Source organism: Pleurodeles waltl, chromosome 3_1, assembly GCF_031143425.1.
Source record: "Pleurodeles waltl isolate 20211129_DDA chromosome 3_1, aPleWal1.hap1.20221129, whole genome shotgun sequence".
Classification (NCBI taxonomy): Eukaryota; Metazoa; Chordata; class Amphibia; order Caudata; family Salamandridae; genus Pleurodeles; species Pleurodeles waltl.
This window is the reverse complement of record NC_090440.1, coordinates 1214261893-1214550250: the sequence shown is the minus strand read 5'-3', so window position 1 is coordinate 1214550250 and position 288358 is coordinate 1214261893. Positions and strand designations below refer to the sequence as shown.

Genomic DNA, 288358 nt, shown 5'->3' with positions numbered 1-288358 from the left:
TATTGAAACGTCTTGCACTTGGACAAGTGAAATCACTTGTGTTCTCTCTAAAGTTCCAACTTCAAAAGTTATCTGAAATCCTTGCTGGAGGTGTTTGCATTGCTGATCTTTTGACCACAATATCTTATGTAGTGGCTGTGACATTTGTTTTTTTCTTGCCATGTGCTGTTGAGAACAGAGCACTTTGGTCTCCCTTTTAATTACTACAAGTATGTAAAACAAGGTAGAAGCCCAAAGTGTGCCAGGGGGTTGGCAGCAGGCCAGGGCAGGTCCTGCGGCCAGCCTCAGCAGCACATAGGGTTTGGTGTTTATGGGGAGTTTGCTGCAGGGCCTGGCCACAGGCCAGGTCCTGCCGCCAGCCCCCGCCATACATGGGCAAAGGCTATGCATGGCACAGGGTTGGGTGGTTATGGGGGTTGGCTTCTGGGCCTGGCCACAGGCTAAGCTCTGTGCCCAACCGCCGCCGGTCCTAGTTCTGTGTCTGGTCTCTCCAGGTTTTTCCGGTGGCAACCCTACAATCCTATAGTTAGCACTTTTAGAATCTGAGAAATCCCAGCCATTGGTTTGACCAGCCCTGCCAAATAACAAGGTTCAGGGGTTACAATAATGCATTTTAGCGCTGTAGTCCGCATCACCACACAAAATGCTGTCACGCTAATTATAGCTCCTGTATGCGGTTCTAGGGCTATAGCTCTGTGGCTTTATATAGACTCAGCAGCCAGCGCATTCACTGTGCTGTCCCAAGAAGTTATTGTGAGGCAGGTCCATGTCCAAGAGGGGTGTCTCATTGCTATAGAAATCAGCTTGGACCCAGCTAAGTTGTTTACTTAACTTTCAGTTTCTTTGGTCATAAAATCAATTGACTATACATGTTTATCGAAACTGTAGCTTCTAGGCAGAGCATCAGAGCAATTGTCAAACTTGCCAAATGTAATTTCAAAATACTGCTAATTCTAAACTCAAGAAAAGGAAATGTTGGAGCGAGAGTGAGAGAACCCATTGAAGAGGGCTAGTCAAGGAAGTACATCCAGAAGAGAAAGTGAGATGACAGTGATGAAGAGGAAGAAAATGTAGCGTCTCACGAATTTGACTGTGGTTCAAAAAGCAGCCATGAGAGGGCAGCAAGTGCATTCGTTTTTGACACTGGGATAAAACAATAGCTCCCAGAGAATAAGTGTAAAATTGCAATAGTTTTTTTAAGTGTTAATACCTCTAAAAAAAGGTTCTCACTTGTATCAGTAAACGCGCTTGTTTCCGAAATTCTGCACTCAACAATAGCAGCCTACATGCCAGTGAGAACCTAGACGTGTATTATATACAAAACAATAATTATTCTGGAACGCATTATTTACTATTTGACAGAAAAAAATAACTGCTTACTCTCAGGGCCATATTTATCATTTTTCCATGCAAGACAGCAAGACACCTTGCAGCGCGAAAAGTAGAGGTCAGGAATACGCCATATCTATCATGATATGGCACATTCCTACTCTCTCCTTGCGCTAACACACTTTGGACTGTCTAGTGCCAAAGCAGGTGCATGGGTGCCTGTTTTGCAGGCATGGTTGATTTTGTGCTAGAAATGCACAACTTCCTGCAGAAAAATAATCCTTTGAGGCTTTTTCATCTTTCTACTTATGCTGTAGAGTGTGGCATGCATAGAAAGAGGAAAAAACGGGGAGAAATGAAGAAATGTCTCCTTGTTACGTCTCCCCTGGGAAGGTGTAGCATTTTGATGCATTCCCAGGTCTACCACTCATGGTAAATATGGCAATGCGTAAAAATCCATGGGTAGATGTGTGGGAACACCCACATGCCACCCATGGAACACCTCCCTGAGGCAGAGTAATGCAAGGCAATGACTCACGCTGCCTTGTATTACTCCAGACTTACCATGTCATGCAGGGCCACTCACTGTGGCCTTGCGTGGCTTAGTAAATCTCATTCTAGGTTTGCTGTCTCTCTGCATCCCGATTGGGAGTAGGGATTAGGGGGTAGAGGAAGTCATTTTATTTAAACTATGGCAACAATTTCCTTTAAATTATAATTTTTATGTGTTGTGGCAACTTGAGGGCAGAGTTCAAAAACTGTTTTAATTCCACAGGGAAAGGAGCAAACTAAAAGACTATTACCTGATATTTGCATAAATTATAAACAAGGACAAGACACAAGTCCAGAGTGTCCCAATGAACCAGGGTCGGAATGACCCCCTAAATCATGCATGCCTTTACAACTTAGGCCCACATTTATACTTTTTGATGCAAAACTGCGTTTGCACAGTTTTGCTTCAAAAAGAATAGAGCAGTCCTCTGGTGTCCCTCTGGTGTGGGTGGGGGTGTTCTGTGGCTTGGGGAGGGCACCTGTGTGATCTAAAGACTGTTCCCAACGGGTAAGTGTAGACTTTGTGTTTGCTCCCACTTGGCGGGAGATTTGAAATTGCTCCTGCCATGCGAGCGCAAGCATACGTTTCCCTGCCTGCGCTAGTGCAGCGAGACGAGCTGCTATGCCCCAGGTGTAGGCACCACAGGATATAGCATGGAATGGGGTCCCCAGGGCCATTAATTTGTCAGGGAGGATGGCCACACACCCCGCCTCCACATTGCATATTCGGCTGGGCCCCAGGAGATGGCCCGGGGGGGGCCATGTGCCCACTCCCACTTTTGAATTACGGCCAGGCCACAGAGGTTAGGTTCCCTGGGGTTGAAATCATTCAGGGGAGGGGGGCCACATTCCTCCCTCCACATTCACTATGTGTCCAGGCCCTGGAGGATGGCGTCACTGGGCCGAAAATTGCCCTTGGAGGGGGCCACATGCCACCCTCCTCTTTACTATGCGTTGGCCCATTTGGGGGGGAGGGGCGCTTGTTTTTTTTTTATTATTATTTTTATTTTGCAGTGGATTTGTGGATCCTCCTTGAATTTGCCTCAGCGTCCCTGTGTATACAAAGCTTTTTTAAAAGAATTTTTCAAGAAATACTGAAACTGATTAGTAGGGCATTACTTATGTAACAGGGCATGAGTGTCTGGTGGAAGCTGGTTTTCTCTGAACAGTTTTATACAGATTGGACACAGTGTGCATTAGGGGGTTACCCATCTAGCTGTGGTTGATTGACACCATGGGCCTAGTTACACTTGAAGCGTATGTCATACGTTTATTATTGCACATAACACAAGCTTGCTTCCCCCAAGGGGGTTGTATGTGTGATGGAATTAATGATGCTTCATATTATTCTGAGCTATTTTGTACTTTCATTTCCGACCTCTAATGCCATACTAGTTTATAGAGTAAAATGTCCAAAAGAAGCTTGAATGATGTCATAGGATTGTCATCAGTGATGTCATCAGTGATGTCAACAGTGATGTCATAAATTATATCACAGAACAAGTCATGAGTGATATAATATCTGCGGGGACCCCATCCCCCAGGGTCAAAATATAGATTATATGGGGAGGGGGATGCATGGTCATTCTCTCCAAGCCTTAAGAGGCCCAGGATAAACCAACCCCTGGGGCCAAAAACCATACTGTTTGGGAAGAGGGCAAGTGGCCACACTCCCCAAGGACAAATGGGGCAGAGGACTCTATCCCTTGAAGCCTTTTTTTTATTATAGAGGGGGAAGGCATGTGCCACCCGAGCCTTAAGAGGCTAGAGAAACCCCATCCCCTAGGGAGGGGGGCTTCTTACCCCTTCCCCAAGCCCAAATTGGTCCTAAGGGCCCCCATTCCCAAAGGCCATATATAAATTATAGGGAAGGGTAACATGTGCCCCCTTCCTACAGCCTTGAGAAGCTCCAGAGACCCCACCACCTTGGGCTAAAACCCATAGCATTTCAGAAGGTGATAGGTGGCCCCCTCCCCAAGCCCAAATGGGCCCTCTGGACCCCATTCCCCAGTTGTGTTTTCTCCCATCTGGAGGGAGATATAAAAATGCTCCCGCCAGGTAGTAGTGAACACGTTTCTGAAACTACTCTGTCACGGGGGTGGGCTCCCCATACAGAGTAGTTGAGCCAGCCCTGGGGGATGGGGTCACCTCACTTAAAAGTTATTTTTTATGGTCCCAGGACCAGAGAAGAGGGGCCTTTTGACAAGAAATCAGACCAGGGGGATGGTGTCCCTGGGGCCTACAAAGCCTCCGGGATGGGTGGCTGCTCTGCCCCTCCCCTTTTTTCTATATTTCTGACCGGAGTACCCCATCCACTTACCTAATATACCCAAAATAGGATTAGGGAGGGGGGTCCTACTGATGCCTCTCTCCTTTAAAAAATGCGGCCTGCCATTTTGTTTTTGCTTTTTATCGGGGTCCCACAGGTGTTCCACAGCTGTGTGGCAAAAAACAATCTTTTTTGTCATTTTAGCCACAGGGGATCCCTCTGGTTACCCGCCAAGTGCAGAGGGGGACAGGATATCCCTGTTCTGCCTTCTTATATTATTTTAATTTGAAATTTCAGGACAGGGAACCAGTTCCCAGAGTTCTGTAATGCTTGCCAACTACATTTTGCTTATGTTGCTGGCAGCCAATCAGGGACTTGGTCCCACAGGAGCAAATTGGCCCAAGAGAAAAAGGCTTCCTGGGCCAACCAGAAGGCTCTATTTTTTTAAATTAGGTTCAAGAGACTCTCATGAAAGTTCCTGGAACCCAAACATCTAGGTATACAAATATTTCTTAACCTTAATTTTCAAAAAACTACTGCATTGATCTACACCAAATCACATATAGCACAATCTATGGACTCAGATCTACTTTCCTGACAAATCTGTTTAATTCCATTAAGCAGTTTTTGTGGTAGTGCTTCTTAAATAAGTATTTGAAAAATGCAAGTGGATTTTGCGTTTTTGGACCCACCTCTTTTCCTGGCCCCGCTTAACAGTTCACCTCAAAACCTTAAATGCACAATCTGGACAAAAAAGAGAAACAGTTTGATAAGTTTCATGGGGATTCATCAAACATTGCCAAAGATATTAGCAAAACATAAAAGACATTTTCTATGGAAATAATGATCTAACTATAAACACCCTGTGATGACTGCCAGTGGATGTGTATATATATATATATATATATATACATATATATATATATATATATATATATATATATATATATATATATATATATATATATATATAATCACTAAAGAAGAGAAAACACTGCACTCCCAAATATTTTACTGGCAAGTTGATTTATTAATCAGGCAGCAGTAATCAGGCAACATTAACCAGACACCACAACGCGTTTCAACATCGCATCTTTTTCAAGTGGTTTCAGTCTGTCTCCAAGCTGTCGATGGCAAGAATTCTGTGGGAGTTTCTTCCGAAAATGACAGCACGCACATTTTGCACAACCACACTGATGGGACGTGTGCTGCTGAGACTTAATGAGAGACCTCATCCCCTCAAATATGGCAGTGACGTGACGCTGACGTGCCTCTCACCCAGTAGGTGGCATTTTTCCGTGCGCAGTGAATGATTAGCCACAGGAACTGGCTTGCAGCCAGGCCCTGTGGCCAACCCCCACCCCGCAGGCAGCCCACTTTATGATGAGAACAGCCTGCAGAGAGGCCCTGTGGCCAACCCCATCTCCTTGCAGGCTGCCAACCCCATGTAACACATAGCCCTTGGTGTACACGGCGTAGGTTTGGCTTTCGGGCCCTCGTCACCCCAGGGCCTCTCTAAATTACAGGTGGATGCCTACCTGGGGCACCCACCAAACAATATTTAAGATAAGGGGGATGCCTCCCCAAGCCTTAATAGGCCCCAGGGACACCATTCCACAGAACTAAGTTAAACTAAAATAGGGGAGGAGGGCCTAAAGGTCCCCCTCCAGAGCCTGTTTAGGCCCCAGGGACCCCATCTTCCGGGACCAAATTCAATTAGGAAAAGGGAAGGTGGACCCACCCCACCTTCCCTGAGCCTTATTATTTCCTGGAGACCCCAATCTCTGAGGATGAATTCTAAGGGGAGGTGGACGCATGCAACCCACTTCCCCAAACCTTATCAGACCCTGGGGACCCCATCCCCTGGGGCCGTATGGTATTTAAAGGGAAAGTGGTGTGCGTTCCCCCTCCATTCGAGCCTCCTTGGGCCCCAGGCAACCCATTCCCCTGTGTTTCTCCTTAATATAGGTGCGTGCCCCAGTGCCCACCCGGGCACCCACCAACCAACAGGTGTAGGTGGAGCCCCAGCGCCCATGCGGCACTAGCCAGCTACCCTCATGGTGCAGGAGCCAACATTGATCCCACTCAAGGGAAGCAGCTATCTATGACTCCTTCCTCTGGACAGGGGCAATATGTGTTCTGTTTCCCTGCCCACAGGAGTGCGGGCAGGGAAAGTGAAGTCTGCTCCCAGCTGGAGGGAGTATGTTTAAATCACCCACCAGGTGAAAGAGGATGTGCATGTTTGCTCCCCATCTGGAGGAAGATTTAAAAATGCTCCTTCCAGGCAGGAGCAAATATATGTCTTCCTGACCTTGCTGATGCAGGTAGGGAAACTACTGTATCACAAGGGTGGCTCCCTGGATAACAGTCAATAAGTGAGCCCCAAGAGTTTTGGTTGCCAGGGCCTTTAACAGCTCAGGGCAAATAGCCGCACTAACCCCTACCCTTTTAATTTACATTTGAGCTGTGGGGATGGGGACCGCAGGACCTAATTAGGCTCCTGGAGGGAGGCCACGCGACAACCTCCCTTTATTTAATTACTGAGCCCTGGAGGTTTGGGTCCCCAAGGCCTTTATAAGCTCAGGGAGGAGGGCTGTGTGGCCCCCTCCCCTTTTAATGCATTTCAGCCCAAGGTATGGGGTCTACTGGAGCAAATTAGTCTCCGGAAGAGGGTCCTCCCCTTTTTAATGCATTTCAGACTCAGGTACGGGGTCTAAAGGAGCTAATTAGGCTCTGGGAGGGGGGCCATGCGTCCTCCTTCCTCCTTTCTTACTTCAGCCCCAGGAGATTGGGTCCTTAGGAATGCTCAGAGGCTCGGGAGGGGGGCACATGCTTCCCTCTAATAAATATATACGAGCGTCACCCCCTGGGCCCTGGCCTACCCCAGTGGGATTTTAATGAAACAAGCATGGAGTCCGCTTTTGTTTTGTTTTTTATTTTTGCAATGCAGATTCGTAGATCCTCCGCAAATTTGTGGTAAAATTTTAAAGAAAAAAAGCATTTCGGCCCCAGGCCTAGGGAGTCCTTATTCTGTCTCACATGTCTCTTTTTTGCACTTTTTAGGACTTGGGCCCTAAGATGACTGCCATCACCTCCTGGTCGATGTGGTGGTATCCAGTCAGATCCCTGGAGGAGATCTGTCGGCTTTGCAGATCCTCCGCAGCGTGGAATTTACAAAGTTTTTGAGCATTAATTGCTCAAAAACTACTAAACGGATTTACACCAAATCATACATTGCACTTTTTTGGACCAAGATCCGACTTTCTGCCAAATTAAGTGTAAATCCTTAAAGCAGTTTGAGCTGTAGCTGCATCTACATTTCCTATGGAAAAATGAATGAGGCAAACATGTTTTGAGACCCCACCCCTTTATTCTCCGCCACCCCTCACCCCCTTGACGGAATACCTTGACTTTTCCATGTGCAAACTAGTTAAAAAGTAGCACCTTTTTGGAAAGATTAGCAGAGATTCGTCAAAAGTCACCAAAGTGCTTAGCAACACAAAAAAGCATTTCCAGTGGAAACACAATCCTAACTATAACTACGATATTACCAGTAGGTAATATATATATTTATATTTACATATATATATATATTCACTGAAAAAAGCAAAGGATACAGGGGCGTTACAGTTCGGAAGTAGAATAAAAAAACATAGAAATTCACTTACAGAACCAAAGGTTACAGGGACATTATAGTTAGGCTCACATTTTAAACATACAAAACCATAGAAATTCACCTGTTTAGTTAAGGTTATTTCAAGTAACTATAACTCGTACGCTAAGGGAACTATAACTCGCGTCCCCACCATGTTTGACAGCTCTACCTTGTTGCGAGCTGAGTGTTTGTTGTGACTTGGAAGCAGCTATTACAAAAGTGCCCCAGGGAAGTGGCATTCCCAGGGACTGGGGGAGGGCCACGTGGCCCCTTGCATTATATTTAAAAAGTGCCCCAGGGGGATTGTGAATGCACCTGGGAGCTGGTCCACCTGGGGGTTTGTAAAAACAAAGGTGCATATTTATACTCTGTTTGCACCGAATTAGTGTCATTTCTTTTTACTCTAATTCGGTGCAAAACTAACTCCATATTTATACTTTGGTGCTAGACCCCTCTAGCACCAAATTTATGGAGTTAAAGTCATTTTTTGAAAGTGGAGACCTACCTTGCCTTAATGAGATGCAAGGTAGGCGTTCCCGTGCAAAAAATGACTCTATGGCCTTACCGCCATATTTAGGGGCATATTTATACTCTGCGGCATATTTATACTCTGTTTGTACCGAATTAGCGTCATTTTTTTAACTCTAATTCGGTGAAAATCTAACTCCATATTTATACTTTGGTGCTAGACCCATCTAGCACCAAGGCCCTGATTTATACTTTTTTTGCACCGCATTAACGTCATTTTTTGATGCAAAAGTGGTGCAAACTTACAAAATATTGGCCCTTATTTATACTTTTTGCTGCAAAACTGCGCTAACTCAGTTTTGCAGCAAAAGGTTTAGCACCGGCTTGCACCATTTCTGTGCACCAGCCAGGCACCATATGTATGGAATGGTGCAAGCCGGTGCAAAGGGTAGGCTACAGTCTAAAAAAATGACTTTAGTCAGGTGGGGCTGGCAGTATAGAAGAAGAAGGTTTAGCACCAAAAAATGGCTTTAGGCAGGTTAGAGTAAGAAATAAATGACTCTAACCAGAGTAGCATCATTTTATGGTGCTAAACCTACCAAGCCACATGACTCCTGCCTTAGAAAAGGCAGGAGTCATGCCCACCACCCCAATGGCCAGCACAGAGGACAGGGGTCCCTGGACATGGCCATTGCACCCTGTGCCATGTATGGGGGCCCATTTCAGGGCCCCCTATGGCACTTTCAAAAATAAAATGCACTTACCTGTACTTACCTGGGATGGGGTCCCCCATCCTCGCAGTCCCTCTAGTGTGGGTGGGGGTGCCCCTGGGGCCTAGGGAGGGCACCTCTGGGCTTATTCCATGGTGTTCCACCATGGAAATAGGCCCACAGGTCCCCTAAAGCCTGCCCTGACCCAGGTCTTAAAAAATGGGGCAAAGCAAGCTTTGCCCCATTTTTTGACCCCTCCTCCCTCCCTTGCACCATTTTTGCATGGAAGTATAAATATGGTGTTAAGGCAATAGAGTCATTTTTGGCACGGGAATGCCTACCTTGCATCTCATTAAGGCAAGGTAGGTTTCCGCTTCCAAAAAATGACTTTAACTCCATAAATTTGGCGCTAGATTGGTCTAGCACCAGAGTATAAATATGGAGTTAGTTTTGCACTGAATTAGAGTAAAAAAAAATGACGCTAATTCAGTGCAAACAGAGTATAACTATGCCCCTTAGCGTCACAAAATGATGCTAATCTGGTCGGAATCATTTATTTTGACTCAAAACTGCCTAACGTCATTTTTTTTAAGCTAGCCTACCCTTTGCACCGGCTTGCACCATTCCATAAATATGGTGCCCAGCTGGTGCTAAAAAATGGTGCAAGCCGGTGCAAAACTTTTTGGTGCAAAACTGCGATAGTGCAGTTTCGCACCAAAAAGTATAAATAAGGCCCTAAACGTCTTTTATAAAGAAATTCCACGAAATTGCAACGTCATCGCAAAATCACAGCAACATTTTTTTTTTTAAAGTGCTTTGTAGCCCTAGGTGTGTCCCTCTGGGACCCCAGCATCAGAGATAAGGGGTCATGGTGTCTCTACCCTGGCTCCTTGTCTTTTTGATTTTTTCCTTTTTTTATGGTACTCGGCTGAAGCCGAGTCCCAAGACGGCTGCCAGCATGTCCTGGTTTGAATTGTTGGCAGCCAAACTGAGCTTGGCATTTCTTTGCAAGAGCTTGTCATCAATCGTGGATACATCACAAAGGATCCACGTCCCTAGATATACAAATGTATTTTCCCTTTAATATCTCAAAAACTACTGAACGGATTTACATCACATAAGTGAAAGCATAACATGCGTACCGAATCCAAGCTTTCTGCCACATTTGGTGTAATTCCGTCCAGTGGTTTGGGCGGTTGTCGTGTCTAAAGGTCCTATGGGAATTAACATGGGAAATGCAACTTTTGTGACCCCTCCTGTTACTCAGCCCCCACTTGACGGATCACCCCGAAACTTTCTGTGCGCAACAAGAATCACTGGGGCAATTTTTGGGGGAAAATATTGTGAAGATTTGTCAAATGGTGCCAAAGATATGGGCAAGTCAAAAAACACTTTTTATATGAAAGCATGGTCCTAACTATAACTAGCTAATGGCGACCGCCGCTAGGTAATGTATGTGTGTGTGTGTGTGTGTGTATATATATATATACATATATATATATATATATATATATATATCACCTACTGACAGTTGCCAGTAGGTATTTATAGTTAGGACCTAGTTTCCATAGACGCAGTGTTTTTTGTTTTGCTAATAACTTTGACGCCGTTTGACAAATCTACACAAAATGTTAAGAACTAATATGCCAGTTAGTTCAGCTGCTTTCTGGAAAGTTTCAGGGTGATTCATCAAGTGGGACTGAGAGAAAGAGGGGGTCCCAAAACGCATTATCCCCAAGCAAATTCCCATAGGAATTTCAAACACAACTACAGCCCGAACTGCTAAACGGAATTACACCAAATTTGGCACAAAGCCAGCTCTTGGTCCAGAAAGAGCCCTTTTTGTAATTTGGTGTAAATCTGTTCAGTAGTTGTTGAGTTATTAAAGATAAAAATATTTATAGATATCCAGGGATGTGGAAGGTCCATTGATGAAGCAGATCACATGGTGAGATCTGACTGGCTGGCAACACTTCAACCTGGAAGTGTTGGCAGCCATCCTCGTACTCGGACTCAGTCGAGTCCCACGAAAAAAGATTAAAAAACAGAAAGTGGCAGGGTAGGAATACCCTGACCCCCTATGGCCTGGTGGTGGGGTACCACAGGGACCCCACCCATGGCCTAAATAGTTTTTTTATTATTTTCCTGCAAATATGCAGAGGATCCGTAAATCCACAGGAATTATTTTTTAAAAAGAGCGGTTACCCGTGCTTGCTTTCATTTTGTCCCCCCTTCCTATGGCTGAGCCAGGGAATTAAGGGGAGGGGGCGCATGTGGGGTCCCCTCCTCAGGCGACAGTCACCCAGAGGCCTGACTGAAAATGTCAGCCCTACGGGCCCCATTGAATTACAGAATAGGGAGGGACGGCCACCCAGGGCCATTTGCATCCCCAGGGACCCAAACCCCCAGGGTCCAGCCATGCACTGAAAAGAGAGATAGAGCCAAGCACACCCCCTCTTGGAGCCATTAATGGTCCTTGGGACCCATCCCCCCCGGCCAGCTCAGCTATGCCCCAGGGTGCCCACCTCTGGGACATAGCAGTCTCCCTGCCTGCCCTAGCATCTTTCCTTTACTAAGCCATTTCAGTTAATGCATGATATCTTTAGAACACAACCTTAAAACAACTAGTCCTTCAAGGAAAATGAAGTTCATACCACTACTTATATACCTCTAACTTTGGGTTCCAGACTAGCGTGCTGCATGCCTCAAAGTGCTTTAATGCCTCATCAGGGGTAGTAAGCACTATATAGATAGAATTTATGTGAGAAATGGGGTCTCTAGTTGTCATAGGTATATACCCTTGTCCAAGTAGGGACCACAATCCTAGTCAGGGCAAGTCACACACAATCAACATTATCCTGTGCCTACCCTCTGGTAGTTTGCCACTGAGCAGTCAGTCTTAATTTAGAAGGCAATGTGTAAAGTATTTGGGCAATAAACAACACAGTACCACAGTGAAAACACCACAAAAATACACCACACAGGTTTAAAAAAATAGATAATATTTATCTGAATAAAATAAGATCAAACGATAAGGTTCAATAAGCACACGTTGAAATATCACTTTTAAAATGTTTAAAAGAGTCTCAATCCTTAGAAATAGGCAGTTGTCTGTTTGTTACACATAGTAGCTGGTATGCGTCAAAAATAGCAATACATGGAGTCTGCAGAGGAGATGTGTCAAAAAATAGGGTGTTGAGTCGAATTCTCCAATGCGGCATAGACAATGCGTTGTTTCTTTCCACGCTGCAAGGGGATTTTGGCGCGCAGTCTTGGTTCCTCACTGTGGTGTGGGGATATTTTGACGCTCAGGGACGATGCGGGGAAAATCCTTGATGCGCTGGAAGAAGGCACGGGCGCTTCATTGATCTGGTAGGCGATGCATCAAATTTTCTGTTGCAAGGCAGGTGCTGCATCAAATTTTCAGTCTGGAAGTCAGGGCTGCATCATTCCAGTTGGCTGTGCGCTGATTTCTTGGCAGGCTTCGCGTTGATTTCAGCAGGCGGTGCATCAATTTTCAATGCACAAGGGGTTTCTTGAAGAGATGAAGTCTTTTTGGCCCTGAGACTTCAGAAAACAGGAGGCAAGCTCAATCCAAGTCCTTAGAGAGCACTTTTGGGGAAGGCAGAGTCCTGCTCAGCAAAGTCAGAGGACAGCAGGGCAACAGCAGAGCAGCAGTCCTTCTAAGCAAAGCCGTCCAGATGAGTCCTTGGGGCAGCCAGGCAGCTCCTTTGAAAGGGTGCAGGTGTAGGTCCAGAAGTGTCTGGTCTGAGTGGATCAGAGACCCAATTTATATACCCAAAAATGCCTTTGAAGTGTGGAAGACTTCAAAGAGTGGTTTTAAGTGCACAAGTTCCCCTTTCAGTTCAGTCCTGTCAGCCAGGGTCCCCGAAGGGGGTTTAGCAGTCCATTGTGTGAGGGAAAGCCACTGGCCTTTGAAATGTGTCAGGCCCTCCACCCTTCCAGCCCAGGAAGACCCATTCAATATGCAGATGAATGCAGGTGTGACTGAGTGTCCTGTGTTTGTGGTTGTCTGGGTGAAATGCACAAGGGAGCTGTCAACCAGCACAGACCAGACATTGATTGGAGACAGGCTTTAAGACACAGATGGTTTTAAGTGCAGAGAAATGCTCACTTTCTAAAAGTGGCATTTCTAAAATAGTAATATTAAATCCAACCTCACCAGTAAGCAGGATTGTCTATTAGCATTCTGGCCATACTAAATATGACCTGGTTACCTCTTTCAGATCAGAATCTACCACTCAAAAAGTATATGAGGGCAGTCCTTATGTTAGTCTATGAAAGGAGGAGGCCTCACAGTAGTGAAAAATGGATTTAGGAGTTTTCCACTACCAGGACATATAAAACACATTTCCAGCCTTTTACATACATAGCACCCTGCCCTATGGGTTACCTAGGACCTACCTTAGGGGTGACATATGTAGGTAAAGGGGAGTTTAAGGCTTGGCAAGTACTTTTAAATGCCAAGTCGAAGTGGCAGTGAAACTGCACACACAGGCCTTGCAATGGCAGGCCTGAGAAATAGTTAAGGGGCTACTTATGTGGGTGGCCTACAGTGCTGCAGGCCCACTAGTAACATTTATTTTACAGGCCCTGGGCACATGTAGTGCACTTTACTGGGGACTTACAAGTAGATTAAATATGCCAATTGGATATGAGCCAATTTTACCATGTTTTTAGGAAGAAAGCACATGCACTTTAGCACTAGTTAGCAGTGGTAAAGGTTCGAGAGTGCTTAAGCCAGCAAAAATGAGGTCAGAAAAAGAAGAGGAGGAAGGCAAAAGGTTTTGGGTGACCCTTCAGAGCAGCCCTTTCCAACAATTTACAATTACAGTTACAGTAGGTCTGGCTTCTTTTCGGTGCATGTTCATTGTTGTGTGATATATATACATGCAGGAACAGAAAAGTCACATAAAGACATCCAAATACTGGTCGTTGATTTGATTTACTCAGGAGAAAAATGATTTGCCTCATTTGCCTTATAATTCATCATCTGCTGCATTATCAGCAGATTTTACCCAAAACTAATTTTTCTAGCTCAAACGGATCAATTTACTAAAATCGCAGTGACCTTTGTTGCCGTGCAATGGAAGGCCAAAGGCAAGGGTTCACTGGCCATCTTTCAGTTGCTTATTACTCTTTATGGATGTTAAACTGGTACTAATGAGGTGAAGGATTTGCCTAGACAGTGATAACGTGGGAAAAATGACAAAATTAAGATGTAATACTATAACAAGTTGTGCCACATTAGGTTGCATTATTTGCCTTCTCTTGCTGCATAATTTACTGAACCCTGCCACATAATTCAGTGCCCCTCCTCATATGCCAACTAAAACCATAGAACTGTCACACATGAGCAATCTGAAAACCTGGCAGCTAGGTTCAATAATAGTGTCAAATATGCTAAGGCCAGCACTAGTTTTGATGTCCTGTTTCAAATCAATAAACATGCTCAAAAATAGTGCTTTCTAGTTCGTATTTTTAGGTCTAAGCCTTCCAGACACTGCATCTGTCGGACTGTTAAAGATTGCTCTGCGACATTCTGATAACTGACCTAAGAATGCATTTCGTCCATGGTGTACCATTGACTTTGTGCTTTGAAACTCACAGTTGCTTATTTTCTTTTTGCTGGCTTTTTTTTGTTTTAGTCTTTTTTTTTAATAACGCATTTTATTTATTTTGCAAAGTTGACAAAGATCAACACATAACACAACTTTGACCATAAGCTCCACCCGTTTGAGTGTTAGGTAGTGAGCATAATAACAACCTAAAAACAGTAAGCTAGATGTATTCTCTCTTCCACCATCCCTCACAGAATCGTAGACAGGCCCAGACAGAATATCACATTATGCATCCATGTCAGTCCAAGGGGCCTCTGTACTGAGTCCACAGCGCTAATAGGCTTTCATATTCCTACAGGACCCCCTGTGCTTTATACACCAATATCTCCATTGCCCCACAGTGGTTCAAGCCCCTTACCCATTCTTGCAATGGCGGTGCCCTTTCATCTCTCCATTTCCTTGCCAGACCACTCTCAGCCACCATATATGCCATGGCAATTAGTGCTAGTGTTGTGCAAGGCCCCCTCAGGAGGTCCATAATCTTTAACAGCACAACCTTTGGGTCCATGGCCTGCCTAATCTGGTTTGTTACTTCTCACCAGTAACCCTGGGTTTCTGGGCAAACCCATAGAACATGATAAAGAGAGCCCAGGGAGTGGTCGTACCTAATACATTCGAGGCATGGACAGTAGATCATCTGCCAAAACCACTCCAGGGAGTAATAGAACCAGTGAAAGTTCTTGAATTGGATCAGGCGAAAACACATGGAACTCTCCAACATTCTAGGAGCTATTTGCACCACCACCCATCTTTCCACCTCATCTTGAGGATAGTCGCCCCCTGAAGAGGTTTGGCCCATTAACAGCCAATGACTTATAGAGGGGTGAGATGTGTCCACTGCCCAGGAATTCCGACACCAACTTACATTTTAAAGGATTAAACTCTGGGAGAGTTCCCAGCCAGTCCCTGTAACCCTCTGAAGCGTGGCACAGCTGAAGGTGCCTGAAGAACTGTGAGGAGTGCAACTGTAAGTCAGCTGTTAACTCTTAGAGCAATTGCATGCGTCCCTCCCTCCAATCAGCCCCGGGCATGGATATTCTAATTAGTTTCTAGGCCTGAAATCCCTCAAGGCCAGACATTTCCAAAAACCACCTTCCATGGCAGAGGAGAGTTGTCCCCTGTAAGAGTACCATACCATTTCTTGTGCCAAACGGCTGCATACTAGCACCGAAAGGGTGACAGGTGGCAGTGCTCAATGGGGAGATCTACTGTACAACAGGGAAAGTAAACCACAGGGATGCAGCATCTCTAACTCCAACCTGTGAGCCAGGTTGTCCCTGTCTGCCCTCCCCCAGTCATTCTTGTGCTCTAGTGGCAGAGCCCAGTAATACGTTTTAACGTCTGCCCATGCTAGCCTCCCGTTGAATGTAGAGAACCAGCACTTTGCAAAAAACACCTCAGATGTTTTGCCCATCCATAGAAAAGTGGTGATGTGGGCCCACAAATAGGCAAAGACAGTGTGTGGCGGCTGGTTGGAGTAATGCTACAATTTGTACAAAAAACGAGGAAGGGATACAATTTTAAAGAGCGTCCCCCCACCATCGACAAAGGCAATTTAGACCATACTCCCATGCCCCAACGCACCCTGGCCAGTAGTGGAAATGTATTCAGTTCCCAGTATCTCTGCTGGGTAAAAACCAAAGTCATACCTCGATAGAAGAAGCTATCACCCGCCACCCGCAATCTAGAGTCAACTTCCCGCATGTCCAACTCCCTTGAATAGGGGCATCAGCATCGACTCCCCCAATTAACTCTGAGTCCTGAGGCATTCCCCATAAATCGCCAGGATTTCCATAAGGGAGAACATCCTGTGGCCTCTGGAGAAAGAGGAGCATTTTGTCAGTGTACAGCGAAACATGGCCAGAGAACCGTATCAAAGGCCCTTTCTATGCATTGCCCAGAAGTTCTCAGGTGCCAGCGATGCGCCAGTGGAGTAATAAAAGCCCCCACAGTGTAGGGAGGGCCCGAACTCCAAGGGGCACCCTCAGCAAAACTGGTAGGAGGTGGGCTGGGGAGGAGGGGGTCCCCTCCTTGTACTTTGCAGGCCCCCCCTCAAGTTTCATTATGCCACTGTGATGTACCATATGCTGTTGGTGAAGGCAAGGCCTAGTGCTCCTACCTGGCATACAACCATTCTGGTCAGAGTGGATCATCAAACTTATCTTCGTGGCTACCACTTTAGCCAAAAAAATTATCTCAAGATTAATAAGCAAGATAGGACGATACAACCCACAGTCCATTGGGGGGGTAATTGGGTTTCAGTATTACTATGCATGCAGCACCCCTAAGGTCTGGAGGGAGCCTCCCCCTGACAAACACATTATTGTACAGCCCCAGCAAATGTGAGACCAACAAAGAGGACTATTGCTTGTACAACTCCAGGGGGAACCCAATTAGGGCCCGGGGCCTTTCCATAGGGCAGTCCAGAGATGGCCTGCTGCACCTCCTCGACAGTGGGGTGGAGACCCAAATCATCACTCTCCAAGGCAGAAAGCATTCCCACTAGCAAATCATGGATATTGGTGTGGACCCGCTCCAGAGCAGGGGGGGGGAGTCACAGTCAGTGTACAGAGCCCAAAAGTGTGAAGCCAGTTCCCCACCAAGAGATCTCACCTCGCAACATTCGCACCTTCTGGAGTGTGCAGCTTGGAAACCAGACTGCATGGGTGATCCCCCATCGCCAGCCTGTAGATAAGCTTGCTCGCCTTGTCCCCCATGTTGTACAACCGCCCCTGGAAGTGGAGCCAACTGAGTTTTACTGAATTCAGCAACTTTTGTTGAAGCTCCAGGTGAGCCTGGTCAACAATGTATTGCACTGACCGTGAGGGGGAGATCGCAGCCTACCACTTGAGGCCAGTAATCTTATCTTCCAACCACAGCAACTCCCCTTCCATGCACCTATTGCACCCACCTATGGACAAGAAACCCTTGCCCTTAAGGCCACTTTCGAACACCTCCCAATGGTCCATGAGGAGGAGGCCGTACCCTTGTTTAATTCAGAGTAACGGTGATAGCTCCCCTAATCTCTTCCACGCAGTCACCATACTGGAACCACCAATCATTCAAGGGGCACTGCACCTCGAACAAACGGAAATACACAATACTGAAATAAACCCACACAACAACCTGTTTGGGGCTCCACAACCGCCAGAAGCCATCCATCCCCATTCTCCCCACCCTACACTTTCACCCACAAATCAACTGTTGCCTAATTATAAAAAAAAAAAACCTCCCTCCCACAAAACCGGGTGCGGAAAAGCAGGGGGATTCATTTCCCAGGCCCCTGACAGTTACTGTAAATCAATATGTTGTGTTCACCAGTAGAGCCACCAAGAATACCTGGCAGTCCTTAGGGGGCTACAACTCCCTTTTTGCTTCCCCCCCATGCCAGGGGGAGCCCTCTGTAGACCTTTACCTCAAGTGCTTCAGGCAGGCAGAGTGGCATCACCTCCTCCGATCTGTTCCCCCTAGTGTGGCGAGGTAACTGCTGCCATTCGGCAGCGGTGGAATCAGTGCATGGAGTAGTAGGCAGGCCCAAACCCCCAGGCTGGAGGACCAGGTGCTCCTCCACCCAGGCTCACGCACCCTCAGGAGTGTCAAAGAAGAGGGTTTGGTCATTGTAGATGACTTTCAGGTGAGCAGGGAATTACAGAATATAGGGGGTCATTCCGACTCCCGCCGGCGGCGGTAACCGCACGCCCAGCGGGAGCCGCCGAATGACCGCACCGCGGTCAAATGACCGCGGCGGCCATTCTGGCTTTCCCGCTGGGCTGGCGGGTGACCGCCAGAAGGCCGCCCGCCAGCCCAGCGGGAAAGCGCCTTCAACGAAGAAGCCGGCTCCGAATGGAGCCGGCGGAGTTGAAGGCGTGCGACGGGTGCAGTGGCACCCGTCGCGATTTTCAGTGTCTGCTTGGCAGACACTGAAAATCAATGTGGGGCCCTGTTAGGGGGCCCCTGCGGTGCCCATGCCATTGGCCATTGGCATGGGCACTGCAGGGGCCCCCAGGGGCCCACGACACCCGTTACCGCCATCCTGTTCCTGGCGGTGAAAACCGCCAGGAACAGGATGGCGGTAAGGGGGTCGGAATCCCCATGGCGGCGCTGCAAGCAGCGCCGCCGTGGAGGATTCCCTGGGACAGCGGGAAACCGGCGGGACACCGCCGGTTTCCCGTTTCTGACCGCGGCTGTACCGCCGCGGTCAGAATGCCCATGGAAGCACCGCCAGCCTGTTGGCGGAGCTTCCGCGGTCGGTGACCGCCAGGGTCAGAATGACCCCCATATTGTATTTGCATGGCCTGAAGTTTTCCTTGATGGTTTGAAAGGTGCAACGTTTATACTGGACCTTCAAAGTATAGTGTGGGATGAGCATGACCTGTGCCCTGTCACACTGTAGCTTTCCAAGAGTCTCGGCCTCTTTAAGAATCACATCTCAAATCAACAAAATTGAGGAGCCTGGTTATTATCGAAAACGCTGCCCCAGAGATTCCACTGTGCCCCTCCTTCGCCCCAAAGTATTTGTCTCACCACACCAGTTGGTGGCAGCCTTCCATGCTCCAGCCCCACCACTCACCTCAAGGCCTCCTCTCGGGGGCAAAGACCGCCACTCCAGCCATGGGGGCCCAACCTGTCCCCGGCCACTCTGCAACCAGTCACTTCAGCACCCAGTGGACTACAAGGCCAAAGTCTCTGGCTAAGGCTTCAGGTCAGTCCCAGGCCCCTGCCAACCTATCCAAGCACTTACTCCCCAGTGTCCACACTTAAAAGGCTCTCCACTCATGTTTGTGGGGCCCTGAAGGTCAGACCCTCCAGGGCGTACCGCTGAGAAGTCTGCAGGCACACCCCTCCTCCGCAATCCTCCCTGGGCCTCCAGATGCTTTGCCACTGCTGGCACTTCCCGGAGCCCACTGCTGCTCTGTCACCAGCAGCACGCCCCAGCCTCTCAGCTTCTCACCTCACCCAAGTTGGGGTGGGACCAAGCACCACTCCAGTTCGGTCACTCTAAGCCTTCTCCCACCTTACCGCTGCGGATGGGCTGCATCTCACCAGCCCTTATTAGAATGGGTAACCCCACAGCCTCCTGCTGATCCAACCCACAGGGTGTGGCCTCTTGCCACCAGTCCCCGCGCCATGACCACCACTGGCCCTCAGCGCCACACTCGGGCTCCTGCTGCTCTGCACCTGCTTGTGTGCCACCCAGTTCACGTTGCCTTCAGCCAGCGCCTCAATTGCTGCACTGCCGCTAGAAAAGCTATGCATTCATCTTCCGGGGAACAGGGGCTCTGCACCACTGCCTCAACACTTAATTAAAGGCACAATGTGCCGGATGCTGATGGATTGTGTTGGGCTGCCAGCGGAGTTCGTAACTTTGTAGCCGCTGTCTTGTCCACCAGCCATGCCTCCTCCCATTTTAGTCTGTACAGCATGTCTTCGACCCTCCCATGGAGCATAGCCTGTTTACTGTGTTCTTCTACAAGTGCTTGCTTTCTGTAAATAGGCCTTTACATTTTGTTCATATCATAGATTTGCTATGCATTAAAAGATAGAGGTTAAATGTCAGGCACTGTCTTCCGAGGGAGCTTGATGTTCACTTTTCTGTCTCTGACTTTAAAGTGAGGATTTATCTGACATTCTGGGGAGGGTGAAAGCAAAGGATTTTTTCTAGCACTCATCAAAATGTAAATGCCTGTAAACAAACTGTGCAAATATGGCAGAGTATATCAGAATTAGCAAAGCACAAATAAAGCAAATTTTATGTAATTCTGGAGTGTGGTGGAAATAAATATTTTAATGCAATCAAAACAAATCAATATACTAGGTGATGCCATTTCCATACGTTATCATTTATGTCCTGTATAGTTTTATGAGTAAAACGGTATGTCCGTGGATATATAATGGTCATTTCAGTTGAAAATGTGTTGTCTGTAATGGCAGTGCACTACAACATCACGCATACTCCACTCTATGACACTCTACTCCACTCTATACCACTTCTATGCCCATCCACTGTACACCATCTACCCTACTTCATGCCACTCTACTCTACGCCACTCCACTTCACTCCACTCTACCCCACTACAAGCTATATCACTCTATGCCACACTACTCTACTCCACTCCACTCTATGACACTCTTCAACACTCTGCTCTACTCTGTGCCACTCCATGACACTCTACTCCATTCCATTCTGCTTCCCAATACTCTATGACACTCAATACTTCAAACTACAACCCTACTCCACATCACTGTACGATATGCTACACCACTGTACTCTACGCCAATCCACTTGAGACTCTACACCGCTTCATTCTAGGCAACTCTACTCCTATGACACACCACTCTGCGACACTCTACTCTATGCCACAACACTTTATACCACCTACACCACTCCACTCTACAATACTCTATGATAACTCTATGACACTCCACTCTATGCCACACCACTCTACTCGTTGCTACAACACTCCAATCACTGACATTCTAAGGCACTCCCCTCTACTATACTCCATGTCACTTTACTCCACACTACACCACACTACGCCACTCCACTCTATGCCACTCTACGACACTCTGCTACACTCTATGCCACTCCACTCTATAACACTCCACAACACTCTATGCCACTCTGTCAATCCACTCTACTATACTGCGCGCCACTTTATTCTACCCTGCTCCACACTGACACTTCACTCCACTCCGACACTCTACAACACTCCACTCAATGCCACTCTACAAACACTCCACTCCATGATGATCTATACCATTCTACAACACTATGCCACTCTGTGCCTTCCACTGTACTACATTCCTCACCACTTTACTCCACTCTACCAAACTCCACTCTGACACTCCACTCTACGACACTCTATAAACCTAACAACACCCTATATTACTCCACTCTACTACGCTGCACACCACTTTACTCCATGCTACTCCTCTCCTCTCCACTCTGAAACTTTACTCCACTCTATTCCACTCCGACACTCTTATAACACTTTACTCCTCTGTAAGACACTTTACTCCACTCTATGCTGTGTCACTTTATGACACTTAAATCTACACCCCTCCACTATACCACACTCTATGACACTCAACTTGAGACCCTCTGTTCAACACCACTCCACTCTACGACTCTACAACACTCCAGTCTACAACACTTTACTCCACTCTGTGGTATGCAACTCTTCAACACTTTACTCTATGACATTTTACTTCATTCTACGCACCGCCACTCTGCTCTGCACTACTCCACTCCACACCACTTCACTCTACGTTCGTCTACTATATGACACTCTATTCCACTGTACACCCCTCCACTCTGACAATTTACTTCACTCCACTATACGCCCCTCCATTCTACAACACTGTACTTCTCTCTGTACCATTCCATGACACTATATGACACTATATGCCATTCCATGACACTCTGCGACGAGATTCCACACCACTCTGTGACATTCTACTTCAGCCCAATCTTCACCACTCTATTCTACAACACTTTACTCTGCTCCATGACACACTACGAGCCTCCCCTCTATGCCACTCCACTTATAACACTCTATTCCACTCTATGCCACTGAATTGTACTGCACTATGACACACATTGACCCTCCACTTTACGGCACTCCACTTAATGACACTCTACATCACTCTACTCCAATCTATGCCACTCCACGTACAACACTCTATTCCACTCTATGCTACTGAATTGTACTACACTGTATGCCATTCCACTCAACGGCAATCCATGCCACTCCACACCACTTTGCACCACTCCACTCCACTTCACTCTACTCTATGATACACTACTCTACGCCACTCCACTTTACAGCATTCTCTACCACTCCCTGACACTCTACTCCACTCTACATCACTCTAGTCTACACCAGTCAACTCTACTCCACTCTTTTCCACCTCACTCTATGACACAGTACTCCACTTCCCTTTATGTCATCATATTTTATAACACTCTACTCCACTTCACTCAATGCCACTCCACTCTGTGGTCCTCCAACTCTACACCACTCTACACCATTCCACCCTACACCACTCAACTCAACTCTACTGTACAACACTCCAGTCCATGACACTTAACTCTACGGCACTCCACAACACTCCTCTCTCTAGAGTGCCACCCAGCCTTGACTATATATTATTGTTAGCACACACCCCAAGGGCCGGCCGAGTCAGAGGGGATAAATAAAGGCTAAGTGGTCACTTGTGGTCACTCTGCAAGCAGTACACTCAACACGTGTGATTGAGTTTTCTGTAACCTCAGTGCCCGGAGGCATACGCAGCAGAGCATCGCACATGGGCGACGAGGACGGTGACGGCCTTCTCACACAGCGGAACATCCTGGCACACGGTTTCACCAGCCACCCACGTACCTGTAGTTGCGGGAGTTGTGACACACTCAACAGCCGCATCGGGAGTCAGCACCTCCCCAACTGCCTGCTACATCATCCCGAGAAGCCAGGAGATGTCCCGCCCGCACCTGCTGAGGCCACACTCCTGGTGAGTGGCCCGCATTTCCCCACTGTGGAGGAGCTTCTCCGTCTCCCTGGAAGGTCGTGCACTGTGGCAGCTGCCCACCACACCTGTTTTCTGCCAGTGAGGTGCTGGGCCTCACTATGCTGCGTGGCATAGCAGCAGCGCCGCCTGGCGGTGGCCTAACATCACCATAGGCAGCCTTGTGGCAGCCCGACAGAGAGAGACTGGGCATGCCTAGTGAAAGCAATCACGGAGCAGACGGTAAGGAAAGAATACACAGCCCGAACTAAGCACAATACTGGAAGGTGAAGCAAGTAGACCAGCATTCAGACAATGGTGCCTCGCTTGGGCCTTGCAGATTCTAAGCATGCTGTACTTAAATGAGGCTTTGCAATAATTGACTGTGTTTGGATCACACACGTCACATTAATGGTGTGAGGGAGGTACTCTCCAGTCACCCCTCACCCCGGACACTTCCATGTAAAGTGGGGCAGGAGGCCAATAGGCACAGGTGAACACTAGAAGCCTGCAAGGGTGTGACAGGAGAGCTACCCAAGCAAGCAGAAGACACTCATAACTCCCCAGCCTGCCCTAAGTGTTGAGCCTCATTGCTGCTCGCACCTGGACACATCACCTTTGGGGCAGAGGGCACCACAAGCTGATCATAATGTCTCAGCACAACAGGACCATGCCCAGGCCACCTCTGCCCAGTGTACTCACAGTTGCGGCACTACCACAGTTCAGTGAACTGGGATACCCTGCAACTGCTTCTCCACGCTGGTGCACATGGATCAGACGCCTGCAACATTACTTTCACGCCATCTGGGAGGCTGACGGAGTCATGAAGAGGTCACTAATGCTCCACTTTGGGGGTGCTGAGCTGTACGACCTGTTTGAATATCTCCCTAACACCAGCAGAGATGAGGACTTTAACGCCTCACTGAACTGCTACTTTGGCCTCAAACTCAATTTGTACTATGAAAGGTTCAAACTGAAACAGGCTCGGAAAGAAGAGGATGAGTTCATAGACATCTTTTATGCATGCCTTCGTAAACTGGCAAGCACCTGCACAGACATTAACCAGGCTAGCAAGATCAGGGCACAACTAATCCAAGGCTGTCAATCAACGGTCCTGCGGAAACTCATACTGCATCAGCCAGGCAATTCCCTGGACAACTACCTGATATGGGCAAGGTCCCACGAGCTAGCTGAGAGCTATACAGACAACATGGAGGTGGCGTGGTACGAGGTGCAACTCCAAAAAATACGGCCCGAGGCTGAAAATAAAGGAAGAACAAGTAAATGTCACTCAAAAGAAGCCTGGTAATCCCCAGCCATGCTTTTGCCCAAACAGCATGAGAAAGGGTGCCGTAACTGCAGCTTAATGCAGCATTGTGTGCCTAATGTGTGTGCAGCTCAGGGAAAAGTGTGCTCAAGATGTGGGCGAATGAACCACTTCGTCAAGTTGTGCAGGAGCAGTGGACCCAGCACGAGCGCCAGATACAGCAGTAAGAGAAAGGTAGCTCTCACTCGAGGAGGACCAGGCCAGATGTGCAGAAATGGCAGCTGGCCTGACAGAACGTCTGGATTACGGTGATAACGAGTAGATGTTTATCATCTCTTTTGCTGACAAGGAAGGTAACAAGAAGGGGCTTCTACTAATATATTTTGTCAACATTGAGGGAACCAAAATCAAGGCTCTAAAAGGGACGCCACAGTAAATGTCATAGACTCAACCCGCTTCAACAGAATCACTCCATGACCCAAGTTAATGCCAATGAAAGCCAGGATCTACATGTATGGGGATACTGTACTGCTGCCACTAAGGGACATAGTATAAGTCATGGTAACGAGTGAAGGAAAGTCAATGAGAGCATGTGTTCACTTGACAGAAGGGGACACTGGCATTCTCCTGGAGTGCCACACAGCAGAAGATCTTGGACTTGTGTCCTCCACGCAACAAGCATATGAGTCACATGCTGCTGCCATTATGCATGAGTTCCACCGGTTGTTCCAGGGACAGGGTGGCTGAAACACTTTCAAGTAGAACTGCACTTCAACAATACTGTGAGACCCACAGCTGTTTGCCACCGGAGGGTCCCATTCCTCTTGCGGGCGCTGGTGGAGAGAGGGCTATAGAACTTTCAACAACAAGGAGTCATTGAGAAGGTGACCAGGCCTACTCGGTGAGTCTTTCCTCTAGAAATAGCCCCCAAACCAAAACAATCAGGGGCAATCAGACTGTTTATCGACATAAGCCATTCAGAGGGAGAGACACATTACACCCTCAGTTGACGACATTGTGGCAGACTTCAATGGGGCTCAGTGGTTTTAGAAACTAGATCTTAATGCAGAATACCATCAGTTGGAACTCACACCATCAAGTCACTACATAATTACCTTTTTCACTCATGTTGGACTCCGTAGATACATACAAGTAAACTTCAGCATATTATCAGCCACGGTGGTCTTTCAGAACCCCATACATGAGACCCTCTCCGTGCTGAACATCAGTGATGACATCTTAATATTCTATAACACGCTTGAAGATCACCACATGGGGCTCCAGGCAACCCTGGAATGGTTGGCAGAGTGTGGACTGACATTACACAAAAAAAGGTGTTCATTCTACAAGAACTCTGTAAAGTTCTTTGGGCACATTTTCTCAAGAAACAGTCTGCAAGTCGTCCTGAAGAAAAATGAGGCCATCAAGAATGCAACCACCCCACAAAATGCATCCGAAGCCAGAAGCTTCCACAAGATGGCTAATTACTGTGATCGGTTAATTCCGAACCTGGCCACACTATCAGAGCTGCTGCAACACCTGACAAAAAGTAATGTTTTATGGGAATTGGGAGCTAGTGGTGAATGCTGGCCCCGTGTGTCTGGCAGTGGTCCTCATCCAAGAAAAACGTGAAGGTTTGTGTGTCCCAATCGCCTATGCAAGCAGAGCCCAGTCAGACACTGAGACAAGGTATGAGCAGTTCGAGCGCGCTTCGCTAGCCATCTGTTGAGCGTCCCACCACTTCCACTTGTATCTCTGTGACAGCAGTTATGCATAGTGACAGACAACAAGCCTCTGATCCCCATTTGTATGGACCTCCCAAAATGCACCACTTCACATCGAAAGGTTGGCCGTGCATCTTCAACTATATATGTTCAATGCGTGTAGAAAGCTGGCTCTGTATATACTATATCACAGTGAGATATAGTGTGCACACAGTCCATGGGTTCCCCAGAGGCTTAACAGAGGCTAAAGTAAAACACTAATGCTCTATTTTGTGGTAGTGTGGTCGAGTAGGTAGGCTTATCAGAGGGTAGTGCAAAGCATTTGTGCATTTTTCAATAAATCCCACACTGGCATCAGTGGGGATTTATTGTGCTGGGAAGTTTGATATCAACCTTCCCAGTATTCAGTGAAGCCATTATGGAGCTGTGGAGTTCGTAATGACAACTCCCAGACCATATACTCATTATGGCTACACTGCACTTACAATGTCTAAGAATGGACTTAGACACCTTAGGGGCATATTGCCCATGCAGCTATGCCCTCACCTGTGGTATAGTGGCACTTTCCTACACAACACCCCAAACGAAAGAGGATGAGAGTAACCTTTCCCAAGAGAGACTTCGGGGGTCATTCTGACCCTGGCGGTCGGTGATAAAGCGGCGGCCAACCCGCCAACAGCCCGGCGGTCAAAAAAATGCAATTCTGACCCTGGCGGGAACCGCCAACACAGCCCGCCGCATTAACACTCCGACCGCCACGGCGGAACAAACAAACAGCGCGGCGGTCACCGCCAACAGCCAGGCGGCAGACAATGTACCGCCCACCCTATCACGACCCACCAATCCGCCACCTTTTCCGGGGCGGGAGCCCCGCCGATAAAAACACGGCGGAAACAGACATTTCCAATGGAAAACGCTCACCTCCAGACACTCCACGCGGAATCCGGACAGCATGGAACCCGAATTGAACATCATACCTGCTCTCGTCTACCTGCTCATCTACCACGAGTACGAACTCCGGCGCAGACGTCAACGGTGAGTACTGCACCTACGACACACGGGAGGGGGGAGGAAGAAAGGTTATGGGCATACACATATGCGACCCCACCACCCCCCCAATATGTACACACCAATGCAGAGCAGGAAGTCACAGTGACACCACACAAAGACCCTTTAAAAATACAATGACACAACCAAATTTGGAATAAATTTTCATGTACAAAAAAAGCACCTGGAAATAATTGAGCAACCGTGAAAAATATTTACAAAAACCAAAAAGATATACACATCAGTGTATCACTGAAGTAACAAGTCCTGCACATCCTACGAATCTAACATGTCCGTGGGCCAAGGTTCTGCGAAACAAGGGCAAAGCCCACACACGAGACTTGAGTCCTTTGGAGAGAACACTGCAGGGGCATCCGATGTCAAAACTACAGGCACCTCAGGGGGAAGGGAAGGGGGGGCCACCACAGCCACATGAGTCCACGACGCCAGATCCACGAGGAGCCACCATGCCCACTGTACCATCCTGGGGAGTGCAAAGCCACAGTCTCTCAAGTCTCTGCAGTGGGTGGGTTGCCCACTGGACCATCCTGGGGAGTGCAAAGCCACAGTCTCTCAATGTCTCTACAGTGGGTGGGTTGCCCACTGTACCATCCTGGGGAGTGCAAAGCCACAGTCTCTCAAGTCTCTGCAGTGGGTGGGTTGCCCACTGGACCATCCTGGGGAGTGCAAAGCCACAGTCTCTCAAGTCTCTACAGTGGGTGGATTGCCCACTGTGCCATCCTGGGGAGTGCAAAGCCACAGTCTCTCAGGTGGATTACAGAGTCCACTGGTCAAGGAGGAGGCATGGTGGGCACAGTGAACCATAAACAGTGCTTGAGACGGCGGGACCCAGCGCAGCGGTGCATGACATGGCGATGTCCAGCGGAGCGGTGCTTGACAGGAAGGGTCCAGCGGAGCGGTGCTTGACAGGAAGGGCCCAGCGGAGCGGTGCTTGACAGGAAGGGCCCAGCGGAGCGGTGCTTGACAGGAAGGGCCCAGCGGAGCGGTGCTTGAGACGGCGGGGCCCTGGTCAGCGGTACCTGTCTTCATGGCGGGGCCCTGTTCAGCGGTGCTCTTCTGCACAGCGGGGCCCTGTTCAGCGGTACCTGTCTTCACGGCGGGGCATTGTTCAGCGGTACCTGTCTTCACGGCGGGGCCCTGTTCAGCGGTGCTCTTCTGCACGGCGGGGCCCTGTTCAGCGGTACCTGTCTTCACGGCGGGGCCCTGTTCAGCGGTACCTGTCTTCACGGCGGGGCCCTGTTCAGCGGTGCTCTTCTGCACGGCGGGGCCCTGTTCAGCGGTACCTGTCTTCACGGCGGGGCCCTGTTCAGCGGTGCTCTTCTGCACGGCGGGGCCCTGTTCAGCGGTGCTCTTCTGCACGGCGGGGCCCTGTTCAGCGGTACCTGTCTTCACGGCGGGGCCCTGTTCTGCGGTGCTCTTCTGCACGGCGGGGCCCTGTTCAGCGGTACCTGTCTTCACGGCGGGGCCCTGTTTAGCGGTACCTGTCTTCACGGCGGGGCCCTGTTCAGCGGTGCTCTTCTGCACGGCGGGGTCCTGTTCAGCGGTACCTGTCTTCACGGCGGGCCCTGTTCAGCGGTGCTCTTCTGCACGGCGGGGCCCTGTTCAGCGGTGCTCTTCTGCACGGCGGGGCCCTGTTCAGCGGTACCTGTCTTCACGGCGGGGCCCTGTTCAGCGGTACCGGTCTTCACGGCGGGGCCCTGTTCAGCGGTGCTCTTCTGCACGGCGGGGCCCTGTTCAGCGGTACCTGTCTTCACGGCGGGGCCCTGTTCAGCGGTACCTGTCTTCACGGCGGGGCCCTGTTCAGCGGTGCTCTTCTGCACGGCGGGGCCCTGTTCAGCGGTACCTGTCTTCACGGCGGGGCCCTGTTCAGCGGTGCTCTTCTGCACGGCGGGGCCCTGTTCAGCGGTACCTGTCTTCACGGCGGGGCCCTGTTCAGCGGTACCGGTCTTCACGGCGGGGCCCTGTTCAGCGGTGCTCTTCTGCACGGCGGGGCCCTTTTCAGCGGTACCTGTCTTCACGGCGGGGCCCTGTTCAGCGGTACCTGTCTTCACGGCGGGGCCCTGTTCAGCGGTACCTGTCTTCACGGCGGGGCCCTGTTCAGCGGTGCTCTTCTGCACAGCGGGGCCCTGTTCAGCGGTACCTGTCTTCACGGCGGGGCCCTGTTCAGCGGTACCTGTCTTCACGGCGGGGCCCTGTTCAGCGGTGCTCTTCTGCACGGCAGGGCCCTGTTCAGCGGTACCTGTCTTCACGGCGGGGCCCTGTTCAGCGGTACCTGTCTTCACGGCGGGGCCCTGTTCAGCGGTGCTCTTCTGCACGGCGGGGGCCCTGTTCAGCGGTACCTGTCTTCACGGCGGGGCCCTGTTCAGCGGTACCTGTCTTCACGGCGGGGCCCTGTTCAGCGGTACCTGTCTTCATGGCGGGGCCCTGTTCAGCGGTGCTCTTCTGCACGGCGGGGCCCTGTTCAGCGGTGCTCTTCTGCACGGTGGGGCCCTGTTCAGCGGTACCTGTCTTCACGGCGGGGCCCTGTTCAGCGGTACCTGTCTTCACGGCGGGGCCCTATTCAGCGGTGCTCTTCTGCACGGCGGGGCCCTGTTCAGCGGTACCTGTCTTCACGGCGGGGCCCTGTTCAGCGGTACCTGTCTTCACGGCGGGGCCCTGTTCAGCGGTACCTGTCTTCACAGCGGGGCCCTGTTCAGCGGTGCTCTTGCAGTATGTCAAGGGAGTCATACCTGGCCTGGACACCCTGCTCAGTCGCCCTCCGACCGTGCTGTGTCAGGCCCCTTCGGGGAGTGAGTCCTGGGCCCTTTGGTGTCGTCCCTTGCAGCCGGGATGGGGCTTGTGGGGCCCTCCTGCTCCGCGCTCCTGGTGGTTGTCCTCTCCGCCCTGCTGTCCTTCCGCTCCTTAGATGGGGCTCTCGGGCCCTTGCCTCCCCTGGCTGCTGTGGCCGGTGAAGTGGCCGGAGTCACCTCCTTGGGGGCAGCCGTCTCTGTCCGCTCACGGCGGCCCTTCAATTTCCGGGTCCTCTTGCCTGGGGGGGGCTGGCTGTCCCCTTGCTGCTCACCGAAGTGTTACTGCCGCCAAAGGGTGGACTCCACATGCCATGCACCACTTGCACTGTAGTAGTGGGGCTGGTGGTGGCTGAGGTGCCCTTGGGACTTTTCCCAGTTGGAGGGGGTGGGTCGGGGGAGGGAAAGAGGTCAAAACTGGAGAGGTAATTTTTCTTGGGACCAAGGTAAGGGGTAGGAGTAGTGGTGAGAGAAGTGGAGGAAGAGGATGTGGTTGTATGAGAGCCAGGTGTGCTGTCCTTGGGTGCAGGTGACTGGGACATAGGCTGTGGTGAGGTGGTTGGCTGTTGTTTGGGTGTCTGCCTGCGTTTATGTGTCTTGGAAGAGGGGGTGACAGACACAGTGGGAGAGGACACAGGGGACGTGTAAATGCCAGTGGGGGTGGTGACTGCAGGTGTGCGGACTGTAGTGGAGGGTTTGCTGGTGGTGGAAGAACTGGCTGATGTTGGGGTGCATGCAGGTGTGAGTGTAGACGTCACAGGGAGGGAGGAGGGAGACGAGGAGGACGGGGACACAGAGGTGGTAGTGACTGTTGATATGTCTGCATCTGTGTGTTGCTTGGGTGAATGCTTGTGTTTTCTGTGGTGCTTATGTTTGGATGAGCTGGCCTTGGGTGTTGAGGTGTGTGCAGGCTGGTCTGATGGTGTGGATGGGATAGGTTGAGGTACAGGAGACAGAGAAAGGGTGGAGGCAGATAGAAGAGGGAGACTGGAGACAGGGACAATGGCTGCCGTCAGTGCTGAGGCCAGAGCAGTGAACGCTCGTTGATGGGCAGCCTGACCCGAATGAATGCCCTCCAGGTAGGCATTGCTCCGATGCACCTCCCTTTCCACCCCCTGGATGGCATTCAGAAGGGTAGTCTGCCCAACAATGACCGTCCTCACCAGGTCAATGAGCTCCGCACTGAGGGCAGCAGGGGTAACAGAGGCAGGGGCTGAGGTGCCTGGGGCGAAGGAGACGCGCGCCTTCCTGGCCGAGCGGCCACGGAGCGAAGACTGAGGGGCTGCTGGGAGGGCGGTGCTGGTGCGCTGGGTGGCGGCTGTACCTGTTGTTGCGGGGGGCACAGATGGTGCCGCCACCTCTAGGGAGCTCCCAAACGAGGACGTGTCCGTGTCGCTGGTGTCTCCACCGGCCCCCGTTGTGGTGCTCCCCTCGCCCTCCGGATCACTGGTGCCCTCGGTGTCTGTGTCAGTGCCCACCGGGGCCTGGTGACCTGCAGCTCCCTCCTGCTCCGACGCCAAATCTCCTCCGCCTGATGATGCTAAAACACAAGAAGACAAAGATTTAGGGTGGGGGGAGAAATTAAACAAAGTTGAGTGCATGCCTTAGCAATACCCTTTGCGGAGAGGACAGACACAGGTGCCTCGTGCACTAAGTCGCGAACTTGGGGTACACTACTCAGTACTTCTGACTAGGCAAACAGGTCTAGGGACAACACACGCGCACATGTGTGTTGCTGGAGCATGGGTAGCTGCACTTGGCACCCTACAGAGGTGGGGGGCGGGGGCACAGGGCCATGCCTAAGGGAGCGGACTACACTACAGAGAGCGCCCGGGCCTAATGTCACCCACAGCCCTCCTCCCCCACCCAGACGCCTCCAATGCGCATACAGATAGGAGAATGTGCGGATACTCACCCCCTTGTGTCTGCTGTGCTGTCCTCAAGCGCCCATCCAAATTAGGGTAGGCCACCGCCAGGATCCGGGACATCAGGGGGGTCATGGTGCGACTGGCACCCCTCCTAGGTCGGGAGGCCATCCCCAGCAGTGTTTCTGCGGTCTTCCTCGTTCCGCGGCGGATGTCCTCCCACCTCTTGCGGCAGTGGGTGCCCCGTCTGTTGTGGACCCCCAAGTTCCGGACTTCCTCGGCGATGGCACGCCAAATATCGATTTTCTGGTGGGCGCTCACCTGTTTGACATGTACAGGGTGGGAAAGAGAAACCGTCACAGATCTGCATGTTTGGAGTACATGCCCCCCCCTCCCCAACCTTGTCATGGTTCCCATTCTCTCATCTGTCGTGCGTTGCACTCCCCATTCCCTCCACACCCCACCAACTTACATCCCCCCCCCTCCACACAGGCATAACCCATTCAATGTGCACTGAGTGTACTCACCTGTTGGTCTAGAGGACCGTAGAGTTGCGCATACTGGGGGAGGACCCCGTCCACGAGCTTCTCCAACTCTTCTGAACTGAAGGCGGGGGCCCTTTCACCAGTAGCAGCAGCCATTGTCACTTCCAGACCGAGTTCACAGCAGCACTTGCAGTATAGGTCCTCTCCTGTGGATGATCAGGTCTCGAATGATTGAGCAGATAGAAAATGGCGGTCACGCCCGCGGCAGTGCGTACCGCGGCGGTGCGTCCCGCGACCGCCGGCGCACATTGTCATTGGCTCCTGAAACCCATAGGCTTCAATGTTAACCAATGCGTTTTCGCACAGCGGTCTTCGACCGCCTACCGCCACGGTGTGCCCCGCCAGCGCAGTGACCTCACATCCCATTGTCCCACTTCACAGGTCAGGCATCGGCCATTTCAAGGGCCCACATGGCTTAATTTCTAATGCGTCACACAGGCCTAGGCCTTGCAATGGCACACATACAAACATATCAAACCATACATTTACCTGTACTGTGCAAGCTGTGTTGTACGTACCTGTGAGTGGATTGACTCTGTACTCCATATTCTCCTTCCTAGGCACCGTCCGCTGGGACTAGCGATGAGAAGGAGGAATCCTCGCGTGTACCGGCCGCTGGTGGACCTGTCCACAATGGAAGAACGCCATATAATACTACGATACCGACTTGACCGAGCCACTATACATGAACTGTGTGCCCAGCTGGAGCCAGCCCTGATGTCCCCCATCCGCCAACCCACAGGAATTCCCCCTCTAGTGCAGGTTCTGTCTGTCCTCCATTTCTTTGCAACTGGCTCATTCCAGACAACAGTGGCCATGTCATCTGGGATGTCTCAGCCTATGTTTTCCAAGATCTTATCCAGATTGTTGTCTGCCCTGATGAAACTCATGCGGAGCTACATCATTTTCCCAGAGGAGGGTGATTTGCCTACAGTGAAAGCTGATTTCTATGCCCTTGGACACATCCCCAACATCATTGGTGCAATTGATGGGACCCATGTGGCTTTAGTCCCCCCAAATGACGATGAACAGGTGTACAGGAACAGGAAGAATTACCATTCAATGAATATCCAGGTGGTCTGTTTGGCTGACCAGTACATCTCCCATGTAAATGCCAAGTTCCCAGGGTGAGTGCATGACGCGTATGTTATGCGAAATAGCAGCATTCCCTATGTGATGGAACAGCTACAGAGACAGCGTGTGTGGCTAATAGGTGACTCTGGTTACCCCAACCTGCCATGGCTATTGACCCCAGTGAGGAATCCCAGGACCAGGGCAGAGGAACGGTACAATGAGGCCCATGGGCGTACTAGGAGGGTGATTGAGCGAACCTTTGGGCTCCTGAAGGCCAGGTTTAGGTGCCTGCATATGACAGGTGGATCCCTAATGTACTCACCAAAGAAGGTGTGCCATATCATTGTGGCGTGCTGTATGCTCCACAACCTGGCTTTGCGACGCCAGGTGCCTTTCCTGCAGGAGGATGGTCCAGATGGTGGTGTTGTAGAAGCAGTGGAGCCTGTGGAGAGTGAAGAGGAGGAAGACTCTGAGGACGACACAGACAATAGGGACAGAGTGATACAACAGTATTTCCAGTAACACACAGGTAAGAATCACCCACGCCATTTCACAATTGCTTATAGCCTCCTGCATCTGTACTTTCTGTAGTTCCCCACAGATGTTTTTCATTAATTTTTGCCTTTCCCTTCCCTTCTCAGTGCTGTCTGACTCAGTACCTGACTTCTGCTTGGTTCGCCCATGAAATACAGCGTATTGACATTGGTATGTTGTCATGACTAATTGACAGAACAGAAATTGAACAGTAATATGTAATACATTTGTTAATAATACAGCATGACTCAAAACAGATTTGTGTGCAAAATGTGATTTATTTACAGTGCTAGATATCGGTACATGTGATTCTAAGGGTGATGGGTGGGGGTGGAGGAATATCCATGGCAGAGTCCAGTTCTCAGTCTCACAGGTGCATTGTCCTTTTGCCTGTGGAAGGATGGAGCATAGGCAGTTCATGGTTGGACAGGGTGGCAATGTGGGACAGTGGGAAGACTTGAGGGGGTATGTCCTGCTGGCGGGGGTCTTGACATCCTACTCTGTCTTTTTTTTTGGTCTCAGGCTCCCCTTACGGGGTGGTTGTTCTTCAGCAGGAGGTGGGGTTCTGGGGGGCTGTCGAGGTGTTGGGACCTCCTGTCCACTAGCGCCGGCGGAGGTGGTAGGCTGTTCCTGGTCCGGGCTAGTGACAGGGGCCCTGTGTGGTGCACCATGGTCCCGCAACGCGTCCTCTATCCTGTGGAGGGCCAGGACGATGGTCCCCATTGCGGTCCCGATGATTCTCAGCTCCTCCCTGAACCCCATGTAGCGTTCCTCCTGCTGTGCCTGGATCTCAGTGAACCTGGCCAGTACCGTCGCCATCGTTTCTTGGGAGTGGTGGTATGCCCCCATGAGGGTGGTGAGGGCCTCTTGGAGAGTGGGTTCCCTGGGCCTCTCCTCCCCCCCCTGTCACACAGCAGCCCTCCGAGCTGCCCGGTTTCCCCCGGCCTCTGTCCCCTGGACGGTGTGCCCGCTACCACTGCCCCCAGGTCCCTGTTGGTGTTGGGGTGTTGGGTTAGCCTGGGTGCCCTGTAGTGGCAGACACACCGCTGATGGAGCTGTCCTAGAGACAGAGGCATGGGCCCGCTGGGTGGGAGCTGTGCTGGTGTTGGCAGAGGGGGTCGGGTCTGGTGTGGCCTGTGGCTGCCTGAGGGGAACCGACTGCCCAGAGGTCCCCGATGGTCCGGGCTGGTCATCAGGTTCACTGTCGACAGAGCTGCTATCCTCAGTGTGGGCCTGTTCCGGTGGTGGGATGGACACTTCTGGACACTCCTGGCTGGTGTGTTGTCGTTCGGGTCCTGCATGGGGTAAGAGAGTTTGGTTATTGTTTCTGTGTGTGCAATAGCGTGCGTGTTATGGGTGCCCTTGTCCCCCAGTGCAGGCATTCCCTTGAGGGAGGTGTTGTGAGGGTAGTTAGTGGGGGGGGGGGGGTGGGGTTAGTGCAGTGGTCATGCTTAGGTGATGGGTGCCCATGATTTGTGTTGGCATGCAGGAGTTGGTGTTGGGATGGGTGGGTTGTGCTGGTGAGACATTGTCAGGGAGGATGTGTGCTGGGGGGTTGGGGGTGAGGGTGGGGGTGTGGGTTGGCATGCTGGTGGGGTGGGGGGGATATAGTAGTTGAGATTGGACTTACCAGAGTCCATTCCTCCGGCTACTCCTGCGAGGCCCTGAGGATGCAGGATGTTCAAGACCTCTTGCTCCCACGATGTGAATTCGGGAGGGGTGGGTGGGGGTCCGCCGCCAGTCTTCTGGACCGCGATGTTGTGCCTAGAGACCATCGATCGGACCTTCCCCCGTAGGTCGTTCCATCTTTTGCGTATGTCCTCCCTATTCCTGGGATGCTGTCCCACCGCGTTGACCCTGTCCACGATCCGCTGCCATAGCTCCGCCTTCCTAGCTATACTGGTGTGCTGCACCTGCGAGCCGAAGAGCTGGGGTTCCACTCTTAGGATTTCCTCCACCATGACCCGGAGTTCTTGGTCCGAAAAGCGTGGGTGCCTTTGGGGTGCCATGGGGTGGTGTGGGTGAGGTGTGGGGTGGTGTATGTGATGATAAGTATGTTGGTGAGTGGTGCTTTGTGCTACTATGTGGTGTGTGTGATGGTGTAGTGTGCCTCAGTGTGTCTTGCTTTGGATTGTCTGCTGTGTCTCTCTCTCCTTCTCTCAGTAATTATGGTCGCAGGGGTTTGTGGGTGATGTGGTTGTGTGTTTTATAGTTGGTTGATTGTGTGGGAGTGGTGTGTGTATGTGTATCAGGTGTGTGTATTTCAAATTGTCCAATGTGGCTGTGTTTTGGTGCTGTGTGTGTATTCTGACCGCGGCGGTGTGTAGCGCCAATGGAATACCGCGTTTGAATGACCGCCGTGTGGATTCGTGGGTCGTAATGGCATGGGCGTATTTCTGTTGGCGTGACGGTGGAGGTTTGGTCATCTCCAGTTTCTCGCTGCCCGCTGATGTGGCGGGCTGCAGTGGAGGACGGAATTTTGGAGGTTTGGCCGTTGTGGGTCAGAATGACCGTGGCGGTTAACCGCGGCTGTGGCGGTGTTATGGCGGTCTTCTGACCGGCGGTAAGGGCCTTTTACCGCCGAGGTCAGAATGACCCCCTTCATTATCTAAGTGGAAGAACCTGGAAAGGCCGTCTGCATTGGCATGGGCAGTCCCAGGTCTGTGTTCCACTAAAAAGCCCATTCCCTGTAGGGATATGAACCACCTAAAAAGTTTAGGGTTTTCACTTTTCATTTGCATTAGCCATATGAGATGTCTGTGGTCAGTTTAAACAATAAAGTGAGTCCCAAACAAGTATGGTCTCAGCTTTTTCAGGGACCAAACCACAGCAAAGGTCTCCCTCTTAATGGCACTCCAATGCTGCTCCCTGGGGAGTAACTTCCTGCTAATGAAAGCAACAGGCTGGTCAAGGCCATCATCATTGTTTGGGACAGGACTGCTCCTAGCTCATGTTCAGAGGCATCTGTCTGCACAATGAACTGCTTAGAATAATCTGGAGCTTTAAGAACTGATGTTGAGCACATGGCTTTTTTCAGGGTGTCAAAGGCCTTTTGACAGTCAAGAGTCCAGTTTATCTTCTTTGGCATCTTCTTTGAGGTCAGTTCTGTGAGGGGAGTCACAGTGGATCCATACCCCTTCACAAACCTCCTGTAGTACCCAGTCAAGCCAAGGAATGCCCTGAATTGAGTCTGGGTTTTTGGAGCTTCCCAGTCCAGAATTGTCTGGATCTTGGGCTGTAAAGGTTGCACTGGCCTCCACCTACAAGGTGGCCCAAATATACAACTGTGCCCTGCCCTATTTGGCACTTGGATGCCTTAATAAAGAGGCCTGCTGATTGCAAGGCCTGCAAACCCTCCCCCTGGTGGACCAGTTGATCCTGCCTCCCGGAGCTAAAGACCGCAATATCACCTAGATATGCTGCACTGGAGGACTGCAAGCCAGCAAGGACTTGATTCACCAACCTTTAAAAGGTGGCAGGGGCATTCTTTAAGCCAAATGGCATAACAGTAAACTAATAATGCCCATCAGGTGTAGATAATGCTGTCTTTTCTTTTGCTCCAGATGCCAACCTAATTTGCCAGTACCCTGCAGTTAAGTAAAATGTACTTAGAAATCTGGCTGCACATAATTTGTCAATTAATTAATCTGCTCTGTGTACAGGGTGTGCATCTCTCTTGGTAACAGAGTTGAGCCCCATATTGTCCATACAGCACCTCATTTCTCTCTTGCCATTTTTGGTATGAGGTTTGGGGACTAAGACCACTGGGATAGCCCAGGGACTGTCAGAGTGCTCTATTACCCCTAACTCCAGCATCTTGTGGACTTCCACGTTGATGCTCTCTATGACTTAGTCTGACTGTCTATACATTTTGTTTTTGACAGGTAAACTGTCCCCTGTGTCCACATCATGAATACACAGGTGTGTCTGACCAGGGGTCAAAGAGAAGTGCTCAGCATACTGCTGTAGGACTTGCCTGCAGTCAGCTTGCTGTTGGGCAGAGAGGGTGTCTGAATAGATAACTCCATCTACTGATCCATCCTTAGGGTCAGTTCAGAGGAGGTCAGGGAGAGGTTCACTCTCTGCTTCCTGATCCTCATCAGTAACCATCAGCATGGTTATGTCTGCCCTATCACTATAGAGTTTCAGGTGGTTAACATGGATCACTCTCTCAGGTGTCCTGTTAGTGCGTAGGTCCACCAAGTAGCTGACCCGACTCTTCTTTTCTAGGATTGGCTAAGGGCCATTCGATCTGTCCTGAAGAGCCCTGGGAGCCACAGGCTCCAGAACAAATACTTTCTGCCCTGGTTGGAATTCCACCAATGCAGCCTTTTGGTCATACCCCAAAGTCTGGAGTTGTTGGCTGGCCTCAAGGTTTTTGGATGCCTTTTTCAAGTACACAGCCATCCTAGAGCAGAAACCAAGCACATAGTCCACCACATCTTGTTTAGGCTCATGGAGAGGTCTCTCCCAGCTTTCTCTAACAAGCGTCAGTGGTCCCCTTACAGGATGGCCAAATAGAAGCTCAAAGGGGGAAAACCCTACTCCCTTCTGTGTCACTTCTCTGTAGGCGAAAGGCAGGCATGGTAGGAGGACATCCCATCCCCTTTAGAGTTTTTCAGGGAGCCCCATAATCATGCCCTTCAATGTCTTATTGAACCTTTCAACAAGTCCATTGGTTTGTGGGTGGTATGGTATGGTGAATTTGTAAGTCACCCCACACTCATTCCACATGTGTTTTAGGTACGCTGACATGAAGATTGTACCTGTGTCAGAAAACACCTCCTTAAGAAAACCCACTCTGGTAAAAAAATACCAATCAGGGCCTTGACTACTATAGTAGCTGTAGTGGACCTCTGGAACTGCTTCAGGGTATCTGGTAGCATGATCCACTACTAACAGTATGCACTGATTCCCTGAGGCTGCGGCTGGTTCAAGTGGACCCACAATATCCACACCAACCCTTTCAAAGAGAACCCCCACCACAGGAAGTAGAATGAGGGGGGCCTTTGGGTGTCCACCTTTCTTGCCACTGGTTTGACAGGTGACATAGGAGCTACAAAACTCCTTCACGTTTTGGGACATATTGGGCCAATAAAAGAGGCTGACAAGTCTGCTCCACTTTTTGGTCTGTCCCAAATGCCCAGCTAGGGGGATGTCATGGGCCAAAGTTAAGATAAACTCTCTAAACTCCTGAGGCACCACCACTCTCCTAGTGGCACCAGGTTTGGGGTCTCTGGCCTCAGTGTAAAGGAGTCCATCTTCCCAATAGTCCCTGTTCGGAGCCACTGACATCTCCCTTCTCCTGTGCAGCAGATTGCAGCATCAGGCCTTCAAGACAGGGACAAGCCTGTTGTCCCTGGCACAGCTGTTTCCTTGAGGCCCTCCCTGGGCCCAAAATCTCTACCTGATAAGGTCCCAGCTCCATGGACCCAGTTCCCTCAGGGGATAAGACATCTTCCTGAGAAGAGAGGTCTTGTTTCTTGTGCTGTTCAGAGGCTGGTTCCCAGTCCTCTTACCTTTTCACTGAAAGGTTGGGCCATTATTCCAGGCTCCTACACTTCTTTTTCACCCTGTGCTCTGCGTTATGCTCTAGTTTTCACACACACCAGCTCAGGGATTCCCAGCATGGCTGCATGGGTTTTGAGCTCTACCTCAGCCCAAGCTGAGGACTCCCGATCATTCCCTAGCAAGCATTCCATTGGGATTGCAGAACAGACCACTACCTGTTTCAGGCCAGTAACCCCTACCAATTCTAAAGTCACAATAGCCATGGGATGGACTCTTAGTCACATTGTCAGCATTGGTAAGTGGATATGTTTGTCCAGCCAAGTTCTATCCTGGAGAAACCTGTTTCTGTGTCACCATTGTGACACTGGCACCTGTACCCTGCAGGTCTTCTACTTTTGTCCAATTGATTAAGAGCTGCTACCTGCATTTTTGAATGTTAGGCTGCCAGGCAGCTAGTGTGGCTATATCCACCCCACCCTCAGAGCTTCAGTGTGAACTCTGATTTGCTCTGGGCACACTGTTGATCCCACCTGGAGACTGGCTATTCCAATACTAACTGGAGTAGTGGTAGTGGGATTTTTCTTTGGACAGACCATGTCTCCAGTTTGGTGTTGATTCTGTTTACAGGTGTGACACCAGACCTTCTTGGGATCAAGGTTTTTACCCTTATACCCATTTGTGGACTGTGAAGGGGCTCGGGGCCCACCCTCTTGAGCAGGTTTTTGGGGCCCTTGTGAAGACTCTTTGTTTTTGTCCTTAGGTGTCTCGCCACTTTTCCCCTGGGAAGGCTTTGTGACCCCTTTCTTTTGGTCACCCCATGTGGAAGTCTTGGTCACCCTACTCTTGACCCAATGGTCTGCCTTCTTTCCCAATTATTGGGGAGAAATTGGACTTAGGTCTACCAGATGTTGATGCAACTTGTCATTGAAGCAGTTACTTAACAGGTGTCCCTTCATAAACAAATTATAAAGCCCATCATAGTCATACACTCCACTGCCAGTTATCCAACCATCTAGTGTTTTCACTGAGTAGACTACAAAATCAACCCAGCACTGGCTCCAGGTTTTGTGAGCCCCCGCACCTAATTCTATACTCCTCAGTGGTGAATCCAAAGCCCTCAATCAGGGAAGCCTTCATGTGGTCATAGGATTCTGCATCTTTACCAGAGAGGGTCTATATACACTTACCAGTGAACAGTTCACAAAGGAGAGCTCCCCAGTGAGATCTGTTTAACTTTCTGGTTGCACAGACCCTCTCAAAGGCTGTGAATCATTTGGTGATATCATCATCCTTTTCATATTCTAAAACAATCCCCTTGGGGACTTTTAGGATTTCAGTATTCTCTTTGACCCTATTTATATTGCTGCCAGTGCGTGCATGCTTGGATGGGGGTGGGGGTCCCTATGGGGGTTGGGGGTCCCTACGGGCTTGGGGGGGACTGTGGTTGTGTGGGGAGGTGAGGGGGGAGTCGCATACTGGTGTCAGGAATGTAAATTTCTGTCGGCAGTATCCTTTCTGCCAGGGATTTCCTGGCAGAGTTGCCGTCAGAAAATCCCTGGCAGAAAGGAGACTCCAAATACTGTTGGCGGTCTATGGTGAACCGCTGGGGCGAAGGTGGTCCACCTTCATCCCAGTGGTCCGACAACTGCCTGCTATGCAGCCTGTTCACCGCCGTGGTCATAATCTGGCGGGCCAGCTCCGCCACGCCGTTGGCAGTGTTACTGCCACCGCCACTGTGGCGCAGCTGGACCGCCAGATTCATAATGACCCCATAGTGTGCACAGAATCCAGGGGTTCCCCAGAGATTTAACAGAGGCCAAAGTAGATAATACTAATGCCCTCTTTTGTGGTAGTGTGGTCGAGCAGTAAGGCTTATCAGAGGGTAGTGCAAAGCATTTGTTGCACACACACTGACAATAAAATAAGCACACACTCAGGGCCTCATTCTGACCCTGGCCGGCGGCGGTAGCCGCCGGCCTGGCAGGGCCCGCCAGAATACCGCTGCGCGGTCAAAAGACCGCCGCGGGTATTCTGGGTTTCCCGCTGGGCTGGCGGGCGACCGCCAGAAGGCCGCCCGCCAGCCCAGCGGGAAACACCCTTCCATGAGGATGCCGGCTCCGAATGGAGCCGGCGGAGTGGAAGGGGTGCGACGGGTGCAGTTGCACCCGTCGCGATTTTCAGTGTCTACATGGCAGACACTGAAAATCTTTGTGGGGCCCTGTTACGGGGGCCCCTGCAGTGCCCATGCCATTGGCATGGGCACTGCAGGGGCCCCCAAGGGCCCCACGACACCCCATACTGCCATTCTCTTCCCGGCGGCCAAAACCGCCAGGAACAGGATGGCGGTATGGGGGTCGGAATCCCCATGGCGGCGCAGCAAGCTGTGCCGCCATGGAGGATTCCCCAGGGCAGCGGGAAACCGGCGGTACACCGCCGGTTTTCCGTTTCTGACCGCGGCTGTACCACCGCGGTCAGAATGCCCATGGGAGCACCGCCAGCCTGTTGGCGGTGCTCCCGCGGTCGTTGGCCGCCAGGGTCAGAATGACCCCCTCAATGACTTAACTCCGGACCAATGTTTTTTATATAGCAAAATTATATTGTCTTAATTTATTTTTAGAACCACAAGATTCAAGTTGTAGGTAAATACTTCAATAGATCTGGATTTCACACATGTATCAACAGTACTTTGTTTGAAATCTGTAAGTTATACAGTTTTTGAAATAATGTCTATAATCTGTTTTAAAACTTGACACACTTCAATTTTCAGAAACAGTTCCTGGGGCGAAGAAAGGTTAGATCATTGAGAGGTAAGTACAACACTTACAGTTCCAGTCTCCGAGGGTTAGGAAGTCCACAGGTTAGGGTTCGAGTTAACCCCAAACACCCACCACCAGCAACACGGGGCCTGTCGGGTGTAGAGGTCAAAGTATAGGCAAAATTAACGTGGGCTCCTATGGAGACTGGGGGCACTCGGTTTCAGATCTGCAGGCAGGTCAGTACCTGAGACTTCGGAGGGCAGACCTGGGGGGTATAAAGGAGCACTGCGGGGCCACAAGTAGGCCCCAAACATACACCCTCAGCGGCACTGGTGCAGCGGTGTACGGGGTGTAAACAAGATGTCGGGTCTCCAATGATTCTCTATGGAGGGCCCCCGGGGGTCACTCAAGAGGCTGCAGGCGAGGTCCAGGGTGTTGTCTCGGTCAACCCACAGGCTGGACATGGAGGAGGGCCGCCTGCTGAATGTTGCTGCACCGGAGGTCAGGTTCTCCTAGGCCTGGGGCTGCTGCTGCAGTGTGTCTTTAGGCCTTGGATATATTTGTCCTGAGCTTCGCGGTTGGAGGGGGTGGATCCTCAGGATACCCTCAGCAGGCATCGTCGTGGATGGGTAGAGAGGTCAAACCCAGGGTGGGTACTTGCTCGAAATCGCCTGGGAATGCTCTCTAGCTGGTTGGGCACTTGGAGACAGGCCGTGGGTGTCAGGTGCAGAGTGGTTAGGACTCACGCATTCAGAGTGAGTTTGCAGTCCTTAGTTGTTCTTTCTTCTTGGACAGGGCTGCTGTCCACAGGAGTTCTTGGCCCCTTTCGAGTGCAGGGCACTCCTCTGGAGCTTGGTAGAGGTTGCTGGTCCCATTGGATGCATCACTGTTCTTTTGCAGGTTCTTTGAAGCAGGAGAGAGGCCGGTAGGGCTGGGGCCAAATCAGTTGTCGTCTTCCTTCTTCTCTCCTCTGGGTTTCCATTATGCAGTCTTTCTTCTTCTTGTCAGGTCACCAGGAATCTGGTGAGCTGGATTTAGGGATGCCCTTGAATCCTAGCTTTAGGGGCATTTAAGGGGTCAGAGGGCAGTAGCCAATGGCTACTGTCCATGAGGGTGGCTACACCCTCCTTGTGCCCATTCCCTCTGGGGATGGGGGTACAAACCTAATCCTATTGGTCCCTGTCCTCCAAACCAAGATGGAGGATTCTGCAGGAAGGGGGTCACCTCAGCTCTGGACACCTTAGGGGTGGTTCTGGCTGGGGTGGTCACTCCTCTATTTTTTCCCTAAATTTGCCACCAGGCTTGTAGCCCAAAAAAGGGGGGCTTTGTCCGGGGGGCAGGCATCTCCACTAGCTGGAGTGCCCTGGGGCTCTATAATTCAAGGCTTGAGCATTTGAGGCTCACCACCAGGTGTTACAGTTCCTGCAGGGGGGAGTTGTGAAGAACCTCCACCCAGGACAGGCTTTGTTTCTGACCATGGAGAGCACAGAGGCTCTCACACCATCTGGTTAGAAAATTGTCTGAAAGTGGCAGGCTGGCACAGACCGGTTAGTCCTACACTAGCAGTTTGGCTAACATACAGGGAGCATCTCTTAGATGCCCTCTGTGAGCATTTTTCAATAAATTCCACACTGGCATCAGTGGGGTTTAGTATGCTGAGAAGTTTGATATCAAACTTCCAACTATTCAGTGAAGCCATTATGGAGCTGTGGAGTATGTAATGACAACTCCCAGACCATATACTCATTATGGCTACACTGCACTTACAATTTCTAAGAATGGACTTCGACACTGTAGGGGCATATTGCTCATGCAGCTATGCCCTCACCTGTGGTATAGTGCACCCTGCCTTAGGGCTGTGAGGCCTGCTTGAGGGGTGTCTTACCTATGCCACAGGCAGTGCTTTGTGGGCATGGCACCCTGAGAGGGTTACCATGTTGACTTTGCCTTTTTCTCCCCACCAGAGCACACAAGCTGCTAAGGCAGTGTACATGTACTTGGTGAGGGGTCCCATAGGGTGGCATATACATGCTGCAGCCCTTGGGGACCTTCACTGGCCAAAGGCCCCTTGGTACCATGGGTACCTTTTGCAAGGGATTTAACTGTGTGCCAAGGGTGTACCAATTGTGGAAACAAAGGTACAGATTTTGGGAAAGAACACTGGCGCTGGGGCCTGGTTAGCAGGATCCCAGCACATTTTCAATCAAAGTTGGCGTCAACACTAGGCAAAAAGTGTTTGTGGGGGGGGGGGGGGGTAACCATGCTAACAGTGGCACTTTCCTACAATAAGGTATACTGCCTCAAAGTGGGCAACCCAGCTGACTACCTGTTCAGATACCCCCAGTCACAACCGGGGGCAGAAGAGGCAGATAGAGGGGTCGAAGAATACTAGTGCTGTCCCTAGAGGATATGGGTAGCCACCATAACAGACATCAGCATATCGAAAGCCAAGGACATACTCCTCAAGAAGCAATGGCGCACCGTCCTAGATGGCATAAAAATGCTGGCATCTGTCGAGCAGGCATCATGAACAAATTAAGTAGAGTCAGAGATGAACTAAGCACAAACGCTGAAGGACTCTTCTGCAAGGGCAGCAAATAGCCATAGCCAAGCATAGAGTAGTTGATCTGGCACAGCAAGCCCATCAAGAGGTTAAGACTCAGAGACTCAGAGACAGAGAGTGGTTTCCCAGCATGAACAAGTTGGTGGATGATAAGGTCATCCTGTCACTTGTGCACAATAATGAGTGGAGAACCTCCAACCGCTCTTGTGATCACAGAAGAACCAAGTTTAATACCATGGTCATGTATAAGCATGGACTTTGGCAGTGTTCCCGACAGCCGACTAACAGTCGTGTTGATCAAGTCATTGCCTGTTGTGGAACTAGTGGCGTCCACCGCCATTCTCCATTTGAGAAGGAGATGCGGAAGGCAGTGAAAATAAACAGCACTATGACTACAGTCCAGCGTGGGCATACCACGGTCACCAGAAATGTATCCTGGTTTAAGCGTGTTGGAACCCTGGAGAAGGCGCAAGAGAATGACCAAGATGGCTTAAGTGCCTGGCGAGGATGAAGTATTACCCGACCTGTGGCCTGAAGAGGAACAAAATGGTCGGGGAAGGACAGAAGCAGCATCGAAGACTGAAGGCTTCAGGTGTCCCAGTGGCCATTCTGAGAGTAGCACACACCCAAGAAGGCAGCATGATCACCAGCCCATCCGTGGATGAGGAGCGGGGCCACCAGAGCCAGAAGTATGACCTCCGGCCTAATTCTACCCCCAGAGACTGAGAGACTATGAGTCCTGCGCAAGCAGCAAAATGTCTTTTTTTTTTTTTTCCCATATTCATTTAGTACTATTGTGCTAATAAAAGTTGGAATAGATGTACAGTGCAACCCGGCCTTCACTATACATTGTTAACACACACCCTAAAGCCGGGTGTAGTCCGAGGGGATAAATAAAAGGGGAGTGGCCACAGCAAAAAGTATACTCATCACGGGTGATTGCGTATTCTGTAACCCCGGGGCCGGCGGAGTACGAAGGGGAGCATCTCACACTCTTTACCCAACTCCACAAGCCTCTACTCTTATGCTACGCCAAGACAGTGCACACCACGCCACTCTAAATTTCAGTCATGATGTAAAGTTGACACGCCACGTTGGTGTACAACGTGGCTAAAATACATTGGCAAAACCAATAGCTCTTATATTGTCTCGACCTTTTGGCTTTGGCAATGCTTGTTTTTCCGTAGGCAGTTAATCATCGAACACGCGTGGATCAGCACTACCCAGCGAACAAAGACGAAGCACTTGAGGTGTCACTGAGCCTGCGCAGGTAGGCAGTGTCTCAATAAGCCTTGATAGAAGTTCCTGTCTCCCAAAGCGCATGTGTGAATTGGCAGTTTCCGTATGTTGCCACTTAGTTTGTGCGCATGCTCTCGAATTTCCGAGCGTAATACAGAGGCAGCTTACTGTCAATGTTTCAGTGCTGGTGAATAACCACGAATATTAAGGAAAAGCTATTTGAGTCTGTCCGAGCTCTTAGGACAAGAGCTTTGTGTTGTAAAGGCGTCCAGAATAGAAATGTACGGGCCGGATTCAGACGAGGTAAGTAGTGCTCTGTGGTGGATCTTGATGCTTGCAAGAGTACTTGCTGCGCATATTTAGAAAATGATCATGCCGAAATAGACTGGTCCAGGTTAATAAACTGCAATCTTGCCTCTGCTATTTGTACAGGGAAAAAAAACAAATTCATACTGTGCCCGCCTGTTATATCCTGCAGCTCATTTTACATGTGCCTCGTAGCACCTTTTTAGGTATGCGAGCTAAGTTTTCGAGGTGATCAACTCGACAAGTTGTTTCTTTTGATCTTGCTGAAGATTTCCAACTAATCTGTATATAGCTCTAATCTAGAGGGGCGCTGCTGACTACAGTTTTTCTCCTCGTGCTCCCTTGGGATGGTAGGATTTTCTATTTGAAGCTTCAGTTATATTTAAGAATGTATCAATGCTGTTAACTATGGTTGGAAGCATGTCTATTTTTTTTTTATTTTGTAGTCATTGCAGTGAGTTCATAGTTGGCCTTTGTTAGTAGACGAAACAAATATGTAATTGCATCGCCTGACCTTCCATATGTTACCTACTCACAAACCCTTTTCCTTGTCTTTACGTCACTCGGAAGATGTAGATGATTAGGGGCGTAGCTTGGTCAGTATGTTGGGGGTGGAGGTGTTAGCTTAGATTTCCCGACAATCACGGCAGCACATGATGTTAAAATACATTATAGGACAAGCAAGGCGCACTAGAGGGGCTTAAGAGGCAGTGGAAAAGGGAGAAGAATGCGGATTGGTAGGTGAACTAAGTGAGAGAAAGCACATTATCTTGTGAAATAACCAACATTTTTTAAGCCTCTTCAAACAGAAAGAGGGAGAGAGCGTGTGTGCATTTTTTCTCTCTTATGTGTAAAAGTTCCTAGTGAAATCCTCACTATACCCAACTGAAAGCACCTGCACCCAACTATTTATCACAAAATACATTTATTAGGGGGTGTAACACCTCCCCCCACCAAGCTACGCCCCTGCAGGTGAAAATTGTAAATTGTACAGACAAATTAAAATGTAGCTATAGCCATCATGCCCTTTTTGCTAAAACACTATTTCATATTGCTTTATAAATGTAGTGGCCTGATTATAACAAGAATTTGGATTAACATCTTGGATTGCTAATGTCTATATTGCTGGCCTTTTTTTATGTTTTTTTTTTACAGAGGAAACCATTAGTAGGATGAGCATTAAGACATGTGACAAGTTTCATGGTTGTGTAAACATAAAGGTATTATATCTTGTTGGCGGTCTCAACAGCAAGGCCTAAGGACAGTTCGAAACTAGGGTCTAAACTCCATTTCATCCTCCCCAAAGCTGCCACATTGTTAAGTGTTGTTAAGTATTGCTGTGGCAGTACCTGCGCTTCACAGCACCTCTGTTCCATCTTCATTGCAATGGTTACAATTATTTCCAAAGTCCATAGGGCAGTTTCTGAATGCCTGCAGTGCCTCTCTAATTCGAATGAGCCTTTATTGGCACTTTTTAAGAGGGATACTGTTTATATAATTGGACAGAGTCAAATATCTCAGCGAGGATGGTACATTCTTAAACAGTACGATAACTTCACAGCGCATTGGATATTCTTTAGTTCTGAAGTATAGGAACTTCTGAGCAGGGTTGCTATTCTTTTAATAGTGAAATAGTGATTGATTTAAGTTATCATTTTAATCAACGTGGTCGTGGACTCCTCTTCTACACTTTAAAGCAGGTTTGGAAGAGAATCGTATAGTGTACACAAGACATGCTCAAAGCAAGCTTTTCTAACAAAGAGTACAGTTCCAGCACAGGCATCAGCAGTCTGAGCTTCTTTTGCATTGTATTTTATTGAAGTTTGTGTAAAGCTTTCATCAATGATGAAAGTGCTTCTGGCTACCTCCACCCGGAATAGAACAGAGAGCATCATAAAAGCGTAACTTCATGACATGAGTGAGAAATTACTCCAAGTGCTGTACATGTCTTTGCACATTCAGTTTTAGTTAAGCCTTTACATTGGCTTGACTGTAAGTAGCAAATTGCACCAGAATACACCGGCAAGGCAAAAGTTATAAACTCAGTGGTACTAGTACCAAAATTCAAGCAAGGAGTACAATAAAGAGTAATTTTCGGATCACTACTTAACATTCAAACTTTGGCAAAGATTGAATATGTTCAGTATTTGTTTGGCATATTTATGGCTACGCTCAATTGACATCTTTGTGAAATTAAACAAAAATGGTTAACTCAGTTGTTAGGTTTAGTTTCTCTGAATGAAGGTACCAGTTGACAAGCCTACTTAAGCTATGAGGCGATTTTGGTTTTGATAAGGAGGTGGCTCACGTCAGTGACAATGACACATACATTAATTTAAGTGAAGGGAAACAGCTGCTCCCACATTCACTACACCAAGAAAGCAACGCAATACAAATTGTAACTGCCTGACAAGCAAGGCCAACGTTTTTTTATGCGCTCCTACCTTGTAACAACATAGGTTCTAAGAACTTAATGAATGCGAGGAAGGGTGTGTGGCAAGAGAAAGTAAGTGCAAGAATGAAGTAGGTCTCTGGCTCGATGCATGCGAAATGAAAGAAGCATGGCAAAGTCAATCGGTCTGGCCTTATGACTTGTAGGTTTTGCCTGCTGTCAAGGAAAAATGCATCATGATGCTACTGGTGCCTCATTATTCAGTAAGCATGCGTATGCACATCCTTAGTGATTGGTGAGGGCATTTTTTCCAAAATTTTTACCACTCTCATTTGCTTAATTCCTATTGGTCAGCCAGCCTTTCTCTCCTTCTTCTTTGTGTGTTTGACCGTCTACTAGAGCATGGACACATTGCTGGTGTCCTTCCACTGCTCATTTTTGTAGGTGCTACTTTTTCTTTGTGTTTATGCATTCTACCACAGTGTGTCTCTACTTCTCCCCACTCTGCTGTCTGTCTTCTTGTCCCCATACGCCTACCCTCCCTTCCTCTGTTGTATCCGTATAGCTTGCCCCCATATGCCCTCCTTCCATTGTTGTCCATGTTGGTTGCCCCCAACCGCCCTCCCTCCTTCCATGTTTCTTGTCCCACTCATCTTCCCTACTTCTGTTGTCCATGTTGCTTGCCCCCACACACCCACCTTCATTCTGCTGTCCGTGTTGCTTGCACCTCCCCCCTCCCCCCGTTTTTGCCCAATCATCACTTGCTCAATCTCTCCTCCTTCCATTGTTTCCCCTTGTTGCTTGCCCCCAACCAGCCTTCTCTTCTCATTGTTGCATGTGTTGCTTGCTGGCTTCATCATATCACTTTCTTTTTTAACTTTCAGCCATGCTGCACACCTAAAACATTGATAAAGCTAATACCTTTCATAGGCTGGAGTTATTGGCATTGCCAATGCTTGTTTAAAAGTGGAATGGTCCAACAGCAAATAGCAGCTGCTGAGCCCTTTAAAGCATATAGACATTTTTTAATGGCCATGAGTGGCAGCTGAGCAAAACGGTGGTAAGAAAGAAACGGAGAGTGGGCAGAGGAGCCACGAACAGGGGTAAGAATTATTTAAACCAATAATTTAAAAAGCAAGGTTAAGAGAGAAATTGATCAGGAGGAGGGAGCAACAAAGGACACATGGGGCAGGGGACTTGTGGAATTAAAAGTAGCACATAGGGGAGAGAGCCAGTGGGCAATAGCAATACTGAAGGCTTGGGAAGGGGAGTGCAAGAATTTGATGGGGTGGAAGCAGCACATCAATGAGAGATCTGGAAAATGCATGCATTCTTGTGGTGTTTAAAGAAAAATACAAAAATAGTTCCCTAATGTGAGCAGTGGAATCATGCAGGTCACCCTATCAACAATATGGTAAGGAAGCTAAGCTCCAAGAGATGGGCAAAGAAAAGAAGAGGAAGGCAAATAAACCATTAAATAAGAAGTGAAAAATAAGGGTGACAATAAAGCCAACCAATGGGAGGCAGTGGGCATGTTCTAAGTCTCAGAGGTTTTCAGCTTAATGGCAGCTAAAAGTAATCTGATAGATGGGACCTCAGAAGGTAGAGAGTTTTCTGTTGAAGCTGTGTTTTGTCAGCAGCCCCGGCACCCCCATGTTACAGCACCCAAGCTAATGACCCGATTACCCATGCTTAGGGGTTGCACTCTGTAAATATGTTTAAGCATGTCTTTTGCCATGATGCCTTTTATAATGCAGGGGGGGAGTTTTAGTTGAAGTGTTGGATATTTTGTACTAATGTCTTAACACATAACACACTGAGCTGTATGAGGGTAAATGTGTATCATTTTTGGTTTCAGAAACCAATTACTTTTTGCGACATTGTTGCATGTTTCTCTGAAGAGGAGTGGAAGCTTCTAGAGCATTGGCAGAAGGATCTTTACAAGAATGTGATGAAGGAAATCCACCATGCCTTGATATCTCTTGGTAAAGTTCCATTTTACTTAACAGCTATTTATTCCTGTTCAGAATTAACAAAGATGGTTGTTGTTCTATTGTGGGTTCAAACATGTCTCAATTAAATGTTTTGATATTGATCCATATTTGTTTGTCAGTAGGTAATTAATGATGCAATTAGTTGTTTCCACATTTATTTGACTAATAAATGTGCACTTGCACTTTGATTTGTTTAGTGCTCTAACTACATACACACAACAAAATAGTAAAGTTCCCCTTTAGTCTTGTTCCACTAGCACATGTTCAGATCCACACCAGATTGAGCTTCATTAAGAAATTTCATCCCGTTTTTAGTCCTGCATTAACCAATGCCTTTTGAATTTACTAATATTATATGTAAAATATACTTATTAGTAGGGGCTTTTAGCAAGCCATTTTCATCCATCGGTTTGGTATTGTCATTCACATTTTAGTTCCACCCACTACAGCATGAGGCAAAGTGTCGGCCCACTTCAGGCATTGTTAACTTCACTCCACGTGAAGGCATTCTGCCCTTTCACATGAAGCACTTCTACATCCAAAATACTATCCCTCAGTGCCAGGAACCAGCAATGGCAATGTGTGCTGTTTGAGACCAAAATATATTTTTTCTTTTAGACAATGTTTTTTTTTTTTTTTTCGATTGACAAGGACCTGGCAGCTTTCTAAACAATAATGTTTTGCAGAAAAATCACAAAACAAAACTAATATTGACAAAGCCAAAAGGCTAGTGGACAACTCCAGATCTGCTGGCATTTTTAACAGTCTGTATCTGCCTGCAATGTACCTGGAAGGGACTTCAAACCCCAGGAGAACTTGTGCCTCCAGATGCTATTCTTGCTGAGCAGAGGAGGAGGTGGCCACACCCCCAGGTGCTGCTACAAAGCGTGGCAGGCTTCCCTCTGTGCTGGGAAACTCTGCATCTTCCTGCAATCTAACTTGAAGGGACTTTGAGACCTAGGGAACTCGCGCCTGGTGGCACTATCTTTACTTAGTAGGGGAGGAGAGGGCCACACTCCCAGGTACAGCTACAAAGCGTGGCATGCTTCTCGCTGCGCAGGATGTTCCTGGGTGAAGACGGGGCCACGAGCAGGCCTATCTTCATCTGGGAAAGGTTGAGTCCCACCTCTTTAGTTCCCCATTCCTTTTTTAATTACGTTTTGGTGGCAGAATTATATGCTGGTTATTATTTGGATAATTATAGAGGACTTTAACTCACAGCTAAGCGTAGCTGGTTGTTTGGCTAACAATTGAATTATTGTCTTGATATGCTATAACAGTGAAGACGTTTTTAGCCTTGAGCCTATTTTGAGTGTCTTTCTATTTTGGTTCTGCTCCATGACTAAACATAAAGGCTCAGTTCCTGCCAAAATTGGCCCAAATTCTGCATCTGTGGATGGATATATCAAACGTGCTGTGGAGGCCTTAAATAAGGAGACCGAACAGGCTGAGCGCTGTCTGTCGCCCACTATGACTGCAGCTCCAGATGTACTACTAAGCTTAGAGGCATCAGCACAACCTGCTACTGGCACTGTTCCAGTAGCGGTTTATGCCCACTTGACATCTCCGAAGGCATTTTCAGTAAGGCCTTCCTCCTTGGGGGATGGAGGACGGACCACTAGCACGTTTGTACCTTCACCAAGTAATAGTGCTCCCTCAGCTAAACTTAAAAGACGACAAGTGTTGAAAAAGACCCACCCTGCCTTCCAAACTAGTGTATCTGCCCCCGTTAAAAAATTCCCCACTATACTTTCGCCTGCAGAGGTGGAGTTGTTTTAAGGGAATTTGATGTCCAGTTAGAAAGGAATAATGGAACGCTTCCTTTACCCCATTTATGCGCAGCTGGGATGATTGATGGACTTTTAGATCATAATAAATCAATGAATAGTGTGGCTAATGGTGCAATAACCCAGATAACTCATTCAATACAAAGATCATCACTGCATGGCCAGGATGGCCTTTTAACTAATTGCAGTGTATGTAGCCTCTCACATGAAAATCAGTTACATTTTGCCTGTACGGTTGGGAATGTGGAAGGGCCCATCAGACAAGTGAAGAATGTCTCCCGGGTCCTGGCTTTGGGATGGGCAAGGGACTCATCCCTTGCGCAGTCAGACCAGTCTAGAATAAATGACCTGACCATCTTTCCTGGAAATACATGTCCAACTGGCCCTTCTTCAGGAGGCATCCGTCAAAAACTACGGAACACTAGCATCTCAGGGAGGGAGAGGGTTGCAAAAAATAATGTTACTGTCATCTTAGTCCCTGCTTGCTGCCCTAATGTGGCAGTAATGACTAGTGTCCCCCTCTTGCATCTAGGTACTCTTGAATCATCTGACCAATTTAGGGATCAAGATCCTCCATTGGTTACAGTCTAAGTTTGTTTTTCCCTATTGCGAGAGCTGACTAAATAATCATGACAAGAAGGTCTGGGTGGATTGTACCTACCAGGAAAACTATCAAGGGGGATTGTGTCAACATAAGCGTTAAACATCCTATGCAGCAGGAGAGATTTTGTCCAGGGCTTCATTGTTTAACTCAAATCCCAGTGATATCACACTTCTCCCCTGGGGTATTTTTATTGTCGCTGCCAGGTGCCCCCGCTTCTGCCCAATCCTCCACGGCTGATTGCCAATTTCCTATCCTCATATCCAACAGGTTTGAAGGCATAAGTGATCTGCAGGAGATAGATTGACATAATATCCTAGGGGACCCACTCCACTAAGAGAAAGTGGGTGATCAGACTAATTCTTTATGTCCCAGTCATGGCCCTGCAGTAGGGCACACTGTCCTTGCTCCTAGCCATCCTTCTGAGCTAACTGGGCCAGTTATATCAAGAGCCTTTAGTCAAACTGTTGTATCCCCAACACCATCATCAGCGGGATATACATGAGAATGCTTATTTGCTTCATTGAATATATTCAATTTCAAATAAAAGTAAATGCCCCATACTGGGTTTATATCACTGCTACATCTCACGATATATGCTCTCAGGAAACCTGGGACGTTGATCCCTCCCATGTGTAAGGGTTTTCTCCTATACTTACACCTGACATACCGTCGCTCTTATGTCGCCCAAAGGGTGGTCTCAAAATTTTAATCTCAGATATGCTGCCTGAAGTTATTAGGAGGTCTTTCACTGCCACGCCCTATTATCAGCTTGTGCGGCTGTCTCATAACTGTTTCGTTGTATCTCTGTTCTAACGCTTTGAGTGGCTTGGGGTAAGCACAAGTATTGTCAACATAGACACCACTAGGTCCAATAGTGTGCAGGGTAAGTGGATGGTGGTTAAGCCTTCAGTGGTGCTGCAAAGGTTGTTAATTACTAATGCAGCAGAGTTTAAATTCTGCCTGGGTGATAAGGTAGATAACACTGGGATGGTTGATGCGTTTAACGCAATCACTAGGTCGCTTAATGCCCTTCTGACCCACATACCCAGCCAGTGGAGCTCAGAGAAACGCAGTTAGTTTGATCATTCATGTTTTTAGGCTGCTAAACTCACCCTCGGACCACATTGCCATTAGGCTTAGAAAGGATTAGTCTGCCACTAGCAAACAGGAAGAAGGTCCTTAAGGAAGAGGCTTTGTCTAATTTGGCCCAGGCAGCTAAGACCAATGACGCCACTTGGTTTTGGAACACTGTCAATGCCCCCTTTTTAAAAGATGATTCACCACCTGAACTTACCTTGCACATGAGTCCTCATGTATGGTTTGAGCATTATTCGGATATTTTGGGCTCCTTGGCAGATGACACAGGATTGATTGGCATTCCCTCTTGCAGCAGACCCCTGTAAGTGACCTTGGCGGATGTCCTTCTTGCTCAGTTGCTCTGAGTATTCCTTTGAAATAATCACAAGACACTTCATATAACAGTGAAGGTGTGTGTTTTTATTGCATATGGTCCATAAACTGAAATATTTTGCAACCGGAAATATAGCCCTCACACTACAATATGTAGTTGTTTTCTTTAAAAGTGCTTCATACAGCGCTCCTGGTGTTTCTAAAGCTGTAGGTAACAGGTTCTGGTATTAGCAACGTTTATGGAACTCTGGTAGGTGTTTTCTCAAAATTTGAGTCTAAACTCACTTTTTCTTTGCAACATGATAACTTTTCTATTGTTTAGTCTCACGCAGCAAACGTTTTTAGTACAACCATGTTAGAAAACCTAATTCAGCCACGAAGCTAGCATGAACACTTTGGGATGTTGTGACTGTTGTATGACTGTACATGAAATCAATAGTGTGCAAAAAAAGCAGTCGTTTGTGAAATTCAGGGATCTGACCGATTTGCACTACTACTGATAAAGTACCACTCAAGGTGGCTTCAGAGATCCCGAAATGTTACACCTAAATACTCCGAGAAGATGGAAGCCTCACAGATGAGCACAATGAAAAGAGATGTTAAGATGGTGTCTGTTGAAAATCCACCTTTTCTGTGTGGTCAGCCCAGATTTTTTGTCTTCTGCTGGGCCCTATATTACTGCTTTCCTTATAACTCTGTGCACTTTTAACCTGCTGACCAGTGGTAATGTGCCTTTGCCTCCGTCTTAACATGGTTGATTTGGCATGCTCCGAACTGGTATATTTACCTTGTACATAAGTCTGTACTATATGGTAAAAAATTTACCCATGGCCCGGAAATTACATGCCACTAGTGGACTGAAGCAGCTATTGTGCCTTCCAGCTGTGCAAACATGGCTTCAAGGCTACTGCTGTAGCCTGTATGTAGCAGTAGAAAAGCTGTGATTTGTCCTGTCAAAATTAACCCTTTTGACAGGCCAAAACCTCCCATTAAACATTAATAAGTCTCCCGATGTAGGTCTTGTAGCCCACAAGGCAGGAGGCATGGTAATTAAAAGTAGGACATACAGAAATTAAATGTTATCATGTCCTTACAGACTAGCACCCAGCAGCTATTGTTCACTGGCAGGCCCGGCTGTTCTATGTAGAAAACCAAAATATATAGTAAATGAAATGGGACTAGATAGAAAAATATTTAAACAACTATTTTTAATAGTTGTTAAAAATTGGAGTTCAATTAAATGGTGAAGTTAGATTCTTAATAAATATTAAGGAAAAGTAACTTCTAGAAAGTTAAACTTTATCTGCCTGAACTATCAGAACGCTACTTAGCATTACCCGATGTCATCTTCCAGCCAGTGATTAACCTTTGAGTAGGTGTGAAATACCTCCCAGAAGCAAACAATAGCCTGACCTGAATGGGCAGAACAATGCTTCTGAGCTCTTCAGACTCTGCATGGTGGGTCTGTGGGCCTTCTTTTAACAGAACAGTGCGTTTCCACTTCCTTGATTTATTTAATCATTGTGTTTCAGTTGCTCCTCATATTGCTTTTGCTCTGACGAAACCTGGCCAACCTTCTGGGTCGGAACGCAGTCAATGCAATTAACAAACAAACCTCTATAACTTTTGTCCCAAAGAAGACCAAAGGACTACTTTTTCACTATAGTTGTTGGTTAAGCAGAAATGCACTTTCACTTGTTCAATGTTTTGTTGTTGTGGTTCTTTAATTCACTGGGGACACTGCACACTAGCTCTTATTTAATGACAAGAGTGTGTTTTTCATATGTTTTTTAAACACATTGGATAAACAACTGATTTAATCTTAAGGTGGTCAGAGATTGCATTACTTGCTGTAGGTTATTTAACCTGTTATATTTTCATTTATGTCTTCAAATTATACTTTTTCAGTTCTGGTGTATGCTCTGTCAGGGGAGCTCAGGCAATGCTAGTACAGGCAGTGGATTGAATATGCAGTGATCAAGTTGCTCAAAGTTGGCTGCTTCCTGCTCATTGGGTTCTTCTTCATGCCCAGACAGCAGCCCACTTCCAAACAAAGATAGGAGCCCTCTCTTGTTTCATTGGTGAGTCAGGCGATGCCTGATGTCCTTGCCTGTGGACAAAGCAGCTACCTTCCTTCACGGTACAGGTCAGTTTGTGCCACCGCCAAATGTAGTTATACAGTGCTCTAACTTCAACTTCTAGGCACTAGTTTCTAAGTGGATTTGCCCACTGAGTACTCTTATTCTTCTGGAAGGCCCCTCGAACTAAGGTAGCACGTTCCATAGATGCACTCCGCTCACCTGGAACTCACTTGTCATTTTGAGCAGTGCAGGTCTTCCTAGGGTTACGTCACTCTGAGCAGTGCAGGTCCTCCTAGGGTTACGTCATCGTGAGCAGTGCAAGTCCTCCTCGGGTTACAGCTACTGTCAGTTCTCCGCTCCCCTCAGTTCCTTTGCTGTCCTCAGGGCTAGCCTTGGGCATGCGTGAGTTAGGCAGCAGCCAAGGGTGCCTTCACACAAAATGGTGCCAGGAACAGCAGACGGTGCAGCTTCCGACCAAGTACGATCCCAAACTTGATAGCACAGATAAGGCAGAAGCGTGTAGCAAAGGCTAGACCCTCCAAACACTTTGAGTCATGCCGAAGCAGGTGCTAGAGTTCCATTTTGGAGACCCTTTAAGCCTGCAAAAATGTCTGCTCTGCCTCTTTTTCCCTTTTAATGTTGACTACATTTTGCCTTTTCTACAGTAGGGGGGTCAGTAGGAGCCCTCCTTTATCTTGGTCTTTGCTGCTGGGACATTCTATGTGAAGGGCACCCCATGTGGTGGCTTGCTATTCTGTAGCTGGCCTGTGAGAGGAGGGGGCAGGCTTGTTTCCCTGATTGGGTGGGACATGCGAGACACTGCTGTCATGGATATTTCACATTGTCTTTCATCCTCTACTATTGCCTTTCTCTTTCTCACTCTCTCTCTCCCTCTTCCCCCACCCCCTTCCGGAATGCTGCTGGGCAGGTAGCTCAGCAGACTACTGCAACTGTTGCTGCAGCTTTTTCCTAATCAGCAGGCCTACACATGCAGTTGTAGTTAAAACTGGCTGTATTTTGTTTAGTGTGTAAACTCTTAAAACATATCTTCTTTCTACAACAGAGTAAATACTTTTCTTTATGTTACTTTATGGTATGTTTACCTAACACAAGTGAATCTGATATAAGAACACATGGAGGGGCTGGGTTGTGGAGGAGGTTAACGGACTAGCTCAATAGAAGGATTCATCATGAATTTGGACACTTTTTTTAATGGATGATTGAGGTTCTTTTAAAACGTGTTTGAGTAAATTCAGTACTTGTATGCATTCTCTAAAATGTGTAATTTGGCATCGTAGCATTCTGTGTTTATATTTGCCATTTATACGAATCACCTTCTCAAACTATAATAGAGTAATTTCATACAGGGCAAACTGTTGGCTGCTAGTAATTTGTTTTTGGACAGTGCCTCAAACTTAACACTTATGCAGTTTCCAAGCACTGTAAGTTATGGATGTTACTAATGCTCAGTTTGATGGCTTTTCAGTTTGCGGGTCTCTAAAGAAGATGCATTCTAGTATCTGCAGCTTTGACATTAAATGGGTTAACTAAAACTGAAACGTCTCTACAATATTAACAAGACAGGACTAACTAGCCTCACGTATAATGTGAATAAGATGACCTTGCTTTTTGACTGTACTGTGTCTACTATATCTAAATAAAGTATTGTTACTCCTGTTATTTTACCAAAGAGTGTGCCAAAGAGGCTTGCTTAGCTGTCTGAGGTTACCTGTTCTGTGTTTGCACATGAAGCTTGCAAAGTTGCTGTGAGTACTATTACTATTCTGTGTATGGAGTAAGAGGTTGTGCTGGTGCTGATTGGGGTACACCGAACCATCAGGGTATGAGCTATGCGCTTGAGTTCATAGTGGCCATCGAACTGTGTTCTACCCAGACTGCTGTTGGCCCAAAGGTCGGCCTGGGCTGTCCTCCTGCAAGGGCACCTCCAGTGATGCTGCTCAGCAACTGGTTGGATTCTTACTTGAAAGGAGACTTCCAAGATAGCTTCTCCTGGCAGCATATCAGACGTATCCAGATTCTAGTTCTTAACCTGGCGAATGACCAGATGATCTGGAGCCGGAACAACTTTGTACAACGCTGATTCAGACTTCGATGGCGCCAACACAGCCCATATTAGTGCCTGAGGCTTATTTTGAACAGCCAGGCACAGTTGAGGAATGGATGAGGTCTGCGGACCCTTTAGAATATGGATTTGAGCAGGACTAGTATGCGGATCTAGGGGAAGCCAGTGGCCTGGATACTTCTCCAGATACTGGCATGCTCTCACCTCCTTCTGTGGCTACGGAGGAGGGAGCTTCATACGCCATGGTGGTGCGTAGACCAGCCGAGATATTGGACCTAGTGTTGCCTACGGTGCCTGTCAGGACTAACATCCTGGCCGAGGTGCCTCAGCCAGGGGTTTCCACATCTGAACCAATGCTACCCTTCAATGAAGCCCTCAGTGATGTCCTGCTGGGGACAAGCTCCAAACCCAGCACAGGGGCTCCTATAAATAGGACAATCTTCTGCTGCTATCGACCAGCTCCAACTGACCCTAGTTTCCGCACCCAACACCCCACCCCGGAGAGCTTGGTGAACCAGGCCTCCACTTCCCATGGTGCCTTCCCTTCCGCTCCCCCAGATAGGGAATTCAAAGGGCTGGATCAGCTGGTAAGAAGACGTTTTCTTCCTCAAGCCTGGCGTTGAGGTCCGTAAACACCTCATTCCTGTTGGGCCGTTTTTCACCATACTTTATGGGATACAGTGGCACAGGTGCAGCCCCAGGTCCCAGAGGGCATGCAGGACACTCTCACTCAAGCCATCAAAGATGGGAGAGACGCAGCCAAGTTTACGGTTAGGTGTGGTTTGGAAATGACCGACTCGCTGGGTGATTTAATCGACCGTGTCCCTTCGATGCCATGCCTGGCTACATACTTTTGGCTTTTCAGGGGATGTCCAGACAAACCTCATGGACATGCACTTCGATGGCTCACACCTTTTTGGAGAAAAGGCAGACTCTGCGCTTGAGCAGTTCAAGGACTCTCGGGATACGGCCAGATCCTTGGGACTCTTGGCGCCAGCTCGTCAGCAGTCTGCCTTTCGCCCCTTTCGAGGCTTCGGAAGGAGTGGGGTACCATGCGGCCCTCAAATCAGCCACCGTTCGCCATCATCTCCGCATCCAGTGCGAGGACGAGGTTGTAGTACCTTTAGACCCAGAGGGTGTGGCCCGATGTCTGCAACCACCCAGCCCTTCCTCACAGCACCCAAGTCCTCCTAGTGTGATTCTCCAGGACTACACACGTCCAGTTGGAAGGAGGATTCAATTTTATCTGCCTCGCTGGCGGTCCATAACATTGGACAAATGGGTCCTACAGATCATACAGAAGAGCTGTTTCCTCCCGTTCCAGTCTTTCCCTCCCTCTATGCCTCCATTAAAAGAATAGCTGATGGAGGATTACTTAATTTTGCTCCTCGAGTAAGTTATGTCTCTCTTGGCCATGGGACCTATAGAAAGGGTCCCGATGTGAGAAGTAGGCAGTGGTTGTTATTCCCGCTACTTTCTGATTCCCCAAAAGAACTGAGCCTTCGCCCCGTTCTGGATTTGCGGGACGTCAATCTCTTCCTCAAAATGGAGAAATTCAAGATGCCAAATCTTCCTCCGGTCATGTCTGCCCTAAACCAAGGAGACTGGATGGTAGCGTTGGACTTGCAGGATGAGTATTTTCATATCCGCATTCTGCCTGCCCACAAGCTTTACTTGCGGTTCAAGGTGGGCCACTTTCAGTTTACTGTGCTCCCCTTCAGTCTCAACAGTGCCCCTCTGGTGTTGACCAAGTTGATGGCGATGGTAGCAGATCATCTGCGCAGGTTGGGGGTTTCAGTCTTTCCCTACCTCGATGACTGGCTGTTGAAGGTTTCTACGCCCTAGGCTCTCGACAACCACCTTCAGACTACGGCGGACCTCCTGCATTCGCTGGGGTTCACTATAAACGTGCCAAAATCACACCTGACTTCCTCTCAGAAGCTCCCTTTCATCTAAGCTGTTCTGGACACAGTGCAGTTTTGGGCTTATCCTCCCGGGCAGTGAGTCCAGTATAGTCAGGTTATGATATCGATGTTTCGGCCTCTGTTGTGGATTTCGGTGAGACAGACTTTGAAGCGATTGGGACTCATGCCCTCCTGCATCCCATTAGTGAAGCAGGCCAGATGGCATATGAGGGCTCTGTAGTGGGACCTAAAGTTCCAGTGGGCGCAGTATCAGGGGAAACTTATTGACGCGGTTCAGATCTCGGAGGGAACTGCAAAAGACCTGTAGTGGTGCTTAGTGAGCTGCGATTGGGTCAGAGACAGACTCCTCTCCCTTCCCCAGCCAGATCTCACAGTAGTGACATATGCGTCACTTCTAGGATGAGGCAGCCACCTGGGAGAGGCATAGATCAGAGGCCTCAGGTCTCTGGCGGAATCCACATTCCATATGAACTTACTGAAGCTCCGGGCGATCTGACTGGCACTGAAAACATTTCTTCCTGCTGTAACGCCAGGGCGGGCTAACTCAGCCATAGATGCCTAGCGGATCATGAATGGTATCTCCTTCCAGATGTGGGGCCAGGACTCTTTCAGTAGTGGGGAGAGCCTTGGTTAGATCTGTTTGCCTCTGCAGAGAACATGCAATGTCAGCAGTATTGCGTGTTGGAGTTTCGTCACAAGTGGAGTTCAGGCCTCCTGTACGGTTTTCCGCACATACCACTTCTGCCTAGAGTTCTCAAGAAGATCAAGAATGACCGGGCTGAAGTAATCTTAGTGGCTATGAATTGGGCCCGGAGAGTCTGGTATCCTGAGCTTCTGAAAATGAGCATCAATTCTTCGATCAGGCTGCCCTGTGGGAGGATCTTCTGTTGCATCAGCAGGGGAGGGCTCTCCATCCGAACCTGCCAACTCTGTGCCTTTTATGCATGGAGATTGAGCGGTGGCAATTGATGGCTTTTGACCTTCCTCCTGAAGTCTGTAAAGTTATTTTGGCAGCCAGGCATCCCTCCACTAAAACTGTATACGCCTGCCTTTGGAAATGCTTTGTATATTATTGTACAGAAAGGACTATTGATCCTCTTTCTGCTTCTCTTTCTGATATCCTTCTCTTCATACTAGCTCTTGCCCAGCAGGGTTCTGCCTTGGGTACACTGGAGGGCTATCTTTCTGCCTTATCGGCATTCCTTTGGCTGCCTGATCAGCCTTCACTTTTCAGATCTCCCATTGTACATAGATTACTTACAGGGCTTGTACATTTGTTTCCCTTTTACGTCTTTTGTTATGTCCCAATGGGACTTAAATCTGGTCCTCACATTTCTGATGTTTGCTCCCTTCGAGCCCTTACACAACTGTGCCCTCCGGCTGCTCACCATCAAGAGAGCCTTCTGAGTGGCAATGACATCTGCCAGGAGGGTGAGTGAGATGCAGACTCTTTCATCCAAGCCACCGTATATCACCATATTTTCAGACAAGGTGATTCTCAGAACTCGTGCCTCTTTCCTCCCCAAGGTGGTGACCTCATTTCATCTGTGTCAGAACATTACCCTGCCCACCTTCTTTGCTCCGCTGCATCCCTCTAAATAAGAGGAGCGACTCCACCGGCTGGACCCAAAAAGAGCATTGTCGTTCTACCTTGACCGCACAATAGTTCCAGGTGGATGACCAGCTCTTTGTGAAGGGTTGGTGTTTTGCTTCACTAATGACTGAGCTGAAACACTCATGCACTGACAAAAATCTCTGGAATGTGCTTCTTAGTCCAAAGAAGACATTTATTGTTTCACAAAGCAAGGTTCCCAAAAGGAGATTAGCATGCTGAAAGCACAATTTCAAAAAAGGTCACAGCAATGAAATGAAATAATGTACAAATGATTCTCCACTACAATATACACAGCAAATAGATGTATGTATATTATAATGCAAAGCAAATAATGAATTAAAAAATCTGCATCACCATGAGAAAAGGGGCATCACTGCTTCATCTCCCTCCTACTCGGCATCAGATCGCTAGATCCCAGAATCGATCGAGGAGAGGGAGAGATCAATTATCCTCACGGGAAGGATGGCACACTCCTGCGTCCTGGATGTGCCCGAGATCTGCAAACACTCTCTGTCCCCGGTCCATCTGGTCTTGGCCTCTTATACTTTGAACAAACAAGAGAGGAAAATTCTAGAACTCCCCCCTCACTGCAGAAGTTTATTAAAAAAATGCTGATTGCTTTACGCATAACTCGTCGGGACTTGGCCACAGTGTCAAGGTGCCAACTCAAAATAAGTCAGTTCCCTGCTGTCTGAGTACATTCTTATCAGCCTTAGTTAAGCCCTTGGTGGGAAAAAACACAAAGAATAAAAACGTGAGTACAGTACAACGTGGAAAACTGCTTGCAGCTTTGAACGTGGCAGTGGCTAATGCTAGAATAAATTCAATAGGCAAAATGAATCTGGTGGTCACTAGTGTGACGGTGTAGTGCTAGACTAAGTGCAATGTGGAGTCAGTGGTCAAAACTCATATATCATTGCAGTCAGGCAGTGCAGAAATGAACCATTTCGCGCTGGGTCGTTCTCTGCATTAAGATCTGCTAGGCATTGGCCAGGAAGAAGCCTCCTGAGGGTTCATTATACCAGGGGCAAAGCTGCTACCACTGCTAGCTCAGGTGTACCAGTCCTGGAAATCTGACAGGCAGCAATGTGGGCATCCTTGCACACGTTTGCAAAACATTACTGCCTGGACAATCAGGTCTAGAGGAATGGACACTTTGCTCGTTCGATCCTACAGGACTTTTTAGTGTAAAGGAGATTTATCTGCAGCCCACCGCCAGGAGGTTATGGTTTGGGTATCTATTCAAAGGTAAGGAATCTGCAGCTAGAAGTCTCTATCAGATGAATAAGTTACTTACCTTCGATAATGCATTATCTGGTAGAGACTCTACCTAGCTGCAGATTCCTTACACCCTCCCATGCCTCCCCGCTCCGCGGAAATGTCTACTAGGGCTAGGGTTTATCCCATTCAGGGCCAGTGTTTTGCACAGACAAATTGTTGGTTCTGTCCATGACTCTGCGCTTCTGGCGTGGAAGTTCCTGGGTAAAAGAACTGACGTATGCGCACCGGGGTAGTGCCTTTATAGTCGACCGTGATGTCACAGACGGCTCCAACGACGCTGTCGACGCCACCCGGAGCTGAATGACGCATGCGTATCCGAACGACGCCACCTGACGGCGCGCGCAGGCTATTGCTCAGCAAAAAATTCCGGATTCGAAGCTGGTGCCAGGGAATTCAAAGGTAAGGAATCTGCAGCTAGATAGTCTCTACCAGACAATGCGTTATCGAAGGTAAGTAACTTGTTCTTCTATGTCATGGACACAGACTGGAGTCGAATCTGGGGTGAGTGAGAATAGGTGGGCAGACCATCTCACCTTTCTCTGCACTCTGTCTGTTGTTTAAGAGTTCTACCCCATCCATTGAGCCATCTTTGTCATCTGTTTACAACAGGTCTGGGAGGGGCTTACTCTCCTCTTCAACATCTACAGTTGCCATGTTGCGAACAGCGTAGTCTCTCCATAGGTAGAGCTTCTGTTGGTTCACATGGAACACCCTCTTGGGATCCCAAGTGGCTCCTGTGTCAGCCAGGTTGTTGACATTTCAAATCTTTCTGACCACATTGCAAGGAACACCCTATTTGTCATCCAAAGCCCAAGGGAAAATTGGCTAGAGTACAACTCTCTGCTCACTTTCTTGGTTCCCAGTCACTACTGCCTCCTGGTCATGCCATGCCTTCATTACTCTAGGCTAGCTTAAAGGTGCTGTATTGGCTAAGCCATTGGCTTCTCAAGGCCGAGGCCCCTGCATGGTGTCAGATATGCACCTCTACCATAAGTGCCCAAGCTTCATGGGTATCTGAATCCATGGTACTAATTTTTGGTCATGGGCAAATGTGGGTCATGCATGTGCGCCATGGCCTAGGCCTGTCTCATGGTAATGTGGTCTGCTTAGACTGGGAGAAGCGCAATAAGCACTACTCTTTTAAAGGTAAACGGCTACTGCCCTAAACTGGAGTTAAGTGAAATGTGCACATTTGTGGCAGAATACTCATTTTGTCTTCAGTAGATTCAGTAATATGAACACACCTCTTTATTTGTATCATTGTATTGGGGCCTACAGGCTGACTCGTGTAAAGTTCTGTGGCTGTGTACTTAATTCACCCTTGGTCTGCATGGAGTGTGTCTCACTGCACAAAATGTGATACTTGCCTGAGCGTGGTGGATGGAATATCCGTGCCTGCGGACGGTACATAATATGGGGTGCTGTGGGTCTATTTTGGAAGCCATGGGCCTGGAAGGCTGGGGGCGGTACACTGAGGGAGGGGGAACAGAGTATCATCTGTGCACATCAGAGGGATCTTTCATTCCAGGAAGTGTTACTGGTCCATGGGGCCTAGGCTCATTCTCAGGAAAGTGACGGGACTGATGAGGGTTGCACTACCAGGGAATCTGATAGGGGAAGGCTTAGTCCTTTGACCATTTTATAGGGCATATTTCAGTAGAGGACGACAGCCAGGTGTGATCACTGCTTACTCCCTTGACCTGTGTTGTGGGTCACTCAGAATTTGAACCATTCTTGCTGTGGCTTACTGCCCCTTCGATAAAAGGCAATGCAGAGGAGAGACCACTTCAAAAGGGCTGATTCCCCAACATGGGTTTCAAAGGCCAGACACTAAATCACGTCTATGTCTGGATTTGGACTATAAAAGTGTGACCAGGAGACGTCTTTGTTGAACAGCACCATCTCAGGAGAAGGAAGATGGTCGAGACTTCTTGCTGGCAGATTCAGGACTGGGGGCCAAGTTCTGCCAGTCTCCATGCTGGGTGAGGGGACATCACACAGGAATACAGGACCACTTGCTGGCAACCCGGACTACCAGCCTTCTGCCTGGTTGCCAAAACCAGAGTACCCTGTAAGGAGGAGCGCACCTAGAGTATGTCTGCCTGCCAAGAACAGAGGACCCTGTGTGAAAGGAGTGATGCCCTGCATGGATTCTGTCAAATAAATCCTGGTGAGCAAAGTGTGAGACACTCGGTTCTGTTGGGACCGTAGTAGGAGTGAGGGCAGTCTGCCTAATCCTGTGGGCTATGGCTGTCAGCCTGGTGTGTGACCGCAGTAATCTGTGACCCAGTATGCTTGAAGGGAGCCACCATGATGTGGAGATCATCGACCTTATGAGAGCTGTCGTTGATGACCCTGTGTGCCAGGAGGGGTCCACTGTGAAGCGCAGATCGTCGCCAGTGGGAGCGCTGTAGTTGGTGACCCATGTCATGGAAGGGCAACTGTGAAGACAGAGCCATGGTCCTGGTTTGTCGTACCAAGGAGGATGTAGAGACTACTTAGTGATAGTTGCTAGATCTGGGAGAGGATGTCTGATACCAAAGCGAGCCACGTTGGGACTTTGGAGGCCTGACATATCGTTTGGGAAAGAGCGCAAGAGGATACAGACCCTCAGTGAAGGAAAACCAGAGCTTATGAAGGACCACCCTGGTCCTTAGGGGATTGCTGGCAGCAAACGAGCTGGGTAAGATTTTCCTGGGCCTTTGGAGCCACTGAGGACTTGCACAAACTTAGTATTGAGACATAGACTTTGGGGTGCATGGGACTATCATGGGCCATGTCTGGAATAGCCTCCATTATTCTACCAGGGATTAGCCACTCCTAATAGAAAGTACAGTGGGACTCTGATCCTGCCCTGGATACCGTTAGCGTGCGGACCTTAAGACGGCTCTGTGAATTATTTAGTGTGTCGTACATGCTTGGTGAGTTTGAAATACATCCTCCTATTTTCATCATAAAAACAAGTATGTGACTGGACATCCATGCTATTGTTGCTACTACTTGTGTGTTGAGTTATTATGAGGTGAACATGAGGAATGGCAGAAGGACCTTCCATTTCCTTATGATGTTCTAGGGTAGAGGTCCCATCATAACTTTTAGGCTTTGTTGAAGCAATCCAACAACCCTTTGGTTTGGAGGTATTGCATGGAGGGGAAGTGCGTTACACCAGCTTGCTTCCACATCACCCTAATGTATTAGTAAATTAAATTTGCTTCTCTGTCAGACATCACAGTCTTAGGCAGTATGACCATCGAAAGGATCATAAGGAGGACCCTTGCCACTACCTTGGCAGTTATACTCTTTCGGGGTACTGCCTTTAGGATCTGGCGGTATGGTCAACCACAAACAAAATATATTTATTGCCTGAAACCGACAGGGGATCAAACCGTCCAAATATTTAGATGCTAATTTTCTCCAAAGCCACATGGACATTGTGTAGAGGTACGAGCTGTGTTTGGTTTGACTCTCCAGACTTGCAACTCACTTGACAAGCTGGGCAAGCCCTGCAAAACGTCTCTACTTCTCAGCCAATACCTGTCCAACTGATAACCTGTCCTTTGCTTTCTTGATACTGAGGTGCTCTGCTACAGGAAATGTCTTTGTTCTTGTTGAACCACCAGCCTCTTGCTGGCTCCTGGTTTTGAATTCATGAGTTCACAATATAAAGCAGCCTGTGTGCCCAGATGTTTTGCTTCACTACGGACCGAGATGAAATACACACACGCTGAAAAGAATCTCTGGTATTACAACTCTTAGTCTAGGAAATACATTTATTAAATCACTCTTCAAGGCTCGTAAAGGAAGGTCAGTACAACTGATAGTGCACATTTTAAAATGTGCGAAACAATGAAATGAAAACATATACAAAGAATTCTGTACTTCAATCTATAAACAGCAAATATTTATATATATGTGTGTGTATGTATATATACATGCACTATGCAAACAGATAATTAGAATTCAAAATTTATCACCACAGTTAAATCCCCCTAATCTTTCTCCTTTCAGCAACAGGTCGTTGACCACAAGATCGACTGTGAAGAGAGAGAGATCTACCCTCACGGGAAAGATGACAGGCATCAGCGTCCCCATCCTGCCAGAGGTCTGAACCACTTTGTGGTCAATCTGGTCTGGATCTCTTATATATCTTAAATAAATAAGCCAGAGAGGAGAATTATGGAAAACCCCTCCCGCTCCGCAGGTTGTTGTTAAAAAATGCTGGCTACTTCAGGTCAGTTTTGAAAGGAACACGTTTGAACTGGCCAGGATCCCAAGGTTCTCTTCCAAAACCAAATTGTTTCCTGCCGTACCATAGACATCACCCTCGCACATCCTTATCCCTCGAACTCCTCCATGTTATGCCTTAGCCCTTGGTGAGAAAGAACAGGCAGAGTGAAAACATGAGCAAAACCATGTGCGTGGAAAAATACTTGCAGCTTCTGCACTTCTACCATCTGCACCTCTAACGTGTCGGTGGCTAATGCAAAGTTAAACATAAAGTAAAGTAAATAGGCAAAATGAAGCTGGTGGTCACCAATGTGACGGTGTGCTGCTAGGCTAAGTGTAATGTGGAGTCAGTGGTCAAAACACAAATATCATTACACCAGACCATACTGTTTTACAAACCACTGTGGTGGGAGTTTATTCCTTGGCCACTCTGCATAGACCCACAAGAATAGGATGACCTATGTGTGCCTGACAGAATTCTTCCCAGAACACTCCACCAGTAGTCGCAGCTATAGCAGCGACCCAGACTCAAACACATGGTCTGTCTCCAGGGCCTCACCTTCCTCACCGTCTGAAGCAGGGGTGATGGACGCCAAGGCCAGTGACCCCACAAAGCCTACTCTTGACACGCAACACAACTCCCTCCTGATCTTTTCACTCTGGGAGTGACCATAGGGCCCTCTTGAGGCTGATGTGTACCCTATGTAGCAAAGTACCCACTTTTTAGCAGGGTTACCCCCACTTTTTGCCTGCTGTCAGTGTGTTTTGACTGTGTTCTCTGGGATCCTGCTAACCAGGACCCCAGTGACTGTGCTCTCTCCCTCTAAATTTGGTTGCTTAGGACTTAGCACACATCCACAATTGGCACACTGATGCCTCCATAAAAGTCCCTAGTATATGGTACTTAGGTACCCAGGGCTTTGGATCACCAGGTATTCTCCATGGGCTGCAGCATGTATTGTGCCACCCCTGGGAGCCCATGCAAAATGTGTCTGCAGGCCTGCCATTACAGTCTGTGTGAAAAGTTGCATGCATCCTTTCACTACAGGTCACTACAAGTCACCCCGATAGTAGGCCCTACTAGCCCAGAGGGCAGGGTGCTGGTACTTGTGAGTGAGGGCACCCCTGCCTGAGAAGAGGTGCCCCATACGAACTCCAGCTCCGATTCACTGACTTCGTAAGTGCGGGGAAGCCATTTTACCCGCGCACTGGACACAGGTCAACTACCTAATGGTAACTCCGAACCTGGGCATGTTTGGTATCAAACATGTCGGAATCATACCCCTATACTGTTGCCAGTATTGGTTGTCTGATTCCATGCACTCTTGTGGCGTCTCAGAGGACCCCCAGCATTGCTCCTTGTAGTCTTCTGGGGTTTTCCTGGCAGGCCGCCATGGTACCACCGGTTTCTGCCCTCCAGCTGCACACCAGCTCCATTAGAGGAAGGCACAACAAAGGATTTCCTGTGGGAGAGGGAGGTAACACCCTCTCCCTTGGAAAGAGGTGTTACATGGCTTGGGAGGAGTAGCCTCACCAAACCACCGGTATGCTTTGAAGGTCACATTTGGAGCCTTCCTTGCATAAACCGGTTTACACTAGTCCAGGGACCACTAGTCCCTGCTCTGGCACGAAACTGGACAATGGAAAGGGGAGTAACCACTCCCCTGTCCATCACCACCCCAAGGATGGTGCCCAGAGCTCCTCCAAGTGGCCAGTTGACTGCCATCTTGAATCCAAGGTGGGCAGAGGCCCCTGGGAGCATCTGAGTGGCCAGGTCACATCACTGCAGGCATCACTTGCAACGACGATTGGATATGTGGATCCTTGCTCCTCCGGAACCGTGTGGATCCTGCATCACAGGTGGTGGTCTGGAGTGGTCCCCTTGGTTCCCTCTACCAGCTGTCCAACTTCGAGACAGTAAGCCCTTGCCTCTCCCTTGCCTCTACTTGCAGGACAGTATGCCTGTGCACCTCGACTCTTGCAGCTACCAAGGCTTGTTTGTTCATCCTCCAAAGATCTTAATTCTTCTTCTCCCAGACCCATTTTCCCAGGCAGGCAGTCCACAATATCTCAACGTGCTATTGTATGTCTGTTGTTGATACCAGGTAAGCCGTAAATGGGCCCCAGATATCTCTTGGATGCAAGGACAGTGGCAGTTCCTATGCAAATAAGTCTAGTTGCCCCTTGCAATATACCATTTCAGTAATCTACTGTTTGAGCTTAGGTATGGATCTGTTGCCCCAGTTCATGGCAACTCTGCTGATTGCAAAGGTTTGACCAGACCTAGTAAACACATTTGGGGAGTGCAGTTCAGCGGCTCCATTGCCATGTTCGTCCGGGCGTGTACCACATTTGCCCAGAATTGCTGGACAGGAGAGCACATCGAGGTGAGGTGCATGAAATCTGCCTCCAATGCTCCATACTATATACTGGTTGCGTCACCTCTCATCCCACATCAGAACAATCTTGCAGGAGTATAATCCATTTGGTTCAAGTACTTATAATGAGTGATTTGAAGATTACAGTTTGGTGTGAGCATACTGGTTAGTGTGCAAAAGAAATCCCAGTGCTCAGGTTGTAGGGGTGTGTCTAGTATGGCATTGAACAAATGGAATTCCCTAGTTGTGTTTGATGGTCTGTCACCCTGGACTGCATTGCATAACCTGGTGATGAGACTCCGGCCACATGTCCAGTACGTAAAGCTTGAAGTGCACCAAATGTAGGTGGTTCTTTGGTAAAGGAGGGACATAGCTCCCACACAGCCACCCAAAGACGATAATATATGAAGGCCAAGAGTGGTGTCTGGCTCGGCCCGAGTGACAGATCTGCCAAAGTAACAAAGCTCCCTGCTGGATATACTTTGCCCATAGTTTTTATTCCTGCTCTGTTAAGTGTTGCAAGTGCTCCTGCCTTGTGTGTGACCGATATGGCTGGGGAAAACTTTAATGGGAGTGCTGGAGCATACAATGGAGTTTTTTTGTCTCAGGCCCAAGTGCCTCCCAAACCCTTGTGGTGCAATGAATAGTGTTAAACTCCAATCTAGAGATGTCCATGCGTTTGTGCTGTAGAAAAACATTAAGTGGTATGGGTGGGCATTGTCTGCGTCTACCACCAGAATTGGTGTATACTTCTGAAGGTGATACCAGTAATGCGCACACTGCGCCTGGACCCATACCTAATACAGAAGTAAATCTGGTGTGTTGAATCCCTCTTGTGCCTATGGCAGTGTCAGTATTTCCCAGCTAATCCTAGGTTGCTTCCCCACCCGTGCTAGTGTTTTCATGTGTGATTGAAACATTGTGAAGAAGTGATTTGGCAGTACTATGGGAATGTTAATAAAAAAAAATACAGACATCTGTGTAGTATAATCATTTTCATGATCGCCACTCTGCCAGAGACAGGTGCAGTCTGGACCATCGAACTGGTTGTTTCTCCTACTTCGACACCCCCCCTCCCATAATTATCTTGAATACTAGCTCCGGGTCCCTGTGCACCCATATCTCCAAGTACTTAATGGTGTTCAAGCACCATTTCCAGGGTTGTTCTAGTTGGTGTGGGTGTGTGTTCTGTGTCAGGAGGATTGTAACTGACTTTGACTAATTGATTCTTAAGCCGGAGTACCAAATGAAATGTATTCCCAGATTATCATTGCTAAATGTAGTGGGGGGCTACGAACATATACCACCAGGTCATATGCATAGAGGGATACACTAATAGGACACAATCAGAAATGCAGTGCTGAAGATGCATGTCGCTGCAGGATCACATGTGCTAGTGGTTCGGGCACAGGGGGCACCCCTGACGCGTACCTCTGTGTATGTGCAGCACCTTAAGTGTGTTTCCATTAATTCACACCCATGCTACTGGGTCCGTATATAATCGGTGTATCCATCTTAAAAAGGACTTTGGCATTCTCATGCAGTGTAATATTGTGAACATGAATGGTCACTCAGTGGAATCAAAGGCTTTGCTGCTGCTTCTATAGCTGGGTTAAACTGGTTTAATAGTGAGAAAAGGATTTGCAGGTTGTGTGTTGTGGAGTATGAAACCCGATTGATCTGGCAGGACCGCAACGGCTGAAATCTAATGGCCAGTATTTTTCAATGAAAGCTGGCTGTATGACTCAGTGTTCAGGCTGTTTGCAAGGTTTCAGCCAGGCAATAATTAAAGCTTCCCAGAGGGATGAAGGGAACATCAGTTTAGCATAAGCCTCTTTATACACAGAATGTAGATGTAGCCTAGGAAGTCTGCAAATTCTTTGTAGAATTCACCTGTGAAGCTATCAAGATCGGGTGCTTTCCCATTAGGGGCAAATTTATAGCAGCCATTATTTCTTCTACTATAATAAGCCATGCTAAGTATTCCTGCTGTCCCAAGGACATCCTGCCCGGGCCACATCATTCAAGTATTCAGCAATCTCTGCCTCCGTAGTCCAGCCTCAGGTGGCATGTAAGTGTGTGTGTGTGTGTGTGTGTGTGTGTAAATGTCCGAGAAGGCAGATAGGATGGCTGTTGTGTCATAGCATTCCTCTCCCCTGGAACCTGTGATTTTGACAGTGTGTGTTTGTGCCGACCGCCCACCCTATATGCCCTCGTCACATACCGTTGTAAGAGGTGTCATAGCCCCTGTTCTGCCATCTCGTTGTATTTTGTGATTTGGTTCCTAATGGCAGCAAGAATGCATGGGCAGGGCATTGCCTTATAATCGCATTCCAGTATCCTCAGCTTCTTCTCTATGATGGTGGTGCCCAGAGCTCCTTCAAAGTGTCCCTGGGTTCTGCCATCTTTTTTTGAGGATGGTCTGGGAACTCTGGGAGCATCTGAGTGGCCAGTGCCAGCAGGTGATGTCAGAGACCCCTCCTGATAGGTCCATACCTGGTTAGGTAGCCACTCCCCCTCTGAGTGCTATTTAGGGTGTCCTCTGGGTGCTTCTTCAGATTCGGATTACAAGACTCCAGCAGTGCTCCTCTGCAACCTTTGCTTCACCTTCTACCGTCTGATTAACCGCAGAACTGTTCCGGGAACTCTACAACTTGCAACAAAGTATCCAAGAAGGCTACAGCAACCCTGTAACTTCAGCTCCTGCCAGCAACTGCAAAAGTTTCCAGGTCGTGCATGCTCCGAGGGCTGCCTGTCTTCATCCTGCACCAGAAGGACCGAAGGAATCTCCCGTGGAGTGAAAGTCATTTCCCTGCCTCAGCAGGCACCTCTCTGCAGTGATAACCAGTACTCTGGGTCGCCTCTCCTGATGATGAGCTTGGATCCTGGAACACAGGTGGTGGACCGAAGTGACCCCCGACTGTCCAAAGGTCCAAATATCCAAATTTGGTGGAGGTAAGAGCTTGCCTCCCCGTGTCAGACAGTACCCCTGTGCACCGCATGTTTTGCAACTCCTCGGGCTTCTGTGCGCTTCTCTAAGAAATCCTTCATGCACAGCTTAGCCCAGGTCCCCAGCACTGGATCCTGTGACACTCCGCTCCCTGAGTTGTTCTCTGGTGGCGTGGGATCCCTTTGTGTAGTGCTGCGATGACCGTGATTTATAATTCTTTTGTCCCCGTGTCCTGGGACTCCTGTGGGTCCTGCCTGGTTTTATGAGGGCTGTATTAAGTGCTGAGAGCCCCCTCTGTCTCCTCAGTCCGAGTTGAGACCTCCTGGTCCCTCCTGGGCCCGGGCAGCGCCTTTCCCCGCCAAATACTTCTCTTGCATGAGCCAAGGCTTGTTGGTGGAATCCATCGACAAAAAACAGCCTGCATTCATCTACTCGATGTGGGGCATCTCTTGCACAGAGCAGGAACCCGCAGCTGTCTTCTTTGGTGTATCTCTGACGTTTTCTTCTAACTGGAGGTTCCACTTTTGCACCTTCATCCGGGTTAGCAGGGGCTCCTGTTCTTCCTGGACTCTTTAGCCTGTCTTGGACTTGGTCTCCTCTCTCCACATGTCTTCAGGTTCAGGAATCCATTGTTGGTGTCTTGCAGTCTTGTTTGTTTTTTGCATTATCCTTATCACAACTTCTAGTGTGTTCTGAGGAAACTTGCTGTACTTACTCCTGCTTTTCTGGGCTCTGGTGTGGGGTACTTTACTTACCTTTGGTGTTTTCTTACACTCCCACCGCCCCTCTACACACTATTCTTGCCTAGGTGGGAAACCAACATTCGCATTCCGCTATTTTAGTATATGGTTTGTGTTCCCCCTAGGCCCATTGTAACCTATGGTGATTTTCACTATTTGCACCATTTTGTGACTTACCTGATTTCTGGTAACTAGTGTATATATTGTGTATAATACTTGCCTCATAAGGGAGTATAGCCTCTAAGATATTTTTGGCCTTGTGTCACTAAAATAAAGTACCTTTATTTTTGGTAACACTGAGTATTGTCTTTCTTGTGTGTAAGTACTGTGTGACTACAGTGGTTTTGCAAGAGCTTTACATGTCTCCTAATTCAGCCTTGGCTGCTCTGCCTACAGCTACCTCTGGCTTCTAGACACTGGCCACATTTCACTAATAAGGGATAACTGGACCTGGTATACACCACAAACCAGGCCAGCCTCCTACAGTCTCCACAAGTCAACCAAATTGAAGTCCTTCATACCTTCTTGCAGCACTTTGGTGAAGCGTCTACTATGTCTTATCTGCCGATCTATCCAGCACTGGATCCAGACGCGTATTATGATCCCCATCCCTTATAATGGCGCACAGCCAAAGGGAGTGCAAGCAATTCTAAAAGTGTGCATAGAATTTAGGATCATCAACATTGGTCCGGTATGTATTTACTAGAGTCACTATAGTGTGCCACTAACTTCACTGCACTATTATACGTTGGCCTTGATCATCTGTTTCACAGTAAATGACTGTGAAGGGGACACCCTTTTTTACCAATACCACTACACCCCTAGAGTTCGAAGAGGTGGAAAATGCTAATCGGACCTCTGCCCACTGGTGCCCAGAGTGTTTTCCGTGTGTTGTTAGGTGCGTCTCCTGTAGGAGTGCTACTTGTATGTGATGCCTGTCTAAGTATGCGTGGACCTGTCATACTTTATGGGGGTCGTTTAGCCCCCGCACATTCCAGGTTATAAAGTTTAAATGTCCGGGGGGCTGGGTGATTGTGACATATTATACTTGTGAACTGTCTTGTGCAGCATGTTAAACAACACATGGTAACTCAGAAAATAGAGATTAATGGCATCACAGAAACAACAACATAAATGAACGGCGAACCCTCACCCACTTCAGCATCTCAGTCAGGTGAAAGACATTCTCATATTCCCTAATCCGAAAAATCTAAAACATAACCAAAACATTGCAATATCCAGCATCTGCTGGTGTAGAACAGTGCAAAAACATTTGGGGTGCACCCTCGTAGGGCCCGCCAGAGTCCCAGCATCCCCTCCGTTGGGTTGAGGTGGCCAGAAGAGACAGCATAATTCTGGTCAGTCATGATCTGTCACGTTTGGAGTGCAGAGTCTGTATTTCAGGCAAGAATTCCAGGATCTCTGGTTGAGTGCCATGTTCCCACCTGGCAACATGGCGACGGTCTTTACCGTTTTGTATAGCAAGGTGAACTCCCTCTCTATTGTGTGTCTCAGCCCTGTAGCTGCTCTAATTTTTCTGGGTGTACGTCCGGCTTCGAGACAATGCACCCCAATGTCTTATTGTCGTAGTCACTGCAAGGGAGACCGTAACTCGGGGTCCCTGGTAGGCTCCTCTCCCTCAGATGGTGGAGTGCTTTCATCAAGGGTTTCATTATAAAATTGACCGCTGAATCGTAGGAATAGCTTTTTAAGGAACTCCATCGCTGCTTTGGGGGTAGTGGGGGACTTTTTAGGTCACTCAGTGATCTATCCACAGTCAGGCCGGGTAGAGCATCACATAGAGTATCTCTGCCTGCTGGAGCTTCTTTTTGACATGCAGAAATTCTTTGCGTGATGCCTGGACTGCCGTGTGAAGTCTGGGAAGAATGCCCCACAGTTTTCCAGTAGTTGATTTCTTTATTCTCCCACGCAAGCAGGAGCACTGTGTCTTAGTCTCTGTAGTTTAATAGCTTAGCTATGATTGGCCTCGGGGTGGGGTGGCTCCTGGAGGTGGCCTTGCTATCAGCAATCTGTGTGCTCTTTCGACCACCAGCATATGGAATCAGTTGTCAGTGCCAAAAATGTCTGATAACATGGTTTCCACATATTTTTTCCATTTTCCCTGTATTTGTTGACTCAGGATACCAATAATGCATAGGTTATTGTGGCGGGAGTGCACATCTGCGCCCTCATTCTTAGCCTGTATGATCGCCAGTACTTTTTCCATATTTGAGCAATTTGCTCCTATCGTTTGTATGTCATCCGCCGTTATCGATATGTGCTGCTCTGCTGCAGTGGTGCATGTGGCCTGCTTATCTAATTAGGCAGTCAAGTGATCCATGCGCAGATTTATTGTATTTATCTTTCGACCTGTAGATTGCAGGCACTCTTGCATGGCCAGAAGTGTGGTTCAAAGTGCCTCCACACCTTGCGTTGATGTGGCTGGCTCCCTCTGACGACAAATCTTGCTGGGATTTGGTAGCTCGCTTCATTTCAAACGATAGCCAAGGTTGACTATTATCCACTTTCCCCATTGTAGGCAACAAGCGTGACACAGCAGCGGGATGGGTGACAGCAGCAAGTCACTATTCTCTCTATCCTGGAGTGCCTATGTCCAGTGCACTTGCTTCTGTAATTTCCTCTTCCCAGAGCGCCACCGCAGATGCATTGTTAGCCTAGTCTGGGGCACAAGTGGCAAAGGGCTCTAGAGATGGCCCCCCCTGATGGTCCAACACCTCTTGCTATTTGAGGCCTGTTTTCAAGAGCGTGTATCCGCGCTCCCCAATGCAATGCTGGGGGCTTGGTAGCTGTAATTATAGTCTGCGAGGTCAGGGCAGCCTATGTCAGCGCAGGGTACCCACACTCAGCTTTAATAACGAACTTCAACATTCCCATAATTGTCCTTACATGCTCCACGCCCGGAGCAGGGTTTTTCTAGTGCTTCCTCTGAGTATTGTGAGGCCTATCGGACCATAAAGAATTTTACTTCTTGTTGCTTTTTCTCAGTGTCATCTTGCCACCTGGATGGCATTCATGCCCCAGTATCGAGGAATCTCCCAGCGTTCTTCCTCTTGGGCACAATAGTTCTTGCAGTGCCGCTGACTCCCCACTGCTTCCACACGTGCCGCCTGCTCTGCCCACACTCACTTGCAACCCAACAGTGGGATTCCAGCAGCGCTCCCTCGCTGGAGGCCACGGCTGTCTTAGTCTACAATATGTCTCATTGGCACTGGTGCTGCTTAGCCACCTCTGTGGTCCACCCTTGTTCATCTGTACACTGCTTCTCTTGCAGCCACTCACCTCTTCACCATTGGGACAGCAGGCTCCTGAACACGCCTTTATGACCTCCACTCGCGGACTGCGCAGGTCGAAGCGTGTCTCCTAGTCGTCGAGGTTCTGGTACAGCGCCACAGCATACTCTGTAGCTGCGGATCCCTCAGCAACTTCTCAGCTGTATCAGCAGCCCACCTCTGAGCCACAGCTCTGCTACATCTCCAGTGGTGTTTTGAGTCTCCCCCAGGGTCTTTATGTGGAGACTGGCCCAGGTATAAGCTCGCCTCTTGTGTACAATCAGCTCGCTGTCATAACCTGCTGTTGGGCCACAGCTTCACCTCTTGATCGCCTTATATAAATCACAGCCTTCATGGTTCGGTACCATAGGCAAGTCAAGCCCTCAGATCCTAATTTCAGGACGCTCCGACTTCTAGCACTCTCACTGCTCTGATGCCTTTATCATCAGGGTAATGGTGTGCCACATGACAGGATAATTAAAGGATTGTGTCTCCCAGCTGGCAGAGCTGCACTAGGTTACAGCCATCTTGCCGTGGGCTGTCTGCCCTCCCCCCCCCCCCCGTCCTCCAGGCCTCATTGATGTTCGGGTACGGGGGCCATGTGCCCTCTCCCCTTTTTTCAAAATTTATGCCCGGGGTAAAGGGGACCTTGGGGGATTAAGAGGCTCAAAGGGGGGAGCTCTCTCCCCTTTGTTAAAAGTTTAAGCCCGAATGATATGGGTCTCCAGGGCCCATAGGGCCATGGGGAAGTGGCTGGAAGTACCCTCTCCTTTATAAGAAAAGGCCCCAGGGGATGGAGTCCCCTGGGCCCATAGGGTAATGCAGAGGGGACAATCTGCCCCCCTCATTTATAATAAAGGAAGGCCCTGGGGGATGAGGTCCCCCAGAGCCCATAGTTGCTCAAGGAGGGTGGCCACTCACCCCCTCTCCTTAAAATGTATGTTTTGGCCTGGGGAATGGAAATTATGAGATTTTCAGTTACACCACAGATCTGTTTGCTGAGATCTCAGCTGCTAAAAGTGGGCAAAATCTTCTGGAGAAGGTTTGGGCCAAAATTAAGAATTACTGGGAGAGATGGACTGCAAAGTACTGATTCCCTTCCCCACAGAGTTACCAGTGCCCAGGGCACCGATAAGTGTAGCGATGGTAAAATACCAGACCATTTCTTGGGCTATCTGCAATGAGGACCATAATATAGTGGAGTACTGTAGGAAGGTAGCCTCTTTCTAGCCTTTTTACCCCCACTTTTGGCCTGTTTGTGAGTATATGTCAGGGTGTTTTTACTGTCTCACTAGGATCCTGCTAGCCAGGGCCCAGTGCTCATACTGAAAGCCCTATGTTGTCAGTATGTTTGATATGTGTCACTGGGATCCTGCTAGCCAGGACCCCAGTGCTCATAGGTGTGTGGCCTATATGTGTTCCCTTTGTGGTGCCTAACTGTATCCCTGAGGCTCTGCTAACCAGACCCTCAGTGTTTATGCTCTCTCTGCTTTTAAAATTGTCACTGCAGGCTAGTGACTAATTTTACCAATTTTCATTGGCACACTGGAACACTCTTATAATTCCCTTGTATATGGTACCTAGGTACCCAGGGTAGTGGGGTACCAGGAGATCCCTATGGGCTGCAGCATTACTTTTGCCACCCATAGGGAGCTCAGACAATTCTTACACAGGACTGCCACTGCAGCCTGAGTGAAATAACGTCCGCGTTATTTCACAGCCATTTTACACTGCACTTAAGTAACTTATAAGTCACCTATATGTCTAACCCTCACTTGGTGAAGGTTGGGGGCAAAGTTACTTAGTGTGTGGGCACCTGGCACTAGCCAAGGTGCTCCCACATTATTCAGGGCAAATTCCCTGGACTTTGTGAGTGCAGGGACACCATTATACACGTGCACTACATATAGGTCAATACCTATATGTAGCGTCACAATGGTAACTCCGAACATGACCATGTAACATGTCTAGGATCATGGAATTGTCACCCCAATACCATTCTGGTGTTCGGGGGACAATTCCATGCACCCCCGGGTCTCTAGCACAGAACCCGGGTACTGCCAAACTAACTTTCCGGGGTTTCCACTGCAGCTACTGCTGCTGCCAACCCCTCAGACAGTTTTCTGCCCCCCCTGGAGCCTGGGCAGCCTGGTCCCAGGAAGGCAGAACAAAGGATTTCCTCTGAGAGAGGGTGTTACACCCTCTCCCTTTGGAAATAGGTGTAAAGCGCTGGGGAGGAGTAGTCTCCCCCAGCCTCTGGAAATGCTTTGATGGGCACAGATGGTGCCCTCTCTGCATAAGCCAGTCTACACCGGTTCAGGGATTCCCCAGCCCTGCTCTGGCGCGAAACTGGACAAAGGAAAGGGGAGTGACCACTCCCCTGACTAGCACCTCCCAGGGGAGGTGCCCAGAGCTCCTCCAGTGTGTCCCAGACCTCTGCCATCTTGGATGCAGAGGTGTGAGGGCACAATGGACAGCTCTGACTGGCCAGTGCCAGCAGGTGACATCAGAGACCCCTCCTGATAGGTGCCTACCTTTCTCAGTAGCCAATCCTCCTCCGAGGGCTATTTAGGGTCTCTCCACTGGGCTATTCCTCAGATAACGAATGCAAGAGCTCACCAGAGTTTCTCTGTACTTCCCTCTTCGACTTCTGCCAAGGATCGACCGCTGACTGCTCCAGGACGCCTGCGTAACTGCAACAAAGTAGCAAGAAGACTACCAGCAACGTTGTAGCGCCTCATCCTGCCGGCTTTCTCAACTGTTTCCTGGTGGTGCATGCTCTAAGGGCTGTCTGCCTTCACCCTGCACTGGAAGCCAAGAAGAAATCTCCAGTGGGTCGACGGAATCTTCCCCCTGCTAACGCAGGCACCAAATTTCTGCATCACCGGTCCTCTAGGTCCCCTCTCATTCTGACGAGCGTGGTCCGTGGAACACAGGAGCTGGGTGCAAGTGTCTCCCTCAGTCCAGTGGCCCTTCTGTCCAAATTTGGTGGAGGTAAGTCCTTGCCTCCCTACGCCAGACAGTAATCCTGTGTACTGCGTGAACTGCAGCTGCTCGGGCTTCTGTGCACTTTTCCAAGACTTCCTTTGTGCACAATCTAGCCCAGGTCTCCAGCACTCCGTCCTGCATTGCCCAACTCGCTGAGTTGGACTCCGACGTCGTGGGACCCTCCTTTGTGACTCTGAGTCAACCGCTGTCCTCAGATCTTCTAAGTGCCTGTTCAGGTACTTCTGCGGGTGCTGCCTGCTTCTGCGTGGGCTCTCTGAGTTGCTGAGCGCCCCCTCTGTCTCCTCCTCCAAGGGGCGACCTCCTGGTCCTTCCTGGGCCCTAGCAGCACTCAAAATCCTCAACCACGACTCTTGCAGCTAGCAAGACTTGTTTGCGGTCTTTCTGCGTGGAATCAACTCTGCCTCCTCCAGCACGCCGTGGGACATCTTCTGACCAAAGGAGAAGTTCCTGGCACCTTCTGTTGTTGCAGAATCTTAAGCTTCTTCCACCCGGAGGCAGCCCTTTTTCACCTTCATCCGGGGTTTAGTGGGCTCCTGCCCCCCCTGCACACTTGCGTGACTCTTGGACTTGGTCCCCTTCCTTTACAGGTCCTCAGGTCCAGGAATCCGTCTTCAGTGCTTTGCAGTCAGTTGTTGTCCTTGCAGAATTCCCTATCTCGACTTTACTGTCTTTCTAGGGGTAGTAGGGTAACTTTACTCCTACTTTTCAGGGTCTTGGGGTGGGGTATTTTGGACACCCGTAGTGTTTTCCAACAGTCCCAGTGACCCTCTACACACTACACTAGGCCTGAGGTCCATTCGTTGTTCGCATTCCACTTTTAGAGTATATGGTTTGTGTTGCCCCTAGGCCTATTTCTACCTATTGCATTCTATTGTGATTCTACATTGTTTGCACAACTTTTCTAACTGTTGCTTACCTGATTTTGGTTTGTGTGCATATAATTTGTGTACATTACTTACCTCCTAAGGGAGTGTATCTTCTGAGATACTTTTGGCATATTTTCACCAAAAAAAAAGTACCTTTATTTTGAGTAACTCAGAGTATTGTGTTTTCTTGTGATATAGTGCTATATGATATAAGTGGTATAGTAGGAGCTTTGCATGTCTCCTAGTTCAGCCTAAGCTGCTCTGCTATAGCTACCTCTATCATTTGATGTATTTTGTTCTTAAACAATAACTTGCATTAATGTTGATTTTCTTTTCATAATAGGTCCTCTGATTGCAGCTTCTATCTTTTCATTAAAACCAAAACAAATGGAAGACCTTTGCTCCAAGGACGTTCAGGATTTTTTTATAAAAGACAGCCTTAACCCTTCGTCAGGTGGGTAGGAGAGGGAAGAGTGATCTTTTAATTTTTAACTTCAGTGACGACTAGAGTTCCTTTTTGTAAGATACATGAATATTGGCCCCTGACATTTAAAAAAGGCAAAAACTTCCTAAGCACGAATAAGCTGCTGTTTGTTTTTTAGGTCCTGCCTGCACAGCATATGCGTAGTGGTGCAAGACGTGATGGTTACAATTCAGTGGGCTTACAACCCACCCACAGCAAACCATTAGTTGTGTTCGTTGTCACTCTCATTTGCAATCATTCAACTGCATAGCTTCCATATGTTTCCCTTCCTTTCTTCTGTCAGTTCCTCCCTGGAGCATGGACCAAGTCCATGTTCTTTCTCGTCTTTTTGCAACACACAGTATTTTTTTATTTTTTTTAACTTTTCAGTATTATTCCTGGACATGCAGCGTGCTTTGCTACTTTTAGCAAAGACATACAGCTCTTCTCCTCTCTGCATCACTCTGCACCACTCCATTTTGCTCTGACGTTCTATTCTGCTGCTCTGCACTACGGCACTTCACTCTACTTCACTCCATTCTGCGCCACTGTACTCTACTTCACACCAGCATATGCCGCTCTATTCTGTGCCGCTCTATTCTGTGCCGCTCTATTCTGTGCCGCTCTATTCTGTGCCGCTCTATTCTGTGCCGCTCTATTCTGTGCCGCTCTACTCTGTGCCACTCTACTCTGTGCCACTCCACTCTATGCAATTCCAAAACACTCTATGCCATTCCAAAACACTCTATGCCAATCCACACTACTCCAGTCTATACCACTGTACTCTGCTCTCCTCCATGCCACTATGCTCTACACCACTAGCTTTTAGGCATGCTGAACAGCAGCCACATTGCTGTACACCATGGCTGGAAGACCATGGTAAAGCCAATAGCTTGTTCTATTCCCTATCAGATGCCAAATTGATCAATCAGTTAGGCTTATTCCATTTTCACTAATGCTTCAAAGGACTGGGTACAGAATTGGGGCTGTAAAGGAAATGACCAAGGTAACTGCTTCTTTAGTTTTCAGAGTCAATGCCTGTCTTTCTTGATAATTTGTAGAAATGCGGAAGACGGTGGGGGTCCTGCTAGAATTTCAATTTCTGGTTCTATCCCTATGTCTAAGAGGTTGGTCATAGTGAGATCAGTCAGTATGTCTCCTGATTTATATTTTCTTGTTAGATTACTAGCCTGAGAGTACGCACTGGAGATATTTCATGAAGATCTGAAAATATTAGCCTCTTTCCATTGTTTGTAACTCAACATATGTAATGCTCTGTTCCTTCCTGTTGAATTCTTAAGCTCAGTTTGTTCTCCAATATATGCTTCAACAGCTACTCTCTCCTTGTGTAATTTCACGATTGTCTGCTTTCGGGAATCCATTGCACACATGAATTCTGATCAATTTTCTGGGTGTTTACTGGTGGAGTTCAGAGTGATTTTCATTAAATTATCTTCATGAGCACACGTCCCCAAGTGTGACCTTATTAATCATTATTATTTTTTTTTTTTAATTTAAGGTGCTACTTTAGATGTTTTGTTCAGGGGAAAGCAGCAAGTGAGCGATATGCCAGACACAGCAAAAAGCCGGCGAAGCAAAGGTAATTCTTCCGTATGCTACTAACTTTCAGGTCAGTGGCACTCACAGATGTCTATTTGGAATAACACTATAGTGTGTATATGTCTATGATCTTAGCCTCATGCGCATTCCCACAAAGACTGTGCTGCACACATTACCTGCCTTTCTCAATTGGAGTTTTAGGGAGCATAACCCACCGTGAAAACAAATCATTGGCAAGCTACTAGGTCTGGCCTATAACTGGAAGCGTCCGAATGCAACCTTACGTGCAGTCATTCATTGACCCATCCATGTATCCATCAACTTGTTTATTAATTCACCCACTCTCTGATTTCCGTACAAATCAGACTCTCACTACTTAATGAATGGACACAGTCAGCATCAGCCAGAACTTTTATGTCTGCTGCTAGTTTGTAAGGAGGTGAGAGAGCTTGATGTAGTGTGTGACTCGTAGACTGTGAGGGAAGTGGGACTTCTGTGGGTAGTATGTGACTGCTAGTCTTTAGTAGGTTTGTCAGTGCTGCTTTTACTATGTGCCTGCTAGCTTGTGATGCGTGTGGGTGCTATCAGTAATATGTGAGTTCTAGTGTGTGAGTGGTGTCATTGTTGTCAGACTCCGACTGCTAGTCTGTGAGCATTGTGAATCTTGCTTTTGGATGTGATTTAGGGTTTGGTGTGAGCGCTGGTAGATAGCTCAATGAACTAAACATTTGCTGCGGGAATAGTGTCTGTCAGCAGGTCTCTAGTTTGAATCCTGGCAAAGCCAACTCAACCTTCCATCCTCCTGATGTTTGGTAAATTGAGTAGCATGAACTGGTAATAGTAACATGCGGCCTTTTAAAGCGCTTAGAACTGGAAGCAGTGCTGTATGAAGCACTATATAGCAAACAAGTTATTTATTAGTGTGTGTGAGTTATGAGAGTGCTGTTCTCCAAGTTGGTCATGTGACTGTGTTTATGTACAGGTTGTAAATTACATATATGCCTATAGCGATGTGATCACTTTATGTCACTGTAAACATGGTCTCTACTTGTCTTTGCCCGTCCACTCTGTTACCCTAAATGTGCTTCATTAGTGCAATAGATGAGTTGGTGAGAATTCATCCTTTTGATTTAAATCTAGACTGTCAAGAATCTCCTCCCTTGATAGTGTCCCTACTGAGATTAGATCGCTCAACAGCGGTTGTTTGTATTGCTTCCGTTTCCTGAGGCATGTATTTGAAAACCCTTGTTTATAGTCATGATTAGGGGTGACTTGAGTCATTTCAGAGAATAAGTTGTGGCCCCATCTCTCTTGCTGTCTGTTGCTACTATGCAACGAATATTGTTATTGATGATGCGAGGTTTTAGTATCCTAATCCAAATTTGGATGGCAGTCACAGTAGGTAACGAAGGTATTAAGAAGCAGCTTTGTTTAATCTGTACCGATAGTATGCTACCCACGTTATAGTTCAGTGCAGTATTTGAGCTACTTGAATGTAAGCTGTTATGTCTGGGAACCCAAATGCTCCCTCTCCTATGATGTGTAACAGTGTGTTCTTTGTGACTCCGGGCTCTGTCCTTTTTTACGAAGGATTGTATTTTATTTTGGATTTAATCCAACACCGCCATAAGGAAGTGTCTGTGCTATTTGTAATAAACGGCTGAGAAAAGTAATGTTATCCTTTTGATTGTTCATACCCAAGTTATTTCTAACCCCCCCCCCCCAATCAAAAGAGGTCCTACTAAAGCATTTTGAGGAGTGGAGGGATGTTGCTCAGGTATATTTGAGACATTCAGAGGTACTTTACAGTTGGTATTTGATGGGTAACCTTGTTCAAGTGAATCTATTGTTTGATATGTGTTTGACATTTGTTTCATGGTCAGGACATGCCCATCACTTGCGACTGTGTAATTTAATCATACATTTTGATACCTCAGTAAAAAGAATTAGCTCTTCCATCAGGGCTGGAAGGAATTACTCCAACTCTGTAATATTTTCTGCTTTCTTTTCTCTGGAACTTGTTTTATGACTAACCTTGAGTTGTCGCTTGTAAAGCAATCTGTTATGAAGCCTAATAGGTGCACCAAAATCAACTGAGGACAAATTAAAGGGAAGATGTGAGACCAGTATTTACATGAAGATCTTCACTTTACAGTTGAGTTGGGCGATGGGTCTACAGAACGTACAGGATATTGGATCTTTGTCCGGTTTTAGCAGTAGTTTCGATTTGAATGTAGGCTTTAGGGGTGAGGCCCACCCTCACCCCTAAAGCCTAAAAAGACTTTCAGCTCTCCTCCAGGCTATAACAGCCTATCTCACAGGCAAGGGAGAGGACATTTGATTCTTTTGGAAAGCTGTGCTAAATCTCAATATTGACTTGCCATGGTGAATGGATGCACTTTTTGAACTTTGGAAGGCCGCTACCTGGAGAAAACTACCAGACCCAGACATTTTGGAAAACTAGACATCAAGGAGAGTCCTGGATGGTATGCTTTGTATAGATGCCTTGAGGTTAACTTAGCCACAATTCTTTCCATACCTCAATCTGTGCCTAAAATCAATAATTTTCCTTGCACTTATGTGATGTAAACTTCTGGAACAGACAGGAATCCACAAAATTCCTACTGCCCAGCATTCCCCACTGGTTCCAATAAAAACACTAACATTCCTGTATGAGTGGACCTAGTGTCCATAACCGGAAAATCCCCAGAATGTATTATGGAAAAATCCGCATTTACTGTCAATAAATTAACTTGATTTGGCAGTGGGGTAACTGTGTTAACTTAGCCTGGGCTACATCTAGGAAAAGCTACCTAACGCACACATTTCTGAAAACTAGACACCCAGCGAAATCCAGTGTGGTGTACTTTGCGTAGATCCCTTGACGTTTTCTTGCCCAGAATGCCGTGCAAGCCTCAAACGTTTCTCAGAATCACACATTTTCATTGCCTATCTTTGATGGAAACCTCTGGAATTTGGAGGAATCCACATAATTCATACCATCTACAATCCCCCCACTTGTCCCGATAAAAGTGCTATTGCACATGTGTAGCTGGGCATAGTGACTGCGACAGGAAAGCATCAAACCTGGGTCCATAGAAGTTCCACAGTGGGACACCCATTCACCTTGGTTTGATCTGTTTCTGTGGGGGGCATTAGGCTCAGCTGCACAAGTGGGGCAGTGTTTTTATCAGGACAAGTGGAAAAACACTGGGTGGTAGTAATTTCGTGGATTCCACCTCATTCCGGTAGTTTCCATCAAACAAATGTAAGGTAAATGATGATTTTAGCTAACGTTTGTGGTTTGCAGGATATTGTGGATAAGAAAATCTTGTGGGATTCAAGGCACACCACTGTGAAATCCCTTGGGTGTCTACTTTTCAAAAATGTCTTTGGTTTATGGGTTTGCATGGGTGGCGCCACAGCACGGCCCCAAATACAACAGCTACCCCTTTTGCTTATCTCTCAAAGTAGTACTTAGGTCCTTTTGTGTCATGGTCTCTTGGCTCACCCACTCAAGTGAGGTACTGTTCTTATCAGGTGACATATGGGAACTGAGAGTGGTAGACAATTGCTGGCTTCCCACTGATTACAAAAGTTTCTATCACCGAAATATGAGGAAAATTTGTTTTCTTAACTAAAGTTTTACGTTTACTGGGGCTTCTGGTTAAAATTATCTAGTGAGAGCCGCACTAGTTACACACCCCTATACTCCCCTGTTTGTCTAGTTTTCAAAAATGTGCAAATTTACTTGGTTTTCTTAGGTGCCTGCTGAGCAAGGACCCAAAATCCACAGCTTCCCACTTTGCAAAAAACAGAAGCATCAGTTTTGAATGGATAAATGTGATATATCCATGTTGCATTTTGGGCTGTTTCTTGTCACGGACCCTAGGCCTACCCACACAAGTGAGTTACTGTTTTGATTGGGAGAATTCTGGGTGGAAGGAACTTTATGGCAGGTCCAGAAGTTTCCATCACAGAAATGTGATTGTGTTTTTTTTTGTCAGAGTTTGAGGTTTGCAAGGTATTCTGGGTAAAAAAAAAAAACCCTGAAGAGAGCTATGCAAGTCATCCCACCCTGGATTCTCCCAGGTGTCTGTTTTTCAAAAACGTGCAGGTTTTCTAGGTTTCCTTAGCTGCCGGCTGAGCTTTTGCTTCGAGCAGCTACCCACTTTCCTTAAGCAACACCCTACCCCGGAGAGCTTTGTGGTCCAAGCCTCAACCTCCTGTCTAAATCCTGGTGAATTTCTTATCATCTCACTGGACATAGAATCCAAGAAGCTAGACACCTTGGGAAAGAAAATGTTTTCTTCCAGCAGTCTGGCACTGCGGTCCGTGAACACTAAACATACCTCAGACTCTCTGAGCAGAGCGATTTAATCGTTGGTGGCCTTACGACACCATGCCTGGCTGAGGACTATATACTTTTCAAGCTTATGGACATGCCCTTTGATGGCACCCTTCTCGTCGGCACCATGGCGCACAAGCTTCCCAGCCTCTGCCTGCCCGAGGATGCAGTATCCACAGACCTCTTGGGTCTGGAAGCCAGAGTTTGGGCCTCTCCACCACTCGCCCAGCAGCCACAGCCTCCAAGCACCGTTAGTTTGCCCTTATTCTATCATGGGCATCCAGTGGGAGGCAGGACATACCATTGCCTGCCCAACTGGTGGTGCAGAGCATCAGACCAGTGTGACCTTCACATTGTCCCAAAGGGCTACTCCCTCTCTTTTGGGCCTACCCTCCATCCAAGCTACCCACTTCAAAAGACTGACGGAGAACCATCTTTCCTTCCTCCACCAGAAAATGTCATCTCTCTTGGCCAAGGGAGCAATAGATAGCGTGCTGACACCAGAAGTAGGCCATGGTTGCTATTCCTGTCACTTTCTGGTGCCCAAGAACGACAGAGGCCTTCATCCTATCCTAGAAATGTGCCTTCTCAACTTCTTATGCAAGAAGAAGAAATTCAAGATGCTCACACTATCTCAAGTCCTGTCAACCCTGGACCCGGGAACTGGATGAAGCATTGGACTTGCAGAATGCTTACTTCCATGTTCCCGTTCTCCCTGCCTACAGACGTTTTCTGCTGTACACGGTAGGCCACAAGTAATTTGAGTTCACCTTGCTTCCCTTTGACCTCATAGCACCCCTTAGATGTTCACCAAGGTGATGGTGATGGTTGCAGCTCTTCTGCGGAGATCATGGGTGCCAGTCTTCCCCCTATCTCGATGACTGTCTGTCGAAGGCAGGCTTGTCCCAGGCTATCTCTCACCTACAGTCTAGGGTGGGCCTCCTTCACTTGCAGGGGTCCACTACAAGCATGCCAAAGTCACACCTGACTCCTTCTCAGATGCTCCCTTTCATTGGAGCTGGTCTGGACATGGTGTAGTTTTAGGCTTCTCCTCCCGAACAGCGAGTCACCATATTCAGGCTCTGATCCTGATGTTTCAGCCTCTATCCTGGATGTCGATGCGACTGACTCTGAGGCTGCCGGACCTCAGGGCCTCCTGCATCCTGCTTGTGACACATGACTGGTGGCGTATGCAGGCTCTGCAGTGGGACCTGAAGTTTTAGTAGGTGCAGCATCAGGGGAATCTCTCCGACATTGTCCAGATCTTGGAGGGAACCCCTCTCCTTTTCCCAACCAGCTCTGAGAGTAGTGACGGATGCGTCACTCCTGGGTTGGAGCCTGCCATCTGGGAGAGATGGAGCTCAGAGGACTGTGGTCTCTGGGGGAATCTGGACACCACATCAACCTACTGGAGCTCCTGGTGATCTGGTTGGCATTGAAAGCCTTTTCATCCTCCATAAAGGGAAGGCTAGTGCAGGTGTTCACGGACCACACCAGTGCCATATGATACTGCAACAAGCAGGACGGGGTGGGGTCGTAGACCCTTTGTCAAGTGGGCCTGCATCTCTGGATTTGACTGGAACATCAGGGCTTTTCCCTGGTGGATCAACACCTTTGGGTTCTCTGAATGCCAGAGCATACAAACTGAGCCAAGGATTCATGGCAGGTCACAAATGGTGTCTCCATCCAGAGATGGTGCAATTTTTCTTTTATCGGGGGAGAGACCCTTGGTTCGATCTGTTTGCCAATGTATAGAATCTGAAATGTCAGCAGTTCTGCATGTGGGAGTTTCCAAGGCAGCTCTCATTGGGAGACGCTTTTCATCTCGAGTAGAGCTCAGGCCTCCTGTATGCCATTCCACCCATACCACTTCTGCACAGAGTTCTCAAGAATATCGGGAACAACCAGGCCCAAGTCATCCTTGTGGCTCCAGATTCGGCTCAGAGAGTTTGTTATCCTGAGCTGTAAAGCATGGCCATCAGTCCCCTGTCATTCTGCCCCTTCGGAGGATCTTCCGTCGTAGTAGCGGGAGGGTTCTCTACCCGAATCTTTCAACGCTCCAACTTCATTCATGGCGAGTAGACAGCTTTAGACCTTCCGCCCGAAGTCTGCAATGTTGTTGTGGCAACCAGGAGTCCCTCTACCAAGACTGTATACATCGTTGGAGCACGTTTGTGGCATGATGTGCAGAGAAACAGATTAACTGGCACTCTCCTCCCCTTTCTCAGGTTCTTCTCTATATCCTCTTTCTTGCCCAGTAGGGCTCTGCTCTGTGCGCTCTCGAGGGCTATCTTTCTGCCATTTCAGCCTTCTTGCTGCTGTCTGGTCAACCTTCCCTCTTCAAATCTCCTGATGTTAACAGATTCTTGAAAGAGTTACAACACGTTTCCACCTTCACCCTTCTTCATGCTACAGTGGGACCTTATTTTTGTGCCCACTGTCCTCGTGTGAACTCCTTTTGAGCCTCTACATAATTGTCCCCTGAGCCTTCTTACCATCAAGATGCCCTTCCTTGTAGCTGGAGGGTCAGTGAGCTTCAGACCTTATCATTGAAGCCTCCATATCTGAGCATTTATCCAGACAAGCTGGTTCTGCGAACTAGGACCTCTTTACTTCCCAAAGTCATAACCCCATTTCATGTAAGGCAATCCATTACCTTGCCTACTTTTTACACTTCACCAAATCCCTCCAAGGAAGAGAAGCAACTTCACCGTCTTGACCCAAAAAGAGCGTTGTTGTTCTAACTTCATCACAGAAAAGAGTTCTGGGTGGACAACCAATTGTTTGTGGGATATGACGGAGTGAAAAGGGGAAACGCTGTGCAGAAATGGACCATCCACTGTTGGATCATGCTCTGCATTAAGATCTGCTATGCACTGGCCAAAAAGCAATCCTCAACGGATTTGCATGCTCATTTCATCCGAGCAAAAGCTATGACCACTGCGTTAACACATGGAGTTCTTGTCCTGGACATCTGTCAGACCGCATTGTGGGCCTTGTTGCACATCTTCACAAGCACTACTTCCTAGACAATCGGGTCCGTCTGGGTCAGCACTTTGCCCTTTCCGTCCTGCAGGACTATTTGGATAAAAATCTCTTTCACAGGCCCACCTCTGGTGAGGTATTGTTTGAGAATCTGTTTAAAGTTCTTCAGCTAGAAGTCTCTATCATATAAACAAGTTACTTACCTTTGGTAACGCCTTATCTGGTTGCAGATTCCTTACAACCCACCCATCCTCCCTGCTCTGCAAGCGGATTGTTCCCTTTTCAGAGTCCTACTGTTCTGCACCAGTGGTCAATGTTCTTCATGGCTCTGCGCTCTTGGCATGGAAATTCACAAAACAAACTGAAGTCAGCACACTGAAACATGTTTCTGTACAAGGGAGGCTGAAGGAAATTACCATGTTTTGGAAAAAATACAAAAAAATCTGACAAACATCATATTCAGCTCAATGTCCTGGCCAGACAGTTAAGGTGACTAAGGTCTGGAACCCACCAATAGAAAACTTTGTATGTGTAGATGTTGAAAATATATGGTTGTGGTATGTTTCCATCCAGCCCAAAGGTGATAATTGTGATCCTTGTGACCAAATGAAAGGTCACCTAAACTGATGTTTCACTTTCACTTGATTTTTAAATTTCCCAAATTCACTGAACTGAGCTTATTGCCTGCGAGTGTCAGGAAAAATTCATATATTTTGAGTAGTCCCACACTCACTAGACCCAGAAGAACATAGATGGTGGCGTTGTCAAACCTGTTCATTTTTTTTAATCACTATCGGGGTCATTACGACCTTGGCGGTCTTTTTTGCAAGACCGCTGAGGGACCCCCGTGCGGAAGACCGCCTGTGCAGGCGGTTTGCCGCTCGGCGTATTATGACTGTTGGCTGCTCTCCGTCGTTATTCCGACGGAGAGCCGCCAACAGCCATACTTGCGGGCGGCGGGGAAGTGGAGGTTGCTCCAGCTCCACCTCCACCGCCACGCCAACAGAACACCGCCCAGCGAATCTCATTCTGTGATGCGCCGTGGCGGTGTTCTGTTGGCGTGGAGGTGTCGGCGGAGCTGCCCCCATGGCTCCCGTCCCCTCCCGGAGGATCGACGGAACAGGTAAGTCGATCGTCCGTTAGGGGAGGGGGGTGGGGAGGTGTTGTGTGTGTGTATGTAGAGGGGGTGTGTGAGTGCGTGTATGCTTGCGGGGGTGTTGTGTGTATGGCTGTGGGTATGTCTGTATGGATGTGTGCGTGTATGTTTGAATGTGAGCATGCGTGCCTGACTGTGTGTGTGGCTCTGAGCATGTATGTCGGGTTGTGTGCGTGTGTGTGTTGGTGGTGCCTGCATGCGTGTCGGGTGTGTGTGAGTAATGTTATGTTGGGGGTCGGGGTGGGGATGGGGGCCCTGCCACCTTTGGGGGTTGGCAGGGGTGTAGGGGAGGGAGTTGGGGTGGGGGTGAGGGGTGGGGGAGACCCCTATCAGTGCCAGGGAAGGAATTCCCTGGCACTGATAGTGCGTACCGCCATGGATTTCATGGCGGTTGAAACGCTGGAAATCCACAGCGGTAAGCCGGGTCCAAATACCGCCAGCGGTATACTGACGGCCGCGGGCGGTATTTTCGACCTGGCAGGCAGGACGGAGAACCGGCGGATGACCATGGCGGTAACCGCCATGGTCATAATTCACCAAGGTAAGACCGCCAGCCTGTTGGCGGTCTTACCGCCGGTTCTCCGCCATCCGCCAGGGTTGTAATGACCCCCTATATTTTTTAATTTGTCTTTAAACACCGTACGTGAGTGCATTTTTTTGAGCTGTTCATTGTATACTTGCCCCCCTTCCATGTTCCTTTCGCATGCCTACCCTCTGTCTGCTTGCCCCCAGACCCTCTGTCTGTTGTTGTCAGCTTGGCCCAGGTCCTCTCTCCTACCCTCTGTTGTCACCAGCTTGGCCCCAGCCACTTCCTCCCATCCTCTTTTACCGTCAGCTAGGCCCCAGGCCCTCTCTCCCACCCTCTGTTGTTTTCAGCTTGCCTCAGAATTACCTTCCCACAACTTTGTTGTTGTCCGCTTGCCCCAGGCCCACCCTCTCAGCCTTCTTTTTTCTCAGCTGGCCCCAGGACCTCCCTCCCGCTCTTCATTGTCATTAGCTTGCCCCAGGCCTTCCCTCCCACCCACCCTCCATTGTAGTCAGCTTGCCCCTGGCCCTCCCTCACACCCTTCATTGTTGTCAGCTTGTCCCTGGCACTCCCTCCTACCCTTCACTCTTCATTGTCTTCAGCATGCCCTGGCCCTCCCTCCCTTAATTGTTTTCAGCATGCCCCTGGTACTCCCTCCCACCCTTCATTGTTGTCAGCTTATCCCAGGCCTTTCCTCTGTTGTTGTGCGCTTGCCCCAGGCCCTCCCTCCCTCCGACTCTGTTGATCTCCCCTTGCCTCAGGCACTCCCTCCATCCATTGTCTTCAACTTGCCCCAGGACCTCCCTCCCTCTGTTGTCGTCAGCTTGACCGAGACCCACCCTCTCACCCTTCTTTGTTGTCAGCTTGCCCTAGGCTCCCCATCCCACCCTTTGTCGTCAGCTTGCCCTAGGCACTCCCTCCCACCCTTTGTTGTCGCCAGCTTGACCTCCCTCCCACCCTTTGTTGTCGTCAGCTTGCCCTAGGCCCTCCCTCCCTCCGACTCTGTTGATCTCCCCTTGCCTCAGGCACTCCCTCCATCCATTGTCTTCAACTTGCCCCAGGACCTCCCTCCCTCTGTTGTCGTCAGCTTGACCGAGACCCACCCTCTCACCCTTCTTTGTTGTCAGCTTGCCCTAGGCACTCCCTCCCACCCTTTGTTGTCGTCAGCTTGACCTCCCTCCCACCCTTTGTTGTCGTCAGCTTGCCCTAGGCCCTCCCTCCCACCCTTTGTTGTCATCAGCTTGCCCTAGGCCCTCCCTCGCACCCTTTGTTGTCGTCAGCTTGCCCTAGCCCTTAACTCCCACCCTCAATTGTGGTCAGCTTGTCCCTGGACCCCCTCCCATCCTCCATTGCCGTCAACTTGCCCCAGGCCCTTCCTCCTCCCCTTTTTTGTCGTCGGCTTTCCCCAGGCCCTCTCTCTGTTGTTGTCTGCTTGCCCCAGGCCCTTCATTCTTCTCTCCATTGTCTCCTGCTTGCCTCAGGCCCTACTTCCCTCTACTGTCTTCAGCTTGCCCCAGGACCCCCTCCCTCCGTTGTTGTCTGCTTGCCCCAGGTCCTCTCTCCCTTACCGCCCTCTGTCACGGTCAGCTTGCCCCAGTCTTTCTCACCCTGTGTGTTCATCAGATTGCCCCAGGCCCTAGCTCTGACTTTCTGTCGTCATCAGCTTGCAAAGGGCCCTTCATCCCACCGTCTATTGTCGGCAAGCCCCAGGCCCTCCCTCCCACCCTCCGCTGCCGTCAGCTAGCCCCAGGGCTTCCCTCCGCTGCCGTCAGCTAGCCCCAGGGCTTCCCTCCCTCCCTCCCTCCCACCCTCCGCTGCCGTCAGCTAGCCCCAGGCCCTCCCTCCCACCCTCCGCTGCCATAATCTAGCCCCAGGCCCTCCCTCCCACCCTCCGCTGCCGTAAGCTAGCCCCAGGCCCTCCCTCCCACCCTCCGCTGCCGTAAGCTAGCCCCAGGCCCTCCCTCCCACCCTCCGCTGCCGTAAGCTAGCCCCAGGCCCTCCCTCCCACCCTCCGCTGCCGTAAGCTAGCCCCAGGCCCCCCCTCCCACCCTCCGCTGCCGTCAGCTAGCCCCCCCCTCCCACCCTCCGCTGCCGTCAGCTAGCCCCCCCTCCCACCCTCCGCTGCCGTCAGCTAGCCCCAGGCCCTCCCTCCCACCCTCTGCTGCCGTCAGCTAGCCCACCCTCCGCTGCCGTCAGTTAGCCCCAGGCCCTCCCTGTCACTCTCTGTTGTTGTCAGCTTGCCCCAGGCCCTCCCTCCCACCCTTTGGAGTCGTCAGCTTGCCCCAGGCCGTCCCTGGGTCTCCCTCCCACCCTTTGGTGTCGTCAGCTTGCCCCAGGCCCTCCCTCCCACCCTTTGGTGTTGTCAGCTTGCCCCAGGCCCTCCCTCCCACCCTTTGGCGTCGTCAGCTTGCCCCAGGCCCTCCCTCCCACCCTTTGGTGTCGTCAGCTTGCCCCAGGCCCTCCCTGGGCCTCCCTACCACCATTTGGCATTGTCAGCTTGCCCCAGGTGCTCCCTGACCCTCCCTCCCACCCATTGGCGTCGTCCGCTTGCCCCAGGCCCTCCCACCCATTGACGTTGTCAGCTTGCCCCAGAAATTGGCGTCGTCACCTTGCCCCAGGACCTCCCTCCCACCCATTGGCGTCATCACCTTGCCCAAGGCCCACCCCCCCACCCATTGGCGTTGTCACCTTGCCCCAGGCCCTCCCTCCTACCCTTTGGCGTCGTCACCTTGCCCCAGGCCCTCCATGCCAATCTCCGTTGTTGTCACCTTGTCCCAAGCCCTCCTTCCTACCCTTTGGCGTTGTCAGCTTACCCAGGCCCTCCCTCCCACCCTCTGTTGTCGTCACCTGACCCCAGGCCCTCCCTCCCACCCTCTGTTGTCGTCACCTGGCCCCAGGCCCTCCCTCCCACCCTCTGTTGTCGTCACCTGGCCCCAGGCCCTCCCTCCCACCCTCTGTTGTCGTCACCTGGCCCCAGGCCCTCCCTCCCACCCTCTGTTGTCGTCACCTGGCCCCAGGCCCTCCCTCCCACCCTCTGTTGTCGTCACCTGGCCCCAGGCCCTCCCTCCCACCCTCTGTTGTCGTCACCTGGCCCCAGGCCCTCCCTCCCATCCCCTGTTGTCGTCAGCTTGCCCCAGGCCCTCCCTCCCAACCTCCGCTGCTGTCAGCTTGCCCCAGGCCCTCCCTCCCACCCTCCGCTGCCTTCAGCTTGCCCCAGGCCCTCCCTCCCACCCTCCGCTGCTGTCAGCTTGCCCCAGGCCCTCCCTCCCACCCTCCGCTGCTGTCAGCTTGCCCCAGGCCCTCCCTCCCACCATCCGCTGCCGTCAGCTTGCCCCAGGCCCTCCCTCCCACCCTCCGCTGCTGTCAGCTTGCCCCAGGCCCTCCCTCCCACCCTCCGCTGCTGTCAGCTTGCCCCAGGCCCTCCCTCCCACCATCCGCTGCCGTCAGCTTGCCCCAGGCCCTCCCTCCCACCCTCCGCTGCCGTCAGCTTGCCCCAGGCCCTCCCTCCCACCCTCCGCTGCCGTCAGCTTGCCCCAGGCCCTCCCTCCCACCCTCCGCTGCCTTCAGCTTGCCCCAGGCCCTCCCTCCCACCCTCCGCTGCCTTCAGCTTGCCCCAGGCCCTCCCTCCCACCCTCCGCTGCCTTCAGCTTGCCCCAGGCCCTCCCTCCCACCCTCCGCTGCCTTCAGCTTGCCCCAGGCCCTCCCTCCCACCCTCCGCTGCTGTCATCTTGCCCCCCTCCCACCCTCTGTTGCTGTCAGCTTGCCCCAGGCCTTCCCTCCCACCCACCTTCCATTGTAGTCAGCTTGTCCCTGGCACTCCCTCCTACCCTTCACTCTTCATTGTCTTCAGCATGCCCTGGCCCTCCCTCCCTTCATTGTTTTCAGCATGCCCCTGGTACTCCCTCCCACCCTTCATTGTCGTCAGCTTATCCCAGGCCTTTCCTCTGTTGTTGTGCGCTTGCCCCAGGCCCTCCCTCCCTCCGACTCTGTTGATCTCCTCTTGCCTCAGGCACTCCCTCCATCCATTGTCTTCAACTTGCCCCAGGACCTCCCTCCCTCTGTTGTCGTCCGCTTGACCGAGACCCACCCTCTCACCCTTCTTTGTTGTCAGCTTGCCCTAGGCACCCCATCCCACCCTTTGTCGTCAGCTTGCCCTAGGCACTCCCTCCCACCCTTTGTTGTCGTCAGCTTGACCTCCCTCCCACCCTTTGTTGTCGTCAGCTTGCCCTAGGCCCTCCCTCCCACCCTTTGGCGTCGTCAGCTTGCCCCAGGCCCTCCCTCCCACCCTTTGGCATCGTCAGCTTGCCCCAGGCCCTCCCTGGGCCTCCCTACCACCATTTGGCATTGTCAGCTTGCCCCAGGTGCTCCCTGACCCTCCCTCCCACCCATTGGCGTCGTCAGCTTGCCCCAGGCCCTCCCACCCATTGACGTTGTCAGCTTGCCCTAGAAATTGGCGTCGTCACCTTGCCCCAGGACCTCCCTCTCACCCATTGGCGTCATCACCTTGCCCAAGGCCCACCCCCCCACCCATTGGCGTTGTCACCTTGCCCCAGGCCCTCCCTCCTACCCTTTGGCGTCGTCACCTTGCCCCAGGCCCTCCATGCCAATCTCCGTTGTTGTCACCTTGTCCCAAGCCCTTCTTCCTACCCTTTGGCGTTGTCAGCTTACCCAGGCCCTCCCTCCCACCCTCTGTTGTCGTCACCTGACCCCAGGCCCTCCCTCCCACCCTCTGTTGTCGTCACCTGGCCCCAGGCCCTCCCTCCCACCCTCTGTTGTCGTCACCTGGCCCCAGGCCCTCCCTCCCACCCTCTGTTGTCGTCACCTGGCCCCAGGCCCTCCCTCCCACCCTCTGTTGTCGTCACCTGGCCCCAGGCCCTCCCTCCCACCCTCTGTTGTCGTCACCTGGCCCCAGGCCCTCCCTCCCACCCTCTGTTGTCGTCACCTGGCCCCAGGCCCTCCCTCCCACCCTCTGTTGTCGTCACCTGGCCCCAGGCCCTCCCTCCCACCCTCTGTTGTCGTCACCTGGCCCCAGGCCCTCCCTCCCATCCTCTGTTGTCGTCAGCTTGCCCCAGGCCCTCCCTCCCAACCTCCGCTGCTGTCAGCTTGCCCCAGGCCCTCCCTCCCACCCTCCGCTGCCTTCAGCTTGCCCCAGGCCCTCCCTCCCACCCTCCGCTGCTGTCAGCTTGCCCCAGGCCCTCCCTCCCACCCTCCGCTGCCTTCAGCTTGCCCCAGGCCCTCCCTCCCACCCTCCGCTGCCTTCAGCTTGCCCCAGGCCCTCCCTCCCACCCTCCGCTGCTGTCATCTTGCCCCCCTCCCACCCTCCGTTGCTGTCAGCTTGCCCCAGGCCTTCCCTCCCACCCACCTTCCATTGTAGTCAGCTTGTCCCTGGCACTCCCTCCTACCCTTCACTCTTCATTGTCTTCAGCATGCCCTGGCCCTCCCTCCCTTCATTGTTTTCAGCATGCCCCTGGTACTCCCTCCCACCCTTCATTGTCGTCAGCTTATCCCAGGCCTTTCCTCTGTTGTTGTGCGCTTGCCCCAGGCCCTCCCTCCCTCCGACTCTGTTGATCTCCCCTTGCCTCAGGCACTCCCTCCATCCATTGTCTTCAACTTGCCCCAGGACCTCCCTCCCTCTGTTGTCGTCAGCTTGACCGAGACCCACCCTCTCACCCTTATTTGTTGTCAGCTTGCCCTAGGCACCCCATCCCACCCTTTGTCGTCAGCTTGCCCTAGGCACTCCCTCCCACCCTTTGTTGTCGTCAGCTTGACCTCCCTCCCACCCTTTGTTGTCGTCAGCTTGCCCTAGGCCCTCCCTCCCTCCGACTCTGTTGATCTCCCCTTGCCTCAGGCACTCCCTCCATCCATTGTCTTCAACTTGCCCCAGGACCTCCCTCCCTCTGTTGTCGTCAGCTTGACCGAGACCCACCCTCTCACCCTTCTTTGTTGTCAGCTTGCCCTAGGCACTCCCTCCCACCCTTTGTTGTCGTCAGCTTGACCTCCCTCCCACCCTTTGTTGTCGTCAGCTTGCCCTAGGCCCTCCCTCCCACCCTTTGTTGTCATCAGCTTGCCCTAGGCCCTCCCTCGCACCCTTTGTTGTCGTCAGCTTGCCCTAGCCCTTAACTCCCACCCTCAATTGTGGTCAGCTTGTCCCTGGACCCCCTCCCATCCTCCATTGCCGTCAACTTGCCCCAGGCCCTTCCTCCTCCCCTTTTTTGTCGTCGGCTTTCCCCAGGCCCTCTCTCTGTTGTTGTCTGCTTGCCCCAGGCCCTTCATTCTTCTCTCCATTGTCTCCTGCTTGCCTCAGGCCCTACTTCCCTCTACTGTCTTCAGCTTGCCCCAGGACCCCCTCCCTCCGTTGTTGTCTGCTTGCCCCAGGTCCTCTCTCCCTTACCACCCTCCCGCCCTCTGTCACGGTCAGCTTGCCCCAGTCTTTCTCACCCTGTGTGTTCATCAGATTGCCCCAGGCCCTAGCTCTGACTTTCTGTCGTCATCAGCTTGCAAAGGGCCCTTCATCCCACCGTCTATTGTCGGCAAGCCCCAGGCCCGCACTCCCACCCTCCCACCCTCCGCTGCCGTCAGCTAGCCCCCCCTCCCACCCTCTGCTGCCGTCAGCTAGCCCCCCCTCCCACCCTCCGCTGCCGTCAGCTAGCCCCCCCTCCCACCCTCCGCTGCCGTCAGCTAGCCCCCCCTCCCACCCTCCGCTGCCGTCAGCTAGCCCCCCCTCCCACCCTCCGCTGCCGTCAGCTAGCCCCAGACCCTCCCTCCCACCCTCCGCTGCCGTCAGCTAGCCCCAGACCCTCCCTCCCACCCTCCGCTGCCGTCAGCTAGCCCCAGGCCCTCCCTCCCACCCTCCGCTGCCGTCAGCTAGCCCACCCTCCGCTGCCGTCAGCTAGCCCACCCTCTCCTGCCGTCAGCTAGCCCCAGGCCCTCCCTGTCACTCTCTGTTGTTGTCAGCTTGCCCCAGGCCCTCCCTCCCACCCTTTGGAGTCGTCAGCTTGCCCCAGGCCCTCCCTGGGTCTCCCTCCCACCCTTTGGTGTCGTCAGCTTGCCCCAGGACCTCCCTCCCACCCTTTGGCGTCGTCAGCTTGCCCCAGGCCCTCCCTCCCACCCTTTGGCATCGTCAGCTTGCCCCAGGCCCTCCCTGGGCCTCCCTACCACCATTTGGCATTGTCAGCTTGCCCCAGGTGCTCCCTGACCCTCCCTCCCACCCATTGGCGTCATCAGCTTGCCCCAGGCCCTCCCACCCATTGGCGTTGTCAGCTTGCCCCAGAAATTGGCATCGTCACCTTGCCCCAGGACCTCCCTCCCACCCATTGGCGTCATCACCTTGCCCAAGGACCACCCCCCCACCCATTGGCGTTGTCACCTTGCCCCAGGCCCTCCCTCCTACCCTTTGGCGTCGTCACCTTGCCCCAGGCCCTCCCTGCCAATCTACGTTGTTGTCACCTTGTCCCAAGCCCTCCTTCCTACCCTTTGGCGTTGTCAGCTTACCCAGGCCCTCCCTCCCACCCTCTGTTGTCGTCAACTGGCCCCCCCTCCCACCCTCTGTTGTCGTCACCTGGCCCCAGGCCCTCCCTCCCACCCTCTGTTGTCGTCACCTGGCCCCAGGCCCTCCCTCCCACCCTCTGTTGTCGTCACCTGGCCCCAGGCCCTCCCTCCCACTCTCTGTTGTCGTCACCTGGCCCCAGGCCCTCCCTCCCACCCTCTGTTGTCGTCACCTGGCCCCAGGCCCTCCCTCCCACCCTCTGTTGTCGTCACCTGGCCCCAGGCCCTCCCTCCCACCCTCTGTTGTCGTCACCTGGCCCCAGGCCCTCCCTCCCATCCTCTGTTGTCGTCAGCTTGCCCCAGGCCCTCCCTCCCTCCCATCCTCTGTTGTCGTCAGCTTGCCCCAGGCCCTCCCTCCCATCCTCTGTTGTCGTCAGCTTGCCCCAGGCCCTCCCTCCCACCCTCTGCTGCCTTCAGCTTGCCCCAGGCCCTCCCTCCCACCCTCCGCTGCCTTCAGCTTGCCCCAGGCCCTCCCTCCCACCCTCCGCTGCCTTCAGCTTGCCCCAGGCCCTCCCTCCCACCCTCCGCTGCCTTCAGCTTGCCCCAGGCCCTCCCTCCCACCCTCCGCTGCCTTCAGCTTGCCCCAGGCCCTCCCCCCCACCCTCCGCTGCTGTCAGCTTGCCCCCTTCCCACCCTCCGTTGCTTTCAGCTTGACCCAGGCCCTCCCTCCGTTGCCGTCAGCTTGACCCAGGCCCTCCCTCCCACCCTCCGTTGCCATCAGCTTGACCCAGGCCCTCCCTCCCACCCTCCGTTGCCGTCAGCTTGACCCAGCCCCTACTTCCCTCTGTTGCCACTAGCTTGACCCTGGCCCCCTCTTTCTCTGTTGTTGTCAGCTTGCCCCAGGCCCTCCCTCCCACCCTCTGTTGTCGTCACCTGGCCCCAGGCCCTCCCTCCCACCCTCTGTTGTCGTCACCTGGCCCCAGGCCCTCCCTCCCACCCTCTGTTGTCGTCACCTGGCCCCAGGCCCTCCCTCCCACCCTCTGTTGTCGTCACCTGGCCCCAGGCCCTCCCTCCCATCCTCTGTTGTCGTCAGCTTGCCCCAGGCCCTCCGCTGCCTTCAGCTTGCCCCAGCCCCTCCCTCCCACCCTCCGCTGCCTTCAGCTTGTCCCAGGCCCTCCCTCCCACCCTCCGCTGCCTTCAGCTTGTCCCAGGCCCTCCCTCCCACCCTCCGCTGCCTTCAGCTTGCCCCAGGCCCTCCCTCCCACCCTCCGCTGCCTTCAGCTTGCCCCAGGCCCTCCCTCCCACCCTCCGCTGCCTTCAGCTTGCCCCAGGCCCTCCCTCCCACCCTCCGCTGCCTTCAGCTTGCCCCAGGCCCTCCCTCCGCTGCCGTCAGCTTGCCCCCCCACCCTCCGCTGCTGTCAGCTTGCCCCCTTCCCACCCTCCGTTGCTTTCAGCTTGACCCAGGCCCTCCCTCCGTTGCCGTCAGCTTGACCCAGGCCCTCCCTCCCACCCTCCGTTGTCATCAGCTTGACCCAGGCCCTCCCTCCCATCCTCCGTTGCCGTCAGCTTGACCCAGCCCCTACTTCCCTCTGTTGCCACTAGCTTGACCCTGGCCCCCTCTTTCTCTGTTGTTGTCAGCTTGCCCCAGGCCCTCCCTCCTACCCTCTGATGCTGCCAGCTTACCCCAGCCCCTCCCTCCTACCCTCTGATGCTGTCAGCTTGCCCCAGGCCCTCCCTCCTACCCTCTGATGCTGTCAGCTTGCCACAGGCCCTCCCTCCCACCCTCCGCTGCCGTCAGTTTGCCCCTCCCTCCCACCCTCCGCTGCCGTCAGTTTGCCCCTCCCTCCCACCCTCCGCTGCCGTCAGTTTGCCCCTCCCTCCCACCCTCCGCTGCCGTCAGTTTGCCCCTCCCTCCCACCCTCCCCTGCCGTCAGCTTGCCCCTCCCTCCACCCTCCCCTGCCGTCAGCTTGCCCCTCCCTCCCACCCTCCCCTGCCGTCAGCTTGCCCCTCCCTCCCACCCTCCCCTGCCGTCATCTTGCCCCTCCCTCCCACCCTCCCCTGCCGTCAGCTTGCCCCAGGCCCTCCCTCCCACCCTCCCCTGCCGTCAGCTTGCCCCAGGACCTCCCTCCCACCCTCCCCTGCCGTCAGCTTGCCACAGGCCCTCCCTCCCACCCTCCCCTGCCGTCAGCTTGCCCCCCCCTCACACCCTCCCCTGCCATCAGCTTGCCCCCCCCACCCTCCCCTGCCGTCAGCTTGCCCCAGGCCCTCCCTCCCACCCTCCGCTGCCGTCAGCATGCCGCAGGCCCAGGCCCTCCCTCCCACCCTCCGCTGCCGTCAGCATGCCCTAGGCCCTCCCTCCCACCCTCCGCTGCCGTCAGCATGCCCCAGGCCCTGAATCCAACCCTCTGCTGCCGTCAGCATGCCCCAGACCTTCCCTCCCACCCTCCGCTGCCGTCTGCTTGGCCCAGCCCCTCCCACCCTCTATTGTCCATCTTGCCTCCCATCTGCCATGTGTTGCCTCACACCCTCCTCTCTGTCTTCAAACTCTCACCAGTAAACAAAAAAACATGCCATTACGTGGCCAGTACTGGTTGGTGTTATAGCACTTTTTTCCCATACTCTCTGTCCATATTAACCCTCGTCCATGAAAAGGCCCTCCTTCCGTGTTGTCTCCTGTCCCCTCTCTCTGCAATAAAAAAAAAAAGCTCTAGGATTTGACCGGCACTGGCCACATCGTAGCGTTTTTTTTAATTTACTTCAGCCGTGCTGCACAGCAGGCACACTAATGGACAACATGGCTAAATAAAAAGAGTGACAAAGCCAATAGATTTCTCCTAGGACTGAAACAGTGACAAAGCCAATACCGCTCTCTTAGGATGATCTAATGGTTTTGCCAATGCTTGTTCTACTTTCCATATAGTCCTGAGTTTGATATCTGACATCAAGTTAACAGTGCGCCAGAGCCAGTGGGTCTGCCACAATTTAGTGATTACACCATTATTACATAATTGATAGAGCAGAAAACCTGTACATATTTGGTATTGCTAAACTCCAAATATTCAGGGTGAGTTTCCTTGGTTATTTATCCAGGATTTATGTTTGTTTATTTAAGAAATGCAAGAAAATAATAAGCACATTTGTTAACAGAATGTAAATAGCTACATATTTTTAGGTCTGGTTTTTGACCAGATAATTTGATTTTACTAAAATGATATGTATACCTATAAAGGCTTTCAGCCAGGCCACTTCTTCCATTGGGCTGTTCTTTTGTCAGTTACGTTTTTATAGAGCTGTTAAAAATGGATTCTGTAGTTGACAGTGGTTTGCACCCTGTCCAAGCAGGGACCCTCGCTTAAGTCAGGGTAAGGGAGCCACATAGCTAAAATAAGCCCTGCTCTCAACCCCTTGTACAAGTAGTCAGGCTTATCTCAGAGGCAATGTGTAAAGTATTTGTGTGTACACACCACGCCATCCCCCCCACCCAATGACACACCTATAGCTATGAGAACCAGCCATTGACCATAATGAAGTGTGTATTTACTATTCTAACTCCACACGCGGTTTGAAAGTAGGGAAGGTTATAAAGCGGACCGAGGCAAATATAACCGCACTTTTACTCTTTGATGCACTCCCTCGGAACTACCTAAACATACTACTGGAACCAGTCCTCCTAATGCACCGGTCCTCACAAAGATAGTGTTTGTCTGGAACTGACAGTGTTTACCCACGCTACGAGGACCAAACTGGTCCTCACAGTGTGGAACACACACACTTTTAGAAAATAGCCAATATCTATCTGAATTAAACAAGACAAAATGACAAAAATCCAACATACACAAGTAAAGACATAACTTTTTAAAGGTTGAAATGAGTCTTAATCCATAGGAATCAATGATTGTAACTTTTTAGCACAAAGTACCTTGGATGTGTCAAAAACAAAGATAATGCGGGCCTCAAGGGAGGTGAAGCGCTGAAAAGCATAGCAATGTGTTGGTCCTTTACTGCACAGCGGAGGTGATGCGTCAATTGTTTCCTCGCAGAAGAGGTGATGCGTTGGTTCCTTACTGGCAGGGGACGTGATGTGTCGATTCTTTCATCACAGGAAAGGCGATGTGTTTACTTCCGGACATGCAGCCTCTGTTCCTTACTTTGGTGCGAGGCTGATGAGAAGTTGACGTTCTGGGGGTGTTGCATGGAAAATCCGGACGCACTGTGTTGATGGAGCCGTGAGGAAACAAGCGATGCGTCGATTTTGCAGTTGCAGGACTGAAGCTGCGTCAACTTTTATACAGCAGCACATTGGTACGTGGACTTTCTCCTTCAGGTCACCAGCATACACTTCCAAGTGCCCAGGGACTGGAGTTGGCACCACTTGGCAAGTCAGGACTCTCAGCAGAAGAGCTCAGGCAGTGGCAAATGAAGTCTTTGATGTCCCTTAGACTTAACAGGATGCAATCTGAATTCAAACCATTCGAGAACCTTGGAAAGCAGGATGTAGAAAGCAAAGTCCAGACCTTTCACAGCAAACAGCAAGCCAGCACCACAAAGCAGCAGTCAGAGAGCCAGTCCCTCCTACATTCTAGTCTTCTTCCTGGCAGAATGTCCTCCGTCCAGAAGTGTTCTAACTTTTTGGGGTCGAGGTCCAGGACTTATACCCATTTCTATCTTTAAAATATGCAAACTTCAAAGAGACGTTTTGTGGTGCACAAAACCCTGCCTTTTCTGCCCTGGCCCCAGGCACACTCCAGTGGTTTGGAGACAGCTTTGTGTAAAGTCAGGCATGGCCCTATTCAGGTGCAAGTGTCAGCTCCTCCCACCACTCTAGCCCAGTTAGACCCATCAGGATATGCAGGGCATGCCTCAGTTCTCTTTGTATGACTGTCTAGAGTGAATTCACAAACAGCCCAACTGTTACCCTGACCCAGCCATGTATTCCACAGCCGGGCAGGGGGATAGAATGGTTAAGCAAGAAAATGCCCCCTTTCTAAAAGTGCAAAAACAACAGATGATGGACGGAATTGTGAGACAGTAGCCTCTTTCTAGCATGGTTACCCCCACTTTTGGCTTGTTTGTGAGTGTGTGTCAGTGTGTTTTTACTGTGTCACTGGGACCCTGCTAGCCAGGACCCTAGTGCTCATAGTGGAAACCCTATATGTCTGTGTGGTTTGCCTGTCTCACTGGGATCCTGCTGGTCAGGACCCCACTGCTCATAGTTTGTGGCCTAATGTGTGTGTTGTCAGTAGTGCTTAACTGTGTCACTGAGGCTCTGCTAACCAGAACCTCAGTGCTTATGCTCTCGCTACTTTTACATTTGTCACTATGGGCTAGTGAATTCATTTACCACTTTCAATTGGCACACTGGACCCTGCTTATAAGTCCCTAGTATATGGTACCGAGGTACCCATTGCATTGGGGTTCCAGTCGATCCTTTTGGGCTGCAACATTTCCTTTGCCACCCATAAGGAGCTCAGACAAACACTTTTACAGGACTGCCACTGCAGCCTGCGTGAAATAGTGCACACACTATTTCACAGCCATTTTCACTGCACTTAAGTAACTTATAAGTCACCCATATGTCTAACCTTCATTTACTGAAGGATAGGTGCAAAGTTACTAAGTGTGAGGTCACCCTTGCACTAGCAAAGGTGCCCCCACGCAGTCCAGGGCCATAAATGTAGCTTCACAATGGTAATCCCGAATATGGCCATGTAAGCTGTCTAAGATCATGGAATTGTCCCCCCATTCCAAATCTGGTATTGGGGAGCCAATTCCATGCATCCTGGGTGCTCCACGATGGACCCCCAGTACTGCCAAACCAGCTCTCTGAGGCTTGCACTGCAGCTACAGCTGCTGCCAACTCACAGACAGGGTTCTACCCTCCTAGGGTCTGAGCAGCTCAGTCCCAGGAAGGCAGAACAAAGTATTTCCTTTGGGAGGAGGGTGTTGCACCTTCTCCCTTTGGAAATAGGTGTTACAGGCAGGGGAGGGGTAGCCTCCTCCAGCCTCTGGAAATGCTTTGAAGGGCACAGATGGTGCCCTCCTTGCATAAACCAGTCTACACCGTTTCAGGGACCCCCAGTCCCTGCTCTGGCACGAAACTGGACAAAGGAAAGGGGAGTGACCACTCTCCTGTCCATCGCCACCCCAGGGGTGGTGCCCAGAGCTCCTCCAGTGTGTCCCAGACTTCAGCCATCTTGTTTTCCAAGGTGTGGGGACACTCTGGAGGCCTCTGAGTGGCCAGTGCCAGCAGGAGGTGTAAGAGACCCCGCCTGATAGGTCCATACCTGATAAGGTAGCCAATCCCCATCCCAGGGCTATTTAGTGTCTCTCCTGTGGATTTCTCTTCAGATTCTACTTGCAAGTTTCCAACAGGAATCCTCTGCAACTACTGCTTCATCCTCTGATCTCGGATCGACTGCAGACTGCTCCAGGAACCGCTGTAACAGCAACAAAGTATCCAGAAGGGAAACTTTTCCTCTGCAACCTCAGCTCCAGCCAGCAACTGCAACAGTTTCCATTGTGTGCACGCTCTGGGGACTACCTGTCTTCACCCTGCAACAGAAGGACTGAAGAAATCTCCTGTGGAATGACGAAGTCACTTCCCTGTTTTTGCAGGCACCTTCTAAGTCGACGACCAGTTCTCTTGGACTCCTCTCCTGGCGACGAGCGGGTTCCTTGGAACACAGGCGGTGGACCCCTTCGACACAGACTTTCCTAAGGTCCTGCTGTCCACATTTGGAGGAGGTATGAGCTTGCCTTCCCTGTTTGTGGCAGTACCCCTGTGCACAGCGTCATCTACACCTCCTTTGACCTTTGTGCACTATTTGCAATAATCCTTTGTGCACAGCCTGGCCCAGGTCCCCAGCACTCTATTCTGCAATGCTCAACTCACTGAGTTGTCCTCCTGCGGCGTGTGACCTTCTTTTGTAGTGCTGCAACAACTGCCATTTGCACCTTCTTTGTCCCCGTGTCCTGGGACCTCCGTGGGTGCTGCCTGATCATCTGTGGGTTCCCAACAGTGTTGGGAGCCCCCTCTTCCTCCTCAATCTGCGTTGAGGGTCCGTGCTGGGACCAGGCAGCACCACTTTGTTGCAATCTGCGACATTGCTTGAACCAAGGCTTGTTGGACGAAGCCAGCGCCGAAACTCGCCTGCATCCAATATCTCTTCATGGGACATAGATTCCATCACGCAGGAACCTGCAGTCATCTTCCTTTGGTGCAGTTATGCGGTCTTCCTCCAACCGGGGACTCTTCTTTTGCACCCTCGTCTAGGTTGGCAGGGGCTCCTGTCCTTCCTGTAACTTCTTCCGACTTCTTGACTTGGTCTCCTCTCTTTGCAGGTCTTCAGGTCCAGGAATCCACCATTTGTTGTTTGCAGTCTTGCTTGGTTCTTGCAACAACTTTAATCACGACTTGAAGTGTGTCCTAAGGAAACTTGCAGTACTTTACTCCTAGTTTCCTGGGCTCTGGGGTGAGGTATTTTACTCACCTTTGTGGTTTTCTTAGTCTCCTGTCGATTCTCTACACTCTACACTTGTCTAGGGGTGAATTTGTGATTCGCATTCCACTTTCTTAGTATATGGTTTGTGTTGCCCCTAGACCTATTTTCTCCCACTGCATTCTATAGCATTTCCTATTGTTTGCACTATCCTATGTCTAATTACTTACCCTATTTTGGTGTCTACTGTATATATTGTGTATAATACTTGCCTTCAGAAGGAATATTCCCTCTAAGATATTTTTGGCCTTGTGTCACCCAAATAAACTACCTTTATTTTTGGTAACACTGAGTATTGTCTTTATTTGGGTATAAGTACTGTGTAACTATAAGTGGTATTGCATGAGCTTTGCATGTCTCCTAGTTCACCCTCAGCTGCTCTGCTATAGCTACCTCCATCAGCCTAAGCTGCTAGAACATTTCACTAAAAAGGGATAACTGGACCTTGTATAAGGTGTAAGTACCCAACGTACCCAATACAATCCATTCCAGCCTACAGGAATGCAGAGCAAATCAAATATACACGGATCTGGGTTTAATCCATCATTTTTTGTTTTGTTTTGCCATGCCATTCCATTTTGGACCCAGCCATATGCAAATCAGTCTTGACCCTGTTACCCATGGGGACAGTCCAGCCCGAACTTCCAGGATAGGTCCTCCCTGAACCAGAAACAAGCATCCTGGGACCGGTTTCAGGGTATCACCCTTCATCAGCCAGGCTAGCTTGAATCTGGTGGCATAGCAAGCACGGGACCTACGTCTGGGCATACCCTTCCCACTCAGGGCGACAAATGCAAAAAGAACAGATGATGGACGGAATGCAGAGCACATCAAACATTCACCCCCAGTCACAGATTTGGGTTTAATCCATCCGTTTTTGTGCTTGCCATGCTATACCAGTTTGGACACAGCCTTATGCAAATCAGTCCTGACCATGTTTCCCATGGGAATAGTCGAGCCCGAACTGCCAGGCCAGGTCCTCCCTGAACCAGAAACCAGCATCTTGGGACTGGTTTCAGGGTACAGGGTCAAGACTGGTTTTCATATGGCTGGGTCCAAACTGGAATGGCATGGCCAGCAAAAAAAACTGATGGATTAACCCAGTGGTTCCCAATCAGTGCCCCGCAGCACCCCTGTGCGCCGTTAAAACTAGCAAGGGGTGCCGCGCAGTAAGCACACAGATTGGGAACCGCTGACTGATGTGCAGGAAAAACCACACTTACTCCAGATAACAAGCATGATATTAGCAGTGTAGAGAAATTAATGCTATCATTTCTGCTTTAATTTGCTGCATCTGCTGTGGAAGAGGCCAGGGAAGAATGCAGAATGTTCGGAAATTATCTGCTTTGCAAATACAGAATATGGAAGCCCCCATGAAAATAAATATAACACAAGGAGTAAAGTGTGTAACCGCCGGGAGCTTTTACTTAAATGTTCCAGAAGAGGGCGTACCCTCCCAAGAAAAGGCTTCCCTGATAAGGTGAAGAAAGTAAAAAGTATATCACGTATGTGGCGATATTGGGCAAGCTGATGGTACACTTTTGGCGCTCAATCGCCTTTTTATAATGTGCAGACTTTATTTTTAGATGAATAAAAATCGCTAAAATAATACACACAATGAACGTAATTAATTACTAACTTCATACAAAGAAAACAAACACCAGACATTACCATATGAAAAAAATAATGAAAAAAACATTGGCCATGCTGCCGACTGGACAATTATACTATGTTAACTACAAATAATACAGTTAAAGGCAATATAACTTCAATAGTGCTGGGCCTGAATATGTACTGGAGAGAAAAAACATACTGTTTATTCCAGCAGCTATGAAGACAACATTGTACTAAGTAGAATGCTAATAATAACATTGACAGCTGAAGTTAGAAATAATGTAGTATTTTTTGGCTGGCAGAACTGAGCTTTTGGCAGCCAATTCCAAATATTTTGCCATTCGGAAAGGTATTCTATTTCTAAAACTTTTGAAACCACAATCAACGGCTGATTTCAGTGTTCTACAGCCAGGCTTATTACAAAGTAAACCTCTGTTTTTTTTTTTTTTTTTTTTAAGAGATCGTGTTGCCCTGGGCTTATATGAAAATTATATGGTGAATGATTTCAGTAGATGGCCTGCGTATAGAATGATTTGTAGGTTTGTATACAATGATTTGTGAGCTTGGTTGTCTATGGAGGACCCAGGTTCTTTCTCATTTTAGGAGCTTAATGAGCGTGCAGCCTAGTTCGCTTCGGCAGAGTTTGCCATTACAAACCCTGCTGCCTTCTCTCTGTTGGTGGGGTGATATGAAATAGGCCCCATCTGCTTCAAATAGCATCACTGATGTCTAGGATTACATCTATAAACTATGATTATAATACCTTTTATGGCTTCATCCCAATTATTTTAGGGAGAAAAATGGAAGCACTCCAGAGGCCGACTTACATCTCCCTACCCGCCAAAAAAAGTAACAGACTGGGGAGCCATGGCTAACGACCAATAGGTCAAGGGAGCCACGGGTCGAAAAAGTTTGGGAACCATTGGATTAAACCCAGATCTGTGACTAGGGGTGAATGTTTAATTTGCTTTGCATTCCATCCATCTTCCGTTGTTTTTCCCTTTCTAAAAGTGGCATTTACAAACTTACAGTTAAAAAACCCACTTCACCTTAAGATGTATTTTTAAATTGTGAGTTCAAAGACCCCAAACTTCAGATCTCTATCTGCTCCCAATGAGAAATTATACTTACAAGGCAATCCCCATGTTACCCTATGGGAGAGATAGGCCTTGCTATAGTGAAAAATGAACTTGGCAGTATTTCACTATCAGGACATGTAAAACAGACCAATCCATGTCCTACCTTTTAAATACACTGCACCCTGTCCATGGGGCTACCTAGGGCCTACCTTAGGGGTGCCTTACATGTAGGAAAAGGGAAGGTTTGGGCCTGGCAAGTGGGTACATCTGCCAGGTCGAATTGGCAGTGCCAGACTGCACACACAGATACTGCACAGGCAGGTCTGAGACATATTTACAGGGCTACTCATGTGGGTGGCACAGTCAGTGCTGCAGACCCACCAGTAGCTTTTGATTTACAGGCAATGAGCACACATAGTGCACTTTACTAGGGGCTTATCAGTAAATCAAATATGCCAATAGTGGATAAACCAATCACCAATAGAATTCATGCAGAGAGCACTTGCACTTTAGCACTGATCTGCAATGGTAAAGTGCAAAGAGACAATAAACCATCAAAAACAGATCTGAAAAAATAGGAGGAAGAAGGCAAAAAGTTTGGGGGTAACTCCGCAAAAAGGCCATTTCCAGCAGGTCAGACACCACTAAGTTGTCTACCTTTGCATCCAGAGACATCTGGGCAGAGAGGGTACTATAGTTACCCTAAGGTATTATATCTTGGTGTCTGGAGTCCTTGCCCTATTACCAAAAATCAGAAAGTGAACACTGTAGTAAAATCCCTCCAGCAAAACCGTAAGGCTTGAGCTGTAGGTTTGGTGAGGGAACCTTTCGTTATTTAACATGGACCATAGGTTTCTATTCTATTGGTTGTAGTTATGCCCTCATTTTTAGTACTCTGGGTTGGTATTCGTTATTTACCACACCTGATAAATTCTGTATCCACCGGTGTTAGATTTTATTAGGTGTGACAAATAGCACCTGTTTTTAGTTTTGCCTTAAAACTGGGGCTCTGAATGCGGGTCTTGGTGCTTAATGCACCTGAATGCACATTTCCCCATAATTACCAACTTTTACCCCATGTTGAATTTTTTTCAGGTTTGATTTGCCAGAGTTTAGTGGGGGCTGTCTCCATGGCGTGATAATGTCTGCATAACTCAGTGTCAACCCCTGCACAAATGAGTTAACACAGGGTCAGAATTTTGTGGTCCGCTTTTAAGCCTTGTCTGAAACTATAAATACGTGTGATATCGTGCATGCACCAAAATTCAGCGCAGTTCTGCACGGATTATGAAGGTTTTGGCCTCCAAAAGCAACAGCCTCAGTAAGGTGCTGCCATTTTGCGTACTGGCCCTCTGGTGTCCCTCAACAGTACATGTTTAGCTAATTGCTGCCTCATAATGATTTTTTCATTCTTTAGGGACCAATCATATGGCTATTTCTATTCTCTGGTTTGGGTCCCATCACTTCAACATTTTCTGTGCATAAAATCTTAGAATACCTATGCTTGTATATGTTTGTAATTTTTCATGACTACGTTGAACTGGCTACATAAGATGAAACAAGCATTTGCAGTCAGTCAGTCAAAAATCTTTTTTCGGCACTATGCCATAAAAGCACATATACTTTTCAAGCTAAAAAGTTTAAATAATTAAAATACAATACAAATAAATTAGGACAGTAATTACAAAACATCTTTAATTGACTAAATTGCAAAACTGTATACATTGCCTTTGACAGTCTATCCAGCGACCCATATATATAAAAATCTGATCATTTGCATATACAAAAGTAAAATCCCAGCATCAAGATAAAATCATATATTGCCGATTTATGCTAGTATGTTACTGCTTCGACCAATTCATATCGATGCCTAATGGCCATGCCAGATTTAATCAAACTTAAAACAGGATAGCACATTTGTATTGAAGAAAATCTTTGAATGCTAATAAGAAGTACTTTGAAATTTGTGCAAAATTGGCAATATAAAAACTTGTCTGGGAACAGAGTAGAGCGAACAAAATTAAAAAAAATGACGCGTGCTTTGCTTAGAAAAGTTATCACAGGGACAGTTCGGGAGCGTTTTTTGACATGTACATTTCTTTAGAAAAGCCACTCTAAAATGTATCAGATTTAATCTGAATAAGACATGAAAATAATATGATGAGGAGCTCAGAAACAAAGTTAGATATGGTTCTATTGAAATTGAAGTTGAAATCTGAACATAGGAATCAAATGTTTTCAATCTTACTGCTCCTTGATATCTGAGGTTCGCAGCATACTCTATATATTGTGTTTTAACCAATTCCTTAGCGTTGATAGGCAGAGACCCTGGGTTAATAAACATATTCTCCAGCCCTAAGTTCCGAAAAGACTTATGCACAAAAGTAAGCCACGGAATTTTATTATGGTTAGCTGATTGAATACAGTCTGTTAGGCAGTCTTGTACCAAGCTAGCCTCAGGGTTTGACCAGACTTTTAACCATAACAGGAGTGGGGCAACGCCAATCACATCCTCAATATGCCGTACTCCCAACTCCTCGTGGCAGATTATATTTGCTACATTCTTAGATACCAAAACCAACCTGTGCAAAAATGTATTCTTGGTGCGTTGTAAAAGGACTGATTTGGAGTAGCCCCAAAGACCCGCCCCATAAGTAGCTGCAGTAACACATTTAGACTTATAGAGCATGATGATCTGATGAACTGGCCTATGTCCCAGTTTTCCGGCAAAGCGAAAAATCGCTTCTATATTTCTCTCCATTTGTTGGGTCTTGAAAATGAGATGAGGGTTCCATGACAAGGAAGAGCTTAAATATAGTCCTAAATAGCAAAAGTCTTTCACTTTATTTAAAAATATTTCCACCCATAGTAAAACATTTGGTTCATGTGTTTCGGGGCCACATGTCATAACGTGCAACTTTGTAAAATTAACTTTCAAGTCAGGTTCCTGCATAAAGGTTAAAAAGAGATCCAATAAGTTCTGAAGGCCATTTGCTGTACGAGCAATTAAAACAGCGTTGTCAGCATACAGTAAAACCGGAAGTTGTCTATATCCCATCCTGGGGAAGTCCTTAATATTTTTTACTAGAAAACTGTAAAGGCCATTAATATATAGCAGAAATAAGAAAGGTGCTAGTATACAACCCTGTCTAACTCCTCGCATGGATGAAAAGGAAGAGGACCTCTCGCCATGCTGGCCATATTGGACTGAAATCGTGAGGTCAGTGTATAAACGTTTAATTAACTCAAGGACATCCTGGTCAACCCCCATTGCATCCATGAGTTGCCACAGCTTCTCTCTATTCACCAAGTCAAATGCGCTAGATAGATCAATAAAAGCTAAGTGAATAGATCCTCTCCTGGCAGTATCATATTTACTGAGGATGAGATGCAAATTTAAAGCATGATCCACTGTACCTAAGCCAGGCCTAAAACTATATGGGATTGGGGAGAGAATTTTAGTCATTCCCGCTCAATCCTCAAACCGGGTCAAGATGACACTCCCCAAAATCTTGGCAGTAGAATCTATAAGGGACATTGGTCTGTAACAAGTTGGATCATGCCTATTTCCCTTTTTAAAAATAGGAACAATTATTGCTGTTTTCCATGGAGAGGGGATGTTGTTTTTAGCTACGCTGATCAGTACGTTTGTGATTAACGGGCCCCAGAGGTCAGGTATGGATTTAAAGAGATCAACCGGTGCCCCATCCGGGCCAGGAGCTTTCCCTCATTTCAGTTGTTTAATAGCTGTAATTACCTTATGTACCTCAAAGGATAAATCATTCATATTCGAGTTTCTTACCACCATATTCCAGTTACTACAATCCCCTTTTTCATGTTGGGGGTAATTTTCGGGCTGGAATACCTTTGTAAAATGTTTCACCCAGACCCCTTCTGGTATCAGACAGTCATCCTCCTTGTTATCATATTCCAGAAAGTAGGGATGGTTAACTACTTTCCAGAATTGTGCAGAGTCCTTCAGTTCCATGGCTGCCAGGAGTTCTTCCCATGCTCTAGTTCTAATTTCATTTCTTCTTTCCTCCAGGGCTGACTTATATCAGCCCCTTGCCCGTTTAACTAATTCCCGACTGAACGGGATTATTTTCAAGGCTGCTTTTAGATCTATATGGGCAGCTGTGCAGGTAGAATTGAACCATCGACAAGGCTTGGGGCCCTGAATGGGCCTATCGCTCACTAGGGCCTCAGAAATAGCATGGCTTAAGAGTTCAAATTCAAATACAAGGTGGGCATAAGTTGGCTGTAGCAACAAACATTTATTGGTAGAATCAAGATTTTGCTCAATGATTTCCTTGTGAAAGGTTTTTGGATCTACTCTTTCCCATTTCATGCGAAGACCAAAGTTTTTATTAAAAACTGGTTTGCCCCTACGTTCTATTCTATATGAAGCCAACCTGTTGTTAAAAACTAAATTGATACACAAGGGATTGTGGTCACTAGCAAAATGTGGTATTATCTTGAAATCCAGAATTAAATGGAAATCTGGGGAACTAATTAAAATAAAATCAATGATACTGCCTTTAGAATTCCCTGTATAGGTGGTTATCTTTTGGATATGTGTAGCAGACTTCTCCCTAGCGTAAGCAAGATTAAATTTGTAAATAAGGGTATTTAGGGCTTCACCTTGATTAGAATGAGTAAAATGGGTAGACGTCTCTCTCCCCTCTATAAAGGTGCCACACACATGTGAAAGTTCCTGGTTGCATAGCGACTCATTAAAGTCTGCAACTCAAATCAAAACCAGCTCACTGTCCTGAAGCTTTCCCAAAGGAATCAAGGAAGTCCGTTAACTCCTCGAGGCTTCCTTTCAAGGAATCACACAGAATATTATTATAAAAATTTATAAGCAAAATACCCTTATTCCCCTCCATCAGTAATTGAACCACCATAAAGAATGTAGAAGACCAAATCAAGGACGCCTCCATTTTGGGAACCTGCAAAGAAACAAGAACCGAAAGCCCCCCGCTTGCCCTGCTGGGGAAGGGGTTGCTGGTCGAAATGCAGAAAAAATCCCATCCAAATGGAAAAGGTCCGTAGACCAGGTCTCCTGAAAACAAATAACATCATAGGTTGATATAAATTCCAGCCACTCTGGGTTTTTAGTCTTTGACCGAAGCCCCGCAATGTTCCAACTAATCAGTGTTAGAGGTTTGTTAATATTAGAGGTCCCATCCACTAACTCCTTATATGTGGCAACGTCTACTATGTCTTGGAGGGGAGTGTCTATCTCATCGGGCCCTTTCAGTAATATAGGAGGCACATACCCATCACCCACCACTACTCCGTTTGAGGCGCCTGTTGTGAGCCTGTTCTTAACCGCCTGTCAATCGTTCGTGTCTAAAGGCGTCGAGACCTGACGGCGGCTAAGAGTAGGGGTATTTTCCTGTAAAAGTGTCATAGGCAACCCCACGTTAAAATCACAATGAGCCTCAGCAGGGGGGACAGATAAAACAATTGAATCATAAAAGAAACTCAAAGGGTGTATTTGAATCCCTCCTTTTCTCTTGACACAGCATAATTAATCCATCAACAAACGTTTAACCAAGCGAGGACAGTCAAAGTTAATCACAATACAGTCACCATCATATACCTTCCTTGAAAGACCTACCCACTTCACTCTACGTGCCATGAATATCTTATTATTTGAATCGTCTTGGTGGCTAAGCTTTGGCCTCCCCCAATGAGCACATTTCCTCATTAGTGCCTGGGTGTATTCCCTGTATGAGGGATCAAGAGGAGGCATATTAGCTAAGACCCAAACATATGGCATACAATCTGGTGGGAGTTGCAAAATCTCTTTTTGGGCAGTAATGGGATTAGTCTGAGGAGCCGTTACACATTCTGAAGGGGTTCCCATTCTACCTGCCAAAATAGGGACAGTCTCCGTAAATAAAGTTCCATAGCTGGCTGTGGTGTGAGCCATAGGTAGATCGTGGACGATTGATCGATTAGTTTGCAGTACTCCTTTGTATTCAGGCACGACCTCCTGCGTGTGGGAATTACCCATTTTTGAAGAAAGTGTTTGGGTGATCAACTCAGTCATATTGTTCTGCAGTTGTTCAAACTTTGTGGTTATTAGAGTTACTAGCTTCGCCTCCAGAGCTGCAAAAAGAGGTTTAAGCATGGAGTCTAATTTTTGTGTGTGATCATCCCAAGTGACTCTCTTCTCCCTAATGTCAGAACCTAAATCATCTGATTGTAATCCTGGAACTAGTAATAGATTGACTGGAGAATCCAAAGATGAGTGGGTGTTTCCCTTTGCCCTTGGGATCCGTTTTGAGGTCTTAAAATGTTTGGAACGGCCTCCCTCTTTTCTTTTTTTGGACGGTGGGGAGACCACAACAAAACGGTCCACAATAACTTCATCACATGCATTAAGGGAAGCACCAGTTTCAGGCTGGGATGAGTCATGATTAAAAGTACTCCTGGAAAGTCCCTGAGTCCCTTGGTTGGGCATTATATGAACCGAGGGCTCAAGGGGAATTCTCTGGGTGAGTTTGTGAGCAGCCCCGATCTTTTTTTCAACCTGCACGATTTCTGTTTCAATGGCCCCAATCACAGAAGATAGATAACTGGTTACAGTTGGTTGAATATGGCGGCCCTGGGTACCGTCTCCCCCTTGTGTGGTACTTTTCCTTTTACCCATTATATAAAAGGACTAAAAGACCTATATAACTAATCTGGAGGGCTGGACCCAGGGGAATATATATATAGAACAGAAGACTGCCCAGGTACCAATCCTAATATTAGTCATGCGCTATGCTGCCTTAAAAGTAAGGCTTCACTAAACATAAGCATGGGGCTAAGTTCTGCTCAAAACTGCTTACCGCGTTGCTCCCTGAAATACGATTATCAGGGGGGTGGCCCAGCCCGGCCTCTTCCGGCCGATGACGGGTGCAGGACGGGCTTTGCCCGGGCGCGTCCCGCAATGCGGGGGTCTGTAAGCGCTTAAGAGCGTGATGCAGTCTGGCCCCGCCCCCTGATTCCTTCATGGGATTCTGGGACCTGTTTTCCCTGGTGGCAGCGTTTGTGTTCCCGCGATGCGGGGTTGCGCAAGCGCTTAAGAGCGCGATGCAGTCTGGCCTCGCCCCCTGGTTCATTCACGGGGTTCTGGGACCTGTTGTCCCTGGTGGCAGCGTTTCTGTGTTCCCCTTTTCTATTGATCCACTTTAGGAGTCCAACTCAGTCAGTCAGTCAAAAATCTTTATTCAGCACTATGCCATAAAAGCACATGGACTTTTCTTACCACATACATTTAAAGGGAAAAGTAAAACATTAGTTGACATAAGTGAGCCAATTCGAAGCCTAATGGCCGGCATGAGCGGGAAGGAGAAACAGAAAGGGGGAAAAAAAACGTTAGCTCACAGTCATAAATATCGCAGTTGTGCAGTTATCCATGTTACGAGCAGTCTGCAAGGTGGTAACAAAACCTTCCCAAGCAGGTACAAACGTAAAGCATTTACCAATTATAACATAGGATTTTTGAAAGGTAAGCCTGTGATTGAGTAAAAGTGATTAGCATGCTGAGGCTGTGGTCAAAAGCCCACAATACTAAACGACAGGTCAGAGTGCTTGCACACTCAACCTAATCATTCTGAAAATTAAGTGAAATAAGAGAGAGCGAGGCTAGGTTTGGCCACAGACCTTCACTTTCAGCTCTGTCCATTTCTCAGACACGAAAAGATTTTTGGTTACCTTCATTTTAAAAAGAAAGGGTAGTAAATGATGGGTGTCACTCATTTTTTATTATATTTATGAGAGCAGTTGCCGCATTAGAAAGATAATATATGTAGCTTCTAGGAAGGTACCCTCTTTCGTGGCATGGTTACCCCCATTTTCTGCCTGTTGTCAGTATGTTTGACTGTATCTACTGGGTTCCTGCTAACCAGGACCCCAGTAGTTTTGCTCTCTCCTCTATATTGTACCTTTTCCTTCCCACAATTGGCATACTGGTCCCCCCCATGTAAGTCCCTAGTATATGGTACCTAGGTACACAGGGCATTGGGGTTCCAGGTGATCCCTTTGGTCTGCAGCAGTTATTCTGCTGCCACCCATAGGGAGCCATGCAAAGGGTTCTGCAAGCCTGCCATTGCAGCCTGTGTGAAACCGGTGCATTCACCAGTTTTCACTACAGGTCACTAAACCAGGTCACTATAAGTCACCCCTGTGGTAGGTCCTCTCACCACAGAGGGCAGGGTGCAGGTACCTGTGTGCAAGGGAACACCTGCACTAGCAGAGGTGCCCCCACAAATTCCAGAGACATTTTACTGGACTTTGTGAGTGTGGGGACACCATTTTACTTGTGTACTGGACATAGGCCACTACCTATGTCCAGCTACATAATGGTAACTCCCCCTAGGGTCACTACTGTATTTTGCTATTTCCACTGTTTTCTAACCTTTTCTATACCTGTTTCTGGTTACTAGTGTATATAATTAGTATATTACTTAGCTCCTAAGGGTGGGTCACCTGTCTAGTATTTTGTGGTGATAAGTTCCAAAAATAAAGTACCTTTATTTTTGTGCAACTGAGTGTTTTCTTTCATGTGTTTAAGTGCTGTGTGACTACAGTGGTATTCCATGAGTTTTGCATGTCTCCTAGGTAAGCCTTGGCTGCTCATCCACAACTACCTCTGGAGAGCTTGGCTTCTAGACACTGCCTACACTTCACTAAGAGGGGGTACCTGGACTTGGTATAAGGTGTAAGTACCATAGGTACCCACCACACACCGGGTCAGCTTCCTACATAGCTCCTTTATGCTTATTTTTTCTTTCACTTAATTTATTCTGTCTTTTATACCTCTTTTCTCTTCGGTAGGTGCCCATTAGTTTTCTTATTTCAATGATTGTGTTTATCATTTGAAAGAACCATGATTTTTCTAAATGCAGCCATTTAAATTTCTATTTTTAATCACAGAGCATCCTGTTATACCACCGCTTGCTGCATTCAGTGTCAAGACAGAGGGAGATTCTTATTGCAACAACCACCTTGACTCAGAAAGAAATGAAAGCACCACTTGTACAGTAGGTGAGTAAATCACATTTATAAGTTAAAAGTTACAGGAAAAAAATTAATTACTCACCCAGGTAAGAACTTAATCTGGGGCAGGCGTGAAGGCAGTGCCACTCCACTGGAACGTTCATTGGCTCAATTCCGTCTCCCACCTGTGAAGTTAATGTCCCAATCCGAGCTGTGGTTTTCATATTCAGACAGCATTTAAAATGTTATGTAATGTTAAGTAATTTATGTCAGTGTTACAGTTTCCTCCCCCCATATAGCATGCTTTTCGAATTCCTGCTATCTCTCCCTTTTTGTGTAACATTCAGGTTTCTCCTGTATAGAGCTTGTGCTGCGCTTCCAAAGTCTCTTGTAAATAAAAAATAAATAGACTTGAACTTACTGTTGGTTTATTCCAACGTCGCTTTAATTAATGTGGCTCTGATTGGCCAGTACATCCTTGGAACGTCATCGGCTTTCAAATCTGCTGTTGCTTTGCCATCCTTGCCTGACATGGAGCTTAGACCAAGCACAGCTTCCGGTCACTAGCCACTGACTACTGGTTAGTGTCCTTCCACTAGCTACTCCCTCTGCAGGCACTCATTTTTTAATAACATTTACAAATGAGCAATCCATACGAGTGTATCTGCAAGCCGTCTCCCTCCTCCCTGTGGTATTGCAGCCTACACCTGCCATTATTTGTAAACACCCCACCCCCCATCTGCTCTCCAGAGCCTTGTACACTGAATGCTTGTTGATTACCTTTACTGTTCTATCTCTGGGTGTAAAGTTTCAGCATGTAGCCCTGCATTTTTGTCTGCTTCTTGACACTTTATACACACATAACTGTCGACTTCAGGCAGATATTCGTTTCTTGGGGTAATATGGGTGAAAGAGGCAGCTTAAATAAAGAGGGCGCAAAATCAACATATTTTCATCTTTTGTGCCAATTAAGATGTTCGATCCACCGCGTGGCTGTGTGTGGAACTGTGAACCTTTGACTTACAGGCCCTTGACCGTGCGTCACTGTGCATGATCACAATTAGCTGCAAAGTTTTGTGAACCTTCACTTCTGACCTCACGACCGCGTCTGGCACTCTGTGCTTTTCAGTCCTTGATGTACATCCATATACTGGAGTGAGGGATGCTACTGTGTATTACTGGGGGTGTGGGAAGTGAGGGGAAATCTGCACTCTGTTGGCACCCTTCACCACCTTGCCTTTCATGTAATCATTTATATGTTTTAACTCGCATTTATTTAGCGCAAACTCAACCCAAAGCGACTGAAGTGCTTTACATGAACACCAGTTACATTTCACAGGGACACGCACTGCATTGCCTTTCATTTAATAATTGTATTTAGGTCCCTGCCCTCTGGTTTTTAACCCACCACGTCCTGCTCCCTACTGTTTGTTGGTTTACCCTCCCCCGCTACAGCCAACTCCCGCAACCTCCCTTGTGTGGCAAAATGCTAGTAACCAAGGTTACAAATAATTGGACTCTCAAACAGAGACAGGCCAACTTCACATGACTCTGCCCATCACCATTGCATGTTTGACCTCACTACTTGTCACACCATACTGATGCGGATGCTGTTTATTGTTGTATATGTGCACCCACTTGTGATTTCAAAGCACAGCTCCTTTCATTCTTTACTCAGAATCACAGGATGTTGAGCAGATGCTGAGACTCAATCCTGTCCCCTGTAGCAAGGTTGGCGAAGTCACATCCTTTCACTGTTTTACTCATTAAATTTATACCCAGCTATTTTGTTGCACTTCTCGAAGTACACACCATATTTAACATTGTAAGTAAGGTTGCCCGGTCTAGGTTCTATGTGCAGTATGGGCAGTGACTCTGGACTGCTGTCACATACCTTTGACCACTTCTGGGAAAATCATAACTTACTGTTACTTATTTACCAACTAGACCCTACTGATGCTGTGATGCTTCACTGATGAGTTATTACAAACTTACTTGAGGCACTCTGCCTGTGTGGTTCCTAATACCCCTGTAGCAGGTGTTAGTTATAAACCATTGCAATATTACATATGTTATCGACTACACAAAGATGAAAGATTAGATGCACCAGGATGATTCAAACCTGTGTTTTCTGTTTACTTGCAGATCTCTACAATTGATGCATTTAATCTACTGTGGTAATGCGATATAATTGCATTGTATCAACTAATTGATTTTAACAGTTTAATTTAAAATATTTTTGTTGTTTTTTAAACCAAATGGATGTTACATATTTTTCAAGAAGCTTGTGCTCATGTGTGGTAACTGGGCATTCTGTGCCTTTTTTCATGAACTGCAAGAATTCTTGTATTTTTATTAAGCAAGAGGACTCTTTAGTTGCCTACTGCTGGAGTGTCTTGACTTAAAGTTAAAGTTAAATAAAAAAGCACTATGTCGTGGTCATCGCTGTATCGTAGCTCTTTAAAAAAAAAAAAAAACTTTTAGCCATTTTGTACTGCAGCTAGCATCTCTGTGCAACTTGTCATAAAGTTTTTGGTTTTCTTTTTTACTTTTTTTTGCCATTTAATATAGTGCGAACTCGACCGAAGGTATCGAAGCGCTTTACATGTCCCTCAGTTGCATTACAAACTGACACCTTCACGGGGAGATTAAGGGGGTCATTCTGACCCTGGCGGTCGGCGGTGAAGCGGCGGTAAGACCGCCAACAGGATGGCGGTCTTTTTTCATGTATTCTGACCATGGCGGTTACCGCCATGGTCAGCCGCCGATTCACCGTTCCGACCGCCACGGCGGTAACGACCGCGGGGCTGGAGACCTGGGTCTCCAGCCCAGCGGTCGTCACATACCACCGGCGGTATTCCAACCCGCCTGACCCCGGCTTACCGCCATGGATTTCATGCGGTTGGGGACCGCCATTCAATCCATGGCGGTAAGCACTATCAGGGAATCCCTTCCCTGGCACTGATAGGGGTCTCCCCCACCCCCAACCCCCACCCCGACTCCCTCCCCTACCCCCCGCCATCCCTGCCACCCCCAAAAGGTTGCAGGACCCCCGTCCCCCACCCCGATCCCCAACATATACACACACATACAGGCGCGCATTCATGCACATACACACACCCCCACGCATTCATGCACATACACACCCCCCCGCATTCATGCACGCATTCATGCACATACACACACCCCCCCGCATTCATGCACATACACACACACCCCCGCATTCATGCACATACACACACCCCCCCGCATTCATGCACGCATTCATGCACATACACACCCCCCGCATTCATGCACGCATTCATGCACATACACAAACACCCCCGCATTCATGCACGCATTCACACGCCCCCTCAATATACACACACGCACACCCCCATGCACGCACACAACTCACAACACCCCCCCACCCCCCTTCCCTAGCGGACGATCACCTTACCTGTTCCTGGTGATTCTCCGGGAGGGAACGGGCAGCTCCGCCGGCACCGCGACGCCAACAGAACACCGCCACAGCGAATCACAGGTCGTGATTCGGTGGGCGGTGTTCTGTTGGCGTGGCGGTGGAGGTGGAGCTACCTCCACTTCCCCGCCTGCCGCCAGTATGGCTGTTGGCGGCTCTTCGTCCGGAAACGGGCGGAGCGCTGCCAACAGTCAGAATGGCCCATGCGGAAGACCGCCAGCACTGGCGGTATTCCGTACGGCGGTCCCTCGGCGGTCTATTGAAAAGACCGCCGAGGTCGGAATGACCCCCTAAGTGATTTGTCAAGAATCAAAGAATGTTGAGCTTGAACCTGGTTCCCCAGCTTCAAGATCTAGCACTTACGCCACATCCTCTCCATATCTGTTCTATAGTATTAGATGTTGAGATCAGTATATAAGGTGGCTGACACTTCTTTGGAACGCACAATTAAAAAGCATTTCCATTATGTGTTCCAAAGTAGCGCAGGGCATCTTGTACGTTGATGTGTGACCCTATTTGTGTAAAAGCGCTCTTCACAGTATTTAATTTTTGTTCTCGGGAGATTCCTTTTTGATTGCTACAGGGTTGCATTTTGAATTGTTTACTCAGGAGAGCGTATGTTCCTGCATCTCATTTTGTTCCTGTGTTTGCCTGATTCTTGATTGCCCGACACAAGAGGATTTCAAGTGCGACAGATTTGTTCTCCTTTGTTTAGTTTCCCTTCTTGGTATGTCAGAGTTCAGTGGTCACGTGGGCCCATGTTTTTGTTATGACAAGCGTTGGTAATTTTTTATGTTTGTTTCCTGAATGTGGAAGAAGTTCAATGCAGGTACTATGTTAAAAAGCTTGGTTCCCTTGGTTATTACTAGGGGTGGGCGAAGAATTCTGCTCCACCTGCAGAGTTCTCGGAGCTTTCCGGCATGGAGTTCCAAAAAACTCAGCAAAGTGGTGCGAAGTGTAGTTTTTTCTCTTGCTCGCCAACATGAAGTTGGTGAGTGAGAGAAATCGCTAAGTTGGTGAGCATGAGTGAGATTTATGAACGTGAGCGGTAGGCCGCGCTCACGCGTGATGAGAAAGCTGCTGCTCGTGGTGAGGAAGCTGCCGCTCGAGTAGAAAATCTACTTGCATGACAAAAAGAAGTTAACGCCCTCTGGCGCTCTTCGTGGTGCTGTTCGCACTGATTTTACAGCGCGGGAGAAACTCCTGCGCTGAAAATCAGTGCGAACACCATGCCTTACCCAAACTCTGCTGCTTGCAGAATTCCATTTAGCGCAGCAGAGTTTTTTCGGCACGTCGCAGAATTCCACGTAGCAGAACTCTATGAACTCCACCCAGGCCTAGTTATTACTTCAACATTGAGAAAAAGTGAGCACTCGTAAATTTTACTTAAAATTTCTTTGTTAAAAAATAGCACTTTTTTATTTCACACGGCTTCATCAATTTTCTCCACAGAGAGAAAAGAGGAGAGGAATTTCAAGATAAAATCAAGTAGGATATGATTACTTCAACACTCTTACGAGTATGTTAAAACACATGGCTGATTTGGCCAGGGTGGGTTACTGACAGCTTGTCAATGAGATTCACCTCAAGGTTGTGGTTATGGCATACCCTTTTCGGGCTTTTCACTGTTTGTTGATGCGAAGATGGGGAGAACCGCTCCAGGCACAATAACCTGCGCTTCATTGGCTTCCCGGAAGGGGCGGAGGCAGGCCAAACGATCGAGTTTTTGAAGCGCTGGATTCGATCCTGGGTACCGGAACGGCGTTTATCTCCCTGGTTTGCGATTGAACGTGCACACAGGGCACTTGCACCCAGACCCCTGCCTGGGGGGCTTAGGAGGCCCGATTCCTGAACTTCAAAGATCGTGACATCCTCGGAGAAGCTAGAGCGTGCCCAGACCTCTGTTGGGATAACCACATGATCTTAGTATTCCCAGACTACACCTGGGAAGTGCAGACCCGGCGCTGCTCCTACAAAGGAGTTAAGCAAAAGCTCAGGGCAATGCAGCTAACCTTCCTTTTCCCTGCTCGCCTCAAAGTCCTTCGGGATGGGAAGTCCGTCTTCTGTGACTCACCTGAGGCGGCGGGGTACTGGCTGACTGAGGAGGGCCGGTTGGCCTGGAGGGGTCCCCCCAGGACTTGGCGGAGATCCCTGGGTCCTGGTCCAGTTGTTCCCCTGGGCCACGAGGGGAATGCAGACTCACCAGGTCCCGCCGCAGGAAGCGGAGTCGTCCGAACAGTCCATCGGCCGAGGACTCGCTGCAGGGGCTTTGTCATCTGATCAGGGAAATTCCTGCGGATGCCCCGGACGAAAAAAGACCTACACGGGTGGTGGAGGAGGACTGCCTCAGCCAGACTCCCTCGTTCTCCTGAAGGGCGGTATGCTCAGACCACCTCTGTTGGGGGTCACATGAGGATACATTCTTCCTGTGTGGCACTGGGCACTGGTGGGGGGGTGGTGGGATTGCAGAGTTCCGGCTGAATGGAAAGGTCCACCACTCCACACCACTGACAGACTTTCTGGGTTCAAGGTTTTGGTTGTTTTTTTGGGCGACAGATGCTTCTGGGGTAGAAGTATGGGGTGGTGGATGGTTGGGGGGAGGGGAGTTACTAATACTTACAGAACTCTAACTTCTCTTCTTTTAGGTGGTCACACCCGGGCCCAATGGCAGGCATGCGACATATGTCCTTACTGGTTCACCCCATGCGCAGTCCCCCCTGATGCAGGTACTTTAATGGAATGTTAACGTGGTCCTAGATAAAATTAAGCGGTCCGCGGTTTTTGGTGTCCTCCGTAGATACGCCCCCTCTGTGGTCCTCCTCCAGGAGACCCACTTACTTGGTACTCATTGCCCTTTGCTCGCGCGGGGGGGGGATATGACAGGGTCTACCATGCAGGGTTTTCCAGGGGCTCCAGGGGGGTAGCAGTCCTTCTGCACCACTCCTTGCCCATGGTGATAGCCAATACCCAGTTGGATTGGATCCACAGGGGCACTATGTGGTGGTGTCCGGCACGCTCCGGGGACAACTGATTAATATCCTGAGTGCCTAAGCCCCTCCTGGAGCGTTTGAGTGCTTCTTGCTTGCGCTCCGGGCGTGATGTCGGGACTCCCTCCGGGTCTGACCCTACTGGGCGGAGACTCCAACTCTGTCATGAACCCAGGGCTGGTTACCTCCCATCCCCTGTCCGTGAGTCGTTCCCACCGGTTGTCTGGATTGAGCCACTGGGCTGAGAGCCAAGGTCTCAGTGAGGTGTGGCGCATATGGCACCCCAGGTCCCGGCAATACACTCGCACCTCGGCGGCGCACCACACCCATGCCAGAATTGACCTCCTTTTTATGCCGGCACTGGATGTCTCCAGTGTCACAGGAGCAGAGATACTGCCACATGGGGTTTCGGACCACGCACCATTAATAATCCATCTGGGCGATACAGACTCCACTCGGCGCCCAGTGTGGCGCCTGAATGCCTGATATCTGCAAGACGGAATATACCCAAGCCACTAGGGATCACCTCACCCAGTACTTTGACCTCAATCTGGGGTCCGTATAGTTGCCAGGCACAATCTGGGCGGCCTGCAAGGCTACCCTCCGGGGGTAGGCTAAACATCTCCTGCGCATGCTTGAGCGTGCACGCAACTTCAAAGGTGTCGGAACTTGAGGCCAGGGCATTACGACTCGAAAGTCAGCTTGCCATCTCTGTGCATGCTTCCATAACGAGGCAATTAACCTTAATTAGAGAGGAGATCAGGCACTCGGTTCTCAAAACGGCAAAACATATGTGACGGACCTCAGCAGCCTGCATGTACGGCTGGGGGGACAAGAACGGAAAGCTTCTGCACTGACTAGCATCCCTGCCGTTGGCTAATAGGGTCATCCCAGAGGTTTTTGATGAGTCAAGGGTCCTCTCCAAGGCACCCTGTGAAATTGCGCAGAGCTTTGCCACTTATTACGCGAGACTCTACAAGGAGCGGCCCAGGCCACAGTTGGAGAGGGAGCCCCCCCTGCTGGGGGATGTGACTCTCTCTAGACTCTCATTAATGGAGAGGCAAAGCCTCGATGAGCCTGTGGGCCTCATGGAGGTTAGGGAAGCCATTTTGATGCTGGCTGTGGGTAAGACTCCAGGCCCCGACGGCCTCCCGGCAGAACTTTACAACAAGTGTAGTGACATCCTAGGACCTCACTTGCTTGCCATGTACGAGGAAGCCGAAAAGTCGGGTGGCTTTCCTGGCCTGAACCAAGCCACCATAGTGGTGATTCCTAAGACCAACACCCCCCCACCCCCCAATCATGACATTGCTCTGCCTACTGCCCTATTTCGGTATTGCCGGTCTCTCTGGCACAGGAGGACTGTTACCCGCCCAGGAAAACAGCAACATGGAATTCATCAGTAAATAGTTTTGTGCTTATGTATATTGCAATGTGTGATACTGACAGTTTCCCAATTATTGTAAAGTGTCAGGCCTGTACTTAACACTTACACAAGGATTCTTCTTCACCCTTTTGCACCCAAGAAGTAAGAAAGACAAGAGGGTATTGTGAGCTAACGAGCATCAAAAAGTTGATTGGTGTACTGAAGATTTTAAGTTTGAATCCTCACATGGCAGGCTCAACCATCCATCTTTCCGAAGTCAGATAATTAATGCCTATAGTTACTAAAGTTTTGGTCAGTCACTCACACGATGCAACGTACAGCAAAAGATATTGCCCGTCTACTTAGCATTTGAAAAGTTTGCCTGCACAGCACTAACTTGCTCTGTATTGCACAAGTGGCCATGTAAACTCAAGTGAAGGTGGGACAGAGTTTTGTAGCCAATCAGTCAGTCAGTCAAAAAACTATATTCGGCAGTTGCCATAAAAGTGCATACAAAGACACATATTACAAATCTATAAATAGTATAAAACACAATTAAATACCATAAAAACAATTTCTAAAAACACCATGTAAACATCCGATCCAGAAACCCCTTGACATATGACAAATAAGTATACTGAACATAATTAAAAATCGCAGAAACACAAAATTTGCAAATGTTATCTCAGAACAGAAACTACCTTATAATATTATACAGAAACTCTCACAAACATATAGAGATTAAAATGTAATAGACCTTTTCCTGATACTTAAAGAAGCTGTAACAAAATGTAGTATGTGGTGACAAGTTTGAATATCTGGCAGTCTCTGAAAATATAGTAGAGCTTCCTTATAATGGATAGGTCTAAGATGACATAAAATGGGTAAAATGAAGACCTTTCTAGGAGCAGCGTATAAAGAACAAAAAAAAAAAATGTGAGGTACTCTGCTTTGATTTGGAATCGCAGGGTGGTAAATCCTTTTGCCAAAAACTTGGTTTAGGAAAGGCTACCTTAAAATGAATCAAATTAAATCTAAAAAAATTTAAAAGAGAGGTTATTTTAGAACTTGAAAACCAAATCAAGTAAGGTTCAAGACATGGGACAGTTACAATCCGGATATAGGGGTCGAAGGATTTCAATTTCAGGGAGCTATAAAATCTCAACTCTGATATGTACTCAACATAAGTTGACTTCAAGACAGACCTAGAGTTTGTAGTTAACAGTTGGGGTTCTTCAAATAATGTACCTGAGCCCTAGCTTCTCAAAGGAGTTTTGCAGAAACACAAGCCAGGGGATCCAATTTGAGTTGTCCAACTGTAAGCAATCAGAAATGCAGTCTTGAACAAGTTTTGCCGCAGGGTTCAGCCAACATCTAATCCAGAGCAGTAAAGGAGCAATAGAAACCCTGTCCTCCAAAAAACATTGACCAATTTCCTCATGACTGATGATGTTTGCTATACACTTTGGAACCGTCAGTAATCTACGCAGGAATTTATTTTCAGCACTTTGGAGGGAGGGTATTTTGTTATAACCCCAAACACCTGCCCCATATAAGACTGCTGCAGCACACTTGTAGTTATAAAGTGTTTTCATCTGTGCAAGGGGTCTGTGACCTAATTTATGAGTTAAGCGAAAAATTGCTTTGTTATTCCTTGTCAGCTGTTGGAACTTGAAATTAATGTGAGTCTTCCAGGACAAAGAGGAACTCATATACATACCTAAATAACAAAAAATGTTTTACCTTATTTAAAATATGTCCTCCCATCATAAATTGTTTGGACTTTGTATTACGTAGGCCGCATGTCATAACAAAAGTCTTAGGGTAATTTACTTTCAGATCAAGATCCAACATAAATTTGTAAAATAGGTCCAAGAGTCCCTGTAAACCATTTGCAGTACGAGCAATTAAAACGGCATCATCAGCATATAATAAAACTGGGAGCGGTCTCTGGCCCATCTTTGGTACATCCTTTCCATGTTTTACCAGCGAGTCATAAAGCCCAATATATATATCAAAAAAGAAAAGTCGCTAGGATACATCCCTGTCTTACGCCCCTTGTTGATGGAATAGGAGAAGTTCTCTGACCAGATAAACCAGTCTGGACTGAAACCGTTAAATCTGTATATAGGCGTTTAATAAACTCCAAAAGGGACGATTCACAACCTAAAGCTCCCAAAATTTGCCATAGCTTCGACCTATTGACCAAATCAAAAGCACTAGTTAAATCAATAAATGCCATATGAATAGACTCCTTTTTGGCTGTCACATATTTACTAAGTATCAAATGCAGATTTAAAACTTGCTCAACTGTGCCTAGACCAGGTCTGAAGCCAAATTGAATTGGGGATAAAATCTGGGCTTCTGTCACCCAATCATCTAACCGAGATAAGATCACACTTCCTAAAATCTTTGCCGTTGAATCAATAAAATAAATTGGTCTATAACAGGAAGGATCTTGTCTGTTTCCTTTTTTGAAGATGGGAAGTATAGTAGCCGATTTCCATGAGGTAGGTACATTACTATTTACTACACTATTCAACACATTTGTAACTAAAGGGCCCCAGAGATCAATTTCAGATTTAAAAAGATCAGCGGGGACCCCATCAGGGCCAGGAGCCTTTCCCTGCCTTAGCCAATTGATTGCACTTAGGACCTCATAGAGATCAAAGGTAATATCTAGGGCCTTAATATTGGAGTCTGAGATAGAGTGTGCAGTAAGGTTATCCTCTATATACAGGTTCTCATTATCATTGTTTCCTGGGCAAAATACTTTCCTAAAATGAGTCACCCATACATCCTCTGCAATAAGACAGTCGTCGGCCTTAGTGTTATTATCTGAAAAGTAAGGATGATTTATCACCTTCCAGAATTTAGAAGTGCCCTTCAGCTCAGAGGCAGCCAGAAGTTCGTCCCGAGCCTTTGACCTAATTTCTGATTTCCTTTTTTCAAGAGCAGCCTTATAATCGGCTCTAGCTAGTTTAACTAGTTGGCAGGAGGAGAGAATTGCTTTAAGAGCATCTTTAAGTTTTTTTATGAGCAGAAGAACACACAGAATCAAACCATCTATGAACCACTGGCCCCTTCAAGGGCCTATCCGCCATCAAGGCTCGCGAGATATCAGTACTTAAAAGTTCAAATTCATGGACTATACGTTCATGATCTAACTGCTGGGACAGACACATATTAATAGAGTCAAACCTTATTTCCTGATTAAATAATTTAGGATTTATTTTGTCCCATTTTAAGCGTAAACCGCAATTTGAGTTATAAACAGTACTAGCTCTCAAACTTTTATTCTTAGGAACCTGATTAATATTTAAATCCAAATTAATGCTGAGGGGATTATGGTCCCTGGCACAGTGAGGCTTGATCTTAAATTCTTGTATTAGATGATAATCAGAGGAGCCAATAAGTATATAATCAATGATGCTCCCCTTCGGTTTCCCTGTGAAGGTTTGTATATTACAGGCATCAGCAGCCAGTTTCTCCGTAACGTGTACCAAATCAAACTTACATATAAAATAATTTAGAGCATCTCCTTCAGCAGTGTGAGTGAAATGGATTGATGACTCTCTGGCCATGTAGCCAATCATTTACAGAGCTTGAAAACACCGAAGGTGTGATATGGCAATTTATCAAAAAATAATGGTAAAGACTATTGCTTGTAATGTTATTATTCTTATAAAGCTGTTGTCAGTGATTTTATTTCCAGTCTCTACTTTCCCCACTCCACTTCCTACGGTCCCTAGCATCCCGGAAAGTGAGACTCATTACTTCTGCTTGAAGATTTGTACTGATGGGCCAGGGTGTTTCTGTGTTTGATGAGGACAGATGTATCAGGCCTCATTGTCCTGGGATCAGTAAAGGGTGTGGCAGTTGTTACAGCACTTACTGGCCTACTGTTTGCTGTAGGCAACTATCCTGAAATACTTCAGCAGACATCATTATCATGCCTTTCCACATATCATCAGTTGGTAAGTACATATCCAGAAGACACGACTTGGCCTAGATGTACACACAGGGTGGTGAGGCGTTGGAGCGAAAAGTACAGTTCAGCTCCAGGTGATATGTTTGCAGAAGAAATCGTGTGCATCCAAATAAATATTTAGTGATATTACTGCACAGTTGTGGGTGCGTCGTACAGGCGAAGAGCAAAATCATCGGCAATTTGGTAATGCCACCCTGCACCTTCAGACCTTCTTCATTTCTTCATTAATGTATAGTTCTTTTGCCTTTTGCAGAACAAGATCAAAAAAGTCACTTATTTCTCTGTGCCTAAAAAAACAAAATCTGTCATCCACATGTTAAATGTTGTGCTATTTAAGGGTTATGTCACAGCCTTGTCAATGGAGTATAGGAGGGGCAGCAGGGTGGTCCATAGGGCGACTCCTCTGCATTCCTCTTTCTTATAAATGTTCTCACAGTGAAGACAGCCTAAAGCAAAGTAAACACTGAGCTCTCTGGAAGGCAGACCTTGACATTTGGGGCCATATTTATACTCCGTTTGCGCCGAAATTGCGTCGTTTTTTTTGACGCAATTTCGACGCAAAACTAACGCCAACTAACGCCATATTTATACTATGGCGTTAGAGGCGAATAGCGCCAAAGTTCCCGGAATGTGCGTCATTTTTTAGCGTGAACCCCTTCCTTGCGTTAATGATATGCAAGGGAGGCGTTCCCGTCTAAAAAATGACTCCCAGGCCTTTACGTGGTATTTATACTCCCGGGCAAAAGAGACGCCCGGGAGTTGGCGTGGCTAAAAACGGCGCATTTGCGCCACTTTTTAACGCCTGCTCAGGGCAGGCGTTAAGGGGCCTGTGGGCTCAAAATGAGCCCACAGGTGCCCTCCCATGCCCCCAGGGACCCCCCCTGCCACCCTTGCCCACCCCAGGAGGACCCCCAAGGATGGAGGGACCCACCCCAGGGACATTCAGGTAAGTTCAGGTAAGTATAATTTTTTTTTTTTTATATATTTTTTTGGTGGCATAGGGGGGCCTGATTTGTGCCCCCCTACATGCCACTATGCCCAATGACCATGCCCAGGGGACAGAAGTCCCCTGGGCATGGCCATTGGGCAAGGGGGCATGACTCCTATCTTTACAATGATAGGAGTCATGTTGATGGGGGATGGGCGTCGAAAATAAATGGCGCAAGTCGGGTTAAGACGATTTTTTCGACGTAACCTGACTTGCCCCATTTTAAGACGCCCATGCGCCATTTTCCCCCTACGCCGGCGCTGTCTGGTCTACGTGGTTTTTTCCCACGCAAACCAGGCAGCGCCGGTCTGATTGCGCCGTCTAACGCCATTCCATAAATACGCGCCCGCATGGCGCTTCAGAATGGCGTTAGACGGCGCAAAACTTTTTGACGCTAAACTGCGTTAGCGCAGTTTAGCGTCAAAAAGTATAAATATGGGCCTTGATCTCTGTCTCTTAATGCACAGCAAATGTGAGGAGATAACAATAAGATATACAGGCTTGTTTGCAGAAAGGAAGCACTCTGAAGGGAGCTTGGAGACCCTCAGCTAGCAAATGGAAAGCACGAAAATGTGAGATACAAAACCACAAACCCAATGGCAAGCAACAGGCAGAATGCATTTCCAGGTCAGCCTTCTGAAACTCCACAAGATGTCTTTTGCATGCCAGACATCTGCGCTTTATGGTAGGCTGCGACCTTATGAAAATAGTCATAAAAATCAAAAATCTGAACCAAAAGGCACTGAGAAGAGAAGCAGGTCTTGATTTATTTGAAGCAAAATCCAACAAATGCTAGGTGACCTTCTGACAGGGTGTAAAGAAATGGCTCCCTGTTGCAGTTACCCCCCCACTTTTTGCCTGATACTGATGCTGACTTGACTGAGAAGTGTGCTGGGACCCTGCTAACCAGGCCCCAGCACCAGTGTTCCTTCACCTAAAATGTACCATTGTATCCACAATTGGCACACCCTGGCATTCAGATAAGTCCCTTGTAAACTGGTACTTCTAGTACCAAGGGCCCTGATGCCAAGGAAAGGTCTCTAAGGGCTGCAGCATGTCTTATGCCACCCTAGAGACCCCTCACTCAGCACAGACACACTGCTTACAAGCCTGTGTGTGCTAGTGAGAACAAAATGAGTAAGTCGACATGGCACTCCCCTCAGGGTGCCATGCCAGCCTCTCACTGCCTATGCAGTATAGGTAAGACACCCCTCTAGCAGGCCTTACAGCCCTAAGGCAGGGTGCACTATACCATAGGTGAGGGTACCAGTGCATGAGCATGGTACCCCTACAGTGTCTAAACAAAACCTTAGACATTGTAAGTGCAGGGTAGCCATAAGAGTATATGGTCTGGGAGTCTGTCAAACACGAACTCCACAGCACCATAATGGCTACACTGAAAACTGGGAAGTTTGGTATCAAACTTCTCAGCACAATAAATGCACACTGATGCCAGTGTACATTTTATTGTAAAATACACCCCAGAGGGCACCTTAGAGGTGCCCCCTGAAACTTAACCAACTATCTGTGTAGGCTGACTGGTTCCAGCACCCTGCCACACTAGAGACATGTTGCTGGCCCCATGGGGAGAGTGCCTTTGTCACTCTGAGGCCAGTAACAAAGCCTGCACTGGGTGGAGATGCTAACACCTCCCCCAGGCAGGAGCTGTGACACCTGGCGGTGAGCCTCAAAGGCTCACCCCTTTGTCACAGCCCAGCAGGGCACTCCAGCTTAGTGGAGTTGCCCGCCCCCTCCGGCCACGGCCCCCACTTTTGGCGGCAAGGCTGGAGGGAACAAAGAAAGCAACAAGGAGGAGTCACTGGCCAGTGAGGACAGCCCCTAAGGTGTCCTGAGCTGAAGTGACTCTAACTTTTAGAAATCCTCCATCTTGCAGATGGAGGATTCCCCCAATAGGGTTAGGATTGTGACCCCCTCCCCTTGGGAGGAGGCACAAAGAGGGTGTACCCACCCTCAGGGCTAGTAGCCATTGGCTACTAACCCCCCAGACCTAAACACGCCCTTAAATTTAGTATTTAAGGGCTACCCTGAACCCTAGAAAATTAGATTCCTGCAACTACAAGAAGAAGGACTGCCCAGCTGAAAACCCCTGCAGCGGAAGACCAGAAGACGACAACTGCCTTGGCTCCAGAAACTCACCGGCCTGTCTCCTGCCTTCCAAAGATCCTGCTCCAGCGACGCCTTCCGAAGGGACCAGCGACCTCGACATCCTCTGAGGACTGCCCCTGCTTCGAAAAGACAAGAAACTCCCGAGGACAGCGGACCTGCTCCAAGAAAGGCTGCAACTTTGTTTCCAGCAGCTTTAAAGAACCCTGCAAGCTCCCCGCAAGAAGCGTGAGACTTGCAACACTGCACCCGGCGACCCCGACTCGGCTGGTGGAGACCCGACACCTCAGGAGGGACCCCAGGACTACTCTGATACTGTGAGTACCAAAACCTGTCCCCCCTGAGCCCCCACAGCGCCGCCTGCAGAGGGAATCCCGAGGCTTCCCCTGACCGCGACTCTTTGAATCCAAAGTCCCGACGCCTGGGAGAGACCCTGCACCCGCAGCCCCCAGGACCTGAAGGACCGGACTTTCACTGGAGAAGTGACCCCCAGGAGTCCCTCTCCCTTGCCCAAGTGGAGGTTTCCCCGAGGAACCCCCCCCTTGCCTGCCTGCAGCGCTGAAGAGATCCCGAGATCTCTCATAGACTAACATTGCGAACCCGACGCTTGTTTCTACACTGCACCCGGCCGCCCCCGCGCCGCTGAGGGTGAAATTTCTGTGTGGACTTGTCCCCCCCGGTGCCCTACAAAACCCCCCTGGTCTGCCCTCCGAAGACGCGGGTACTTACCTGCAAGCAGACCGGAACCGGGGCACCCCCTTCTCTCCATTCTAGCCTATGTGTTTTGGGCACCACTTTGAACTCTGCACCTGACCGGCCCTGAGCTGCTGGTGTGGTGACTTTGGGGTTGCTCTGAACCCCCAACGGTGGGCTACCTTGGACCAAGAACTAAGCCCTGTAAGTGTCTTACTTACCTGGTTAACCTAACAAATACTTACCTCCCCTAGGAACTGTGAAAATTGCACTAAGTGTCCACTTTTAAAACAGCTATTTGTGAATAACTTGAAAAGTATACATGCAATTTTGATGATTTGAAGTTCCTAAAGTACTTACCTGCAATACCTTTCGAATGAGATATTACATGTAGAATTTGAACCTGTGGTTCTTAAAATAAACTAAGAAAAGATATTTTTCTATAACAAAACCTATTGGCTGGATTTGTCTCTGAGTGTGTGTACCTCATTTATTGTCTATGTGTATGTACAACAAATGCTTAACACTACTCCTTGGATAAGCCTACTGCTCGACCACACTACCACAAAATAGAGCATTAGTATTATCTCTTTTTGCCACTATCTTACCTCTAAGGGGAACCCTTGGACTCTGTGCATGCTATTCCTTACTTTGAAATAGCACATACAGAGCCAACTTCCTACATTGGTGGATCAGCGGTGGGGTACAAGACTTTGCATTTGCTGGACTACTCAGCCAATACCTGATCACACGACAAATTCCAAAATTGTCATTAGAAATAGATTTTTGCAATTTGAAAAGTTTTCTAAATTCTTAAAAGTCCTGCTAGGGCCTTGTGTTAGATCCTGTTTAGCATTTCTTTTTAGAGTTTAAAAGTTTGAAATTAGATTCTAGAAACAGTTTTAGATTCTTTAAAAAGTCTTCCAACTTTTAGCAAAATAATGTCTGATACAGAGATGAATGTGGTGGAACTCGACACCACACCTTACCTCCATCTTAAGATGAGGGAGCTAAGGTCTCTCTGTAATATAAAGAAAATAACCATTGGCTCCAGACCTACCAAAATTCAGCTCCAGGAGCTGTTGGCAGAGTTTGAAAAAGCCAACCCCTCTGAGGATGACTTCACAGAGGAAGAAATTAGTGATTTGGAGGGCAATTCCCCCCTTCCAGTCCTAAATAGGGAGACCAGGGCCTCTCAAGCCCTGTCTCCAAAAATGATAGTCAGAAATGTTGCTTCCCTCACAGGAGGGTCCAGCATTTCTGAAATCACTGAGGATGCTCTCAGTGAAGATGACCCCCTGTTAGCCAGGATGGTCAAAAGATTGGCTTTGGAAAAGCAGCTCCTAGCCATAGAAAGGGAAAGAAAAGAGATGGGCCTAGGTCCCATCGATGGTGGCAGCAACTTAAATAGGGTCAGAGATTCTCCTGACATCCTAAAAATCCCCAAAGGGATTGTAACAAAATATGAAGCTGGTGATGACATCACCAAATGGTTCACAGCTTTTGAGAGGGCTTGTGTAACCAGAAAAGTGAACAGATCTCACTGGGGTGCTCTCCTTTGGGAAATGTTCACTGGAAAGTGTAGGGATAGACTCCTCACACTCTCTGGAAAAGATGCAGAATCTTATGACCTCATGAAGGGTACCCTGATTGAGGGCTTTGGATTCTCCACTGAGGAGTATAGAATTAGATTCAGGGGGGCTCAAAAATCCTCGAGCCAGACCTGGGTTGATTTTGTAGACTACTCAGTAAAAACACTGGATGGTTGGTTAACTGGAAATGAAGTGTGTGACTATGTTGGGCTTTATAATTTGTTTATGAAAGAACACATTTTAAGTAACTGCTTCAATGAAAAGTTGCATCAGTATCTGGTAGACCTAGGTCCAATTTCTCCCCAAGAATTGGGAAAGAAGGCAGACCACTGGGTCAAGACTAGGGTAACCAAAACTTCCACTGGGGGTGACCAAAAGAAAGGGGTTACAAAAACTCCCCAGGAGAAAGTGGGTGACACTAGAAACAAAGAAAAAGAGTCCTCTGTAGGCCCCCAAAAACCAGAACAGGTGGGTGGGCCCCAAGACACAACCCAAAACAAAGGTGGGTACCAGGGTAAGAACTGGGATGCCACTAAGGCATGGTGCCACAACTGTAAACAGTCTGGGCACCACACCAAGGACACGTCTTGTCCCAAAAACAAACCCCAGAACAAAATTCCAGGGGTAACCAGTGTAGCCATGGGAGATGACTCCTCAGATGAGGAGGTCTTCCTAGCCTTCAACTGGAAACAGGGCCCAACAGGTGAGTTGGAGATTCCAGAGGGAAGTAGACACTTCCACCACCTACTGGTGAATGGAATCCCAACCACTGCCCTGAGAGACACTTGTGCCAGTCACACTATTGTGCATGACAGGCTGGTGCTCTCAAACCAGTACATCCCAGGTGAGACTGCCAGGGTAAGAGTTAGCCTAGACAGGGTCACTAAGAGGCCTGTGGCTTTAGTGCCCATAGAAGTGGGTGGCACTCTTAGCTGGAGAAGGGTAGTAGTCAGTACAGACCTCCCCCTTGATTGTCTCCTTGGAAATGACTACCCAGAGGTTAGTCAGAGCCCAAGAGAGAAACTGGTCCAGTGCCAGTCCTCTCCCAAGGATTCTGGAAGTCCTGCCTCTGCAGTAAATGCAAGCAGGCCCCAGAAGAAGAAGAAAAGAAAACAGAGTAGGAAGGGTGGACAACCTTTAGCCAAGGTTACAGCAAGCCAAGGAGATTCTGCTCCAGTAGGGGAGAACTCCAAAAATGGCCCTGATAAAGTCCAACCTGACCCACAAGAAGTCCTGGCTCGTCAGGCAACTGTTAAACCTGAGTGGGTGGCTCCTCAGCTAACAGAAGAAAGAGTGGAAAAAGGGTGTTTACTACAAGATGTGGTAACCCCCCACTCCAATACAGCAGACAGGCAACCTGAACCCAAAGAAGCCTGTAACTTAGCCCCTTCCCTTTTAGGTGAAGAGCTAAAGGTGTGGTTCTGGGCACTGACAGCTGTCAGTGGCCTCTGCTGGGTGTTAGCCTTTATGGCTGCACTATCCTTAGCATGGTGGTCTGACCCCATGCCAAATAGCAAGTTAGGCCCCCTGACCCTATTGGTCATGGTGGGGTTACTCCAGCTCTGGGTAACCTCTCTGGGTAAGCTAGGGGTGACCCTGGCCAAGATAAGGTTAGCAGAGGTGGACACCTCTAAGACCAAAATAGAAAGAATGGGTGGAGACATTGAAGAGGCAGACAAGAGGCAATTCAGACTAGGTCCTATCACTGTGGAAGTGGGTCAGTTCCCCAAAGGGAATGACCTGAACAGAAGGATGTAAGGCAGAGTAGGCCCTGCAACTAACCAGCCTATTTCTCCTACTCTTCCTCGCCTGACAGACTAGGAAGACTCTCCCAGCTTGGGCTGAGTCTCCTGGCCTGTAGGCTGGGGGGGGCTTGTGTAAAGAAATGGCTCCCTGTTGCAGTTACCCCCCCACTTTTTGCCTGATACTGATGCTGACTTGACTGAGAAGTGTGCTGGGACCCTGCTAACCAGGCCCCAGCACCAGTGTTCCTTCACCTAAAATGTACCATTGTATCCACAATTGGCACACCCTGGCATTCAGATAAGTCCCTTGTAAACTGGTACTTCTAGTACCAAGGGCCCTGATGCCAAGGAAAGGTCTCTAAGGGCTGCAGCATATCTTATGCCACCCTAGAGACCCCTCACTCAGCACAGACACACTGCTTACAAGCCTGTGTGTGCTAGTGAGAACAAAATGAGTAAGTCGACATGGCACTCCCCTCAGGGTGCCATGCCAGCCTCTCACTGCCTATGCAGTATAGGTAAGACACCCCTCTAGCAGGCCTTACAGCCCTAAGGCAGGGTGCACTATACCATAGGTGAGGGTACCAGTGCATGAGCATGGTACCCCTACAGTGTCTAAACAAAACCTTAGACATTGTAAGTGCAGGGTAGCCATAAGAGTATATGGTCTGGGAGTCTGTCAAACACGAACTCCACAGCACCATAATGGCTACACTGAAAACTGGGAAGTTTGGTATCAAACTTCTCAGCACAATAAATGCACACTGATGCCAGTGTACATTTTATTGTAAAATACACCCCAGAGGGCACCTTAGAGGTGCCCCCTGAAACTTAACCAACTATCTGTGTAGGCTGACTGGTTCCAGCAGCCTGCCACACTAGAGACATGTTGCTGGCCCCATGGGGAGAGTGCCTTTGTCACTCTGAGGCCAGTAACAAAGCCTGCACTGGGTGGAGATGCTAACACCTCCCCCAGGCAGGAGCTGTGACACCTGGCGGTGAGCCTCAAAGGCTCACCCCTTTGTCACAGCCCAGCAGGGCACTCCAGCTTAGTGGAGTTGCCCGCCCCCTCCGGCCACGGCCCCCACTTTTGGCGGCAAGGCTGGAGGGAACAAAGAAAGCAACAAGGAGGAGTCACTGGCCAGTGAGGACAGCCCCTAAGGTGTCCTGAGCTGAAGTGACTCTAACTTTTAGAAATCCTCCATCTTGCAGATGGAGGATTCCCCCAATAGGGTTAGGATTGTGACCCCCTCCCCTTGGGAGGAGGCACAAAGAGGGTGTACCCACCCTCAGGGCTAGTAGCCATTGGCTACTAACCCCCCAGACCTAAACACGCCCTTAAATTTAGTATTTAAGGGCTACCCTGAACCCTAGAAAATTAGATTCCTGCAACTACAAGAAGAAGGACTGCCCAGCTGAAAACCCCTGCAGCGGAAGACCAGAAGACGACAACTGCCTTGGCTCCAGAAACTCACCGGCCTGTCTCCTGCCTTCCAAAGATCCTGCTCCAGCGACGCCTTCCGAAGGGACCAGCGACCTCGACATCCTCTGAGGACTGCCCCTGCTTCGAAAAGACAAGAAACTCCCGAGGACAGCGGACCTGCTCCAAGAAAGGCTGCAACTTTGTTTCCAGCAGCTTTAAAGAACCCTGCAAGCTCCCCGCAAGAAGCGTGAGACTTGCAACACTGCACCCGGCGACCCCGACTCGGCTGGTGGAGACCCGACACCTCAGGAGGGACCCCAGGACTACTCTGATACTGTGAGTACCAAAACCTGTCCCCCCTGAGCCCCCACAGCGCCGCCTGCAGAGGGAATCCCGAGGCTTCCCCTGACCGCGACTCTTTGAATCCAAAGTCCCGACGCCTGGGAGAGACCCTGCACCCGCAGCCCCCAGGACCTGAAGGACCGGACTTTCACTGGAGAAGTGACCCCCAGGAGTCCCTCTCCCTTGCCCAAGTGGAGGTTTCCCCGAGGAACCCCCCCCTTGCCTGCCTGCAGCACTGAAGAGATCCCGAGATCTCTCATAGACTAACATTGCGAACCCGACGCTTGTTTCTACACTGCACCCGGCCGCCCCCGCGCCGCTGAGGGTGAAATTTCTGTGTGGACTTGTGTCCCCCCCGGTGCCCTACAAAACCCCCCTGGTCTGCCCTCCGAAGACGCGGGTACTTACCTGCAAGCAGACCGGAACCGGGGCACCCCCTTCTCTCCATTCTAGCCTATGTGTTTTGGGCACCACTTTGAACTCTGCACCTGACCGGCCCTGAGCTGCTGGTGTGGTGACTTTGGGGTTGCTCTGAACCCCCAACGGTGGGCTACCTTGGACCAAGAACTAAGCCCTGTAAGTGTCTTACTTACCTGGTTAACCTAACAAATACTTACCTCCCCTAGGAACTGTGAAAATTGCACTAAGTGTCCACTTTTAAAACAGCTATTTGTGAATAACTTGAAAAGTATACATGCAATTTTGATGATTTGAAGTTCCTAAAGTACTTACCTGCAATACCTTTCGAATGAGATATTACATGTAGAATTTGAACCTGTGGTTCTTAAAATAAACTAAGAAAAGATATTTTTCTATAACAAAACCTATTGGCTGGATTTGTCTCTGAGTGTGTGTACCTCATTTATTGTCTATGTGTATGTACAACAAATGCTTAACACTACTCCTTGGATAAGCCTACTGCTCGACCACACTACCACAAAATAGAGCATTAGTATTATCTCTTTTTGCCACTATCTTACCTCTAAGGGGAACCCTTGGACTCTGTGCATGCTATTCCTTACTTTGAAATAGCACATACAGAGCCAACTTCCTACATTGGTGGATCAGCGGTGGGGTACAAGACTTTGCATTTGCTGGACTACTCAGCCAATACCTGATCACACGACAAATTCCAAAATTGTCATTAGAAATAGATTTTTGCAATTTGAAAAGTTTTCTAAATTCTTAAAAGTCCTGCTAGGGCCTTGTGTTAGATCCTGTTTAGCATTTCTTTTTAGAGTTTAAAAGTTTGAAATTAGATTCTAGAAACAGTTTTAGATTCTTTAAAAAGTCTTCCAACTTTTAGCAAAATAATGTCTGATACAGAGATGAATGTGGTGGAACTCGACACCACACCTTACCTCCATCTTAAGATGAGGGAGCTAAGGTCTCTCTGTAATATAAAGAAAATAACCATTGGCTCCAGACCTACCAAAATTCAGCTCCAGGAGCTGTTGGCAGAGTTTGAAAAAGCCAACCCCTCTGAGGATGACTTCACAGAGGAAGAAATTAGTGATTTGGAGGGCAATTCCCCCCTTCCAGTCCTAAATAGGGAGACCAGGGCCTCTCAAGCCCTGTCTCCAAAAATGATAGTCAGAAATGTTGCTTCCCTCACAGGAGGGTCCAGCATTTCTGAAATCACTGAGGATGCTCTCAGTGAAGATGACCCCCTGTTAGCCAGGATGGTCAAAAGATTGGCTTTGGAAAAGCAGCTCCTAGCCATAGAAAGGGAAAGAAAAGAGATGGGCCTAGGTCCCATCGATGGTGGCAGCAACTTAAATAGGGTCAGAGATTCTCCTGACATCCTAAAAATCCCCAAAGGGATTGTAACAAAATATGAAGCTGGTGATGACATCACCAAATGGTTCACAGCTTTTGAGAGGGCTTGTGTAACCAGAAAAGTGAACAGATCTCACTGGGGTGCTCTCCTTTGGGAAATGTTCACTGGAAAGTGTAGGGATAGACTCCTCACACTCTCTGGAAAAGATGCAGAATCTTATGACCTCATGAAGGGTACCCTGATTGAGGGCTTTGGATTCTCCACTGAGGAGTATAGAATTAGATTCAGGGGGGCTCAAAAATCCTCGAGCCAGACCTGGGTTGATTTTGTAGACTACTCAGTAAAAACACTGGATGGTTGGTTAACTGGAAATGAAGTGTGTGACTATGTTGGGCTTTATAATTTGTTTATGAAAGAACACATTTTAAGTAACTGCTTCAATGAAAAGTTGCATCAGTATCTGGTAGACCTAGGTCCAATTTCTCCCCAAGAATTGGGAAAGAAGGCAGACCACTGGGTCAAGACTAGGGTAACCAAAACTTCCACTGGGGGTGACCAAAAGAAAGGGGTTACAAAAACTCCCCAGGAGAAAGTGGGTGACACTAGAAACAAAGAAAAAGAGTCCTCTGTAGGCCCCCAAAAACCAGAACAGGTGGGTGGGCCCCAAGACACAACCCAAAACAAAGGTGGGTACCAGGGTAAGAACTGGGATGCCACTAAGGCATGGTGCCACAACTGTAAACAGTCTGGGCACCACACCAAGGACACGTCTTGTCCCAAAAACAAACCCCAGAACAAAATTCCAGGGGTAACCAGTGTAGCCATGGGAGATGACTCCTCAGATGAGGAGGTCTTCCTAGCCTTCAACTGGAAACAGGGCCCAACAGGTGAGTTGGAGATTCCAGAGGGAAGTAGACACTTCCACCACCTACTGGTGAATGGAATCCCAACCACTGCCCTGAGAGACACTTGTGCCAGTCACACTATTGTGCATGACAGGCTGGTGCTCTCAAACCAGTACATCCCAGGTGAGACTGCCAGGGTAAGAGTTAGCCTAGACAGGGTCACTAAGAGGCCTGTGGCTTTAGTGCCCATAGAAGTGGGTGGCACTCTTAGCTGGAGAAGGGTAGTAGTCAGTACAGACCTCCCCCTTGATTGTCTCCTTGGAAATGACTACCCAGAGGTTAGTCAGAGCCCAAGAGAGAAACTGGTCCAGTGCCAGTCCTCTCCCAAGGATTCTGGAAGTCCTGCCTCTGCAGTAAATGCAAGCAGGCCCCAGAAGAAGAAGAAAAGAAAACAGAGTAGGAAGGGTGGACAACCTTTAGCCAAGGTTACAGCAAGCCAAGGAGATTCTGCTCCAGTAGGGGAGAACTCCAAAAATGGCCCTGATAAAGTCCAACCTGACCCACAAGAAGTCCTGGCTAGTCAGGCAACTGTTAAACCTGAGTGGGTGGCTCCTCAGCTAACAGAAGAAAGAGTGGAAAAAGGGTGTTTACTACAAGATGTGGTAACCCCCCACTCCAATACAGCAGACAGGCAACCTGAACCCAAAGAAGCCTGTAACTTAGCCCCTTCCCTTTTAGGTGAAGAGCTAAAGGTGTGGTTCTGGGCACTGACAGCTGTCAGTGGCCTCTGCTGGGTGTTAGCCTTTATGGCTGCACTATCCTTAGCATGGTGGTCTGACCCCATGCCAAATAGCAAGTTAGGCCCCCTGACCCTATTGGTCATGGTGGGGTTACTCCAGCTCTGGGTAACCTCTCTGGGTAAGCTAGGGGTGACCCTGGCCAAGATAAGGTTAGCAGAGGTGGACACCTCTAAGACCAAAATAGAAAGAATGGGTGGAGACATTGAAGAGGCAGACAAGAGGCAATTCAGACTAGGTCCTATCACTGTGGAAGTGGGTCAGTTCCCCAAAGGGAATGACCTGAACAGAAGGATGTAAGGCAGAGTAGGCCCTGCAACTAACCAGCCTATTTCTCCTACTCTTCCTCGCCTGACAGACTAGGAAGACTCTCCCAGCTTGGGCTGAGTCTCCTGGCCTGTAGGCTGGGGGGGGGCTTGTGTAAAGAAATGGCTCCCTGTTGCAGTTACCCCCCCACTTTTTGCCTGATACTGATGCTGACTTGACTGAGAAGTGTGCTGGGACCCTGCTAACCAGGCCCCAGCACCAGTGTTCCTTCACCTAAAATGTACCATTGTATCCACAATTGGCACACCCTGGCATTCAGATAAGTCCCTTGTAAACTGGTACTTCTAGTACCAAGGGCCCTGATGCCAAGGAAAGGTCTCTAAGGGCTGCAGCATGTCTTATGCCACCCTAGAGACCCCTCACTCAGCACAGACACACTGCTTACAAGCCTGTGTGTGCTAGTGAGAACAAAATGAGTAAGTCGACATGGCACTCCCCTCAGGGTGCCATGCCAGCCTCTCACTGCCTATGCAGTATAGGTAAGACACCCCTCTAGCAGGCCTTACAGCCCTAAGGCAGGGTGCACTATACCATAGGTGAGGGTACCAGTGCATGAGCATGGTACCCCTACAGTGTCTAAACAAAACCTTAGACATTGTAAGTGCAGGGTAGCCATAAGAGTATATGGTCTGGGAGTCTGTCAAACACGAACTCCACAGCACCATAATGGCTACACTGAAAACTGGGAAGTTTGGTATCAAACTTCTCAGCACAATAAATGCACACTGATGCCAGTGTACATTTTATTGTAAAATACACCCCAGAGGGCACCTTAGAGGTGCCCCCTGAAACTTAACCAACTATCTGTGTAGGCTGACTGGTTCCAGCAGCCTGCCACACTAGAGACATGTTGCTGGCCCCATGGGGAGAGTGCCTTTGTCACTCTGAGGCCAGTAACAAAGCCTGCACTGGGTGGAGATGCTAACACCTCCCCCAGGCAGGAGCTGTGACACCTGGCGGTGAGCCTCAAAGGCTCACCCCTTTGTCACAGCCCAGCAGGGCACTCCAGCTTAGTGGAGTTGCCCGCCCCCTCCGGCCACGGCCCCCACTTTTGGCGGCAAGGCTGGAGGGAACAAAGAAAGCAACAAGGAGGAGTCACTGGCCAGTGAGGACAGCCCCTAAGGTGTCCTGAGCTGAAGTGACTCTAACTTTTAGAAATCCTCCATCTTGCAGATGGAGGATTCCCCCAATAGGGTTAGGATTGTGACCCCCTCCCCTTGGGAGGAGGCACAAAGAGGGTGTACCCACCCTCAGGGCTAGTAGCCATTGGCTACTAACCCCCCAGACCTAAACACGCCCTTAAATTTAGTATTTAAGGGCTACCCTGAACCCTAGAAAATTAGATTCCTGCAACTACAAGAAGAAGGACTGCCCAGCTGAAAACCCCTGCAGCGGAAGACCAGAAGACGACAACTGCCTTGGCTCCAGAAACTCACCGGCCTGTCTCCTGCCTTCCAAAGATCCTGCTCCAGCGACGCCTTCCGAAGGGACCAGCGACCTCGACATCCTCTGAGGACTGCCCCTGCTTCGAAAAGACAAGAAACTCCCGAGGACAGCGGACCTGCTCCAAGAAAGGCTGCAACTTTGTTTCCAGCAGCTTTAAAGAACCCTGCAAGCTCCCCGCAAGAAGCGTGAGACTTGCAACACTGCACCCGGCGACCCCGACTCGGCTGGTGGAGACCCGACACCTCAGGAGGGACCCCAGGACTACTCTGATACTGTGAGTACCAAAACCTGTCCCCCCTGAGCCCCCACAGCGCCGCCTGCAGAGGGAATCCCGAGGCTTCCCCTGACCGCGACTCTTTGAATCCAAAGTCCCGACGCCTGGGAGAGACCCTGCACCCGCAGCCCCCAGGACCTGAAGGACCGGACTTTCACTGGAGAAGTGACCCCCAGGAGTCCCTCTCCCTTGCCCAAGTGGAGGTTTCCCCGAGGAACCCCCCCCTTGCCTGCCTGCAGCGCTGAAGAGATCCCGAGATCTCTCATAGACTAACATTGCGAACCCGACGCTTGTTTCTACACTGCACCCGGCCGCCCCCGCGCCGCTGAGGGTGAAATTTCTGTGTGGACTTGTGTCCCCCCCGGTGCCCTACAAAACCCCCCTGGTCTGCCCTCCGAAGACGCGGGTACTTACCTGCAAGCAGACCGGAACCGGGGCACCCCCTTCTCTCCATTCTAGCCTATGTGTTTTGGGCACCACTTTGAACTCTGCACCTGACCGGCCCTGAGCTGCTGGTGTGGTGACTTTGGGGTTGCTCTGAACCCCCAACGGTGGGCTACCTTGGACCAAGAACTAAGCCCTGTAAGTGTCTTACTTACCTGGTTAACCTAACAAATACTTACCTCCCCTAGGAACTGTGAAAATTGCACTAAGTGTCCACTTTTAAAACAGCTATTTGTGAATAACTTGAAAAGTATACATGCAATTTTGATGATTTGAAGTTCCTAAAGTACTTACCTGCAATACCTTTCGAATGAGATATTACATGTAGAATTTGAACCTGTGGTTCTTAAAATAAACTAAGAAAAGATATGTTTCTATAACAAAACCTATTGGCTGGATTTGTCTCTGAGTGTGTGTACCTCATTTATTGTCTATGTGTATGTACAACAAATGCTTAACACTACTCCTTGGATAAGCCTACTGCTCGACCACACTACCACAAAATAGAGCATTAGTATTATCTCTTTTTGCCACTATCTTACCTCTAAGGGGAACCCTTGGACTCTGTGCATGCTATTCCTTACTTTGAAATAGCACATACAGAGCCAACTTCCTACACAGGGCATGATCTTCTAACACCCCTTTCAACTTTTCCTTCATGAACTGAGGGTGCCATGTTCTTTTTAGCCTTGTCCTTTTGTACCACTTCATTCTTTTCAGGCAACAAAGCAGTGCTACTTCAGTTCCAGATTCTGCCTTCCTCTGTTTTGACCGCTTTTTGCACAGAACTTTGAGAAGTTCCTCCTGAGGGGGTACGCACTTTGACCCAGTCACCAACATCTACCTTTGTTTCACGCACACCCTTTTACTTTGATCACATTTGTTTCTTATTTCTCCCTTTTCCCGGCACACCACCTTCCAGGACTCCACAGTCCGATCACCCCGTCCCTTTCTCCAACTCATCCAAGAAGGAACAAATAGGCTGTTGGGAATCTTACAACGAGACAGTTCAAAAGGTGACTTTCCTGTAAATTGATGCAAAGATAATTGATATGCAACCAACCTATCACGCAGTGCTTTCTTCTAACACAAAACACAGCAGCTCTTGCCAACTGTAGATTCTCCTTGATGTTTCTTGTGTTTAATACCCAACTTATCTAGAAATTCTTCAATTTTTTGTGAACACAACTGTACACCATTATTGGTGAGCAGTGACCCGTGCAGTCCTTCACTGTCAACCACGGTATTTAAGAACTTGATGACACTGTTGGTTGTGATGTCATTCGCTGCTTGTATAAAAGGCCACTTGGAATATAGATCCACCTTAACTAACAAGTATGGTGTATCAAATATCCTGCTTAAAGGTCCCACCAGATCCAATGCTATATCTTGCTAGGGTGCCATTGCTTGCTTGCTTATGACCATAGGTGCTACTCTGTGTTTCAGAACCTTCCTCAACCATGGCCCAATGAGAGTGAATCAACTGGAGCTGACATGCACGTCACAGTGAACTTGGCAATCAGACCTCTTCCCATGCAGATCCAATCAGATTGGAGCAAACCAAGCTGACGCTCATGACATAGTGAGAGTGAGCTTGCCTGGATATCGTAGGGCTTAGTGCTCCAGCTAACCCTCCAATGGAAAGTACAGCACGTGTGTGCACGTGTGTGCACGTGTGTGTGTGTGTGTGTGTGTACGCAGCCTCAGAGAGCTGTGCTCAACCCACCAGATCTCAAGGCCCTCCAAGGCTGTGATAACCTCTTAAAATGCTAAAAAGCCTTCACCTGAAAGCTTCATACATAGTAGACAGCCTGACTGGAGCTGCGTCATCCAACACATGGTTGTTGTTCCACAAACAGCTGCCCTCACTCAGCAGAAGTTCAAAGCTGACCAACTATCACAATGAACTTCACAGAAAGTGTGTTAGGGCATCTGGGACACAACAGCAAAACACCACCCCATCCTCATTGCTGAAAATGTGCTGGAGTAGCCACAAAAAAATGCTGAGACAAATAAGTAGAGAAAGCTTTCATGTGTCCAAACACACTAGCTAACACTTCCAACTGTCAATCTTTAGAAACCCTTAACCAGTGACCTCATTGTATTTTAGATGTTACATCACTGTTCAAGGAAATGATAAAGAGCCCACGAGATACCACAGTAACTCAAACCTTTGAACTACATATACCAGAAATGTCAGGAAAAAAAATATTAAATTGCTTTGCTCTCTTTCCAGCAAAGTTTGTGAAACTGTGGAGAGGGATATAACAATTGCTAGGTCAATGCCTTTAAGGCATGCTTAATACTCTTGGATTAGTTGCTAAAGTTTTAGGGAGTCACAGTTATTGCAGTTATTTATTACAGGAGTTTTAATTCCTCCAGTGATGTTCAGTGAGGCCAAGTATTCCAAAGCGTGTGCTTAGCATTTCTTGAATTTCTCTCAGCAGCTATCCCTCATATTGTATGGAGTAGATGTCTGAAAATATTAGTGGTAATGAAATGTTGATAAGACAATAACTGTATAGTCAGGCTAATTGTTAGAAAACATTAGAAACTGCAACAGACTACGTGTTGGGGATAGAAAAAGGAGAACAAAGAAGACAGAGTAAAACTCAGAGCGCAAACAATTGGGTTACAGGAACTGGTCACAAAATATACTGGCAAATTTTGATTGGTGCTAACATCAATAGCATGTTGGCAATCTGCTTTTGTCTTCTGGTACAGTAAGTCTGAATACAATACATATTTGAATAAATAAATGCACAAAAGTGTGGCTCTTGCTTCGACGGGCAGTTAGAATCGAACCATTTCTTTTATTCTACAAATCATGACAGCGAGGAGGAATTGCATGTAAGTGGTCATTTCGAAGAGAGACTATTCAAAAATGTTTTTCTGGGTTATGCTTCCAACAATGTTTTGTACAGAATGTTTTTGCTTTAATGGCTCTCCCCAACCATGACTCCTCTGTAAGCAAATGTAGGCCCCAGGCACTTCCACATGGCAAATTGACCTAAATAAATGATACAGGGCACTCATGACGCAGATCATTTAAAGTCATATTGTGGGTTAAGAAAGGCAAGGGCTGGATGGATTATTGAGAAGACCGCATTCTGCAAAAGACCCATGAGACAAGACTAGAGGCCAGGCATTTGAAGCCTGTAAGGGAAGGGAGGACAAATACTGTTATGCAAGCTAAGAACACGAACAGCTGTGAGAGAACAGATCATCAAAGAGGAATGGGAGGGGCACCAAGGAGAGGTATCTGAGGCCCAGGACAGAATCACAAGAGGCACAGAAAAAAGTACCAGGTGGAGAATGCAAGCAGGCAGCATAGGCACGGAGCATGAGGGAAAGTCATGCAAGGCTTTGGATAGGGAAAGTAGGAGAGAAAGAGAGTACAGCAGATATCAAAGAAGCTCAAATAGGATCTCTCCTTCAGTATCCACACTACATGTTCTTACCAGAGAGTGCTGGAAGTGCGCACTAGAAGCCAGAGCTGCATTGTTTTCTCTCGTCCTATATAGCCTCTCCAGGCACATGGGGAAGAGCAGGTCTGTGGAGTTTTCTGCAGCCACCCTTCAATGCTTGCCCCAGAGGACACCCCAAGTATCAGGACCCCAATAGGAAGCAACCTTTTAGCTGGGATGGGCTCAGGGCTTCACAGCCAATCATAGGCTAGAGTCCAGGTATGACCTACACACTTTTTCAGTATGTATGAAATTTCTTAGTCATCTTTATTGGCTATGAGCACCTGTGTGCCGTATTCCTGCACCATTTTACAGCAAATTAATGTCTAGTTGTCCACTGGACAAAATAGACTTTAAGTGCCTGATTTAGAGTTTAGCGGATGGGTTACTCCATCACATACATGATGGATATCCCGTCCGCCATATTACGATGTCCAGAAGATAAAAATGGAATTGTAATACAACAGACAGGATATCCATCACATTTGTGATGGAGTAAACCCATCTGCCAAACTCTAAATCAGGCCCTAAATCGTCTAGACTGTGTCAACAGACAACATGTCTTGGGTGGTATGAATTCCACACCCCTGTATGGTGTAGGTCTTTTGCGGGTGCTAAGACCAAAGTGTTCCAACAGGTGACAAAGAAAAAACAATACATCCATTCTGCAAATTGCTTTGTAAATAATCCTTTGGTTTCTTGTTCTCTTCCATATTTAGAGAATTAACATGTCCAGTAGGAGCACGGTGCCAGGCACAGTTGATGTAGCACAAGCATGTTCTGTATGAGGAGGAAGTGAACAACTGTGAAGCTTAGAAAAAAACTGAAGAAAAACCATTGTTGGAAAATGGGTTATTGGTAAGGGCAGGTAGGTACCTACACTTAGCAATAGGCCACTAACCTCCACTTAAGTCCACTTAGGTCTCAGTAAATTAAACCCAGCTCAACCCTTGGTAGCTTGGCAATGAGCGACAAGGCTTAACTTAGGAGACAGTGTAAAGCATTTAATTATCACAAAACAGTAATTAAATAAAACACAGGAAACAGTTTAAAAATCCAAAACCAGTTTATTAATAATAGATTATATTTTTATCTTTAAAATGACACAAAAACAAATAGAATCGGATAAGGTGAACCGGAGATATTCATTTTTAAAGAATTATTGTTTTCTAGCGCCTAGAAACAAAAAGCGCCAATCTGGTCACACCTCGACCGGGGCAAAGTCAAAATTTAAGGCCGACTGCGATGGAGACCGGCTCGGCTACAGCCCGCGGGAGGCCCAGGTCAAAAGTTTACCTTCGGACTTAGTCGTTTTTCTGAAATTTTTCTTCAGCGGGACGAACCTGCCAGTCCAATCCGACCTCCTGGAACTCTTCTCCTGATACGCGTCGCGGGAGCCCTCGGTGGAGATTTTTACCTTCGGACTCAGTCGTTTTTTCAAAGTGAAAATCCTTTGACCGTGGTAAACCTGGATCTTGATCTGATGTCCTTGGAGCCCTCCTCAGATACGCTGTCTTGGAGGTCCTGGTCAACTTTCTATGTTCGGACTTAGTTTCTTTTTTGGAGATTTTCTTCACCAGGACGAACCTGCAAATCAGGCCGGGTCGTGGTTGAGGCAAGCCGGCTGAAGTTGCTGCGGCGGGTCGATCCCTTTATGGAGCTTTTTCTCAAAAGTTTCTTAAAACTTCTCCAAACTTATGGATCTTCTCCTACATGTTCTTTTAAGGTTCTTTTGGGGTCCACAGCTCACCCCAAGGTTCCAGAAGCTCTGAGATGATCCTTGGGGGTGCGGACTACAACTCCCAGAATGCACCTGGCGCAAACTTCTTTTTGGCCACTAGACAGTGGTCAGCTGGTTGATTTCTTCAGGAGTTGGTGCAGGAGACTCTGGTTAGCAATTTCTCAGCCAGGCAAAGTCCTTCTTGTGGTGAAGCCCAAGTGTGCAGCTGGTGCAGTCCTTCAGAGTGCAGGGTCCAGGTGCAGGCCAGGGGTCTAGCAGGGCAGTCCTTCGTCTTCTGTAGTTCTTCCTGGTAGGGATCTAATAGGGAACTGAGGTGTGGGTGCAGATCTGCCAGTTTTATCCTTGCTCCTGGGTGAAAAACAGGAAGGACCTGGTTCTCCAATCCGGGGCAAGGTCCTTCCCCCTGTGATGACCACTTCCTGGGAAGTGTGGCAAAAATCAGTCCCAGGAGGCAACATTCCTCAAAAATCCATCATGGCTGAAAGTGATTTTTGGAGGTTACATCTGGCTGAGCCCACCCACTGGTGTGGCTAAAAATCATAAACACGCCCCTCTCCTGCCCTCTCCTAATCTAATCAAGGGGGCACCTAGTTGTCTCGGGTTGCAGGATGTGGGGATGTTGCTGGGTTGCTCCAAATGTCCTTCTCTGCCTTTAAAGACCAGTTTGGCATCCCTCCCCCTTCCTGCCTCACAATCTGTTGAGGGGAGATACCCTCCCACAGGCACATCTCTTTGTGTGAAGCCAGGCCACTTCACACCTCATCAAGGCAGCCTAGCCAGGCTGCCAGAGGCTGGCCAATCAGAGCACAGCAGTAAAACAATGGAGGGCTGAAGTTGGCAACTTTTCAGGTAAAGTTTAAAACTCTTTACCTGAACAAGTTATATTAAATCCCACAACTGGAAGTTGTGGGATTTATTATAACAATTAATTTTATTCCAAACTCTTTGTATCTGTCGCTTAAGGGGACTTTTAAAATTAAAATAAAGTCTCCCCATTCTAGCCTATGAAGGCCATTCACTACAATGAGGGAAAAACGAATTTGGCTGTTTTTACCTCACCAGGGCTTATAAAACTATTTTTATAAGGCTCCTGCTTATAGTTACATGGCACCCAGCCCTAGGGGCACATAGGGCACACCTTAGGGGTGACTTATATGTAAAAATAAGGTAGTTTAAGACTTTGGAACTACTTTTAATTCCAAAGTCGAATTTGCATATAACTGTAATTTAAGAGCAGCCAGCAAGGCAGGCCTGCCTTTAAAATGACACTGGGCACCTCAGCAGTGCACCTATGGGTGCACTACCTATGCTGGGGTCCCTAAACCTACATGCCCTAGTATATACTAGGGACTTATAGGTAGGTTGACTTAGCCAATTATAATTAGCCTAATTTGCATACTGATTTTACACAGAACACAGGCCCTGGGACTGGTTAGCAGTACCCAGGGCACCACCAGAGTCAGGAAAACACCAGCAAAAAGTGGAAAATGGGGGCAAAGGCAAAAAGTTAAGGGGCCTCTGCAATCAGCCCTGTTCTCTCACAACCATGGTACTGCAATGTACAGAAAATAGATTAGCCCCCACCAAACTCAATGTGGAGTCCTTTATCTTATCAGTTTGTAAAAGATCCGGATGCATATGAGGGATCATACCAAAACTGTAATGACCAAGATATTGTTCTAGTAGACAAACTGATATTCCAATAATTACAGCTTATTTAGGAGAGGCATTGTGAGAATTTGGGGTGTACTATATTGTACGGCTAGGTAGCCTTTCCATGCAGTACACTCACAAATACCGTTGTGGATCCAGTCAGGTATGTTCACTCTACCTTAAGTTCAGCTCTGGGTAGCTGTGACTGTGGGCAGTAAGGCTTAGCAAGGGAGCAATGTGTAAAACATTCAACACCAAACAACAGAATAGGAAAGTCACACAACATGAAAGAAAGAAGACACCAGGTTAAAAAAAATTGATTAGATTTTTGTGGATAGAGACCTTGATCATCAAAATCCAGTGGAAGTTCCAGAGATAGAGATTTGTAAAGGAATAAATAAGTTTAGCATCAACCGCAAATAAGCATTCGTCAACAAAAACTTTAGAAACTTTTGAAAAGTTTGGGAAAGTTAGTTTGGCAACACTGCACCAAGTTGGGCAACCAAGTCCGGCAGGACAGAGGTCCAGGGGGCCAGAGAAGATACTTTGGACAATTACCTGGCCATCAGAGCGTTTTTAGAGCAAGATTCAAACATTACAGGATGAGCCCTATAAACAATAATGGAGTAGTACTGATGTTGAGGGATGCAGGCTCAAAGATGCTCAAGAATGCTCCTGATGCTGTGCAGTCCACGAGGGGGAAGTTTGTTCAAGTCCTTGGTCCACAGGTGAGTGGGCGTGTTTCTGCCTGTGGATTTCATGGTCCCACTAAGTTCTCTTTGCAGGGTTGCAAGGACTCCCAATGCAGACCTTGCGCTTTTTGTAACACATCAGTCATGGGGCACATCTTTGGTGGAGGCTGGTGTCTCTCAAGTGACAAATCTGTTCTCAACCAACACCCACGGGTCCAGCAGATACGTGTGAACCTTTTGGCTATCTGCTAATTGAGGGTACGGTGGCTACCAGAAATATGGCTTGGGATCCTTCAACTTTAATGTCCCTAGTGCTGTTCTTCAGAGCCAGCCAACTAACTCTTTGAGCCTCTGCTTCAGACTGGGGTCATGGATCTGCTTTTCCCTGAGCTAGGTACGCAGAACAGGGTCCAGACTCCATCAGCCCAAAGTGCAGCAGGTTTCGTTGCTCTGGCGTTGCAGCCTTTGTGCACTTCCAACGGGTGCAGAGTGGTCTCCTTCTATACCTCTTTCCAGGTCCAGCGAGTACTGAGGGTCAACGTGCTAGGGGTTCTATAATTATCCCAGGAAAGTGCCCTGAGGGGACTAGATGGTCACTAGCCAATGAGCTACTGAGTTCCCTCCTACCTAGTGACGATGTTCCTGTGCTGTGTGGCATCTGGCTATCCCAGAATGCCATTTTCTTGCCCCCTTCAAAACGGCACAACCCTTCCTCAGTTGTGAGTAGCAAGATAGCACATCCTAGAGGTGTGTCTAAGTGGGGGCAAAACACACACATGGTAGAACCAGTTTTGGGGCGAGTGTCCCGCCTCTGCCCCTTGCTCCACACTGTCTACAAGGACAAAGGGCATTCTGCTCAGGGGTGTTGGGTCTGGCGGCCCATCTAAGGCAGCTTCCCATTGAAGCACGCCTCAAAGCTAATGCACAGAGTGGCATCCTGGCAGAGAAGGTGACACCTCACTCCTGCGGGCCCTGTCATAATCCTTGAGTGTGGGAGTCGTTCACACATCTCCCCAGGCAGTCAGAAAACTATCTGTATGTGTGTGCCTTTGTAAACCCACTGGACGAGCAGAGCAGAGTGGTCACTTTTCTAAAAGTGGGCAACTCTTAATAGTGACATTAATTTCGACCTGAGCATCAGATCACATTTAATTTGATATCTCACATGAACCAGTTTGGTAGCCCCAGTCAAAAATTAGCCAGGTGAGGATGTCACCCGGTAACCTTCTGTTAGCCAATGGGGCTACCAACTGTACGCATAGCAAAGTCACAGTTTGGAAGTGTTGCTGTCGATATATATATATAAAAAAAAATGTGATTGAATTAACAAAATGTAGCTCTCTGCCATAAGGCTGTCTAGGCCTTCTTTAGGGGAGACTTACATATAATGTTAAGGGACACCATCCTTCCAATCAACAATGGAAGGCTGGGAGCCATTTGTGTTGTCACACGAAGGGTGGCACAAATAGTGCTGTAGCTATGAGTGAACACTTTGCTTATATGCCCTTGGTACCATATACCAAGGTCTTATAAGTAAGTCAGGCCCTGCCCATTGGGTGTATCCAGTTTGACATATATGTTGCATGCATTCAGAACACTGGCACTGAGGTCTGGTTAGCAGGCCTCAGTGCACTCTTAAAGTAAAAAAACCAGCAGCATCAGTCCAAAAATGTGGGGGTGAACATGCAAAAAAAGGCATTTTCTTACAGATATTAATCTCAAAAGAAAATACAACTGTATGAGCTCCATATGAGAATTGTAATGAAGTAAAAATATCTTGTATAGGTCGAGGAGTTAATGGTGAGCCATCAACAGTTCTAAACAATCCAGGAGTCAGAAGATTGATGTGGTGCTGGCTCACTATCTGAGACCAGAGGGCACTAAGCACCAACTCCCTCAGATGACCTCCACAACCCAGCAGTGACACATCTTTCACAAGTGTGAGGGGTGGGGTATCAGGGGCCTCACACAGGACCAATTGTGTAGGAGCAGCCACTGTTGCAAAGCCCGAGCCATCCCCTCCCAAGAACAGCATGGCGCCGGCAAGATTGCCTTGATGCTGCCTCATTGGAACTTCAAGTTCCATTGCAGAGCTCACATGTACCACCTGACAGCAGTGACAAGGAGAATACATGAGGCCAAGAAGCCTCAGAGCTGCTCCTACAGTGATCCAGGACCATGGCTGAAACATCTGGATCATAGCCAGATGGCCTGGATGCATTGAAAAAGAGGAAAAGCCATCAACCCTTTTGTGTCCAGGATCACCCCAATGAATGGACACCTCTGCAGTGGAATCAGGTGAGGCTTTGGCTCATTTATAGAGATCCCCAATAATGACCGTCACCTCTAGGAGGTGGTCCACCACTGACTTATACAAATCTACCTTCAGCAGCCTGTTGTCGAAGTATGGGAATACTAGTATTCCCGACCTCCAAAGATGGGAAGGAATCACTGCCATCACTTTTGTGAACATCAGGTGGCACTTGTGAGGTTGAAGGGTGGCATAGAAAACAAAAATGTTCCCGGTCTACCTTGAACCATGGCTAATGTCTGCGTGAGCATTCTGAATTTGTTCTTCCGAAAGAAAGTATACAAGGGCAAAGGTCCCATCATATATTTTGGGATGAAAAAATAACGAGAATCAAAAACCCCGCTCTCTCCAATTTATAAGTTTGGTACACTCTTGATGGCACCCTTAGACAGCAGCATGTGCATGTCCTGTAACAGAATGGACAGGTGCTTGTCCAAAATGTTTTTGTGGTGTGGGAGGAATAGTGACCGGAGAGGAGAGAAAAGGCAGAGCATAATGTCAAACAATATGTAAGACCCATCTGTTGAGCTTGACGTACTGCCAACCTGGGAGGAAATGTTGAATCCTTTCTCCCCATTTGTTGGGCTAAAGTGGTTTGTTGGCTGTCGTAGCTGGTTTGTGGCCAGGAAGACACTGAGATGTGACACTGGTAGTCATCTTTGATATCCTGACCCAATGGGATACACACCTATGGACAAATGAGGGCTGCAAATAACAATAGATGCCACTCTAGAGCCACAAGGGACCAATTTAAAATCACACAGTGACAATGACATGGCCTTAACTGGCAGTACAACTTGGAAGATGAACCATTCAATATCACATAAGGCCACCGTCAATCCCACACCCTTCCAAGCAAAAGTCCTTTGTAAGGGGTGTATAATGTGTGTTGCTGCCAGTCAAACACCATGATACCCATAACATGATGACGCTGACGCAAATGAAGGTGACATGGAATTATTGAGGCAGTACCAACATCTCACATCACTCCTGGGGTGACATTGCCAGCTAGCAATAAGGAAGTGGACTGTGCTGTGAAAACATGGTGATGTGACACTAATGCAAAGTGCACTCTGCTACACATACTGAATGAGACATTTCCCCATATATATATAACAGATGTACAGGGAGATGGACCTTCCTACATTAAAACCTTCACCCCCACAACCAAGTTAGCCAGCTCACCTGGAGCAAGTTCAGTAATGTAGGTGCACGGTTGCACATGAGCCAAATGGGTGAGGGAACAAAAAAAGGTTTGCATAGAACTAGTCATACATGGGATTATTGTGCATTGTCAATACTGAACACTTCAGTGGTGCAAACGTATGGAGATGTGTTGTGCATTGTCACCTAGGCAAATCAAAGGGCCTCACTGTTGCATTTCCCCTGCAATTACATATGCAATTACATATGTCTAATTGGATGGGATGTCCAGGCCATGTAGTGCAACCATGTTACCACCACAGTGGAATCTATTGTGTGTGTGGAAGTATCATGTCACCTCCAATGAATGCACACAGACACATCTTTCTCACTACATAACGCACAGGAGATAAACACTGAGGGGCATATTTATACTCCGTTTGCGCCGGAATTGCGTCATTTTTTTTGACGCAATTCCGACGCAAAACTAACTTCATATTTATACTTTGGCGTTAGACGCATCTAGCGCCAAAGTCCATGGAGTTTGCGTCATTTTTTAGCGTGGACACCTACTTTGCGTTAATGATATGCAAGGTAGGCGTTCCCGCCTAAAAAAATTGACTCCGAGGCATGTGCGCCGTATTTACACTCCCGGGCAAAATTCACGCCCGGGAGTGGGCGGGTCAAAAAAAATGACATACGCCCGCTTTTGCGCCGTTTTTTAGCGCCTGGAAAAGGCAGGCGTTAAGGGACCTGTGGGCTCTGAAGGAGCCCAGAGGTGCCCTCCCATGCCGCCAGGGACACCCCCTGTCACCCTTGCCCACCCCTGGAGGACACCCAAGGCTGGAGGGACCCATCCCAGGGACATTAAGGTAAGTTCAGGTAAGTCATTATTATTATTTTTTTTTTGTGGCATAGGGGGGCCTGATTTGTGCCCCCCTACATGCCACTATGCCCAATGACCATGCCCAGGGGACAGAAGTCCCCTGGGCATGGCCATAGGGCAAGGGGGCATGACTCCTGTCTTTGCTAAGACAGGAGTCATTTCTATGGGGGTTGGGAGTCGAAAAAAATGGTGCAAATCAGGTTGAGGCGAAAAATTTGCCTCAGCCTGACTTGCCCCATTTTTGGGCGCCCAAGCTCCATATCCCCCTACGCCGGCGCTGCCTGGTGTACGTCGTTTTTTTCCACGCACACCAGGCAGCGCCGGTGGCTAACGCCGGCTAACGTCATTGATTAAATACGGCGCCCGCATGGTGCTTCAGAATGGCGTTAGCCGGCGCTAATTTTTTTGACGCAAAACTGCGTTAGCGCAGTTTTGCGTCAAAAAGTATAAATATGGCCCTGAGTTTCTAAATATACCAGATATATCAGGTCAATTAGCCAAACACCAGTTTTGCTAGTTAAACAACCCAATGCAGAAAGAACCTCACAGAAGCTTAGGATCCTACACAATACTACAAACACATATGAGTCACAGAGGACACAAGATAACTGCCATGCAAAGTGACATTCCTGGTGCAACCAACAACAAAATACTTAACCCCATTTTCTATTTCAGGTGATCAGGGTTACGGGATCCAGCCATGGATCATGACCCCATTTGCCAACCCAAGCACAGCAGCAGAGTGTGCCTATAATGAGACACATCGTAGGACACGCACCATAGTTGAGTGGACTTTTGGCATCCTGAAGTCCAGATTCAGGTGCCTGGACATCACCGGAGGCAGCCTCCTATATTCCCCAGAAATGGTCTGCAAGATCATTTTGACCTGTGCCATCCTGCACAACATTTGTGTTAGGAGGAACTTTCCCTTATATGAACCTGAACAACAACTGCCTGAAGAGGAGGAGGAGGAGGATGCTGTCTGGAAAAATGAGGGGGAACATCCTAACACAGTTGCAGGAATGCATCGCAGACAACAGATCGTACAACATTTTTTCCAACTATAGTCACTATCACCACTTTGTTATGGTATGGAATTAAACACCTCACTTCATCAATCAGTCATGCTCTGGGTAATTATTTATGCATCCCATGATATCTAGGAATCCTAATTAGAGTATTTCCTCATGGAGCATTGCAGGAAGACAAATTTGCATACTTCAGATGCCACATCACATTTGATGGGTATGAATGTACAGCAAACATAACACACAGTTTTTATGAAATACATCCTGTCTACTTTACATTTGAAGGGCAATTTCACAGGACCACTGCTATGAGACACATCCATGTTGCCAACATGGTCCATTGCAGCATATGATACCCAACTAAGACACCATCAATCATAACGTAAAAAAAGTGCATCATACATGAGACAGTGGATGTGCAATTGCATTGGTAACAGGAATGTATGACCAGACCCTTGACAGCAGTAAGTGTGATAACAGCTATCTCTGCAAGGTGCATGTTGACAAGTGCATCAAACCTGAAAATGGATAGCACGAGTGCCCCAGGTATGGCAAGCATTGCAAACAAGACCTGCCCTGTGCAGTCCATCCCAGGTAATGAGTCCTGACACTGCCATGTTTTAAGTCTCTGCCCACCCTTCTCTAGGGGGTGCTGTAAATGAAATATCTGTACCCTGAGAATCATCATCTACACTCACCCAGACTCCCACTCTGACTCCTGTGTGCTTCCCTCTTCAGTATGGCATGCCATAGTTCTAGTGCATAATGCACTGCCTGGTAGTCGGTAAGACCTGTAGTCTTCTGCCCATAGCTTCCCATGGGAAAGGTCCGGTTGACCCCTTATACTGGATTCTCAACTCCAGGACTTGAGAGACTGAAGGTGCACACACCTGTGAGCACTCTCATGCAGCTCAGCCCTTTGACTCTGTCCTGCCCTTGCTGCTGCCTGGAACTGCTTAGAAGCTGCCATTTCCTGAATCTTCTTGTTGTGCATTGGAGTACAACTCATTTGTGTACCAGGGCCCTTGTGGGATTGTGTAACAGTGCAGAGTACACCAGAAACTGTTCTTTGTTTCCACAGTGTTGTTCCTGCTTGTCCCAGTCAGACTCTGCTCACTGTGTATTTGCCTTGTTCATGTTTGTTCCTGAGAGAGCCTGCATCCTGTTAGCCAGACTGGTTCCAGCCTTTACGTTCCCTGTGGCTACATTTGCCTCATAGTTGGTTTCCATGCCCTCTGTTTCCTCTTGGGGTATTGTGTCTGGTAGGTCTATGATCAGTCCTCAAATGTATAGAATCGTTTAATTTGTTTTCTTATCTTATTTTGTTCTGGGACATGCTTTCAAAGGGACAAATCCAGTCCCCCATCCCTTGTCTGGTTTTGCATGTATTCATTAGTGCCAAACAGTGACAGTGTGCTATGGCTGTATGCCTGGATTTGGTACTGTGCCTCCAGCCCAACAAACAAGGGCTGCTAATGTGTATTTAAGAGCAGTACATGTTTGTGCCCTGACAGTCCAGACACAGATTCACTTCTGCCACCACCTTTTGATGGGGCTTGCGTGGTGACTAGCTGTGAGATTAATCAGCACAGAGGCACTGATGTTCCCTGTTGCGGTTGCAATTTTAGAGCCCTACCCTGTGTACAAATGTAGTGATGAAACCTGCCTGTTTTTCTATCACTGATCCATAACATTTTTGAGCACACCAAGGTTGGTCTGTCGTCAGCCTTCTGAAATTTCTGCTGTACCCTAGCTGCCCTATCCCCTTGTATGCTGTTACCTGGTCTGTGGCTTTAAGTCAAATCTGCTTCGAATGATATTCGGTTAATTCAAGGGTTGGTTCCACAGACTCCTGACTAGACCTGCACGTAACTGTTACACCAGGGAGGCCAATACTGACACAAGGTACAAATGGCCACACACTTGAACTGGACACTTTTGTGCAATGAACCACTGAAAATATGTGAACACATGCAGCATGGTCTGCTGGTCCACCACAGCCACAGGAGAAACATATGTCATTTACAATTAGTCAAACTGTGGTGTACATAACAATATTATGATTGGATTAGAGACTCTGTGTCACAAACACTGTACCTACCTACATGTTCAAATGCTCACTCATGAATAGTATACACACAAGTGGCCATGAAGTGGTAGCCAACATTTCATGACATTTGAGGGGTAACATATCTGGCATAGCCCTCATCAGCCGTTCTCGATCTTTCCTGTGTATAGTTAGTCATGGGAAATGTATTGTCCCCAATGTCAAGCAAGTACACACAGCATAAGAGGCAACAGATATTCCAAACACATATCATGACTGATGTATCTCATTGATTGGCATCTGATGGTTATACCCATTTGTAACGCATTCATACATGAACATTACGCCAAATGTTTTGCATGCTGTTCCCACAGAGGCACACAAATAATTTTAACAGACAATTCACACACAAAACACACAGGCCATGATTTATTTTTTAGTAGCGTAGCCTTGCTGTCTTCTATTGGAACAACACCTGCACAAACTTGAAAAATCCAATTTAATTTCCAAAGTTTGTGCTGCTGTTGCGTCAGTTAAGAGAGCTAATCCTGCACAACAACTTGAGTATTATGGGCCGCAGTAGTATGGTCTGCCACGTGTGCCCAAACACTAGAACACTCACTGCAGGTCATACCATCCTATCTTTGTCTAGTTATAGGCAGCGTGCATGTTAAAATTAGAAAAATGACTCAAACACAGTTTAAGACAGAATTTGTGAAGCAAACTCGTCACAAATGACGCATATGCATTAAAAAATGACGCATATGCGTCAAATGACGCATACGCGTTAATAAATGGCGCTCAGACACATTATACATCAATTGGTCCCTAGCGTTAATTACACCAGAGCACCCCAGGCATGCGGATCTCCATTGAAAATGTATTGATATATGAATGCATGGGATTTTAACGCACATGCGTCAAAAAATATTGACACAAACCTCGTAAGTGTCAAAAATGTATACGCAAGACAAAAAACAGGCCACAAATGAGACAGGAAGTGATGTAATAGGATATCCTGTTTGCAGAAATGGTACAGTGGGTGTACTTTCACTTTCACTTTGCTGTCTGTGATTATTCTAGACTGTGTGCCTGTGTTTTGGATTGTCTCTCTGTGAATAATGTGATTTTGTCTCCTGTGTGCTCTTTATATTGTCTTTTGGTGTTTGGTAAGTGTCTTTTGTATCATGTGTAAGTGTATTTGTATCATTAATTGTATTTAGATTTGTCTTTGTACTTTTGGGAGTCTGTGGGTAGTATTAGTTCGGGTCGTTTTGGGCTGTCTTTGGGTCAGATAAGTTTCCTTTTTCTACTTCCTTCCCCTGTTTTTTGATTTATTGTTTTGGTGTGATGTCGGGAAGGCCACAGCTGGGGCGCCTGGGTGAGGAGGAGCTAGGGGCATTTGTGTGGCTGGTGTGCCACCTCCTCCCCCTGATATTGGAGGCTGGGGGCCATGTGATATAGGGGTATCACACAGAGGCAAGACGGCTGAGGTGGGCAAAGGTGCTGTTCCACCTGAGGCGCATTTTCAACACCCAATGCAACGATCACCAGCTAAAGCACTGGTCTGACCTGGTGGCCCGCGAGCAGGACCTGCTGGACCACCTGGGCGTGGCGATTGGTGGCCCTGTTGGTGAGTACCACATTGACTAATGTGTTCAGTACAATGCTCTGGAGTGACAGTAGCAGATGTTGTGGCATGCAATGTTTGTGGACATGTGGAATGCAAGTTGAACAAACTGTGAGTATAGCAGGAATGGGATGTATTTTACATGGTAATACATAGAAACAACGTAGTCCACAGTTTTGTGGAACCATGTCCGAACAGTATTCAGGGCCATACTTACCAAGCTCTTCATACCCTTCACTATTATCTTAGGCCCATATTTATACTTTGTTTGCACTGCATTTGCGTAATTTCTGGACGCAAAAGTAGCGTACACTTGCTACATTCAAATATATTTTGCTAATTTGAGCAGATGTTGCGTCAACAAATGAAGCAAATGCGACACAAAATAAATTATACATTTGGGCCTAAGTTACCTGTTTCTGTGTGTTTATGTCTGGACAAATAATCATTCACATGGCCAAACCCAAATGGGCCATTATGCTACCAGATTGCATTATCACAAAACATGGTCATCTCGTGGCATTTCGGAGTAGGCGTTGAAATCCTGTCATTGAGTAGCAGGGCCCAATGACATATTTTGCTTGGGCACAATTGCTGGGACTGAGCTAGTGCAGGTACCATCTGTGTCAATTTGGTGCCAACCCATTTTCTAAAGTGAAAGGGTCAGCATGGGCTCCTTGCTCTTTGTGAATGCATGGCTACAAACTGTTGTTGAGCATGATGTGCAAGGGACCACTGACTGCTTCCATGATACTTTTCTAGTGAAGAAATAGGTTGTTAAATTACTTTCGGTACACCCCTGCTGAAATATTGCAGCATTTCTACAAACGTAAACTTCTCAGTATGAAGGCAGTCACAGACATGGTGGTCTGCTGAGCTCAGCAGGACAGCAGACCTGTGAGTGCCGCCATTCCCAAGGTGTGTTCAAATAGAGACCTACCTCATCATGATTGCAGAAGTAGGACATTTGCTACCCCTTTTTTTTTTTTATTAGCGGACAGTGTCAGTTCAGGTGCACTACCACTGATCACCTAACTTGCCAATTGTAAGTTGCTGATTCTGGTAATGTGTGATTTACAATACCTGATATAGGTACACATGGCCCAGAGTAACACATTTCAGGTGCAATGACTACACCTGTGCCCATTCATTATGTCACCGATGATCAACTAAGACACTGTCGGCATACATCATTTTGCAGTTTTGAATCAGAAAAGTGGCCAATCCATGTTTAGTGTAACATTGTCATCAAGTAACACACATGATCCCTGCCATCATGTTGTCATAGGGGGCATATAGGGCTTAGGGTACACTGCCAGTGTGGCATATGTAACCTACATACAACACTGGCACACCTATTATGGACCACTGAAAGCACAATAATTCCTGAAAGCAAATCAACCCACATGGCCATCACACAGTTACTCATTGTCCCTTGATGCACAAGCCAAAATGCCTGAGTCACTGGTATTGCAGTGCACCAGGAATGTGGCATTGCATGTGTCTCCCAATTACAAAAGATGAAATGGAGTACCAACTGGAATGTATTAAGCACAAAATTGAGTAATCATGTTTGGCATCACTTGATTGTTAGGGCCAGTGCATGTGTGCATATTTGTGTCTATCACTCATTGGAGTGACAGTGTCAATGCATGTTTGCAGTGGTATGTCTGTTGGGGTGTCTACATGCTTGATGTGCACCTCTATCATACAAAATGTCATACACAGTGATTTTTTGTTCCACTTTTGTACAGTGAGCAGACATTAAGCACATATCACCCTTCCATGCTTTACAGGTGGACCAGCCCCCTGCACCGTAGGTGAAGTGGCTCGATTCGAGGACCCAGACGTATCCAGTAAGTGTTAAAATGTTTGTCCTGTGTTTTGTCTGCAGCTGTTGTGTGATTGACTCCTGTGTTTTGGACTCATTGCAAGATATGATGATCTGGCACGTGATCGGATATGTGACTTGACTGGAGGTTAACATAGTGTTCCATGGAAGAGTTAGACATTCACTGGCAGAGAGTCATATATTGGGAGTTGAGTGCTGCGCAATAGGCATGGCCAGGTGAACAAGATGATTTGTTGCCACATGTATGCCAAAAGTTGATTTGGAGGTGGCCAGTGTCATAATTTAGTCAGCAAGTCATACCCTAATTCACATAAAACAGTGATGCATCGGTTTTACACACCAACTTGCACATCCCTGTTAAGTAATGAACATGTAGGACTGTATGGGTGACTGTCCCACAGCATCTAGCTCCACATGTTGTACTCCATTTACGTGGCACTTGAGTGATATGTCATAGACGTGCATGCAGGTCAAGGCCAAATGGTTGCTTGCATCAATGTGGTTGATTTAGGAAATGTCAGTGAGATCTGATGTTGATGGTCGTCCACAAATAGAAACATAAATGTAGTTGTGATTGTCCAATGATTGACTCAATCCTAGCTGGCAGGCCTCCTTACCTGTGGTAGACTGACTAAATCCATGTACTGGACAAAGCTTTGTGGTTGTCCTTGATGGTTGCAAATATGTATTGCATACCCATCGCCCCCTGAGGCACAGGGTTAGGGGGAGAAAATATATGTAGCTAGGTGTGATGGTCACAGTGTAGATGACAGACATGTAATTCAAGCATTCATGTGTGCCAAACTACAATGCCCCCTTATGATTACCAACTGCATACCATCCTGCCAGTTCCATATACAAATCACAGGTCTTGTGTGCCTTGAATTTGATCCAGAAGATATGGATTAGTTGGCCTGTCACATGTTGTGTACTTGCAGCATTTGTTATGTGACGAATAGCACTACATATATGCACAGATCATTTAATTAAGTACACACCTTGTTGTGCATTGCTGTGCTGTTAGATAGTTGATGGGTTTGTTGCATTGGTATCTGTACTGTGATTTGGTCTGCATGTGCTATTTGTGAGGAAGTGTTAGATTATCATCACACAATGATGTCACTAATGTTTGCCTGTCTCTATTTTTACAGCTGCCCACATGAATGCACAGGAAATCCGTGAATTTCAGAGGCGGGCAGTGCGGTACCAAGACTGGGTACTGTATGATGGCTAGGGTGTATCGTCACAAGAGAGCCACAGGGACATGGAGGGCATTTAGCCAACAGGGGCCAGCATTGGCCACAACAGCCGCCATCACTCCAATTCCAAGCACACTGGACACTGGGATGACAGCCACTCCAGCTGGTCCCTCAACCTCGTCAGCACAAGTCCCAACAGCAGCACCATCTGCACCACCACCTCCAACCACTGCACCAGCACCTGCAACATCAAGTGCTACTCAGACCTCCACAGCTGGAATAATGGACATGGCAGATTTACGCAATCTTCAACGTGACATGCAACGTATGTTGCGCCGCATGTACAGTCTACAGCATGAGGTGGCCCGCAACAGCAGGAGACTGCAAGCGATAAAAAAAAATCCTGAGGAGGACCAATCTTTGAATTTATTGTTCCTCACCCCTAATACCGTCCCCTCCCTCCTCTTTCCTCATACTTTTTTTAGCGGGTTTAGGGGGCTTAGTGATAAGTTAGAGTAGGCTGTTAGTTCAGTTAGGATAAGTGGGTTGGGGGAAGTTATATTATTACATGTTTGTTTGTGGGTCGGTGGGTGGATGTTGATGTTGGGGTTTATGTGTATTTAAAAAAATATATATATAATTAAAAAAAAAAAAAAAAAAAATATATATATATTCGTTTAGTATTAGTTAGTATGTGTTTAGGTTAGTATATGTTGTCCTACACGTGTCCTGTCATATAAGGGGGGTGGGGGGTTTGATTTTTAGAGTGTTTCGTTACTTGTGGTAAGTAAGTTTAGCTTAGAGTAGTTAGGGCCAGTTGTGGGTAATGTATAGTTAGGATAGGTTCGGTTATTTTAGCTTAGTTTAGGTGTTTGACATATTTTAAGTTTCCTTTGATACATATATGCTAAAGTTTTATGTACTCCTTTACAGTATGTGTCATATGCTTGGGGATCAGGGCCTTTGCATGAGTGTACAGTGACAAATTTGTGTTTGCTGGTGTGTTCCATCCTGCATCCACATCCCATTCCTGACATGGTTATTCCCACTTCCAAATGAGCTGTCGCATTGGCAGCTACAACAAAGCTACTTTTCAATGCATCTGCCATCCATTGAACCCACCACTCAAGGTAACTATGGTTCCCAATGTATTGTAAAGGTTGGTGTGATTTTAAATCTGTCATCATTTGAGTCCTGTGTTGGAATCTTGGGCACTGTGGGACGTCTGCCTGCATCCTGATGTTCATGTGAACTCTGATAAACTGAGTGGTGTCATAATCTTATGAAGTTCAGTATACATAAATCACACCTATGATTTATTACATTGTACTCCTAGGTAAAGTTATTGTCCATACACTCGTACACATCCATTCCTGCTGTATGGTGTGGGTGTGGGATTAAAGTTTAGAGTCATACGTCACTTACATAATTATTTCTTGTAGGGAATGTGGGCCACATTGAGTTTCATCTTGTAGAAACTTTGGGCCTGACATATACATTTCTACACAGCATTATACTGTTTGTGATGCTTTAACTTCAGAAATGAGCCAAAGCCAGCACAGATGATGATAAAATCCAGACCCTTGTGCATAGATATCAGCCCATATTCTTTCTACACTATTGTATTGACATTCTGTGGCCATTGACATGTTACATGCATCACAAATCTCCTACACAGTTGATATGTCACATTACACAGAGACAAAGTGGTTGTGTAGGTGCTGTTTATTTTAAAGTGCTGTAGTGCAATATTTACATAGTCCAGGATTGTAAGTCCATTAGTGTGACGCCTTCTATTGTGACGCAACACAAGTGCAATGGTGAGGGACATGTCATTGGACATGCTGTGATGGAGTGTCATTCAGTGCAGAGGAACGTGAATTGCCAATTACGTAGTGAGAGACAATTGCAGTTCATAGTGGTAAGGTAAACAGTGTGTTGGAGAACAGTGCATGTTACCAACTGTAGCAAGACTGGCATGTTAACAAGCACAGGACATAGGAAAATCACTGCCCAAGTGGCATGGACTGGTGCTACCGGGTACTCCGACGCCTGAAGGTGATCTGTTACACGTCTTCATCTTCTGATGTGTGTGTGTCGTCTCCTCTGCCCTTGGTGGTGGTAGGTTTGAGGGGTAACACAAACTTCAGTGTTTGAATAAGTGGACTTTGAATTCCTGGTAGCTGCCAACTGTGGGGCTATTAAGGGCATAACTGCAGCAAGGAGGAGCTACTGGTTATTGAGTATAGCAGCTACATTGCTGTGTTAGGCAGCCAGGTCGGCCCTGGGGGGGGGGGGTCATGATTGTAGTCGTGCACACAGTGAAACGTTTGGAAAGCCAGGTGTTGTGGCAACTCCCTAACAGCTGTGGTGAAATCACTCACACACTGTTGTAGTCCTTGCAGTAGGGATTGTTGGACTTGCACGGCTGCTGACTGTTCTGCGGATGCCATCATGCACATCCCCTCAAGGCTGGCTGGCATATTTTGCATCCCCACCCACACCTCCATGGCCAGCTCCTGCTGTACTCCCACTACTGTCCTCTCAAAGGTAGTATTAGTGTCATCAGAATCCTCAGCTGTGTTTGAGCTGGAAGGTCGTACTATTGGGGTGGTGGGTGGGTCCTCTGTGATTGCTGCTACATCTGTACTCCTCCTTGCGATTGAAGGTGGGGTCTGGAGGCTTCCAAGGACATCTTGGAGGGTTTCCTGGCTAATGGTTGTCAGCTCGTCATCCATGTCATCAGGGTAGTCTAGGACAGGCATATCCACAGGAGAGCCATTGTCCTCTGCAATGAGATATTGTACAATTAGTGTGTCTGTGTTGTGGCAGTTGTAATGTGACGTCACTGACTTCCTATTAGTGGAACATTGTAATCTTGGTTCCTGTTCATTGTTCCTGTCATGAATATTAGCATTCTCACAGACCTATGCCCCACCTGCATGTCACATGTAGTGTGGGCAGTTTGGGGAATTGTCTGCGTCACATCCTCTAGGTGTAGGTTCTGCCCAAATTGTGTGTTGCCACCTTCTTGTCCTACTCAACCCTCCCTTTACTTCCATTAGCATGGTGAGGCCTTGCAATGCCTGTGGGTGTTCTGATGCCACTTGCACCACACATAACAATATGGGACTGACCCAGTCTATGATATTTCACATACACCTGTACGTTGTTGAGTCCAAGCACATACCATGTATTGCATTGGCATGACACAATACAGGTGTCAGCATTGGTAGTGCGTCATGTTGATGTTTGCCAATGTGTGCTACATTGGGTTGCACTAATGGGCCTGGCAGTGTTCCATTTCCTCTTATGACTGTGCGGGTGTGTTTCACTAGCTAGACACATATGTCCTTCCCCCTTAATGCTGTTGTCTTAGCAGTATGACAGTTGAGATGTTGCAAGGTGGCATTGCAGCTATTGTAACACAGGCACGGGGTAAACCCTGGAATGGGCAGCTTGGGTATGACATTACTGCTGTGTACTTCATATTATAAGTAACAATACATGATGTTTATTGCGCCTATAAACATGAGCATTTGACAAGATTTACACTTTGTTAGGAATTGAAGGGGATTGATCACGTCGTCATCCTGAACCCTCTATTTTGGGTGTGTTTGTTCCTTGGGCACCTAACTGCCATTTGCTACTTGACCAACACACAGCACAGGTGGTAGTGGCAACTGTTGTCAATGGTAAATGATACTTGCGGAAATGGCCTGAGACTGGACATTGTCCCCTAGTTCACGTTCTGACAATACCAGCTGTCCTGTGACAGCAGTCCAGTTTTAGATTCTACACTACCCTCCTGGACGGGCTTTTCCAGCAGCCTTGGCATGGCGGAGTACCCCCATGCAAAGGTTGTTGGTGTTGTGTTGTGCTGTGCCCATGGATTCCCCTGCACAGCCCATGCACCCGTGCTGTGCCCCTTTGCCCTACCACTGCCTGATTTCCATGGCTGACATGCATTGTGTAGTAGGTAAGTCACTCCCTCTGCTTGCAGTTAACATTTAGGCATTTTTGTCCCCCATGCAACTTACCCTGCATATGTGTTGTTTCCTGGTAGTCTGCGCTGTCCTGGGATTCCTGTGACGATCTCCTCCGGGATGACGGCTGCCACCATCTCCTCCATCTATTCCAGGGCCTCTTGCGGTGCTGGACTCCCACCTCCAGTCTGCAGTGCTGCCTTCCTGTTCCTTGCCATTTTTTCCTTTGTCCTGCGCTTGCAATCATGCCAGCGTTTCTTGCACTCTGTGACAGTTCTCCGGACCTCTGCCACACTGTTTATCTTGTCAACAGTTTGTTGCCAAATTGCCTCTTTCCTCCCAATTGGCAATTTTGAGGTGATGAAAAGTTGATGCTGGTGCTCCGTCACCTCTCTGACCAGTATTTCATGCTCCTCTTCACTGAAACGACTCTGGTCTCTCCCCTGGGTCTTGTCTGTGTCCTCCTGGCTGGTTCCTGGTGTATTGGGGTCTCCCTGGGGTCTCTCCTGCCTTCAGGTATCCATTTTGGGGTTCCTTAGCACTGTTTGCTGCGTTTGCAGCTCTTTTTGATGCTAATGCGGTGGAAAATGGCGCATATCCGGTTTGCAACTTCGCAAACCGGATTAGTCATTTTCCCTGCATTAACGTTGTTTTGCTTTACGACGCGGCGCAATGGTTAGAGTAAAAACTTTTTTGACGCAAAACTGCATTTGCGCAGTTTTGCGTCAAAAAGTATAAATATGACCCTAAGTCTTCCAAATCAATTGTTTCTTATTTTGCTTGCTCCATTTCAGTCACCACCTCATTCATTGCAATAACAGCCTCATTTTCGGTTATTGGCTGTCCAAGTTGGTCTTGACTTTGAGGAACTAATCTTTGGCTACTTTGCGAACTGTCCTCATCCACGTCAGCAGCAATTGTATCTTCATGTTCAAGTTCATCATTCAACATTTTCAGGTAGTTTACAAATACTGAGGCCCCAGTACCATCCTTTGCAGCATTGAAAGTCTTCATAGCAGTCAAACTCACCTAGTAATTCTATTTCCGAAAACCAAGGTTTAAACAGCTTCAAAAGTGTCAAATAGAAAAAGTCTCTATTTCAGCAGTCTGGCAACTCCGTTTTCTATGGTTAATTAGGCTACCTTTGCTTTGATGCACCAAACACCCATTGCGACCAACTGTTGCAAATTATCATTCAGCACCATTCTCTGTCACATTGTTTCTGTATGTGCAGACATTTTCAAAATGTGCACTCCTTTTTGGATAGCAAGTGTCCAACATGTTTGTTTTTAGATTATCTGTACTGTCTAAGGCAAATTTGGCAAGATATTACATTTTTTGGGAAAGAATCCAAAACTCTGTTTCGAGTTGATGCCCGTGCCTAGACTCACCCAAATAATTCCTATGGACTTAAAATATAAACTAGCAGAACCCAACAGCTGCAACATTCACAGGATCCAATTACCCTGTGTGAAAGTATCTTCAAACGAATGCTGTAGATTTTCTATGTTAGAGACTTTTCAGCAGAGATCTCTTCCCACACATCTTTCATCTCTGTCTTCTCAGATTGTGTTATGTATGAATTAACATAACGAGCAACAGCTACAGAGTTGTCTGCCACAAATTGAATATCCATATTGGCATTCCACATTTTCAAAATGACAGGATTGTAGTCATCAATATATTTCAAAGCCTTTGTTCTCCTGGAGATGTAGGTGTTTTTTGGTCATTTAGTGTAGAAGTGTATGTCTTACAACAGACATAAAACAGGTCACTCTTCCTTTAAAAAATAACAGGTCTCCAAAACAACATTTTGTGTGACATTTTCCTTTTGCTCTGTATTTCCGCTGACAGCTCTTTCCACATCTATGTGATTGGAACCACAGTACTTGCTGCTTTAGTCCTTTTTCCTCTGTGTCTTTTGGAATGCTGCATGTAATATACTGTTCTATCAGAAGAAAGTACAGACTGGTTTGTGCCTGTTTTAGATTTCGGTGCATCTTTTACCACAACAGCATATGACGTTGAGGAGCACTTCTTGCTTGGTACTCTTTTCACCTGAAGAAATCAGTAATTTCTCCAAGAGGTTATTTTTTTGTTGCAGATGTAGCTAGCTTGAAATCTGTGGTTAAAGTACCTGCAAACATTTGCAGGATCCAATGAGATTGGTTCTCCTGGTGTCTTCAATTCAGTACCTTTAATGTTAGAGTTTACATCTCTCAAAAACTCATGTAAATCATCCCATGCATAAACTGCACACTTCAGTGTTACAAAGAAAGTTGGTTCACCTAAATTTCACAACATAAACTTGAGCTCACCAGGACCACAATGCCAGTACTCATTCGTCCCACTTTGGCATGCCAGAAAATTGTACTCTAGCTTCTCATCTTTTCCATGATTGTTTTCAACAAAGTCTTTTGCAGACATATTTTGTACATAAACTCTTGTCTTAAGAATATGGTCTACGGCATATGACATAAGACAGTCCAGACAAATCATTTTTAAACAAAAGATGGAATACTTTGCCAAAATCTAGAGTCCTCTGAATATAATCTTGTTGATCTATCCCCTGCTCCGGTATTTGCACAGGGCGGTCATCATACTGTCAGCCTACTCCAGTTTAAAAATAATTGAAGAAAACATTGGGCCTCTAAACGTTTCTCCCTCACATCAATTGGAGCTCCTTTGGCTTATTTCATCTGATTCAGTTCAATGACATCCCGATAACCTCTTTGAATGTAGTCAATGGATACTTCTGTGCTCACACTTTTCTTCAGATCTACTTCTATCCCCTTTTTCAAAATGTCCACCTGAAGTTAACATTTCTTCCTCCATGCAACCTCAATTTGCAACAACACCTAAATTTTTAGAGAACATATTATTCTCTTTAAGATACAGTGTAGCTTTCTTCACCTTATTTACATCCACTACTTCCTGCAAGATTTTTTTTGTGGGAACACCCTTCACTAGAATAGCAATATATCAATTTAATACTGCGTTTGAAATCTAAAGGTAAATACACAACTCTAGCTTTAAGTCCTTTCTGAAGCTCAGTGAGTGGTAGTTTCCCAGTGTTTGGTTCCACTATGAACTATTTCTTGAAAAGGGTGTATTGTGTGTGTATTGCTTCATAAACTTTCAGATTCTCCTCTGGACTGCCAACCACCTCTAACATATTGTGTATTGCTCTGTCAGGCATTTTGTTGTTCTCTAATTTGCAATACTTGCACATGATCTGGCATGTTCACACATCACAACATTCCTCCACAAATAAATACACTGCAAAATTCCAGTCACTGTTCTCAGTTTTCTTCTTCAGTTTTTAGGCAGACATCAGCATTTCGAATTTGGCCTTTGTAGTGGGTGCGCTGACAACAAATACAAGCGTAGTTTGGTTTATCTCTGGAAACTGCATTAGACTTTACTACTTCTTGTCTAAAGCTGTCTACTAATATCGGTTTTTTATTTCTCTACAACTGAACATACCAACTCTTCATTTTGGACAGACTGCACTTCAGGACCACAGAACCGCAAATTAATATCTTAACAAACATTTCAACCCATAATACAGTACCATACAGAAGTGCTTTGTCTATCTCTCGCACACATAATGCAGGACTTTTTACAAAGTAATGTCTTCCAACTGAATTTCACATTTTTGAATGTTAAACAGCCAACATTTGAAAATAATAAATAATTTTTCACACTTTCCTGGCTCAACCCTCCAATGAGTGTCCTTGTAAATTAAAATATTTACATTTGTAACCTTTGTTTAGGTTCACATTTTACATGCACAAAACCATAGAAATTCAAAATTTGTAGTTGAAGTTATCTCAAGAAAGTATAACTCGTGCCCTAAGGGGTAACTGTAACTCGTGTCCAAGCCATGCATATATATTCACTGAAAAAAACAAAGGTTACAGGAATGTTACAGACAGGCACAGATTTTACACATAAAACCAATGAAATATAGAAATTCAGCAGATATAGTTACGTGAGCTAACTAGAACTTAAGCCCCTGTTTATGACCTCACATATTACATCACTCATGACATGGTCAGTGACATCAGGGATGACATCACTCAAGACAACATCCAGTGAGTGGAAGTGGTTTGTAAATGTTTCTGAGACTTAAAGATGTATACTAAGCTTCTGCATAACTGAAATTACTCCTCTTTCTCGACCACTTGTGGGTGATACACATTCTAAGAAATGTAATCTCATCTATCAGGTGTACTACTTACTAGTAAACTAGCTTCTACACTGACACATGTTGTCTGCTACTGTTTGTATATGGTAGAGCTATGCATCAATCTAAGTTGTTCATTGAGGCTTTACTCTACAGTGATGGCTGAGTATAGTTCTGTTTTATGACATACTGACCAGTTTTGTTAGACCTATCTCCCTGTGATAAATGGGTATAGTAGTAGATTGCAATAAATTCATCTGTATATTGAAGTTTACTTTGCAGGACAATGTCATCAGCGATGCCATTTGAAATGTCATCAGTAATGTGAGTGACTATGTCATGAGTGATGTAATATGTGAAGTCATAAGCAGTGCATGCCGGGGGCATACTTTATGGTTAGCTCACGTAACAATAACTGCTGAATTTCTATGGTTTTGTGTGTGCACAATCTGAGCCTAACTATAATGTCCCTATACCAGATATAGCTATATGTTCGATGGCATGTGTAGCTGCAGATACACATGCTTTGCACATCCCGCCATCTAGTGTTGGGCTCGGAGTGTTACAAGTTGTTTTTCTTCTAAGAAGTCTTTTCGAGTCACGAGATCGAGGGACTTCTCCCCTTTCGGCTCCATTGCGCATGGGTGTCGACTCCATCTTAGATTGTTTTCTTTCCGCCATCGGGTTCGGACGTGTTCCTTTTCGCTCTGCACTTCGATTCGGAAAGTTAGTGAAAATCTCGGAACATTTGACGGTATTGTTTGCGTTCGGTATCGGGTTAGTTACAACAGATCGACACCGAATTTTGAAGAGCTCCGGTGGCCCTTCGGGGTTTTCGATTCCCCGGCGGGAGCCTGGTCGGCCCGACCATGTGCGTTTTCAAGGCTAATGGAACGGACCCCATTCCGCTTCTGCCCCGAATGTCACAACAAGTATCCTTATACAGATCAGCATCTGGTCTGTAATTTGTGTCTTGTCTCCAGAACACAAGGAGGATACTTGTGAGGCCTGTCAAGTATTTCGGTCCAGAAAGACCTTAAGGGACCGAAGAGCAAGAAGACTACAGATGGCGTTGGTGCCGACAGGACAAAAACAGATGGAAGAAGAAGAGGAAGCCTTCTCCATCGAGGATTCGGACTCGGAAGAGGTCGAACCTGAACAGACGCCGAAAACCGTGAGTAAGACGTCGATACACAAAACTCACGCAAAGACCACAAAAGCCCAGGGGACGCCACTGCCGGCAGGCCATGGCTTAACCCGAAAAATAGGTGACCGAGCATCGGCACCGAAAAAGGGCTTGCATGTGTCGAAGTCATCCGACTCCGGTCGAGATACCGGCACAGAGCAGACTCTACCCCGAGACACCGGGTCAGAGTAATCTCGGCACCGAGAGAGCGGCAACGAGAGATCACGACGCAGAAGAGCAAAAAAGTGGCGTCGGAGCCGAAAAAGGCAGCCGAAAAGGTTTCGGTACCGAAACATCTGGCCTCGGAACCGAAAATAAGCTCCTACACAGAGGAACAAGGCCTGTCCTCACAAATGCAAACACATAGATTTGGACAGGAACTAGAGTCAATGGAGCCAGATTACACACAAAGAATGCTCCACATCCAAAAAGAAAGAGGGAAGATCAGTACTCTCCCTCCGATTCGGATGAAACGAAAACTTGCCTTCCAAGAGAAAGACAAGCAGCCACAGGCAAAGGTGGCTAAACAAGTAACCCCGCCACTATCTCCACAACGCTCTCCACAGCCATCACCGGTAGCCACTCCACCAATGATGCAATCTCCAACTCATACAGGGATGAGTCAGGATGATCCAGACGCGTGGGATCTTTATGATGCGCCAGTGTCAGATAACAGTCCTGACTGTTATCCAACCAGACCGTCACCACCTGAGGACTCTACCGCCTACACACAGGTGGTGTCAAGGGCAGCGGCGTTTCATAATGTTAGCCTGCATACAGAGCCAATTGAAGATGACTTTCTATTTAACACACTGTCGTCCACACATAGCCAGTACCAGAGCCTCCCCATGCTACCTGGAATGCTAAAACACTCCAAACAAGTGTTTGAAGAGCCTGTCAAAGGAAGGGCAATAACTCCAAGGGTGGAGAAAAAATATAAACCGCCACCAACAGACCCTGTGTACATCACACAACAGTTAACACCAGACTCTGTGGTAGTAGGTGCAGCACGCAAGAGGGCGAACTCACACACCTCAGGAGACGCACCACCTCCAGACAAGGAGAGTCGTAAGTTCGATGCGGCTGGTAAAAGAGTGGCGGCACAAGCAGCCAACCAATGGCGCATTGCCAATTCACAAGCCTTGTTGGCGAGATATGACAGGGCTCATTGGGACGAAATGCAACATTTTATAGAACATTTGCCCAAGTAGTTCCGAAAAAGAGCGCAACAAGTGGTAGAGGAAGGACAGAGTATCTTGAACAATCAGATACGGTCAGCAATGGATGCAGCAGACACAGCTGCTAGGACTGTCAATACAGCAGTAACAATACGGAGACATGCATGGCTGCGTACATCTGGATTCAAGCCGGAAATACTACAAGCCGTGCTGAATATGCCATTTAATGGACAGCAGTTGTTTGGGCCGGAGGTGGACACTGCTATCGAGAAACTTAAAAAAGACACTGATACGGCCAAAGCCATGGGCGCACTCTACTCCCCACAGAGCAGAGGCACATTTCGAAGATCACAATCACAGATTAAAGATCGAAATTATTCAAGTGTCTCATATTGTTATAAATCTGGAAGGAGAAGCTTGTGCACACTTTAACAACTAAAGGACTATGGGGGTCATTCTAATCCTGGCGGGCGGCGGAGGCCGCCCGCCAGAATTCCGCCCCCATAACCCGCGGAGGGTATTATGACTTTTTCCCTGGGCTGGCGGGCGGTCTCCAAAAGACCGCCCGCCAGCCCAGGGAAAAACTCCCTTCCCACGAGGATGCCGGCTCGTAATCGAGCCGGCGGAGTGGGAAGGTGCGACGGGTGCAGTAGCACCCGTCGCGTATTTCAGTGTCTGCAAGGCAGACACTGAAATACCTTGCGGGGCCCTCTTACGGGGGCCCCTGCCGTGCCCATGCCATTGGCATGGGCACGGCAGGGGCCCCCAGGGGCCCCGCGACCCCCCCTACCGCCATCCTGTTCATGGCGGCTTTCCCGCCATGAACAGGATGGCGGTAGGGGGGGTCAGAATCCCCCATGGCGGCGCAGCAAGCTGCGCCGCCATGGGGGATTCTGAGGGCAGCGGTAAACCGGCGGGAGACCGCCGGTTTACCCTTTCTGACCGCGGCCAAAGCGCCGCGGTCAGAATGCCCTGCGGGGCACCGCCGGCCTGTCGGCGGTGCTCCCGCCGACCCTCGCCGCCGGGGTTAGAATCAGGGCCTATATGTGCTATTTTTTCTATTCATACGGCATCTACTTTGTAGCCGCTGACTGCCGCTGATTGACCAACAGCTACTGATCTGGACACCGCAGAACTTTGGTGATTGCGGCGCACTTATTAGACGGTACGAACTTGTGACCTCAATTATTTCAGCTACAATCTTGCTGACCGCGAGGCTGGGGACGCGCGGCTCCAATGTAACAACTCTGTGGTTTCAGCAAAATTCGGCGGCAATTGTCAATTGAACAGCGGTGAGACTTTGTTTCAGTGACTCTTTGAATTTATTTGTTGTTTTATGCTGCCTATGACTCACCGTGGGAGGCTTGTGAATTTTGAATAACTTGAAGAGTACCCGTAACATGTTGATCACCAGTACGGCTTCTATATCGGAGCCGTTGTTTGACTGTTAACTGCTGTTTTAGACGCCGTGAAGTTTCGGCAAACACATTACAGCTGTAAAACCGTGTAACTTGCGGTTTTTGACTGTTTCTAGTTACCGCTTGGGATTTCTACGATTGTGAAACCAATAAGATGTGATTGCGATGCGGAATAGGTCGTCTCATTCCAGCATATTACAATGGCAATTGATAACAAAATAACGGTGACATTCTATCTGATAATTTCGAATTTCGGTTTCTGTTTTCTGTGTTTACTCAATTATCACCCGGGAACGGGTAAGATTTTTTGATTGGTGGAGACTTACTCTTAGTTACTGAAAGCTGTTACTAATTAATTTTGGTAACCATATCTTTTTATATCTCCTTTTGAAACCGGCTCCGAGTTTTCAAGTTTTCAGGCATTCTTTAGGAATTTTTGTATGAATTTTCTGTATGAGCTTACATTTAGACTTAACGAGCTGGGCCCTCTCAGACACACAATAGAATCCCTAAGAAGGCATTGAATATTTAATTCTATCTGACGAGTCATAGCAAGGGGAACTGGGTACTTTATCTAGGGGAATTCATTTGAAGGATATTTTTTTATACTTATTAGTTGTATAGTTGTTTCTTCTTTTTTTTCACGTTTTCCTTTTTCACTTGGGTTTGGTAATAGGTGCTTAACATGGATGATGATACAGATAATGAGAGGAAATTAGCTGCTCAAGCATTGTTTGCAAAGACCACTATTAAAGGAAAATTACTTGGAAATGTCTCAGGATGTAATAATGTTTTAAATACATTATTACATAAATTGGAAAAATTATGCAAACAAGAAATATCAAAATGGTGGGAAGCCACTTCTTTACAGAACTATATTGATCAAGATATGGTTCCGAGAGGATTGAGAATTTTCATTACACCATCATATGAATCATCCAATCCTGAGATGCTAAAAGAATGGGCAGAAAACTCGGCAATCGGTTCTAAACACATGCTTGAAATCTTGGTAAAATATACATGGCGTGATAGAGAAACTTTGTTAACAGACATTAAAAGAATAAAAGAGGATCTTGCTTCTAGGCCTGAAAAAGAAATTATTTCTCGTTTTCTTGAAACAATGAAGATCAAATTAAAAAAATATGAAGATGAAATAAAGATAAAAAAACAACAAAAACTTCATAGGGATATAGGAGCCTATGAAAGTGGTAGAATCCTGACATTTAGTAGAAAGTATGATCATTTGTAAAAACCAGGATCCAATTATTTTACACCAGTGGATCAGCCGTCAACCTCTGAAAGTGAGTTGGAAAGTACAAGAGAGATTGACTCCTTCAGCTCAACAGAAAGGGAAATTTCTAATGTCGAAAATACCAACAAGCCGGCTACTTTTTTAGACGAGTATCGCCTGCTGCGAGGCGGCATGCAGGTCCCGTACAAACAGAAAGGGGAGGGACAGAATTACAGAGGCAGAGCAATGGGCCGAAGAGGAAGACGAGCCGGAGCCAGAAGAGGAGAGAGAGATTTAGAATTTGCAACAAGAAGAGATCAAAGTCTGGAGCAAATGGGAAAAACAACAAGAGGCTCCAATGTATCGACATAATGGATAACGAGATGGTGAATAAGACTATTATCAATCTATCAGATCATCAGTTAACTGAAGAAGATAAAAAAACATTAAGTCTTGGCCTTTCGTTCTGCCTTACTGCACGTTTTAACTATGCAGAAACTCAGATAGATTTGTTTAAATTTATCAGAAAATTAAAACTAAAAAAGTAGTTTAAATTGAAAGGAAATACTGACAATTGTTTAGAATCATCTATGTTCAATGACAGTAATGAACATTCTTTATCTATTAGTGATGTTGATACTCTAGTAACCCTTCACGAACTAGAACAAGATCAAAGTGTCCGGATTGATGGAAAGAATCTGTGTCAGACTTTAGATGATTTGGGGATTGTATATGATTGTACAGTTCACTCTGGCTTTAAACCTAAGTCGAAATTTTTCCAGAATATGAATCATGACAACATTGACACCTTCTATGATATGGTAGTTCAAGGGTTGACATATTTTCGACACCGAACATGGTTTAAACCTAGATGTAACAACAATATGCCATACAAACAAAGCGAAACTATTAGATCATTGGCAGAAGATGGTGATACTATCATCTGTCCAGCTGATAAGGGAGGAAACATAGTACTTTGGATGAGAAAAAGGTATGTTGATGAGGTGATGCGACAATTGAGTGACGCACAATTCTACAGGGTTGTGACTAGAGATGTATATACAAACAGCATTACAGGGATTTGGAAACTCCTGACTGAGTGGAAGGATAAGAGCCTTCTGCTATGGGAGGAGTATTGTTTCCTGAAAAAGGATTTTCCCAAGTTACATTTATTATACATCCTCCCTAAAATTCACAAAGACCGAGATAATCCCCCGGGGAGACCTATAGTTTCTTCATGTGGTAACGTATTGGAAAATGTGTCCAAGTATGTGGACTTTTTCTTGAGGGAGTTTGTCATGAGTCTACCCTCTTATGTTCAAGACTCTAAACACTTCCTAGGTAAATTGGAAGGTATTATTTGGGAAGAAGATTTTTTACTCATATCCTTAGATGTGAACTCTCTATATACCATCATTGATCATGAAAAAGGTATACGAGCATGTAGACATTTCCTGCATACAAGGTCTCTTAGATATTTGGCACATACAGATATGATTATCGAAATGATAAAATATTGCCTGACTAACAATATCTTTCTATTTGACGGCAAGCTTTATAAACAAGTACTTGGGACTGCAATGGGAACTTGCTTTGCTCCCAGTTTTGCCTGTCTGTTTTTAGGCTTATGGGAAGAAGAGATCTTTAAAGATGAAGTCAAATACCCAGAAATAGATCAGGCCATATTATTGCTCAGATATATTGATGACCTTTTCATAATTTGGAAAGGACCTCTGAGTGAGGCTATACGATTTATTGAAAGACTCGATGAAAATGATTGTAATATCAGATTAACATACAACATCAGCCACTCTTCAATTGAATTTTTGGATACTAGAATCAAAATCAAAGATAAGATGATCCACACTGAACTTTTTCGTAAAATCACAACAGGAAATAGCTTATTGCATGCTAACAGCGGACATCCAGACAAATTGAAATGGAGTATCCCCTATGGTGAACTACTGCGGGCTAAAAGAATTAGCAATACAGATGAGGAATTTGAACAAGAACAGAGAGAGATGATAATAAGGTTTAAGCAAAGGGGTTACCCGGATTGGGTAATTAAAAAAGCTACAGAAAAAATCAAGAAAGTAGAAAGAATTCAGACTCTCTTTGACAATACGGTCAGAGTGGAAAATGGGAACAGTGAAAACATCAGGTTGGTCTTAACCTATAATGAAGATACTACTCAGATAAAAGAGATCTTCTCTAAACATTGGAATATCTTGAAGTCTGACCCTGTCATTGGCAAAGAGATTCAAAATAGGCCTCTGATCACTTATAGAAGAGGACGTAATCTTCATGATATGTTGAGATCAAATGATGTCACTCCTGTCTCTCAAAGGAACATAATTTACAGGTCGCAATAGTGTGATTAGGAAAGAATATCCCACTAATAAACCTGGGATGATGAGACAATTCAAGCAGTTTCTAACATGCAGTACTCCTTTTACTATTTATATATTAGAATGTCCTTGGCATCTGTGGTATTTAGGCAGTACAAAACATGGTGTGAAAAAACGTATTCTTGAACATATGCGTGCGATCACATCTAATGATTTACATTATCCTGTAGCCAGACATTTTCAAGATTTCCATAACTCTGACATTACTTTACTATCCTACTTTGGTACTGAACATGTGCCATCACACCACAGAGGTGGTAATAGAGAGTTAACTTTACGTAAGAAAGAATCCAAATATATTTTAGATTTAGAAACTAAGACACTGAGAGGATTGAACATTGGGGAAGAACTTAATACTCACCTGTTTGATGATTAATGAATTTATTAGAATATGAGGAATTACTGCAGAAATTATTTATATTGTGAGCAGCATTGTCTTTCTAATTAGTTTTTAGTCTAATTTATTTCACTTTGGTTATGTTTTCTCAAAATGGACGAGTCCGGATAGTTTTCTGATTCCGGATTTTATTTTTCACAGGGATATTGGTTACACAAAAACTGTGATAAGTTTCTTTCCATAATCCAATTATGATTTTGAATGGAGAAGGTGTCCTATGCAGAAAGAAAAAATATTGGCATTGTTCAGTATTTTAGGAGTATAGTATATGTAGAAAAGGGAGAGATAAATATATACATTATGTGTGAATTGAGTGAAATTTACGACTTAAATATTGGCTCTGGTGATACCATAAAAAAATGACATTTTCCTTAAAATCGATATATATTTTGTTTAGAGAAATGATCATTTTCTCGAAAAATGATTTGTCTTAAAATGATGTCTCTTAAAAATGATTCTTATTGGTATATGGAGCCATAGTCATACTTATATTTAATATCTTTATATTTATAATTATGTATATATTTATGTTTATGGTTACATTTATATTTATATGAATAATGTACAATCACATTTTTTATATATATTTATAATGCTTTTACTATCCAATAATTTTGTGGTAATCCAATGAAATAATAATTTATTATGTGGCTGTAGACATATACATTTGCATATTTATTTAATTGAACCAGCCCTCTTACATTACCTATTTTATATTATCAATACTGATCTCCCCCCTTTTTTCTGCTGGGATACTCATTCATTTATTTATTGATATGTACAAAAGAAAGAAAAAAAATAATAACTTAGTCCTGTTTTTATGGTGATGTTAAAATGGTATTTAAAGGGATGCATATGGGTTAAACTATACACGTGATCAAGGCTGCTTGTCAGCTGAAACGTGTTGTGTGTTGAATAAACACTTCTGCTTTTGAATTCCTGAGTGTGTGTTTTCTCTCTGGAGAGTTTGGATTTAATATATATATATATATATATATATATATATATATATATATATATATATATATATATATGCATACACACTTACCTTAAACATACTTACCTTTCGTTATAAAGGCATGCATGGTAAAGGCATATGCATTATAAAAACATGCATGGTAAAGGTATTGTGTGGTAATGTCTGTATTGTAAAGGCAGTTTCCCTTCTAAAATGCATAAAAGTTAGGGCAGTTTATACATGTTTTTTCTCAGTGTACATCTATGAAACCTAGTGACTGATACTTGTAACTTTTAGCAAACACGCATCTAATGAGCAGGTTGCAGGATCTTCTGGAGGAATGGTGAGATGTCCTTGAGGAGAAAATATCCTTCATGAATACAATTCTGACTTTATTATTCTCCTAGAATACTGATTCCAGTTGCCAACACTGAAAACAAGGTTACGCGTTGCCTAAATGTGCAACTATACTACACTGAATAAAATGGCTTCTAAGCCAACAAGAGCCATGAGCCTTAGCAGGTATAATTGTAGCTAAAGTTCACTCAGTTCAATAGGAAACAATATCCATAGCTAATTGTAAAATGTGTCAGGACCCACTGATATGCACTTAAATGTATTCACTGAAAATAATGGAGGTTAAAGTGGGGTTATACTTAAGAAAGGTAGTACATTTTTTACTTTCATTTAAAAAAACACCTTAAAAGTTCACTAAAAAAGAAAGATTAATTTGGAGTTTATACACAGATCTTCTAATATTAAAAAACGAATGCTCAAAAAACGAAACAGATCTAAATTGACCAGTTACACGTAACTGACATAAGTATAACTTGCACTGTTCTAAATTTTAGATTTCGTCAGTGATTTTCTATGTGTGATAAGCTGTGTATCACCAACAGCTCGGAGCGCTCACTGTCAGGCACCGCCGGGTCGGGGGTGCTGGCTGTCCACCGCAGCAGCCATGGGCCCGGACCTACCTCTTCAGATGCCACCGGCCCAGCACGCACCATTTACTGCAGCAGCCTAGTTGGGGTCAGGCACTTTCCTCAGCCTCGTCAGTGCAGCTCAGTTCTAGGCGTCCGTGCCTCCCTCTATCGCCTCACCCCGACCCCCCCAGCCCCTGTCACCAAGTCAGCGGGGCGGCAGGATTCTGTCAGATTCCTGTTGGCCACACCCCAGATTCAAATAAACTAATGGCCAAAGGGTGGTCTAGCAAAATCCACTAACTGCATATTGGAAGCAATAGGTTGTACTGTCAAGCCAAACCTAGGCATTCATGTGAAGAATAAGCTGGCAAATATAAAGGTCCTAGATAAAACTAGACTAACAGTTGTGGAGATATCACTAGTTACACACGCACCAGCTCTTTATAATTGATTCACTTCCTAATTATTGGTATTATCTAACTCTTTTCATATTACTCTTCTTTTATATGTGGATGGATATTAAATACTCAGTGTATAAACATAGTTTTCGAAGTAAAATTCTTTAAAAAAAAATGTTTTTATTTTCATAGCAGCACCTGAGAGTATGCCACCAGTTGCATCAATGGGCATTAATGAAGCGGGAGAAACATATCCAATTGACATCCAAGACTATCAGGGAGGTGAAAACTGTGCAAGTACAAGTGAGTATCTATATAGGTATCCTTCTAGGAAAGCCTTTGGGGACATTTGTAATAACTGTGGCTGAGTAATAAATGAAGAATGACTGTGTTACCAGTTTCTGTAGAAACCCTATGACTCAGTTTCTCTCAAGATTTCCGCTATGATCAGCATCTGGCTAGTAACATGCATTTGTCCGAGCACATGTAAAATTTAGTTAAGGTGAATAATGACACCCTGAGTGTTCCAGAACAGATCATATTGTAGGGAGGACACTTTAAAAAATATGCTGCTTCCCAGGTAAGAGATTGCAAGGTCAAGGCAGTGCACTGGGATTGAGTAAACAATCTTGGAAAAGACAACTTATGACTCCATGGCAGGTACACAGCAGGTGCTGGCAGGGCTTAGCATCTGTATATTTGTAATGTAGAAACTTAACTTGATACCACTATCAGAATCAGCAATAAGCATCAACTATTTGACATGTTGGATGGGGTGGTTTAAGATAATTTAGGTCCTGATGGATACATCTAACTGCAGATTTGTCACCTTATGAATATTTTCCAGGTATCCGACTGGATCCAGAAACTTTTCAGCAGTACCTCTGTGTGTTGGTAGGTGGCATTGTGCAGCTCCACGCTGCATAGTTCAGCTTTTGCCAGTTCTTTTCTTTTCTTAATATCCGACATGAATCCAGAGCTACCCTCATTTCTCTGATGAGACACATTTCCATCTAAAAATTCCGAATATACCAGTGTGCAAACAAAATGTGGCCTCCTAAGGCCACAGGATTCAAGCTCTAAGAGACTGTCACAAACAGAAGTCTGGTACAGATCCCTGTCTGGTATGCCTTTGGTGCTTGGGGTCAGAACACAACTCTAAGGCCTGTAGTAAACGCGTAAAGAAAGATTTCCTGACTGTGGTCCATCAACCAGGTCAAACACATGCAGCTTCTACTGCCTTTTAATAAGGCACTAGTGGAACTGTTTTCTAGGAACTTGGGCAAAGCATGCTCAAGGCCCCCTGTAAATGGCAAATTGTTCTTTGCCACTGCCCTGCTACAGGTGACCAATGTTTTCTGACACAAAAGCCTTACCTCAAACTTTAGTGGTGCAAGCGTCTATCAGTAGGATTAACCTGAATGCATTCCCTAGTACGCTGCCAGACTGGGACTCAAAACTCATTCAAACCTTCGGCAAGCACCTCCACCGGACTTGCTCTGCACTTGTCAGTGTCGGTTGTCTGCTAGGCCATCACACATGTACTTTGGGATTCAGTGGCCCAGGTTTTGCCTGCTGTACCTGAGGATCTTTTGGGCCTCTTTCAGGCCATTCAGGACATCCACGATGCAGCAAAGTTTGTGATACACTGTGAGCAGGATAATGCTGATTGCTTAAGCTAGCCAATAGGCACCAGTGCAGCACTTATGCGATATGACTGGATGCAGTCAACCAGCTTCTCCGGGGAGGTTCGATCTTCACTTAAGCACATGACATTCGACAGCTATTGCCTCATAAGCAGATTCAGACCTTGAGCGATTTAAAGATAGCAAGGACACAGCACTCTCCTTCTGCTTGTCTGTCCCAGTGAGACAGTTTCGCCAACAGTTTCTTTCTTTGGTGAATTCAGTAGGGGCTACCAATACTGTCAACACAAGCCTGCGCATACGCACCCAGCTCAGAAACCTTCCCAGCCATTCTGTGGCCAAGGCTGCTCATGCTAGAGATCACATGGACATTAAGGACAGTGTGCAGCCCAGTCCCATGTCCCTCTAGCTGCTGCGGCTACAAAAACACTTTAGTGAGTGCTTCCAGACACAGGGTTACCCTGTCTGAGGCAGTATCCGGCACTTTCTTCTAGGATTGCAAGCAATTACTTTGGACAAGTGAGTCCTGCAATTTGTCTGTCAGGCTATAAAGTGCCATTCTGCTGTACCTTCCACTACCCTCTGGATGGCTGACAGAGGACCACCTTTCCATATTGCAGTGGGAAGTGTAGGCCCTTGTGGCCAAGGGGGCCATAGAGAGCAGTATTGTAAGCAGACACTTGCTGTTACTCTCGCTACGTCCTGGTGCTGAAAAAGGACTGAGACCCTTCTCAGTTTTAGACCTTCAATCTCAATGACTTTCTGCGAAAGGACAGATTCCTGGCCCAGGTCTTGCCTGCCCTTGACCCTGGAGACTGAATAGTAGCATTGGACTTTCAGGACACTTACTTCCATTTCTCCGTCCTGCTGCCCCCAGATGTTATCTGCATTTCATGGTGGGGCAAGAATATTCACTCACATTGCTCCACTTCACAAGTGGCCTTCGGAGGTACACAAAAGTGATGTTGGTGGTCACAGCGCACCTTCAGAGGTCAATGGTCCCAGTCATCCCCTACGTCGATGACTGGCTGTTAAAAGCAAGTTTGACCCAGGCAGTCGTCACCCACCTCCAGGCTACAGCAAACCTCGTAACATTGTTGGGGCTAACTATCAATTTGTCGAAAACACACCTTACTCTTCAGAATCTCCAGTTCACCTGAGCCATTCTGGATATGGTACAGTTTCATGCCTTACCCCCAAAACAGATAGTCAAGGACATTCAGGCTATGACCCTGAAGTTTCAGTCTCTGTCCTGGATCACAGTGAGGATGGCATTGAGGATGTGGGCCTACTGGCCTCCTGTATCCCGTTGGTGAAGCATGCTAGATGGTATATGTGGGCTCTGCAGTGGGATCTAAAGTCCCAGTGGGAACAACGCCAAGGGAATCTCTCCAGTCAAGTCCAGATTTCAGAAGAGACTGCAAAAGATCTACAGTGGTGACTGATGTATCAGGATTGGGTCAGTGGCAGACCCCTCTCTTTATCCATTCAGAGGTCACAGTGGCGACAGATGCATCACATGTGTTTGGGAGGCCATTTGAGAGAGGTGGGAATCAGACATATCTGGTCTCTGATGGAGGCCAGGATCCGCATCAACCTGCTAGCCAGTCCCTTTGCATTGGAAACTTTCCGGCCCACCATCAAAGGGAGGCTAGTACAGGTGCTCACAATATGTGTTGTTGAAACAAGCAAGTTGGAGTCAGGACAGTGGCTGGATCACCAGGGGATTTTTCTGTTGGCTCACCACCTGGCGGGATATTTAAATGCCAAGGTGGACAAACTCAATCATTGATGCCTAGCAGATCGCTAGGTTTTCCAGATTTCAGTTTCCACTCTTGAAACCCGATTGAAACCAGACGATAAAAATTTGGAGAAATCAGTGGAAACATAACTGCTCATTTTTCACTTACCTCTACTAATGCATCTTTGACACTTGAAGTAGCCAAAGTATTCCAAGTGTTAGCAGTCCAACTGATATGGAGGAGAAAAACCTGTACGCCTCCATTCAAGTTTGAAATCTGTACCTCGTGTGCGATTCGGAAAGCAGGTTTTTTTTGTTTGTTTTTTGCAGGTGCTCACTGTAGGAGGCTGGCCTGGCTTGTAGTGGATACCAGAGGTACTTACACCTTGTGCCAGGTCCAGTTATCCCTTATTAGTGTAGAAGAGGTGTTTCTAGCAGCTTAGACTGATAGAAGGTAGCTATGGCAAAGCAGCTTAGGCTGAACTAGAAGACATGTAATGCTCCTACTATACAACTGGTGTCATATGCACAGTATCATAAGAAAACACAATACACAGAAGTACTAAAAATAAAGGTACTTTATTTTTATTACAAGATGCCAAAGGTATCTCAGTGAGTACCCTCAGTATGAGGATAAGATATATACACAAGATATATGTACACAAACCAAAATTATGCAAGTAATAGCAAGAAAAGTAATGCAAGCAGTGTACAATTACAGTAGATTGCAATAGGAGCACATAGGTATAGGGGCAACACAAACCATATACTCCAAAAGTGGAATGCGAACCACGAATGGACCCCAAACCTATGTGAGCTTGTAGAGGGTCACTTGGACTGTAAGAAAACAGTGAGGGTTAGAAAAATAGCCCACCCCAAGACCCTGAAAGGTAGGTGTAAAGTGCACCTACTACCCCCAGAGAGCACAGAAGTCGTGATAGGGGGATTCTGCAGGAAGAACCAGCAGTGCAACAACAGTGGATTTCCGGACCTGAGTACCTGTAAGACAAGGGGACCAAGTCCAATAGTCGCGACAGTGTCGAGAGTGGGCAGGAGCCCAGGAAATGCCAGCTGAGGGTGCAAGGAAGCTGCCACTGGTTGGAAGAAGCTTGGAGATCTGCAAGAAAGAAGAGAGCTAGGGACTTCTCCTTTGGAAGACGGATGTCCCACGTCGCGATGAAGCTTGCAGAGGTGTTCCCACGCACAAAGACCACAAACAAGCCTTGCTAGCTGCAAGGGTCCCGGTAAGGGTTTGTGGGTGCTGCTGTGGCCCAGGAGGGACCAGGATGTCGCCACTTGGAGGAGGAGACAGAGGGGGCGCCCAGCAACTCAGGGAGCCCTCACAGAAGCATGCAGCACCCGCAGAAGTACTTGAACAGGCACTTAGAAGAAAAGTGAACTGGAGTCCACCTGAAGTCACAAAAGGGAGTCCCACAACACTGGAGGACAACTCAGAAGGTTGTGCACTGCAGGTTAGAGTGTCAGAGACCCAGGCTTGGCTGTGCACAAAGATAATCCTGGAAGAGTGCACAGGAGCCGGAGCAGCTGCAAATCACGCAGTACCCAGCAATGCAGTCTAACGTGGGGATGCAAGGACTTACCTCCACCAAACTTGGACTGAAGAGTCACTGGACTGTGGGAGTCACGTGGACAGAGTTGCTGAGTTCCAGGGACCACGCTCTTCGTACTGAGAGGGGACCCAGAGGACCAGTGATGCAGTCTTTTGGTGCCTGCGGTTGCAGGGGGATGATTCTGTCGACCCACGGGAGATTTCTTCAGAGCTCCTGGTGCAGAGAGGAGGTAGGCTACCCCCAGAGCATGCACCACCTGGAAACAGTCGAGAAAGTCAGCAGGATGAAGCGATACAAGGTTGCTAGTAGTCGTCTTGCTACTTTGTTGCGGTTTTGCAGGCGTCCTGAGCAGTCCGCGATCGATCCTTTGGCAGAAGGTGAAGAGGGAGATGCTGAGGAACTCTGATGAGCTCTTGCATTCGTTATCTGGTGAGATCCCCAACGCAGGGACCCTAAATTGCCAGAAAAGGAGGTTTGGCTACCTAGGAAGGAGGATTGGCTTCCAAGAGAGGTAAGAGCCTATCAGAAGGAGCCTCTGACGTCACCTGCTGGCACTGGCCACTCAGAGCAGTCCAGTGTGCCACAGACACCTCTGTTTCCAAGATGGCAGAGGTCTGGGCCACACTGGAGGAGCTCTGGGCACCTCCCCTGGGAGGTGCAGATCAGGGGAGTGGTCACTCCCCTTTCCTTTGTCCAGTTTCACGCCAGAGCAGGGCCGGGGGATCCCTGAACCGGTGTAGAATGGCTTATGGAGAGATGGGAACCATCTGTACCCATCAAAGCATTTCCAGAGGCTGGGGGAGGCTACTCCTCCCCAGCCTTCACACCTATTTCCAAAGGGAGAGGGTGTTACGCCGCTCTCACAGAGGAAGTCCTTTGTTCTCCCTTCCTGGGCCAGGGCTGCCTGGACCCCAGGAGGGCAGAAACCTGTCTGAGTGGTTGGCAGCAGCTGCAGTGGAGACCCCGGAAAGGCAGTTTGGCAGCACCCGGGTTCTGTGCTAGAGACCCGGGGGATCATGGACTTGTCCCCCCAATGCCAGAATGGCATTGAGGTGACAATTCCATGATCTTAGACATGTTACGTGGCCATGTTCGGAGTTACCATTGTGACGCTGTACATAGGTAGTGACCTATGTACAGTGCACGTGTGTAATGGTGTCCCCGCACTCACAAAGTCTGGGGAATTTGCCCTGAATGATGTGCGGGGGACCTTGGCTAGTGCCAGGGTGCCCACACACTAAGGGGGTTATTCTAACTTTGGAGGAGTGTTAATCCGTCCCAAAAGTGACGGTAAAGTGACGGATATACCACCAGCCGTATTACGAGTTCCATAGGATATAATGGACTCGTAATACGGCTGGTGGTAAATCCGTCACTTTTGGGACGGATTAACACCTCCTCCAAAGTTAGAATAACCCCCTAAGTAACTTTGCACCCAACCTTCACCAGGTGAAGGTTAGACATACAGGTGACTTACTTAAGTGCAGTGGTAAATGGCTGTGAAATAACGTGGACGGTATTTCACGCAGGCTGCAATGGCAGGCCTGTGTAAGAATTGTCAGAGCTCCCTATGGGTGGCAAAAGAATTGCTGGAGCCCATAGGGATCTCCTGGAACCCCAATACCCTGGGTACCTCAGTACCATATACTAGGGAATTATATGGGTGTACCAGTATGCCAATGTGAATTGGTGAATTTAGTCACTAGCCTGTTAGTGACAAATTTGGAAAGCAGAGAGAGCATAACCACTGAGATTCTGGTTAGCAGAGCCTCAGTGAGACAGTTAGGCATCACACAGGGAACACATACAGGGCACATACTTATGAGCACTGGGGCCCTGCCTGGCAGAGTCCCAGTGACACATAGACTAAAACAACATATATACAGTGAAATATGGGGGTAACATGCCAGGCAAGATGGTACTTTCCTACACTCACATTTTGAAAATACTTTATAAGAACAACAAAAGAAAATCCTTGTTTTGCAGCCTTAAGTTCCTTTAGGAGCTGAGGGTTTTACTTCTACTGATAAGGAAGGAGATGTACATTTCGAGATATTTTGCTGAGCTTTTCCTGCTTCTAAACCCAGCATCCGAACTCTCCTAGTTAGTAGCGAGGTTCCATATTCTCAGACTCCAATCTAAAGCCTGGATTCTATTAACTACTCAAGAGTTAATAGAATCCAGGCTTTAGATTGGATTTCCCAATTTTTATCTCCTAGTGCCTTGTTAATGGCAGCTGGCATCCTCTCTAGGACACCAAACTGAGGCACAGTTTGACAAATACTGAACGAAGATGGGGAGACATAAAGAAGGGAAGAGAGAGCGTGAGAGGAAGAGAGGGAAAAGAGACAAAAAAGGGAGCCAGGGTGCTCAAGAAAGAAAGAAAGGAATATTGGTTGCGGTATAGAAGAGAAAACGTGATTGAGGTGAGGAGAGGTTTGTGAAAAAGAAGGCAGAGGGAGGAGCAACAATTAGAAATGGAAGAATACATGCTAGAGTATGGGAAACTGAATATATGCCATAATTCCTACAAAAGTATTTCCACTGTCATACGCGTACATTCAAAGCTGTTACAGGGCCATCATTGCAGTACCTTATAGAATGGCATTTGTGGCAGGTGCTGTACACCGCAATCGAACGTAAGAAACAACCATTCCACAGACATGGGATGTGTCCCGCACTGGCCTCATGTTGCCTGTTACCATTACCTAAGTTATGACTGTGTATCTCAGGAATGGAGTCCTATTGACAATTTTGGCTTACATTGTTTTTGCTGTATTTGGCTGTCCTCTATCACACTGCTGTTAATTATATGTGCTGTTCTACATTTTCCTGTCTGAAAGTGGTTGATGGCAATATAGAAAGCATACACAGTGAAGAATTGTATACAACAAAATATGATTTCTGGGGCTTCAATGAAGTGAGACCTGCTTTGTAAAAGGAAGAATAAACAAGCAATGCAAAAGTATTTTCCCGTTTTACTTACTCTTTTAGAGACCAGCATCACAAAAACATAACAAAGCCTAAATACACATTCATTTACGGCTAGGAAACATGAACACTAGGCAAGTCAGTGTGGAAATTGTAAGTGGCACTGTGGGCAAAGAACCACCTGCTTGAGACACGTTAAAGGGTAAGGTCAATCAAGCACTTGAAGTAGGAGAAAAGTTCAATTACTCAAGGCCTAAAGCACTGCTTCACCATCTGAGCTGTATCTGCCCCATTATAGGAGGTTCTGTTCTGCTGAGATTTATTTATTATGCATTTATGCCCCTTGGACCTTTGTATCTGTCCTACTGAGAACTTTGAGTACCACTCTTCCAGGGGTGTGGAATTTATTAAAATATCTACTTGTCCATGGGACAGGTTGCTTGGCAGAAGTTCTTCCAGGGTTGGGGAAAAAAGTGGTTGGAGGGAAAGTGAATTTGTAAACGCTCAATATATTTTCACATGCATGTTTGCTTGTGCTAAAATTCAGTTCACAAATATTTCCTGGGAGTACAATTTCCTGGTCTACTTCTGTAAGTTCTTGTTAATTCACAAAAGCTACTTATTCAAAGACGTATACCATGGATGCTCTTTTGTGACTTTCTTTAAAAATTGGGTCCCTAATTAGGTGTGGCGTTAACAGAGACATATTGGGCCTAATATATGGAATGTTAGCGCCACCTTTACGTCATTTTTGACGCAACAGCGGCGCAAACGTACAAAATATAATTATATATTTTTTTACGTTTGCTCTGCTTTTGCATCAAAAATATTGTGGCCCTTTGTCTTTATCAAACTTCTATTCCTCTATCACCTGGCTTTACTGTGAGTGATCGCACTCTGCTCCTCCACAAGGAGCATATTGGCACACAAAGTAGTTTTGTTCAGTGTTGGGAACTACTGTGACCATCAGTCACGTAACACAACTGGAAGGAGCTCCCCTGCAGAGAACATGGAGGTCCTCCCTCCAGACTCACTCAGGACGGAGGGGGGCTGCGGGCCTTTTCTTATGCCACTGGTGGCAATGTGTGCTTTTTGAGACCAAATGTTTTTTTTCGTTTTGCCAGTGTTTGTTACATTGGTGCAGGACTGGCATCTCCCACAACAATAAAGTGGTACAAAACCATGTCAATACAAGACACTCATTGACGAATCCAAAAGACTTTAAAAAAATGTTGGATCGGTTGGCTTTGCCATGCTTGTTTATTTTCATGCTTCCCATGATCTTGTTGAAAATGTCTACACTGATTTTCCTTTAGGAATATTTTGGGGAAATACTAGCATGCATCAATACATTTGACTAAATGACGCTTCAAAGAAATATCACCTAAACTTTCATAGTAGTGAAATGTTTTTTTCCTACTTGATTTTTTTAAAACATTTAGTTTAAAAGCAAAGAATCATCACTCTTGCTTATAAGCTTCTACAAACATTTGCATCTAACCAGAGAGCATTCTGGGAGCATTATACTTAACCCCATATTGTCAAACTTTTCAAAACGTCTTCATAATTTTTCTTTTTTTTTTTTACTGGCACCATTGTCAGTAGTGCAGTGTGACCTTAAAACGTTTATTTCAGCACTCACTCTAATAATGAAAGCGTTTCATTAATGAACCATCAATACAGTTCCAACAGCATTAAGATATATACACTCATATTACCTCAACTGCAGACAGTTCCCTTTTCTGTAAACTGGCAGCGAAAGGGTTTTTGCTGCAGGGGGTTGGGCCTACTTGTCCCAAGGACAAAATAAACATGAAAACTTGTTGCCCTTGACCCCAAACAATATGTCCCGATGTGAGCAATAGGAATTCCACATCCCTGCTCTTCCATTACAGTTACAGTAATCCTACTAAGGAAGAGTCATTACCATTCCTTTTTAGAGAAAGATAAATGCTCCAATGTGTACTGCGACTGCACTGCACAGGGACAGAACTCTGTGAGTGAGTCAGCAGCACCACAGGTAGAACAAAAGGTTGAATCACCTATAGACCTAAGCCCCACCCCTCTGCCCCAGTGTATCAAAACATCTAGAGCTCCTCTATTTCAGCCATCCTAGTAGAAAGTGAATTAGAGATATCTGATTTTCAGAGAGCACACCATGAAATTGTAACTTTGTATGGGCTGTACTTGCTCCCACCCTCCCAGCTGAAACGTTCATCATGGGAAACCCATTGGCAAAGATCTTAATACGTGGCCTACAGTCCGTGAGATTGGGGGGGGGGGTGAGCTTCAGATTTTCCGACAGTCGGGCTGCCATATAATGCTTAAATATGTTAAGCGACAAGCAGGGTGCATGAGAGAGTTGTAAGGAGAAGTGGAAAGGGAGAGGGTGCGGATTGGTAGGAGCACTGAGAGAAAATACAATATTTTGTAAAATAACCTACATTTTTTGGAAGACTTTCAAAAGAGAGAGTGTGCGTATATCTGGTGAAACCAGACAGACATCTTACCATACCCAACTGAGAGCACCTGTACCCAACTATTTATCAGAAAGTACATTCATTAGGGGAATGCAACACCCCATACACCCCCAAGACTATGCCCCTGCCTACAGTTCACAGAACAACCTCTGCAAAAAAAAAGCAGTAGTCAATTGAATTATTTCACATAAAATACAAATGACCTACTTGTTAAATGCAGTGATCTAGAACTGACCCAAGGCTCTCTGGCACTTCATAACAGCAAAGATGTTTTGAAACTTTTGCAAGTCTCCAAATGTCTGGGGCAGTGCAAAGTACTAAATTCATCAAATACCTCACGCTGCTTTGGGTCCTTCAAGGGATATTCCTTGAGAATGGAATATAGAGTTAATAGCTGCAATGCAGCTCTTAATATACATGAATTTTATATCTATAGGAGTCAAGAATGAGAGTTTGAAGTTATAATTATACATTTTTACTTATAATTTTTAATCTTGTGTCTTAGTCAAATAATTTGTTACAGAACATTGCATACAGTGTGTCCTGAGATCTATCCCTATTATACCATTCTAACATTTCGGTCTAGTCAGTAAAAGATATTAGTACTCATGAAGAATACAGGAACAGGCCTGATAGAAATAGTATAGCCAGCTGAACAGTAAGTCTAAGAATGATATTTCTCTAAAGAAATCAAAATGGTAAATCTCTGCGCTATCTTCCTTTCTCATTCAACTACACAGTCTATCAGCTCAATAGACTCTGCTTTCCTCTCACTAAAGCCCTTGCTAGAAGTCAGAAGCTCAGCCGTTCCTCTTCTTTTCCTAGGCCACTTTTTATAACATGTTGAAGAAAGTAAAATTTTTCAATACATTGTAAACATGTATGTGAACTGAAGATTCTTAGTTGATGTAACTTTCCACAAAGAACGGTTCAGAAATGTTTTCTTTGATGATAAATTTGCAATATGTACACACATTCACACACACCTTGCTTTCTGAAACCACAATACTTATGTGAGTTTATTAGACTGTTTACTCTAGTCATATCATTTTCACATATTTCCACCGTATATGCCTGTTCATAAAGATTAAAATGTATAGATTACGTTAGTTAATTCATGAATTCCAACGCAGGTCAGTAAGATAAATGTAAGATAGGCCATGCAAAGGTTAAGACAGAAACATTTATGTCATGTTGATTTTTGAAGAATGTGTTAACATTAGCAATTGAGCAAGTCAAGCAACATAGGTGATGCAAAGTTTAAAATGAATGCACGTTACCAGGAGGCAGTTTTGGTTAAGTCTATTTTACACTTATTCAGTTTAATAAGTATATTGATTTTTATATATCTGATTGATACATTTGAATTTCCCAGGCATTACACTGGATCTGGAAGATTTTTGCTTGCGCAGTACCACTGCATCAAGTAAGTGGTGTTGATCAGCTCTGAACGGTGCCAATGGCGGCGTCTGCGACAGAAGTGATGTTGCGGTCACCTATATAGCAGCCACCGCGTTGCGCTGACTTCAGTTCTTTTTTTTCGAGCCAGTTAGCACTGATCTGAAGAAGAGGTATCCCTCTGTCGTTTTTTTGACAGGCTTTTTTGACGTTTTGTTATTTTTCTAGGTTTACCTCGTAATGTGTCGAGGATGTCTTCAAGGAAGACCAGTTTTAAAACTTGTGCATCTGTCACAGCATCATGTCTATTATGGACCCCCATTTGGTCTGTTTGTGGTGCATTGACAATGACTTCAAGTTGTGCTCGGACTGCCAGGGTTGGCACCAAAGGCTTTGAGGGAGCAGTACCTGAAGCTGCTAGCTGCCCTGCTGGGAATGCTGCGTTGCACAACTTTTAGAAGGTCTTGGTTGAGAGGAAGGTCGCGGTAGAGCTCCAGGAGCCCCAAGTCCTCTTTGTCCCACACCAAGTCAGCTGGACAGTCGGGTGTGAGGAACTGGGACATGCCAGTGGACTGGATACCTCTCCAGATACTAGTTTGCTTTCTCTCCTTACTAGGCTATGGAGGAGGAAGCATCATATACTGTGGTGAAAAGGACGGCTGAAGTCTTGGACTTCGAACTACCCTCAGTGGCAATCAAGACGAACATCTTGAAGGAAGTGCTTCAGCCCAGTGCTTCCCCATATGAACCCCTGCTCCCTTTTAGCAAAGCACTTACTGATGTCTTCCTGGGAACTTGGTCCAAGCCGTGCATATGGGCTCCTAGGAAGAGGACAATTGCCCGCTGCCATCACCCCGCCTCAGAGGCCTCATCGCTGCTCATCCAACACCCCACACTCGAAAGCTTTGTTGTCCAAGCCTCTACCCTCCATGGCGCATTCCCTGCTGCTCCCCCAGACAGGGAATCCAAAAGACTGGATACCTTAAGCAAGAAAATGTTTTCTTCCAACAGCCTTGCATTGCGGTCGGTGAACACAGCATGCTTATTTAGCCGCTACTCCCACACATTGTGGGACACAGTTCTGCAGGTTCTGCCACAGATCCCGGAGGAGGCCCGGGCTGCTCTAGCCCAAGCTGTCAAGTACGGGAAAGATGCAGTCAAGTTCACCATTCGGTGTGGTTTAGACATGACTGACTCGCTGGGCAGAGCATTTTCATTTTCAGTTGCGCTTTGACGTTGCACCTGTCTGATAACTTCTGGCATTTTGGTGGATGTCCAGGCTAATCTCATGGGCATACTCTTCGATGGCACATGTCTCTTTGGAGAGAAGACAGACTCGAAACTGGAGCGCTTTAAGGAATTATGGGCTATGGGCTATGGCCAAGTCCTTGGGCCTCTCAGTTGCACCATGTCCCCAGTCTGCCTTTCGCCCCTTTTGAGGATATGGCACTGTCAGCCCTATGTCAGCCACTGTCCTGCGCAAGCTCCCCAGGCTACGCGTGGGTGTGGTGCATACCATACCCATGGGCGTGGTGCATACCATACCCAAGTGACGGGTAGCCATAAGTCTGCTACAACCACCAACTCCTCAGCATGTACAGCCCTCCTAATCTTATCCTACAAGATCATGGGCCTCCAGTTGGTGGCAGAATCCTCCGTTATTTCCACCACTGGCAGTCCACAACAGCCATAGAGAGGATTCCAATATCGGAAGTAGGCAGTGTAGGAGGCTGGCCTGGTTGACCTTATACCAGGTCCAGTTATCCCTTATCAGTTAAATGTAGGCAGTGTTCTAGCACCTTAGGTTGTCTAGAGGTAGCTGTAGCAGAGCAGCCTAGGCTGAACTAGGAAACATTCAAAGCTCCCGCAATACCACTATAGTTACCCAATAAAAGACAATACTCAGTGTTAACGAAAATAAAGGTACTTTATTTTAATGGCACAAGGCCAAAAATATCTTAGAGGCAATACTCCTTCTGGAGGTAAGTATTATACACAATATATACACCAGTAACCAAAAAAGTAAACAGTCATAGAATATTGCAAACAGTAGAAAATAAAATGGATTGCAATGGGCCTAGGGGCAACACAAACCATATACTAAAATAGTGGAATGCAAATGTCGAATTTCCCCCCTAGGCAAGTGTAGTCTGTAGAGGGGCGCTGGAAGTGTAGAAAAAAACCAAAGGTCAAGAAAGCAGGAGTAAAGTACAGCAAGTTTCCTCAGGACACACTACAAGTTATAAAGGATTGTGCAAGACCCAAGCAAGACTGCAAGCAACAAACAATGGGTTCCTGGACCTGAAGACCTGTGGAGAGAGGAGACCAAGTCCAGAAGTCGAAGAAGAGTCCACGAAGGACAGCAGCCCCTGCCAACCTAGAAGAAGGTGCAGAAGTGGATTCTCCGGTCAGAAGAAAAGTACAGAAGAGCACCAAAGAAGATGGCTGTGGGTTCCTGCGTGGTGCAGGAGATGTCCCACGTTGAGTTGTTGAATGCAGGCTGTTTGCGTCGCTCGATTCAGCCAACAAGCCTTGGTTCAAGCAAGTGCACGGTTTGCATCAAAAAGGAGCTGCATGGACCCCGGAGGGACCTAGGGTCTCAACTCGGACTGAGGAGACAGAGGGGGCTCTCAGCACTTCAAAGAGCCCTCAGAAGACCAGGCAGCACCCTCGGGAGTCCCAGAACACAGGGACAAAGAAGATGCAAAGTGCAGTCGTCGCAGCACTACTCTGGAAGGTCCCACACCGCCGGAGAACAAAGTAGGGAGCTGTGCGTCACAGGATGGAGTGCTGGAGACCTGGGCTACGCTGTGCACGAAGGATTCTTGGAAGAAGTACACAGAAGCTTAAGGAGGTGCAGAAGAGGTGGTGCACAGAGGTACTGTTCAGCACGGGGAGGCAAGCTCTTACCTCCACCAAATTTGGACAACTGGAAGACAGGCAGTCCTCCGAGCGTGCACACCTTGGAAACTGTTGCAAATGCTGGCTGGAGCTGAAGTTATAGGTCACAGGAGTCGTCCTGGATACTTTGTTGCAGTTACAGCGGTTCCTGAAGCAGTCTGCGGTTAATCCGACTGTCAGAAGCTGAAGCAGAGGAGTTCTGGAGGAATCTTGCAAACCAAATCTGAGGAAACACCCAGAGGAGAGACCCTAAATAGCCCTGAGAGGGGGATTGGCTACCTATCCAGGTATGCACCTTTCAGGAGGGGTCTCTGACGTCACCTGCTGGCACTGGCCACTCAGAGGTCTCCAGAAGGTCCCCACACCTTGGAATCCAAGATGGCTAGGGACACTCTGAAGGAGCTCTGGGCACCACCCCTGGGGTGTTGATGGACAAGGGAGTGGTCAGTCTCCTTTCCTTTGTCCAGCTTTGCGCCAGAGCAGGGACTGGGAGTCCTGGAACCGGTGTAGACTTGATTATGCATTGAGGACACCGTTTGTGCCCATCAGAGCATTTCCAGAGGCTCTGGGTGGATACTCCTCCCATGTCTGTAACACCTATTTCCAATGAGAGAGGGTGTAACACCCCTCTCCTTAAGGAAATGCATTGTTCTGCCTTCCTGTGATTGAGCTGCTCCATCCCCAGGAGGGCAGAAACCTGTCTGTGAGATAGCAGCAGCTGGGGCTGCAGTGGAAACCTCAGAGAGCTGGTTTGGCAGTACTGGGGGTACATGGTGGAGACGCCAGGGTGCATGGGATTGCCCCCAAAAATACCAGATTTGGATTGGGGGGGGGGTCAATTCCATGATCTTAGACACCTCACATGGCCATATTCGGAGTTACCATTGTGGAGCTACATATATGTATTGACGTATACGTAGTGCACGCTTATAATGGTGTCCCCGCACTCACAAAGTCCGGGGAACTGGCCCTGGACAACATGGGGGCACCTTTGCTAGTGTAAGGGTGCCCTCACACACAGTAACTTTGCACCTAGCCGTCAGTAAATGAAGGTTAAACAAATAGGTGACTTATAAGTTACCTTAGTTGAGTGAAAAAGGCTGTGAAATAGTGTGTGTACTATTTCATTCAGGCTGCAGTGGCAGTCCTGAAGAAAGGTTTGTATGAGCTCCTTATGGGTGGCAAAAGAAATGCTGCAGCCCATAAGGATCTTAAGGAACCCCAATGCCCTGGGTACCTAGCTACTATATACTAGGGACTTATAAGGGGGGTCCAGTGTTCCAATAAGAATTGGAATATGGAGTCTCTAAACAGTAGTGACAAATTTGGTATGTGAGAGAACATAAGCACTGGAGTTCTGGTTAGCAGAACTTCAGTGACACAGTTAAGCATAGTGACAACACACATAGGCCACAAACTATGAGCCCTGGGGTCCTGGCTAGCAGGCTATGGCAGACCACTCCATTCGTTGGGGTTCACTATAAACATGCTGAACTCACACCTGACTCCCTCTCAGACACACACTTTCATCAGAGCTGTTCTGAACACAGTGCAGTTTTGGGCTTATCCTCGCGAGGATAGGATATTCAGGCCATGATACAGATGTTTCAGCCTCTATCCTGGATTTCTATGAGAATGACTCTGAGGCTGCCTAGCCTCATGGCCTCCTGCACCCTGCTTGTGATACATGCCAGGTAGCATATGCAGCTCTGCAGTGGGACCTGAAGTTCCAGTGGGCGCAGCATCAGGGTACTCTCTCCGACATGGTCCAGATCTCGGAGGGAACTTAAAAGGATCTGCAGTTGTGGCTAGTGAACCGCAATTGGGTGAGAGGCAGACCCTTCTCCCTTCCCCAACAGATGTGTCACTCCTGGGATTGGGCAGCTATCTGGGAGAGGTGGAGATCAGAGAACTCTGGTCTCCAGCAGAATCTGGACTCCACATCATCTTGTTGGTGCTCAGAGCGATCTGACTGTCATTAAAGGTCCTTCTACCCTCTATGAAAGGAAAGCTTGTGCAGGTGTTCACAAACAACACCACCGCCATGTGGTACTGCAACAAACAGGATGGGATGGGGTTGTGGACACTGTCAAGAGGCCCTTTGTCTCTGGACATGACTGGAACAGCAGGGCATATCTCTGGTGGTTCAACATCTGGGAGGTTGTCTGAATGCCAGAGCGGACGAACTCAGCTGCAGATGCCTAGCGGATCATGAGTGGCGTCTCTATCCGGTGGTGATGCAAGGGCTCTTTCAACAGTGGGGAGAGCCTTGGTTAGATCTGTTCTCCTCCAAAGAAAACACGTCAGCAATTTTGTACATTTGAGTTTCCAAGGCAGCAATCGCTCAAACGCTTTTCGTCTTGAGAATTCAGGCCTCCTGTACTCCTTTCTGCCCATACCACTCCTGCTTAGAATTCTCAAGATGATCAGGAACAACCGGACCCAAGTAATCCTTGTGGCTCCGGACTGGGCATAGAGAGTCTGGTATCTCGAACTTCTGCACTTGAGCATCTATCCTCCGATCAGGCTGCCCCTTCTGGAGGATCTTCAGTCACAGCAGCAGGGGAGGGTTTTGCACCCAAGCCTGTCCACTCTCTGCCTTCTTGCGTGGAGATCGAGAAGCGACAGTTGACAGCTTTCGACCTTCTCCAGAAGTCTGTAATGTCATTCTGGCAGCCGTATGTCCCTCTGCCAAGACTGTGCATGCCAATGGAAGAAATTTATAATAGATAGAACAGGGATATCTTTCGACCCTCTTTCTGCTTCTCTTTCTTATGTCCTTCTTTTTATTCTCAAACTTGCCAAGCAGGGCTCTGCTTTGGGTACGTTCAAGGGTTACCTTTCTGCTATGTCCAAACTGGGGTGGCATGGTGACCAAAACAATGATGGATTTAACCCAAATCTGTAACTGGAGGTGAGTGTTTGAAAAGTTTCAGCACTCCATCTATCATCCTTTTGTGTTGCCAAAGTGTGCTTCCTTTGAGCCATTGCACAGTTGTCCCTTTTGGCTGCTCATGATCAAAACAGCTTTTCCCCTGGCAATAATTTACCTGGAGGGTGAGTGAGCTGCATGCTTTGTCATTCAAGCCTCTCTTTGTCTTGATGCGGCTCTGTTCACAAATCGCCTTGCGGCGGTCTGATGTTTTTTTTCTCCGTTTTTTTCTTTCCCTTAATGTATGCTCCTGATGGTTCATGTAACACCAGTTGTAAATTGTACTTTTTGCTGACTTTCCTCTGTATCGGTTGGCTTTTGAGCCTTGCTCTTTTCGGGTTCTGTATCAATAACTGCAAAAATAAAATAATTATTTTAAAAAAGCCTCTCTATTTGTCTTTTTTTTCCAGACAAACTGGTGCTTCACACTAGGGCCTCTTTCCTCCCGAAACTGGTGACACCATTTAGTGAGGGCCAATCTGTCACCTTGCCCACTTTCTTTGCTTCTCTACATCCCTCCAAAGAAGAGGAGCGACTTCATCATCTAAACTCATAAAGAGCAGTGTCATTCTACCTTGACCACACAAAAGTGTTCAGGGTGGATGACCAACCTTTCATGGGCTATGTTGAGGCTAAGAAAAGTTGGGTGGTGCGGAAGTGATGGGTTGTTCTCTGTCTCAAATTCTGCTATGGAGTGACCAAGAAGCAACCCCGCTGGGCTTGCGGGCTCATTCCACCAGAGCCGCGACCACTGCTTTAGCACGTGGAGTCACAGACCTGGACATCTGCCAGGCAGCAACATTGGCATCCCTGCACATGTTTACCAAGCACTACTTCCTGGACAGTCAGGTCCACAGGGATGGGGATATCGCCCGTTCAGTCCTTCAGGACTTCCTAGTTTGGAAAATTTGTCCTCAGCTCACTGCCGGGGACAATATTGCCTTGGTATCCATTCAAAAGGAAGGAATCTTCGGCAAGATATCCCTCTCAGATGAACAAGTTAGTTACCTCTGGTAAGACATTATCTTGTAGAGACATTATCTAGCCGCAGATTTCTTACCAACTCATTCATCCTTCCTGCTCTGCAAACAAATTTCTAGGGCTGAGGAACCTTCCTTTCCGGGCCCTAGTTTGGACACACCAGTGTCGGTGCACTTCATGGCTCTGTGCTCCTGGTGTGGAAAAGTAACTGTCGTCAGAACGCCGAGGTGGTGCCTATATAGGTGGCCGCAATGTCAATTTTGGCACAGACCGCAACGATGACAACACACCTAACAATCGATGCCGCCTACCGGTGTGCGGGGGTATTGCTCATGCAAAAATCTTCTGGATCCAGTTTCACCCCTGGAAAATTCAAAGATAAGGAATCTGCAGCTAGATATTGTCTCTACCAGTTAATTTGTTGCCAATGGTAAGTGACTTGTTCTTTAATTAAAGCTTTTGCATGTCTTATGAAAATGGTAAGGAAGTGAACACTCATATGCACATCACCTTATTCTACAATCTTGCTACAACTAAAATATTTTCTGTTAATATATTTTGTAAAGACTGGGAAAAAACTGCCTTCCGCAACTTATTGTGATGTCAAAATGTATAAACACTATTAATCACTGATTTTCAGAAGTTGTAAAAACACTGAAAAAACCCAGTGGATTTCACAAAACAAACACTGAGGAGGTGGCAGAGGGTATGTTTTACGAATGGGGAGAACCCAGGCTCATTCTCTTCACCACCTCCGGGAACATGCAATGTCAGCAATTAGGCAAGCTTAAGTTTCCAAGACAGCTGCCTCTCAGAGACACCTTCCATCTAGAGTGGAGGTCGGGACTCCTGTTTGCCTCTGAGCTCCTGGGCATAAGCATTGTTCTACAATCAGGCTGCTGACTTAGGAAGATTTTCTGTTGCAGCAGCAGCGCAGGGTATCCAGGCCTGCTCAGTTTTCATCTCCATGCCTGGAGATTGAGCAGCGACAGTTGATTGCATTCTATCTTCCTCCTTAAGTTATAGATGTCATGTCTCTCCACAAAATCAGCATATGCCTGCCCATGGACATCATTTATGAGTCACCAGGGGTCGCATCTGCAACCCCTGGCACTGCCTTTGTGACTCCTCTCACTGCCTTTGGCCTTGGAGGAGGCAAAATCAGTGCCAGAAACATAAGGGCAGCTCCTCCTTATGGACGTCGGTTGAGGATTCACTTTCCTTGTTTTTTTGTGATTTTTTTTTTACTACACTAGTTGAATAATATTATAGAATTCAGGATTAGTGTAATAAAATTGGAGTGCAGCTAGCTGGAGTATGACTTTCACTAGGAGCTGCGGTAAGTAAAATGCTTTTAAATCTCAGTTGTGTGCATGCTTGTGGACAGAAGTGTGTTTATGTGAGTGAAAGTATGTGCATGCATGTGTAAGCATATGTGTGAGTGGAAGTGAAAGGCAACGGGATGGGATGTCATTTCCACTACCCCTGGCCTTTTGGTGAGTTGACGTTCATGTGCATACCATTTCTACAAGTTTGTGATCTGGTGTGGTACTAGGCAGATCGACCACCTGCAAGCATAACTATCTGTAGTATTAATTTGTGTGTTGTCCCTTGTGCAGCCTGGTTGTAGTACATGTTTTAAAGGTTTGCAGCATTTACTCCCACCTACACCTTTCCCCAGGCATCAGTGGGACTTGAATTTAGTCCTCATGTTCTTGATGTGTACTGCTTTTGAGCCGCTGCATAGCTGTCCACTGCGGGTCCTCACTTTTGTTTATTTAATTAACCGACAAAACAGCCATTGCAGTTTGTAACATGCAACCATTAATAGCCCCTCTTTTGAGAGTAAATCGGAGTGGGGGAAACAAACAGTGTAGTATCACATTAACAACATAAATGGACATCCTCTTATTAACAAACAATACTAGAGCAACCACCCACTGTTCCTCCCCTTCTATATTTAAGAGCAGTATGCCTGGATCTAGCGGGACAGGTCTTACCCAGAACCCGGGTAGCCTCTCTAGTCACCACCAGCCAATAGGTCTGCACCCTAGGGCAAGTCCATAGAATGTGTAAGAAGGTGCCCTCCATCCCACAACACCACAAGCACCGCACACTCTGTGCCCGCCCCATCTTATGCACCAGCCTAGAATAGTATGCCCTGTGAAGGATCCTCAGTTGTATTAGTCTAAGTCGTGTCTTGATTGCCGCCACCCTGGGGCTCTGCCTCGCCACCCCCCAGTTCTCAACAGAAATTGTGCCCAAGTCCGACTCCCATTTTGCCCGTAGGGACATCATCGGGTCTGGCGAGTTGTTCAGTAGTTTCTTATACAACAGGGAGATCGCCTTGGACTCAAGTGGTTCTGTCATGAGTCGATCTTCAAGAGGAGCCGCCTCCAGCAGCTGCTTGTGTCTCGGAAAATATTGGCTCAGGGCATGCCACAGCTGCAGAGACCTGAACCGTTCTTCTCCTGCCATTTCGTATTCGTGCTGTAGGTCCTCAAAAGGTACAATCGCCTGGCCCCTCCATACATCCCCCAGATGTTCAATCCTGACCAATGCCCATTTACGAAATCCACCCAAGGTCCTCAAATCCTTCAACAAGTCACTGCACCATAGAGGGGTTTGTGCCGTGAGGGCGGAGCCCCAGCCCATGTAATGTGTGGCTGCCCGCCAGGCCCCCACTACCGTTGCGGGGTGGGCCGGCAGCGATCGCATACTCCCTCGAGTATAGAGGACAGACTCATGTCCCCTCCTCCCCATCGCCCATCTGCCCACCGGAAGGACGGATCCTCCAGGTCCAGTCGTTAATGTTAACCAGTTGTGTTGACCAATAGTAGCGAATGGGGTCTGGGATGGCCAACCCGCCGTCATACACTCCAAGCTTCAGTTTGGCCAGTGCCACCTGGGAGCAGCCGCCGTCCCATAGTCAACGCCTAATCTCACGGTCTATATTCCTGAATACCTCCGACGGTATCGCATAGGGGGTGTTTTGAGAGACATACAGGAGGCGCAGGATTGTCATCATTTTGAGGAGTGCAGCTCGGCCCATCAGGGATAGTGGCAACACCCTCCAGTGGGCCACTTCACCGCGCAGCCTGTCCATCGGAGGTTGTAGATTTCCTTTAAAAAAAAACTCTGAGTTCCTGGTGACATATATTCCCAGGTATCTGAAACCTGCTGTACAGATCAATACATCACAGCCCGGGAGCAAAGCAAGCGGGCCCGACCAACGGGAACGTCAGTGACTTCTCCCAGTTAATCTGGTACCCGTAATAGTCCCCAAAGGTATCAAAAATTTGCTTTATCCTGTCATTTGACCGCTTAGGCCGTGTGACATACAGCAGGATGTCATCTGCATATAAAGAAATGTGTTTCTCCAATGTTGCTCCTGAGTTTATGCCCCAGATCAGTGGGTCCTGCCGGATCCATGCCGCTAGTGGCTTGAGGGCCAGTGCAAATAGGATGGGGGATATCAGACACCCCTGCTGGGTGTCCCTGTTAAGGGAGAAGGGCCGCGATAACGCCGCATTGGCTCTCACCCGTGCCACCGGGTCCCGATATAGTAATCGAATCCATGACAAAAAACGTGGGCCAACCCCAAATTTTTGGAGCACTGCAAAAACATAGGGCCATTCCAGACTATCAAAGGCCATCCGGGCATCTAAGGACAGCAGCGCCGCTGGCTCCCCCGCTCTGATCCTCCGTCATATGTAGAACGCCGCACAGCCTCCGCAAGTTCAAACGCGTGGACCTGGAGGGCATGAAGGCCAACTGCACCAGTCTAGTAAGAATTACGCTTAATCTGGATGCCAAGACCTTTGCAAGGACCCTAACCTCCGTATTTAGTAGGGAGATGGGCCTGTAAGAGGCGCAGTTCTCAGGGGGTTTACCCTTCTTTGTAATCACCATCCGTTGATTCAGCGGCAGCCGTCCCACCTCCCTCGTTTCTTCAAACGTAGCCAACATATGTTTTGTCACTATACCGCCCAGGCACTTAAACAGATCAACCGGCAATCCATTTGGTCCTGCCGCCTTACCCAACTGCAGCCCCCTCATCACATCTACGACCTTATCCTCAGTGAGGTCGCGGCTCCTCACTCTTAAGATGGTTTTCCTTATCGCTGAATCGAACACAGAAAAGGTGATGGAGGAATGCTTGCAATGAGTCTAACCACTGGCAATTTCAACTGATTGTTCTTTTGGCCACCATGCCGAATCACTTTGGACCCAGCCATATGCAAACCAGTCTTGACCCTGCTCCGGTTGGAAAAGTGTAAGCCAAACTGCCTGGCCAGGTCCCTCCTGAACTGGAACACAAGCAACCTAAGACAGGTTTTTACCTAATTGGGGTTTTCAGTCAGGTGTACCTTGGCTGCAGTGGCACAGTAAGCAAGGGATCCACTTCTGGGCCTCTGCTTGGCCACTCAGGACATTACATCAAACACACAAAAGGTGATGGGAGGAATGCTTGCAATAATGTCTAACTAGTGTCACCTAGGGGTAGCATTCCAACCTATTGTTCTTTTGCCCACCATGCCTCTAGAGTTTGGACCCAGCCATATGCAAACCAGTCTTGGCCCTGCTCCAGTATGAATAGTCCATATAGAATTGGCAGGCCAGGTCCTCACTGAACCAGAACACAAGCAACCCAAGACCGGTTTCTTCATTCAGGTGTAGTTTTCGTCCAGTGGCACAGTGAGCCAAATCATCAGCACAACGTATGCGTGAGCTACAAGCTTTCTCTGTCAGTCCACCACACACAACTTTCTTTCCAGACAAGGTGGTTTAAAGGACACAAGTTACTTTTCTACTGCATGTGGTCATCGTTGGGCAATCACTCTCCTGGCATTCATTGCCCCACCTCACCTTTCTAAAGAGGACAAGAGAATCCATCAACTGGACCCTTAAAGAGCTCTACGTTTCTACATTGATTGAACCAAGGAACATTATGTGGAAGATCAGTTTCGTGCTGGATCGTTCTCTGCATCAAATTCTGATACACACTAATTAAGAAGAAGCCCCCAGGGAGCTTACAGGCTCATTCCACCAGAGCCAAGTCTTCTGCCACTGCATTACTAGTGCTTGTGCTAGATATTTGCTAGGCTGCTATGTGGGCGTCAGCTCATATATTCATGAAGTACAGGTCTGTTGAGAGGGGCATTTAGTCTCCTCGGTCCTGAAGGACCCTTTTCTCTGAAGCAGTTCACAGACCCACCACCATTGAGATACTGGTATCTGCGATTAGACCTATCCATCAGAAGAACAAGTTACTAACCTTTGGTAGCACTCATTTTTTGTGGCTACTCTTACTGCAGATTCCTCACTGACCCTCCCACCTCAACCCACTATGAAGTAGACTGTTTTTCCATCTAAAAGGTTTTTAAATCTGGAGATTCGCACACTAGTCAAGCCAATCTGCTGATGGGGTCTGTGTCTGGGGGCACGGATAGCATACAAAGCACCTGCCGTCAGCCTGCATGGGTGGCATTTATATGCTGCACGACTGCACCTACCCACGTGCAGAGGTACTGCTTTGTTGTTTCTGGAACCAGACTGGTGCATGTGGAATATCCCCAAAGTGAGGAATCTGTGGGTAAATAGAGTATCCACCAAAAAGAGCATTACCAAAGATAAGTAACTTGTTCATCATGTCTTTCCTTGTTGACTCAAACAACTGCAGATCCGTGTTTAAGTAATACAAGACCTTTTCCTGAATATTGCACTTAGTTGCAGAGATCCTGAAAAAATATTAATAAAGTAAGGTATAGAGTTGGCTTCCTTTTTGCAGACATTATGTAATAGCTGCATCTCTTTGTCATGAATGACTGTTCATGGTTGCCAAGACATCACAGTGAAAGAGTCTTCCATGTGCTCAGCTTCCCAACCCCAAGCATATGTCAGATTCGATGTGAATAGGGCTTGCAATGTTTTATTCATCCTCCAGTGTTTACCCCTAGTGTTAGAAATTGGGTTTCTGGTTGGCAGAGGTATGCACCCTGTCCAAGCAGGAACCACCATCCTAGTCAGGGTAAGTCACATACACATCCTAAGCTAACCTGTGCTCAACCTCTGTTAGCTTTTCACAGAGCAGGCAGGCTTAACTTAAGTAGCCATGTGTAAAGTATTTGTGCAGCAGTAGAAACTGTAACACAGTGAAACACCACAACAAGACTCCACACCAACTTAGATAAATAGATTATATTCTTAGGAATAAAAAAATATGAAAACAACAAAAATCATCCAATAAGTAGAAGTCAATATATGATTGTTAAAGAATAAACTTGGTTGTAGTGCTTAGAAGCATAACGCGGAAACATGGCTATGTGTTTGAGCTAGACTGGGTCAAATCTAAACAGTCAGGCCGATCGTGATGAAGCACGAGTCAGATACAGTGACCAGCCTTGGCCTGCTGAAACAGCACCTTGGGACGAAGTTTGGCCGACATCGAGATCAAGATGTGAGGAACAAAGGAGGCGATGCATTGGCGTTGATCCCGAAGATGTAGGTGATACGTTAGCTGCAAGCCACACAGTGTTAGGGATGCATTGGGAATGGAGACAATGCATTGCGCAGACAGCAGTGCGGTGCTCCCAGTCCCCGCAGCAGCTGTGATGTGCCGGCATTGCGGAGGTGTCCTTGGTCCTTGCAGTAGTGGTGATGCATCAATAGAGTTTAGCCAGTTCAGATCAGCGCAATGGCGATGTAAAGCAAGTTCTGGCATTTGCTGAAATGCATACCCACTTTCAAGTGCCCAGGACTGGATTGGCACCACTTGGCAGGGCAAGGCTTGCAGCAAGCAAAGTCCAGATGCTTTTGCAAGGTAAGTCTTTGATGACCCGGAGATTTGGAACAGGGGGCAAGCCAACATGCCCTTGGAGTCACTCTGGGTTCAAGGCAGCAGGGCAGTACAGCAGAAAAGCAGTCCTTCCAGAGCAGCAATCCAGAGTGCCAGTCCTTGTAGCAGCACAGCAGTCCTTCCTCCTGGCAGTGTCTTTCACAGGTCCAGTTATGTACTGAGTTGATACGGTCAGAGGGCCAGTTGTGCCTTTGACATGGAGTGGCTTCAAAGAAGAGTCTTTGAAGTGCACAGAAGCTCTTTCTTCCTGCCCTGGCTTCAGACTCACTACAAAGCGGTATGCAGACCTTTGTCTTGTGACAGGACACAGCCTATTTAGGTGTAAGTGTGAGGCTTTGAACAGCTCCCCCCTCCCATTCTGCCCATCAAGATGTTGATGGCCCATCAGTCACACCTAAGCTCTGTGCATGGCAGTCTAGAGGGAATGCACAAAGGCCATCAGACATATATTGGAGACAGGCTGCAGGTACACAGGGCTAAGAGCGAGAAAATGGCAACTTTCTAAAAGTGCCATTTTCAAAATTGTAACACGAAATCAAACTTTACCATTAAAGAGGATTTATTATTACAATTCCATAGGTACTAAACATGACATGTTTACTCTTTTTGAATCAGAGCTTATTAAATATAATAAGGAATTCCCAAAGTTAATGTATGAGATGAGTAGGCATCACAGAAGTGAACAATGAATTTGGGAGTTTTTCAGTACCAGGACATGTAAAACTTAAAGGTATATGTCCTGCCTTTTAATTACATAGTACCCTGTCCAATGGGCTACTTAGGATGTACCTTTGGGGTCATTTATATGTAATAAATGGAGAATTTAAGGCTTGGCAAGAGTTTTTAAATGTCAAGTCGACATGGTAGTGTAACTGCACATACAGACTTTACAATGACAAGCCTGAGACATTGTGAAGGGCTACTAACGTGGGCGGCAGAAGCGGCACTGCAGTCTCACTAGTAACATTTAGTTTACAGGCCCTGGGCACATGTAGAGCACTTAACTAGCTACTTATAAATAAATCAGATATGCCATTTCGGAAACCTGGCAAAGCCCCTGACCTCTGCACATCCTATCAACCGTTCTCACTTTTAAATATAGACAATAAGACACTCTTCAAAGTTATCATAATGCACCTTGTGGTACTGATTGACCAAGTGATCTCACCAGTGCAATATAGCTTTGTCGTCCCACATTGATCCACCCCCTTAAGCCTCCAAACCATCTTCGCTGTGCTGAATCATATTGCCCCAGATCTCCCCGCTGCTGTTGCCTTTCTCAACGCCAAGAAGGCATTTAACTAACTTGAATGGCTCTTTCTGAAGGCAACATTGCGCAAACGGGGACTTCCACAAGGCTTCCTTGACCCGATCATGTTGTTCTACTCCAACCCAGTGGCCCACTTACAAGTTAATGGTTTCACTACCGCCCCATTCTCGGTGCTCAGGGGTTGTCCCCTGCCCCCCATACTTCTCATAACCACCCTGGGCCCACTTGTCCGGCAACCATAGGAGAAGCATTTAAACTATGGCTTGAGGTTTCGGCATCGTCCACTTTTGATTTCGATATACACTGATGATATCCTTCTGCTTGTCCATGATACTGGGACTAACCTTCCTCCAATTATTTGTGAAATTATCAATTTTGGGGGCCTCTCAGGCCTCTCCATTAACTGCAACAAATCTGAGCTTTTTCTGCTCATGGACGCCACACCACCAAGCACACTGGAATATCCTCTAATGTGGTGTGACTATTCCATAAAATATTGCTGCATCATGCTCCACCAGGAGAGAGACATGGTGATCTGCTTAAATCATGGCCCAGCAGTAGACTTACTTACTACCCAAATTGAGCAATAAATTAAATTACCCTTATCCATGGCGGGTGCATACGTATTATTAAAATTGTGGTTCTTCCCCATTTTTTATACCATCTTTACCAACATACCAATTCCTCTGACTACCAGCTTCTTCACACCATTGCAGAGCCTTCTGTTCCACCTCATATGGTCAGGTTGTCGACCTAGCATCAAGTGGGAAACTTTAACACTTTCATATGGCTGCAGAGACTTTGGTGTTCTGAATCTCTGTCTCTACTTTCTGGCTGCACAATGCCAATTTCCCTACTACTGGTACCTGTAGGAGGCTGGCCTGGCTTATAGTGGGTACCTGATGGTACTTACACCTTGTGCCAGGTCCAGTTATCCCTTATTAGTAGATTAGTAGTGTTCTGGCAGCTTAGTCTGATGGAGGTAGCTATAGCAGAGCAGCTTAGGCTGAACTAGGAGACATGCAAAGCTCCTACTATACCACTTATATCATATAGTACTATACCATAAGAAACACAATACTCAAGAGTTACTAAAAATAAAGGTACTTTATTTTAGTGACAATGTGCCAAAAATATCTCAGAGGATATATTCCCTTAGGAGGTAAGTAAAATACACAAAATATACACACAAACCAAAATCAGGTAAGTAAAACAGTCAGAAAGTAGTGCAAACACTAAAATACAATAGAATGCAATAGGGCTAGAGGCAACACAAACCATATACTAAGAAAGTGGAATGCGAACCACGAATGGACCCCTAGGGTACTGTAGTGTGTAGAGGGTCGCTGGGAGTGTAACAAAACACTAAGGGTGTCCAAGATACCCCACCCCAAGACCCTGAAAAGTAGGAGTAAAGTGCTACTACTTCCCCAGAAACACACTAAACTCGTGATAGAGGATTCTGCAAAGACCACAACAGACTGCAAAGCACTGAAACCGGAGTCCTGGACCTGAGGACCTGCTAAGGAAGGGGACCAAGTCCATTAGTCGCGAAAGTGTCCAGGGGGGCAGGAGCCCTCTAAACCCCGGATGAAGGTGCAATATGGCTGCCTCCGGATGGAAGAAGCTGAAGATTCTGCAACAACGAAAGGTGCTAGGAACCTTCTCCTTTGTGCAGAAGATGTCCCACGGAGTGCTGGAGGATGCAGCATTGTTTCCTTGGAGAAAGACCGCAAACCAGCCTTGCTAGCTGCAAAAGTCGCAGTTGAAGAAAAAGGGTGCTGCCTGGGCCCAGGAAGCACCAGAATGTCGTCACTTGGGAGAGGAGACTGAGGGGGCCCTCAGCAACACAGAGAGTCCATGCACAAGAAGGCAGCACCCGCAGAAGTCCTTGAACACATGTTCAAGAAGACTGAGCAAGACAGTCATCTCAACACTACAAAAGAGGGTCCGGAGGTCAACTCAGCGAGTTGAGCAATGCAGGACTTAGTGCTGGGGACCTGGGCTTGGCTGTGCATGAAGGATTCTTTGCAAAAGTGCACAGAAGCCCTAGCAGCTGCAGTTCATGTGGTGCGCCGGATTATTACTGTCTGGAGAGGGGAGGCAAGGACTTACCTCCTCCAAATTTGGACAGTTGGACCACTGGACAGTCTGGGTCACTTGGGTCCACCACCTGTGTTCCAGGGGCCACGCTCGTCAGGATGAGAGGGGTCCCAGAGTACTGGTGATGCTGATGTTTGGTGCCTGCTGGAGCAGGGGGAAGATTCTGTCAACCCATGGGAGATTTTGTCGTGGCTTCCAATGCAGGGTGAAGGCAGACAGCCCTCAGATCATGCACCACCGGGAAACAGTCGAGAAAGGAGGCAGGATTAGGTGCTACAATGTCGCTGGTAGTCTTCTTGCTACTTTGTTGCAGTTTTGCAGGTGTCCTGGAGCAGTCAGCGGTCGATCCTTGGCAGAAGTCGAAGAGAGAGGTGCAGAGGAACTCTGGTGAATTCTTGCAAGTCGTTATCTGAGGAAAAGTCCACAGGAGAGATCCTAAATAGCCCTCAGAGGAGGATTGGCCACCTGCTGGCACCTACTGGCACTGGCCACTCAGAGGCCTCCATTGTGCCCTCACACCTCTGGATTCAAGATAGCAGAGGTCTTGGACACACTGGAGGAGCTCTGGGCAAAACCCCTGGGGTGGTGATGGACAGGGGAGTGGTCACTCCCCTTTCCTTTGTCCAGTTTTGCGTCAGAGCAGGGACTGGGGGTTCCCTGAACCGGTGTAGACTGGCTTATGCAAGGAGGGCACCATCTGTGCCCTTCAAATCATTTCCAGAGGCTACTCCTCCCTAGCCCTTGACACCTATTTCCAAAGGGAGAAGGAAATCCTTTGTTCTCCCTTCCTGGGACTGGGCTGCCCAGACTCCAGGAGGGCAGAACCCTTTCTGTGGGGTAGCAGCAGCAGTAGCTGCAGAGAAAACCCCAGAGAGCTGGTTTGGCAGTACCTGTGGTCCATAGTGGAGCCTCAGGGATGCATGGGATTGGCACCCCAATACCAGATTTGGCATGGGGGGACAATTCCATGATCTTAGACCTGTTACATAGCCATATTCAGAGTTACCATTGTGTAGCTACATATATGTATTGACCTATATGTAGTGCACACGTGCAATGGTTTCCCCGCGCTCACAGTCTATCTAAATTGCCCTGAACTATGTGGGGACACCTTCGCTAGTTCAAGGGTGCCCTCACACTTAGTAACTTTGCAGCTAACCTTCACTAAGTGAAGGTTAGACATATAGGTGACTTATAAGTTACTTAAGTGCAGTGTAAAATGGCTGTGAAATAACATGTGTGTTATTTCACTCAGGCTGCAGTGGCAGTCCTGTGTAAGATTTGTCTGAGCTCCCTTACGGGTGACAAAAGAAATGCCGCAGCCCATAGGGCTCTCTTGAAATCCCAATACCCTGGGTACCTAGGTACCATATACTAGGGAATTATAAGGGTGTTCCAGTGTGCCATTTAGAATTGGTGAAAATGGTCACTAGCCTGCAGTGACAATTTTAAAAGCAGAGAGAGCATAAGCACTGAGGTTCTGATTAGCAGAGTGTCAGTGACAAAGTTAGTCACTACACAGGTACACACATTCAGGCCACAAACTATGAGCACTGGGGTTCTGGCTTTCAGGATCCCAGTGAGACAGGCAAAAACAAACTTACTTACATGTAAAAATTGGGAGTAACATGCCAGGCAAGATGGTACTTTCCTACAGTACCATCCTGACACTCGCCTAACATATCTGAAGCCTGAGATGTTTCAAAGAGACCAACTCCGACTCTCTGCTGTCCTGCCGTTATGACTTTTGAGAGACCCCATTTACATTAAAACACTGTCTGCCACTAGTTGGACTTAGTTAAAACTTTGTTGATGTCAGCTCTTCCCCTGACCAACAACCCATGGCTCCCCCTAACATGTCCAGCACTCGCTACAGAAACACAGCTTACTGTAGGAGTCCTCTTTTCTGATGGCCACAACGCCCTCTACGCTATGGGTTCTTCACTCACACGGACCATTACCTACTTCAATGTCTGCATAAAGCCTTATGTGACAGAATTCCCTCATACCCAATAGCACCTAAGTATTTTCCCCCACTGACACTAATTCTCTCAACTATTGAAAAGTCATGTTTGGATTCCTAGCTTTATCAAGCACGCGTGGCTCTGAAACCAGTAACCTAAAAGCCCACCTAGCTTGGGAATATGATTTAGGCCATCCACTACCGGATAAGACTTGGCTTATCTGCTGCACTCAGACAAAGTTTGTTTCCCCAAACCCAGAGGTAGGTTTCTACTTTATAAATTCCTCCACTGTGCATGTACTACCCCACAGAGATTAGTAAAGATTGACCCCACCCGCTCTCACCAGTGCCCAAAATGTAAATCTGCCCATGCTGATTTTCTGCACCTCGTGTGGACCTGCCCCATGATTCAATCATACTGGTTCCAGATCCCGAAATTAATTTCTAATGTGATTGGACTCGTTAGAGCCAGACCCCCTGGTAACAATCCTGGGCACGTTAAGCCTCTTCTATCCACTTAATTTGTTTTACAGCAATAGCATTGCTCCTGGCCAAACGCTGAATAGCCATATACTGTGGAGTAATTGGTCACCTACCAAAGACGAATGGTTAAAAGATATGATCTATTGCGATCCTAGTGAAACCTACACTAAGCTCGAACCCCCCACCTGATGGCCGAGGTATATGTGGCATCCTCTTCATAACTACTTGCTCACTATCGACACTGTAACCTCTGGGGAAGATGGTGGTTGAGACTTCTCTTATATACCCCTCTCAATATATCCTGGGAGTCCCACAATATTCTACATAATTTGACTACCCTCTTCCCACCCATTACCTACCCTCTTTAGGCCCTTAAGATCTGGCCCTTCTTCTCAACGCACACCCTTAGCCCTGGTACCCAATCCCCTTTTTATGTATTACAACTCAGTCGTAACTTGCTGACTTCTAATGGGGCGGGGCAGGAGAAGCGCGCGGGAGTGGGGCATTTAATAATTTTTTTAAAAAACGTACCTCCTCCGTTGTCGCCACGCCGCTCCTCTGTCCCTCATTGCTACAGGCACATCCTTCCAGCCTGCCCTGCGTCCAATCCTGATGCTGCTCAAAGAAGCGTTAGGATTGGCTGGGAGCCTGGTGGGAGCCTGTGCAGGCTCTCCAGCCCAGCAACAGTGCTGGGCTGGAGAGACCCTATGGTGCGCATGTGTGTTTGGCCCACACATGTGCTCTGAGGGGAGTGCTCTGTGCACTCCCCTCAGGTGCTCGTTAGCCCCAATGCCCTGCCCCTTTCAATAAAACAATAATGAACACAGTTTGAGGATGTATCAATCAAACCATTTTTAGAGGAGAGAGCATATGCACTTTAGCACTGGTAAGCAGCAACAAAAAGAAATCTGCAAAATGTGAGGAGGCAAGCAGGCAAAACGTTTGGGGGAAGATCACCATAAGGCTGACAGGTCTAACACTTAGTGGGAAGTAAGAGAATAGGGATATATACATCTGAGAATCCTTTAATTGCAAAACCAACTTCTTTTCTGTGAGCATTAACTGTGTCCAAGATATATACAACTGTTAGCAAAACCAATTGTTTTGGCTTTGTTCGAAAGTTAAAATGCTTCTTTATTGATTAGCAATTTGTCATGGAGATTGTGCAGATAAGCACATGTGAGAATAGGTTAATAATTGGAGGGATGGACAAATGGTTACATGAATGAAAGATTCAATATGTGACTGGATAGGTAGATGCCCGGTTGAATGATTAAATGTATAGATTGCTACTAAGTATAATCAGATTTTTCCCAGCACTCAAACCAAACTGCATAGCCAACTTTGCACCAGAAGAATAAATGTGCCCCACCACAGGGCTTTTTACTTTTAAAAAAGACGTGTCCGGTTATGTGAAAATGCTGACTGAAGATGCCTCTATATGGAACAGGGAATAAGATAAAAGCTAATCCACCCTTGTGAAGGAAGTGACTGAACCTATTATTTCTACCAATTAATTGTGATTTCCCTCTTCATGGCCAAATGTGACAAAAGAATTGCATCCCCCAAATAGTATACTTCCATGAAGTGATGCTGTAAATCATCCAACCTTGGCATTCTCTCAGTAGATTGTGAACTCCTTTGACTTTTACTATTTCAGTGAGAAACTAACATACCCACCCACCACCACCCTTTCCCTCACTAGCATTGATATTGTTTGCATGTTACTCTCTGAAAACTCATAATAAGTGCCATTTATCTTACCTGATAAAAAACATAACCAAGGGTTATGAGGTGTGATGAATAGCACCTTGTTAATGACCCATTCCTAATTAGGACCTTAATGCACAAGACTATCCCTGCCAATTGATGGCTCCTGATTTGCCTGGCAGTTTATTCTCAATTCTGAATCGTGTTACTATGAGTGTATCTTTAAAAAAGTATGATTTTATAACCTTTGATGTAATGGGCCCCTCTTAGAATCGCTTGTTAACAATGTAAAAGAATAAAGCTTATAAATGAGTAGTAACCAAGTGTATTGCAAACTCAACCCACTAGTGTTTGTGGGGCAAGAGAGTCAAGGTACACAATGCTCATAAACAGATAGGAAATGACATTATAAAACACAAGTAAACCATTCATGAACAGCTTTCTTTTCAGACCAGTGGAAATATACCTTTACAAGAGAAGAGGTTAAAAGATATAAATAGACAACACAGATACAAAGATTTAAAAAATACTAGTGCTCAGCATTATTAGCAATAAACATACTAAAAAGTGCTCTTAAGAAGTATGTCAGCTGGGCTGACATAATCACCAAAAAGGCAGTTTATTATTATAAGTGAGCAACACAGTCAAGAATAATTTTGTAGAGCTGCTGTTAACTGGCCATTGTGTGAGCACAGCTGTCCGTTATAGAAAAGAGGCTATGGATTCTAGAATGTGGCCGCTGACATTAGTAGAGTAAAGAAAGTAGTCTTCCAAGACATCTTGCAGCTCCCTTAAAGCACCTAGCCTCTCAACCAGTGCTGCATACTGTTGCTTCTTGCAGCCTTGTCCTTCTGAGACCAGAGTCTGACTTTCTTTTCTGACCACTCTCTTTTATTCCTGGACATTTAGATGTTATTTTTCAACATATGTCATTGTTTTGAGTATAACAGTAAGTGCATTAGGAAATACACATTCCTGGTTTAAGTACTAGTAATTATTACTTTAGCATTCAGAAATTCCACTCTGCCTTACAGTAGTGCTTCGTGGCAAAAGTTAAAACAGTACACTTGTTGCGTACTGAAAAATCCTGTCTTAGCCAATGTCCTCACAATGTCATGGGGTATCAAGAATTACATACTGTTACTGTCTTAAGACTGCCAGGACTGCTATTCTTGGGTCCTTTTCCTTTTGTCGCTTTTACCCATCCAAGGAAGTAATACTAAGACCAATTGCAATCTACCTGTAAACCACAAAGACTGAGAGTATTGTATCCCACTCCTTAGGCTGAGTCAGGCTTCTTTAGCCCTGATCTGACCTCCATGGAATTGTTATTGTATTTATATAGCGCTTACTACCCCTGACGAGGCGTTGAAGTGCTTTTTGACGAGTAGCACGCAAGAGAAAGTAGTGGTGGATTAGTATTGGGAAATATGAGTACATATTAGTAAGAGTTAATTTGAGCAGAGGATATGTGAGTTTCTTAGTTGGATTGACTAAGTAATGGAGGGATAGAGGAGGGAAGAATCCAGAAGAGTTAGGTGAGAGTTTATAGTAATAAGATGAGTAAAGGAGAGATGGAGGAGAGAAGAGTCTGTGGACTCGTCACGAGCCGCCTGGACTACGGCAACACTACGGCAACACCCTATACGCAGGAACCACCGCTAAACTCCAGAAACGTCTGCAACGAATTCAAAACGCATCCGCCCGCCTCATCCTCAACATACTCCGCAACAGCCACATCTCCGCCCACCTGAGACACCTGCACTGGCTTCCCGTCAACAAAAGGATCACCTTCCAACTCCTCACCCACGCACACAAAGCCCTCCACAACAAGGGACCCGAATACCTCAACTGCCGCCTCAGCTTCTACACACCCACCCGTCCTCTTCGCTCCACCAACCTCGCTCTCGCCGCCGTCCCTCGCATCTGCCGCACCACGGCGGGTGGGAGGTCCTTCTCCTACCTGGCGGCCAAGACATGGAACTCCCTCCCCACCATCCTCAGGACCACCCAGGACCACTTCGCTTTCCGGAGACTACTCAAGACCTGGCTCTTCGAGCAGCAGTAACCCCCTCCCCCTAGCGCCTTGAGACCCGCACGGGTGAGTAGCGCGCTTTATAAATGTTTATGATTTGATTTGATTTGATGAAGGGGTTAGGGAGATCATAGTAGCAGAAGGGGTTTTGGATGAGTCAAAGGTGAGATAAATGAGTTAGAATTTAGTAGGGTTGTTTGGGAGATCATAGTAGTAAACTGAGGTGTGGGGTGAGCTAGATGTAGTAGAGCAGGGAAGAGCTTAGGCAGGGTTATTTTGGAGATCAAAGTAGAAGAATGGGTTTGGGATGCGTCAGAGTGGGGGTGGAGGATAGATTGATAGAGACAAAGGGTGATGGGGAGACAGAGTAAAGCTTATGAGAGAGTAAAATGTATATATATATTTTTTTTTCTAGTACAGTAGGACTAGAGTAAAAAATAGATGTGTAAATAAATAGTAAGTGAATATATGTGCAAGGAATATTATAATGGCTATAATAATATGAAAAGTAAAGTTGTATTGTATAAACACAGACTTTCAAGATTTGTAATATTTGATAATTAATAAGTGTACTTTTATAACATTCAATTTTCTTTCTTCAATTTTTCAATAGCAAAATACTTGCTGTTAAATAGTTATAACATTTGCTCATTGGATATAAAAAAGAAAGCAGGGATTCATAAGTAACTAGTATAACAACTTATCTAGGAGCTATGCAATGACCTATGAACATATTAAGCATACAATAAAAAACACATATATATATCACACACACATGCACACATGCACACATGTATACACATATATTTAACTGTGAGTTACATTTGTTAAACAGACTCAGAGTATATGTATACTAACTATACATATTTCTTAAAGAACTATACATATCTACAATATAAACATAATCAGATTATAAATATTTATCAACACAGACATATACAGTCTGTTGCTGTTTGAATATGGTGGTTATGAAGGAAAGAGCCAACTCTTGAGTAGTCTTCTGAAGACAAGATAGTTGTCTGTGGTTCTTATATTTGGGGGTAAGGAATTCCATAATTTGGCTGCTTGAACAGAGACGGATGTACCACCTATTGTCTTTTTCTTGTACGTTGGTGTTTTAAGGCGGGGTGCCAATCTTGAGCAGAGGATTCTTAGTTGAATGTATTTGGTTATGTTCTTTCTGATGAAAAGTGATCCTGTTCCATGGATAGCTTTGTGGGTGATACAAAGTAGTTTGAAGATGGATCTTCTGACAACCGATAACCAGGGTAGTGCTCTCGAGGGGGGGAGATGTGGGCTTGTGGTTTTACATGTAATAGTAGCCTGGCAGCTGAGTTCTAAATAGATTGCAGTTTTCTCATAATGGATAGAGATGATCCATGGTAGAGGCCATTGGCATAATCCAGATTAGATAGTACAAGAGAGATAGTAGCCTGCACCTTGTGTGGACATCCAAGGTGGGGGAAGGTGCGTTACAGAGTCTTCAAGGTGCTGAAGCTTGATTGTGCTAATTTGTCCACTTGGGCATTCATTGTTAGCTTGGAGTCCATGGTAATTCCAAGTTTTTTAACTTCCTTGGATACTTGAGGAGGTGGTCCCAGATCGTCAGGCCAGGTGCACTTTGGGTCAAAATGTTTCCAGTCGCCACATGAGTATTTCAGTTTTGGAAGCATTCAGTTTGAGATACCTCCAAGTCATCCACTGATCAACGGCTCTGAGGCAACTGAAGATTTGTGAGTTTTCAATATCTGTGGGACATTCCAAGTTAAGTAGTATTTGTGTGTCATCTGCATAGTTATAGCATATGAGTTGAAAATCATTGATCAGTTCTGGTAATGACATCATGTAGATGTTGAAAAGCATAGGTGAGATGATTGTTCCTTGGGGGACCCCTGCTTTTCTGAGGTAGGGTTTGGACGAGAAGCGGGGGAGAAAAGATAATAATAGTTCTGTTTTGAAGGTAGGATGTAATCCCAGTCGAGAGCAGTCCCTTATGTTCAGGCTTCATAGAGTCTTTGAATTAGGGTGCCATGATCAACAGTATCATAGGCAGCTGAGAGGTCCAAGAGAATTAGTGCAGCAACTCCATTGCGGTTGACTGTGTTTTAAGATCATCCGGATTGCTATGAGTGTGGATTCAGTGCCTCTTCCTCTGCGAAATCCAATTTGTTAGTCTGAAAGTATGGACTTGTCTGCATTGAATTGTGACATCTGGGTGAATGCTGCTCTTTCTATCAGTTTGCCCAGGAAAGGTCCAGTTGTAATTGGTCTGTAGTTGTTAGGGTCATACAGATCTAGGTTTTTTTTTTTAATAACAGACGTATGTATGCCTTTTTCAGGTTTTAAGGAAAAGTTCAGATAGTTAAAGAGCTATTGATGATTCTTCTTACAGATGTGGCAGTAAAAGTCGATTGAAGAATGTTTTTGACGATGTGTGGTGGACAAGGGTCAGAAGGGCAAAAAAATGTTTTTGAAGATGTGTGGCTGAAGGCCTGCTTGTCTTGACCAAATACATAAATTCACCTTGTGATATTAGTTCGAAGGAGAGCAGAGGCTGATTTGGTTTACTCTTGGAGGGGATTGTAGGAAACTAGTTGGTGGTGATGGTTTTCTTCTGTTTTAAATAGGAGTCCAATGTGTCTGCCTTGGTTGTGTAACAAGTTGCCAGTTTGTTTGTGAAATCTTGAGTAGAGGGATGACTTCCTTCCATGCATTTAGGTTTTCAATATTTATTGAGATTTTTATAAAATTCTCTAGTTGCAGATTTAGCATTTAGAATTCTGTCTGAGTAGTAACTTTTTTTGTAGATTTTTGATTGATGATTTGTATATTGTCTTAAGTTTGTATAGCTGAAGTTTGTCTTGAATGTTTGTTTTGAGCCGGGTCTGTTGCAGCCTTCTGATTTGTTGCTTTATCTTTTTAAGTTCTGTGTTTCTCTAAGGTGTTGGTTTTCTTTTGTCCTGTTTAGTTTTTCTGAGTGGTATTGGGATCTCAAAAGCTTACTGTAGACATTCATAAAGTTTTGGAACATAATTAATTGTATCTAGTTCTGTGTTGGCTGTTAGTTGTGTTTCTAAGTCTTCAAAATTGAGTTTGCTCCATGTCCGATAGATGCATATATGTAAGGTGCTATGAGGTATGTTGATTTGTGGTGTTTTATGTCAGAAGGTTACCAGATGGTGTTCTGACCAGGTAATTGGTGCGACGTTTTGAATGGTAACTTGTTCAGGGTTTGCAAAAATGACATCTATGATGTGTGTGGGATTGTGTACAATCTGATGTAGGCTCAGTGTGACTAGGCTAGTGGTGATAGCTTTTGGATGGGGCATATTGGGTTTGTCAAACCAAATGTTTAGGTCCCCAAGAATGCATAGGTAGTATAATGTAATAAGGTTTGAGACTGTATCTAGAAAAGTTTTTGGAGAAGGGTGAGCAATATATTTTGAGCTTGTAGCAGGTGTGTTAGTTGTGATACCTGTATAGGGGTCACAATAGTCCTGTTTTTTTTTATATAGTGTTCCTCTTCCAGCAGGCTTAGGAGGCATTCTGTTGGGTCTGTGTGTGTTGGTGGTGGACTTGGTGGCTGAGAATGACATGGTGAGTGGAGTTTTTTTGTAGAGTAGTGTTATTCTGTAATAGACAAGAGGATGCGAAGTTGTTAAGAGTGGCATTTTGTTTATTTTGTTTGTATCTGTTTAGTGTGGAAGGAGTATGGGTTAGGATGTTATAGGAGCCTGTTAATCATAATGTAAGACTCTAAATTGTGAAATTGATGGGAAGCGGGTGAATGAATGTTGCTGTGTTGTGGTGCTTGTGGTAGATGTTTGTGAAGAGTGAGAATTTAGGAGTAAAGATTAGACAGGATCTGTATTATTTGTGTATTCATGAGGGTGGGAGTGGGCGTGATCGAAAGTATGAATGGTTTTGTTATTTTGAGGAGCTGATGTGTGTGGTTTGTTTTGTTTTTTGTGGAATAGTGAAAGGAGATATTGATGTGGTTTGCTTTGATGGATTTGTATGTGAGTTAGTGCTGGTGAGTGGTATTAGAATATTACAGGGTGTGTTGATGTGTTTTGGAGACGTGTGTGTAAGAGGTGATAGACAAGGGTAAGGGGTGTTTTGTGTTAGTTTTATTCACTGGAAGAGGTAATGTGTGTGGTGGAGTGGAGTGTAAGGATTATATGGTTGTGTGTAATTGGTGACGAGAGGGGTAGGGTGTTTGTGGATGGTGTGTTGGAAGGCTGGGTTTAGATATTGTCCTGAAAAAGGGGGTCTGGCAGGAGCAAATAGAGGAAAGTGCTGTTGGTTTGTATGAACAGGGAGTGTGTATCTGTTTGGCTGAAAGTAATGTATAATGTGGTTTTGTGTTGTGTGAGCGATGCAAGTAAGTGTTAGTGGGAATAGACAGAGTAGTGTTTGGTGTGAGAATGACGATGTCTTACTGTTGCAGTTGTGGTGAATATGTGTATAGGTGTGTTATGTGGGGTTTTGTGCTGGTTGATGAGACATTGCAATCTATATGAGGTCGGTTTGTGGTGCATGAGTTGGATGCCTTTGCTGATATTGTGTTTGGATGTTGGAGGACGAAGAGGGAACAAGGTCCTTTCTGGTAAAAGGAAAATTGGGCAGGATTTTTGGCCCTAGGCCCGGCTAGATCCGAACAGGCCCAAACAGGCAACTGCCCTTGTCTTCTACACCCTTAGCCTCGACAACCGGGCTGAGACGCCCTGTGCCCTAGGCTTAAATAGCCCTACCTGCCAATAGAAACGTAGTCCTAACCCTAACCCAATCAGATTTGTAGGCCTAAAACCTAGAGCCAATGGGCGACCTAGTTCTAGTAACCAATCACACGCCTAGTCCTAACTACCAATCACAACAGTAACCCTAAAACCACAAACCAATAGGAATCCCAGCCCTAGTACCAATCACAACACTAACCCTAAAACCACAGTCCAATTGGAATACCAACCCTAGTAACAGTCACAACACTAACCCTAAAACCACAGCCCAATAGGAATCCAACCCTAGTACCAATCACAACACTAACCCTAAAAAACATAAACCTATAGGAATCCCAGCCTTAGTACCAATCACAACACGAACCCTAAAAACTATGAACCAATAGGAATCCCAACCCTAGTATCAATCACAGCACGAACCCTCAAAACCATGAACCAATAGGAATCCCAACCCTAGTGCCAATCACAACACTAACCCTAGTCCTTAACCCAATAGAAATACTAGTCCCAGCAACTAATCACTACAACATATGCAACAACCAATAGAAACGTATATAAGGACTACGTTAACTGAAGCACAAGCCCCCGTGGAAGGAAGGAGGGAGCTGCTGCTTTATTTAGAATATCCTTGGATACAGACAGGCAGAATCCACACTTCCAAGCTAGCAGAGTCTATTTTCCAGGTGAGGGCAGATTGAAAAGCACTGAGTTACTGCTTTTCACACACTCAAATATTTGGCTTTTTCAAGGTAAAAGCAAGTGGTGCAGACACTTTGTAAACACAATTTAAATCACAGAAAACAGATTAAGCAGTCTCCTAGACACACTCTGGTGAGTCACTGAGGTGTATGTAGCCTTTTTTTATTTTATTTTTTATATAAAGGGGGTTTATACAGGTGGCTGTTGGCTTTATGCAGTCTTTTGCCACAAACTAGGAGGGAAATTTCAAACATTCACTGGTAAAAAAAAAAGAAAAACAGCAGTTTAAATAGGCCAAGCTGGCTGAAACACGGGGAGCCTAAAGTAAACAGGCATGGGTAGAAGTACAAACACTTTATCCCAGATTCTTGATCAATGGGGTGTATTAGGGTGCAGGGAAAAGCTGGACTCACAAAATGGAGGTGGCTGTCTTGGGGTGCCCTCCACAAACTGAAAGGCCCAGTGCAGGTGTTAATTTTATAGAGGAGTTATCTTGATAATCTGATCTCGATCCGGCCCCTCTTGACCTACTAAACATTCTAGATCTCATTGTTTTAGTGTATAGACAGGTTTCTGAAAGTATTTCACAGCTCACTTCATTTCCATCTCTGTATGGGAGAGAGGTTAAAGCATTTGGCCTGTCACATTACGTCTTCGCTGCCCTGAAAACTGCACTGCTTAGCAATAAAATTATTATTTCAGAGATAGACAGGATCCCATTTGAAATCTGTAAATTAAGATATTGAGAATTGCATCTCAAAACAATCCAGTCTCTGAGTACCACCTTTCATCCCCAAAGAAACCTTTTTTCCCCACAGCTGCACAATTGTTTCCCATTTAAGCACCACACAGGAAAGTAGTGTTACCTTCCAAGGTCTATACATGTGTATACTTGCATCTCAAGAAGTCTCAAGTGAAAGCAATAGTAGAAACATATAAAAATAAGCTACATCACACCACTGCCAAGGGGAAGGAAAACAAACTTGAAGCCATATATGGTGATGTTACCATATCACTGTAACAGGGCAAACTAAGGCCCATATTTACACTTTTTAATGCGCAAACCAGCGCCGACATTGGTTTGCGTAATTTTTTTTACCGCCGCCTAACGCCATTCCTACGCACCATGCGGGCGCCTTATTTAAGGAATTACGTTAGCTGGCGCGGCGGACTGGTCAGAGTAAAACAAAATGACTCAAACCTTGCAGCGCCGGCGTAGGGGAAAATGGGGGTTGTGCGTCAAAAAATGGTGTAAGTCAGATTTGAGGCAAAAATCATGCCTCAAACCGGACTTGCGCCATTTTTTGATGCACAACCCCCATTGAAATGACTCCTGTCTTAGCAAAGACAGGAGTCATGCCCCCTTGCCCAATGGTATGGTCATTGGGCACAGTGGCATGTAGGGGGGCCCAAATTAGGCCCCCCCATGCCACTTTAAAAAAAATAAAAAAATACTTACCTCATCCATGGATGTCCTCCAGGGGCGGGCGAGGGTTACAGGGGGTGTCCCTGGGGGCAGGGAAGGGCACCTCTGGACTGCTTCCTTGGTCTGGGACCATGGAAGTGAGCCCACAGGTCCCTTAATGCCTGCCCTCACTCAGGCGTTAGAAAACGGCGCACATCAGGCTGTGCGCCGTTTTTTAAGGCCTGCCCCCTCCTGTGCGTCAAAATGACGCAGGACTATAAATAAGGCACACAGGCCTTAAAGTCATTTTTTGGGCAGGAACGCTTACCATGCCTGTCATTAATGCAAGGCAGTTTCCCGCATCCCAAAAATGACGCACACAGAGGAATTTTGACGTCCGCAGGCTCAGGTGTCTAAGTTTAAATATGGTGCATGGTTTGCGCCGGATGTGCGTCAGAATTTTTGACGCACATTTGGCGCAGAGTATAAATATGCCCCTAAGTGCTAAATACTTTGCCCCAGAGCCAGAACTTTCTTATATAACCAAGTTTGGTGGAAGAAAAGTGAAACACACATTGCTCCTAAGCACCAAGAAAACAAACACAAAGTGAGAGCGTGGAAGTGATACCGGTCACAAGTAGGGGTAAGGAGCAGCAGATTTTTTTTAATGGAGGTTGGGGTGAATAAGAGCAATAAGAGCAATGTAGAAACTTATGTCCCAATCTTACATTTAGCCAGTTTCTGGAATTTTCATTTCTACTTATGGTAGGCACATTTTTCAGCTCATCACTATTTGCCTCTTTGCAAGTACCACAGCAAGGTTGGCCAACTTACTAGTGCCTTACTAGGTTTCAGAATGAGTCCCTTCAAGAAGGCTTCCGAAATCCATCTCTTCTATCTGCTTAGGGCTTCATTTAACATCAGCACTATCTTGCCCATTACAGCTCTTGACTAGAGCTGCAGACCCATACCTTGTAGAAATATCCATCTGTGCATTGCCACACATAGGGCACTGTACAATGGCAAAAGGATATAATTTATAGGTCCTGCAATGTAGATTCTGTGTATGAAATTTAATAATAGTAGTTTGAAGCAAGCATTGCTGAAAGCTTCTTAGTTGGTGTTCAATGTTTGTCCCTTGTCTCCTTCTTCAAAAACCCTATTAATGTCTGCTTCTAACTTTCCCTTATTCCATTAAGCACACATTTAGAGAGCTAGAGGAACACACAGTACAGCAATGGCACAAATTTCATCCCTTTGCCTCTTGTGAAGGTCAGATGTGGTCTGTTTTGTGGTGGTTCAGTATTGTCTGCCCTCCACATAACGTTTTATTGCTGTGATCAAGGATCTGTGCAGTAGGAACTGTCATACATGAATATTATGGTCCCATAGATCCTGGAAGCATCATCGGTTTTGTTAATGTGGGAACTTTAATATCCATTTCTGCATCTGTCCCTTCGAACTGCCCAGCCATGCATTGTAGTTGGGTAGTCAAATATTATAGTTCACATTCTGGGATGCCCAGTACCCCTCATTCGCTACAATTTGATCTGTAGTATAGATTTGAAATTCTGAATGTCAGAACCTGCCTCCATTACTGCTAAGTGTAATCTTTAGGCCCATATTTATACTTTTTGACGCAAAACTGCACCAGTGCAGTTTTGCGTCAAAAATATTACCGCCGGCTAACGCCATTTTGGTGCGCCGTGCGGGCGTCATATTTATACTTTGACGCACGGCGGCGCAAACAACAGGTGGGAATCATTATTTTTTACGCACACCGCGGCGTCAAGTCGTAAAAGAAAACGACGTTAACGCAGCGGAAATGACTGTGGGTCGATTTACGACACCGCAAACCGGATATGCGCTGTTTTTTTTAATGCAATAGCATCAAAAAACACAGCGAACACAGCCATTTCACCAAAGGAGAGCCAAAATGGATCCCAGATGCCACTACAGACCCCGGGAAGATGACAGCAGACCAGGAACCAGTCAGGCGGACCCACACATGAACCAGGACACTTTTAAGAAGAAAAGAAAGTGTTGCTTCAGTGCAGAGGAGCAGGAAATTCTGGTTAAAGAGGTGACGGAACACCAGCACCAACTGTTTGTCACCTCAAAGTTGCCAATCAGTAGGAGAGAGGCTATATGGCAACAAATTGTCGACAAGATTAACAGTGTGGCTGAAGTACGCAGAACAGTCATCGAGTGCAAGAAACACTGGCATAACTGCAAATGCAGGACCAAGGAAAAGATGGCCAGGAACAGGAAGGCAGCACTGCAGACTGGAGGGGGGAGTCCAGCACACCAGGAGGCCCTGGACCACATGGAGGAGATGGTCGCAGCTGTCATCCCTGAGGAGATCGTCACAGGGATTCAAGGACAGGACAGCGCAGACTACCAGGAGACAACGCACATGCAGGGTAAGTCGCATGGGGAATTGAAATGCAATAATGCCAACTGCAACCGGGGGGGGGAATACCTACTACACATTGCATGTAAGTCATCATATACATGGAGTGGCATGGGTAAAGGGGCATGGCATTGGGGCATGGCACGTTCTGAGAAGACCTGGGGCACACCATTACACAACACCAACAACAGTCCCATGGGGGGCATGCTGTCATGCCAACGATGGAGCAAAGGGAAAGCCACGACAGGAGGGAAGGCCACTACATCAAACTTACATCCTGGCACTCGTCAGCCAACATACCTCCTACATTAACTAGGGCCCTAATAGCAATCCTCTAGCCAAAACAACAACTGCAATGTAACTGCGACAACAGTTGCCACTACCACCTCTGATCTGTGTGCAGCTCAAGTAGCCAATGGCAGTAACCTCCCCATGGAACATACGTACCTAAATTAGGGGGTGAGGATGACATCTGCAACAATCTCCTGAAACAAGACAAAGGCCCCAGTACATTCAAATGTCAATGCCCATAGTTGTCACAAACATCAGCCAAAGTAAACAACAATAGGAGCGACACAGCAGTAAGGACACACCCATGCTGCATATGTCAGGGTCCATCCTGTGCCTGGGTAACAAGGCAACATCACAAATGTCATACTGCTCAGACAACAGCATTGAGGAGGGGACACATGTAACTGGTCACTGAAATACACCTGCACAGTCAGAGGACGAAATAGGACACTGATACGACTATCAGGGCAATCCAATGTAACACACATTACCAAACATCAGCAGGACCCATTAACGATGTCAACATCCATATCAGATCATAACATTGCCATGCATAGGACATGCAACATGTCAATTACATTTAAGTGGATGTGAAAGATCAGGGATTGGGGCAGGTCCTGATAGTTAAGTGTGCTGCCAGGGCCATCAGAACACCCACAGCCAGTGAAAGGTCTCACCATGAGAATGGATATACACGGAGGGTCGAGTAGGACAAGAAGGTGGCAATTCTCGATTTGGCATAAAGCAACACCTAGAGGCAATGAGGCTGACAAGTCTGATAACTCAATACCATACATGTGACACACAGGTGGGCCATAGGCCTGAAACAATGCCCATCTGAAGGACTGCAGATATTAATACAAAACAAGATCACAAAATGAATTCATCAAAAGGCAGGTACGTCACGTCAAAATTGTCACAACACAGACACACTAATTGTACCCTGTTTCATTGCAGAGGAAGATGGATCTCCTGCCTATATGCCTGTCCCAGATTTCCCTGATGACATGGATAACGAGCCGATAAACATTCCCCAGGAGACTATCCAAAAGGTCCTTGAAACCCTCCAGACCCCACCTTCAGTCACAAGGAGGAGCACAGAACAAGCAGCCATCGCAGAGGATCCACCCACCACCCCAATTGTAAGACCTGCCAGTTCCAATACAGCTGAGGACTCAGACGACACTGGCACCAGCTTTGAGAGAACTGTAGTTGGAGTACAGCGGGAGCTGGCCAAGGAGGTGCGGGTGGGGATGCAAAATATGGCAGCCAGCCTTGAAGGGATGCGTTCGTGCATGATGTCATCTGCAGATCAGGCAGCAGCTATGCAAGCCCTAAAATCTATCTTGCAGTAACTGCAGAAAACCCAGAAGGAAATCAGAACAGCTGCAATACAGTTGACCCAACACCTACAACAGCAATCCTGTCAACGCGTGCACGAATGCAACATTGAACCCCTCAGGGCCGACCTGGCTGCCTACCATCGTGATGTGGCTGCTATTCTCAAGAACCAGCAGGCCCTCCTTGCTGCAGTACTGCCCTTAAGACCTTCACAGGGAGCAGCCACCGGGATGTCTGACTCCACGTCTTCTAACACTGAGGTGTGTGTTGCCCCTTCACAACCAACAACAACAAGGACAAAGCAGGCAACACACACATCAGAAGAAGAAGACATGGAACAGATCACATTCACAAGGAAAAGTACCCGGAAGCACTAGTCCCTGCCACATGGCCAACTATTACCAAGGTCCTGCGCTTTGTAACTTGCCAGTCTTGCAACAACTGTACTCAAGCACTGTTCTGCAAACCACTGTATATCTTGTCACCCAGCCCAGTGATTGTCTCTGTCCTACTCATTGCCAAATCCTGTCCCTCTGCACTGTCTGAAACAGCAACCCCAGCATGACAAAAGCATTTTGGTAAACCCTTGTGTTGGATCACAATGGAAGATATCACTATAATGGACTCACAATCATGGACAATGTACATATAGCACTACAGCACTTTTCAATAAATAGCACTTACACAACAAATCTGTCTCTGGGTAATGTGACATATCAACTGCGCATTAGATAATTGAAATGTCCCTACTGTCAAATAACGTAGCTTGTCAATACAACTGTCCAGATATTATGTAGTTAGAGAAATCTGCACAGTGACCATGATTGCATCATACTCTGCCCATCCTGAGGGAATAAACTGATGAAGTGAGAAACCATACACCACCATGCTGTGTTGGACAGAAGAATGCTTCCTCAGGGGATAACTAAGTCATCAAATAGTGCCCGCTAAATGTTGTCAACATGCAAATATAACACAATAAACATGCCACACTAATCTAAGTAAACACTAAAAAAAACTGCACAAATGAAGGTGTCTGAGTTAAGATACAAATAGGTAATCATGCCGAACTGTGTCACAAATGATGTATGAGGGTCATGAAGACAAGAATACAAGATTGCCAATGAGAACTCCTCTTATAAGGGTGTGCATGATCATCACACTGAAGTCAGTCCTAAAACTGTTTCCCCAATATCAAGTCTGGAAGCACTGTTATTGACTTTGAAAACACACTTATCAACAGAAACAGATTGTCATCCATAATAACTGTGATTGGTGGTTGCAACAAAGGGTAGACACTTTGCAAGGTAGCTCTGGGTTAGCTGCTAATCGTACAGCTCAGTTGGGATTTGTTTGTAGCATTGGACACAGATGTTATAGTACAAAAGAGATGTACACGGAATCCAAACCCACGATTAATTACCATTCAACACATACTATTAAGGGGTAACCAAATATTTATTAAAGGCTAACCATAGATGAGGAAACTGAGGGAAAAATCTTACCTACCCTAATCTACCCTGACTACTCATTACCCACAACTGTCCCTAACTAACCTAAGCTACACTTACTTATCACATGTAACAAAACTTTCTAAACATCTACCCCCCACCCCCCTTATGAGACGGGACACATGGAGGACAACACATACTAACCTAAAGACATACTATACTATCCTATACAAATATTTGTTTTTTTTTAGTAAATGTGTTTTTTTATGTTTTTTGTATTTTTCTTTTTTTTAACACACAAGAACCCCAACATAGCCCGCCACCCACCCACCCACACATGTAATAAGTCAAAAAAGAAAGAAGCAGGACCCCCTACCCCCCCATCCACTAACACTGACTAAACTAACAGCCTATACTAACCTAACACTAATCCCCCTAAGCCCACTAAGTATAAGAACAAGGAAAGAGGAGGGAGTGGAGGGTATCAAGTCCATCTATTCAACTGTCTAGAGGTTGGCCCTCCGGAGGGTCCTCTTGATATCCTTGACCCGTTGTTTAATGTGCTGCACGTCCCAGCTCAGGTGGCTCACCTTGCGCAGCACTTTGTCCATCTTGTTTTCAAGTCTATTGAAGGCTGCAGGGTCAACAGCTGAAGCAGTGGCAGTCTGGGTACCGGTGGAGGAGGTCTGTGTGGGCTGTCCTGCACCGGTGGCAAAGCTGGGGCCAGGAAGTCCAGCAGATGTAGATTGAACAGAGGCAGCTGTGGGTGGGACCACCTGGCTCAGATTGGTGGTTGTTTCTGTGGTGGCTGTGGTGGGCACAGTAGGCCCACCCTGTGGGAAGGCTCGCCATGCCCCGGAGGCACGTTCATGGCGATATTGCCGGGCCATCCTCCGGAACCCCGACTCCACCAGCAGGATGTGCTGGTATCGCATGGCCTGACGCTGAAATTCACGGACCTGGTCTGGAGTCATGTTAGCTGCTGTGAAGACAAATGCAGATATGCCACATTAGTAACTGCATTGTGTAAAACAGCACAGCAAGTTAATCAGACAATACATCTACTGTACTTCTAACAGCTCATATCACGATACAGAGCATCGAATGTCCCTGAGGAAGTACATGGAAGGCCAGACAACAAAGGTCACATCACACAAAGCACATTCATAACCCACAAGATGGGTAACAACTGGCCTTGACTTGCAATCTGAGTTCTGACAGTTAACATCTAAGAATCATGCTGCATATCCTCCACCAAGAGCTGGGCTACAAATGTCAGTGTACGGAAAGCAAAACTAAAGCCACATGGTCTGCGAGTTGTAACTGGACTTTCCAGTATGGTACCAAGTGCCAAACCTGAGTGTGTATACTACTATGCAACCAAACCGTCACTTCTTCACAGGTATGTGTAACATACTGGTAGCATCAATACTAGGTACCCCATTCACAAACCCATGGCCGTGTTTGAGGGGGGGTGGTGGATACACAACTATAACTTGCCAACAACATGTACACCGAGGAGTGTATAGGCTAATCCACACATGTTTGTCTCTACAGACACACCACAGGTAAGGTCTATCTACAATTTGGAGTCAGCAAACCAGAGAGCACTCATAGGGTCAGACATGTCAGGTAAATCAGAACTTAGTACACAACATTCCATTCCATTGAGGCCTGACTTACATCAGACACAGAGTTGCTAGAACACCCATGATCATGAATTGCATGCACACCTAGGCCATTACACTCAGGTTCCACAGACTTGATGCACTACATGTGGAAGTACATGATGCTAGGAGGTTCTACCTACTGTTTCAGAATTACGTAGGTAAATAGTGAAGCAGATGTCTATTGGGAAGCTATTCGCTCCACCAATCTTAGATAATGTGGGTCTGACAGGCTGACTTAATAGGGTCTGACTTCCATTGCGACTCTTGGTGATACAAGTGTCAGAGACATGACTATCCCCTGTACTCACAGTGGGGCCTACAGGGATGTCCTACAATCCCTACATGATGCCATTGGATACGCATTGGCTAACTCAAAACATGTGAAAACTGCATTCCCACTCATGGAACAAGTGAAAAACTTGCCCACAGCATCACACCTTGCTATGCGTCCAACTCACACAAGTCCATAACCAGCAAACACAACACATAACAGACATATCAACACTTACTGTAGTGGTCGGGGTCCTCAAATGTCGCCACCTCTCCCACAGTGTAGGGCACCAGTCCACCTGTAAGGTGTGGAAGGAAGAAATGTGCTCGAAATCTGTGCACAGTGCAACATTTTCAGTATCATTTACAATGTGTAGGCTGAATAAGGAAATGGTAGCCATTCAGACATGATGGTACTGCATCTGATATTTCAAGGCCAACTTGTACATAGCATGGGTCTCCTGTGACAGTTACACACATATCTGCACACATACATTGGCCCTAACTATCATGTGGTTGCAAACTTGCCCCATAATTGGTGAGCACTAAAAAATATGGAGTGTAATCGTCTTATCATGTGCATCCAAGAGAAACCTCCAACGCCTGGTTACTTGAGGACTGCATTACCAGTCAAACATGCCTTGTGGCCATGACACATTTAGTGCACATAGGCCCAATGTACAGAGGGAGGGGCATGGACTCCTGTAAGCCATCCTGTTGTTACAGTATAGTCAATTGATGTAGCCCAGCTATGGTGCCATGTGCATACACTTGGACTGCCATCCATGTTTGGATTGTGGCTCAAACGATTCCAACAAACATCTTACGATGTTATCTGAGGGCACCTTACACCTTTACACAATGTATTCAATTCATGAACTGACATTTATCTTAAAAGATTAAGAAACACAATAATCCCACACATTCATAGTACTTCTGTGAACGCTTTCCTTCCACACTCACCAGACTCATATGAGACCAATGTTTGAGCCACTTTGCTATCATAAATTGTCGTGAAGGCAGCACTCATTTTCAGCATCATGTAGTGATTCTAAAGTCAGTCTAGCAATTGCATCAACATAGTTGGCCTAAATGTTGGTACATCTGTACTTCTCTGTCAATAATACCCTATATAGACCTGATTGGCTCCTATTTTGTTAGCTGTGCTGACAGAAAGGCCGCACCAATTTCCTCCATGGTAAAGATACCTGTAAGTTTGCTGAGCACGTGCTACCTGACAGCTAGCAATTGTGATCTTTGCCATAGTGCATCAATGATCCCCTTATATGTCCCCAAAATTACACACAGTCATCAAGTTAGCTGGCAGACATTGCACTAATCCACTGATGTCACTACAGAGCATTTAATTGTGCACAATATCAGTAGTCGTACTCACCAACAGTGCCACCAATCATGATTCCCAGTTGGTCCAAGAGATCCTGCTCCCTGGTGATGAGGTCAGCCCACCGGTGCTTCAGCTGGTGGTCACTCCTCTGGCTGGCATACACACGCTGCAGTTGATGCAGCACCTTTCCCCACCGGATTCTGCACGCCTCTGTCGGGGTAGCCCTGTATGACCCTGCCCCCTGTCTGGATCATGAGCGCCAAGAAATGTCAGCAGCCAGATGAAGCCCCCCAACTCCTCTTCCCCCATCCTGCCAAGACGTGGCCTACCAGTTATCTTTATAATTGAGGAGAAGGAATAGGGGTAAAAGAAATAGAAAGGGAAAATGGGTGAAAGTAGGGGTAAAAAGACAGAAAAAAAGTAAACCTAAACACTAAAAGAGCCCAACTATCCCCAAACTAACACTACCCACAACAGACTCCCACAAACAAGAAATACACAAGATAAATGGACAAATGTAGACAAAACACAGTACTACAGTATACACAAACAAAATTTATTTCACAAAAGGACTTTACAGATAGCACACAGGACCAAAACAGCACAAAATCTCTGGACAACACTCTCTACACAGCCACACAGTCTAGAAGGATCATAGACTGCAAAGTGAAAGTGAAAGTACACCCACTGTACATGATCTGTAAACAGGATATCCTATTACATCACTTCCTGTATGAAAAGTCCCGCCTTTTTCATGTTATGCGTCATTTTTTGTATACCAAAACTGTATTTGCGTCATTTTGTTTGACGCACAGACGTGAATATTAACCCGCATCCACATAATGATACATGGACTGTACAAATATCTGGATGCGGGCTATATTTCACTCCTGTGCGTCAAAATAAATGACGCAAATACAGTTTTGGTATACAAAAAATTACGCACACCGCTAGGGATGTCAAAATTACAGTGCATTGACTGGTTTGGGGCATTTTTACTTGTTTTTTGGTTATTTTACATTTGGAACACATCAGAGATTGGCTAATTAAAGACAGTATGGTGTTGATGGTGTATGTTCACATGTGTGACATCATACTGCAGCTGAACATCATCCACTACACCCTTCACAGTATGTTTACAGTTGGCTGACGTCATAGATGGTCATAGGTGTGGCCTACATATATGCGTGGCACAAATTGTGCATGTTTGCCATAAGGAGAGGATAGCAATGTGACGCACATATGTACAATACCTATTTGCCTTTGGCTCAAAGTGTGTGCTTTGACAACTAATTTGTTGGTTGACCAGGTGTGTGTGTACATCACATGAAGCATTATTATACATTTGGTTTTATGAATGTGACGTCCATGTGTCCAACCCTAAGATGCAAGTAAAATTTGGAATGAGCAAGGGCATGTGTTAGTCATACATGTAACAAAACCCGCAAAGTATACTTCCAAGTTTTAGGGTCATGTAGACACCACATGTGACATAGCATGCACCAGATGGATGGCAGACACATGTTCATGTCAAAGGTCCACAATTTCTACATCCTATGTCCTAGAGTATTGGTAAGAGCTTCCTAGGCACTAGTTGATGAATCCCACAGTGAGTCATACACATGCATTGAAGAAGTGGGTACCATGTTCTTTGCACAGACAGACAAGGGTCAATCTCATATGTATGATGACACCACAGTTGAGGCCATAGAAGTGAGCCCCAACTATCAAGTGGCTGTGGTGGACCAGCATACAAGACAGCACGTGTCCACATATTTCCAGTGATCAATTGCACATAGGTGTCTTGTTCATGTGTGTGGTCCAATGATGATCCTGTAGATTTGTTGGGATGTAATTTGTCACAGTTCAGTCCAGGACTCATCATGAGTCAGTGGCAGCTATTCCTGTAACTACTGAGTATCCTTTGTTGATCAATGTGAGTAAAGTAGATGTGGATATGTGAACCAACATGTGGATGGTCCCACCCTGTCACTAAAGACGTGTAATGAGACAGTCAACAGGACAACCTTGGTGTGCTGAGTGAGATAATGTCTCAATTGTCATGTTCCAGCAGGTGTCATTACAACATTTGTACACAGGTTGGCCTCTGCACTTCCCACTGCATCTGGGAACATCATAGCCTCTGTGCTGTTTATTCTCGCAGCTATTCACCACACACGGCCCATCACTATGTTGTGCGCACTGTGATGCTGTGTGTGAACTGTCATGGTTCTGACATTTGTGTATTAGTCATGTACATTATCAGAGGTTGCTGGTTGTGCTGAAAGCCCCGTACCCAATCCCTGCCTATGACCCTGGGACACTGTCACACTTTGTCATTCATGCATAAATGCAACCCAGAAAAGCGATGGGCCATGATTTTTGCATTTCCAAGAGGATTTAACTCAAATGGTACAGTTAAAAGGCAGATGATGCTGTACAATGTATTTGTGTATGCATGGTAGAAGCCCATGCCCAATGCCCCCTGATGAATGGCAGGTTTGCTAACGCAAGTGTGGTACATATGTAGACACAGGGATACTTTAGTGTGATGCACAGACAGTTGCCAGTCAGGCTTACAGAATGCAAGATGATTCAGGAGCCAGCTACTGGACAAGTTACATAATCAGTGGTCTGACTGAGACTGTTTGGAGGACAAACTAGACAGTTGACATGTCAATCTGTGTATGTCCTGTGTTTTTGAAAGTGACAAATGAACCCAAGGGCTGTGTTACACGGCTTAATTACTATCAATGGTTGACGATGTATTTGACATAATGGCAACTCCTATGCTGTTCCAGGCATCATCAGGGGCAGTGCTTTTTGTAATGGGTGGTGGTCATGGAGGTGATCACAGGTGTGGGCTGCATCTGTTTCTCACCAGTCCTGTAGGTGAGACTTGCATTCTAAGGGCCAACAGACATTTTTACAAGGGGAAGCAATCTACATGTGCTAACAGGGCTTTGAAACTAGAAGACAGTGTATAAATTGACCTGACGTCCATGCAGTCAGATGTTCTTTGACAATTGCATACCATAGGAAAGGATGTAGCACACTGGTTTTCTAATGTTGGTCTGTGTTTGTATAGGAGGTATTATCAGGGTACACATCTTAGTATTCCAGGGACCTCTTCCGACAGGTGGGTTGTGACCAGGTGCATGGGTGTGTAATGAGTTAGGAAATGGGCTGACGTACATGGAATGTCATGTGCGCAATGCATGTCATATGTGTGGCACTTGTGCTGTCTATGTTCTGCTTCTATGGAACTCTAGTCACAGATATTCCTTGCAAATATTGGATGCAGTTGGACTAACTGCTGTCAAGGGTCTTGTCAGACATTCCTGTTAGTGATGCCAAAGCACATTGACTGCCTCATGTATGAGGCTTGTTTTCCCCTTATTGAGTGATGGTGTCATAGTTGTGTGCCATATGCTACGTTGGACCTTGCTTTCAACATGTATGTGTGAAATAGTTGTGGTCCTCTGCTATAGGCCTTCAAAGGAGATATGTACATGATATATGTCATTAAGAGTGTGTGTGTGTGTGTATGTGACCATTGTATGTTAGCCATCACATAAGCTCTGGGATGTTCCGTGTCCTACTCAGTATCTCAGCAATGCTCCATGAAGCAACACTCTTATTCTGATAAGTAGAGATGAAGGTGTGTAAAAAGGAATAGCCAGACCATGATATGGTGATTATAATAGGTATTTATTTAAATTAGTTAACTCAAGTAACGTCAGAAGAAATTATTTACAATCTGTTGCCACCTGCGTATACCAGCATCTGTGTTCTGTAGTTCCCCCTCCTGTTGCAGGCCATCATCCTCCTTTTCAGGCATGTGTGGCTCTGGTTCCAGGAGGGGAATGTTTCTTCTGATACAAATGTTGTGCAATATTGCACATGTGAGGATGATCCTACAGACCATCTCGGGGGAATATAGGAGGCTACCACCAGTGATGTCGAGGCAGCGGAACCTTGACTTGAGGATGCCGAAGGTCCGCTCGACAATGCTGCGTGTCCTCCTATGGGCCTCGTTGTATGCACGCTCTGCAACTGTACTCAGGTTGGCAAATGGTGTCATAATCCATGGCTGGATGTCATACCCCTGATCAGCTGCAAGAGAAAATGAATGGGATCATGTTGATGTAGATGGCACTATTGAAAAGACCTTTAATGGCAGTAGTTGTCTTGTGTTGTCTGTGACTCTTTTGTGTACTAATGTGACATCCTATGCTTGTAGGCTATACCATCTGCATTGTGTTGTTTCCTTGGCTGAACAAGCGTTTGCCTGCTGACCGTTTGTCAGCAGTATGTTTTGGGATTTTCAGTACAGTGTGCCCTCCCTAGCATTGTGACTTGTGATACAGGTGTCCGTGTGTCTTCACTGGGGGTTAGATGATAGTTCCATGCACAGTTAAAATTGAAAGTGTTGTTAACACGTTCATTTGAAAGTACTCTGGACATCCCATACCTTGACACTTATGCAATGTATTAATGTAAAGGTCATTGGGACACTTACAATTTGCAAGGTGACATTTAGGCAACCACACTCATTGACGTCTTCACATTAGGCTGTACAGTAAATTCCGATGTGTGACAGGTTCAATGGTGGCTTAAGAAACATGGCTAGCGATGTCAGGACCTCAGTGTGTTCCTGTTGACATGTTGCTATTGTGGTGTATGTGTTGTGTATCCTAGAGGGTTGCTGTGCAGTGTGTATATAAGTAGGTTTTTGTTCTTACCAACAAGTGTCCATTGCCATACCGTCCATCCTGGAAGTGTTGATTGATGGTGCAGTGACGGAAGATGTATGAGTCATGCACACTCCCAGGATATTTAGCCACGATGTTGGTGATCAATCCTTGGTGATCGACTATGGCCTGCACGTTGATGGAATGTGTGTGCTTCCTGTTGCGGTAGAGGTGTTCAGTTGCAGCAGGTGGCACAAGGCGTACATGTGTGCAGTCGATTGCACCAAGGACGTGTGGGAAGCCACTGATTGCGTAGAACCCCTGTTTTGTTTCCTGCTGCTTCTGCAGTGTTTTAGGGAAGCAGATGTGGCGGGTGTCAGTCGAATGATGGCGTCCAGTACTTTGGGCAAAAAGGCGGAGAATGATGGTTGTGATATTCCGCCAACCAGGGCACCAGTTGTTTGAAAAGAGCCACTTGCCAGCATGTGAAGTACGGCAAGCAGCTTTGTTTCTGTTGGAATGGTGCGGGGTGTCACCAAAGTGGGGGCCAACTGCTGTTCAATGTTTTGCAGTAGCTGCTGAATGGCCTGCCAGTTCAACCGGTACCTCTGTATGATGTCGTGTTCCCTGAGGCCCTGAAGGGTTGTTCTTGGGCGGAATATCCTCTCCTGCCTTCTGCGCTGCCTTTGGGGTCCCTGCTGGTGTTGTTGTAGCTGCTGTTGTTGCTGCTGGGCTCTGCGTCTGCGTGCATGCTGGATTAGAATCACCTCCATGGCTCCCCGTTGCTGCTCTGCTGCTCTGCTGTTTGTTCTGTGTGCTCTGATTAAATACAGGTGTATTTGCCCCATTTTAACGCCTGCCCTGACCCAGGCGTTAATTTTTTACGCAAATCGGGCTGTGCGTCATTTTCTGGCTTCGCCTCCCGGCCGTGCGTCATTTTTGCCCGAAAGCATAAATACGACACACGGCCCTTTAAGCCATTTTTTGGACGGGAACGCCTACCTTGCCTATGATTAACGCAAGGTGGGTTGCCGCATCCGAAAAATGACGCACACGGCGGAATTTTGACGTCCGCGGGCTCGGGCGTCAAAGTTTAAATACGGGGCAACGTTTGCGCTGATTGTGCGTCAAAAATGTTGACGCACAATCGTCACTGACGGAGTATAAATATGCCCCATAGTGTCTCCCCAAACTCCTTACGTGATCAAGCAGTACATTAACTAGCTTGTGGAAGATCTTCCTCCGTATCCATATTGGGGGGAAAAAGCATAATAATACCGAAGCCAGAAGAAACACTATGTTGGAGGCATGTGTGACTGTAGATACACATGCTTAGCATAATCCAGCCATTGGGCTAGGATGTGTGCAAGTTGTTTTTCTTCAAATAAATTATTTCAAGTCGTGAGGTAGAGTGTCTCTTTCTCTTGCTGGTAATATGTATGGTCATCAACTCCATTGTTAGTGTTTTCTGCTGCTGTCAGTTTTGGACTTGTGCTCCTCTGTTCCAGTTCAACACATTTGTTCTAAAACACTCTAATACATGCTAAGCATATGTATCTACAGTCACACATGCCTCCAATCTGATTGGCAAGGTAGTCCTCATCAAAACACATAATATTGCTGCGATATATTATCTCCAAAAGCGGGAGCACCAAGTCCCCTCAGCTGTCTCATCTAGCCCAGACTATTTGGAAATGGGCTCTCTAATACAACATTATTACACTGTTAGCGGAGTATCTTCTGGGAGTAGAAAGCAACTCTGCAGATCTCCTCAGCAGGAGGCACAAACAAGTCAACGAGTGGGAGCTCCACATGCAAGACCTCCTTCCATACTCCTGGTGTTGTGGTCGCCCAGAAATAGACCATTTTGCCACAGCAGAAAATGCAAAATGCCCAGACTTGGCCTCCAGGTTCCCACACCCACAGTCCAGGGGCAACTCACTATGGATGAATTAGTCAGGGATATTTGCTTAAGCTTTTCCACCTCTCCCTCTGCTAAGGCACCTCTCACCCTCATCCTGGTAGCTCCCACATGGATCGGTTCACTATCAGTAGTTCCGCACAAGGTACTGCTGAATAGACAGGACCTTCTCACATATAACTATAGGGAAATCAGACACCAGATCCCTCAATCTTGCAATCAGGATCCTGAAGTCCTAGAGTTTGGTTATTTATACCTACTACAATTCTGTATGGACATCCTTAAAGAAGCAAGCAGGCCCAGAGTCCATACTTTTTATGCTGCAAAGTGGAAAAGATGTGTCCACTACTGTCATTACACACAAATTGACCCTTTAAAACCTAGGGCCATATTTATACTTTTTGACGCAAAACTGCGCTAACACAGTTTTGCGCCAAAAAAATTAGCGCCGGCTAACGCCATTCTGAAGCACCATGCGGGCGCCGTATTTATTGAATGGCGTTAGCCGGCGTTAGTCGACCGGCGCTGCCTGGTGTGCGTGAAAAAAAACAACGTACACCAGGCAGCGCCGGCGTAGGGAAAAATGGCGTTTGAGTGTCCAAAGATGGGGCAAGTCAGGCTGAGGCAAAAAAAATCGTCTTAACCCGATTTGCGCCATTTTTTTTGGGCGCCCAGACGCCATTAACATGACTCCTGTCTTAGCAAAGACAGGAGTCATGCCTCCTTGCCCAATGGCCATGCCCAGGGGACTTCTGTCCCCTGGGCATGGTCATTGGGCATAGTGGCATGTAGGGGGGCACAAATCAGGCCCCCCTATGCCACAAACATTTTTTTTTTTAAAAACTTACCACAACTTACCTTTTCTTCCCTGGGATGGGTCCCTCCATCCTTGGGTGTCCTCCTGGGGTGGGCAAGGGTGGCAGGGGGTGTCCCTGGAGGCTTGGGAGGGCACCTCTGGGCTCATTCTGAGCCCACAGGTCCCTTAACGCCTGCCCTGACCCAGGCGCTAAAATCCGGCACAAATGTGAGTTTTTTAGTCCCGCTCACTCCCAGGCGTCATTTTTGCCCGGGAGTATAAATCCGACGCAATAGCATCGGAGTAATTTTTTAAGACGGGAACGCCTACCTTGCATATCATTAACGCAAGGAAGGTGTTCACGCCAAAAAATGACGCTAACTCCATGAACTTTGGCGCTAGACGCGTCTAACGCCAAAGTATAAATATGGAGTTAGTTTTGCGTCGAATTTGCGTCGAAAAAAACAACGCAAATTCGGCGCAAACGGAGTATAAATATGCCCCCTAATGTTCAAAACATTGTCTGTTATCTATTTCATTTACATACCTCCAGTCTAGCTTTTCCATCTATAAGACTACACCTAGCGGCTGTGGCTGTGTATCTACAAAATAGACAACACACTTCCTTATTCAGGATCCTAGGTACTAAAGCCCTCATGGAAGGTCTTAAAAGGGTCATTCGTCCTAGGGTGCCACCAGCTTCCACATAGAATCTAAATATTGTATTAACAAGATTGAGCCCCCTCCAGTTCTTATCCTGGAAAGTATAATTCCTATTAGCTACCACTTCACTCAGACATGCCAGTGAGCTTCGGGCATTAACTTTAGAAGATCCTTCCTTCCGGTTACATAAATATACATGATATATATATACCAACCCTAAATGTCTTCCAAAGGTGGTATCTCAGTTCCTCTTTAATCAGTCTATGAAATTGCCAGTATTCTTCCCCAACCTGACTCAGTTGTGGAAAAGGCTGTACACACCTTAGATGTCAAACGAACCCTCCTTATTGTATTGATAGAACCTAACCATTTAGGGAGAGGCAACAACTTTTTGTTGCGTTTTCAAAACCATACAAAGGAAGAGCCATTTCCAGACATTGCTCATTGGATTCTCAAATGCATCCAAACATGCTATGCTAAAACTAAAAGAACTTTACCTATCCATTCATCAGCTCTCACTCCACTTGCAAAAAAGGAGCTTCAATGGGCTTCCTAGGAAATGTACTCATAGCTGACATATGTAAAGCAGCTACTTGGTCTACACCACATACATTTACAAAACAATACTGTGTAGATGTGCTGCCCATCAGCAACCCAATGTGTGCCAAGCAGTTCTGTGCATGTTATTTCAAACAGATGCAACCCCCACAGGCTAGCCACTGCTTATGGAGGAGGACTGCTTTTCAGCCTATGTTAAGCATCCGTATCTACAGCCACATATGCCTTGAACTGAAATTGTTACTTACCTAGTATGCATCTGTTTGTGGCATGTAGATTCACATATGCCCACCCTCTTCTCCCCTGACACCTGTGGTTGTTGGAGTCACTTTAATATATTATCACAAATTATTTAGCATGGACATCTCATTATACTATGCTCTGCTTCACATTCCGTCCTCACCTGCCTTGCGGGAAAGCAATCTGACAATGCAGTCAATGACCATGTGCATTACCAGCAAGAGGAGAAGTCACTTTACCTCGTAACTCGAAAGACTTTCTTGGAAGAAAAATAACTTGCACACATCCAAGCCCAACACTAGATGCTTATGCTAAGCATGTGAATCTACAGTACTCCATGCCACAAACAGATGCTTACTGGGGAAGTAGCATTTTCCTTTTGACAATAGGATCTTTTAAAAGGCTACACTGTCCTTCATCACTGCCACCATGAATCTGATTATATGGCTAATAATGTTGCTGACCATCCGTTTACTCTATATGATTTCTTAATGATCAATTTATGAATAGAAAGTTATAATTATTTTTTGCATACAAAAAATAAATGTAGTAGTACGAGAGGAATTGGAAATAGCAGGGTTTACACCAGTTCTACACCGTTTAATCATATACAATCAAAGAACAATTGTATTTGCTCTCAGACCATCTTCCTCAATCTTGTTTATCTGGCTTTAGAATGTCACAGTCTGCAGTATTCTTTCCTAACTAATTGTGTGCACTTTTAAACTATCTGTGATGCCTCTCTAATGGCAAGTTTGCCCCGTACTATTGCTAAACCAGAACATTGTTTTTGAGCCAGAAATCCAACATCCTGTAGAAAAGATGGCTCTTTGCTCAAAAAGTTAACTCGGCGCTGCTTCTCCATGGCTCGAACCAGGGAGTATGCTGATCTATGACACAAATGTAGCTGCAGGATTATCTTTCTTAATAAACAGACTTTCATAGGCTCTTTTGATTCACTTCCTAACTAACATTCATTTGTCTTTCTGCCCACGTACATAAGCATGTGTTTGTTTCAGTTCTATAATGGTCTCTTGATGTGTCCGTTTAGATTATAACAGTTTGCTAACTTCGTGGCACTGTGCAAGCTTCCACATAGCTTGACGTAACATTATCATTTTTTACGTTTCACCCATAGTAAGCTAACATCGTTTCATTTTTATTTGACCTCTGCAGGCAAAGAAACCAGTAAGGTAAAAGTGGAAAATTCTGCAAAATGTAATGAAAAATTGAGATTCTGCAAACCGAAGACAAAAAAAAATGAAGCAAACTTAGTCCAGATTACTTACGAGCCAAAGCCTTTTTTAAGTTTGATGCAGTCAAGAAAGGATGGGGAGATGAAAGAAGAAACATCTGCACAGTGGCAAAGTGTTTTCAGTCAACCTACCGATTCCAGCTCACATCCGGTAGCACCCCGTGTGCAGGCATCAGAACCATACAATACATGTGAGGGCGCTTTGAGCAATGAAAACAATGTTCCATGTAAGCCGAATGCACTGCAAAACTTTAGACCATACAGTTATTCTCAAAATACGAAAATGGCACAGAGGAACAGTCATAGTGGGTATCAGCGCACACATCAAGGAAGAAGAAGGCACACATGTACTGTGTGTGGAAAAAGCTTTACAGCAATATCAAATCTTATAAAGCATGAAAGAATACATACTGGTGAAAGACCTTTTCATTGTACTATCTGTGGAAAAAGCTTTAATCAACTTGGAGCTTTACATAGACACCAAAAAATGCATACAGGTGAAAGACCTTACCAGTGCAACATATGTGGAAATCGCTTTAATCGAACAGACACTCTTATGAGACACCACAAAAGACATGAAAAGATGCTACAAAAATGTGACATTGATATGTTGGAAATTGTTTAAGTTCTAAATTGTTTCATTGTAGATACATACTGGGGCCACAGTGTGGTATTTGTATTTAACTCTGTACATATTATAGAAGACAGTCCATGAGGTCGTACAATGTGGATTGGTTACTTAAAATATTTATGAGACCCATTGGTTGTATAGCACAATGACAATATCTAACACATAATTATTTACAAAAAAATATGTGCAAGATAATAATACACAGTAGACCAAGGTTAAACATCACCTGGAGGATGGTGTAGTGAACGGGGAATTGTCTGACCTGGATCGAGTGGTGAACCTTGAAAGCTGACTTAAAAGCAAGAGAGTTGAGTATTTGGCTTGAAGCTCAATTGAGAACTGTTTTGAAGAACTGATGTAGGAAGATCAACAGACCTGAATTTGGTTGGGCAGTAGGTAGTCTTTGAAAAAGAGATGAGATTCGGCAGAGAGCCGAATTTATTGTGGACAGGGGGTTAAAGTGTTCAGTCTGTGAGAGGTAGTTGGTGCAGTCACAGATAGGTTTGAATACCAGGATGAGAACTTTGTAGGGCACCCTACGTTTGTATGTAGCCAATTAACCTGTTGGTGGTCAGACTAGGTCCATGGCTTTCTAGTGAGTTTCAAAGATAAATTGGTGATAGGTGAATGGATATGTACAGGAGGATGCCGAATAGGTGATTGGTGAGGTAGTCAGGTGTATTAATGACCAGTAAATCAAGGACCGTTGTAGCGAAGTGAAAGGTGATAGGTTTTTGAATATTCAAAATTTTAAGTAGTTGATACATGACAGTATGAGGAATCCGTGTGATTGGGATGTAAAATGTGACATATTCAGACAGTATTTCTATCCAAGCAGTTTCCATACATTTTTCAGCATGAATGAGATTAATAAAAGTGTTTAAGAAAAGTGGCAAAAAGGTTTCATAAGTGTATTTTTGTTATGATCAAATAGAGCCTTTTTTTTCCAGCTTATCTTGCCGATCCCCAATGTTCAGGTCTTCCGAAGTGTGTCATCCTCCAAACACTTTATTTTTCACCTTAATAGCTCTTCCTCATTTCACCTTCCATACTCTCCAATACCTTTTGCCCTGAAACTCCTTTTCTGTTTATGATTTGTAAGTCGGGCCCTTGTTCTTATTTTTGTATGTGGCTTCGTTTTTCAAGTACCTCACCTTCCCATCCAAATCTGTCCCTCCCATTCCTACCTTCCCATATCACCTTTGGCCTTGTTTCCTTACCTTCTTTTCCTCAGTCGCTCTGTTTTCTGCCTTCTTTTTCCCCTTGTTGCTCTGGTCAAAAAATCTCATAAAACAGAAATCAAAGTCAGACTAATAGAACCACTTTCAGTTTATTTTTTCGCTTTCCCTTGTTTTTCCTGTAATATTTTAAGATAATAAGATTCTTAGAGTAAGTGAGCACTATGGAACAGACCCATTTGGAGTTGTGTAACTGTGAGATAGAGATTTTAGAGTGAATTTCAGGTCTGGTGGAAGAAACGAGAGGCCTCTCTGCATATTTTTGCATATAGGTGAATTGCGGAAGCTGAACTGAACACGGGAAAGATGTGATCATATTCTGGTTCTTAATACGAACTAATAAGCAGATAGTTAATGCATACATTCGGCTAGGATATTTATTCACACTCATACAATTAGGATCATAAACCGATTTTTTCACAGTTGTCAATCAGTGTCTCTATAGGTAGAGAGACAAGTATAAAATGCCAGATGTGATCCATTATGTGGAAGAAAAGTACATAAAATTACCACTCAGTACGACAAACGATGTTATGAGCTCATCTTGACTACTAAAGGTTACGTTCTCTCATTTTGTTGCAGATAATACAACCCGACTTGGAATTGTCAAATACACTAGAACCTATTAACAGTGCTGATTGAGGTAGAGCTGTAAACATTGATGTACAGACTGGTTTCAAATTGACCTTTTGAAATTGGGAAAATGTGTCAGTCATTCAATATATAAACATTAAAGTAAATTAAGATGTTTGAAAGGAAGATGTAAGTATTATGGGTCTGCAATACTGCAATAAGTTATGTCTCTCCATATATACTAATTTGAATAAATATTGATGTTATTATCTTTAAACCTGAAAATTAAATTTTGAAACAAATCATAAGCTCAAAAGAATGCATCGTAGTAACCACATTTTCAGATAACTTTAAAACTCGATAGAAATCACTCAATCACAGGCCCGTGTACACAAAATGGAGCACTACATTTCACAAGATTCTTGCCCGAATTTTGATTGTTTGAGGCACAACTAAGCAAAAACATGCAGTTTCTTCTTTCTCTTAGGTTGATGTCTTGGACGTAGACACATTCTATCCATTGCCACCCTCAATGGAAATAAAAGCAAAGCCTCATTAGGTGGTGTGTGAAAATTAGGGCTGGGTGAAATATGCGTAATTTACTTTTGCATAATTACAAAAAAAATTGGCAAAATTACGCAAAATGAAAATCCGTAACTTTGTTTTACAATTCATCGCAAAATATACCCTCACACTAATATCTGACAAAAGGCTGCATTTTTTGTTAACAAAATAGTGGAAAAATACAAAAGTACTGAAAACAACAGCTGCTCATTTTCTGTTGTTCCCAGCATGCGCTGTTAATTTCTACCGCAAATTGCATCTTATTATGTGATGTGTTGTAATTTTGGGAAATTTGTGTAACAATTGTAATGCAAACTTCCGAAATTACATGAATTAAGTCAGAGTAATTTCAATTTTTCCAAGGCCTATTGGAAGTATCAGGTAAAGAAGAATACTAAAAATCAACTCTACCTTTCTAGTTCTCAGTTCTCATCTGGATCAAAGGATACCTACAACTGTAGTTCCCATCCCACAGGTTGCATTTGCTCAACAGCATTTTCTGTTGTCACCCCACCAATGTCATGTCACTCAAGAAATTATAACTCGGGCCCTTGCCATGTACTGCTAATTACCCCACATATAACATCAGTAACAGAATTTGTGAGTTGGCTGAACACTCGAGACCAATAATTGAAATTTACGTGCACTATGCACAATACGACTGGATTTTCTTGATGTTACCATCTTTGCAGGAGAAATGACACTGAAGGCAAAAACTTTTTACAAATCTAGGCCCGAATTTATAGTTTTTGGTGCAAAACTGCGGGAACGCAGTTATATACCAAAACATATAGCACTAGCTTGTGCCATTCGTGAGCGCCAGCCGGGCGTCAAATTAATGGAATGGCACAAGCCTGCACTCAGCTTGGGCTGGTGTCAACTAAAATGATGCCAGCCGGGTGGGGGTGGGGGTGTCGGTAGGGAAGGAGGAGGCTGTGCTCCAAAAAATGATGCTAGCCTGGTTAGAGGCAAAACAATGCCTCTGACCAGACTAGTGCCATTTCCTGGCACACAACCACCAAAACATGACTCATGTCTCAGTAAAGACAGGAATCATGACCACCACCCCAATGGCCAGCACAGGGGACAAGTGTCCCCTGGGCATGGCCATTGCACCCTGTGCCATGCAGGGGGCCCCAAGTTAGGGTCCCCGATGGCCCTTTACAAACAAACAAAAAATACCTGGGATGAGGTCCCCCATACTCTGGTGTCTCTCTGGGGTGGGTGGGGTGTTCCTGGGGCTTGAGGAGGGCACCTGTGGACCCATTCCATGGTGTTTAACCATGAAAATGGATCCACAGGTCCCCTAACGTCTGGTTTGACCCAGGCGTTAAATAATGGTGCTGAGGAAGTTCACCCACTATGGGGATTGCACCATTTTCTGGATGGGAACGCCTACCTTGCATCTCATTGACGCAAGGTAGGTTTACACATCCAGAAAATGGTGCAAACTCCAATATTTTGGCGCTAGCCGTGTCTTGCGTCAAAAAAGAAATACGGAGTTAAGTTTGTGCTGCATTTGCATAAAAAAATGACACAAATGCGGTGCAAAAAAAGTATAAATATTGGCCCTACAGCGAAAATTCGCTTGTTGCTATTCGATAGCTTTTACCTACGTTCCCTGAGAGAAAATCTGCCTTATAATAAATTCTTAAGGATTCGGCGCAGTCGCACCAACACACAAGATTATAAGACGCAGGCTTGGGACTTTACTTTTAAGCTAAGGGAGAGGAACTATCCAACAAAGATTGGAGACGACTGTCAAAAACGGGGACGAGACCCAAATATGTCTCCTGGAACAGTCAGTGAAGAACACAAACGAAAATACGCTTACTTGTGTCACCACCTATTGTGCAGCTTCAAATTATGTTATAAAGATAATAAATAAACATTGAAATAGTATAACATCAGGAAACTTGAAATGGTCGAAATCAAGGTGTGCTTTTAAAAGAAATAAGAACTTACAGGACCACCTGGAACACACACGCCCGAAGACAGCCCTTAAGGAACAAATCACAGTACTGTCCAATTGGGGCCTACAACCCATCATTGGTCACAATCTACGTGGCTCATGCAGTGTCTGTCACTTAACGAAAGTCACCAAAACCATCAGGTTGCCTGAGAATCTGGAATGGACATTGAGGAAACATACTAGTTGCAATTCAATGCATGTAGTTTATATAATTACAGGCCCCTGCCAGCTAAGTTACATCGGTCTGACAAGTGGAAAAAATAAAAGTGTGCATAGGGGAGCATTGTAGTAAAATTAGATGTCAGAAAAGCACGACCAAAATGAGCAGTCACTTATGGCAGCAAAACGCACAGACAATGACATGGAGTTGAAAGTAATGGAAAAACTTGAAGAAAAAAAAGGACAGTACAAAGCAATTCATTTTTCTGAAAGAACAGCGATGGGTGTAGCGGTTAAGGACCTCTGGCAAAGGTGTTAATGACAATATTCCATGGCTTTCATTTGTCCAATGATATGTATATCTTGGGTGAGCCACATGATGTTCTAAATGATTGTAACAGCCTCCTAGTGCTGCACATGAACATTGTCTCTCCCAAAAAGTTACATTTGTTAAACTAAACAGTCGCCTATACATCTCTTCTTCCACTGTAAGGTAGTCAAACACAAGTGTTTTACACTATGACTCCATAAAACTATAGCACTCCCCAGTTTGAAGTATTTTGAGATACTTGAAAAAATGAATGTGGAAGGCACCTCTTTGAGCTTAAAAACTCGTTCTTAGGTTGAGGGCGCAAGCGCTCTGACATGTTTTAATCTGTGGGCTTTTAACCACGCCCATCACCATCATTCGTTCATTGGCTTGCCTTTCAAAAATTGTTTATCATCATTGGTAAATGCTTAACGTTTGTCCCTCATTGGGGCAGTTTTGTTGCCGTCTTGGCCATTGACCCTGTTACATGAATAATTGCACGTTTGCTGATACGTTTGATTGCAAGAAAACTTCTTTTTCCTTTTGTTTCTTTCCTTTGGGCTCATGCTCATGGTGGCCGTGGTGCTTTGAATTGGCTTGCTTATGTGAAATGTTTTACTTTTCATTTTCAATTTATATGGCAAGAAAAGTCAAGTTAGGAATTTGCAACGTTAATAGCTCTAACTTGAGCAAATGCGAGACCCCTTGCATTGCAAATGCTTGTTTATTTTGCTGGTCACACAAGTGTTTTATACTATGATGACCCCAAATAAAACTTCAATATTTCTGAGTTCGAATTATAAAAATAAGAGAAATTAATGTGGATATCTGAAGATATCTCTCTTCAGCTTAGAAATGTGTTTTTATTGGAAGTCTGTTCTCTCTGCCTTCTAATTTCTAACCAAACATGCAGAGCGTTCAACATTTTTTTTTTGCAACGGTTGTCTGTTTTTTTATTAGGCCTTCTTGCTGAGCGCATGGACTGGTAGTCCATTCTATGTCAGGACCGGAGGCTTTGGATTATGCTTTTGCCTTCTTTGCTGTTTATTGTAAAAAAAAAATACATAGCAGCCAATCAAAACACATTTTTTTATAAAAACTACATTTCCCAGTATCACATCATGTCCTCTGTGCCAAAGACAGTCCTTGTCAGTCCTCGTCATGTGTATGCTTGCTCTGGCACTATTTTCTTACTCTTTCTTTGCTGCTACCATAGAAAAGATAAGTGCCTTAATTTTCTCCTATTATTATTGTTTTTCGGTTGTATGTATTGTCTACAGTGTGCTGACCACTGCTCTCATAAAGTCGCTACTGGCACCCAACGTTCAGTCCTATTTTTAGCTCGCCCTGCAAGTTTCTCTTACGTGGCAGGCGTGTCTCCCCAGTAGATATTGGGAAGCAAGTTTCACACTTCAGCTCAGCAAGTCAGAGCTTGTTGCACTGGGCCAAAACTTCCTCTGTGGCAGTTTTGAAACATCCCCCATATGCCCTACGCCAGGGCAAGTTCAGGAAATTACAGGTTTATCCTGAGGGGCCCATATCCTTGTTAACCTGCAATACCTTGCAGCTAGGATAAATACTTATTCCTCATTTGCCTCCAAAGCAACCTATTTTAACTGGGATGCCCCCCCCCGCCCCACCGGACCGTTTTTCCTGCTCAATAGCCAGTCAGTTTACTGAGACCATGGCCCAGAAGGACCTACCAGAAATTCTTCCTCAAGACGATAGAGATCTGCTTCTGGCGGGTGACATTGTCCATGCCTTGGACGCATCCGTTACACAATCAGTAAATAGAGCATTGGCAGTCGCAGTGCACCAATTAAAAAGATAAGCTCTATCTGTACCTCCCTAGGGCCCCAATGCCCCCCCTCCCCTTCTTCAACAAGGGGACGAAGTCCCTCAATCCTCTAACTGGCCCCACGTCACGACCATGGCATGTATCTCCCCGGTCTTTGCCTCAGATCATGCATAGTCCACGCCCAAAGCATCCACCAGCTCTGCCCCTCAATAGTCCAAATGAAGACAGCGACAAGGGGCCCTTCAGGCTCCAACAATTCAGATTCTGATGATGCTGACTCATACCGAGCTTCCAAACATCAAGAGTCCTCTCTTGACTTCGATCCAGACAGCATTGTCCATCGCCGTTCCTCGGACATGTCACCTCTCCCTCCTGTATCTAAATATGCCCACGATAGACTACGCAAGGCCTTCAACAAAGAGGTCAGAAATAGTCTTAGATCTGAATGTCCAGCCGTGACATCCCACACAAGGCCGCTGAAACCCCAGAGCTAGATGCAAATCTCATCACTTTCCTCAAAACGCTTTTGCAAAGATCCCAAGAAAGTGATTGACAGAGACTGGAAGGCCTACCAGGATAAACTTCTAGCTATTTCTGGACCCTTATGTAAACTTGTTGACATGGCTGTGCAAGCAAACAATATGACACTCCTGTCGACCCTGACATGTTAGCATGTGTGCATACTCATGCGCATAGACTCCAAATTGACTGAACTGGCCAACGCAGAACCTGGACCCTTGGCTAATGGTATGCTTTTCGGCGATAAGTTTGTGAAAGATCTTGGAAAATTAGTGCACACGTTTACAACTTTAGACAAAGCTCAGAGCTCCATACAAAAGTACTGAACCAAAGTCTTTTTAGCCAAGGCCGGTCATTTCAGAGTGCGAACAGCTGGCAGCTTTGCTTCCTGCACCTCTTCTGGAGGTTTTGGTTACTACACCAAGAGCAGAGACACCTTCTATCCCACCAGAAATCGAGGGGGACGACCATGTTACAACAGAGGCTCCTTCTGACTATAACTCCGAAGCGAACACCCAAGGTAAGCTTAATTTTGCCAACATATGTGATCCTGGGGGCAGGACACAGTTTTTCCTGAACAACTGGTCTCTCTTGACCTCAGACCCTTTAGTCTTAGAGACAGTAGTGGGTTTCATACCGAAATTCTTTGGTGTTCCCCAACAAACTCTCCAAATAGATCAAGCCTCTATCCAAAAAGACATAGAACAGCTTCTTATGAAAGATGCGATATGCCCCTCCCTTCTGGAAGCCTCTGGTTTCTGCAGCAATATTTTCATAGTAATGAAGAAAGAAGGAAGCTCTCACCTTCTCATAAACCCGAAGGACTTCCAACAGTTGGATTCTCTACAGTCATTTCAAAATTGAGGGAATTCACCTTTTGAGGGATATCCTTCGGATGGTCACTCTGGACCTGAAAGATGCGTATCTCTTGATTTCAATTTGGCAACCTCATCGGAAATTTCTCCAATTCCAATGGAAAGATCAGTGGTTTCATTTCAAAGTCCTCCCTGTCTGCCTATCTTCTGCCCCAAGGTGTTTCACCAAAATAATGCGCCCAGAGGCGTCTGTCTCATAAATTTATTTAGTCAACGTTCTCATGATGGCCAAACAGTTTCATACTCTCATGACTCATCTACATTGGACATTCCAACTGTTACAAAATTTAGGCTTCATTATCAACAAAAAGAAATTGGTCCTTTTAGGAGGCTGGCCTCGTTAGTAGTGGGTATCTAAGGTACTTACACCTTATACCAGGTTCAGTTATCCCTTATTAATAAACTATAGGCAGCGTTCTAGCAGCTTAGGTTTTCTAGAGGTAGCTTTAGCAGAGGAGCGTAGGCTGAACTAGGATACATGCAAAGCTCCTGCAATACCACTATACCTACACAGTACTTATACACAATAAAAGACAATACTCAGTGTTACCAAAAATAAAGGTACTTTATTTTAGTGACACAAGGCCAAAAATATCTTAGAGGCAATACTCCTTCTGGAGGTACGTCTATACACTAGTAACCAAAATCAGGCAAGTAAACAGTGCAAACAGTAGAAAATACTGTTTGCACTGTTGCGCTGTAAATTGCAATGGGGCAGCACAAACCATATACTAAGATAGTGGAATGCGAATGTCGAATTCCTCCTACCCCCTCTCCACCACCCCCCCCCCCAAGGCAAGTGGCAAGTGTAGTGTGTAGAGGGGCGTTGGGAGTGTAAGAAAACACCAAAGGTGTCCACCCCAGAGCCCAGGAAAGCAGGAGTAAAGTACTGCACGTTTCCTCAGGACACACTAAAAGTCGTGATAAGAGATTTTGCAAGAACCAAGCAAGACTGCAAGCAACAAACAATGGATTCCTGGACCTGAAGACTTGTTGAGAGAGGAAGGAGACCAAGTCCAGAAGTCGAAGAAGAGTCCAGGAAGAACAGGAGCCCCTGCCAGCCTAGAGGAATGTGCAAAAGTGGATTCTCTGGTCAGAAGAAAAGTACAGAGGAGCACCAAAGAAGATGGCTGTGGGTTCCTGCTTGGTGCAGGTGATGTCCCACGTCGAGTTGTTGGATGCAGGCTGTTTGCATTGCTGGATTCCGCCAACAAGCCTTGGTTCAAGCAAGTACATGGTTTGGATCAAAAAGGTGTTGCCTGGACCCAGGAGGGACCTGGGGGTCTCAACTCGGACTGAGGAGACCGAGGAGGCTCTCATCACTTCAGAGAGCCCTTACAAAAACAGGCAGCACTCACGGGATTCCTAGAACATGGGGACAAAGTGTGGTCATTGCAGCATTACACTGGAAGGTGCCACGCCGCCGGAGAACAACGCAGGGAGGTGTGCGTCGCAGGATGGTGTGCTGGGGACCTGGGCTACTCTGTGCACAAGGATTCTCGGAAGAGGTGCACAGAAGCCCAAGGAGCTGCAGAAGACGCAGTGCACAGGGTACTGTCAGAGCACGGGGAGGCAAGCTCTTACCTCCACCAAATTTGGACAGCTGGACCTTTGGACAGTCTGGGTCAATTCGGTCCACCACCTGTGTTCCAGGGAGTACGCTCGTCATCAGGAGAGAAGTCCCAGAGTACCAGTCGTCCTCGCAGAAGGGTGCCTGCAGAAGCAGGGAAGTGACTCCGTTACTCCACAGGTGATTCCTTTGGTTCTTCTGGTGCAGGGTGAAGACAGGCAGTCCTCAGAGCGTGCACACGTTGAAATCTGTTGCAAAAGCTGTCTGGAGCTGAAGTTGCAGGTCACAGGAGTCGTCCTGGATACTTTGTTGCAGTTACAGCGGTTGGAGCAGTCTGTGGTTGATCTGACAGTCAGAAGCTGAAGCAGAGGATGCAGAGGAGTCTTGGAGTAATCTTGCAAACCAAACCTGAGGAAACACCCAGAGGAGAGACCCTAAATAGTCCTGAGAGGGGGATTGGCTACCTACCCAAGGATGCACCTATCAGGAGGGGTCTCTGACGTCACCTGCTGGCACTGGCCACTCGGAGGTCTCCTGAGGGTCCCCACACCTTGGAATCCAAGATGGCTAATGCCAGGGACACTCTGCAGGAGCTCTGGGCACCACCCTTGTGGTGGTGATGGACAGGAAAGTGGTCACTCCCCTTTGTCCAGTTTCGCACCAGAGCAGGGACTGGGGGTCCCTGAACGGGTGTAGACTGGATTATGCAAGGAGGGCACTGTTTGTGCCTTTCAAAGCATTTCAAGAGGCTCTGGTAGGCTACCCCTCCCATGCCTGTAACACCTATTTCCAAAGGGAGAGGGTGTAACACCCTCCTCCCAAAGGAAATACATTGTTCTGTCTTCCTGGGATTGAGCTGCTCAGTCACCAGGAAACCTGTCAGTGAGGTGGCAGCAGCTGAAGCTGCAGCGGGAACCTCAAAGAGCTGGTTTGGCAGTACTGGAGGTCTGTGGAGGAGCCCCCAGGGTGCATGGGATTGCCCCCCCCCCCCCAATACCTGATTTGGATTGGGGGGACGATTCCTAGATCTTAGACACCTCACATGGCCATATTTGGAGTTACCATTGTGAAGCTATATATGTATATGGACATATATGTAGTGCACGCTTATAATGGTATCCTCGCCCTCACGAAGTCCGGGGAATTGATCCTGGACAACGTGGGAGCACCTTTGCTAGTGCAAGGGTGCACTCACACACAGTAACTTTGCACCTAGCCTTCAGTAATTGAAGGTTAGATATATAGGTGGCTTACAAGTTACCTTAGTGCAGTGAAAACAGCTGTGAAATAGTGTGTGCACTATTTCACTCAGGCTGCAGTGCCGGTCCTGATGAAAGATTTATATGAGCTTCTTATGGGTGGCAAAAGAAATTCTGAAGCCCATAAGGATCTCCTGGAATTCCAATGCCCTGGGTACCTAGGTACCATATACTAGGGAGGCGGGAGTCCAGTGTGCCAATCAGAATTAGAATTTAGGGCCAGATGTATCAAATGATTTTGCACTCGCAAACTGCAAAATCGGCCGTTTGCGAGTGCAAAATCGTGGTCTGCAATGCATCAAAGGCATTCTCAGACCACAAAATGAAAATCGCAAAAATTTCAATTTTCTGTGTTGCGACCTGGATTTTGCGAATCGCAATTTGCGATTTGCAAAATCCAGGTCGCAAGGCAATTCTGCAAAAAATCGCAAATTGCAATTTTTTGCAGAATGGTGTTTTGCACATGCAAAATACCATTGCCTGCAACCAGGAGGTAACCTGGTGCAAAATTTAAAAATGCAGTAAAACTGCATTTTTAAATTTAATATGTAAAGCACACATGCCCTTTTGGCATGTGTGTACTTTACATGGAAAAAAATAAAATTGGGGTGCAGGAGAGGGGGCCTTAGGCCCCCAGCACCCTGGCCTTTTGCATTTCCCAAATTGCGATTTCTGTTTCAGAAATCGCAATTTAGGAAATGCCAAAAATTTGCAGCTATGGACCAACAGGCCCATAGCTGCGAATGGGGCCAGTATCGCATTTTGCGATTCGGTAATTGCATTTGCGATTTTTAAGAAATCGCAATTACCGAATCGCAAATGTGATACATGGCCCTTTGAGAGTCGGTAATTGCGATTTCTTACAAATCGCAATTACCGAATCGCAATGGGCCAGATTCATAAATCTGGCCCTTAGTCACTAATGTGTAGTGACAAATTTGGTAAGTAGATAGAGCATAAGCACTGGAGTGCTGGTAAGCAGAACTTCACTGAAACAGTTAAGCATACTGACAACACACATAGGCCACAAACGTTGAGCACTTGATCCTAGCTAGCAGGATACCAGTGAGACAGGCAAAACACACTGACAAATAGGGTTTTAACTATGAGAACTGGGGTCCTGGCTAGCAGGATCCCAGTTAGACAGTAAAAACACAATGACAAACACTCACAAACAGGCCAAAAATGGGGGTAACCATGCTAGAAAGAGGTTACTTTCTCACAGTCCTTTCTCCCTCCCACTGCATAGAGTTTTTAAGTTTCCAGAACAACTCTCTGTCCTCCCTTCCATCTCTTCTGCCACAAAAACTGAAGACAGTTCGAAAAGAAATCAAGTCTGTCGTACACAAGGACCAGTTTTCCCTCAGGACTTTAGCCGGGATTGTAGGCCTCCTGTCATCCTCAATCCAAGCGATCTTCCCCGCCCCAGAGCGCTTCAGCACTTAAAAATACAACATCTACAGAAAGGAGTAGAGTTCTCCAAACTCATTTCCCTCAATCCAGAGACAAGAACCGAACTTCAGTGGTAGCTAGAACACGTCAGCATAGAATAGCAGGGTTGTCTTCGGTCCCCAACAGGATGTCGTTCTGCAATAATATGCCAGTCATTGGGGCTGGGGCGGCAGATGCAGCGACATCACCTGGGGTCAATGGTGTCAAGATGAATTCCAGTTGCACATGAACCGCTTAGGACTCTTGGCCGGTTCCTTCACAATCCAGTCATTAGCACCCCTCTCCAAGAGCTGCATTCTGCTGGGGATCTCCAACATCTCAGCAGTCTGCTATATCATCAAGCTGGGGGGAACATGTTCACGAATCCTGACCGAGATTGCAAAGTACTTTTGGCAATATTGCCTCCAACATCACGTTTCAGTGACTGCAGAATATCTCCCAGGCCATTGCAATGTGGTGGCAAGATATCTCAGAGATTCCAGCGAATGGAAGATACTCCACTCAGTGTTTCTAGCCCTTCAGGATTGATCGGGACCGTGCCACACAGATCTGTTTGCATCTTGCCTGTCATCATCTGCCCCGGTTCTTCTCGTGGAGACCGGACCCACTAGCCAGCGCCATGGATGCCTTCCTTCAACAATGGAAATGTCATCTGCACTACGCCTTTCCCCTGTTCCGAGGGTGGCAGCTCAGGCCCTCCGTCTACAAGTGAAACTGATATTGATCATGCCACTTTGAAGAGCACAACCTTGGTTCCCTATTCTCTTAGAAATGTCTCAAGATTGTCCGGTGTTGATACCCTCGGTACCGGATCTATTGACGGACCCGATGGGTCACATGCACCCTCTTTTTCAACAGGGCAACCTTCAACTCATGGCTTTGCATATTTCCGGACAAGATGGTTTGTGCAGAACCTTTTGGAACAAGCTAATAATTTCATCTCCACATCTTGGTCTGAGTCCACTCACAAGAGGTATGCCTCAGCATGGCAAAAGTGGCTGGGTTGGTATGACTCTCAGGGCGTGAATCCCCAGGGGGTGCTCATTACCTTTGTCATCAATTTCTTAGCAGAAATGGCTTCAAGTGGACTATTGTTCGGTCAGCAACTACCATTTTGCCATTTCACCATGTCATGTTTCTTTAGAAGGTCAACATATCAGAGAACATCCTCTGATAAGTAGAGTCATGCGAGGCAACCGCCTCTCTAATCCTTTCCTTCCAAAATATTCAAATTTATGGGACGTCAACATTGTTCTCAAATTCTTGCAACGTTGGCCATTTAGTGCTGATCTGTCTAGAAAACACCTTTCAGCCATATTAAGGGACATATTTATACTTTTTGGTGCAAAACTGCACTAACGCAGTTTTGCATCAAAAAGTTTTGCACCGGCTTGCACCATTCTTTAGGGCCAGCCCGGCACCATATTTATGTAATAGTGCAAGCCGGTACAAAGGGTAGGCTAGTGTAAAAAAAAAAAAAAAAAAATGACCTTAGCCGCGTGGGGTTGGCAGTATGGGAGAAGGGGGTTTTGCACCCAAAAATTAAATTAGGCAGGTTAGAGTTTAAAAAAAATGACTCTAACCAGCCTAGTGTCATTTTCTGATGCAAAACCACCCATACCACGACTTCTGTCTTAGAAAAGACAGGAGTCATGCCCACCACCCCAACGGCCAGCACAGGGGACCAGAGCCAATGGCACTTTAAAAAATAATACTTACCTGGGATGGGATCCCACATCCTCCCCTGCCCCTCTGGTGTAGGTGGGGGTGCCCCTGGTACCTGGGGAGAGCACCAGTGGGCTTATTCCATGGTGTTCCACCAAGGGAATAGGTCCACAGGTTCCCTAACGCCTGCCCTGACCCAGGTGTTAAATAATGGTGCAAGGCAAGCTTTGCACCATTATTTGAAACCCTCCTACCCGTGTGTGATTTTATCACGGGGGCTAAATATGGCAATAAGGCCATAAAGTCCTTTTTTGCACAGGAACGCCTACCTTGCAACTCATTGACACAAGGTAGGTTTCGACATCCAAAAAATGACTTTAACTACATAACTTTGGCGCTAGACAGGTCTAGCGCCAAAGTATAAATATGGAGTTAGTTTTGCACTGAATTTGCGCAAAATAAATGATGCAAATTCGGCACAAAACAAGTATAAATATGCCCCTCACTCTCCTATTATGTTTGGTATCCTGTAGGAGAGTGTCCGTCGTCAAGGCCCTTTCCCCAGATTGGGTCACATATTCCATCTACTTTGAAGCACGATGGCGCAAACCACTGGTGAGAGTCATTTTTTTTTTACTCAAACCAATGCACCACGTCGTAAAGAAAAACGACGTTAACGCAGCAAAAATGACTTTGATCTGGTTTACGACATCACAAACACTGCAAAGTGTGCAAAGGAGACCCAAAATTGATTCCAGAAGCTATGATAAACCCCAGGAAGATGACAACCTACCAGGAACCAGCCAGGAGGACCCACACAAGACCCAGGAGAGGGAAAAGAAGAAAAGGAAGTGTTGTTTCAGTGCAGAGGAGCATAAAATACTGGTGACAGAACACCAGCACCAACTTTTTGTCACCTCTAAATTGCCAATTGGTAGAAGAGGGGCAATTTGGCAACAAATTGTCGATAAGATCAACAGTGTTGCAGAAGTAGGGAGAACAGTCACCGAGTGCAAGAAATGCTGGCATGACTGCAAGCGCAGGACCAAGGAAAAGATGGCAAGGAACAGGAAGGCAGCACTGCAGACTGGAGGTGGGAGTCCAGCACCGCAGGAGGCCTGGACTACATGGAGGAGATGGTGGCAGCCGTTATCCCTGAGGAGATCGTCACAGGGATTTAAGGTCAGGACAGCGTAGACTACCAGGAAACAACACGGATGCAGGGTAAGTCGCATGGGGAACTAAAATGCCGAATTGTTAACTGCAAGCGGGGGGGACATACTACTACACAATACATGTAAGCCATGATAATCAGGTAGTGGAAAGGGCAAAGGGGTATGGCACGGGCTGTGCTGAGAAACCTGGGGCACAGCACAACACTACACCAACAACCTTTGCATGGGGGTATGCTGCAATGCCAAGGATGTTGGAAAAGCAAATCCAGTCCAGGAGGCTAGGGTACAACGTAAAACTGGCAGCCTGTCACACAACAGCTGGTATTCTCGCTACATGAAGTAGGGCGCAATGAACAGTCTCAGGCCATATCCGCAAGTGGAATTTAACATTGACAACAGCTACCACTACCACCTCTGCTGTGTGTGCAGGAGAAGTAGCTAATGGCAGTTACATGCCCATGGATCAAACGCACCCAAATTAGAGGTTTCAGGATGACAACGTTATCAATACCCTGTAATCAATAAAAAAATGCTAATCCTGTCAGATGCTCATGTCCATAGTCGCTACAAACATCAGCCATTGTCATAAACATTATGAGGAACACAGCAGTAATGTCATACACATGCTGCACATGTTAGGGTCTACCCGCTGCAATGCCACCATGCAATATCCCAACTGTCATAGTGCTAAGACAACAGCATTGAGGGGGAGGACGTGTGTCGGGCTAGGGAAACACACCCGCACAGTCAGAAGAGGAAATGGAACACTGCTAGGACCATCAGTGCAATCCATATTCCCCAACATTACACACTACTAATGCTGACACCTGTAATGTGCCATGCCAATACACATAGTATATGCTAGGTCTCAGCAACATATAGCTGGATGTGAAATATCTGAGACTGGGTCAGTTCCAGATTGTTAAATGTGGTGCAAGTGCCATCAGAAGACCCACCGCCAGTGCAAGGCCACACCATGATAATGGAAGTAGACGGAGGGTTGAGTTGTACAAGAAGGTGTCAACATACAATTTGGGCAGAACCTACACCTAGAGGATGTGACGCAGACAATTCCCCAAACTGCCCACACTACGGCCCATATTTATAATTTTTGACGCAAAACGGTGCCGGCACAGTTTTGCGTCAAAAATATTACCGCCGGCTAACACCATTTCTGTGTGCTGTGCGGGCGTCAAATTTATACTTTGACGCACAGCGGCACAAACCACAGGTGTAAGTAAGTGTAAGTAATTTTTTTTTTACGCACACCGCAGCGTCAAGTCGTAAAGCAAAACGACGTTAACGCAGCGGAAATGACTGTGAGTTGATTTACGACACCGCAAACCGGATATGCGGCATTTTTTGACACAATAGCATCAAAATTCCCCGCGAACACAGCCATTTCAGCAGAGAAGAGCCAAAATGGATCCCAGATGCCTGTACAGACCTCAGGAAGATGACAACAGACCAGGAACCAGTCAGGAGGACCCACACAAGACCCAGGACAGCTTTAAGAAGAAAAGAAAGTGTCGCTTCAGTGCAGAGGAAAAAGAAATTCTGGTTAAAGAGGTGATGGAGCACCAACTGTTTGTCACCTCAAAGTTGCCAATCAGTAGGAGTGAGGCAATATGGCAACAATTTGTTGACAAGATTAACAGTGTGGCAGAAGTACGCAGAACAGTCATCGAGTGCGAGAAACGCTGGCATGACTGCAAGCACAGGACAAAGGAAAAGATGGCCAGGAACAGGAAGGCAGCACTGCAGACTGGAGGTGGGAGTCCAGCACACCAGGAGGCCCTGGACCTGGAGGAGATGGTCGCAGCCGTCATCCCTGAGGAGATCGTTGCAGGGATTCAAGGACAGGACAGCGCAGACTACCAGGAGACAACGCACATGCATGGTAAGTCGCATGTGGAATTAAATTGCACAAATGTTAACTGTAAGCGGGGGGGATAAGGACCACAAAATGCATGGATGTCATCATATACATGGAGTGGCATGGGTAAAGGGGTATGGCATGGGGGCATGGCCTGCACAGAGAGAAGCTGGGGCACACCATTACACTACACCAACAACAGTCCCATGAGGGCATGCTGCCATGCCAACGATGGAGCAAAGGTAAAGCCACGCCAGGAGGGAAGGGCACAATGTCAAACTGACATCCCGGCACACGTCAGCCACTATAACCCCTACAATAACTAGGGCCCAATTAACAACCTCTAGTCATACCGACAACTGGAATGTAACAGTGACAACAGTTGCCACTACCAACTCCGCTCTGTGTGCAGCTCAAGTAGCCAATGGCAGTAACGTCCCCATGGATCATACACACCTAAATTAGAGAGTTGAGGATGACAACTTCAACAATCCCCTGAAACAAGACAAATGTTCCAGTCCTGTCAATTGTGAATGCCCATAGTTGCCGCAAACATCAGCCAATGTCATCAACATTAGGAGCTACACAGCACTAAGGACACACCCATGCTGCATAGGTCAGGGTCCATCCTGTGCCTGGGTCACAATGCAACATCCCAAATGTCATACTGCTCAGACAACAGCATTGAGGGGGAGGACACATGTAACTGGTGACTGACATACACCTGCACAGTCAGAGGAGGAAATAGGACACTGCTACGACAATCAGTGCAATCCAATCTCCACACATTCCCCAACATCAGCTGTACACATTACCAATGCTAACATCCATTTTGTGCCATACCAATGCTATGCCTAGGATATGCTACATTTCAACTACATATAAGTTGATGTGAAAGATCAGAGACTGGGGCAGGTCCAGATTGTTAAGTGTGCTGCTAGTACCATCAGAACACCCACAGCCAGTGAAAGGTCTCACCATGAGAATGGATGTAGACGGAGGCTTGAGTAGGAGAAGAAGGTGGCAATTCATTATTTGGCCTAAAACAACACTAGAGGAGATGATGCTGACAAGTCTAATAACTTAATACAATACGTGACATGCAGGTGGGCCATAGGCCTGGGAGAATGCCCATCTGAAAGACTGGAGCAATGAACAGGAAACAAGATCACAATGTGAATTCATCACAAGGCAGGCATGTCACATCACAAATGCCACATCACAGACACATTAATTGTACCCTATTTCATGTCAGAGGACGATGGATCTCCTGCGGATATGCCTGTCCAGGAATACCCTGATGACATGGATGACGAGCAGACAAACATCCCCCAGCAGACCATCCAAGATGTCCTTGGAACCCTCCAGACCCCACCTTCAGTCACAAGGAGGAGCACAGAACAATCAGCCATCGCAGAGGATCCACCCACTCACGGGTGAGTAGCGCGCTCTATAAGTCTCTTTGATTGATTGATTTATTGACCCACCACCCCAATTGTAAGACCTGCCAGCTCCAATACAGCTGAGGACTTAGACGACACAGGCACCAGATTTGAGAGAACTGTAGTTGGAGTAAAGCAGGAGCTGGCCAATGAGGTGCGGGTGGGGATGCAAACTATGGCAGCCAGCCTAGAGGGGGTGCGTTTGTGCATGATGTCAACTGAAGAACAGGCAGCAGCAATGCAAGGGCGAACAACTATCTTGCAGGAAGTAGAAAAAAGGCTGAAGGAAATCAGCACAGCTGTTATACAGTTAACTCAATACCTACAACAGCAATCCTGTCAACGCGTGCACGAATGCAACATTGAACCCCTCAGGGCCGACCTGGCTGCCTACCATTATGATGTGGCTGCTATTCTTAAGAATCAGCAGATCCTTAAGACCTTCACAGGTATCAGCGACTGGGATGTCTGACTCCACGTTTTCTAACACTGAGGTGTGTGTTGCCCCTTCACAACCACCACCACCAAGAACAGAGGAGGCAATACACACATCAGAAGAAGAAGATATGGAACAGATCACCTTCACACGGAAAAGTACCACTAGTGCCACATGGCCAACTATTAACAAGGTCCAGCGCTTTGTAACATGCCAGTCTTACAACAACTGTACTCAATGACTGTTCTGCAAACCACTGTTAATCTTGTCATCCTGCCCAGTGATTGTCTCTCACTTACTCATTGGCAAATCCTGTCCCTCAGCACTGTCTGACATATCACCCCAGCATGTCAAAAGCATTTTCCTTTACCACTTGTGTTGGATCACAATGGAAGATGTCACTATAATGGACTCACAATCATGGACAATGGACATATAGCACTACAGCACTTTTCAATGAATAGCACTTACACAACAAATTTGTCTCTGTGTAATGTAACACATCAACTGTGCAGTAGATAACTGAAATGTGCCTCCTGTCAAATTACGTAGCTTGTCAATACAACTGTCCTGAAATTATTTAGTCAGATAACTTTGCACAGTGGCCAGGATTGCATCATACTCTGCCCTTCCTGAGGGTAATATCTGATGAAGTGAGAAAACATACACCATCATGCTGTGTTGGACAGAATAATGCTTCCTCAAGGGATATCTAAGTCATCAAATAGTGGCAGCAAAATGTTGTCACCATGCAATACTAACACATATAACAGTGCCCACAAATCTAAGCAAACACTCCAAAAACTGCACGAATTAAGGTGTCTGAGTTACCATCCAAATAAGTAATCATGCTGAACAGTGTCACAAATGATGTCTGTGAGTCATGAAGACGGTACTACAAGAGTGCTTACGACCACTCACCTCATAAGGGTGTCCTTGAACATCACACTGCAGTCAGACCTAAAACAGGTCCCCCAATACCAATTCAGGAAGCACTTTTTGTGACTTTGAAAGCATACTTATTGACAAAAACATGTTGGGATCCATATTAACTGTGTTTGGTGGTTGCAATGAATGGTGGAATCTTTGCAAGGTAGCTCTGGGGTAGCTGCCAATCTTGCAGCTCAGTTGGGATTTGTTCGTAGCATAGGACACAAATGTAATAGAACAACATTCATGTACACTTATGCCAAGGCCCTGATCAACAAGCATTTAACACATACTGTAAAGGGTTCACTATATATTTATTAAACGGTAATAACAGAAGAGGAAACTCAGGGAAAAGTCCTTGTAGAGTCTTATCTACCCTAATCTACCCTAACTACTCATTACCCACAACTGTCCCTAACTAACCTAAGCTAAACTTACTTATCACATGTAACAAAACGTTCTAAACATCAACCCCCCCACTCCCCTTATGAGAAGGGAGACATGGAGGACAACAGATACTAACCTAAACACATACTATACTATCCTAAACAAATATATATATATATTTATTTTTCTTTTTTTTCTTTTTTGTAAACACACAAGAACCCCAACATAGCCCCCCACCCACCCACACAAATATAAAAAATAGAAATAATCAGGACCCCCCCACCCACTAACATAGGTTAGTATAGGCTTTTAGTTTAATTTAACACTATGCCCCCTAAGCCCACTAAGTATAAGAACAAGGAAAGAGGAGGGAGGAGAGGGAATCATGTCCATTTTAAAGTCTAGAGGTTGGCGCTCCGGAGGGTCCGCTTTATGGACCGCAAACGTCTGTTCATATGGCGAACATCCCGCTGCAGGTGACTAATTTTCCGGAGGACACAGTCCATGTTTCTTTCCATTGCCTGAAAAGCTGCAGGGTCAACTGTAGCAGCCGGGGCAGTCTGGGTACCAGCTGAGGATGTGTGTGGGTGTGTAGAGTCTATGCCTGTGGGCTGCCCTGAAGGTGTTCCACTGCTAGGGCCTGGAGCAACTGCAGACGTTGGGACAACAGTCCCAGCTGTGGGTGGTGCCACCTGGGTGGAAGTGGTGGTTGTGCTGGTGGTGGCTGTGGTGGACAAAGTAGGGCCACCCTGTGGGAAAGCCCTCCATGCTCTGGAGGCCCGTTCGTTCCGGTATCTTCGGGCCATCCGTCTGAACCCCAACTCTACCAGCAGGATATGCTGGTACCTCATTGCCCGCCTCTGGAACTCACGGACCTGGATGGGTATCATGCTCGCAGCTGTGAAGACAAAGGCAAACAATTTACATTAGGAACTGCATTGTGTGAAATGGCACAAGAAGTAAATCAGACAGTACATCTTCTTTACTTGTAACAGCTCATATCATCATACAGATCATTGAATGTCCCTGAGGAAGTACATGGCAGGGCAGCCTACAAAGGTCATATCACACATAGCACATCCAAACCCTACAAGATGGGTAACAACTGGCATTAATTTGGCATCAGAGTTCTGCCAGTTGTCAGCTAACAATCATGCTGCACATCCTCTGCCAATGCCAGGGCTACAAATGTCAGTGTACGGGATGGAAATCTAAAGCCACATGATCTGCAAGTTGTAAATGGACTTGCTAGTATAGTACTCATGTGCTATACCTGAGTGTGTATACTAGGTTCCGACCAAACATTCACTGATTTACTTGTCTGTGTAACATACTGGTAGCATCAGTCCTAGGTACACTATTCACAAACCCATGCCTATGTTTGAGGGTGAGGGAAACAACTAACAATTCCAAACACCATGGACACCCAGGAGTCTATAGAAAGCTGGACATGTGTATGGCTCTACACACACACCACAGGTAAGGTCTATCAACAAATAGGAGACAGCAAACCCTTGACCAATCCTAGCGCCACACATGTCAGGAAATGCAGACCTTTGTCCACATCATATACTTCCAGTAAGGCATGACTTACAACAGACACAGAGTTGCAAGAACACCCATGATCCTGATTTGCAAGCACACCTAGGCCATTGCACTCAAGTGCCACATACTTGTAGCATTACATGTGGAGCTACATGCTGCTAGGAAGTTCAACCTACATTTTAATAAGTACTTTGGTGAATAGGGAAGCAGAAGTCTGTGGGTAAGCAATTTGCAGTCCCAATCTGGGAGAATGTGGTTCTGACAGTCAGACTAAATCTGAGATGAGTTCCAGTGCGACTCTTGTTGATACAAGTGTTATCCACGTGACTCACCCCAGTTCTCACTGCGGGCCTACAGGAACGACCTACAATCCCTAGATAATACAATAGCATAAGCATTGGCCAACTCACAAATGGTGAGAAAATGAAATCCCACTCATGGAACAAGACAAATGATGGGCCCGCGCTTCATACCTTGCTATGTGTTCAACACACAGGAGTCCATCACACATCACCAGCAAACACAACACATAACAGACATCTCAACACTTACTGGAGTTGTCGGGGTCCTCAAATGAAGCCACCTCTCCCACAGAGTAGGGTGCCGGTCCACCTGTAATGTATGGAAGGAAGAAATGTGCTCAAAATCTGTGCACTGACCAACAATTCCAAAGACAAAAACTATGTGTAAGATGACATAAGTAATTAAAGCCATTCAGACATGATGATACTGCACGGCTAACATGTACATAGCATGGGTCTCCTGTGACAATTACACACATATCTGCACACATGCAGTGGCCCTAACTATCATGTGGTGGCAAACATGCTCCTTCATTAGTGAGCAGAAATAATAATGGAGTGTAATCGTCTCATCATGTGCATCCAAGAGAGACATCCAAAGCCTGGTTACTTGAAGACTGCATTACCAGTCAAAAAGCCTATGTGGCCATGACACATTTATGACACATAGGTACAATGTACAGAGGGGCAGGGACTTTTGTAAGCCCTCATGTTGTTACAGTTTCTTCATTTGATGTGGCCCAGCAATGGTGATTTGCACCAAACATAGAGATATGAACCTATGTGCATACCTTTGGACTGCCATCCCTAATTGGAAGGTGGCACTACAAACTCCAAATACCAGTGTAAGATGTTAGCTGAGGACACCTTACACCTTTTCCCGATGTTTTCAAATCCAGATCTGACATGTATCCAAAATGATGAAGGACCACAATAATCCCTAACATTCATAGAACTTGCAAAAACGCTTTCCTTACACACTCACCAGACACACATGAGACATATGTCTGGGCCACATTTCTATCATCAATTGACGTGAAGCCAGCACTCATTTTCTGCATCATGTAGTGTTTCTAAAGTCAGTCTAGCTATTGGGTCAACAAAGGTTGCCAATATTTTAGTAAATCTATACTTCACTGGCAAATGCGACCTATATAGACATGACTGGCTCCTATTTTGTCTTGCTGTCTGACACAAAGGCGGCACCAAATTACATTAAGCAAAAGTATTTGGTAAGTTTGCAGAGCACGTGCTAGCAATTGTGGTCCTTCACATAGTCCATCAATGTCCCAGTATGTTTCCGCAGCATTCCACACAGTCAGCAACTTAGCCAGCAGATATTGTACAAATCATCTGATGTCACTACAGAGCTTTTAATTGTGCAGATTTACATGATTTGTATTCACCAACAGGGCCACCAATCACTATTCCCAGGTGGTCCAGCAAATCTTGCTCCCTGGTGATGAGGTCAGCCCAGCAGTGCTTCAGTTGGTGGTCATTCCTCTGGCTCCCATACACGCGCTGCAAGTGATGCAGCACCTTTCCCCACCGGATTCGTGCGCCTCAGTGTGATACCCCTGTATCACATAGTCCATCAATGTCCCAGTATGTTTCCGCAGCATTCCACACAGTCAGCAACTTAGCCAGCAGATATTGTACAAATCATCTGATGTCACTACAGAGCTTTTAATTGTGCAGATTTACATGATTTGTATTCACCAACAGGGCCACCAATCACTATTCCCAGGTGGTCCAGCAAATCTTGCTCCCTGGTGATGAGGTCAGCCCAGCAGTGCTTCAGTTGGTGGTCATTCCTCTGGCTCCCATACACGCGCTGCAAGTGATGCAGCACCTTTCCCCACCGGATTCGTGCGCCTCAGTGTGATACCCCTGTATCACCCTGCCCCCTGCCTCAATCATCAGTGGGAGGAAATGGCACACCGGCCATATAAACCCCCCAAGCTCCTACTCACCCATCCTGCCAAGATGTGGCCTACCCAACACCTCAGCACCGAAAAGGGGAATAGGGGATAAAGAAGAAGAAAGGAGAAAAGGGGGAAAGTAGAGGTACAAAAAATAAGTAAACTTAACAACTAAAAGAGCCCAACTATGCCCAAACTAGCACTACCCACAACAGACTCCCACAAACAACAAATACAATACACTCAGACCTATACAACAACAATATTTATTTCACAAAGTAACAAGTATTGTAGCACACAGGACACAAAAGTACAACATTACTGGACAACACTCTGAGCACAGCCACACAGACTAGAAGAATCACAGACTGCAAAGTGAAAGTGAAAGTACACCCACTGTACATAATCTGTAAACAGGATATCCTATTACATCACTTCCTGCATGAAATGGCCGCCGTTTTTTTCGTTATGCGTCATATTTTTTCACGCATACAGATTGTGCGTCATATTTTTCGACGCACATTATTGTAATGTATTAGTCGACCCAGTGTGTGTGCATCACAAGATGCATTATTGCAAATATGCTTGTATAAATGTGAAGTCAATGTGTCGAAACCTTAGATTCAAGTCATTGTGGAAATGAGAGAGAACATGTGCTAATCATACATGTAGCAACATCTGTTGTGTGCACTTCCTAGATTTTGGGTAATGTAGAAACCACAAATGACAAAGCATGCACCAGATAGATGGCAGACGCTTGTTCATGTCAATGGTCCACAAGTTGCCCATCCCCTGTCCTAAAATCTTGGTAACTGCTTCCTAGGCACTTGTTGGTGAACCCACAGTGAGTCAGGCACATGCATACACGAAGTAGGTACCATGTCATTGGCCCAGACAGCCAAAGATGAACCACAAATGTAATATGACGCCACAGTTGTGGTCATATGACGGAGCCACAACTCTCCAGTGGCTGTGGTGGACCAGCAGACGAGGCAGCACATGTCCACATTTTTCAGTGATCAATTGCACAGAGGTGTCTTGTTCATGTGTGTGGTCCAATGTTGATCCCATATATTTTTAGGGGTGTATGTTGTCACACTTACGTCCAGGCCTCATCATGAGTCAGTGGCAGCTATTCCTGTATCTACTGAGTGTCCTTCGAAGAGAAATATGAGTAAAGTCGATGAGGACATACAAACCTACATGGGGATGGTCCCACCCTGTCACTGAAGACGTGTTATGAGACTGTCAACAGGGCAACCTTGGTGTGCTGTGTGAGATAATGCCTCAGGTGTCATGTTCCGACAGGTGTCATTACAACATTTGTACACAGGTTGGCCTCTAAAATTCCCACTGCATCTGGGAACATCATAGCCTCTGTGCTGATTATTCTCGCAGCTATTCACCACGCACGGCCCCTCAATATGTTGTGAGCAATGTGATTCAGCATGTGAACTGTCAGGGTCCTAACGTGTAGAATTTTCATGGACATTATCAGAGGTAGTGGTTCTGCTGGAGGCACCGTACCCAATCCCTGCATACGGCCCTGGTACACTGTCATACTTTGTAGTTCATGCATACATGAGACCCAGATTTTGGTATTCAAAGACAATTTAACAAATATGGTACAATTAAAAGGCAGATGATGCTATACAATGTATTAGGGTATGCATTGATGAAGCACATGACAAAATACCCTCTGAGGAATGTGAGGTTTGGTAAAGTAAGTGTGGTACATATGTAGCCACAAGGAATCTTTAGGGTTACGTACAGACAGGTGCCAGTCAGGCTGACAGGATGCAGGGTATATCTGGATCCAGCAATTTCACAAGTTACATAATCAGTGGTCTGACTAAGACTGGTCGGAGGAAGAACAAGGCAGTTGACATGGAAAACTGTCTATGTCCTGTGTTTTTGAAGGTGACACATGAACCCAAGGGCTGTGTTACACGACTTAATTACTAGCAATGCATAACGGTGTATTTGACAAAATTGCAACTTCTATGCTGTTCCAGGCATCAGCAGGGGCAGTGCATGTTCAGATGGGTGGTGTGCATGGAGGTGATCACAGGTGTGTGCTGCATCTGTTTCTCACAAGTCCTATATGTAGTATTGAATTCAAATGGCCAACAGTACCTTTCACATGGGAAGCAAACTACAGGTGCTAACAGGGCTTAGTAACTACAAGCCAGTGTATTAATTGACCTGACGTCCATGCAGTCAGATGTACTGTGACAATGGCATAACATAGGAAAGTGTGTAGCACGCAGGATTACTATTGTTTGTCTGTGTGTGTAGAGGAGGGAATATCGGGGTACACATATTACTATTCCAGGGACCTCTTCAGGCAGGTGGGTTGTGACCAGGAGCATGGGTGTGTCAGGAGTTAGGAAATGGGCTGACATGTACATGGAATGTCATGTGTGCAATGCTTGTCATACTTGTGGCACTTGTGCTGTCTATGTTCTGCTTATATGGAACTCTAGTCACAGATAGTCCTTGCAAAGATTGGATGCAGTTGGACTTACTACTGTCAAGGGTCTGGTCATACATTCCTGTTACCAATGCAATAGCACATCAACTGCCTCATGTATGAGGCTTGTTTTCCCCTTATTGAGTGATGGTGTCTTAGTTGTGTGCCATATGCTGCAATGAACCATGTTACCAACATGTATGTGTGAAATAGGTGTGTTCTTCTGCTATTGCCCTTCAAAGGTGAAATGTACAGGATATATGTCATTTACAGTGTTTGTGTATGTGACTGTTGTATGATACGCATCACAGTTGCTCTGGGACTTTCTGTGCCCTGATCGGTATATGAGCTATGCTACACTCTCATTCTGATAGTTAGAGATAAAGGTGAGAAAAAATGATTAGCCAAACCATGATATGGTGATTATTATCGGTGTTTCTTTACATTAGTTAATACAGTGGTGATGGTGATTATTTTTAAAAGAAATTGTTCACAATATGTTGGCGCCTATGCAATCCAGCAGCGTGTTTTGTTGTTCCCTCATGTTGCAGGCCACCATCCTCCTCTTCCTCCTCCCAGGCATGTGTGGCTCTGGTTCCAAGAGGGGAATGTTCCTTCTTATGCAAATGTTGTGCAGGATGGCACATGTTAGAATGATCTTACAGACCATTTCAGGGGAATATAGGAGGCTACCACCAGTGATGTGGAGGCACCTGAATCTCGACTTGAGGATGCCGGAGGTCCTCTCGACTATGCTGCGTGTCCTCCTATGTGCGTCATTGTAGGCACGCTCTGCTGCAGTGCTTGGGTTGCCAAATGGTGTCATTATCCATGGCTGCATCCCATACCCCTGATCAGCTGAAAGAGAAAATGATTGGGATCATGTTGATGTAGCTTGCCCCATTAATATCACCTTGCATGGCAGTAGTTGTCTTGTGTTGTCTGTGACTCTTTTGTGTTATTGTGTTGCTGCATAGGCTTGTAGGATGTACCATCTGCATTGTGTTGTTTCCTTGGCTGAACAAGTGTTTGGCTGCTGACCGGTTGTCAGCAGTATGTTTTGGGATTTGCAGGACAGTGTGCACTCCCTAGCATTGCGACTTGTGATACAGGTGCCCCTGTGTCTTCACTGGGGGTGAGATGATAGTTCCATACACAGATTCATTTTGACAGTGTTGTTAACACATTCACATTTATGTACCCTGGACATCCCATACCTTTAGACTTATGCAATGGATTAATTTAAACATAATTGAGACGCTTACATTTTGCAAGGTGACAATTAGGCAAACCTCTCCAAACGTTGTGATCATTCACGTCTTAACATTAGACTGTGCACTCATTTCAGATGTGTGACAGGTTCAATGCTGACCTATGAAACATGGCTAGCGATGTCACAACCTCAGTGTGTTCCTGTCGACATGTTGCTGTTGTGGTGTATGTGTTGTGTGTCCTAGAGGGCTGCTGTGCTGTATGTATGTAACTGGGTTTCTGTACTTACCAACAAGTAGTCCATTGCCATACTGTCCATCCTGGAAGTGTTGATTGATGGTAGAGTGACGGAAGATGAATGAGTCATGGACACTTCTAGGATATTTTGCCACAATGTTGGTGATCAATCCTTGGTGATCGACAATGGCCTACACATTGATGGAATGTGTGTGCTTCCTGTTGCAGTAGACGTGTTCAGTTGCAGCAGGTGGCACAAGGCGTACATGTGTGCAGTCGATTGCACCAAGGACGTGTTGGAAGCCACTAATGAGGTAAAACCCCTGTTTTGTTTCCTGCTGCTTCTGCAGTGTGTTAGGGAAGCAGATGTGGCGGGGTGTGAGTCCAATGATGGCATCCAGTACTTTGGGCAAAAAGGCAGAGAATGATGGCTGTGATATTCCGGCAACCAGGGCACCAGTTGTTTGAAAAGAGCCACTTTGCAGCATGTGAACTATGGCAAGCAGCTTGGTTTCTGTTGGGATGGTGCGTGGTGTCAGCAAGGTGGGTGCCACTGTGGCTCTATGTTGCGCAGCAGCTGCTGAATGGCCTGCCAGTTCAACCTGTACCTCTGGATGATGTCATGTTCCCTGAGGCCATGAAGGGTTGTTCTGGTGCAGAATATCCTCTCCTGCCTTCTGCGCTGCCTTTGGGGTCCCTGCTGGTGTTGCGGTAGCTGCTCTTGTTGTTGCTGAGCTCTGCGTCTGCATGCACGCTGGATGAGAAGCACCTCCATGTCTCCCATTTGCTGCTCTGCTGTTGCTTCTATGTGTTCTGATTAAATACAGGTGTGTTTGCCCCATTTTAACGCCTGCCCTGACCCAGGCGTTAATTTTTGATGCAAATTGGGCTGTGCGTCATATTCTAGATCCGCCTCCCAGCCGTGCGGCATTTTTGCCCGAAAGCATAAATACGACGCACGGCCGTTTAAGTCATTTTTTTTACGGGAATGCCTACCTTGCATATGAATAACGCAAGGCGGGTTGCCGCATCCAAAAAATGACGCACACAGCGGGATTATGACATCTGCGGGCTCGGGCGTCAAAGTTTAAATATGGGGCAAGGTTTGCGCTGAATGTGCGTCACAATTTTTCACACACATTCGGCGCAGACAGAGTATAAATATGCCCGTACATGTGACATGCAGGTGGGGCACAGGCCTGGGAGAATGCTAATCTTAATGACAGGAACAATGGTCAGGGACCAAGATCACAATGTGCGAATAATAGGAAATCAGGCACGTCACATTACAAATGCCACAACACAGACACACTAATTGTACAATAACTAATTGCAGAGGATGATGGCTCTCCTGGGGATATGCCTGTCCTGGACTTCCCTGATGACATGGATGACGAGCTGACAAACATCAGCCAGCAGACTCTCCAAGATGTCCTGGGAACCCTCCAGACCCCACCTTCAGTCGCAAGGAGGAGCACAGAAGTAGCAGCCATCACAAAGGACCCATGCACCACCCCAATTGTACAACCTGCCAGCTCCAACACAGCTGAGGACTCTGATGACACTGGCACCAGCTTTGAGAGGACTGTAGTTAGAGTACAGCGGGAGCTGGCCAAGGAGGTGCGGGTGGGGATGCAAAATATGGCAGCCAGCCTAGAGGGAGTGCGTTTGTACATGATGTAATCTGCTGAACAGGCAGCAGCCATCTATCTTGCAAGACCTCCAACAAAGTGTGAAGGCAATCAGCACAGTAAGGGAGTTGACACAACACCTGGCATCCCAAACCTTTCAACGAATGTAATCTTGACCCCCTCAGGGCCGACCTGGCTGCTTACCACAGTGATGTAGCTGCTATACTTAAGAACCAGCAGCTCCACCTTTCTGCAGTACTGCCCCTAGTTGGCAGCTACTGCCACAGTTGGCAGCTACTGGGATTTTTTACTCCACATCTTCAAACACTGAAGTGTGTTGCCCCTTCAAACCCACCACTACCAAGGGCAGGGGAAGCAACACACACATCAGAAGATGACGTGGAACAGATCACCTTCACCCATAAGAGTACCCAGTAGCACTAGTCCATGCCAAATGAGCACTTATAACTAAGGTCCTGTGCTTCGTAACATGCCAGTCTTGCAAAAGGTGCTCACAAGCACTGTTCTGCAGCCCACTGTTTACCTTGACACTATGCTCTATGATTTTCTCTCACTACCTCACTGGCAATTCATGTTCCTCTGCACTGTATGACACTTCACCCCAGCGTGTCCAATAACATGTCCTTTTGCACTTGTGTAGTATCAAAATAGAAGGAGTCACTCTAATGGACTCACAATCCTGGACTATGTAAATATTGCACTACAGCACTTGAAAATAAATAGCACTTACACAACCACTTTGTCTCTGTGTAATGTGACACATCAACCGTGAGGGAGATCAGTGATGTTTGCCTCATGTCAATGCCCATAGAATGTCAATACAACTGCCTTGAAAGATTGTGGGCTGATAAGTATGCACTGGGGTCTGGATTGTACCATCAACTGACCTTCCTGAGGGTTAATTCTGAAGTAAATAGGCAAATTACAGTATAATTCTGTGCTGGACAGAAAAAGTCTGCTTCAAGGGAGGTCTAAGCAGAAAATCAATGTCTTCAAATTTCTGACATTTGACTCTACAATTTCAACACACACACCATACAGCAGGAATAGATGTGTACGAGTGTATGGACAAATAAGTAACCTGGCAGTACAATGTAAGAAGTGATAGGTGTGAGTCATGTACTGTACTACAAAAGATTACCCCATCACTCACCTTATCACATGAACACCAAGCTGCAGGCAGATGTACGACAGTGTCCTCAATACAAAATCTTGTCTCAAAGTATGACAGATTTAAAACATACATCCAAACTTAACAACACATTGGGAACCATAGGAACCTTAAGTGGTGGGTGGCAGATGCATAGAGAAGTAACTTTGGCAGCTACACCAATGTGACAGCTCAATTGGGATTTGGATGCAGGATGGCACACAAATGCAAATACCAAATTGACACTGTTCACCCATGCCAAGGCCCTGATCCCCAAGCATATGACACATACTGTAAAGGAGTACCTAAGTATTTATTTAACTGTAAAAATAGGATGCTAAAACTAACACCTTAACTAACCTAACCTATCCTAACTACACATTACCCACAACTGGCCCTAACTACACTAAGCTAAACTTACTTATCACATTTAACTAAACACTCTGAACATCAACCCCCACCCCTCTTACATGACAGGACACATGGAGGACAACATATACTAACCTAAACACATACTATCTTATCCTAAACAATTATATATATATATTTTTCTATTTTTTTTGTTTATTTTTTTAATACACAAAAACCCCAATATCATCCCCCACCCACAAAAAACACACATGTAAAAATATCATACCCTCCACCCCGTAACCCACTTATACTAACAGCCTATTCTAAGCACCCTAAACCCCCTAAATATAAGAAACAGGAAAGAGGAGGGAGGGGAGGGAATCATGGCTGAGGGTCACAATGTCACAAGTTTGCCCTCTGCAGTATCTTCTTTATCCCACGCACTCTCCTGTTGATCTGGGACACCTCCTGCTGCAGCCTCTCCAGTCCACGCAACATCCTTTGCATGTCACATTGCATGCTACGAAATTCTACATTGTCAATGACTGCAGCAGGGGTGGTCTGTGTGCCAGTTGTGGAGGGTTGTGCAGTTGCCATGCTTGGAGGAGGAGGTGCAGGGGCTGCTGTCAGTGGTCCAGGAGCGGAGGATGTTGACGGACCTGCAGTGGTGGCTGTCATCCTTGGTGCCACCTGTGGTGGTGCTGATGGTAGCGGCTGTTGTGGACAGGGATGGGCCCCCTTGGGAAAATGCCCTTCACACCCCTGTGGCTCTCTCATGGCGATAACGCCATGCCATGTGGCGGAACCCAGACTCAACATCCAGAATGTGGCGGTAACGATTCACCCTCCTCTGGAACTCCCAGATCTGATTTGCATTCATATTGGATGCTGTTAAAAAAGAGAAAGCCAAACATTAGTTACATCATTGTGTGATACAGCTACTGATGATATTCAAAAAAATACATCAATATTATCTTAAACAGGCCAAATCACAGTACAGATCACAGATTCTCCCTGAAGAAGTACATGCCAAAGCAGCCTACACATGTCCTATCTAACAGCACAGCAATGCTCAAAAAGCTGTGGGGCATATTTATACTCTGTTTGCGCCGGAATTGCATTGTTTTTTTTTACGCAAATCCGACGCAAAGCTAACTCCATATTTATACTTTGGCGTTAGACCCGTCTAGCGCCAAAGATCTTGGAGTTAGCGTCATTTTTTAGCGTGGACACCTACCTTGCGTTAATGATATGCAAGGTAGGCGTTCCCGTCTAAAAAATGACTCCAAGGCATGTGCCCTTATTTAAACTCCCATGCAAAAATGGCGCACGGGAGTGGGCGGGTCCAAAAAAATGACGTCCAGCCGCTTTTGCGTAATTTTTTAGTGCGTGGTCAGGGCAGGCGTTAAGGGACCTGTGGGCTCGGAAGGAGCCTAGAGGTGCCCTCCCCTGCCCCCAGGGACACCCCCTGCCACCCTTGCCCACCCCAGGAGGACACCCAAGGATGGAGGGACCCATCCCAGGGAACTTAAGGTAAGTTCAGGTAAGTAATTTTTTATTTATTTTTTTGTGGCATAGAGGGGCCTGATTTGTGCCCCTATGCCCAATGACCATGCCAGGACATTAGTCCCCTGGGCATGGCCATTGGGCAAGGGGGAATGACTCCTGTCTTTGCTAAGACAGGAGTCATGTCAATGGAGGGTGGGAGTAAAAAAAAATGGCGCTAATCGGGTTGAGGCAGATTTTTTGCCTCAGACCGACTTGCCCCATTTTTTGACACCCAAGCTCCATTTTCACCTACGCCGGCGCTGCCTGGTGTGGGTCATTTTTTTTGACGCACACCAGTCAGCTCCGCTGGCTAACGTCATTCCATAAATAAGGCGCCCGCATGGCGCTTTGGAATGGCGTTAGCCGGCGTTAACATTTTTGGCGCACAACTGCGTTGGCGCAGTTGTGGGTCAAAAAGTATAAATATGGCCCTGTGTACCTACTTAAATGATCTAAGCATCATTGTTCTGCCATTAGTCACATAACAAATGCTGCAAGTCCTACACATGTGACAGGCCACCTAATGACTATCGTCTGGATGACAATCAAGGGCCACAAGATCTGTGATTTGTAAATGGAATTGCCAGGATGGTATGCAGTTGCTAATCATGAGTGAGTATCCTAGGTTGGAACAAATGAATTTCATAATTACATATCTGTGTACTACACCTGGATCCTCACACTTAGGTAAACATATTTCATAACCCTAACCCTGTGCCTCAGTGCGGGGATGGACAAGCAACACATACTTTCAAACATCAAGGACAGCCAGGAAGCTTTGGACAGCTGTCCAGGCGTTTAGTAAGTCCACCACTGACTAAAGAGGGTCAGATTAAGGAGGGTGTCCAACAAGAATAGACACATTGTACAATCCCATCCACATTTATGTTCCTAATTGCGGTCAATTGTCAACATCATTTGATACCACCAATACCTGTCCTACAACAAGCACATAGATGCAAGTACCCATCTGGGGATGAGCTGCATGCACACCTATGACATTGTACTCAGGTGCCACATAAAAGTAGCACAACATGTGGAGGTAGATGCTGGTACGAATTCAAAAATACAGTCTAACATGTTCATTAGTGAACAGGGAGGCTCAAGTCTGTGGGTAATACTTCGGCATCCCTACTCTGTGTGAATCAAGGTACGACTTGCTGACTAATTCATGAAACATGCTCTCTCGAATTATTTAATTACAAGAAATGGAGCAACAAATGTCACCCTATTCACATGGCCATGCCTACAGGGGTGCACTACAATCCCAAAATATGACTCTATGCCACTGATTGTCCAACTCAAATATGTAAAAACAAGTCAAACTCCGGTCAAGTTACATATCAGATCATGTGCCAGCACATCATACCTTGCTATGTGTCCAACTCACAGGAGTCAATCACACAACAGCTGCAAACACAACACAGAACTGAAATATCAACACTTACTGGATATGTCTGTGCCCGCAAATCGAGCCACTTCTCCAATTGTGTAGGGGACAGGCCCACCTGTAAAGCATGGAAGGGTGAAATGTGCTCAATGTCTGTGCACTGTACAACACTTTGAAGAAAAACGTACTGCGTGTGACACTTTATCTGAAAGTCCAGCCCCTCAGGCATGATGACACTCCAGCAAACATGTATAGACCCTGTCACTCCAGTGAGTGATACACACATATGCACACATGCAGTGGCCCTAACTATCATGTGGTGACAAACATGATTCATCAATTGGTTGCAGATTCATTTATAGAGTGTACTCCATTTCTTCATTTGTTGTTATGAGAGACATGCAAAGCCACATTCCTGGTGCACTGCAATACCTGTCACTCAGGTATTGTGGCTTGTGCATCAAGGGACAATCAGTTACACTTGTGATGCTCACGTGGATTGAGGTTAGCTCATTAATTGTTATGCTTTCTATGGTCCCTTACATGTGGGCCTGTGTTGTGTGTTGTGTATGCTACATTTACAGTGTACCCTGAGCCACATATGCCCCCTATGACACCATAATGGCAGGGATCCTGTGTGTTACTTGATGACAATCTGACGCCATTTATCTAAATTAATACAACAAAGAAATATATGCTGACAGTGTATATTTTGGTCATCCATGACACAGGTGTAGTCATTGCACCTGAAATGTGTCACTCATTGCCCTGTGTACCCATATTGGGTATTGAAATTCACAGTTAGCAACATTCATCATCTTACATTAGCTAAGTTGGGAGATCAGCGGGTATACAGCAAACTGACACTGTACCATTATTGAAACATGGTTTACCAAATGGCAGTCATGATGATGTAGGTTTCAATTTGTATGCACCTTGGGAATGGCAGCAGTCACAGGAATGCTGGTCTTCTGATCTTAGCGTACACCCATGTCTGTGATAGCCTTCATACTGGGAAGTTAGCTATTGTACACATGCTGCACTAGATCTGCAGGGGTGTACCAACCGTAAAGTAGCAAAGTATTTGGGGACTTTATATGTATGATGGAATTGGTCAGGGGTCCCTTGCACAACATCATGCAAGTTATACATAGGGACGATGCATTCACCAACTTCAGGTATCTCATGATGACCCAATAACTTATGAGAAGTGCGTGGCTATAAAGTAACACAGATGGCAAATGCATCAGCTCTGTTCCAGCTATTGTGCCCAAGGTAATGTAAAACACGCAGGAACAATGAACAGAGGGCCAGGGATATTTTTTATTCCTCAGTTTGTAGCATTTGATTCATGTTTTACGCTACAGCTATGGAAAGTAGCACCAAACATTTAGATATGAACCCATGTGCATTACTTTGGTATCCATTTCTAAGTTAATTGCGGCACAAACCAAGTCAAACTATCAGCCTAAGATATTACCTGAGGTTAGGAAGAACTTTGTACATATGGCCCGGAATACAGTTCAGACATGTATTCCAAATAATTGGGGACCACATTAATTCCTTGTTTTAGCTGGTCAAATACATCTCTTTCCTGGTACACACACAGAACATGGATAAAACATATGTTTGAGCCGCATTTCCTTAATCTATTCACGTGAAAGCAGCACTAATTTACAAGATCAAGTTGTGTTTTGTAAGTTTGTACAGCTGTTGCATCAAGAAATGACGGTAATGTGTAGCAAGTATTCATAACTCAGGGCCACTGTATATTTAACTTGTATTCCACATGTCCAAAAACATATCGACAAATCTGCTACACACTACAGAGCATTTAAATGTACACATTACTCTGAATTGTACTCACCAACAGGGCCACCAATCACAACACCCAGTTGTGAGGTGGTCCAGCAGGTCTTGCTCTCTGGCAACAAGGTCAGCCCAGCGATTCTTGAGTTGGTGATCATTGCGCGGGGTGTTGAAAATTCTCCGCAGATGGTACAGCACCTTGGACCACCTGAGCCTCCTCGCCTCCGTGTGATACCCCTGTATCACCCTGCCACCTGCCTCAATCATCAGGGGTAGGAAGTGGCACACCAGCCAAATGAATGCCCCCAGCTTCTCTACACCCATTCTCTCCAGACGTGGCCTACCCAACATGACCAACATATTAGTAATAGTAAAGGGTACAGAGAAAAATACAGGGAAAGGAGGGAGGAAAATGAAAGTAAAGTAACCCAAAAACAGCCCAATTATCCCCAAACTAACAATACACACCGTACAAAGACAAAATTAGACACCAAATATGACAAAAACACACTTACAATGAACAACTGAGACAATTACAAATAAAACAGATGACAAACAGTCATAAAGCATATTAATATGAAAGTGATAAAGCATATGAACTACCACAATGTATAGGAATGGTGGATCATTTGATAACAGCACATTTTCTACTGTTCTGAAGCATTTCCCAGCTTATTACCATTCATTTTGAGCATAAATTTCACTTGCTCGATTGTATGCTATAAGGTATGCCAACGTTGTTTAAAACACTCCCTGCTGCCTTTAAACGCTATTTTCATTGACTTCATTCCAGATGCAAATATGAGCTTTTTCTGCAATAGGAGAGCAAGTATATCGCTCAAAAAAGCTTATATAAGCTTATAAAGTGATAAAGCATATAAACTACCACAAGGTATAGGAATGGTGGAACATTTGATAACAGCACATTTTCTACTGTTCTGAAGCATTTCCTAGCTCATTAGCCATTAATTTTGAGCATAAATATCACTTGCTCGATTGTATGCTAAGGTATGCCAAATGTTGTTTAAAACACTCCCCGCGGCCTTAAACGATGTTTCCATTGACTTCAATCCAGATTCAAATATGAGCATTTTCTGCAATAGGAGAGCACATATATCGCTCTAAAGGGCTTATTTAAGCATAGAAAGTGATAAAGCATATAAACTACCACAAAGTATAGGAATAGTGGATCATTTGATAACAGCAGATTTTCTACTGTTCTGAAGCATTTCCCAGCTTTTAAACCATTCATTTTGAGCATAAATTTCACTTGCTCGATTGTATGCTAAAGTTTGCCAAATGTTGTTTAAAACACTCCCAGCGGCATTTAAACGCTGTTTTCATTGTCTTTATTCCAGTTTCCAATATGAGCATTAGCTGCTTTAGGGGAGCACGTATATCGCATTAAAAGGCTTATTTAAGCTTAGGTAGTGATAAAGCATATAAACTACCACACAGTATAGGAATGGTTGTACATTTGATAAAAGCACATTTTCTCCTGTCCTGAAGCATTTCCTAGCTCTTTAACCACTAATTTTGAGCATAAATATCACTTGCTCGATTGTATGCTAAGGTATGCCAAATGTTGTTTAAAACACTCCCCGCGGCCTTTAAACGCTGCTTTCATTGACTTCAATCCAGATTCAAATATGAGCTTTTTCTGCAATAGGAGAGCACGTATATCGCTCTAAAGTGCTAATTTAAGCATAGAAAGTGATAAAGCAAATAAACTACCACAAAGTATAGGAATGGTGGATCATTTGATAACAGCATATTTTCGACTGTTCTGAAGCATTTCCCAGCTTATTAACCATTCATTTTGAGTATAAATTTCACTTGCTCGATTGTATGCTAAGGTATGCCAATGGTGTTTAAAAAACTCCCCGCGGCCTTGAAACGCTGCTTTCATTGACTTCAATCCAGATTCAAATATGAGCATTTTCTGCAATAGGAGAGCACGTATATCGCTCAAAAAAGCTTATATAAGCTTATAAAGTGATAAAGCATATAAATTACCACAAAGTATAGGAATGGTGGAATGTTTGATAACAGCAAATTTTCTACTGTTCTGAAGCATTTCCTAGCTCATTAGCCATTAATTTTGAGCATAAATATCACTTGCTCGATTGTATACTAAAGTATGCCAAATGTTGTTTAAAACACTCCCAGCGGCATGTAAACGCTGTTTTCATTGTCTTTATTCCAGATTCCTATATGAGCTTCTTCTGCAATAGGAGAGCACATATATCGCTCTAAAGGGCTTATTTAAGCATAGAAAGTGATAAACCATATAAACTACCACAAGGTATAGGAATGGTGGAACATTTGATACCAGCACATTTCCTAGCTCATTAGCCATTAATTTTGAGCATAAATATCACTTGCTCGATTGTATGCTAAGGTACGCCAAATGTTGTTTAAAACAATCCCCGCGGCCTTAAACGATGTTTTCATTGACTTCAATCCAGATTCAAATATGAGCATTTTCTGCAATAGGAGAGCACATATATCGCTCTAAAGGGCTTATTTAAGCATAGGAAGTGATAAAGCCTATAAACTACCACAAAGTATAGGAATGGTGGATCATTTGATAACAGCAGATTTTCTACTGTTCTGAAGCATTTCCTAGCTTAATAACCATTAATTTTGAGCATAAATTTCAGTTGCTCGATTGTATGCTATAAGGAATTCCAAATGTTGTTTAAAACACTCCCCGTTGCCTTTAAACGCTGCTTTCATTTACTTCAATCCAGAGTCAAATATGAGCTTTTTCTGCAATAGGAGAGCACGTATATCGCTCTAAAGGTCATATTTAAGCTTTGAAAGTGATAAAGCATATAAACTACCACAAAGTATAGGAATGGTGGATCATTTGATAACAGCACATTTTCTACTGTTCTGAAGCATTTCCCAGCTTATTAACCATTCATTTTGAGCATAAATTTCACTTGCTCGATTGTATGCTATAAGGTATGCCAAACGTTGTTTAAAACACTCCCTGCGGCCTTTAAACACTATTTTTATTGACTTCATTCCAGATGCAAATATGAGCTTTTTCTGCAATAGGAGAGCACGTATATCTCTCAAAAAGGCTTATATAAGCTTATAAAGTGATAAAGCATATAAACTACCACAAAGAATAGGAATGGTGGAACGTTTGATAACAGCACATTTTCTACTGTTCTGAAGCATCTCCTAGCTCATTAGCCATTAATTTTGAGCATAAATATCACTTGCTCGATTGTATGCTAAGGTATGCCAAATGTTGTTTAAAACAGTCAACGCGACGTAAAACGATGGGGCATATTTATACTCCGTTTGCGCCGAAATTGCGTCGTTTTTTTTTACGCAATTTCGACGCAAAACTAACGCCAACTAACGCCATATTTATACTATGGCGTTAGAGGCGAATAGCGCCAAAGTTCCCGGAATGTGCGTCATTTTTTAGCGTGAACCCCTTCCTTGCGTTAATGATATGCAAGGGAGGCGTTCCCGTCTAAAAAATGACTCCCAGGCCTTTACGTGGTATTTATACTCCCGGGCAAAAGAGACGCCCGGGAGTTGGCGTGGCAAAAAACGGCGCATTTGCGCCACTTTTTAACGCCTGCTCAGGGCAGGCGTTAAGGGGCCTGTGGGCTCAAAATGAGCCCACAGGTGCCCTCCCATGCCCCCAGGGACCCCCCCTGCCACCCTTGCCCACCCCAGGAGGACACCCAAGGCTGGAGGGACCCACCCCAGGGACATTCAGGTAAGTTCAGGTAAGTTTTTTTTTTTTTTTTTTAATAATATTTTGTGGCATAGGGGGGCCTGATTTGTGCCCCCCTACATGCCACTATGCCCAATGACCATGCCCAGGGGACAGAAGGCCCCTGGGCATGGCCATTGGGCAAGGGGGCATGACTCCTATCTTTACAATGATAGGAGTCATGTTGATGGGGGATGGGCGTCGTTAAAAAATGGCGCAAGTCGGGTTAAGACGATTTTTTCGACGTAACCTGACTTGCCCCATTTTAAGACGCCCATGCGCCATTTTCCCCCTACGCCGGCGCTGTCTGGTCTACGTGGTTTTTTCCCACGCAAACCAGGCAGCGCCGGTCTGATTGCGCCGTCTAACGCCATTCCATAAATACGGCGCCCGCATGGCGCTTCAGAATGGCGTTAGACGGCGCAAAACTTTTTGACGCTAAACTGCGTTAGCGCAGTTTAGCGTCAAAAAGTATAAATATGGGCCGATGTTTTCATTGACTTCAATCCAGATTCAAATATGAGCATTTTCTGCAATAGGAGAGCACATATATCGCTCTAAAGGGCTTATTGAAGCATAGAAAGTGATAAAGCATATAAACTACCACAAGGTATAGGAATGGTGGAACATTTGATAACAGCACATTTTCTACTGTTCTGAAGCATTTCCTAGCTCATTAGCCATTCATTTTGAGCATAAATTTCATTTGCTCGATTGAATGCTAAAGTTTGCCAAATGTTGTTTAAAACACTCCCAGCGGCATTTAAACGCTGTTTTCATTGTCTTTATTCCAGATTCCAATATGAGCATTAGCTGCCTTAGGGGAGCACGTATATCGCATTAAAAGGCTTATTTAAGCTTAGGTAGTGATAAAGCATATAAACTACCACACAGTATAGGAATGGTTGTACATTTGATAAAAGCACATTTTCTCCTGTCCTGAAGCATTTCCTAGCTCTTTAACCACTAATTTTGAGCATAAATATCACTTGCTCGATTGTATGCTAAGGTATGCCAAATGTTGTTTAAAACACTCCCCGCGGCCTTTAAACGCTGCTTTCATTGACTTCAATCCAGATTCAAATATGAGCTTTTTCTGCAATAGGAGAGCACGTATATCGCTCTAAAGGGCTAATTTAAGCATAGAAAGTGATAAAGCAAATAAACTACCACAAAGTATAGGAATGGTGGATCATTTGATAACAGCATATTTTCGACTGTTCGGAAGCATTTCCCAGCTTATTAACCATTCATTTTGAGTATAAATTTCACTTGCTCGATTGTATGCTAAGGTATGCCAATGTTGTTTAAAAAACTCCCCGCGGCCTTGAAACGCTGCTTTCATTGACTTCAATCCAGATTCAAATATGAGCTTTTTCTGCAATAGGAGAGCACGTATATCGCTCTAAAGGGCTTATTTAAGCATAGAAAGTGATAAACCATATAAACTACCACAAGGTATAGGAATGGTGGAACATTTGATAACAGCACATTTTCTACTGTTCTGAAGCATTTCCTAGCTCATTAGCCATTAATTTTGAGCCTAAATATCACTTGCTCGATTGTATGCTAAGGTATGCCAAATGTTGTTTAAAACACTACCTGCTGCCTTTAAACGCTATTTTCATTGACTTCATTCCAGATGCAAATATGAGCATTTTCTGCAATAGGAGAGCACGTATATCGCTCAAAAAAGCTTATATAAGCTTATAAAGTGATAAAGCATATAAATTACCACAAAGTATAGGAATGGTGGAACGTTTGATAACAGCAAATTTTCTACTGTTCTGAAGCATTTCCTAGCTCATTAGCCATTAATTTTGAGCATAAATATCACTTGCTCGATTGTATACTAAAGTATGCCAAATGTTGTTTAAAACACTCCCAGCGGCATGTAAACGCTGTTTTCATTGTCTTTATTCCAGATTCCTATATGAGCTTCTTCTGCAATAGGAGAGCACATATATCGCTCTAAAGGGCTTATTTAAGCATAGAAAGTGATAAACCATATAAACTACCACAAGGTATAGGAATGGTGGAACATTTGATACCAGCACATTTTCTACTGTTCTGAAGCATTTCCTAGCTCATTAGCCATTAATTTTGAGCATAAATATCACTTGCTCGATTGTATGCTAAGGTATGCCAAATGTTGTTTACAACAATCCCCGCGGCCTTAAACGATGTTTTCATTGACTTCAATCCAGATTCAAATATGAGCATTTTCTGCAATAGGAGAGCACATATATCGCTCTAAAGGGCTTATTTAAGCATAGGAAGTGATAAAGCCTATAAACTACCACAAAGTATAGGAATGGTGGATCATTTGATAACAGCACATTTTCTACTGTTCTGAAGCATCTCCTAGCTCATTAGCCATTAATTTTGAGCATAAATATCACTTGCTCGATTGTATGCTAAGGTATGCCAAATGTTGTTTAAAACAGTCAACGCGACGTAAAACGATGTTTTCATTGACTTCAATCCAGATTCAAATATGAGCATTTTCTGCAATAGGAGAGCACATATATCGCTCTAAAGGGCTTATTGAAGCATAGAAAGTGATAAAGCATATAAACTACCACAAGGTATAGGAATGGTGGAACATTTGATAACAGCACATTTTCTACTGTTCTGAAGCATTTCCTAGCTCATTAGCCATTCATTTTGAGCATAAATTTCATTTGCTCGATTGAATGCTAAAGTTTGCCAAATGTTGTTTAAAACACTCCCAGCGGCATTTAAACGCTGTTTTCATTGTCTTTATTCCAGATTCCAATATGAGCATTAGCTGCCTTAGGGGAGCACGTATATCGCATTAAAAGGTTTATTTAAGCTTAGGTAGTGATAAAGCATATAAACTACCACAAAGTATAGGAATGGTTGTACATTTGATAAAAGCACATTTTCTCCTGTCCTGAAGCATTTCCTAGCTCTTTAACCATTAATTTTGAGCATAATTATCACTTGCTCGATTGTATGCTAAGGTATGCCAAATGTTGTTTAAAACACTCCCCGCGGCCTTGAAACGCTGCTTTCATTGACTTCAATCCAGATTCAAATATGAGCTTTTTCTGCAATAGGAGAGCACGTATATCGCTCTAAATGGCTTATTTAAGCATAGAAATTGATAAACCATATAAACTACCACAAGGTATAGGAATGGTGGAACATTTGATAACAGCACATTTTCTACTGTTCTGAAGCATTTCCTAGCTCATTAGCCATTAATTTTGACCATAAATATCACTTGCTCGATTGTATGCTAAGGTATGCCAAATGTTGTTTAAAACTCTCCCCGCGGCCTTTAAACGATGTTTTCATTGACTTCAATCCAGATTCAAATATGAGCATTTTCTGCAATAGGAGAGCACGTATATTGCTCAAAAAAGCTCATATAAGCTTATAAAGTGAGAAAGCATATAAACTACCACAAAGTATAGGAATGTTGGAACGTTTGATAACAGCAAATTTTCTACTGTTCTGAAGCATTTCTTAGCTCATTAGCCATTAATTTTGAGCATAAATATCACTTGCTCGATTGTATGCTAAAGTATGCCAAATGTTGTTTAAAACACTCCCAGCGGCATGTAAACGCTGTTTTCATTGTCTTTATTCCAGATTCCTATATGAGCTTTTTCTGCAATAGGAGAGCACATATATCGCTCTAAAGGGCTTATTTAAGCATAGAAAGTGATAAACCATATAAACTACCACAAGGTATAGGAATGGTGGAACATTTGATAACAGCACATTTTCTACTGTTCTGAAGCATTTCCTAGTTCATTAGCCATTAATTTTGAGCATAAATATCACTTGCTCGATTGTATGCTAAGGTATGCCAAATGTTGTTTAAAACACTCCCCGCGGCCTTAAACGATGTTTTCATTGACTTCAATCCAGATTCAAATATGAGCATTTTCTGCAATAGGAGAGCACATATATCGCTCTAAAGGGCTTATTGAAGCATAGAAAGTGATAAAGCATATAAACTACCACAAGGTATAGGAATGGTGGATCAGTTGATAACAGCAGATTTTCTACTGTTCTGAAGCATTTCCTAGCTTATTAACAATTAATTTTGAGCATAACTTTCAGTTGCTCCATTGTATGCTATAAGGAATTCCAAATGTTGTTTAAAACACTCCCCGTTGCCTTTAAACGCTGCTTTCATT

General features: G+C 46.6%; 1 protein-coding gene across 3 annotated transcripts; it reads left to right on the top strand.

The window, feature by feature from the left end:
• Positions 1–46164: 46164 nt before the first annotated feature.
• LOC138285062 (zinc finger protein 485-like) lies at positions 46165–246735 on the top strand. Of its 3 annotated transcripts, none has more exons than XM_069224524.1 (7): positions 46165–46365; positions 50619–50745; positions 81344–81454; positions 82983–83063; positions 118651–118761; positions 183457–183564; positions 243938–246735. In XM_069224524.1, the coding sequence occupies exons 1-7, from the start codon at positions 46342–46344 to the stop codon at positions 244639–244641; spliced, it is 1266 nt and encodes a 421-aa protein (XP_069080625.1). In that variant the 5' UTR covers positions 46165–46341; the 3' UTR covers positions 244642–246735. The 3 variants fall into 3 exon arrangements, with proteins under 3 accessions (XP_069080625.1, XP_069080624.1, XP_069080626.1); XM_069224523.1 differs by having other exon boundaries at positions 46166–46365; positions 183454–183564; XM_069224525.1 differs by lacking the exons at positions 183457–183564; positions 243938–246735 and adding an exon at positions 120859–121145 and having other exon boundaries at positions 46167–46365.
• Positions 246736–288358: the final 41623 nt, after the last annotated feature.

What these genes read in the sequence shown, in the direction of transcription:
- LOC138285062 (XM_069224523.1), top strand. Translation starts at nt 46,342, where the DNA reads ATGTACGGGCCGGATTCAGACGAG. An exon ending in CAGCCTTAACCCTTCGTCAG is followed by an intron (nt 81,455 to 82,982) that starts GTGGGTAGGAGA and finishes TTTTAATTTAAG; the next exon opens with GTGCTACTTTAGATGTTTTG. An exon ending in TGAAAACTGTGCAAGTACAA is followed by an intron (nt 183,565 to 243,937) that starts GTGAGTATCTAT and finishes TGACCTCTGCAG; the next exon opens with GCAAAGAAACCAGTAAGGTA.